This window comes from Ranitomeya variabilis, chromosome 6 (assembly GCF_051348905.1).
Source record: "Ranitomeya variabilis isolate aRanVar5 chromosome 6, aRanVar5.hap1, whole genome shotgun sequence".
In the NCBI taxonomy this organism is placed as follows: domain Eukaryota; kingdom Metazoa; phylum Chordata; class Amphibia; order Anura; family Dendrobatidae; genus Ranitomeya; species Ranitomeya variabilis.
Window position 1 is genome coordinate 51,538,869 of NC_135237.1, and position 288,358 is coordinate 51,827,226.

Sequence of the window (288,358 nt, forward strand, 5' to 3'; positions counted from 1 at the left end):
CTACTAAAGGAAGTCCAAGTTGCCAAATACGAGGACGACCTACAGGGACTTGCATTTCTCGACACAGCCAGAGGTGTTAACCCTATAGTCCAGAAGTTGCCCTACAATCTACAGGAGAGGTGGCTCACACATGGTTCCACGTACAAATACAAACACAGTGTTCCATTTCCTCCCTTCTCCGTTTTTGTAGACTTTATACACCAACAAGCGAGAATTAGAAACGATCCTAGCTTTGACTTTGCAATGCCATATGCCACACCGTCACCACCTGCAAATCCACGCAGAACATCTGTGGCAGTACACAAGACTTATGTTTCTTCTCCAGGTTCTAATTACAGGTCTGCTGGCTGCTCCCAATCAGAGACAAAGGTGCAGGACCCTGACAAGCAGTGCCCACTTCATCAGAAGCCTCATCCTCTCTTGAAATGCAGAGCCTTCAGAGGAAAATCTATGCCAGACCGCAGAAGCTTCCTGAAAGAGAACGGTATCTGCTACAAGTGCTGCTCATCCACAACTCATCTCGCCAAGGATTGCAAGGTCAGTGTAAAATGCACAGAATGTGGCACCACAGACCATAACACTGCTCTACACCCTGGCCCAGCTCCATGGAGTGCACAAAACACGCCAGCTGACAGTGAGCATGGCGGGGAGGAAAGGAACACTGATACAGCTATGCCAGAGATCACTTCACAATGTACCGAGGTCTGCAAAGGGACAATAGACAGTAGGTCCTGTTCAAAAATATGCCTCGTCAGAGTATACCCGAAGGGCCATAGAGACCAAGCTGTGAGACTGTATGCTATCTTGGATGATCAAAGTAATCGATCCTTGGCTAGATCAACTTTCTTTGACCTATTCAACATCAAAGGGCCAAGCACTCCCTACTCATTAAAGACATGTGCAGGTACTGTGACAACAGCGGGCAGGAAAGCTACAGACTACCAAATCGAGTCATTAGACGGACAATTCTGCCTACCACTACCTACGATCATCGAATGTAACCAGATCCCAGACAACAGATCTGAAATCCCTACGCCAGATGTAGCAATCCATCACGCTCACTTAAAGCAAATAGCACACCTTATACCGGAACTCGACCAGCAGGCCCAGATAATTCTGCTGTTGGGGAGAGATATCCTGCAGGTTCATAAAGTGAGACGTCATATCAATGGACTCCACAATGCTCCCTATGCCCAAAGGCTAGACCTAGGATGGGTCATAATTGGCAACGTATGCTTGGGACGCATGCACGCCCCATCCTCTGTAACAAGCATGCTGACAAATACATTGGAGAAAGGACGACCATCTCTGTTTCAACCTTGTAACAATGAGTTCCATGTCAGGGAACTGCCACACAGCATCCAACTGCCCAATCATTTAATAGACTTTACTCACGACAGCAGTATAGTGTCGGGAAGCTATGAGAATCAGTTAGGGTGCACAGTCTTCCAGAGAACTAAACAGGACAACCAAGTGGCAATGTCGGTAGAGGACAAGTTGTTCTTAGAGGTAATGGACAAGGGACTCGTTAAAGATGAGACCAACAGCTGGGTCGCACCTCTTCCCTTCAAAACCCACAGACCACGTCTACCGAACAACAAAAATCAGGCATTACAACGTTTCTCCTCTCTCAAACGTAATCTGCAAAAGAAACCAGAGATGAAAGATCACTTTTTCTCCTTCATGTCAAAGATTTTTGAAAACTGTCACGCAGAACTAGCTCCCACTCTCAAAGACTCTGAAGAATGCTGGTTCCTACCCATGTTCGGAGTATACCACCCTAAGAAACCAGGCCAGATTAGAGTCGTGTTCGATTCCAGTGCCAAATTTAATGATGTCTCCCTAAATGACGTTCTACTAACAGGACCAGACCTCAATAACAAACTGCTGGGAGTACTTATGCGCTTCCGTAAGGATTCCATTGCCTTCATCGCTGACATCCAGCAAATGTTCCATTGTTTCCTTGTGAGAGAGAGAGACAGGAACTTCCTAAGATTCTTCTGGTACAGAGACAATGATCCTACTAAAGAAGTCACAGAGTACCGCATGAGAGTGCACATCTTCGGCAACAGTCCTTCCCCTGCCGTCGCCATTTACGGACTCAAAAGGTCAGCTCAGGAAGGAGAAGCAGAATACGGAGAAGATGTCAGAAGATTCATAGAAAAGGACTTTTATGTCGACGACTGTCTAAAAGCCATGCCTTCAAATGAGACTGCCATCAGTCTTCTCAGGAGAGCCCAGGACATGCTTGCCTGCTCGAACCTTAGGCTTCATAAAATAGCCTCAAACAGCCAAGAACTCATGGAAGCGTTCCCTTCTCAGGACCTATGTAATGGTCTCAGAGACCTGGACCTGGGGTCAGACCCCGCACCAATGCAACGCAGCCTCGGGCTTCTCTGGAATCTACAGTCAGAAACTTTCACCTTTCAGGTCAACCAGGAAGAAAGGCCTTTTACACGTAGAGGCGTCCTGTCTACCATCAACAGTCTGTACGATCCCTTGGGTTTCGCAGCTCCTGTTACTATACAAGGCAAGGCCCTACTAAGAGACTTAACTAGGGAAACATCTGACTGGGATGCACCTCTGCCACCTGATAAGAGGATCCAGTGGGAAGAGTGGAAGAACTCGTTAGCGGCACTCTCCAACCTGAATGTGCCAAGACCATACGCCCCTGTGCCATCTACTAAAATACAAAGCCAAAGACTGTACGTATTTGCAGATGCTTCTGTCAAAGCAATTGCCGCTGTTGCCTACCTGAGAACTGTAGATTCCAAAGGTCAGTGCCACATTGGTTTCATTATGGGAAAGGCCAAACTCGCACCACAACCAGAGCACACTATACCCAGGTTAGAGCTTTGTGCCGCAGTCCTAGCCATTGAGTTAGCAGAGTTCATCACATCCGAAATGGATATCGACCTGACACAGGCCAAGTTCTACTCAGACAGCAAAGTAGTCCTGGGATATATCCACAACGAAACCAGGCCATTCTATGTTTATGTCAATAACAGAGTGCTACGAATCAGGAGATCAGTTCATCCAAAGCAGTGGCATTACATACCCACAGACCAGAATCCTGCAGATCATGCAACTAGAGCAGTTGACGCAAGTCGACTAGGAAGCACAACGTGGCTGTCAGGACCAAAACTATTGTACATTGAGGAATGTTTTCCAGACACCTTTGAACTAGTAGGAGAGGACTCAGATGCTGAAATCCGCCCTCAGGTGTCTACACTTCATACAATGACCTCTGTTATCCAGCTTGGATCTTGCAGGTTCGACAGATTCTCAAGTTGGAAGTCACTTACTCGAGCTATTACCTGCCTGACTCATATAGCTCGCTCATTCAAGACCACCAGAACTTGTGGCACAGAAAAATGTAAAGGTTGGCATCTTTGTAAAAATACCTATGTTATCTCCGACTTAGAGTTCTCTAGAAATCACATCATCCTCACTGTTCAAAGAGAAACCTACTTTGCAGAAATCCAATGTCTTATCAACAAAGCTCCAATACCAGTGAGCAGCGTATTGAGAAAACTCGACCCATTCATCGACAACAGTGGCCTACTGAGAGTAGGAGGCCGACTCAAAGAAGCTGAGATGGGGTTTGTGGAGAAATTCCCTCTTATACTTCCCGGAAAATGTCATGTTGCCTACCTAATTGTACAACATTACCACAATCTGGTCAAGCACCAAGGAAGACTATTTACTGAAGGAGCCATCAGGTCTGCCGGTGTGTGGATCGTCGGTGCAAAGAGACTCATCAGTAGTGTCATCTACAAATGTATTACCTGCCGTAAGCTTCGTGGTTCGACTCAAACTCAAAAGATGGCTGACCTACCAGCAGATAGACTCAGCCCAGACCCTCCCTTTACAAGCGTTGGTCTCGATGTGTTTGGGCCTTGGTCAGTTGTTACACGTCGTACTAGAGGCGGCCAAGCCAATAGTAAACGTTGGGCAGTCATGTTCACTTGCATGTCAATCAGAGCCGTCCACATAGAGGTCATTGAGTCCCTCGACACGTCAAGCTTCATCAATGCCTTAAGACGCTTTATTGCCATCCGTGGTCCTATCAAGCACATACGCTCAGACAGAGGTACCAACTTCGTCGGTGCAGCAAAAGAATTGGGAATACCTTCAAACCTAGACTATAAGACTCTTGAGAGGTTCCTCAGTGACCAAAGTTGCACATGGTCATTCAACCCACCTCATTCTTCACATATGGGAGGATCTTGGGAGCGAATGATTGGTCTAGTACGGAGGATTCTTGACTCCACTCTTCTTCAGGAAGGAACAGCGAGGCTCACCCATGAAAGCCTCATCACCTTCATGGCAGAAGCTGCAGCTATAATTAACGCAAGACCCCTGGTTCCAGTTCCTAACGACCCTGAGGAGCCCTTGCTATTGACTCCAGCTACTCTACTTACCCAGAAAACGGGACTGTCCAGTGCCCCTCCAGGAGGATTCGACGCTAAGGACCTCTACAAGCGCCAATGGAGACAGGTACAAAGTCTTGCAAATACTTTCTGGGACAGGTGGCGCAAACAATATTTGTCTACCCTGCAGCCACGTACGAAGTGGCAATCTACTAAACCTAATCTGAACGTAGGTGACCTTGTTCTTGTGAAGGACTGTCAAATTCACCGGAACCAGTGGCCACTTGGTCTAGTTACCGCAACGTTCCCCAGCAAAGATGGCAATGTCCGCAAAGTTGAACTAAGGATGACCAAAGGGAATGAACCTAAGACATTTTCCAGACCGGTATCTGAACTGGTCCTATTGTTGCCTTCGGAAGAAAGGAGTAGTGACATCCGTTGATGTCAGACGGGGAGTGTTCTGTCTCCGCCATCTAAATTGTTACCTCCATTATCTGTTTGTATAATTTGCAGTTTCTCAGCCAGTATACAGGACTTGATATATTCATACCTTTATCTGTAGTGTTTTGGCTCCCTCTAGCGGTCAGAGATATGTTGACTGTTCTATTTTTCTGCTATGTATTTTTTATGTCTGATCCTCCTTTGCAATGCATTATGGTAGCTCAGCCCACATTTCCCTCCAGTTTTCATTCACTTCCTCTAGTTTGCCTTCCAGGAAAGACGCTTACACTTCATTCCCCTTGCGATTGCATTGCCGGTATGTCTTTATGTTTTTCTCTAGATATTTCTGCTCTATATTAGCCTAGCTTAACCAGTTGCACTCCTAGTTCAGTTACTAGCCTTCTAAATGTAATGCATAACGTTTATCATGTGTAGTATGTATTTGTTCCCTACCATGCACTGATTCTATGTATATCATTGTTCACAGTTTCACCGCATCAATATACCAATACGTTTAATAAAGCACAGACTCAACCACAGTCTCCTTATTGGACCCCGGTATAGCGGTTTAGCTGACTGGATAGCTACTTGGGCCTGTCTCATTTAGTGAGGACAGAACAGTTATCCTTCCTCTGATGATAATGAGCCTGCAGAAAACTCTTCCTGAAATTTTGTTTAGAAAGGTCAGGATATGGAAACAAACTTTAAATGTTTAAAAAATACATCATGTAACACAAAAACCTGATTTAAACAATAGTTAATTTCCTGATAACAAATCCTTTACTAAACTACTTGATGTCACTGTGAGTGTTTTGCTTTCTAAAAATGTCCTTATATAACAGGTCTGCACAACATATGGCCTGCGAGCCGCATGCTGCCCGCCAAAGGATTTGCTGAGGTCCGCTGAGTCCATGGTGCAATTTTTTTCACATGAATACTCAGTCCGTGTAAAAAACCTGTCATTTGCACTGCCTTACTAAGTTATATTGGTATAAGGGCTTCCACAAGATTTCCACAGACATCATACGCTCGTCTGAATGTGCCCTTGTGTCCAGCAGCTCCACTTCCATGACTCCTGGCAGAATTGAACTTTTTGCTTTACATAATGCAGATACAAATATCACATAAAAGGACGCCTACAGAAATAGCTATACGTACAAATATCCTCACTATTGGAAACATATTGTAGTGCAGCAGGGTTGGTGCAGTGTGACAGACAGGCAGTGACCACAGAAAAGTTCAAAGCAAAGTCTCTTTAATGTTCAGCATACTCACAAACGTGAAAACAAATGGTATCCTCCGGATCACAGCCTTGAAACAAGACAGTCCGTTTCCATGACCAATTGTCGTGGGCGACGGCGCCGCCGTGTCACGCTGAGGGGTGCCAGACTTTTTGGCTCTGCTTGGCTACGTGTTACTTCACACAGGCTGAAGCTTTGCAGAGCCAGCTGCTCTGCAGTTTGCAAACCAAGACTGATACACCCAATCCTCTGCTGCAGGGTTTAACATGGAATCTGGGGCCATAGGTTACTTGTAAGACCCGGCCTGGAGGGAGTGACCATCCCCACTACTATCCTGAAGATCGCTCCAAAAATAAAAGCCTATGCTGGGTTTTCTTAAATCTGCCTTGGGCTAATAGCATTCCCAAGACCAAACTTACTTTTATTTTGCATTTCAATCACAGCAATATCTGTGACTGCAATGCACTCCAGCGGCCTCAATACACTTCTATACGCATCCTGGGGGACACATAGAGACCCTCGCATATAACACCTGTCACTGCCTCACAATATGTAAAAAGTACATCTGCTTCATTATATTAATATACAAAAATGGCACAAACTATCATTAACAAACAGTAAAAGTGAGTGGTGGTGGTGGTTTAGAAGCGTAAAAGCTTTTGACAAGTGCCCTTCAAACCCTCTAAACCCAGCTTAAAGGTTCAGTTTTATAGATACTCATGCAGCTATTGTAACCATATTCTAGTTCATTTTTAGAGTGCCTTGAAAAAGTATTCATACCCTGAGAATTTTTTACTATTTTTTCACGTTACGCCCACAAATTCAAATGCATTTTGTTGGGATGTGATATACCATTACAAAGTAGCAAGTATATGTAAAGTGTAACGAAAATTATACACAGTTTTCTAAATATTTTAAAAATATAAATCTGAAAAGTAACTACCGTATATACTCGAGTATAAGCCGAGATTTTCAGCCCAAATTTTTGGGCTGAAAGTGCCCCTCTCGGCTTATACTCGAGTCACGGTCTGTGGCAGGGTCGGCGGGTGAGGGGGAGAGAGCGCTGAGGCATACTTACCTAGTCCCGGCGATCCTGACGCTCCCCCTGCCCGTCACACTGTCTCCGGGTGCCGCAGCTCTTCCCCTGTACAGCGGTCACGTGGGACCGCTCATTAGAGAAATGAATATTCATTTCTCTAATCAGCGGTGCCGGTGACCGCTGATAGAGGAAGAGGCTGTGGCACCCGGAGACCAGCTGTCCGGGGGAAGGAGCGGGACGCCGGGAGCAGGTAAGTATCGCATATTTACCTGTCCTCGTTCCACACGCCGGGCGCCGCTCTGTCTTCCCGGCGTCTCTCTGCTCTGACTGTGCAGGTCAGAGGGCGCGATGACGCATATAGTGTGCGAGCCGCCCTCTGCCTGATCAGTCAGTGCGGAGAGACGCCGGGACCGGACGCTGGGGAGCTGCAAGCAAGAGAGGTGAGTATGTGTTTTGTTTTTTTTATTGCAGCAGCAGCAGCGTTATATATGGCACAGATTTATGTGGAGCATCTATGGGGCCAAACTGAACGCTGCAGAGCATTCCATATGGGGCAGCTTTATAATGAGCATCTATGGGGCCAAACTGAACGGTGCAGAGCATATAGGGCACAGCTTTATAATGAGCATCTATGTGGCCAAACTGAACGGTGCAGAGCATATAGGGCGCAGCTATATAAGGAGCATCTATGGGGCCAAACTGAACGGTGCAGAGCATATAGGGCACAGCTTTATAATGAGCATCTATGGGGCCAAACTGAACGGTGCAGAGCATATATGGCACAGCTTTATAAGGAGCATCTATGGGGCCAAACTGAACGGTGCAGAGCATTATATATGGCACAGCTTTATATGGAGCATCTATGGGGCCATAATGAACGGTGCAGAGCATTCTATATGGCACAGCTATATATGGATAATATATGGGGCAATAATCAATGGTATGGAGCATTATATATGGCACAGCTTTATATGGAGCATCTATGGGGCCATAATGAACGGTATGGAGCATCTATTTTTATTTTTGAAATTCACCGGTAGCTGCTGCATTTTCCACCCTAGGCTTATACTCGAGTCAATAAGTTTTCCCAGTTTTTTGTGGCAAAATTAGGGGGGTCGGCTTATACTCGGGTCGGCTTATACTCGAGTATATACGGTAATTGCCTGTAGAAGTCACATAATTAGTACATTGGGTCTACTTGTGTGTAACTTATTCTCAGTATATCTACAGCTGTTCTGGTAAAACCTCAGAGGTTTGTTTGAGAACATTAAGAATCAAACACCGTCATGAAAACCAAGGTACACACCAGACAGGTCAGGGATAAAGTTGTGGAGAAGCGTAAAGCAGGGTTATGTTACAAAAAAAATAGCCTAAGCTCTAAACATCTCACAGAGCAGTGTTCATTCCATCATCCAAAAATGGAAGTAGTATGGCACAACTGAAACCGACCAAGACATGGCCATCCAACTAAATTGACAACCCAAGCAAGGAGACTGCTAACTAAAAAAGCAGCCAAAAAGCCCATGGTCACTCTGGTGAAGCTGCAGAGATCCGCAGCTCAAGTGTGAGAATAACTTCACAGGACAACTATTAGTCTTGTACTCCACAATTCTTGCCTTATTGGAAGCATGGCAAGAAAAAATACATTTTTTAAAGCAAGTCAAAAGAACTGCAGGTTGCAAAAAAGCTACGTAAGGGACACTGATAGCATGTGGAAGAAGGTGCTCTGGCCAGCTGAGGCCAAAGTAGAACTTTTTGGGCTAAATGCAAAACTCTGTGTGTGGCGGAAAACTAACAGTGCTCATCACCCTGAAAACACCATCCCCACTTTCAAACAAGGTGGTGGCAGCATCATACTGTGGAGAGGCTTTTCTACAGCAGGAACAGTGAAGCTGGTCAGAGTTGATGAGAAGATGGATGAAGCTAAATACAGGGCAATCCTGGGGGAAAACCTTTGAGAGGCTGGGGCTTAGGTTCAGCTTCCAGCAGGACAATGACCCTAATGTACGGCCAGAGCTACAATGGATGGTTTATATGAAATTATATTCATGTGTGTGAATTGCCCAGTCACAGTCCACACCTAAATCCCTTTGAGAATCTGTGGCAAAACTTGAAAATTGCTGTTCACAGACCCCTCCATCTAATTTAACTGAACTAGAGCGAGTTTGCAAAGAAAAATGGGCAAAAATTTCAGCCTCTAGAAGTGCAAAACTGGTAGAGACATTCCCCAAAAGACTTGCCTCAGTAATTGCAGCGAAAGGTGGTCCTACAAAGTATTGACTCAGGGGGGCTGAATGCACATGCACAACACAATTTTCAGATTTATACTATGTGTTGGTACATCACAAAAAATCCAAATAAAAAACATTAATGGTTGTGGGTGTAACGTGAAAAAAAAATGTGGAAAATTTCACGGAGTATGAATACTTTTTCAAGACACTATAGGATTCTTCATCCTGTACATGTAGTTTCTTCATATACCAGTTTTTACTGATATAAGTCTTTCTTCAGAACCATTGATTGGCTGCAAGAAAAGATGTTGAAAAGCACAATTAATTTATTTACAATGTAACATTTGCGAAAACTAATTTTCCAAAGAAGGAAAAAATTCTATGTATACTAACTTCTATAGGTAACTTTTACTGTTAATCAATGACTTCTTCTAAAAGAAGAGGCATTGAATAGATGACGATATAATGGGGTCTCCTTTTTTTCAGATGACAGCTATTTGAATATTTTTCAGAGCAGTCACCCTTCATTTAAATTTCCTTAACTTTTTTGTTGGGATAATTTAGGTTGAAATATGAGAAGGATGTTGTATTAACCCCTTTATCTCATATGACGTACTATCCCATCGCGGTGACCTGGGACTTAATTCCCAGTGACGGGATGGTACGTCATAGGCGATCGCGTTGCTCTGAGGGTCTCCTACCTCCTCCTCCCTGCAGGCCCCGGATCCAAAATTACCGCGGAGCTGCTTCCGGGTCCTGCAGGGAGGTGGCTTTCAAGCGCCTGCTCAGAGCAAGCGCTGGGAAGCCTCCCTGCACTCTGTCAGATCGCTGATCTGACACACTGCTTTGCAAAGTGTCAGATCAGCGATCTGACACTAAAGTATGATGTCCCCACGTGTAAAAAAAGAAAAAAAAAAGAAAAATTCTAAATAAAGAAAAAAAAAAATATTGTTCCAAAAAATACATTTCTTTATCTAAATAAAAAACAAACAAACAATAAGAGTACACATTTAGTATCGCCGCGTGCGTAACGGCCCGACCTATAAAACTGTCCCACTAGTTAACCTTTTCAGTGAACACCGTAAAAAAAAAAAAACGAGGCAAAAAACAATGTTGTATTATCATACCGCCAAACAAAAAGTGGAATAACACGCGAACAAAAAGACAGATATAAATAACCATGGTACCGCTGAAAACGTCATCTTGTCCCGCAAAAAACGAGCCACCATACAGCATCATCAGCAAAAAAATAAAAAAGTTATAGTCCTCAGAATAAAGTGATGCAAAAATAATTATTTTTTACAGTTATATGAAAAACTTTGGGCACCCCTATCAATCTTAAGGTACCTTCACACGAAGCGACGCTGCAGCGATAGCGACAACGATGCCGATCGCTGCAGCGTCGCTGTTTGGACGCTGGAGAGCTGTCACACAGACCGCTCTCCAGCGACCAACGATGCCGAGGTCCCCGGGTAACCAGGGTAAACATCGGGTTGCTAAGCGCAGGGCCGCGCTTAGTAACCCGATGTTTACCCTGGTTACCAGCGTAAAATGTAAAAAAAACAAACAGTACATACTTACATGCGTCCCCCGGCGTCCGCTTCCTGCACTGTGTGAGCGCCGGCAGTAGCAGGGCACAGCGGTGACGCCACCGCTGTGCTGTGCTTTCAATTTCACTTTGCGGCGCTCAGTCAGTGTGGGAAGCGGACGCCGGGGGACGCATGTAAGTATGTACTGTTTGTTTTTTTTACATTTTACGCTGGTAACCAGGGTAAACATCGGGTTACTAAGCGCGGCCCTGCGCTTAGTAACCCGATGTTTACCCTGGTTACCAGTGTAAAATATCGCTGGTATCGTTGCTTTTGCTGTCAAACACAACGATACACGGCGATCGGACGACCAAATAAAGTTCTGAACTTTATTCAGCGACCAGCGACATCACAGCAGGATCCTGATCGCTGCTGCGTGTCAAACTAAACGATATCGCTAGCCAGGACGCTGCAACGTCACGGATCGCTAGCGATATCGTTACAAAGTCGTTTCGTGTGAAGGTACCTTTAAGCTTAATTTTTTATAAAAATTGTTTTTTTTGCAACAGCTATTTCAGTTTCATATATCTAATAACTGTTGGACACAGTAATGTTTCTGCCTTGAAATGAGGTTTATTGTACTAACAGAAAATGTGCAATCTGCATTCAAACAAAATTTGACAGGTGCATAAGTATGGGCACCCTTATCATTTTCTTGTTTTAAATACTCCTACCTACTTTTTACTGACTTACTAAAGCACTTTTTTTGGTTTTGTAACCTCATTGAGCTTTGAACTTCATAGCCAGGTGTATGCAATCATGAGAAAAGCTACTTAAAGTGGCCCCTTGCAAGTTGTTCTCCTGTTTGAATCTCCTCCGAAGAGTGGCATCATGGGCTCCTCAAAACAACTGTCAAATGATCTGAAAACAAAGATTATTCAACATAGTTGTTCAGGGGAAGGATACAAAAAGCTGTCTCAGAGATTTAACCTGTCAATTTCGACTGTGAGGAACATAGTAAGGAAATGGAAGAACACAGGTACAGTTCTTGTTAAGGCCAGAAGTGGCAGGCCAAGAAAAACATCAGAAAGGCAGAGAAGAAGAATGGTGAGATCAGTCAAGGACAATCCTCAGACCATCTCCAGAGAGCTGCAGCATCAACTTGCTGCAGATGGTGTCACTTTTTTTGTATCCTTCCCCTGAACAACTATGTTGAATAATCTTTGTTTTCAGATCATTTGACAGTTGTTTTGAGGAGCCCATGATGCCACTCTTCAGAGGAGATTCAAACAGGAGAACAACTTGCAAGTGGCCACTTTAAGTAGCTTTTCTCATGATTGCATACACCTGGCTATGAAGTTCAAAGCTCAATGAGGTTACAAAACCAAAAAAAGTGCTTTAGTAAGTCAGTAAAAAGTAGGTAGGAGTATTTAAAACAAGAAAATGATAAGGGTGCCCATACTTATGCACCTGTCAAATTTTGTTTGAATGCAGATTGCATATTTTCTGTTAGTACAATAAACCTCATTTCAAGGCAGAAACATTACTGTGTCCAACAGTTATTAGATATATGAAACTGAAATAGCTGTTGCAAAAAAAAATTTTTTTTATAAAACATTAAGCTTAAGATTAATAGGGGTGCCCAAACTTTTTCATATAACTGTATATAAAATCATTTTTATCGTATAAAAGTGCCAAAACATAAAAAAATTATATAAATGAGGTATCGCTGTAATCGTACTGACCCGAAGAATAAAACTGCTTTATCAATTTTACCAAACGTGGAACGGTATAAACACCCCCAAAAAATAAAGTCATGAATAGCTGGTTTTTGGTCATTCTGCCTCACAAAAATCGGAATAAAAAGCAATCAAAAAATGTCACGTGCCTGAAAATGGTACCAATAAAAACGTCAACTCGTCCCTCAAAAACAAGACCTCACATGACTCTGTGGGCCAAAATATGGAAAAATGATAGCTCTCAAAATGTGGAGACGCAAAAAACATTTTTTGCAAAAAGCGTCTTTATTGTGTGACGGCTGCCAATCATAAAAATCTGCTAAAAAACCTGCTATAAAACTAAATCAAACCCCCCTTCATCACCCCCTTAGTTAGGGAAAAATAATAAAATTATTTTTTTTGTATTTATTTCCATTTTCCCATTAGGGTTAGGGTTAGGGTTGGGGCTAAAGTTAGGGTTAGGGTTGGGGCTAAAGTTAGGGTTGGGGCTACAGTTAGGGTTGGGGCTAAAGTTAGGGTTAGGCTAAAGTTAGGGTTAGGGTTGGGCTAAAGTTAGGGTTAGGGTTGGGGCTAAAGTTAGGTTTAGAGTTGGGATAAAATGAGGGTTGGGGCTGCAGTTAGGGCTACAGTTAGGGTTGGGGCTACAGTTAGGGTTGGGGCTACAGTTAGGGTTAGGGTTGGGGCTAAAGTTAGGGTTAGGGTTGGGGCTAAAGTTAGGGTTAGAGTTGGGGCTAAAGTTAGGGTTAGGGTTGGGGCTAAAGTTAGGGTTTGGATTACATTTACGGTTGGAATTAGGGTTGGGATTAGGGTTAGGGGTGTGGTTAGGGTTATGGTTGGGATTAGGGTTGGGGTGTGTTGGAGTTAGGGGTGTGGTTAGGGTTGGGATTAGGGTTAGGGGTTTTCTGAGGTCAGGGGTGTCTTGGGGTTAGGGGTGTGGCTGGGATTAGGGCTAGGGGCATGTTCGGGTTAGGAATGTGGTTAGGGTTATGGTTAGGATTGGGATTAGGTTAGGGGTGTGTTTGGGTTAGGGTTTCAGTTATAATTGAGGGTTTCCACTGTTTAGGCACATCAGGGGCTCTCCAAATGCGACATGGCGTCCGATCTCAATTTCAGCCAATTCTGCGTTGAAAAAGTAAAACAGTGCTCCTTCCCTTCCGAGCTCTCCCGTGCTCCCAAACAGGGGTTTACCCCAACATATGGGGTATCAGCGTACTCAAGACAAATTGGACAACAACTTTTATTGTCCAATTTCTCTTGTTACCCATGGCAAAATACAAAACTGGGGGCTAAAAAATAATTTTGTGGAAAAAAAAGATGTTTTATTTTCACGGCTCTGTGTTATAAATTGTAGTGAAACACTTGGGGGTTCAAAGTTCTCATAACATATCTAGATAAGTTCCTTGGGGGGTCTAGTTTCCAATATGGGGTCAATTGTGGGGGGTTTCTACTGTTTAGGTACATCAGGGGCTCTGCAAATGCAACGTGATGCCTGCAGACCAATCCATCTGTCTGCATTCCAAACAGCGCTCCTTCCCTTCCGAGCTCTGCCATATGCCCAAACGGTGATTTCCCCCCATATATGAGGTATCAGCGTACTCAGGACAAATTGGACAACAACTGTTGGGCTCCAATTTCTCCTGTTACCCTTGGGAAAATACAAAACTGGGGGCTAAAAAAAATTTTTTGTGGAAAAAAAAGATTTTTTATTTTTATGGCTCTACGTTATAAACTTCTGTGAAGGACTTGATGGGTCAAAGTGCTCACCACACATCTAGAAAAGTTTCTTAGGGGGTCTACTTTTCAAAATGGTGTCACTTGTGGGGGATTTCAATGTTTAAGCACATCAGCGGCTCTCCAAACGCGAAATGGCGTCCCATCTCAATTCCCGTCAATTTTGCATTGAAAAGTCAAACAGCGCTCCTTCCCTTCCGAGCTCTGCAATGCGCCCAAACAGTGGTTTACCCCTACATATGGGGTATCAGCATACTCAGCACAAATTGCAAAACAACTTTTGAGGTCCAATGTCTCCTGGTACCCTTGGTAAAATAAAAAAATGGAGCTGAAATAAATTTTTTGTGAAAAAAAGTTAAATGTTCATTTTTTTACAAAATTCCAAAAATTCCTGTGAAATACCTGAAGGGTTAATCCACTTCTTGAATGTGGTTTTGAGCACCTTGAGATGTGCAGTTTTTAGAATGGTGTCACACTTGCGTATTTTCTATCATATAGACCCCTCAAAGTGACTTCAAATGTGATGTGGTCCCTAAAAAAATGGTGTTGTAAAAATGAGAAATCGCTGGTCAACTTTTAACCCTTATAACTCCCTAACGAAAAAAAAATTTGAGTTCCAAAATTGTGCTGAGGTAAAGTAGACATGTGGGAAATGTTACTTATTAAGTATTTTTTGTGATATATCTCTGTGATTTAAGGGCATAAAAATTCAAAGTTGAAAAATTGCGAAATTTTTAAAATTTTCGCCAAATTTACGTTTTTTTCACAAATAAACACAGGTAATATCAAAGAAATTTTACCACTATCATGAATTATAATATACAATGTCAGAATCATCAGGATCTGTTGAAGTGTTCCAGAGTTATAACCTCATAAAGGGACAGTGGTCAGACTTTTTATCTGAATGGTATTTGGGAGTGTCAGCATATACTGCACAACAGCAATTACAATGGATTAGTGGAGGAATATCCAGCACATTAGATGGGAGCTCACCTTGTCACAAAGCTGGTGTCAGCAAATGCTAACAACGCTGGTCTAAATAGCAATAGAGTCCGTGTATACTCACGCTTGGTGTTAGGTCTTGGTTGTGGATTGCTGGTTATGTTTATTTGCCTATAGGATCCTAAATCAAGTAATAATGAATATATTACCAATGTATTGCTACAGATTATAACAGTATTCAGCACTTTATTAGAAAATAAAACATGACATATGCACGCAAGATATCAACTAGTAGATTAGAAAGAAGTAGGATACAGGTAGCTGTCCTTTTTGACTGTTATTAATTATCATAACAACATAGTTTTAAAGTTGAAAGAAAACACAAATCCATTGAGCTCAACTTATACAACTTGACATGATGATCCAGAGGAAGGTGAAAACCCCATGAGGAAGATGCTAATTGCCCCATATTAGTGGAAAAAATTCCTTCCCGACTTTATATACAGTACGGCAATCAGACTGGTTCCCTGGATCAATGTTCCATCACCGGAGTGTAGTGTCCTTAACCTATAATATTGTATTTTTCAAGAAGGTATCCAGGCCCTCCTTGAACTTGTTTATTGAATTGACTGTCACTGCTTATACAGTAAGGAATCACCATCCTTGATGATGACTAAACATTCTCTTCTCTAGAAGTAGAAAATGCCACTTGTCATCATTGCAGGAATAAGTGTAAAAATCTCATTAGAAAGACTTCTGTACTGTTGCCTCATATATTTGTATATTGTAATAGGATCACCCCTAAGCCATCATTTTTCCAAACTGAATAACACCAAGTTTGATAACCGGTCTTGCAGTTCACCCATTCCCTTAATAACCTCGGTCGCTCTTCTCTGCACCCACTCTGGTTCAGCTATTTTCTTTTTATACACTTGAGCCCAAAATTCTACCCAGTATCTAAGCGTGGCTGCTCTAGTGACTTGTATAGAGGCAAAACTATGTTCTTGTTATGGCATTTATGTCTCTTTTAATGCATCCCATGAATTTACTAATGAAGTATTTTTCAATGACTGTTTTACACTTAGTACATAATAAAACATTTTGGTATCTCGGTACAAGTGCTTGGGCTTACAGCTTATATTTATCTACTTTAAACTTAAATTGTCACTTCTCAATCCGAGCGTGCACCTTCCCTAAATTCCTCTGTGATATTAACTTATCCCCTTTTGTATGATTTACCTTTCAAAGCTTAGTATCAGCTGAAAAAAAGGAAATTCTACTCTGTATACCCTCTACGAGGTAAATAATAAATTAAAATGAAGAGGACCCATTACTGACCCCTGTGGAACTTTACTGTTAACTGTAACCAAATTAGAATGTGTTCCATTAAGTATCTATTACTGAACCAGTTGTTAACCCAATTACACACATTTTCCCCTAGTCCTATTACTCTTATTTTATGTATCAACCTTTTATGTCGCCCTGCATGAAATGCCTTTGAAACTTCTATATCGTGCACTGCATACAATATCCATGGCTTTACCCTTGACCAGTCTCGAAGTTGCCTACTCAAAAAATTGATTAGATTAGTTTCAGGTGAACTATCCCCCATAAACCCAAGGTGATGCTTGGCTACTATGATATTTTTATTGAGATACTTCAGGATAGCATTGTTAGCAATAGTGGTCTTTCTATAATGGTGCTTAAAGGGAAACTGTCATATAAAAAAACACTATTAACCTGCAGATATTTATCTCATCTGCAGGTTCATAGCATTCTGAAGCTGCACGATGCCCGCACTTAGTGTTAGCTGTCAATAGGAAATTAACTTCATTACTCCCACCGGCCTCAAGCTTTCAGTCATAGGGGTGCAGATGTCAGTCAGTACCAGGGCGTGGTTACAGCTGCCGGTTACACAATGCCCTGAGCAGTGACTGAAGCCATTCCGGCCGCACTCCTATGACTGAAAGGCCAAGGTTGCAGGGAGGAATAAAAGGTTAATTTCCTCCTGGCAACAGGACTCGTAATCATTGATTATATAATCAATTATTTTTTATACAAAATTAAATGTTGTGTTTTAACGGTTTTCTATTTATTATTTTTTTCTGTAGCCACAAGGGGCGTCCACTACCATTTACTGATCTGTAAGTGTTTGAGCATGAATCTTACACACCTAAAATATGGCAGCCTCTGTACATAGGAGACTGCGTTCAGCGTCTAACCGTATCTCTCCTACATTGTGACTGTCTCCAGCTGTGACCTCGGAATGCCCCTTGGGCTGTCCAGGTCACAGCTGTGAGTGGAGCCAAGCGCCATTTTGTTGTAGCCTGCAGCTGAGCAGTGAGCTACAATTTCCCCCTGTCACTGTTCTCAGTGTCCCATGTGAGCTGTTACAGGAGATGCCAGTGTGAGACGAGTGGACATGTGACAAGTGGTGAGAGCAGTGGTGGAATGCCGGAGACTTCTTCCAGTGGTGAGAACAGTGCAGTAGCCTGACAGTAGTACTATTTCAAGCTGCCGACCACCATCACTGTCATTACAGTGTTCAAAGCACAGCAGAGTAATCATAGATCTGCTGTACTCTGGCACTGACTGAGCTCTGCTATGTTAGTGTAAACCTTATTCTGACATGCCAGAGTTACAGATATCTGAATGAGGTTTACACTGACATAGCTGAGCTGTGTATCTAATCCCATCATGACTACATTATGATATTAGGTATGCGGCACTGCGGGCTGTATCACTCATGATTCATGAGTGATACAGCCCGCAATGCCGCATACCTAATATCATAATGTAGGCTAGAGCCTGCAGTGATGCATATCCAGCCCCAGCGTGTTATACACTACCGTGTCTAATTCCAAGGTATGAATTAATTATTTATAATAATAATACATAAATCATTTTAAAAAATGGAGCTGGGTCCCCCGTAATTTTCCTAACCAGCTGAGGGAAAGCCAACAGCTGGGGACTGGTGTTGATATTCTGGGAAGAGGCCAATAACCATAAAGGTTCCCAGCATATTAATATCAGATAACAGTTGTTTGCTTAGCCTTTACTGTTTTTTTGTATGGGGGATCCCCAAAAAATGACATGGGATCCCTCTATATTTACTAACCAGCAAAGGCTAAACAGACAGCTGTGAGCTGATATTAATATGCTGGTAACCTTTATGGCTATTTTCCCTTTCTCAGAACATTAACACCAGTCCCCAACTATCAACTTTCCCTCAGTTGGTTAGGAAAATCACTGGGGACCCCACACCCTTTTTATTATTAAATTATTTATTTGACGCGTGGTACACAGATGGATGGTGTTGACTACAAGTCTCATCAGCATAGCCTGGTCTCGCTGATCGCAGGGAGATCAGGCGACAATGATGAGAGTTGCATTCAGTACCAGCCACCTTGGAACAGCACTAACTGTACTGCTTTTGCCAGGAGTCGGTACGTGTCACACTGATGTCACATGGATGTATTGCGGACCGTGCTGCAGACTAAAAACAGACAAGCCAAAGTCTTAGGCACATGCACACATGGTCCATGGAAACGCAGTGACTTGTGCAGAACCATACATTTGAATGGGTCTATGTGTGTAAGTGTCTCTGATACGTGTGGAAACTGTTACCACATGTACTGGTGACATTGACTTGTGAAGGGAGCCTTACCTAAAGTGTGAACAATATGGCTCCCACAAAAGTTGATTTCCTTTACAATACACGACAATAGTCATGATATTTGTGAAAGGACATTGCGGCAAAGGAGACAGACATAATTTAAGAGGTAGAAAGAGTAGAAGATAGCGATGCTCTACTTTCTTTTTAGTCATCGGGTATCCATCCAAAATGATTTGTTCTCCTAGAAGAAAACAATTCACTAGGACAGTGTGATAAGAGCCAAACTCTCTGCAAACTAGTGAAAAGCGTATGCATACCAAAAAGGCATCGTGTGTGGCTACTATATGGCCTTTGGAGAAAAATGGCCCAATGCTGACTGGTCTTATCTTTTTTACTATTGAGTAGTAAATAGTTTTGCAAGATTTTCTCGACAAAAGACCCAAATAATTTTTGGAGGTGAGTTGTTACGGTATGCTCCATCTCTAACAGCTGGGGACAGGACTATAAAAGGGGACAAGGTGGCTGATAAACTCGGACCCTGTTCCCCCTTCTGTATAGCAGGACAGTACTGTAAGAAATGCAGTGTAATGGGCAACTGCAGCGCCCCAGAGTCCTGGTCGTTGCAGTACTGTGGATCCGCCACTATGGGGAGCCATGGTGCGTTCGATGGCACTGAAGGAGTTCATCTGATCAGGTATCACAGACACCAATATATTTCACAGCAGGGCCTCCGGGGGGAGCTAAGGGTTCTATTCATTAGGCCACTCCCCACCATAGTGGGTAAACTGGGGGTCAGGCAGGAAGTTAGAGGAGAAGGCTGACTGGATTGAACGAAGCAACACCTTGTGGCAGAGGGTGTTGTGGAGGAAGAGACAGTAGGGTCTCTGTCAGGGGCGGGATCCTGACAGAGGCTTAGCATTAGAAAGAACGTAACAGGACCGTGCCTGCTCAGCATAGCGGCGGTGCCCAAGAAAGGACTAGAAGCGAGATAGATTGTGCTGAGTGAGAAACGAGATCAAGCAAAAAGGAGAATACCAGTAGGGGTCATGCTGTAGGACCGGAGCAACATCCTACTGAGGCGCATTACCGGTAGCCGGAACGCCGAGGGAGTGGAATAGTATACAGCTTCAAGCCATACTCCAAACAGCGGCAGGGCAGTCAGTTTAAGGCGGGCTGTCTACCACATATCACCTATGAAGTCTTGGGGGGCAATTGTGGGAGAGGGGCGTCTCTAGGGTCCCGGAAGAACTCCAGGCCTACCTGACAAACGGGTGCCGTTCCAACCTGAATAACAGGGAGGGATGGAATACGAGAAGAACATCAGTGAATCGATTTGTGAGGGAACTTAAGAAACAGACACAACAGTTGTGGGGTACTTTCCGTGAGCACAGCAGGGAAGGACTACAACACATAGCGCTAAGAAGGAGGGCACTGATTTCCACCTGTGAGGGGAACTCTGGAAGTGCCATTGGACCGGCCGGACTTGCGCAGCCTGGTGAACCGTATTCTGGACTGAGGACTCAGAGATCTCCAGTAAAGAGGTAAAGAGACTGCAACCTGGTGTCCTCGTTATTTACCGCGACCTGCACCCCACAACTGCACCATCATCACTTATTCTACCGGACGTCCCCCACTGACAGACAGGGCCACGGACCGGGTCTAGCCACCGTGACAACCCCAGGACTGAGTCCCAGAGGCCCGGCTCCGGGTACCCCTAGGCCCTGCGGCGGTGTGGGGGCGCTCCAAACTTGGCGTCACGAACAGGATCTACTTAAGCCTGAAGAATCAGGTCATGTGTGCCTTGGAACTGTGATTTATTGTGCTTGGACTGTGCGTTATTACAAGGACTGTGTGTTGCCACTTGCCGCCAGAAGTTCCCGCCAAAACCGCCGCCATTACAGCGCTAAGGAGAGCGCAGGAGAAGAAGAAGGGCGTGGAAGTGGGCGTGAACAAGCTGAAGAGCGCGAAAGACAATGGCCGCCCATTCTAAATATCTCGGCCCCTTGAGGACGTGTCCGTCAGCAGCCGAGATCCGCCTCCTGATCCTCAATGGTGGGCAGAGACAGTGAAAACGACACCGCCCATGAAGGAGAGAGCGGGAAAAGGACAAGGAAGAAGGAGCAAGCAACATAGAGGCCGCCATGGCCAGCCGCCCGGAGCCGGAGCGTGGGGTCGGAGCCGAGGACTCCCCCAGCTACCCGGAGAGGCACCGCAGCCAGACCTCCACAGTTGACGCTGACCTCCTACAGACCGGAGCGGACGGGCTGATCCATCAACCCCGGCGGATGCAGCTGAGCACTGAGGCCGGGTGGAAGAAGACCATCATCGGGAGCCTCGCCAGACGTCTGTCGGCAGCCTCGTCTGGTCCGGAGCAAGAAAGAAGTTCCAGCGCTCCGAAGCCAGAAAGCAAGGCCCTGCCGGAAAGCGAGGTGCTGCAAGCAGAGATGACAGCGTCGCAGCACAAGGCCCCGCAGCCAGCGTTCCAGACCCCAGCGGAGGCGGAGCAGACCGGCACCGGAGGAACCGCATCTGAAGCAGGTAGGAAGAGCCACCCTGCCCTGACGACCGACACCACTCCAGTGACTGCTAGAGCCACAGCTGCTGACTCCGTTCCAGTGACTGATCTTGCAGCAACCGCTACCTCTGCTGCAGTAGATGCCCCTACTCAAGCTGCGCAGACCTCCATCGCTGAGCATGATTTAATCGTACATGAAAGACGGATTAACGGCGTTTGTCCAGCACTGGGTGTAACCCTGGACCTCACTTTGCCCAGGCCAAGAAGGGTTAAGTGCCAGGTGCAGCCCTGGAAGCCGTCCAACTAAGCCTCGGAAACCTGAAACTGTAAATAGTTAACTGTTTATTTCCTTGCTGTTTTGCTGCTAAAACCCGTCCTGGGTTAACTCTTAACCCCTTCATGACCCAGCCTATTTTGGCCTTAATGACCTTGCCGTTTTTTGCAATTCTGACCAGTGTCCCTTTATGAGGTAATAACTCAGGAATGCTTCAACGGATCCTAGCGATTCTGAGATTGTTTTTTCGTGACATATTGGGCTTCATGATAGTGGTAAATTTAGGTCGATAATTTCTGAGTTTATTTGTGAAAAAAACGGAAATTTGGCGAAAATTTTGAAAATTTCGCAACTTTCACATTTTTAATTTTTATTCTGTTAAACCAGAGAGGTATGTGACACAAAACAGTTAATAAATAACATTTCTCACATGTCTACTTTACATCAGCACAATTTTGGAAACAAATTTTTTTTTTGCTAGGAAGTTATAAGGGTTAAAATTTGACCAGTGATTTCTCATTTTTACAACAAAATTTACAAAACCATTTTTTTTAGGGACCACCTCACATTTGAAGTCAGTTTGAGGGTTCTATATGGCTGAAAATACCCCAAAGTGACACCATTCTAAAAACTGCACCCCTCAAGGTGCTCAAAACCACATTCAAGAAGTTTATTAACCCTTCAGGTGTTTCACAGCAGCAGAAGCAACATGGAAGGAAAAAATGAACATTTAACTTTTTAGTCACAAAAATGATATTTTAGCAACAATTTTTTTATTTTCCCAAGGGTAAAAGGAAAAACTGGACCACGAACGATGTTGTCCAATTTGTCCTGAGTACGCTGATACCTCATATGTGGGGGTAAACCACTGTTTGGGCATACGGCAGGGCTTGGAAGGAAAGGAGCGCCATTTGACTTTTTGAATGAAAAATTGGCTCCAATCTTTAGCGGACACCATGTCGCGTTTGGAGAGCCCCCGTGTGCCTAAACATTGGAGCTCCCCCACAAGTGACCCCATTTTGGAAACTAGACCCCCCAAGGAACTTATCTAGAAGCATAGTGAGCACTTTAAACCCCCAGGTGCTTCACAAATTGATCCGTAAAAATGAAACAGTACTTTTTTTTCACAAAAAAATTATTTTAGCCTCAATTTTTTCATTTTCACATGGGCAACAGGATAAAATGGATCCTAAAATTTGTTGGACAATTTCTCCTGAGTACACTGATACCTCACATGTGGGGGTAAACCACTGTTTGGGCACATGGTAAGGCTCGGAAGGGAAGGAGCGCCATTTGACTTTTTGAATGAAAAATGATCTCCATCGCTAGCAGAGACCATGTCACGTTTGGAGAGCCCCCGTGTGCCTAAACATTGGAGCGCTCCCACAAGTGACCCCATTTTGGAAAGTAGACCCCCCAAGGAACTTATCTAGAAGCATAGTGAGCACTTTAAACTCTCAGGTGCTTCACAAATTGATCCGTAAAAATGAAAAAGTACTTTTTTTTCACACAAAATTTCTTTTAGCCTCAATTTTTTCATTTTCACATGGGCAACAGGATAAAATGGATCCTAAAATTTGTTGGGCAATTTCTGCTGAGTATGTTGATACCTCATATGTGGGGGTAAACCACTGTTTGGGTGCACGGCAAGGCTCGGAAGGGGAGGCGTGCCATTTGACTTTTTGAATGGAAAATTAGCTCCAATCGTTAGCGAACACCATGTGGCGTTTGGAGAGCCCCTGTGTGCCTAAACATTGGAGCTCCCCTACACGTGACCCCATTTTGGAAACTAGACCCCCCAAGGAACTTATCTAGATGCATAGTGAGCACTTATAACCCCCAGATGCTTCACAGAAGTTTATAACGCAGAGCCGTGAAAATAAAAAATAATTTTTCTTTCCTCAAAAATGATTTTAGCCCAGGATTTTTTAATTTTCCAAGGGTAATAGGAGAAATTGGACCCCAAATGTTGTTGTCCAGTTTGTCCTGAGTACGATGATACCCCATATGTGGGGGTAAACCACTGTTTGGGCACACGGCAGGGCTCGGAAGGGAAGGCACGCCATTTGGCTTTTTGAATGGAAAATTAGCTCCAATCATTAGCGGACACCATGTCACGTTTGGAGAGCCCCTGTGTGCCTAAACATTGGAGCTCCCTAACAAGTGACCCCATTTTAGAAACTAGACCTCCCAAGGAACTAATCTAGATGTGTGGTGAGCACTTTGAACCCCCAAGTGCTTCGCAGAAGTTTATAACGCAGAGCCGTGAAAATAATAAATGTGTTTCCTTTCCTCAAAAATATTTTTTTAGCCCAGAATTTTTTATTTTTGCAAGGGTAACAGGAGAAATTGGACCCCAAAAGTTGTTGTCCAGTTTCTCCTGAGTACGCTGATACCCCATATGTGGGGGTAAACCACTGTTTGGGCACATGCCGGGGCTCGGAAGGGAAGTAGTGACGTTTTGGAATGCAGACTTTGATGGAATGCTCTGCGGGCGTCACGTTGCATTTGCAGAGCCCCTGATGTGCCTAAACAGTAGGAACTCCCCACAAGTGACTCCATTTTGGAAACTAGACCCCCCCAAGGAACTTATCTAGATGTGTGGTGAGCACTTTGAACCCCCAAGTGCTTCACAGAAGTTTATAACGCAGAGCCGTGAAAATAATAAATGTGTTTCCTTTCCTCAAAAATATTTTTTTAGCCCAGAGTTTTTTATTTTTGCAAGGGTAACAGGAGAAATTGGACCCCAAAAGTTGTTGTCCAGTTTCTCCTGAGTACGCTGATACCCCATATGTGGGGGTAAACCACTGTTTTGGCACACGTCGGGGTTCGGAAGGGAAGTAGTGACGTTTTGGAATGCAGACTTTGATGGAATGGTCTGCTGGCGTCACGTTGCATTTGCAGAGCCCCTGATGTGCCTAAACAGTAGAAACACCCCACAAGTGACCCCATTTTGGAAACTAGACCCCCCAAGGAACTTATCTAGATGTGTGATGAGCACATTCAACCCCCAAGTGCTTCACAGAAGTTTACAACGCAGAGCCGTGAAAATAAAAAATCATTTTTCTTTCCTCAAAAAAGATGTTTTAGCAAGCAATTTTTTATTTTCACAAGGGTAACAGGAGAAATTGGGCCCCAATGTTTGTTGCCCAGTTTGTTGTGAGTACAGTGATACCCCATATGTGGGGGTAAACCACTGTTTGGGCGCACGTCAGGGCTCGGAAGGGAAGTAGTGACATTTGAAATGCAGACTTTGATGGAATGGTCTGCGGGCGTCACGTTGCATTTGCAGAGCCCCTGATGTGCCTAAACAGTAGAAACACCCCACAAGTGACCCCATTTTGGAAACTAGACCCCCCAAGGAACTTATCTAGATGTGTGATGAGCACGTTCAACCCCCAAGTGCTTCACAGAAGTTTACAACGCAGAGCCGTGAAAATAAAAAATCATTCTTCTTTCCTCAAAAATTATGTCTTAGCAAGTAATTTTTTATTTTTGCAAGGGTAACAGGAGAAATTGGACCCCAACAGTTGTTGCCCAGTTTGTCCTGAGTACGCTGGTACCCCAAATGTGGGGGTAAACCACTGTTTGGGCACACGTCGGGGCTTGGAAGGGAGGGAGCACCATTTGACTTTTTGAATGCAAGATTGGCTGGAATCAATGGTGGCGCCATGTTGCGTTTGGAGACCCCTGATGTGCCTAAACAGTGGAAACCCCTCAATTCTAACTTCAACACTAACCCCAACACACCCCTAACCCTAATCCCAACTGTAGCCATAACCCTAATCACAACCCTAACCCCAACACACCCCTAACCACAACCCTAACCCCAACACACCCGTAACCCTAATTCCAACCCTAGCCCTAATTCCAACCCTAACCCTAAGGGTATGTGCCCACGTAGCGGATTCGTGTGAGATTTTTCCGCACGACTTTTGAAAAATCTGCAAGTAAAAGGCACTGCGTTTTACCTGCGGATTTACAGCAGATTTCCAGTGTTTTTTTGTGCGGATTTCACCTGCGGATTCCTATTGAGGAACAGGTGTAAAACGCTGCGGAATCCGCACAAAGAATTGACATGCTGTGGAAAATACAACGCAGCGTTTCTGCACGGAATTTTCCGCATTATGGGCACAGCGGATTTGGTTTTCCATAGGTGTACACGGTACTGTAAACCTGATGGAAAACTGCTACGAATTCGCAGCGGCCAATCCGCTGCGGATCCGCGGCCGATCCGCTGCGGATCCGGGGCCGATCCGCTGCGGATCCGCGGCCGATCCGCTGCGGATCCGCTGCCAAATCCGCACATGCCATAACCCTAACCCTACCCGTAACCCTAACCCTAGTTCTAACCCTAACCCTAGTTCTAACCCTAACCCTAGTGGAAAAAAAATATATATATATTTTCTTTATTTTATTATTGTCCCTATCTATGGGGGTGATAAAGGGGGGGGTTTATTTATTATTTTTTTTATTTTGATCGCTGTGGTAGAACCTACCACAGCGATCAAAATGTACCTGTAAGGAATCTGCCGGCCGGCGGGCGTACTGAGCATGCGCCCGCCATTTTGGAAGATGGCGGCGCCCAACGAGGAGACGGCCGGACACCGGGAGGATCGGTAAGTATGAAATGGTGGTGGGGGGGTGGATCTGAGCACAGGGGGGGTGATCGGAGGACGGGGGGAGCGGACAGCAGGACGGGGGAGCGGGCAGGAGCACGGGGCAGCGGAGCACAGGACGGAGGGGACCGGACCACGCACCGGAGCACTGGGGGGGCGATCGGTGGGGTGGGGGGTGGTCACTTCAGGTTTTCCAGCCATGGCCGATGATATTGCAGCATCGGCCATGGCTGGATTGTAATATTTCACCTGTTTTTTAGGTGAAATATTACAAATCGCTCTGATTGGCAGTTTCACTTTCAACAGCCAATCAGAGCGATCGTAGCCACGGGGGGGTGAAGCCACCCCCCCTGGGCTGAAGCACCACTCCCCCTGTCTCTGCAGATCGGGTGAAAATGGAGTTAACCCTTTCACCCGATCTGCAGGAGCGCGATCATTCCATGACGCATACGCTGCGTCATAGGTCGTTTTGGCACCGACTTTCATGACGCAGCGTATGCGTCAAAGGTCGTTAAGGGGTTAAAGGGATCCCTTTGTTTACCCGGGATCCCTATTGCTTTTTATTTTTGCTTTCACTTTCATTTTTGCTTTTTTTTTGTTCCACAATGTTATAAAAACTGCTGAATCATGAACAGTGCATGATCCAAACTTTCTTGTAAATAGTTTGCACCTTATTAAAGGCGCTTCCTACTGGTTTTATTTAAAGACTCTTTGCGAAGATACCGTTCTGGAACCTTTGCTGAACAAAGACTGGTAGGCTGAGAAGACGAGCTACCTCAGAAAGACTTGATCCTCTTTTAAAGGGAATGTCCAACAGCGTACTTACGAGAGATACTGTTTTAAGAACAGTAATGCCATGATAATGTTGGAATGAGAAAAGTTGTATATGTTTTAACTAGTTAGATGTAAAGAAATACTGATAATGTGCTCTGAGAAGTGAAAGGTGAAAGACAGAAGAAGAATGCAGTGGGCCCGAAGAGATAGATGGGGTGTCCAGCATGCAAGAGAAGAAGAAAGATAATGAGAAGGCTTAATGTTCGATAGAAAATGTTTTGATAATGTTGCTAGAAAGGTGAGGATAGAAGGTAAACCCTGAGTCCCCATAGAAAGTTAATAATGTGTTACTAAGGACAGAAAGTGAACCCGTAGGGGTTAGTGAGTGAGTCCTAATAGGAGCCAAGTAGAGCCGGCTCCATGTTCTCTAATTGAAAGGAATGTTATGTCTATACCATGTATAGTAGAGAAAGGCAGCAGGCCCTGGCTGAACGGGGCGGTCCTGTAAAAGAAAGGAGAGGCAGTAGGTCTGGTGCCATAGGGACAGGCGGTCCTGCAGGTTCAAAGTAGGAGAATGAAAAGTTAACTTGCCCTGTAATGTGATTATGGGAAGGCCTTTAGCGAGCTAGGAGTGTATGTTCCTTGAAGGCAATGTTAAATTATTGTTCATTAAATTGCACTTAGTAGAATACCCGGTTGGGTAATGAGAGTTAATTGTAGCCTGTTGCTATGATATTTAATTATGTTTGTAACGTTCAAGTGTCCTTACCTCCCATAAAGGGAAGCCTGTTCAAGTATACTTATTGTCATTGCACTCAACAAAATTGTATGTCTTTTTGCTAATCTGTATTGTTGTTTTCTTCCCAGTCCCGGAGTACTGTGTTTAACCAGGGGGGAGTGCAGCGCCCCAGAGTCCTGGTCGTTGCAGTACTGTGGATCCGCCACTATGGGGAGCCATGGTGCGTTCGATGGCACTGAAGGAGTTCATCTGATCAGGTATCACAGACACCAATATATTTCACAGCTGGGCCTCCGGGGGGGAGCTAAGGGTTCTATTCATTAGGCCACTCCCCACCATAGTGGGTAAACTGGGGGTCAGGCAGGAAGTTAGAGGAGAAGGCTGACTGGATTGAACGAAGCAACACCTTGTGGCAGAGGGTGTTGTGGAGGAAGAGACAGTAGGGTCTCTGTCAGGGGTGGGATCCTGACAGAGGCTTGGCATTAGAAAGAACGTAACGGGACCGTGCCTGCTCAGCATAGCGGCGGTGCCCAAGAAAGGACTAGAAGCGAGATAGATTGTGCTGAGTGAGAAACGAGATCAAGCAAAAAGGAGAATACCAGTAGGGGTCATGCTGTAGGACTGGAGCAACATCCTACTGAGGCGCATTACCGGTGGCCGGAACGCCGAGGGAGTGGAATAGCATACAGCTTCAAGCCATACTCCAAACAGCGGCAGGGCAGTCAGTTTAAGGCGGGCTGTCTACCACATATCACCTATGAAGTCTTGGGGGGCAATTGCGGGAGAGGGGCGTCTCTAGGGTCCCGGAAGAACTCCAGGCCTACCTGACAAACGGGTGCCGTTCCAACCTGAATAACAGGGAGGGATGGAATACGAGAAGAACATCAGTGAATCGATTTGTGAGGGAACTTAAGAAACAGACACAACAGTTGTGGGGTACTTTCCGTGAGCACAGCAGGGAAGGACTACAACACATAGCGCTAAGAAGGAGGGCACTGATTTCCACCTGTGAGGGGAACTCTGGAAGTGCCATTGGACCGGCCGGACTTGCGCAGCCTGGTGAACCGTATTCTGGACTGAGGACTCAGAGATCTCCAGTAAAGAGGTAAAGAGACTGCAACCTGGTGTCCTCGTTATTTACCGCGACCTGCACCCCACAACTGCACCATCATCACTTATTCTACCGGACGTCCCCCACTGACAGACAGGGCCACGGACCGGGTCTAGCCACCGTGACAACCCCAGGACTGAGTCCCAGAGGCCCGGCTCCGGGTACCCCTAGGCCCTGCGGCGGTGTGGGGGCGCTCCACAACCGTCACAGATTTTGTAACAGAGTCCAGGAGCTCCAAAACATGTCACTGCTGGAATCTGGGAGATGTGCAATGCAAAGAAAATGATTCTCTGCCGCAAGCTTTTTCTTTTGGTCCCTGGGTGGATGCTGGGTATGCTGTTTATGCTGCCAGCATCCTTCCTAATACTAGAGGTCTATCATGTGATTTATCTCATCTCTCATGATAATCTTCCAGCCTGAGATTTACTGAAGCCAAAGAAATGTGCACTCATCATTTGCAGATTTGGAGTAACCCCTCTTTACAAAGAAACTGGTACAAAAATAAAATAAAAAAAGTTCTGCATTGCAATTATTCATTAGGGAGTCCTATTCCGCAATAGACTTCTGTTTCATTTTGTCAGTTGCCTAGCACTGGAAATCCTCTATCTTGGGTGGAAATTGAATGTTTATCACAGCACGCATGATCCTGGGTAGCCCCATCTACTGCTTGTCTTTACTGCCTGTCTGCAAGTAAGCAATATACTCCATAAGAACTCTCTTTGTATAACACGCCCCATACAGAACAAATACAATGATGTTTCTGGCAACACCGATGTTGCAGAGTTGATGAGTTACATAGGACTGCAGAAACAAGTCCTGCATTATTGTAACTCTATGGAGGTGAGTTTTTTAGAAAAAAACGCAAGTAATTGGTGCGGAATTGGTGCAGAAAATGTGCAACAAAAACTCATCAAAAACTCATTGTTGGAACGTAGCCCAAGAGTCGTCACCGTGCAATAACACTGCAACACTAAAGAGTTAAATGACAATTTCAGCTCAGCCATTGTGGCTTTGGGCTCGCACAGTGTTCCACCCTGGGGACCTTTGTATTCTAGCATAGTTCATGCGATCAGTAACAGTTACTTATTCCGCAGAGACGGAACCATAGAGAGACAATGCAAGAGATGCTACAAATGTAAATATTTTCTATAGCAATGATACAATGTATCTGTCTGTGATGCAGGGACTATCCCATTACCTTACAGGTACTCTAACAAAAAAAAACATGGTCTATTCCAGCTGTCATTGTTATGCTTTATGAATGACGTTTTCTGCCTAACAACAGGCCAGGATTGGCGGAGAGAAGAGGACTTCAGGGAGGGAACGTAGGAAGGGACAAGGAGAGATGCAGAAATAAGTGCAGCTCAGAAAATTTGTTTAAATGTTTCCTCGCTTCCAGCTGCTTCTGAGCCCAGTGGCAGCTCTAGACAGGCGGCCATGTATGCACATGTTCAGACTCTGCCCTGCTTCTATGGGAACATCATCTGACACCCTGCCTCATTCCATATAGTAACAGAAATAAAAAAAAAAAAGCACATGCATTTTTATTGGTCCCTGCATCGCAAGTGCATTTTTCATAGGGAGCATGGGATATAGATCTCGCTGACATTTAGGAAGCATCTATTTACATAAATGCATAAAATAATTTGCAAGATTCCTTTATTGGTAGGACTCAGATGATCTTTGCATCTGTACAGGATGCTGCTCCCCACACCCTGTTTTTGGTATTGGTAGATGCCTGCACTGCATATAGTGCTGGAAAATGCAATGTCATATTTGGCAGAGCTACAGCAATTACTGGGTGACACAGAGACGTATATAGCGAGGATGTAGCAGAGCTGGTTGTGTTACTTGTCTCTTTGGGGCTGCATCACTATGATCACTTTGTAAGCGTGTCGGCAGTAAATGACTTATAAAGTGCATTATATTTCTGGGATTTTCTACAAGTTCATTTCATTACTGGGTAAAGTAAGCCGGTCCTATGTTTAATATGACATAATAAGGGCAAATGCTCACAGCCATATATTATCTTACCTGAGAGAATAGGGACGATTATGTAAATGACACTGATTAAATTCTGATCGGAGTGTCAGCATAGTGTGATCTGATTCTCTCGAGAAGATGGAGAAAAAAAGATTCTCCATCTACTCCATTGTGTCAGTGAACGGAAATCAGACTGCACTCAGATGTCATCCGAGTGCAGTCTAATGTTTTCCATTGACTCGCAAGCCAAGTTCGATCCGAATATCATATCAAACTCGGGCATGCAGCGATTTTTGAGTCGGACATGATGGACACCCCCATAGACTAACACTGGTGCGGGTGCTATCTCATGTTTTGTCTCGAAAATACAGTGATGAGCATGAACCCTTATTCTAAACTATTCCTTGCAAATTTAAGACGACAAACTGTTTCCGTATCTCATCTGTTTCCATATCCAGAATGGGAACTGTGATTAATGTGATAAATAAATAAAAAAGTGTCTGCTTACAAAACAAAGTTTGAGACGTTGAGTCATTTCTGCCCATTTGTAAAAAATCATTAGAGCAGCATTTTCCTTCAAATATCCTGTATTGGAATAGTGAGATATTATGAGGATGAGGATGACATAGGAATATATGTGATATATATATATATATATATATATATATATATATATATATATATATATATATTATACATTACTGTAAGGAGCATATCTCACATTAATAACCCTGCCTAAGCCGATGCAGCGGTGCTGAGTCAGATTTCACCGCGCTGACGAGGCGAGTCCAGCTCTGCCCCATTATTATTATTATTATTATGATTATTATTATATATATGCAATTTTTTGCATTTATTAAGGCTGATTCATAAAGTGCTGCGGTATATGTTGGCGCTATAGAAAAAAAATGATTGTTATTAAGTAGTCGATAGTCCATTGGATGAAAGTCAGTATCAAGACACTATGCTTTAAGGATATGTTGCACCCTAAATACATATCATAAGTAGGAGGAAACCCCAAACTTCAGTGTTTTGCACCTTTAAAACTTTCAGACTGGCTGTAAAATCATTAGGCTGTTGAGGGAACCTTATCCTTTTCCTAGTTGCTTTCCAAGTGACTGCATTTACTAGGCATGCTCAGCAGTAGCTTCATGCAGTGCTGGATTACAATTCTGTAGCTGCTGCACACCAAGTAGACAGGATGCAAGCATGGGGGGACTCACAAGGTAAGTCCTTGTCTTTTCCTTTAGTGTCTTTCCTAATGCAACCTCATTTCCTTGCTGCATAGATTGCATGAGAAGAAAACGTTTATGTCTTCAAAGTCATTGCAAGCCTGGGAAATGTAGAGCAGCAGAATCCACAGCAAAAAAAAAAAAAAAAGAAGCCAGTCAGCAGCTGCCTGTGATGAACTGAAGCTAAGTTTCTCCCTGGATTTTAGGCATGTTCCTTCTATTCCTGCAGGATATGTGACATGTCTGGTAAGAAATCCAATGTCACCCAGACTGTGACACTAAAACCTGCTCCCCACATCATGCACAAGGCTTAGGCTCAGTGGTGTGTCCATGTGTGTGCCTCTGGAGATAACCTTCAGTCCTACAGGAGCGAGTGACTATTGCTGAGATTCACACCATGTCCTGTCATTATACTGATTCTAGCAGATTATTGCTTTTTCTGTGGCTTTTGCAGGTACTTTTGTGTTGGGTGTATCATGCACTTTGCCGTTGGCTTTGCTTTGGATACTTAATTATGGCATTTTGTGCAGCTTCTTCACTAGAGGTGGGGTTCTGCCTCAGACATATCAGACATTTTTAGAGGCAAACTACTGTCCAGCTAGGATAGATCCGTAGCTGATCCTCTCTAGGCACGGATAGAGACGAGTTGTTTTGATTTACAGCAGAAGCGTATGATGTTGAAGAATGTCTGTCATGTTAATATTGACCAATTGCTGCATCGTCTACTTTAGTTGCAGGGTGTGCGACGCATCAGCCAGGATCTATCAGTTGTAGTATCTTCTAGTAACAGTCGGGCTGTGGGCGTTACAACGTACCAAGGTTATACAGCAGTTACATCAATGACCCTGTTCTGTGGTCAGGTGTAGAGTAAAAAGCTAGAATCTATATACAAGTCATCTATCAGTCCAATAATATATCAGTCCATCCATCTATCAGTCCATCCATCCATCAATCCATCCATCTATCAGTCCAATCATCTATCAGTCCATCCATCCATCAATCCATCCATCAGTCCATCCATCTATCAGTCCATCCATCTATCTGTCCATCCATCTATCAGTCCATCCATCTATCAGTCCATCCATCAGTCCATCCATCTATCAGTCGAATCATCCATCAGTCCATCCATCAGTCCATCCATCAGTCCTTCCCTCTATCAGTCCAATCATCCATCAGTCCATCCATCAGTCCATCCATCTACCAGTCCAATCATCCATCAGTCCATCCATCCATCAGTCCAATCATCCATCAGTCCATCCATCTATCAGTCCATCCATCTATCAGTCCATCCATCTATCAGTCCATCCATCTATCAGTCCATCCATCAGTCCATCCATCTATCAGTCCATTCATCTGTCCAACCAACCAGCCAACCAACCAACCACTTGACCAAAATCTGTGCTCTTGCTAAACTAAGTGCCTCCTAAAGTAATTTTCAGCTAGTAGTTCTATGTTACAGACATTTTTCAAGCAGATCATTTCATGGTCATTTGCAGAGTCAAGTCCATATAGAGTGATTTGTACACAATCTGTGTCAGTCTGTCCATCCATCCATCTGTCCAACCAAACATGGAATTGACCACCATGCAATAGCCCGTGTCCATGCAGATATAAGGTTCATCTGCAGGTCAATAGTGGTAAAATCCTGCGTTGCTGCATTATTGGAGCAGCAGCTACAGGGAGAAAATGAACTCATATCTTCTCTTCGCTTTCAGTCATAGGGGAGGTGTAGCGAGCCTTTACAGTAGCCACAGCTATGGAACCTGCGGTCACTTCTTCATCACTGCTATTGAACCAGGATGTCACCAGGGAATGGCAGTAACAGAATCTGTGGTAAGGGTCCGCACCATGGTGATCTCTTGTTTCGGGTGGAGGATAGAAGCTGAGCAAAAGTCACTGCAGGACCATTCTCCTTTGTTGTCCCATTTGACACTCTGCTAGGGCTGAAAGATCGATATTTGCAAGGGGCAATTATAGGTATTGGACAGCTTCCTTTAAATATTTCATGCTGTAACTGCAAAATAATAGTGGAATTGTGATAAGTCCATATAGAGTGTTTCACATACAATTTGTAGAAAGTATCCACCCATTTATCTGCCTAACCAATAATCCAAATAACCAAATATGCAACCAAGTAACTGAGAAACCAACTAACCAAACAACCATGGAACCAGATAACCAACCAACTAAACAACTATGCCATTAATGAATCAGGCATCCTATAGCCCCATGGCTGTACCCTCATCAAACTAAGTCATTCTAAAACAGTTGGTATCGGTGTCATAAGCCTATAGCGTTTCCCATAAATATGATTACAATGAATTCTTGCATCCATTTTTGTGTTTTTCTGTCCAACTAATCATCCAATCAATGAAACAATCAACCAGTCATTCTTTTATTCAGTCAACCAACCATACAATAGCCCAAGGACTGGACTGTAAATCCACTCTGACGTGAAATTTCAAAGCGAGTACACCGGCCTCATCAGTTCTAACAGATCTATTTAATGTATTCAGTTTGTATTGTGAAGTTTGGTGACAGATCCCTTTAATACTTGAAAGTTATACTTTAAAGGGAATCTGTCAGCAGGTTTTTGCTATTTAATCTTAGAGCACCATAATGTAGGGGCAAAGAGCCTAATTTTAGGGATGTATAACTTACTCAGCAGCTTGCTGTAATTTCAGTACAATTAGTGTTTTATCAGCAGGAGACTATCATTGCTGGACTAGAGCTTGCATGCCAGGCAGTCAGGCTAATCTTTGTAACCCCGCCCCCGCACCATTGATTGGCAGCTTGCTGATAATGTTCAGTGTACATAGCAAGCTGCCAATCAGTGGTGTGGGCGGGGTTATACAGGGCTCAGCATTTATAGCACTGCTACATCTACAACAGACAAAACAAGGATTTTATCAAAACTGCACCAAGCAGCCTAGTAAGTGATCCATGTCTGGAATCAAGCTCTCTGCCCTTACGTCATGCTGCTCTCAGATTCCATAGCAAAAAAAACTGCTGACAGATTCCTTTTAAAGTGTACTTTAAATATTTTTTTTTGTACCCTTTGCCCAGTTTGTAATGAACGTAGGGTAAATAGTTGTGTAAAAATGTTACCAATCGCTTTATTCCTGATTTTTCCTTCCGTTCCTTCAGTTGTACCCCATAACCCGTGTAGACGTAACCTACGACCTAAAGTCAATCTTGATGTGAGAGTCTTAGGAATACATAAAGAGAGCGACCTCCAGTCCACACTGAGGGTGTTGTGTAAAGGGATCCGTTCAACCAACCCCATGTCGTTACTATCCAACAACTCATTCAACCAACCGATCAACCATCTATCCTAAAGCTGTGTTCTTGTTTAAAGGGGTTGTCCGGGGCTTTAATACTGATGGCCTATCCTTAGGATAGGTCATCAATGTGTGATTTGTGGGAAGGCGACACCTGGTACCTCCGCCGATCAGCTGTTCCCAGTGTCGGCCGGTACTGCTCATTTGTGGAGCTGCACAGCACAGCTCTGTCGTGGGAGTAATGGGCGTTTTCGGGTACAGCACATCCACCCCCTAATGATCTGAATAGGGGGGGATGTGCAGTACACGGCCACGGCCACAATACAGTCGACGGAGCTGTGCTGCTTAGCTCCACAACTGAGCAGTACCGGCCGACACTGGGAACAACTGATCGGCGGAGGTGCCAGGTGTCGCACCCCCATCGATCCTACATTGATGACCTATCTGAAGGATAGGTCATCAATGTTAAAACCCGGGACAACCTCTTTAATTAAGCACTTCTTACAGAATCTCACAATTAACTCTCAATATATAATATCCTAACATTTCTGAGCAGACTGCCTTTTTTAGCATGCTGTAATATATTGAAAACTGATTTATCATTGAGGAGCATCTGCCACTGTTTTTATATAAAAATGAATGTTATAGTCTAATCTCTTCTCTATGCAGTATTGGGTTATAGGATATCTTACATTTTGCCTGTCCCGTTGCATCAGAACATTGGCTATGAATGGTGGAGCTTTTCGCTAAACACGTCTACAGAATGGAGTTAGTAGACTTCAGATTAGGAGCTTTGGCCAAAATGGTCAACATAAGGTCGATCAACGATCAACATGTCCTGGTTGATGGCTGAACAATGATAGTTCTACTAATGAGTAGTAAATGGGTGTTATTTCATATATTGCTTCAATAGAGAAGCTACAGGAAGAAAAATTAGCAAAAATTGTTGCGCTATTCTCAAAGATAATCATTTGGACGGGGCTGCGGGAGTTTTGGCTCGAGCTGATTGAGAAACCTACCCAAAGAACCCAAATAGAGGACACATTTACAGGTTTTTTCCACTTCTCGGATGCTTTTCTCATAGAGTGCATTTTCCAGAATGGATTCAATGGTTGCATTTCTTTTTAGATGCTTCTACCTGAAAAATTATGAAAAATGTTGCTGCAAATCTGCCTGCAGTGTGTAGAGGACACAGTAATGTGGGCACTTTTTATATAGCAGAGGCTCTGACTGGGAGTCTCCTTCCCAAACATTGACAGTATGCTGCACCCATAAAGAAGGGACAGAAGAATCGGTGGTTGTGAATACAAAGCACAGACCCCTCTTTCTCTACTAAAAACACGATCCCGGTAATTATAGCCTTGGGCTTTTAGAATGTTTTGAGTTGTCACATCTGAGTATTGCAGCAAATTGCAGGGGTTTTTATCTAGCTCAGATAATCTCGGAGGGACCTCGTGTCACCTAACTGCACCAATTTCACTTATTAAGCAGCAGGTTGCAAGGAGACCTTCGTATTAGAGTGGATTCAATCAGCTATTGCTGCTTTGAATTGCATTTTAGTTGTATTGCAAATTTCAGAATTTGATTTTTCATTTATAAACTTTTTTTTTAGGGATATTTTCACTGCTGGGGAGATTTTGATATGACTTCATGTGCGTTCATTCAAGACCTAGAGGAGTTTCCATCTATAAAGTGAGAGGCACAACTCTTCAGCCCACCCAGAAGTAGGAACCCTTGAAATACTGTAAAAGAGAGGTTGTTTAAGGAGACTTTAATTTTAGAATTGCCATGATCTCCATATCAAGCCCACTGATACTAAGCAATTAACATAAACCCTGTATTTACTGCATGAAGCCACTTTACTGTGGTTCTAACATGACCTGAATTATACGTACACCATATTCAGCTAGTTCTTCCTTTTCAGGGCTAGATAAAGGTTGATGGGGGTAGCGATGTGGGTGGTGGTGAGTGCAGCGCCCCAGAGTCCTGGTCGTTGCAGTACTGTAGCTCCGCCACTAAGGGGGGCTATGGTACGTCTGATGGCACTGAAGGAGTTCATCTGACCAGGTATCACAGACACCAATACATTTCACAGTCTGGCCTCCAGGGGGAGCCTATTTATTAGGCCACTCCTCACAATCTGGTAAAACTGGGGGTTAGGCAGGAAGTTAGTAGAAAAAAGCTGACTGGGTTGCAACCAGGCAACACCTTGTGGCAGAGGGTGTCGTAGGGGAAGATTCAGAGGGGTCCCTGTCAGGGGTGGGATCCTGACAGAGGCCTAGCAACCAGAGAGAACGTTACGGGACCGCGCCTGCACGATATAGCGGCGGTACCCTAAGAAAGGACAAGAAGCGAGGTTTATTGTGCTGAGTGAGAAACGAGATCAACGCAACAAGGAGAATACCAGTAGGAGTCGTGCTGTAAGACGAGGCAACATCCTACTGAGGCGCATAACCGGTGGCCGGAACGCCGAGGAAGTATAGAGCTCCAGGCCAAACTTCAAACCTACGGCAGGACAGTCAGTTATAGGCGGGCTGTCTCATCCAATTCACCTAGGAAGACACAGGGGGGTAACAACAGGAGTGGGGCGACGCTAGAGTCCCGGAAGAGCTCCGAGCCTCCCCGTCATACGGGTGCGACCTAACCATAAGATCTGGGGGACGTGGAAGAACATCAGAATCGAGTTGTGAGGGAACACGAGAAACAGACACAACAGTTGTGGGGACTATCCCGTGGTGCTCAGCAGGGTAGGACTACAACACACAAGCGCTAGAAGGTAGGCACAGATTTCCACCTGCAAAGGGAACTCTGGATGTGCCATCGGACCGACCAGGCGCAGCCCAGTTAACCGTATTCCGGATTGAGGACCCTGAAGCCTTCAGTAAAGAGGTAAAGAGACTGCAACCTGGTGTCCTCGTTATTTACTGCACCGCACTACCACCACCATCCACACCTTTCATTGGGCGCCCCTCAGCAGGGTCACGGACCGGGTCTAGCCACCGTGACAACCCCAGAGCAGAGACTCAGAGGCCCGGTACTGGGTACCCCTCGGCCCTGCGGCAGTGGGGGCGCTGCATGACCACCTAGATTTTCAAGATGGAAGAGATCTCAGGGCACATGCACCCCTACAAATCAGCCCTGTAGATAGCCAGCATTACAGCTCTCATACCTTTCATTAAAAAGGTGGTCCGAAGTCCAAATTAGTTTTAATCCTAAATCCCTATCTATTTAGTGCCATAATCTAACTATTTTCTAATATATTTGAATTAAAAATTCCCTATCATGGGTTTACTGCGACAGAATGGGGCCATAAGACCACAAAGTCTGATTTCACATACTCCTGCACTGATTAGAAGCACGTCTCCTTCTTATTAAATGGTGGAAGTTTCTGTTAGCAGTGCAGGGGTTAAACTGTTCAGCTTAGAATCTCTGAAGCCTCCCTTCATGAATGATCTCAGCTGTTCAGTATTGGCCACTCCCCTCTGCTATATACACTCACCTCTGGCAATGTGGATTGCCAGTGTTAAGTGTTGTACTGCCCGGTGTGGAGTGGAGGAGTCGGTTGTTGGTAAATACGTTTGGAGTATTGTTCTGTGACTGTTGCTTGGACATTTTGGCTGTTTTCAAATCATCTTCTTCTCCTATTTAGTTTGTTTCCCTCTGTTGTCTATAAGTGCATATTTGAATGATTGGTATTTTTCCTAGCATTAGGGACAAGGAAGGAGCCCCTGGCCCTGGGTAATCTGACAGCAGAGTCATGACACTACCCTATTCTAACTACAATGTCCAACTGCTTTTTATTTTTTTTTCACTTCCTTTTTGATGATGCTTCATTCGAGAACCCCCAGTTAATTCTGGGATTCTCAAACTATAATAGCCATTTCTCAGCCCAAGCCTCCAGTTTAGGCTACTTTCACACTAGCGTCGTGCACTGCACATCGCAATGCGTCATTGTGGAGAAAAAACGCATCCTGCAAAGTTGTCTGCAGGATGCGTTTTTTCCCCATAGACTAACATTACCGACGCATTGCGACGCAGTGCCACACGTTGCAACTGTCGTGCGACGGTTGCGTCGTGTTTTGGGGCACCGCCGCCACAAAAAAAGTTACATGTAATGTTTTTTGTGCGTTGGGACCGCCCCCTCCACCCCGGACCTTACAATGAAGCAGCGGAAGCGTCTTAAGACTGCTTCCGCTGCCAACGTTGGGCATTTTCTTAACAGTATGCGTCGGTACGTCGGGCCGACGCAGCGCAACGGCCCCGTACAGACGCTAGTGTGAAAGCAGCCTAATATATATTTTTTGTATCATTAAATTATCCTCTTCTGTGTTGATTACCATGCAGAGTTTACTATCATCTGCAAATATTGAAATTCTACTCTATAGCTCTGGCAAAAATTAAGAGACCACTGCAAAATGTTCAGTTTGTCTGATTTTTCTCTTTATAGGTATATTTTTGAGTAAAATGTAAATTGTTCTTTTAGTCTATAAACTTCTGACAACATGTCTCCGAATTTCCAAGCAATACATTTTGTATTTTTTTTCTGTAAAGGAGAAATGGTCAAAAAATTTTAAAAACCAGTGCTTTCAGACCTCAAATAATGCAAAGAAAACAGGTTCATAATCATTTAGAAACAACAATACTAAAGTTTTACCTCAGGAAGAGTTCAGAAATCAATATTTTGTGGAATAACCATGATTTTTAATCACAGCTTTCATGCGTCTTGGCATGCTTTCCACCAGTCTTTCACACTGCTTCTGGCGCAAAAATGTAAGCAGTTCTTCTTTGTTTGATGGCTTGTGACTATCCATCATCCTCTTGATTACATTCCAGAGGTTTTCAATGGGGTTCAGGTCTGGAGATTGGGTTGCCCATGACAGGGTTTTGATGTGGTGGTCTCTTAATTTTTGCCAGAGCTGTATATGACCTCTACAAGGTCATTAGTAAATATGTTAGAAAAGAAGAAGGCCCAAAACTGATCTTTGTGGTACTCAACTGTTAACTGTGACAGAATCCATGTTTGTTCTATAAATAACCACCCATTGTTTCTCATCACTGAGCTATTTGTTAGCCCAAATACACATATTTTTCCCTAGTTTTTCCCATTGCTCTTATTTTATGAACCAATTGTTTATATGGTACTGAAAAGTCCAGATAGAGGACATACATGGCCTTACACTGGTTCAGCCAGGAACTTACCTTCTAGAAGCTGATCATATTATTTATTATTATTATTATTTATTTATATTACACCATTAATTCCATGGTGCTGTACATGAGAAAGGGGTTACATACAGGGTTATAGATATCGTTTACAGTAAACAGGTTTAAAGTGACGGACTGGTACAGAGGGGAGAGGACCCTGTCATTGCGGACTTACATTCTATGGGATAGTGGGGAAGAGACAGAAGGTAGGGGTGAGGCGGCGGCTCTAGCAGTGGTGAGGCGGCGGCTCTGGCGGTGGTGAGGCAGATTATTAGTGTGACAGTATAGATCCCTCTTAACCCCTTCATGACCGTAGGTAATTTTGTTTTCGTTTTTTGCTCCCCTTTTCCCAGAGCCATAACTTTATTTTTCCGTCAATATGGCCATGTGAGGGCTTGTTTTTTGCTGGACGAGTTGTACTTTTGGAAAAGTGAAAACTTGAGGGCACTACTAAATATTAAAGGGGATCACTGACCATACACCAATGCATCTGAACAAGAAAAACCAAGAAAAAGTAGTGTGTAGAAAGGTCATGATCAACCCCACAATAGAAACCACAATAATTAATGGAAAAAAATTGAAATTTTTATTAATGCTAACAATACACACAAAAGACAAAAATTAAAAACAATTAAAAAAGCCAAGAATTGGCCATATGAAAACACCACCCAAGGTCCATGTGATGACCTAAAGCTAACCCCCTCCAATGTTCTAGGCAAAAGGGTATATAACCAATAAGAAAATAAATCATCAATCAACACCTCTGGTTTGTAAGCTACACATTTAGTGGCTATAATGATATACACACATGCTATTGTACAGTATTATAGTATCAAATAAGGACAATAATGCAAGCCCATCAGAAATGACCAAATGAAAACTAAAGAAACCAATATGTTAACAACAAAGTGAAAAAAGTAAAAATAAATAAAAAATTCAAACCAAATAGGTGAAACTATGCAAATGACAGAAAAACTGTCACAATAATCATGTAGCAATGCTGAAATGGACAAAGGAATGTCCAAAAGGACAAAGCATGGAGCATAGAAAGTGCTCTAATCCAGATAATAAAATGCCAATGGGCTACAAACCAGTGAAGAAGGTGGATCACATATTCAGAGGATCATAAAGAAAAAAACCTAATGCCAGCATGATGAAGAGGGCCCCCCGCGTATTGCCACGTGACAGCGTGGCTTCCTCAGGGGACAAGTGGAAGTTGTAGTTTTGCACGACATCATTGGTTTTAACATATTGTGTCCTGGAAAACGGAAAAAAAAATCCAAGTGCAGTGAAATTGCAAAAAAAGTGCAATTCCACACTTGTTTTTTGTTTTGCTTTTTACTGTGTTCTCTAAATGCTAAAACTGACCTGCCATTATGATTCTCCAGGTCATTACAAGTTCATAGACACCAAACACGTCTAGGTTCTTTTTTTATCTAAGCAGTGAAAAAAAATTCCAAAGTTTGTTAAAAAAAAAAATGGCGCCATTTTCTGATACCTGTAGAGTCTCCATTTTTTGTGATCTCGGGTTGGGTGAGGGCTTATTTTTTGCTTGCTGAGCTTCCATTTTTAAAGATATCATATTGGTGCAGATACAAGCTTTTGATCGCCCGTTATTGCATTTCAATGCAATGTTGCCTAAGTAAAAAAACGTAATTCTGGTGTTTTTTTGTTTTTTTTTGTTACGCCGTTTAGCGATCAGGTTGATTTTTTTCCATATTGATAGAGCAGGCGATTTTGAACTCGGCAATACCAAATATGTGTATGTTTGATTTTTTTTATTGTTATATTTTGAATGGGGCAAAAGGGGGTCTTGAACTTTTTATACAGCTTTGGCAAAAATGAAGAGACCACCACATCAAAACCCTGTCATGGGCAGCCCAATCTCCAGACCTGAACCCCATTGAAAAGCTCTGGAATGTAATCAAGGGGATGGTTGATAGTCACAAGCCATCAAACAAAGAAGAAATGCTTACATTTTTGCACCAGAAGCCGTGTTATTGACTGGTGGAAAGCATGCCAAGACGTATGAAAGCTGTGATTAAAAATCATGGTTATTCCACAAAATATTGATTTCTGAACTCTTCCTGAGTTAAGCATTAGTATTGTTGTTTCTAAATGATTATGAACAGCTGACATGCGCCGGAAAAGATGTGGGCTCACTGCCGGGGGCCACATCAAAGGGAGCATGTCTGACATCGGCGTATTATTACACCCGATGTCAGAAAGGGGTTAAACCCATGTTGATGTTGGGCCATCATGAGGTTATTTTAATTTAAATACTCCAGGATAATATGTCTTAGAAAATCTTCAAAGATTGTGCCCAGTAGAGGTTAAACTTACTGGCTTATAATTTCCAGGCTAAGTTTCTGTCTCCTTTGTGAATATTGGCTCCACATTGGCGATATAACAGATCTGTGGTACACACCCTGTGTTTATGGAATCCTTGAATATTAGAGATAATGGTCTTTCTATCATGGTACTTAATTCATGCAATACTAAGGAGTGTTTGCCATTCGGGCCTCATGATTATTGTTTTTGAAGTGACGCCATATATCCTGACATCCTGCTGGGTCACGAAGGTGGCATTTAATGGAGAATTTAGAGAATCCCTAATCATAAGAATTTAACAGCAGCATCTAAATGGTTAACAGCAGTATTGAGAGCTTAGCTCTAGTCACTGCTAGTAGAGACAGATGCTGGCTTCATAACGTAGCCAGCATTTACTGTGTGTGGAATGGGCTTCTGGTCCCACCCCACACAATCCAAACCACTCTACAGTGTTACTGAGGTTGACTTTTTAGGCAATAATTTCAGGGCAGCCGAGGTGGAATTCAAATTTTTAAGAATAGGTTCATTGGAAGCCATGCCACTTTTCAGATTACGCCCCTTCTTCAGACCTCTCCCAGTTACTCCCCCCTTCCTTGCCCTTAAAAGAAAATGGTAGCCAAAATTAAATACACATTTTCCTGCAGTCCAATATAACATCACAAATGACACAGTGGTACCTCCGAGTACAGATAATGTATTAGGTGTTGCACAAGTATTTCATTATTACAGAATCTACACAAATTACACAGCAACCTATGGTCAGACTCTCATTTTTCTGCCCTCCATCAAATACAAACTATGAATATTCCTAACATAAATACAGAAGCACTAACCGTTATCTTGTGAGACAGCACAATACTTTATTATCATAGCGATGTATCACATTTTTCTGACAATTTATGGATTGCTACATTTTGTACAGGATCAGAACCGATAACAATATAGGATTACAGAACCACCACCAGTACAGAAATACAGTCTCATAAACATCAGCACAGAAATACATCACCAGAACCATCATCAGTACATGAATACATCACCATAACCATCATCAGTGCAGGAACACAGCACTAGAACCACCAGCAGTAAATTACGGTAATACATCACCAGAACCACCGTCAATACATGAATACATTGCCAAGCTTAGGGCAGCGATCAATTGCAATGTCAAATCAACACCATATACCTTCGTATAGCATGCACTTAGAACTACTTACAATGGCAAGCAGATATTGGAAGTTTTATTAACAGCCATCATCAGACTGCGGGACACTCAGGAGCCAAAGTACTAACTGGATGAAGTTCAATAACAGCATAATTATAATGTCCCTGAATAAAAATATGTGCCCTACGCTATTCCCCTGAATAAATTAATGCCTCACACTGTGCTCCCACATTCTCCCTCTAATGGTACATTGCCTCTACACCGTCCTTTCCTATAAAATACTGGCTGCACACCATCCCCCCTTATGAACTCTTACCACAACACTGTTGGCCCTAATTAGCTATAACCGCCACACCGTCCAACCTATTTTAGCTGTAATTGCCACACTGTCTGCCCTTTTTAGCTATAACCAACACAATGTACTGCCCCTATGAACTATAATTGCCACACTGTCCTCCCTTATGAACTACAGTGTTGCAGGCTGCTTATGATTGGTCAGCATCATACAGGAGGAAGAAGTGCACGCTCTGAGTGAAAAATGTCTGAGAACACCCACTTGGACTAAAAAAAAAAAACTTATTAGGTGCCAAATACTTTGATTGTTTATATCTCCACAACAGAGAGACAAAATAAAAAAAATAAAATGAAATATTTTAATCTGCTTATCAGCTACTATTACATCCTATGCCCAGTTTAAAATGAAAAATTTGGTGAAAGTTCCTCTTTAATACTGTCCCTCAAAGATCCATCTGTTTACTTGGAAGTGGACAGCTACTATGTTGTACCCCCTGACCCTATGATCTTGCATTGCTCTTTACGCTGTATGTTTCTATCCGACTTTGTCCTGCGTTGCTAGACCACAGCACTGAAGGTCACAGAGGAAGATGGTGAGTGACCTGTGAGATCTGAATGTCTCCAGCCCTCACACAGATTTATCTTCAGCATACCTTTCAATGTTTAATTATTTATTTCCAGAAATGTGTTGTGTTTTATGTGCCTGTGAGTAGAGTTTCTAAGTTAAAGGTGTATTCCCATCTCCAAGATCATATCCCAATATGTGGTAGGTGTAATAATAATATTAGCAAACACCTACAATTAGAAATGTAGTATAGTTCTTCTGATTAGCTATGTCGCTTACCAAATTGCAGTAGCTTAGATATCCATGGTTACGACCACTAACAACTAACTAACTATCACTGTATGAGTGGTCGTAACCGTGGATACTTAAGCTACTGCAATGCCCTGCACATGAGGTAAACGACATATCAAATCAGATTCATTGTCAGGTTTTATTTTTTTTTTTTTTTTTAGCACTGGAGTCATACCTCTAATCTTACATCACTGACCATAGCCCAGCCAACATCTTCACCTTTTTATCGGCATAGCTCAGGGCCGGACTGGGACTAAAATTCAGCCCTGGCATTTGAAGTTACGCAGGCCCACTTGTCACATGGTGACTGTATAATATCTTTGTACACTTGTAGGCAGGGCCGGTTTTAGGCAAAGTGGGGCCCTAGGCAAAGTTTAAAATGGGTCCCCAAATGCTAACATATTGCACATCACACAGAAGCCTTTCTGTTGTATTTACGTGCGCTGAGTTCAGGCCGCTAAACGAGTTTGATCGACAATACTGAAGTTGTTCAACGCTTGTTTCCCGGCCTCTTTCCACCAGCTGAGGAATAATGATGAGACAGAACGATCACTAATAGATCACCATACAGTATCATGTTTTCAGCAGCACATCTACAGTTTACACTGGCAATGTGCTGCTGACAACAAGGCTTTTTGTTCCAGCAAAAACAATCCGAATATGCAGCATTTTACTTGTTTAGTAAAATACACCCCATAGTCCTCCATATATTATAATGTGCTCCATAGTCCTCCATATAGTATAATACACTCCCTATAGTCCTCCATATATTAAAATACACTGCTCAGTCCTCCACATAGTATAATACACTCCTCATAGTCCTCCATATAGCATAATACAATCCTCATAGTCCTCCATATAGCATAATACAATCCTCATAGTGCTCCATATAGTATAATGCACCGCCACAGTCATCCATGTAGTACAATTCACTTCCCATAGTATAATGCACCCCATAGTTCTTCATATAGTATAACGTATTCCCCATAGTCCTCGATACAGTATAATGCAGCCCACATATAGTATAATGCAGCCACCCCAGAGTATAATGCAGCCACCCCAGAGTATAATGCAGCCACCCCACAGAGTATAATGCAGCCACCCCAGAGTATGTAACCCCCATAGAATATAATACAGCCCACCTCCCCATAATATATAATGTAGCCCCCCATAGAATATAACGCAGCCTCCCCCATAGAATATAATATACCCCCACAATAGTATATAACACAGCCACATAGTACATAACATGGCCTCCCCCATAGAATATAATATACTCCCCATAGTATATAGCAAAGCCCGCATATTATATAGCACAAACCGCATAGTATACAGCACAGCCTGCATACTATAGCACAGCTCGCGTAGTAGATAACACAGCCCACACAGCAGTATTCAGCACAGACCACACAGTAGTATACAGCACAGACCACACAGTAGTATACAGCACAGCCCACGTAGAAGTATACAGCACAGTCCACACAGTAGTATACAGCACAGCCCACAGAGTAATATATACAGCACAGCCCACAAAGTAATATATACAGCACAGCCCACAAAGTAATATATACAGCACAGCCCACAGAGAACTATATACAGCACAGCTCACAGAGAACTATATACAGCACAGCCCACAGAGAACTATATAAGGCACAGCCCAGAGTACTATATACAGCACAGCCCAGAGTACTATATAAAGCACAGCCCAGAGAGTACTATATACAGCACAGCCCAGAGAGTACTATATACAGCACAGCCCACAGAGTACTATATACAGCACAGCCCACAGAGTACTATATACAGCACAGCCCACAGAGTACTATACACAGCACAGCCCACAGAGTACTATATACAGCACAGCCCACAGAGTACTATATACAGCACAGGCCACAGAGTACTATATACAGCACAGCCCACAGAGTACTATATACAGCACAGCCCACAGAGAACTATATACAGCACACAGTAGTATACAGCACAGAGCACAGCCCACAGAGAGCTATATACAGCCCACAGCAGTATACAGCACAGAGCACAGCCCACAGAGAACTATATACAGCCCACAGTAGTATACAGCACAGAGCACAGCCCACAGAGAGCTATATACAGCCCACAGCAGTATACAGCACAGAGCACAGCCCACAGAGAACTATATACAGCCCACAGTAGTATACAGCACAGAGCACAGCCCACAGAGAACTATATACAGCCCACAGCAGTATACAGCACAGAGCACAGCCCACAGAGAACTATATACAGCCCACAGCAGTATACAGCACAGAGCACAGCCCACAGAGAACTATATACAGCCCACAGCAGTATACAGCACAGAGCACAGCCCACAGAGAACTATATATAGCACAGAGCACACAGTAGTATACAGCACAGAGCACAGCCCACAGAGAGCTATATACAGCCCACAGCAGTATACAGCACAGAGCACAGCCCACAGAGAACTATATACAGCCCACAGCAGTATACAGCACAGAGCACAGCCCACAGAGAGCTATATACAGCCCACAGCAGTATACAGCACAGAGCACAGCCCACAGAGAACTATATACAGCCCACAGTAGTATACAGCACAGAGCACAGCCCACAGAGAGCTATATACAGCCCACAGCAGTATACAGCACAGAGCACAGCCCACAGAGAACTATATACAGCCCACAGTAGTATACAGCACAGAGCACAGCCCACAGAGAGCTTTATACAGCCCACAGCAGTATACAGCACAGAGCACAGCCCACAGAGAACTATATACAGCCCACAGCAGTATACAGCACAGAGCACAGCCCACAGAGAACTATATACAGCTCACAGCAGTATACAGCACAGAGCACAGCCCACAGAGAACTATATACAGCCCACAGTAGTATACAGCACAGAGCACAGCCCACAGAGAACTATATACAGCCCACAGCAGTATACAGCACAGAGCACAGCCCACAGAGAACTATATATAGCACAGAGCACACAGTAGTATACAGCACAGAGCACAGCCCACAGAGAACTATATACAGCCCACAGCAGTATACAGCACAGAGCACAGCCCACAGAGAACTATATACAGCCCACAGCAGTATACAGCACAGAGCACAGCCCACAGAGAACTATATACAGCCCACATCTCTTCTCTTCCTCCCCTCACCTCCTCCGAGAATGGCCCCACAGTCCAGAAAAAAAAAGAACTCTCCTCACCTCTCCTCGTGCCCAGCGTTGCTTCCTGGTTCCTGCTCCTGTCTCAGCAGCTGCAGTCTGCCCGGGACACAGCAGGTGCGCGATGATATGACATCATCGCGCACCCGCAGTGTCAGAGGCAGAGCGGGGAATGATGGGAGAGGAGCGTCTGTAGACGCTCTCTCCTCCATCATTGCATTCAACTGTACCGGCGTCTATACGCCGGTATAGTTGAATGCGACGGTGGGGGCGGCGGATTGAGCGGCCCACCACTGGCACCGGCCCTTCTGGCATTTGCCAGAAGTGCCCTATGGCCAGTCCGGCCCTGGCGTAGCTACAGTCCCGCGGTGACATCTTGTGACCGCATCTTCTGGAAATCAGTCACAAGCTCTCAATGCAGGTTTTTTGGAACCAGAACGAGACTTTCACAGATTTGCATTGAAAAGTGGCCTCCGGCTCGCTCCAGTAAACACTGGAGTCATCCATAAGGTCACAACTTGCTGCAGACCGATGGGAGCGGTGGCGATAAAAGGTGGAGATGGCGGTGGGTGAGTATAATACTAGGGTCAGGGACCTTAAATTAGAAGCACCACTCCAGCTTGGCAATGAAAGAAACCTGCTGGAGTGGTGCTTTAACAGCCACAGCTGAAGGGACCAAAGCTGATAGCAAGTTCAGGTGCAGTGGCATGTAAAAGTTTGGGCACCCCTAGTCAAAATTACTATTATTGTTAAAGGGAATCTGTCACCCCATTTTTCGCCTATAAGCTGCGGCCACCGCCATCAGGGGCTTATCTACAGCATTCTGTAATGCTGTAGATAAGCCCCCCCCCCCCCCCCGATGTAACCTGAAAGAGGAGAAAAACAAGTTAGATTATACTCCCAGGATTTTCTGTGGGCATTTCTTTAGGAAGCTCTGCATTATTACCCTCTGAGCCCCACACCCTTGGTAAAGACCATAAAAGTTAGTGCTAAAAAAGGCCCATATCTCTGGAACCATTTGGCAGATTTAAATAGAACAGACAAACAAAAAAAAAAGGAATACCTAGGGGAAAAGCAGGAATAACATATGAGCAAAAGCTGTATTCTTTTGACCTAGTGACCTTGTCCTCTTTAAATTACCTTTTGTTATTTATAGTGGGGTGTTTATATGACAGAGGAGCCAATGGGCCACCATGGACTACCATAGCTAAGGTACGACTATAGTCCCTCTGCACCCTAAAATGATACCCCTTGTGGATCTCTAAAGTATAAAGAAGAGATTATCTGTCATGTTCCCTGCATGTGGAAGAGTGGTGGACTGTACTGTCACGTTCCTACTCCTGAAGCCACCGATCGCATCGTGTGTATAATGTCATGTGTTTTATACATATGATGTGTTATATGAAATGTGAACTAGGTACTGGGGTTTTAGTGCATATTGTGAATAGACTGTGATATGGTTGTGTACAGTATAGGGTAGAGATATAGAGTAAGATCTAGGACATAAGGGCAATAGCTTTAGTACATACTGATATGAGAGAGTAAGTAGTAGGTGTAATATACAGTATTTACTTCAAAATGTTTGGAGGAGTTCTGCCAGCTACATTCTGTAGGGACAGACATAGTTAAAGGTTGGGACTAGCCCACAGTGGGAGGGACCTGATCCAGTAAAGAAGGATTGCTTCCAGGTAGTGACTCAGATAGGGAAATACAGTAGCCAATGCCAAGTTCAAGTGTAGTGGGATGCTAGTTTAAAAAAGTATCTATTATTCATGGCAGAATGCCTTACCAGAATCCCTTGCGGACATTCCTGCAACGTCCGGAGATCATGGCTCGGTATGGGTACTATAGAGAGTGCCTTATCCTCTGGCATACAGCGGGCCATAGACGTGGACCGCGAGAAGGAAAGTTAAGGAATCCCAGGTGGACTGCGGGACTGGGCGGGAAATCCCAGGGCCTGAGGGAGCCAGTGAATGTGGGGATAGTCCAAGAGGAACACATAGCGATGCTGTGTTAAGGAAACAAGGAACGGGAACTGTGGTGCCCAATACTACAGGTTGCAATCTGATGAACTGTCCAGTAAACTTTTGGTTGTTGAAATGAACCGGGTGACCCTTGATCAGTGTGATCCACACCACACATGATAACACATTGGCATTATAGAGCAGCAGCTCGTCCTTAGCTACTTTACACATGTTATTTTAGTTTTTAAAAGTGGTTTCCCATAATTGTAAGTTATTTACTATCCATGCGATAGCAGATAACTTGCTAATCTCTTTTGGTTGGGACCCCCAGCGATTCCAAGAACAGAGCTTCATTGTGAATAGAAATCCTGGAAGTACTACAGTACGCAGTACTCAGCTTTGACTGACAGTCCCATAGACAATGACTGGAGTCGAGGTCGAGCATGTGCACCACCACTCCATACCATACAGGGCTCTGCATAACCTCAGGGTCATTGGGGATCAGCGCTGGGATGGGGGATAACTTGTGATATTGGAAAACCCCTCTAATAATTTATCCATAGAAGAGACTTATTTTTTATAACTATTTTTTGGGTTGGGATAGGGTTTATTGCACACATTTGGCAGCGGGGTGTGTGTGCAGTGAATGGGAGTTATTGCTCTAAGTGTCTGAAAGGCAGATGATTGTAGATCTCAGGTTTAAAAAAAAGCCAAAATGGAAAGATAACCAATGTCGCAGGATAATTACCCCCAAACTTTCCTGAGATTTATTGTCTTTAAATGTTTTGGGTTCATAAGCATCTAAAACATCTGAATGTGAGTGTATGAGAGTTATTACTGAATTATGTGTTGTCTATTGTCTATGTGCAGGCATTTAATATGAAATATTAATACGCATGAATTCATTAACATAAAAAATATTATGCATGTGAGTTATTGAAGGAGTCACAACATTTTTATGAAGTTTCCTTTAAAATTAGTCAACCATAATTCTTGCTTTGCATTTTTACATACAGTAGCATAAAACCAATACTTGGAGAATTGCCCTAAGCTCTTATCCCATACTACAAAATCTCTCCTACCTATAAAGGGAGCTATTTTAGTAATAGAGCATGGACAGTATATACAATAGAGAATTGGTGTGAAAATAATGCCCAATTATACAAGTAAGTGCCAAACTATTAATTGAGATGCATATATACGGTATATACACAGTGGGGAAAATAAGTACCGTATTTGATAGATGATTTTTTAAATATTACATTTCATTTTATTGCATGAAGTAAGTATTTGATCACCCAGCAATAATTCTGGCTCTCACAGACCTGTTGTCATGCTGCTGCAATGCAGGTAGTTGCAGACTTCACTAGATGGCAGTAGAGAGGAAGCAGGTCTGCACCTAACAGAAGGGACCTGCAGTCCAGCAGTGAGGCTACCACAGGTGGCAGTAGAAGAGTCAAAACAAGCGGGGTCAAATCCTAGACTGTAGCGCAGTACCAAAGGAAAAAACAAACTCAAGGTCAGAGACAAGCCAGGGGGTCAGTAACAGTCAGGAACAGATAAGCCAAAAGACAAATGACAGAAACAGGTCAGGAAACACGCCAAGTCAAACCAGGGAGTCTGCGCACTAAAGGGAAACATTGAGTCAAGACGGGAACAGGGGAAAACAGACACGGGTTCAGACAGCAAATGCAGCAGGACAAATCGGAGCAATCAGAGTCAGCTTACAGCAGCACAGGCAGAAACTATAACTGACATCATCTGCAGGACATACCTTAGACCAGACTGAGGCTGAGAAAAGTTAACCCCTGACATGATCAGACAGGGAAAAGGGAAGACAGGACTCAAAACCCGGTCTGGATCATGACACCTGTTAGTTTTTCTTTAAAAATCCCTCCTACTCTGCACTCATTACCTGTATTAATTGCACCTGTTTGAACTTAACTTGTAAAAAAGACACCTATCCACACACTGAATCAATCACACTCCAACCTCTCCACCATGGCCAAGACCAAAGAGCTATCTAAGGACACCAGGGACAAAATTGTAGACCTACGCAAGGCTGTGATAGGTTACAAGACAATAGGCAAGCAGTTTGGTGAGAAGGCAACAATTGTTGGTGCAATTATTAAAAAATGGAAAAAACACAAGATGGCTATCAATCTTCCTTGGTCTGTGGCTCCATGCCAGATCTCGCCTCATGGGGTAAGGATGATTCTCTCGCCAGCACATGTCCAGGCCCATTTGAAGTTTGCCCAAATTTTTATTATCAACTCCACTTGCCATCTTTGGAGGAAGAACAAGGATGAGTACAACCCCAAAAAACACCGTCCCAACCGTGAAGCTTGGTGGTGGAAACATCATACTTTGGGGGTGCTTTTCTGAAAAGGCGACAGGACGACTGCACCGTATTGAAGGGAGGATAGATGGAGTCATATATCTTAAGATTTTGGCCAACAACCACCTCTTCTCAGTAAGAGCATTGAAGATGGGTCTTGGCTGTGTCTTCCAGCATGACAATGACCCGAAACATATACAGCAGGATTTCAAGGTCCTGGAGTGGCATCGCCAGTCTCCAGACCCGAATACAATAAAGAATCTTTGGTGGGAGCTGAAACTCAATGTTGCCCAGCAACAGCCCCAAAACCTGAAAGATTTGGAGAAGATGTGTATAGAGGAGGGGGCCAAAATCCCTGCTGCAGTGTATGCAAACTTGGTCAAGAACTACAGGAAACGTCTGACCTCTGTAAATGCAGCAAAGGTTTTGGTACCAAATATTAAGTTCTGTTTTTCTATTTTATAAAATATTTATTTCATTAAATAAAATGCAAATTAATTATGTAAAAATCATACAATGTGATTTTGTGGATTTTTTTTATATTCTGTCTCTCACAGTTGAAGTGTATATACGATAAAAATTACAGACCCCTCCATTCTTTGTAGGTGGGAAAACTTGCAAAATTGGCAGTGTATTATATACACATATATATATATATATATATATATATATATATATATATATATATTGACATTTCTTCTCCAGTGCATAGTATAAAGCTGCTGGCCATAAGTAAAAGTAATAAATAAGCTTATTAAGAAATTCTAGTTTTGTCTCTTTGCTCTATAATGATCCAGAAAATAAAGTATGGTAATAATATAGCTTCAAAATCCCATAAAAAATTTTGTCCCGAGGGGTGATGATTAGTACATTATTCACGGTTTTGCTCCCAGCTACCCTGGGAAACAGCTGAATTTGCAAGAGGAAGTTGCAGCCAGACAGGCATTTTCCCCTACAGTGCCCATTGTAGTATCATTGTACATCAGGGGACTGCAACTTTTTTTGTATGATGTAGCGATAAAAAAAAAAAAATCAAATCTGAAGTACTCATTGTGCTGTGCAGTATGAAAACCGTGTAACTCTGTGAAGGTTTATTCACATTGGCCGGATATTCAGTAGAATTTATTAAAAGAAAATCCATCTCATATTACAGTGCCAGGCACTTAACTGTGTTCGCTCATAGACATACCGTACATTAGTCACACAATTTAACATTACACAAACATGTATAAAATAGGCACACTCATTTACACGTTACACATGTATATACAATACAAGCATACGTAAAATATATGCACACATATGTAAAAAATAGCATAAATGGCATAAACATATTTTTCTGTAATTTTTTATTTATATACTAAAGAATAAGAAAAATCCACAATGGGAAAAAAGAAAGTAGCTTGATGCAATGTAATCATTTTTCCAATCTCAATTTTGGTATTGTATTGTTCAAACAGCAATAACAATATTCTTTCTTTTCACCTTGCCACATCCATAGCCATAACTTTTTCATTATCTTGTAAATATGGGTAGGCATTGTTACTTGGGAAGTGCTATAGTTTTTTTTAGACCTCATTTTGCCATAATTTTAAGTAAGCATAACAGTTCTATTAAATTTTATTTCAGATTATCTTAAAAAAATATATAATTGTGCTATTTTTATTCGTGCCATTTACCACTATTCACACCATTGTTTTGATTACCAGTATGCCAAATATACAGTGGCATGTAAACGTTTGGGCACCCCTGGTCAAAAATACTGTTAAAATTAGGTTAAAGATGAAATATTTCCTTTTGAATTTTAGGCAAAGAAATATATATATATATATATATATATATATATATATATATATATATATATATATTTTCATCTTTTACATTTTAAAAACTACAAAAAGAACAATGGGTCGATGCTTAACGTTTGGTGAGATATTCTTTTCCTGAAATCCTGTGCCCTTTTTCCTTCACACATACCTTTGATCATTGATGCCAAAGGGTTCATCGGTTCACAGGACTTGTTTCCAAAAAGCATCAGGATTGTTTAGATGTTCTTTTGCATACTTCTGATGCTGAATTTTATGGTGGGGATGCAGGAGAGGTTTTCTTCTTATGACTCTTCCATGAAGGCCATATTTGTGCAGGTGTCTCTGAAAAGTAGAACAATGTACCACAACTCCAGAGTCTGCTAAATCTTTCAGAAGGTCTTTTGCAGTCAAGTGTGGGTTCTGATTTGCCTGTGTAGCAATCATACAAGCTGCCCTCACTGAAATTTTGCTTGGCCTTCCAGACCTTATCTTGACCTCCAATGTTCCTGTTAACTGCCATTTCTTAATTACAATTTGAACTGAGGAAAGGGCAGCTTAAAAATGCTTTGCTATCTTCTTAGAGCCTTCTGCTTTGTGGGCTGCCACCATTTTTATTTTCAGAGTGCTAGACAGCTGCTTAGAAGAACCCATGGCTGCTGTTTTTGGCACAAGGTTAGAGGAGGCCAAGTTTTTAAGAAATCTGGAGAATTTGCATCACCTGGCCTTTCCTAATGATGATAGTGACCAAGCCATAACCCTAACAGGCTAATTAAGGTCTGAAACCTTGGTCAAAATTATCTGACCTCACAAATTTCCAAGGGTGCCCAAACTTTTGCATTGGCCCATTTTCATTTATGTAATTTTTAAAATGTAGAAAATGACTATATATTTTTCCCCTAAAATACAAACGAAATGTGTAATCTTTCACTTTAGGCCTTTTAGAGATAATTTAATCTTCATCTTGCTTAACTGTTCACAATAACAGTAATTTTGACCAGGGGTGCCCAAAATTTTACATGCCACTGTGTCAATGCTATTTGCTTTTTTGCAACATTATTTGAAAACCTTTATTGCAAAAAAAGTCTTTATTGTAATAGATTTTTTTTACTCAATAATGCACTGCCTCGCAGAGTCATGTGGGTATATATTGTGCCTTTAAAAGTATTCATACCCCATAAATATTTCCATATTTTCTCACATTACACCCACAAACGTAATGTATTTTATTGGGCTCTTATGTGATATACCAACACAATGTAGCAAATATTTGTGGTGTGATGGAAATGATACATGGTTTTCGTATTATTTTAAAAATATAAATCTGAAAACCTTGATGTGCGTTTGTATTCTGCCCTCTGTAGTTTCATACCCTTAAAAAAAATCCTGAGTGACCAATTGCCTCCATTAAGTGGACTCGACCTGTGTGTCATTTATTCTCAGTATAACTACAGCTGTTCTGTGAAGGCCTCAGAAGTTTGTTGGAGAACATTAGGGATCAAACAGCATCATGAAAACCAAGGAACACACCAGACAGTTCTGGGATAAAGTTGTGAAGAAGAATAAAACAGGGATAGGTTATTAGAAAATGTTCCAAGCTCTGAACATCTCACGTTGCACTGTTCAATCTGTTATCTAAAAATGGAAGGAGTATTGCACAAGTGAAAACCTACGAACACATGGTCCTCCACCTAAATTGGCATCCCAAGCAAGGAGAGCACTAAATAGAGAATCAGCCAAAAGACACATGGTCGCTCTGGAGGAGCTGCCGAGATCCACAGATCAGATGGGGGAATCTGTCTATAGGACAACTATTAGTTGTATACTCCACAAATATGGCCTTTATGGAAGATTGGTAAGAAGAAAGCCATTTCTGAAAGCAAGCCATAAAGATGTCCCGCTTGTAAAAAGCCATGTAGGGGAAACATTAAGCATGTGGAAGAAGGTGCCCTGGTCAGATGAGACCAAAGTAGAACCATTTTAGCTAAATGCAAAATGTTATGCTTGGCGGAAAACTAAGACTGCACATCACCCTGAAAACAGGTACAGCATTGCGATCACGGGGGCTGATGCTGAGCGCCACCAGGATTGGGTGCGGGAGTTGGCTCTGTGTGAGAGCTGACACCCTGCAGCAATGCCTATGATCAGTGCTAGCACCAATCATGGGCGTTTAACTCCTCTTAAGCCACTGTCAATAGTGACAGCGACATCAAGGAGTTCGCACAGGGAGTGAGCTCCCTGTGTGCTTTCATCAGGACAATACGATGCGATCTCATAGTGCTGATGGTCTCCATTGTCACCCCCGGCCGCAAGATGGTCATGGGGTCTTTCCTTCAGGGAAGGTGACCTGTGAGTACATGCTGAGAGCAGGAGCTGACATGCCTCTTTCCCTGCCTGTCAGACGCTGCTCTGGTGCTCTGCAGTACAGAAGCATTGCAAAGTATCAGATCAGCGATTTGTCACAATACCATGATGTCCCATCCTGGGACAATGTAAAAAGTTAAAAAATATATTAAAAAGTGTAAAAATGTAAAAAAACAACAAAAAAACAAAAATAAAGAACAAAAAAAACCCCACATATTTGGAATCACCACGTCCAGAACGACCCGCTCTATAAAACTTTCCCACTAGTTAACCCTTTCAGTGAACACTATAAAAAAAAAGAGGCAAAAAATAATGCTTTATCATCATATCGCCGAATAAAAAGTGCAATAACACGCAATGAAAAAGACAAATGTAAATAAAAATGGTACCGCTGAAAATGTCATCTTGTCCCGCAAAAAAAAAAAAAAGCTTCATCAGCGGAAAAATAAAAAAGTTATAGCTCTCAGAATAAAGCGATGCAAAAATAATTATTTTTTCTATAAAATAGTTTTTATTGTGTGAAAGCTCCAAAGCATAAAAAAGATGTAAATGAGGTATCGCTGTAATCATACCGACCCGAAGAATAAAGCTGCCTTATCAATTTTACCACACGCAGAACTGTATTGCTGGTTTTTGTTCATTCTACCTCACAAAAATCGGAATAGAAAGCGATCAAAAAATGTCATGTGCCCTAAAATGGAACCAATAAAAACGCCAACTTATCCCTCAATAAACAAGCCCTCATATGACTATGTCGGCAAAAATATGGTAAAATTACAGCTGTTTAAAATGGCAATGTAAAAACTAGTTTTTGCAATAAAAAGCGTCTTTTAGAATGTGACAGCAGCCAAACATAAAACCCAATATAAATTTGGTATTGTTGTGATTGCACCCACCTGAAGAATAATGTCACCGAATCATTTATACCGCACGAAGAACAGCGTAAAAAATAAATTAAACCAATTCTTCGGAAGAAAAAATTAGATCAGCAAACTGAATTTCAATATAAAATTCTTCTTTATTTCATTCATTAAAAAAACGTGGTCCAGACAAATTGTAAAATCATGTAGCATTCTTACGCATTTCTGGCCATAGCCCTTAGTCGTAGAATAAGATATTCTACGACTAAGGGCTACGGCCAGAAACACGTAAGAATGCTACATGATTTTACAATTTTTCTGGACCACTTTTTTTAATGAATATAATAATGAAGAATTTTTTTATTGAAATTCAGTTTGCTGATCTAATTCTTTCTTCCAATTTATCCGAGGGTCAAACGGAATCTGGATCCTAACTGCATTATCAGAGGCTACCTAACGCATAACACACGGTGAGGCACTATTCCCTTTCTTTTGTTAGTTTTTCTCAATTACACCAATTCTTTACCTGCTGTTGATTTTTTTATGCTGCCTCCCAAAGATCGGCTCAGTGCACATTTATCTTGCACTCTACGCTGTACGCTGATCCATGTAAATCTCTGAAATACATGATTCGGATGGAACCTCTGGCGGAAGATTCCCTATAATGAGACTGATGGAGGCACTATGGAAGCCCTCTGACCTTTGATTCGGTGGTGTCTGTCTTTTTAGGCGAGTATGACAGAGCAGTCGACCACAGTTTTGTGCACTTCTGAAAAGAGGGACAGCGCTGAACAGAGGCCAGATGGAATCTAGAGTAACTCTGCTGCTTCATTACAGTGACATGGTTCCCTCTAGAGTTTCATCTAAATCATGTCACCCAGAGATTTAGATGGAAACCCCAAAGTATGTGCTCAGCGTAGAGTGCTGGATAAATGTGATCCTAAATGTTATGTAAAATGTTCCCAATAAAACTCAATCCACATAAAAAGCAAGTCCCCACTCAGGTCCATCATCTGGTAACAGAAATATAGGGGCTTCCACATTACTGGTAGCACAAAGGCCCTTGAAAAGCAAAATAGCTCCTTGCCCCCCAAAGGAAATTTAGCAAATTCTGTGCTCCCAAATCCAAATGCCCCTTCTGAGCCCAAGTGTTTCTAAACCATATTTACTGCACATCCGCCCCCTATTGATTCAAATAAGGGGTGGAGGTGCAGTAACTGATTGCAGCCACTCAAAGGAGCTGTACAGCTCCGCAACTGATCAATTCTGGCCACCGCCGACCCCGGGAAGAACAGATCCGCAGGGGTGCCGGGTGCCGCATCCTAACCAATCAGGTACATTATAAGGATAGGCCATTAATGTTAAAGTCGCTTTAATCTATTTATATATTTTTTTTTAGATGGCTTTTTAAAATGTACATTCACTTTCAGGGATATTGACATTCAGCTTACAAATATTTAGTCCCTTATGATTACAAAAACAGTGCTGGGGTCTGTTTCCTGTACACATTATGTCCCCTTTAATAATTTCCTGGCGTGCCCTAATTCTTTTCTAGCTTGTGACAAGTCTACTTTCTGTAAATAGCTATTTAAACTGATTGCATTTCAATGACATATTTTGGCATGAGCCCTCCACATTGTGCTGGATTGTTTTTTTTACCACAAAAAAGTTTTCAGTTTTAATGAACTTGGCCGGGGTCCATCCTAATTAATCCTGAGGGACTTAGAAGGCTGGGGCACCACTGCAGGAAATAATTGTTCTCTTGTTATTTTATTATGGAAACTGTTGTCGAAAAATAAGGATTGTATCCCTAATTTTGTTGGGGCGGTCAACAAGCACCAATTTATTTAGATTTCCACCTTAGAAATGGAAAAGATTATCTCATTTGTTGAAAATCCTATTCACTATTGTGCGTTGTTTCTTGACGCCTTGTATTTGTGGGTCAGTGAAGGAAGCCGATTCGCTTGGTCCATCCTCATAGAAAATTACTTTGTGCCATTCTTGTGGTCACTGTTATTCCCAGAGATCATACTATATAGCATGTCATTTGCAAAAGAATCCATATTACCCCTTCATGACCAGACGAATTTCCATTTTTTTTACACTTCCAGTTTTTCCTCCCTTTTTTGCAAGATCCATATCTTTTTTTATTTTTCCATCGCCACCTTCATTATGTTTTTTTTTAAAAACAACAAATTGTATTTTTGAATGACCCCATTCACTTTACAATTTCTTGTGATAAAAATGGGAAAACAAAATCCAAGTGGGGTGACTTAGTGGAAATATATATAATTTTTTCTTTCAGAGCATTGTAAAAAAATACATATTTTTTTTTGTTTGTGTTGCTATTTTCTGAGATCGGTAATATTTCTATTCTTCCTTTGATGAACCTGTTGTGACGCTAGTCACTTCTTATTTCAAAGCCGTGAGTCAGAGTGGTCAGGAAGTACAAGGTGAGAAGTCAGGAGGGTATGTCATAAACAGAAGGAAAAGACAAAAGCCTAGTCAGGTAACGTTCCGAGGTCAGAGTAAAGTCCAAGGTCAGGCAACAGATCAAACATATAGCTGCTCAGTTAAGTAGCATGGCAATTACCTGGGATAATGAACACCTGAGACAGCCGACACCCCCCAGTCACAGATTGGCTAGTCGAGTTGTCAATAAACACCCTGACAGCTCAGCACGCCCCTGAACCAGACTGGACGATCATGCTGTCAATCAAAGTACTGACAGCTTCAGCACGCCCCTGTACCACACTGGACGGCCGAGCAGTCAGTAACTGCATCCCATACACCCTGGGGGGTGGAACTGTAACACCTGTAGTTTATATTCATAACATTGTGGGGCATATACAAAGTCTTGATTGTCGACAGAAAAACAGCAATTCTAGTCTTCGGATTTTTTTTTTTCATTTCAGCTTTTAATTTTTATGATTAATATGTTTATATTAATTAGTTTAGGTAATTTCTCATGCCATAATACCAAATGTGTTATATTATTTTTTAGTTTTTATACTTTGCTCTATAAAGGGCAGGTGATTTTTTTGTGGTTTTTTTTTAGACTTTTTAAAATATATTTTTTTATGTGTCTCACATTTGTAATTAGTTCTCTTAGTAAACTTGATCTTGCAATTGCTTGATCACATATTTAATACAGTCCACTACAGTAGTAGTACAGTGTATTGACAAACTGACAACTTTCTACTCCTATGGATGGGCTTCATAGAAGTTATAACATGGCAGACACATTTGCATACCTCCCAACCGTCCCGGATCCCGCAGGACTGTCCTGATTTTGACAGTCAGCCCCGGGCAGGCAGGGCCGGACTGGCCATTGGGCATTTCTGGCAAATGCCAGAAGGGCCGGTCCCTGTAGTGGGCCACTCGATCTGTTGACCCCCTTCAATCTGTCAGCCGGCGTTCTGTTTTCTGCAGCCAGCACACTAGGCAGCATCAGCTTGCCTTGTGCACACGATCACGCTGCACTTCCAAAATCACCGCTGCCGACAGGATGAAGTGGATGGCCGCGGTCTGATGACCTGATCACCAGCTGCGGTGAGGTAACAGACACAGGGCATGAGGAGGGGGAGAGGCGCGCTCTGCTCTTCTGTGCTGCCCCGACCCTGCCACTTAATGCAACCGCTTGTTGTCAGGAGTCAGGACATCAGACCGCCCACTTCCTCCTGTCCAGCAAGGCGGCAGGGACAGAATGGATTTATGAGCTGCTGCTGATAACCTTGCCCTGCGTGCACAGAGCAAAAGCACAAAAGCCCCGGAGTTGTACCTGGAGCTAGCAAAGAAGTAACAGGCAAGCGTTAATAGAATTAAGAAAAAAAAAAGCTGTGTCCACTCTTCTTCCATGGCGCTATCTCAAAAGAAAACCACCATTCCTGTGAACTATAACTCCCACTCAGCATGCCATAGGAGCTGCTGTACATGCTGGGAGTTATAGTTCTCCTCAAAAGCAGGGATAATAGTCAACTATGGGATCTTAAAGGAAATCTGATGGCTGAGGGTATGTTTCCATGTGGCGTACTTGCTGTGGATTGGATGCAGCGGTCAGATGTTACAGCATAGTGGATGGGATTTTATGAAATCCCGTCTCCACTATGCATGTAGGGATGCCTCTGGCTTCCCTGCGGGGACGAACATGCGGCGTGTCTCTCCAGACCGCACCATGTCTATTTATCTTACGGAGACGCTCAGTCTCCACAAGATAAATCTCACCGTTCTATGTACAGGATGCAGTGATTCCGCACGGTTAATGACCACTTGCAGAATCACCGCGCGTATTAAAGCTGGCACCGCTTTGGACGGGGCGGGTGTCCACTGCATCCAAAGCGCTTGGAATATGCCACGTGGAAACATAGCCTTATGCATCCACAGGCTGCATGTATCAGATATTGGCTGTATGATTCGAGAAAGGTATGGTTGACTCTGAAATGCTGCTGTGTTTCAGGCTAAAAGCTGCCGAGGACCAAGGCATACCGGTCTTAGATTATACAGACGATGCCGAATATGTGCTGCCCATGGGTCACACAGCAAGTATCAGCGGTCAGGTTCACTTTAAAGGGTTTGCTCAGTGCTGCTTTCTTCTGCATTGGGAGGTGAGCAGCGGTGAAGACATAGTGTACAAATACCCAACGGGACAGATGCATGAATGGCAGCTATCATGGCCGTGTCTTGGTGGGTATGGTTTCACCACAGGGTATCACCACCACTCAGTTCCCAATGTAGAAATAAATGATGCCGGAGAAACCCTTTAATCCAACTGTATAACAATGACAACTCCAAACAGAAAAATTACTGTTAGTGGTCAATGATTTTTTTTGAGGAAAAGAAAAATGTAAAAAAAAAAAATTAAATTTGATATCTTTCTAATCATATCAAGAGCCAGAATTAAGTTATCTTGTCATTTATACTTCAGTGAGCTTAAAAAAACTAAATTTAGATATACATATATATATACAATATGTACAATTGAAGACTTACACCTCTTCCTCCTCTGCAGTTTGTTGTAAAAGAATACCCACTGCTGCTGCACCCGGCCTCTGTTATTGTCTGCATCTCTGACATCACGGCAATAGCGCTGCAGAGAATTAGCTTCTGAGCTCCTGATTGGCTGCAGCATTAATGACGTGACATGAGAACTGTAGACACTGGATCTGCAGAGTGTCGATAAAGCGCAGTTTGTTTGGGTGTAGTGCTATGTGATGTATCGGATAGCACTCGGCCCAGTGTTACTCTATGGGGCAGAGCAGTTCAGCGATAATTTTCTCATGCTGAATTGGCATGAGAGAACAATGGCAGCATTCTGTAATTGGCAGCGAGATTTGGCTCACTCGCACCCCCATACAAGTCTATGGGTACGAGTGACACAACGCACTGCACTCGGATATCATACCAGTGCAGTCCAAGATATGCCAAGTGTGTGACCCCAGCCTTAGGCTACTTTCACACTAGCGTCGTACGACGCACGACGAATTGCGTCGTTGCGACCTACCGACGCAAGCAGTGAAAGCGCCGCACAACATGGGCAGCGGATGCTGTTTTTCAACGCACTTGCTGCCCCATTGTGATGTGCGGGGAGGCGGGGGTGGAGTTCCGGCCGCGCATGAGCGGTCGGAAAAGACGGTCTCGACGCACCAAAAAATGTTACATGCAACGTTTTTTGGTGGCGACGGACCGACGCAACACGACGCAACCGTCGCACGATGGTTGCGACGTGTGGCAATGCGTCTCACTCAATCGCTAATGCAAGTCTATGGAGAAAAAACATATCCTGCAAGCACTTTTGCAGGATGCGTTTTTTCTACAAAACGACCCATAGCGATGTGCAGTGCACGACGCTAGTGTGAAAGTAGCCTTAGAGCAATAAATAATTCTGAGCTGTAATACTGGCCCTTCTGTGACTGTATGTTATATAGTCGTGTTACACTCACCACATGTCTTGTAACCTACAGGTGCACAAAGATATTATACAGTCACCATGTTACAAGTGGGCCTGTGTACCTTCAAATGCCAGGGCTGAATTTTAGTCCCAGTCCGGCCCTGGTCTGATGCTGCATGTGTGTGTGTGTCTGATGCTGCATGTGTGTGTGTGTCTGATGCTGCATGTGTGTGTGTGTGATGCTGCATGTGTGTGTGTGTCTGATGCTGCATGTGTGTGTGTGTGATGCTGCATGTGTGTGTCTGATGCTGCATGTGTGTGTGTGTGTGATGCTGCATGTGTGTGTGATGCATGTGTGTGTGTGTGAGATGCTGCATGTGTGTGTGTGTGTCATGTGTGTATGAGGTATCTGGTGTGTATGTGATGGCTGCGTGTGTGTGATGGCTAGGTGTGTGTGTGATGGCTGCGTGTGTGTGATGGCTGGGTGTGTGTGATGGCTGGGTGTGTGTGTGTGATGGCTGGGTGTGTGATGGCTGGGTGTGTGTGTGTGATGGCTGGGTGTGTGTGTGTGTGTGTGATGGCTGCGTGTGTGTGATGGCTGCGTGTGTGTGTGATGGCTGCGTGTGTGTGTGTGTGATGGCTGCGTGTGTGTGTGATGGTTGCGTGTGTGTGTGTGATGGCTGCGTGTGTGTGTGTGATGGCTGCGTGTGTGATGCATTTGTGTCAAAGCTGCATGTTTGTGAGCTGCGTTTGTGATGCTGCGTGTGTATGTTTGATACTGCATGTGTGTGTGTGATGCTGCGTGTGTGTGTGATGCTGCGTGTGTGTGAGCTGTGTGCGTGTGTGTGAGCGTGTGTGTGAGCTGCGTGCCTGTATGTCATTATACAGTATGGAGAACTGTGGCCATTATACAGTATGGAGCATCATGTGCAGTCATTATACAGTATGGAGCATCATGTGCAGCCAGTATACAGTATGGACCATCATGTGCAGCCAGTATACAGTATGGAGCATCATGTGCGGTCATTATACAGTATGCAGCATCATGTGCGGTCATTATACAGTATGGAGCATCATGTGCGGTCATTATACAGTATGGAGCATCATGTGCAGTCATTATACAGTATGGAGCATCATGTGCGGTCATTAGACAGTATTGAGCATCATGTGCAGCCAGTATACAGTATGGAGCATCATGTGCGGTCATTATACAGTATGCAGCATCATGTGCGTTCATTATACAGTATGGAGCATCATGTGCGGTCATTATACAGTATGGAGAATCATGTGTGGTCATTATACAGTATGGAGCTGCAGCGCCCCAGAGTTCTGGTCGTTGCAGTACTGTGGCTCCGCCACTATGGGGAGCTATGGTGCGTCCGATGGCACTGAAGGAGTTCATCTGACCAGGTATCACAGACACCAATACATTTCACAGCTGGGCCTCCGGGGGGAGCTAAGGGTGCTATTCATTAGGCCACTCCCCACCATAGTGGGTAAACTGGGGGTCAGGCAGGAAGTTAGTTCAGAAAGCTGACTGGATTGGACGAAGCAACACCTAGTGGCAGAGGGTGTTGTGGAGGAAGAGACAGTAGGGTCTCTGTCAGGGGTGGGATCCTGACAGAGGCTTGGCATTGGAAAGAACGTAACGGGTCTGCGCCAGCTCCGGGAAGCGGCGGGACCCAAGAAAGGACTAGAAGCGAGATAGATTGTGCTGAGTGAGAAACGGGATCACGCAAAAAGGAGAAATACCAGTAGGAGTCGTGCTGTAAGATCGAAGCAACATCCTACTGAGGCGCACTACCGGTGGCCGGAACGCCGAGGGAGTAGAATAACATTCAGCTTCAAGCAATACTCCAAACAGCGGCAGGGCAGTCAGTCTCAGGCGGGCTGTCTAACTCAAATCACCTATGAAGTCTTGGGAGGCAATTGCGGGAGAGGGGCGTCTCTAGGGTCCCGGAAGAACTCCAGGCCTATCCGACAAACGGGTGCCGTTCCTACCCGAACCTCAGGGAGGGACGGAGGATTAGCAGAACATCATCTAATCGAGTTGTGAGGGAACATCAGAAACAGACACAACAGTTGTGGGGTACTTTCCGTAAGCACAGCAGGGAAGGATTACAACACATAGCGCTAGGGGGAAGGCACAGATTTCCTCCTGTGAAGAGAACTCTGGAAGTGCCATTGGACCGGCCGGACTTGCGCAGCCTGGTGAACCGTATTCTGGACTGAGGACTCAGAGATCTTCAGTAAAGAGGTAAAGAGACTGCAACCTGGTGTCCTCGTTATTTACCGCGACCTGCACCCCACAACTGCACCGTTACAACACCACTTATTTCACCGGACGTCCCCCACTGACAGTCAGGGCCACGGACCGGGTCTAGCCACCGTGACAACCCCAGGACTGAGACCTAGAGGCCCGGCTCCGGGTACCCCTCGGCCCTGCGGCGGTGTGGGGGTGCTCCAAAATCTTGGCGTCACGAACAGGATCTACTTAAGCCTGAAGAATCAGGTCATGTGTGCCTAAGAACTGTGATTTATTGTGCTTGGACTGTACTTTATTGCAAAGACTGTGGATTGCCATTTGCCGCCAAAAGTTCGCGCCAAAAGCCGTCGCCATTGCTACGCCGGAGAAGAAGGAAGGCGTGCCATGGGAGGAGACTACCAGGGTGGCGCGAGAAATGGTTACCGCCCCCTGCGCTTCTGGCTGCAAAGTGAGGACCTGCCTTCAAGCAGAGGACGACCCCCTGATTCGCAACGGCGGGAAGCAGGAGATGGAGAAGCTCGGCCCTGGAGAAATGGCGGAGTCCGATGCATGCACTGCCACCGGTCAGCAGATCATGATGAAGAACAGCGAGTGCTGGAACGGGGAAGGAGCAGTCCCGGTTTGCCCTCGTTCACCGGAGGCGGACCCGTGTCTCCTGCAGCCGGAGGATCCGAAGCCCCTGGAACAGATAGCGGAGCTGCGTCCACCAATCCCGACCTCGGAGCCAGCGGAGGAGGAACCACAGCGAGCGGAGCCGTGTCCGGGGACCGTATTGGAGGAGCCGCAGTCCGAGCAGCAGCCGACTCCAGCGTTCTTGTCAGCGGACCGGATCGACACCGGTGGAACCACATCAGGCGCAGGTACGACAGATACCCCTGCCCCAACGCTCGATCCCGCTCCCGCGACCGATCCTCCCCGCAGCAATGATCGTTTCTTCTCGGTGGAGCGGGTGATCCTCACCTCTAACACGGTGGGGAAGCTAGTGCCTCCGCTACCAACCCAGATGGGAGAACCCATAGATGTGGGCCCAGACGGGGTGGTCCTCCGGTGGGACACCCCCTGGACCGGGCCGGATGGAGCCCGGGAGGATGGCCTCACCCTTGCCGTGCTCACTTGGGAGCAATATAAGCAATGTCTGATCCACCACTGGAAGAATCGAGACGAGGTTGAACAGCCCCATACGCAACGCAGAAAGTCTGTGCAGGGCAGGAAAGGCGTGGTAAAGCGGGGGACTGTGTTGGCCTTCCACCCGAAGAGGGGATGGGGTTCCATACAGGAGCCGGGGGCTACCCACTGACGTTTTTGTTACAAGTTATAACGTGAAAACTCCCTGCTGCGACCGGAATGGCGATCCACTACGAAGGGGGGACCAGGTGACGTACACCCGTCATAGGAGCGCACAAGGATGGTGTGCTCGGGATGTCCGGCGATGTGAGCCTGAGGGGGCGTCACCTGCTGCCCCGATCATGACAGATCCGGATTTGTCAGATCTTGTGACCATCACCACCGTACGTGTAGTAGCGGCTACTGAACTCGCAAGCAAGGTCAGCCTTCAGATCCGGACACCGGGTGGTCTGACGGCCCCTGCGGGACCCGCTACCGGCGTCAATGCCGCAGCGGTCGGAGGTCAGGGACCAAGGCCACCTGAGCAAGAATAAGCCTCGGAAACCTGAAACTGTAAATAGTTAACTGTTTATTTCCTTGCTATTTTGCTGCTAAAACCCGTCCTGGGTTAACTCTTAAAGGGATCCCTTTGTTTACCCGGGATCCCTATTGCTTTTTATTTTTGCTTTCACTTTCGTTTTTGCTTTTTGTTCCACAATGTTATAAGAACTGCCGTAATCATGAACAGTGCATGATACAAACTTCCTGTATATAGTTTGCACCTTCTTAAAGGCGCTTCCTACTGGTCTTACTTGGAAAGAGACTCTTTGTGAAGATACCACACTGGAACCTGTGCTGAGTAAGGACTGGTAGTCTGAGAAGACATGCTACCTCAGAAAGACTTGATCCCCTCTTAAAGGGGATGCCAAAAGTGTACTTATGAGTGATACTGTTCTAGAACAGTAATGTGAAAGTAAAAATGATAATGTTTACATGTAAAAGTTATGTGTATTGAAATGGTTAACTGTAAAAAGAAGTGTTGATAATGTTCCTTAGAAGAAAGATTGAGAGACAGAAGGAAGGTGCAGTGGGCCCCTAGGGGTAGACAGAATGTCCTGCATAGTCGGAAGTAAGAAAGTATTAATGAAGGTTGATGATCTAAGAAGATAGTTGATAATGTTGATAAGAAAATGGGGATAGAAGATAAACCCTGAGTCCTCCATAGTAAGTCAGTTATTGTAAAGAAAGAGTTAATAATGTGTTACAGAGGACAGAAAGTGAACCCGTAGGGGTTAGGTAGTGAGTCCTCCTAGGAGCTATACGTAGATGGCTCAGTGCTCTAAAACTGAAAGTGATGTTATGATCTATACTGCGTATAGAAGTTGAAAAGGCAGTAGGCCCTGGCTGAACGGGGCGGTCCTGTAACAGAAAGGAGAGGCAGTAGGTCTGGTGCCGATAGGACAGGCGGTCCTGCAGACTCAAAGAAGGAGAATGAAAAAAAGAAAAAAAAAGTTAACTTACCTTATAATGTGATTATAGGAAGGCCTTTGGTGGATGCAGAGTGTATGTCCTTAAAGGCAATGTTAAAGTACTGTTCAGCAATTTTTGCACTTAGTAGAATACCCGGTTGGGTAACAGGAGTTATTTATAGCCTGTAATTTATAATGTTTAACCATGTTTTGTAACGTTCAAGTGTCCTCACCTCCCATAAAGGGAAGCTCGTTCAAGTATACATATTGTTATTTGCACTCAACAAAATTGTATGTCTTTTTGCTAAACTTGTATTGTTGTTTTCTTCCCAGTCCCGGAGTACTGTGTTTAACCAGGGGGGAGTGCAGCGCCCCAGAGTTCTGGTCGTTGCAGTACTGTGGCTCCGCCACTATGGGGAGCTATGGTGCGTCCGATGGCACTGAAGGAGTTCATCTGACCAGGTATCACAGACACCAATACATTTCACAGCCGGGCCTCCGGGGGGAGCTAAGGGTGCTATTCATTAGGCCACTCCCCACCATAGTGGGTAAACTGGGGGTCAGGCAGGAAGTTAGTTCAGAAAGCTGACTGGATTGGACGAAGCAACACCTAGTGGCAGAGGGTGTTGTGGAGGAAGAGACAGTAGGGTCTCTGTTAGGGGTGGGATCCTGACAGAGGCTTGGCATTGGAAAGAACGTAACGGGTCTGCGCCAGCTCCGGGAAGCGGCGGGACCCAAGAAAGGACTAGAAGCGAGATAGATTGTGCTGAGTGAGAAACGGGATCACGCAAAAAGGAGAAATACCAGTAGGAGTCGTGCTGTAAGATCGAAGCAACATCCTACTGAGGCGCACTACCGGTGGCCGGAACGCCGAGGGAGTAGAATAACATTCAGCTTCAAGCAATACTCCAAACAGCGGCAGGGCAGTCAGTCTCAGGCGGGCTGTCTAACTCAAATCACCTATGAAGTCTTGGGAGGCAATTGCGGGAGAGGGGCGTCTCTAGGGTCCCGGAAGAACTCCAGGCCTATCCGACAAACGGGTGCCGTTCCTACCCGAACCTCAGGGAGGGACGGAGGATTAGCAGAACATCATCTAATCGAGTTGTGAGGGAACATCAGAAACAGACACAACAGTTGTGGGGTACTTTCCGTAAGCACAGCAGGGAAGGACTACAACACATAGCGCTAGGGGGAAGGCACAGATTTCCTCCTGTGAAGAGAACTCTGGAAGTCCCATTGGACCGGCCGGACTTGCGCAGCCTGGTGAACCGTATTCTGGACTGAGGACTCAGAGATCTTCAGTAAAGAGGTAAAGAGACTGCAACCTGGTGTCCTCGTTATTTACCGCGACCTGCACCCCACAACTGCACCGTTACAACACCACTTATTTCACCGGACGTCCCCCACTGACAGTCAGGGCCACGGACCGGGTCTAGCCACCGTGACAACCCCAGGACTGAGACCTAGAGGCCCGGCTCCGGGTACCCCTCGGCCCTGCGGCGGTGTGGGGGCGCTCCAGAGCACTATGTGTGGCCATTATACAGTATGGAGCACTGTGTGGCTATTATACAGTATGGAGCACTGTGTGTCCATATTTTTTTGTTTATAATTATTGTATATGAAATAGTGTGATCGGCAGTGCTAAATGGGTGTGGTTGGGACGTGGATATGGGTGTGACTAATTATGAATGGGTGTGGTCAGAGGCGTGGCCTAAAACTTGGCACGGCGCGCTTAGCGCGCCGCAAACTTTGTCCCTCTTTCCCGTCTTCAAAAGTTGGGAGGTATGCATTTGCGTTGCACAAGCAATTCAATAGGGCTGTTCAGATTAGCTTTTTCACATGGACTGAGTGCAAACAAAATCACTCCATGAACTATTCTCCCTTGTTTATTGGATGAAGTTTGCTCATTCAAGTCTATGGAAGTGCAAAAGAAAAAATTGAATACTATACAGACATCCATATTACATTCGTTTTGTAAGGATATATTGCCATTTTTAATATTTGAAAATGTTGATGTAAAACTTCAGAAACCACACACATGTAAAATACAGACACACAAATGACACACCGATGTCACATGAAGGTAAAATACGGACACATGGATGACAATACTGATAAAATTGTCCAAGTATCCTGGATGAAAATCAAACAATTTTCATTTGCTCGCCTTACCCCGGCCATAAAATGCTGCGATCGTAGCTATCTCTGATTGCATCAATTACTCTCAGGTGTTGGCCATGTAACACAGCCATCCCCCAAAATGTATGAAGGGGGCCCCGAACCCGCAACATACAAGTGTGCACCTGCGCCTTACATGTAAAGTGGATATCGCTACGGGGTTAAACTTTGTTTAACTCCAAAATTCTGGACATAATCTATGACAAGACGTGAGAAAAAATAATTCTGATTAATTCTGAGCACAATCTCCATTTACTATTACTGTGACATCAATTAATGGTTCACCAAACTGGCAACCCCTTAAAAAAAATTAAAAACAGTTACAGAAATGTTTGGAAGTTACCCATAAATTATATATTGTTAAAGGGGTTGTCCGCACCTTTAACATGAATGGTCTATCCTTAGAATAGGTTGTCAATGTCCCATAGGTGGGGTCCTGGTGTCGGCAGCGGGCAGAACTGCTCAGTTACAGAGCTGCACAGCACAGAATGTCAACTATATAGATGGTGGATGTGCAGTACCCAGCTGTGGCCACTAATCCGTCGATGGCGCTGTGCAGCTCCGTAACTGACCAGTTCCAGCTCCCAACAACATTGGGAACAGCTGATCGGCGGGGGTGCTGGGTTCGCACCCCTACCCATCAGACATTGCTGACCTATCCTGCAGCACCTGTAGTACCAGTCACATGTACAGTGCTGTAGCTGGTAAACAAAGAAGGAACAAGCACTATGCCATGTTATTCAGCTCAAATACAATCAGTTGTTAAAGATATATCTGGAATTACCCCTTAAAGGGAATGTAGAATGCCCACCAGGACCGTGGGGTACTCGGTATTGGGTCTGAAACTTAAAGGGGATGTGTCACGGTGGCAACCCGGTCCGTGGCCCTGGGCACCAAGTAAAAGGGAATATCCTTAAAGGGGTTTTGTATAAAGTTTGTGTTTGTGACGCCACCTGTGGTTCTCAGTCAGGGGTGACCGACGCTGCTAAAAGGGGTCCACTGGGGTAATGTTATGGCAGCTAAGATGGTATGGCTTCCCACAGGTGAAGTAGGTTCCCCAGGGCTCCCAGTGTATAGATAAAGATGGTGGGTGGTGTATCAAGAAACGGAGGACACAGGTTTGCAATCTCTTTACTTGGTTTACTGATTAATTCAGGCAGTCACAGTCCAGGGCACCAGATCATAGGTACAGGTAGGGTCCGGCCGGCTTGGAAACAAGTTGGGAGTCCACTTTACCAGGTGGAGTTAGAAGCCTTCCCTCTAACGCTGTGGTATAGTTCCTTGCTGCCCTAGGCCTCTCACAAGGTCCTCACGTGTTCTCTCTGTCCTTGTAGGTAGGACACTAACCCGTATGACAGGTGGCTCGAGACTTTTTACAGGGTCTCTATCACGACCCGGGCTCTATGCGCCACTGTGTCTCCAGGTGTCAGGGCGGACAGGTGACTTGTAATCCAGCTGTCCTGCCGGTTTCTGCTGTGAGCCATGAAGTCCCTCACAACCTCGGTATTCCGGCTACCGGTGTCTGTGCTCTGTAGGTAGGTAGCCCAGTCGCAGCTATTCTCCCCAGTTCTCACTCTCCTGCGCTTCACTTCTCCTACACACTCTCTACAGTCCGTTTGGCTTTTTCTTTCTTTCTTTCTAGGAGCTGCAGCACTTCTCGTGGCTCCACGGCCCCTCTGCTCCCTTCTCCTCTGTCTCTCTGACAGGAACTAGCTAACTTTCCCTCCAGACCAGAATATATATAGGGGAGCCACCCACAAGCTGGATCAGAGCTCCCCCCCTGGAGTGTGAACATGTTGCATGCCTTTGTATACCTGATAAAAAAAAATCCTTCCTCCAAGCGTGACATCACTCTCCCCATGAGGAAAGCAATGCCACTGTGACAACCAGGAACCTGGGGTGTCACAAATGTCTCAGCAGAAAATGGCCTATTGTATAAATCAGGTTTTGTGTTAAATATTTTTTTGGAGGGGTAGTTTTTAGGTTTAAGAAATCTACAAGTTTATTGGCCGCAATAGACTGACTCAGACTCTATCTTTTGTGTTGAAGCATCTAATGAATGCGTGCAAAGGTCATTTTGAAAGGAAGGGGAGCAGAGTCATCTGTGACATCGCCTATAGTGATTGGTGGATTCTGTGTTATCAGCTGTCCATAGAGGTGTTACCTGTCATTGCAATCCTGCCTCTGCTGATAAGGAGCCTGCTGAAAATATTTCCTGAAATGGTAGAACGGAACGCATGAGTCTAATAAAAACCTTAGTGGCTGGTGTGAAAATTGTAAGGTTGCTAATTTAGTTCTTTTACTAAAGTTTGTGATATGAACAAAAAAAAAAAACATTGTCAAAGTTTTTTAAAAGTACACAAAAATATAAAAACCTGACTTAAGCAAGAGGTTATTTACTGATGACAAATTCAGTATAAACCATTTGAAGTGAACGAAATAGACATCTTATTAAAATGTCTTTAGGCTTTTACTTCTAACTTGGTATTATACATGTGGCAGCAGTAGCTACCGGGGGTGACAGAGGGGCGCACCTGGAGCTACGCTACTGTTAACTGTGTGGGCGTGTGCAGCGCTCCCATACAGTTAAACTCTGCGGCAGAGCAGGGAGACTCGATCTCCCTACATTACCAACCTGCCGTTATGGGGCCCATGAGCTGGGGGGGCCCGGTGCCAGCGGCGTGCCCTCTGCCCGTCATCGGCTGGATGCTGATACATTTGAAAGCAATGATGAGAGAGGAAGCGTCACGCTCCCGTCATTCCCCCTCTGTGTCTGATGTCCCTGACGCAGACACTCACAGGGTTGTGATGACCTCTTTACTTGCCGCCCTCTGTCCTGAGACGTGCGGACACTCGGAGCAGCGGGGGAACAAGGTGGAAAGGTGGTTCAAATCTGCAAAGAAAAAATAAGCAGCACGTGCATGAGACTTCAGAAACCTTATTCACATTTTACTTGGCAAAAATATGTGGAATACAACGTTTTTAACAAGCCCTAAGTGGTTAAGAAATCATCCCCTCATACTAAGAAAATGTAATCTATTCACAAAAGAAATAATTGGTCTTCTGCTCACGTCAATAAATGACATGGGTTTATTGCCTTACCTAACACATGACATTGCCTAATTCCTAATAAGCCATAAACATCTACTTTAAAGGGAACCTGTCACCCCCCCAGGCGTTTTTAACTAAAAGAGCCACCTTGTGCAGCAGTAATGCTGCATTCTGACAAGGTGGCTATTTTAGTTATTGGTGCTGTAACTGCCGAAATAATCAGTTTTGTAATTTGTCCTAAATACCTTTCTTCAGTCCTGGAGGCCGGCCTTTCCCCCTGCAGCAGACGCCACACAGCCATCACTCACATCTTCTTGGCGCCGGGCGCCGCCTCCTCATCGCTGTTTTAAAATGAGCCGGCGCCTGCACTCTTTTCTCCTGCCTTGGGCAGGCACAGTGAGCGCTGCCCGTCTGTCCTCATATGCAGCCCAGCTGACTGCGCCTGTGCGGCCGCCCTGCCTGTGATTCCCAGCCCCGCAGTGAGAATAAATCAGAAGACACTGCGGGGCTGGGATTCACAGGCAGGGCGGCTGCACAGGCGCAGTCAGCTAGACTGCATATGAGGACAGACGGGCAGCGCTCAATGCGCCTGCCCAAGACAGGAGAAAAGAGCGCAGGTGCCGGCTCATTTAAAAACAGCGTTGAGGAGGCGGCGCCCGGCGCCAAGAAGATTTGAGTGACGGCTGTGTGGCGTCTGAGGCAGGGGGGAAAGGCCTGCCTCCAGGACTGAAGAAAGGTATTTAGGACAAATTACAAAACGGATTATTTCGGCAGTTACAGCACCAATAACTAAAAGAGCCACCTTGTCAGAATGCAGCATTACTGCTGCACAAGGTGGCTCTTTTAGTTAAAAACGCCTGGGGGTGACAGGTTCCCTTTAAAATCAAGTTCCTTTCATATATCTTTGGTATCAAGTTATGATTCTGATACACCAAGCTGTCAAGAAATGTTACGGTTCTTGTAGATAGGAAAGTCCTCCTTGGCCCACTTAACATTTCTTGGAAGTGCTCAAACCTTTGGTATCAGGGAGGAATAGCTCACATACCACCATGTGATTTATGTCAAGGAGAAGTCAGTTTTGTGTTTTGGCACAGATAGTTTCCAAGGTTGTGTAATTAAGATAAGAGCGGAATCTTGTTTCCAAATGCAGATCGCCCTTAATTGTGGATGGGAGGTCAGTATTGTATGAGTATTGTATTGTAGACTTTCATATATTTAGCCCAAAGTTCAGAAGAAGTATTGTTTTGGTTTTGTTGTTGTTTTCTTTATTTTTGTTTAGCTCTTTTAAAGAGGTTATCCAGGACTATTTTTTTTAATTATGGGCCTAAGAACTAACAGGCAGAAAGTTGCTAACTACCTGCCTGTTGTGCCGATGCCAATCTCTGCCGGCGCAGAGCAGTCAGAGACTTATCTTCTTTCCGCTGACGTCAAGTCAACAGAGCAGCGGCTTCTCTTTCAGGCTGCTCTGTTGACAGGGCGTGACTGCTGATGTCATGCTGATTGACAAACTGGTTCCAACGCATTTCTACCATTCAGGCTCTTCAGGAGAGAGCATTGAACGTAACTGTCACTCCAAAGGGCTATGGTATCCACTCCCCGTGCTGGACTAAATTTTAGTCGAACTGGTACCGGCGCTAGTTTCACTAACGTTAAGTTCACCACAGGGAGTGGGTACCATAGCCGTTTGGAGTGACAGATACATGCATTACTCTTCTCTGAGGAACCTAAATAATAAAAACGCGTCGGGAGCACATACGGTGGATGTAGTGCAATGTCTAGATAGAGACAGCTGTGGACTGCCCATGTCAGGGCTGGAGTTTTTGGGGTGAACAGGGCTTGTTAGATCTGTAAGGGTCTCATAGGGTGAGCCTATTACTCCTGTCCCTGGAGTGAATGGATCTATGTGGCACAGACTGATGTGCAAGGTCCACATGGCTCCTACAGATGGGTTCGATAATTCCTTTTTATGTATAATTCACTTGTTTCTTTCCTATGTCAGTCACCATTGCTTAGGTATCTTGTATTTTTGAGGACAAGTAGACTGGCGTTAAGCTGTTTGGCACAATATACTATTTGACTCTTTATTGTAAATTGACTACTGTCAGTTTTTCGTCATCAAGCTCCCACTATTGTAAGGGACTATATATATTCGCATCCATCACCGTGGATTTGGCACTTTGTAATTTTGATGTGTGTTTTCTGTGGTCTGTGTTTTTATGGCCTGTCTTTGATCTTGCGTTTTTATGAATAGATATCATATATGGGTGCGAGTAATTTTTATTGTTATTATTAAAGGGTACTTTTTTAACAATACTCATTCTCTGCTGAAATACTGCTGTAAACGTTGAGATAGGGTTGTCTCCGTGGATTACATTGTGAGAGAGAGACAGGGCTGTAGTCATAGCTGAGGATTTCGGTATATCGGTGCCCTGGCCTCCCATCACATGTATACAGTGTCCATTACTCATCATACCTGTAACTCCAGGTTCAGCACCGTCAGGGTCTCTTCTCTGTTGCAAGAGATGCTTTGTAATTGGTTTTGCATGAATTGAGACACAGTCCATTGCAACGATCAACTGAACAACTTTATTGACTTCAGAACACAGCACATCCAGTTCTGTTTCAGCATTGACATCACGTTTCTAGCGGTACACGTCTTTCTCTTTCCCTGTACACTTCCCTTTGTCACTAAGCACGTTCCCGGGTCGGGCTGTATCGTATGGCTCCTCAGCGTCCTCCCTTTTTAGCTCTACCTCAGTTGGGAGTTCCCTCGTCCATTTTGCCCCAGACATGAGGGCATCAGGCCACGAAGCAATAGTCCACATGCTGAGCGACCTGCCCATCTTTACTGCTGTGACCACAACAAAACTCCGCCTTCTTCACTGACTGTCACTGCTATTCCTGCTGTCACTACTGTAGTCTTCCTCACTGGCCCTGGATGGCTGGGCTTACTCTTAAACATTGCGGGTTCACTACGCCGTCCCAGGGCTATAGCCCTGCTGGACCGTACGGGCTTCCTGGCCCCAACCGCCGACAACCAGGAAGTCCCCCTAACTTACCCACAGTAACTCATCCTAAGTATTAACCATTAACTGTCTACAGTGCTATTTCCTACACTATGATGTACCCCATCTTGTGGCTATAAGTGAGTACTACGCTTTCCTTATTTAAAAGTAAAATACATAACGGCAACAGTAAATACATACAACAAAGGAAATTTTACAGTAGCACAGACCAACAGTTAAACATGACATACGGTACCGGGACAAGTAAGAAATGCAAGGACATAATGCACCCCCTTACAACATATACAGTTTTTTTTGCTATTTTTCTAACTTTTTGCCAAGCGATCACCTATTCATGAAAATGGGAATCCCATGTGCTTTGTTTTCATGGAGTGTGATTGCACGTGCAATGCTGCTCTATTCAAAGTCTTTGGGACTGGCAGAGGTCAGTGACTTCCCTCTGCATTCATGTGCTGGACCTCATCAATCTGCAGAATGTAAGGAAGGCTGGATCTCCTTCAGAGTTTTCCTACACATGAGTGCTCCTGTACACCTGCTGCTCATCAAACTATGACACCACCCATCGTTTATACAGGCTGATTAGATAAGTGTTACAAGTATCGTATGGCTTCATGGGTGCGTTTTACAGAGCAAGAGGAACAAAGCTGTTAAATTTCATATATTCAGTCCGGAAAGGTTAGCAGTGTTTATAAAAACCATACCATGATGATATAAAATGGGAACAAAACAATACGGTATATACAATCACATGTGATAAAAACGATAGCAAAAGAAAAGTAGAAAACGTGTCAAGAAAATGTCTCAGAGGATAGCGAAGGGAGGCATTCCTGAAAACGAACCGAACCCACTGGAAGCTATATCTTCCAGGACTGATAAATAACCAAAATCCAAACTCTGCTTTTATTAGATCAAGGTTATGCCCACATACCTCCTCTTGGTGAGCTCATATTGGGGGCTGTTTGTGGGCTGTGCTAGGTTTTTTAGAAGTTTATGAGATCCTCAACTTTCAGGATATAGATTCCAGGCGATAAATATTGTCATTATGTGTTCTATCATGATTTTACCTTTCTATAGAGATGAAACATGGCATGGATTCTTATATTTACTATGGATAGCATCATGCATCAGCCCAATATTAAGTTGGAGGGTTAGAATGGTCTTACGGTGATGAGTGAATGCGTAATGTTTTAAATAAAAGGGGGAGAACTAACACAGAACAGGAGAAATTAAATTTTTGCAGCTCTCTGAGCTCTGCTGTATTGCAACAATATTACTACCCTGTCTACCTGTGAGATGGAAGCTGAAGTTAAGAGGAACCTGCATATGTGTCAGGTATAATCACACAGAGCTCTGCAGTGAGATCAGGAGAGGAGGGAACGGCCGTCACTGGTAACTCCTCCTTCATGTTAAATAAGCTCTGGAGGCAGAGTTATCTTCCAGTCACCATCCGCCCCAGAGCCTGGAAGAGGTAATTTATATAAAGTGATAAAAGATGATTTATCAATAACAAGGCGTCTGATATGAGACATACAGGTAGGACTTTTTAGCAGTCTATAACCTGTATACCCATATATCTGGAGCGCCCCGTCAGGGCAAGGGGTTACTTGGTATCGGGTCCTGCAGTTCACAGGGGGATGTCACAGTGGCTGACCTGGTCCGTGGCCCTGGGACGTCCGTGTAAAAGGGAAAGGTCTTTAAAGGGATAGAGTTTATGTTCGTGACGCCACCTGTTGTGTTCGGTCAGGGTGACCGACGCTGCTTTAAGGGGTCCGCTGGGGTGATGTTATGGCAGCTAGATGGTATACCTTCCCACAGGTGAAGTATGTCCCCAGGGCTTCCCGGTGTGTAGATGGTGGTATGGTGAGAGGCGCGGAGAAGAACGAGGACACAAGTTTGCAGTCTCTTTACCTTTACTGAAGACTTCAGCATCCACAGTCCAGAGCACCAGATTAAAGGGCAGGCAAATTCTGGACGGTTTGGAGGCAAGTCCAGAGTTCCCTTGTCCAGGTGGAAATCAGTAGCCTTCCCTTGCGCTGCGGTGGTGTAGTCCCTTACTGCCTATGGCTTCACATAAGGGTCTCACAGATGTGGTGTTTCGCTCTATGTCCCCCATATAGGATAGGACAAAACCCGTATGACTGGTGACTTGAGCCTGTTTATAGGGTCTTTTAGATAACCCGGCTCTGTAGGTGTGACGGTGCCTCCTGGGTGTAGGTGCAGACAGGTAACCTGCAGTTAGCTGTCCTGCCTGTCTCTGAAATAAGGCGTAGAGGTCCTTACTCCCTTGGTGTTCCGGCTACCGGGATGTTGCGCCTCAGAAGGAGACAGCTTGAGCAGGGCTGGTCCCCTTCTGGTATCCTCTCCTTTGCTTCGATTTCCTTCATGCTCACTGCAACACAATTCTGCCTTTCAATCTCTCTTTCCGGGAGCTGCAGCTCTGAGGGCATGCACAACTCCGTGGACCCTCTGTCCTCCTCAGACTCTGGTCTGGAACTAACAGAACTCCTGTCTGGAGCTCTGCCAGGAACTATACTTCTGTCTGGAACTGACTAACTTTCCCTATAGACGACCAGTTATATATATATGGGGAGTGACCTAATAAATAGGAGAAGCTCCCCCTGGTGGTCTGGAGTGTGAAATGTGTTGCATGTTTGTGATACCTGGATGCAGTTATCCTTCTTTGCCTCCAAACGTAGCATCACTCTCCCCGAGAGGAAAGCAATACCACTGCGATGACCAAGACCCTGGGGCGCCGCATATCTGTGATATGATGCCTTATTCAAGAGACATGCACATTTTCTTATATGTAAATTAGCTTTCAAGATCTATGGGCCAGACATAGATCTCCCTAGGAATCAGCCTCCAGAGCTTATTGTAAATGAGAGGGGGCGCTACCAGTGTGAAACATGTAGATCTTGAAAGCAGACTGTGAGTCATTACATGTCTCACGCTGGTAACTCTCCCTTTTATTTAAAATGAGCTCTGGAGGTAGATTGTCAGGGAGATCTATGCCTGGCCCATACATCTTAACGGCTCATTTACAGACTAAGAAAAACATGGATTACACTGGAATAAGACATCAGATTGCAAATATCAAGGTATAATTTTATTCCACTTTCTATGACCTGCATGCCCACATAGACGGCTTTGGAATATGGACCCTAGTGACTCCATTTAAATGGTTGTCTGGTCATTGGATAGGTCATGAATATGAGATCAATAGGGATCTGACACCAACAATCCCCAGAAATCAACTGTCATTAGCTCGAGTAGCAGGCAGATGTAAACATTGAATGGAGTTTTAGTGCACAGCTTTGATCAACACGTAGCAGCTGCTGCCGAGTACTGCAGATCAGCACCTATTCTTTTAAATAGGAGCTGATGTGCAGTGGATGCTACACATTGAAGTATCTGTGCAGTGCAGCTCTGTTAAGTGATTACATCCAGCTACTGCTGGAGTTAGAAATAGATGATTGGTGGGAAACCGGGTGTCAGATCACCATTCACCATTGATCTCATATCTTAAGAATAGGTCATAAATATTTGATGCCTGGGAAATCCCTTTGAATATATCCAAACCAACATGTGTGGCACATATTACATTTTTTTGTGGTTTTTTTTTGCTTTTACAGTGATAATTAAATTCTGAATCATGTGTATACCCTATGCAGTGTGAATTACTAGAAGCTTCTGGGTTTCTGGGTGTTCTAATTAATGGTCCACATTACCCTTGTCCGTGCCAAGAGTATAGAATAAATGGAGTTTGGCTACATTACTGGCGTGCCTAACTGGTCATTTATTCCAGAAATCACAACAGTTAAATTGTCTTGTGGTTGAGGAATGTTTTAAAATTTTCTGCCAGTTAAAATAGAACGTTCCATTGTTGTTAGGAGATTATTATACATGACAAATTTAAAGTTAACGTGGTTGTTCCCTTTCAATTACATTTTTCAGCTGGTTGCAGTTTGCTATAAAAAGAAACAAACTGTGCTTTACTCACCTTTCCCTGGTCCGCCGGTGAATCTTCTCCACTCTTCTCACCTTGAGTGCGCGGCAGCCCCTTTAATTGAAACTAAACAACCCTTTTAACGTCCCCCCTAAAATATATATATATATTTTTTTTAATCAAAATAGGTTCAGTAATCGGTGCTGTTTAATTTCTTGAAGTTCTAAATCTCCAGCACCATCATAGATTTGTAATAGAAATGTCACCAGATTTCGCAATACGAACTGCACACATTATTACCAAGATCTTTCAGACCTGCTGAGGCTGATGTACTTACTTTAAAAATCTATGTCTGAATGACTGTATAATCCTGAAATTAAAATGAGCATTTTATGAGTTCATCTATACAATGAGAAAGCTCATGAGTCCAGGTGTATACTCCAATATCCCAGACTAACTGACAACTGCAACTTGTACTGAGCAGTGTGAGATCTCAGCAGTAACAGGGAGGAGGGACACTGAGGAGCTTTCAATCAAGATAAATCGAAGGAGACTGAGTGTAAACTTTCAAATAGAATTGTAGAGCTTGGATTTTCACAGTAAGTACACCAGACTCATAGGTTCTAAGAGATCTACTGAATAATATATGCCATTCATTTATGTTGTCATATCTGGTGGTGACAGATCTGCTTTAAAATACAATATTTTTAGCTTGCTGCCACCAATAGGAGGACTGCATGCTGTTAGGCACTGGACTCAATAATAAGACATTATACAGCAAGCATTGCTCACTCTCGATGTGAATTCACACACGGCGGATTTAGTTGCAAAAATTTCTATGATTTTTCGATAGTATTCATCTGAAACAACCTTATGCATATGAATGAAAATGAGTTTATGCAAAATACTCTGCAGAGAGCAAATAACACCCTAGACATGTCTGAGGCAATCGTCATGTTAGCGTCTAAATCTGTGTCTGGGATTTGGAGCTTTGTATTGGAAAAACAGGAGCCCTGTCTGATCACAGATTTCTGAACCTAAAGTCAACTTCATGGTAAAAGGTGGAGATTTACTGTAAAATGTATTTACGGGTGCATTCACGTTTTCATTTGTATTGCACTGCGATGTAGAAGCAACAGATAGCGAAGTATGGAGGCTCAATGAGTGTCACAGCCGAACCCGCAGTCAGACAGGATTGCATCGGACTGGAGGTTGGCTCACCTGCCCTGAGCGTGACAGCATGTATTTCTATGGAGCTGTCAAGCTCAGGCCAGAAGAGCCGACGGTCAGTCCAAGGATTGCGATGCGATCCTCACTCGAGTGAGCAGCAGTGTTTTTTCCGCAGCATGTCAATTCTTTGTGCGGACTCCGCAGCGTTTCTGCACCCATTGACTTGCATTGAGTCGGGCACATCCGCAGCAAAACCACAGATGTAAAAAAGATCTGCGGTTTAGCTGCAGATGAAACGCTGCAGATCGGGAGGAGGGAAGTGTGTGGGCGGAGTGAGGGCAGAGTTATGTGCGAGTATGTGTGTGCGGGCGGGGTCTGCGGGCTGTCCGTGAGTCTACAGGGGTCTGCCGGGCCATCTGCGGGGGTCTGTGCGGGGCTGTCGGGTCTGCCGGGGCTGTCGTGGGGATGCCGGGGGTCTGTGCTGGGCTGTTGGGGGTCTGCAGGGGTCTGCCGGGGCTGTCGGGGGTCTGTGCAGGGCTGCTGGTGGTCTGCCGGGGCTGTCGGGGGTCTGTGCTGATCTGTCGGGGGTCTGCTGGGCTGTCGGGGGTCTGTGCGGGGCTGTCCGGGGGTCTGTGGGGCTGTGTGGGGGGTCTTTGGAGGTGTGTGGGGTGTGTGTGTGTGTGCGTGCAGGTATCGTCCAATCGGACTACAAGTCCCATCTGGCTATGGCTGCTACAGTGACAGTGATTGACACATTAGCCAATGATGGGACAGTAGTAGTCCCATCATCCGGCTAATGTGTTGAATGTAAAAAAAATACACATACACACATACAGTACATACATACAGTACATACAGCATACAGTACATACAGCATACAACACATACAGTAAATACAACATACAGTGCATAGAACATACAGTACTGACAGTACATTTACACAACACATACAGTACATACAACATAGAGTACATACTCACCAATAACCTTCATCCCGAAGCCATTGATCACCTGTAAAAAATATTAAAATAATAAATAAACAATATACTCCCTGATCCGCAGAAATCCAATTAATACTAGTGTCCCACGATGATCTCCCGTGGAGAGCAGCCACATCAGCTGATGCGACCGCACTCAGGGGCTCTGACGATACAATGACGGAAGGTATCCTTCCGCACTGTATCCCTCCACCGCTGTAAGTATAGTTCATACTCTCACTTGTGGCATTGCTGTGTGGAAAAATTCCCACGCAGCTTTGCCATAAAGCGAGAGAGTGAACTACTGTAACCTCTTCAGTGATGCACTGCAGGAGCCATTGTCTCCTGTCAGTGTGTCACTGGAGGCCCTATAGAGCGGTGACATCACCTGATGTCACTGTTCTATAGGGGAGATTGTCGTGGGACACTCATTATTAAATACGCATCTTTAGTGTGGCTGACTCCGCCCCCTGTCCTGACGCGTCGGACGGGGGAGTGGACAAGCCTCACATGACGCTGACCGGCAGTGACGTCCCACCCGGTCTGTCAAAGCGAGCGCCATTACAAACCGCTGCCACCACTGATTACACATGCTATAAAAAGTGACCACATGCCCACTGGTTCACGTTACTACCCCCCAGGATGAAACATCATGCGAAACGCGCGTCGGGGACTCACACTGTGCTGCACCTATAGGTAATACACCCGTGCCTTTGTTTATGCCTGTTATTATGCACTAGAGACACTTTTCTGCTACATGTTGCACATATATGGTTCTTTCTTTTAGAATCATGTGCCGTAGGTACACCTTAAGTATTTTACCGTAAGGAACTTTAGATGTCACACTACGTATACTTGATTCATATATACTTAGTTGTTCCTGGATATTTACACTTATGTGATATATAGGTATACTTTATACCTTGGTTGTCCACTGGGGCACATATAAATATACATATTTTTTTTAGATAGTGCTTTTATTTTTTTACTATCTAACTATTACCACATGTTCATCTAGGAGTTTATAATATTTCTCTGTCCACTTGGCTTGCTCCTTTTTTATTATCATGTGAATAATTTTGTATAAGGTGACTATATATATTAGTTGATGGTCTCTATAAAACGCTTTTATAGGCATTTCTTGATCACTTGATTATTTATAGATATATGGTGGTGTATTTCTGGTGCAGACAGCATATTCTGCATAAGTATTCCCGTTGATTGACAGTTTGTAAGGTATTTTATTGAATTTCTTTGATTACTAAAATATATTTGGTTTTATTGGCATAAAGCTTCCTTGTTTTTGTATGATGTATTGTGTATTTATGGAAGTGCTTTAGAATAGGCCTAGTATAAGTGTTATATACGCTGTAAGTATAGTTCATACTCTCACTTGTGGCATTGCTGTGTGGGAAAATTCCCACGCAGCTTTGCCATAAAGCGAGAGAGTGAACAACTGTAACCTCTTCAGTGATGCACTGCAGGAGCCATTGTCTCCTGTCAGTGTGTCACTGGAGGCCCTATAGAGCGGTGACACCACCTGATGTCACTGTTCTATAGGGGAGATCGTCATGGGACACTCGTTATTAATTGGACTGCGTCAGACAGGGAGTATACGGTTGGTTTATTATTTTTAATTTTTTGCAGGCGATCGAGGGTGAATATCAGCCCGCAGCTGTCTGCTTAGCTTTTCTGGCTATAAATTATAGGGGGACCCCACATTGTTTGGGGGGGTCCCCCTATTTTAATAGCCAGTAAAGGCTATGCAGACAGCTGTGGGGTGATATTCATAGCCATGGGTATTACCCCCTTCCCAGGCTACAAATATAAGGCCCCCGGCCGTCGGCTTTCCCCCTCTGGCGCAGAAAATTGTGCGGGAGCCCACGCCATTTTTTCCCCCATTTTTTGAGAAAATTACACATATTGTTCATTAATAAACATCGGCCTTGCTATTATATATCTATGGATAGATATATGGATAGATATAGCTATGTATATATAGATATATCTACCTATAGATATATTTATAGATTGACTAGCTGTACTACCCGGCTTCGCCCGGGTTAATAACTGCTGTTAGCAAAATAGAATGTGTTAACAAAAATTTATTCTGCACACAAAAAACACAAAACAAATAGATAGAAATGTAATTATTAAAAGGCAAAAACTAAGCTAATAGAAGCATTTCACAACATATATTTGAACACCAGAAATATTCCACACAGATTTAACTAAATTGGCCAAGTAATGTGAAGTAATCTTCTACTACTTATTCGAGAGCCTTTTGATACACAACATTCTTAGTTTTTCCTTCAGGTGCAAAGACGAACAAATTTTTGGCTGTTCCAACTCTTGAACAGGCCACATAAAGTTGACCATGAGAAAAGCATGGAGATTGTAAGTCAATTCCAACTACTTTTAAGGACTGTCCCTGAGCCTTGTTGATGGACATAGCAAATGGCAGTCGAACAGGAAACTGGAGGCGTTTAAAATCAAAAGGCAAATCATATGGAATGAGAGGAATTGTTGGAATGAAAACATCTTCTCCTGTGCCACATCCTGTCAAAATGGTTGCCTCAATTACATTTGGAAACAGGTTCTTAACCCCTTCGTGCCATGCGCCGTACTAGTACGGCGCTGCCGGCACTGCATTAGTGCCAGCCGCAGTACTAGTACGGCGCCCCGATCACCGCGGTCTCACGCTGAGCGCCGCGGTGATCGGGTGCGGGTGTCAGCTGTATATGACAGCTGACACCCCGCAGCAATGCCCACGATCGGCGCTGTCGCCGATCGCGGGCATTTAACCCCTCTGATGCCGCTGTCAATAGTGACAGCGGCATAGAGGGGGATCGCGCAGGGACGGGGGCTCCCTGCGCTCTCCCACCGGAGCAGCGCGATGAGATCGCGCTGCTCCGGTGACCTGGAAGGAGTCCCCGGATCCAAGATGGGCGCGGGACTCCTTCCGGGTCATGAGATGACCCTGCTTGCCGGCGTCTGCTGAGAATCCTCATAGCAGGCGCCGGCAAGCCTGTGGAACGTGCCTGTCACATCGGTGATCAGACAGAGTGCTGTGCACACTGTCTGATCACTGATCTGTGATGTCCCCTCCTGGGACAAAGTAAAAAAGTAAAAAAAAATTTTTCCACATGTGTAAAAAAAAAAAAAAAATCCTAAATAAAGAAAAAAAAAAAAATATATTCCCATAAATACATTTCTTTATCTAAATAAAAAAAACACCACACAATAAAAGTACACATATTTAGTATCGCCGCGTCCGTAACGACCCCACCTATAAAACTATATCACTAGTTAACCCCTTCAGTGAACACCGTAAAAAAAAAAAAAAAAAACGAGGCAAAAAACAACGCTTTATTCTCATACCGCCAAACAAAAAGTGGAATAACACGCGATCAAAAAGTCGGATATAAATAACCATGGTACCGCTGAAAACGTCATCTTGTCCCGCAAAAAAAAAGCTGCCATACAGCATCATCAGCAGAAAAATAAAAAAGTTATAGCTCTCAGAATAAAGCGATGCAAAAACAATTATTTTTTTATATAAAATAGTTTTTATTGTGTAAAAGCGCCAAAACATAAAAAAATTACATAAATGAGGTATCGATGTAATCGTACTGACCCGAAGAATAAAACTGCTTAATCCTTTTTACCAAACGCGGAACGGTATAAACGCACCCCCTAAACGAATTTCAGGAATTGCTGGTTTTTGTTCATTCCGCCTCCCAAAAATCGGAATAAAAGGCGATCAAAAAATGTCATGTACCCGAAAATGGTACCAGCAAAAACGTCAACTCGTCCTGCAAAAAACAAGATCTCACATGACTCTGTGGACCAAAATATGGAAAAATTATAGCTCTCAAAATGTGGTGATGCAAAAACTATTTTTTGCAATAAAAAGCGTCTTTTAGTGTGTGACGGCTGCCAACCATAAAAATCCACCCCAAAAACGCTATATAAGTAAATCAAATCCCCCTTCATCACCCCCTTAGTTAGGAAAAATAATAAAATTTTAAAAAATATATTTATTTCCATTTTCCCGTTAGGCTACTTTCACACTAGCGTCGGTACGGGGCCGTCGCGCTGCGTCGGCCCGACATACCGACGCATACTGTGCAAGCGCCGCACAACGGGGGCAGCGGATGCTGTTTTTCCACGCATCCGCTGCCCCATTGTGAGGTGCGGGGAGGTGGGGGCGGAGTTCCAGCCGTGCATGCGCGGTCGGAAATGGTGGACCGTCAGCACAAAAAAAGTTACATGTAACGTTTTTTGCTGCCGGCGGTCCGCCACAACACGACGCAACCGTCGCACGACGCTTGCGACGTGTGTCAATACGTCGCTAATGTTAGTCTATGGGGAAAAAACGCATCCTGCAGATGACTTTGCAGGATGCGTTTTTTCGCCAAAACGACGCATTGCGACGTATGCAAAAAAACGCTAGTGTGAAAGTAGCGCTAGGGTTAGGACTAGGGTTAGGGCTAGGGTTGGGATTGGGGTTAGGGTTTCAGTTAGAATTGGGGAGTTTTCACTGTTTAGGCACATCAGGGGCTCTCCAAACGCGACATGGCGTCCGATCTCAACGCGTTTGTTTGCGTTAAAAACACATGCGTTTTTATAGAAAAAAAACAGAACACACACTGAAAAGTCACCCACCACCATCAAGGTGATAAAGGGATCCAAACCCTAACCCTACCCCTAAACTCATCCCTAACTGTTTAATGAACATTTTCTGACAGTCATAGTGCCACGTATTTCAGTGCCACGTATTTCAGTGCCACGTATTTCAGTGCCACGTCTTTCAGTGCCACGTCTTTCAGTGCCACGTATTTCAGTGCCACGTATTTCAGTGCCACGTCTTTCAGTGCCACGATATTTCAGTGCCACGATATTTCAGTGCCACGATATTTCAGTGCCACGTATTTAAGTGCCACGATATTTCAGTGAAATACGTGGCACTGAAATATCGTGGCATTTACGTGAAATACGTGGCACTTAAATACGTGGCACTTAAATACGTGGCACTTAAATACGTGGCACTTAAATACGTGGCACTTATATATGTGGCACTTATATACGTGACACTTAAATATCGTGGCATGTACATGAAACACGTGGCACTTATATACGTGGCACTTATATACGTGGCCACTGAAATATCGTGGCACTTATATACGTATATACGTATATAAACGTATTTCAGTGCCACGTATTTCAGTGCCACGTATTTCAGGTTAGGGGTAGGGGTAGGGTTAGGGTTTTTTGTTTTTTTCTTGTTTTCTTGTGTTTTTCTATAAAAACGCATGCGTCTAAAAAACGCATGCGTTTTACCGCGATTACATGCGTTTTTTTACACATGCGTTTTTTAAAAAAACGCATGCAGATAAAAACGCAAGTGTGAAACCAGCCTTACCCTTGGGAAAATAAACCATGGGGGCTAAAATATAATTTTCGTGGAAAGAAATATATTTTTTATTTTCGCGGCTCTGCGTTATAAACTGTAGTGAAGCACTTGGGGGTTCAAAGTTCTCACAACACATCTAGATAAGTTCCGTGGGGGGTCTAGTTTCCAATATGGTGTCACTTGTGGGGGGTTTCTACTGTTTAGGTACATCAGGGGCTCTGCAAATGCAACATGACACCTGCAGACCAATCCATCTAAGTCTGCATTTCAAATGGTGCTCCTTCCCTTCCGAGCTCTGCCGTGCGCCCAAACAGTGGTTTATCCCCATATATGAAGTATCAGCGTACTCAGGACAAATTGGACAACAACTTTTGTTGTCCAATTTCTCCTGTTACCCTTGGGAAAATAAAAATGTGGGGGCTAAAATATAATTTTCGTGGAAAAAAAAAAATTTTTTATTTTCATGGCTCTGCGTGATAAACTGTAGTGAAACACTTGTTGGTTCAAAGTTCTCACAACACATCTAGATAAGTTCCGTGGGGGGTCTAGTTTCCAATATGGTGTCACTTGTGGGGGGTTTCTACTGTTTAGGTACATCAGGGGCTCTGCAAATGCAACATGACACCTGCAGACCAATCCATCTAAGTCTGCATTTCAAATGGTGCTCCTTCCCTTCCGAGCTCTGCCGTGCGCCCAAACAGTAGTTTATCCCCATATATGAAGTATCAGCGTACTCAGGACAAATTGGACAACAACTTTTGTTGTCCAATTTCTCCTGTTACCCTTGGGAAAATAAAAATGTGGGGGCTAAAATATAATATTCGTGGAAAAAAAAATATTTTTTATTTTCATGGCTCTGCGTGATAAACTGTAGTGAAACACTTGTTGGTTCAAAGTTCTCACAACACATCTAGATAAGTTCCGTGGGGGGTCTAGTTTCCAATATGGTGTCACTTGTGGGGGGTTTCTACTGTTTAGGTACATCAGGGGCTCTGCAAATGCAACATGACACCTGCAGACCAATCCATCTAAGTCTGCATTTCAAACGGCGCTCCTTCCCTTCCGAGCTCTGCCGTGCGCCCAAACAGTGGTTCCCCCCAATGTCTGGGGTATCAGCGTACTCAGGACAAATTGGACAATAACTTTTGTGGTCCAATTTCTCCTGTTACCCTTGGGGGAAAAAAAATTGCGGGCTAAAACATCATTTTGTGGAAAGAAAAAATTATTTTTTGATTTTCACAGCGCTACATTCTAAACTTTAGTGAAACAACTGGGGGTTAAAAGTGCTCACCACACATCTAAATAAGTTCCTTAGGGGGTTTACTTTCTAATATGGTGTCACTTGTGGGGGTTTCCACTGTTTAGGCACGTCAGGGGCTCTCCAAACACGACATGGGTTCCGATCTCAATTCCAGCCAATTTTGCATTGAAAAGTCAAATGGCGCTCCTTCCCTTCCGAGCTCTGCCATTCGCCCAAACAGTGGTTTATCCCCATATATGAAGTATCAGCGTACTCAGGACAAATTGCACAACAACTTTTGGAGTCCAATTTATCCTGCTACCCTTGGGAAAATAAAAAATTTGGGGCAAAAAGATCATTTTTTGTGAAAATTAATATTAATTTTTTTTACGGCTCTACATTATAAACTTCTGTGAAGCACTTGGAGGTTCAAAGTGCTCACCACACATCTAGATTAGTTCCTTAGAGGGTCTACTTTCCAAAATGGTGTCACTTCTGGGGGTTTCCACTGTTTAGGCATGTCAGGGGCTCTCCAAACACGACATGGGTTCCGATCTCAATTCCAGCCAATTTTGCATTGAAAAGTCAAATGGCGCTCCTTCCCTTCCGAGCTCTGCCATGCACCCAAACAGTGGTTTATCCCCATATATGAAGTATCAGCGTACTCAGGACAAATTGCACAACAACTTTTGGGGTCCAATTTATCCTGCTACCCTTGGGAAAATAAAAAATTTGGGGCAAAAAGATCATTTTTTGTGAAAATTAATATTAATTTTTTTTACGGCTCTACATTATAAACTTCTGTGAAGCACTTGGAGGTTCAAAGTGCTCACCACACATCTAGATTAGTTCCTTAGAGGGTCTACTTTCCAAAATGGTGTCACTTGTGGGCGTTTCCACTGTTTAGGCACGTCAGGGGCTCTCCAAACACGACATGGGTTCCGATCTCAATTCCAGCCAATTTTGCATTGAAAAGTCAAATGGCGCTCCTTCCCTTCCGAGCTCTGCCATGTGCCCAATCAATGGTTTACCCCAACATGTGGGGTATCGGCGTACTCAGGACAAATTGTACAACAACTTTTTTGGTCCAATTTCTCCTGTTACCCTTGGTAAAATAAAACAAATTGGATCTGAATTAAAAATTTTGTGAAAAAAAAGTTAAATGTTCAATTTTTTTTAAACATTCCAAAAATTCCTGTGAAGCACCTGAAGGGTTAATAAACTTTTTGAATGTGGTTTAGAGTACCTTGAGGGGTACAGTTTTTAGAATGGTGTCACTTTTGGACATTTTCTGTCATATAGACCCCTCAAAGTCACTTTAAGTGTGAGGTGGTCCGTAAAAAAAATGGTTTTGCAAATTTTGTTGCAAAAATGAGAAATCGCTGGTCAACTTTTAACCCTTATAACTCCCTAACAAAAAAAAATTATGTTTCCAAAATTGTGCTGATGTAAAGCAGACATGTGGGAAATGTTGTTTATTAACTATATTATGTGATATAACTCTCTAATTTAAGGGCATAAAAACGAAAAATTTGAAAATTGCTAAATTTTCATAATTTTCGACAAATTTCTGTTTTTTTCACAAATAAATGCAAGTCATATCGAAGAAGTTTTACCACTATCATAAAGTACAATATGTCACGAGAAAACAATCTCAGAATCACCAGGATCCGTTGAAGCGTTTCAGAGTTATGACCTCATAAAGTGACAGTGGTCAGAATTGTAAAAATTGGCCGTGTCACTTAGGTGAAAACAGGCTTTGGGGTGAAGGGGTTAATCAAGAGTCTTGTTCCATTACACAGCTTTGGTGGATCCAAATTTCTCAATAGCAGAATAGGTGCTCCGGGTTTTAGAAAGAGGTTGTGAGGAGGAAGTCCTTGTGGCTCCAAGGAATTGAGGAACTCAGTTGGATAAGATAATGCTTGAGCAGGGTGTATTACTGTATCCACTGACTTGTAGGTTGTGCACACACCTGGAAGGAGATTTAGAATTTGAAGGTTGATCTTGTTGACGCTGTCATTTTTGGGAGCTAGAATAGCCCTTTTACACAACCAGCCAGAATTTTTTAAGTGGAGTTGAATGTTTGGAAAAACCTTTGCTTTCAACTCCTCAATGGAAGTCACAATGCAACAAAAGTTGCTTGGAAGGTGATCTGTCCAGTGGTTGAGTTTAATGGTGTTTTGCCATCTCCAATAGTCAACAGCTGGCTCGAAAACAGTCCAGCAGAAAGATCGCCTGTTATGTAGACCCTCATGTTGGTGTTCAGTGACATTTTCTTTACTTTTCTCCAAAGGTACGATGCTTCGAGACAGGCTTTGAGTTCGTCTGCAGGGGTTGATCTTGGAATAACAGGTAGTGTTTGGTGGAAGTCACCTGCCAAAACAACTACTCCTCCCATGATATATTTGTTGCTACGTAGGTCTTGCAGTAGTCTGTCCACTGCTTCTAGAGCCCTTTTGTGTGACATGGTGCATTCATCCCAAATGATGGCACTGCATTTTTGATGCAATTTGGCCAGTCCTGATCCCTTGGCAATATTACACACAGGGCTGTCACTATGAGACAGGTTAAGTGGTAGTTTGAATGTCGAATGTGCTGTCCCGCCACCTTTTAAAAGCGTAGCTGCAATTCCAGAAGATGCCACTGCAAGTGCAATCTTTTTTTGTTGTCGAAATTTTGCCAGGAGCAAGTTAATTACAAATGTCTTTCCTGCTCCACCTGGAGCATCAAGGAAGACAACCCCACCTTTGTTGGTTTCACTGAAACTTAAAATGTAGTTATAGGCGTCCCTTTAATCTGGTACCATTATTGGCTCGTTCAGAGACACAAATGCTGTCAGTTTATCAATATTGTAGTTTGTTTCTATGAAAATCTCCCAACACATTTGGATGCCTTCAGGATATCTTATTGGAGCAGGCAAACCAAGCAACTGTAAGGCTTTTCCTGACACTGCTATGCACTGATCTTCAAGGAGCATTAAAGTTTCATTGAACATTTCCTCAGTGAAGTTGATGAGTTGCTGAGGATTTTCCCTTCTAATCTGCATGAGGATGTCCTCACTGAGATCAGTTTTGTACTTTGTCCTAATCTCAAGAGGATTTGAAATGCTACAGGTTGTTAGAATAATAGCAAAGAGGTGTCTTAGTCGCTTTGGGTTTTGTGTGGCTGCTGCTTCACTGAGGGTCATGTCCCAGTGTCCATCATTTCCAGAAGTCCTTTTTTTTGGCAAGCTTCCCTGAATGTTTCACACACATGGCCTTCGACGGTCTTCAGGTCAGAAAATGATGTAGGTCCTTTGACAACATGAAGTACCATGCGCAGGTAGAAGCACTCTGCATTTGATAGATGAAGAGTGTAGACGCGACCAAGAGTATCAGTTGCTTTCACACCTGGATAGCCTTCAATATCAAGCCCCCGTTTCCTCCGTTCCAGTGTTTTTCTGGAGGCATTCCAAGTGTAGTACTTGGTAAATCACAGTAGAGAATTATTCTTGCAAAATGGTCTTGTTGACACAGCTCAAAAAATGCCAAGAGGGTGGTCTTAGGTGGTGTTAGGAGCTGCTGCTGCAAGTTTTCTGGGTTAAAGTAAATTCTCTGTCCATTTTCCAAGTGCACGCTCAGATGCACAACTCGTGGGTAGCGCTCATGAATGGAGAATCCTAGTATTCTCCAAACAGCTTCATTGCTGCTTATATACCTGCCCATCTGGAATGCCTCCACTTCATCAATAATAGGTCCATTTTTCTGGTGTTCAAAAACTGCTTGATCACTTCCTTTGTGGACATATTTGCAGATATACTTGATTGATTTCACAGAGTGGCAAGATTCGACATTTATGTGGGCCTGGAAGATTTTTGAGAGGAAAGGGTTGTAAGGCACTACCCACCTGTTGTCAATTTCTATCTCTTGGAGTGATGATCCAACATGCATTTTGAGCTTTGCTGTGAAACCAGCATCCCCTGGCTTTCTTCTTCGGTAGACTGGATATCCATCTTGTCCTGTTTGGGTTTCTTGGACCAGGGATCGTGGGTAATGCTTTGAACACCTGCCATCAATCATACAGGGAGAATTTTTGTTGACACTCCCACACGGACCATGGATCATGTTTTTTTCTGATGGTGTCAAACAGCAATGGGTCAATCTGAAGGTCTGGCAATTCGGCACTGATGATAGTGTCAATTTTGGTAGGCTGTATTTTTTGCTTCAGCCAGATCAAGATGTGGGCGTGAGGAAGGCCTCCTTTTTGCCATTCAACTGAATACATCCAGCACTGCGTCTCACCATAAATATGTGATTTTGTGATGAGATTAGTCATTTTTGAAAGTTTCGGTTTGAAAACCCGAGCAATAAGGTCATGGCTAGGGTTGAGCGACTTTTATTTTTATAGGATCAGGTCGGGTTTCACGAAACCCGACTTTCTCAAAAGTCGGGTCGAGTGAAATCGGCCGATCCTATAAAAAAGTCGGGGTCGGGGTCGGCCGAAACGCGAAACCCAATGCAGTGCAATGGGATACTATGGTTCCCAGGGTCTGAAGGAGAGGAAACTCTCCTTCAGGCCCTGAGATCCATATTTAAGTGTAAAATAAAGAATTAAAATAAAAAATATTGATATGCTCACCTCTCCGACGCAGCCTGGACATCGCCGCTGGTAACCGGCATCTTCCGTTCCTAAGAATGGCGCTTGAAAGACCTTTCGATGACGTCACGGCTTGTGATTGGTCGCGGCGGCCCACGTGACCGCTGAGCGACCAATCACAACAAGCCGTGACGTAATTCTCAGGTCCTAAATTCCTCATTCTAGGAATTTAGGCCATGAGAATTACGTCACGGCTTGTGATTGGTCGCTGAGCGGTCACGTGGGCCGCCGCGACCAATCACAAGCCGTGACGTCATCGAAAGGTCCTTCACGCGCTCATTCTTAAGAAGGAAGGCTGCCGGAAAAAGCCGAGGGTGAGTATATTCCTATTAGGTATATACTCACCCTCGGACGCACCCTGCTTCTTTCCGGCAGCCTTCCTTCTTAAGAATCAGCGCGTGAAGGACCTTTCGATGACGTCACGGCTTGTGATTGGTCGCGGCGGCCCACGTGACCGCTCAGCGACCAATCACAAGCCGTGACTTAATTCTCATGGCCTAAATTCCTAGAATGAGGAATTTAGGACCTGAGAATTACGTTACGGCTTGTTGTGATTGGTCGCTCAGCGGTCACGTGGGCCGCCGCGACCAATCACAAGCCGTGACGTCATCGAAAGGTCTTTCAAGCGCCATTCTTAGGAACGGAAGATGCCGGTTACCAGCGGCGATGTCCAGGCTGCGTCGGAGAGGTGAGCATATCAATATTTTTTATTTTAATTCTTTATTTTACACTTAAATGTGGATTCCGATACCGAGTTCCGATATCGCAAACATATCGGAACTCGGTATCGGAATTCCGATACCAGATTCAGAAGATCGCCGACCTCATGGCCGACCCCACACAGGGGTCGGGTTTCATGAAACCCGACTTTGCCCAAAGTCGGCGACTTCTGAAAATGGCCGACCCGTTTCGCTCAACCCTAGTCATGGCGATTCACTGTTTTTTGGCCCGGCAACAGGTGCCCTCCAATTTCCTCCCAGACAGCATTGCAAGTAAAGGTGATGAAAAATGAAAAAATCTGGACGGCCATACTTTCTCACATGTGTCGTGGGCTTCCAGTGACAGTTGATGGAAGAATAACCATTTTCCCCAACTCTTTTGGATCAGCATCATTTGCAACAGCATCTCTAAGGTGAATATATTCCTCTGCCCTGAGCTTCTTTTGATTTAGTCGGATATGTAAAAGACGTTCACTCTCAATCTTTGCATACATGTCAACAATAAATTGGTGGAAGAGGTGTTTGCATTTCAATATGTGATTTTCCTCTGCAAATCTTGTCATGAGCCTATATGCATAGAAGTCCATGGCAGACACTTTTTTTCCTGAAGGGTTGTCTGTTGTAGGATCTGTCTGAGGTATTCCAAAGTGATAGCCTTCCTGTACCTGACAAAAGATGATTGGATATTGCAGACCATCATAAGACCTGTGAGTTTCTGCTACTCGTTGCAAACTATTGTTCCCTTTCTGAAGCACAATGTCACAGCTTTGAAAATCATTACCTACAATCAAGATGGCTACCTCATCAAATGTGGGAGCATTGAAACGTCGCTGATGCTCACCTTGTGGTGTTTTGTCAGCTCAAATGACAACCTTGTAATCGGCATTTGGCATGCATTCAAGTGCAGTCTTGAAAAGTTGAACATATGGATTGTTGGAGTGAATAATAATAATAATAATAATAATAATAATAATTTTATTTATATAGCGCCAACATATTCCGCAGCGCTTTACAACTTATAGAGGGGACTTATACAGACAACAGACATTACAGCATAACAGAAATCACAGTTCAAAACAGATACCAGGAGGAATGAGGGCCCTGCTGCTCGCAAGCTTACAATCTATGAGTGAAGAAACTGCTGCAAAATAGTGACAATATCAAGGCGAGTGTTAGGAATTAAAGAGCATCTCTGCTGAGCCTCTGCTTCTGCTTTTCCCATGAAGAAGAGTTGAAGAAATTGAGGTTCTTCTCCTTGTAATGGAAGCAGTGAGCCAATTGAATGGTAAACCTGTTCTTGAACTTTAAATGTCGGCATAAATCCTGTTGTAAACATTTCTTTTGTTGCACCAAATGATGTCATTTGGAAGCAGGAGTTGTACTTCCTGATGTTGTCCAAGAAATGCTTTGATATTGTACTGGTACCTGTCATCAGAGACTTTAGGGGATCTGGTGGTGACAGGAGAGGTGGAAGTTTTATCTTGCCATTTGCACTGCATAAACCTGGCGGTTCATCTTTCCATTTCAGGGCACTGCAGTACATGCAGACCACATCCATTTTTCCTATCTGAACTTTAGGATTATCCTGATAGTTTATGTCTGACTGGTAACAAAAGGCAGCATGTTTCAAATCTCCAACTATTTCCTGTGCCCTGGTGGAAGAAATAGCAATTCTCTTAGTGGCAAGTCGGCCTTCTCTCTGCTGAGATGACTCATTGGCCCTTGAGGAAGCAGCTCTTCTTCTCTTATCTGCAAGCCTCGCTTCCCTCTCCTCAGAAAGTTCATTGGCTCTTGAGGAAGCAGCTCTTGTTTTCATGTCTGCAAGTCTCGCTTCCCTCTCCTCAGAAAGTTAATTGGCTCTTGAGGAAGCAGCTCTTGTTCTCTTGTCTGCAAGCCTTGCTTCCCTCTGCTCAGAAAGTTCATTGGCTCTTGAGGAAGCAGCTGCTGTTCTCATGTGTGTCAGCCTTGTTTCTCGTTCTTCACATTTTTCATTGGCACGTAATGCTGCTTTTCTTTTCGCATCAGCTGACATTCGTGCCATGGAATTCCTTTTCTTATGAGGCATTTATTGTGGTAAAAATAGTCTGTAACTGTCAGTTTCTATATCCTCTCACATAGAGGTAATGTGACTGACATCAGCCTTTCCACCAACACACCCTAACTGACATGCTATTACGTCACACAAGCTTTGTTATACTGAGAATGTCCTTTGTTGCCTATATTAACCAATCAGAGCTCAGATTAATTAACTGTAGCAAAATAGAAGCTGAGCTGTGATTGGTAGCTATTGGCAGCCTGATAAATCCCCAGCCAACAGGAAGCCCTCCCCCCTGGCAGTATATATTAGCTCACACATACACATAATAGACAGGTCATGTGACTGACAGCTGCCGTATTTCCTATATGGTACATTTGTTGCACTTGCAGTTTGCTTATTAATCAGATTTTTATTTTTGAAGGATAATACCAGACTTGTGTGTGTTTTAGGGCGAGTTTCATGTGTCAAGTTGTGTGTGTTGAGTTGCGAGTGGCGACATGCATGTAGCGACTTTTGTGAGATGAGTTTTGGGTGGCGACATGCGTGTAGCAACTTTTCGTGTTGAGTTGAATGTGACAGGTTAGTGTAGCAAGTTGCGTGCAGCAAGTTTTGCGCATGGCGAGTTTTATGTGTGGTGCGTTTTGAGTATGTGCAAGTTTTGTGTGAGGCAACTTTTGCATGTGTTGCAACTTTTGTGCATGAGGCAATTTTTCCGCGTGTGCAAGTTTTGCGTGTGGCGAGTTTTCCATGAGGTGAGTTTTGCACGTGTGGCGAGTTTTGCGTGAGCCTAGTTTTGCATGTGGCGAGTTTTGCATGTAGCCAATTTTGTGCGTGGCGAGTTTTGAGTGGAGACTTTTGTGTTTTGACTTTTATGTGGCGAGGTTGGTGTATGTGTAGTGAAATGTGCGCTGAGGGTGATATGTGTTCAAGCACGTGGTAGTGTGTGGCGCATTTTGTGTGTGTGTTCATATCCCTGTGTGTGGTGAGTATCCCATATCGGGGCCCCACCTTAGCAACTGTACGGCATATACTCTTTGGCGCCATCGCTCTCACTCTTTAATTCCCCCTTGTTCACATCTGGCAGCCGTCAATTTGCCTCCAACACTTTTCCTTTCACTTTTTTCCCATTATGTAGATAGGGGCAAAATTGTTTGGTGTATTGGAAAGCGCGGGGTTAAAATTTCGCCTCACAACATAGCCTATGATGATCTCGGGGTCCAGACGTGTGACTGTGCAAAATTTTGTGGCTGTAGCTGCGACGGTGCAGATGCCAATCCCGGACATACACACACACACACACATTCAGCTTTATATACCCTGTTTCCCCGAAAATAAGACACCGTCTTATATTAATTTTTGCTCCGGAAGTTGCACCATGTCTTATTTTCGGGGGGTGTCTTATTTTCTCAAGAAAAAGAATTGACAAATTTTTTTGGAACAAAAAAATTAACATTTATTAACATACCAGCGTATGCTGAACAGTAGTCATCACAAAACAGTAGAATCAAATAAACTGTGAATCGTATCAAGAATTTCTTGTTACTACCATATAATTACAGTATTTCCATGTACAACATGTAAAACAACGAACAATGGTTCATTTACTGATCTCAATATTTAATAACACAAAACACAAATTCAATGACAACCATGTCGTCATCATCATCATAACAATCCAAACTCTGAAGTTCCTGTGGAATTTCTTGTGACTCCATTTCTTTCAGAATCATTGGCCCATATCTCTCATGTCTAGCAATAGCACTGTCCTTAAATGAGCCCTGGACCAATCAGAGCGCAGGAGCCCTGGGCCAATCAGAGCGCAGGAGCCCTGGGCCAATCACAGCCCAGGGAATCAGAGGCTATGGATGACGTCAGCTGGCCCATGGTTCCTGTGCTGTGATTGGCGCAGGGCTCATGGGCAGAGATCGGCACACAGCTCCGAGGCTGTGATTAACTCCTGCGAACAGCGCGGCTGCAGTGGCGGGCACCGGCGGGCACCGGACAGCGGGAGCGAGACACAACTGCATGTCCCATGCACAGAACAAGGTATGCCTCATTTTCGGGGGGGGGTGCCTTATATCAGCAGGCACAGTGCTCCCCCTAGCATGCCTTACTTTCGGGGGCGCCCTATTTTCGGGGAAGCAGGGTATTAGATCTATCTATCTATCTATCTATCTATCTATCTATCTATCTATCTATCTATCTATCTATCTATCTATCTATCCCATATCTATCTATCTACAATATAAGAAAGGGAACAGCACAACATTTTACTTATCTTCGGGTGCAAGGCCCCCAGGTAATCCGTCCAGTGATTACACCAGTTCACAAGTATTCAAAAAAAGAGGCAGCACTCCATTCCTTCAGTGAGAACATGGAAGATTTAATCAACCCACATGTCTGGGCGACGTTTCGGCTCCATATGAGCCTTTCTCAAGCCTATCTATCTATCTATCTATCTATCTATCTATCTATCTATCTATCTATCTATCTATCTACAACAAGAAAAAGGGAACAGCACAAAAATACTTATCTTCGGGTGCAAGGCCCCCAGACAACCAGTCCACCGATCATCCAAGTTTACAAAATCAGGCACTCCATTATTCCAATTCAAAAACGTGCAGGGTTTAATTTACCCACATATTCAGGCAACGTTTCAGCTCCTAATGAGCTTTTCTCAAGCAGTGAGTGTATCCATATACTCTATATTTATACATATCTTAATAATCTATCTATCTATCTATCTATCTATCTATCTATCTATCTATCTATCTATCTATCTATCGATCTATAGAAGGAATGAGATAGATAGATATAGATAGATAGTTATAAAAAACGGAAGGCAGCACTCCAAAATGTAGTTTCAAAATAAGATGAACTTTATTAGGACCTAATAAAGTCTACCTTATTTTGAAACTAAGTTTTGGAGTGCTGCCTTCCATTTTTTACTACTATATGTTGACAAGTATGGATTGATTGCTGGGAGACTTTGCACCCATTTAACTTTTAGTGCTGTTCCATTTTTTTCTAACTAGATAGATAGATAGATAGAAGGAATGAGATTGATAGATATATAGATAAAAGGAAATCGATAGATAGATAGATAGATAGAAGGAATGAGATAGATAGATCTATAGATAGATAATATCTATCGATCTATGTATAGATCTATCTATCATCTATCTATCTCATTCCTTCTATTATCTATCTGTCTATCTATCTATCTGTGTGTAATGGAGTGTGGGTTGGACAAATGTAAAAGAGGAGGTTGGACCAGTAATGACATCACAAAACTTTTTTTTTGTTGTTCAATAATAGATCTTTATTAAGCTTTCAAAAACGCATACAAAACCACGCAAAAAACGCACCTGCGTTTTCTGCCAAGAGGTGCGGATTCAGTGCGGAAAAATCCGTGGGCAAATCCGCAACGTGCGCGCACAGCCTTGGTCTGCCACTTTTTTCTCAGAATCATTGTTTGCTCATTAACCCCTTAACGACCGCCGATACGCCTTTTAACGGCGGCCGCTAAGGGTACTTAAACCACAGCGCCGTTAATTATCGGCGCTGTGGAAAAAGTGAATAGCGCCCCCCAGAGTCGGATTTTCTCTGGGGTCTCGGTTGCCGAGGGTAGCCGAGACCCCAGAGAACATGATTCGGGGGGGTTTTACCGACCCCCGAGTTGCGATCGCCGGTAATTAACCGTTTACCGGCGGTCGCAAAAAAAAAACAAAAAACCGCGATTTGCCATTTAATTTCTCTGTCCTCCGATGTGATCGCACATTGGAGGACAGAGAAATAGGGTCCCCGATGGCCCCCGATAGCCCCCCAATACTCACCTATCTCCCCCGGTGCTCCTCGTGGCTCCCGATGGGCGCCGCCATCTTTTTTCCGGGGAAAAAATGGCGGGCGCACGCGCAGTGTGCCCGCCGCCTGGCACCCGGAAGATCTTTGGGGTCTCGGCTGCCGGGGGTAGCCGAGACCCCAAAGAACATGATCGGGGTCGGTTTGCACCGACCCCTGTTTTGCGATCGCCGGTAATTAACAGTTTACCGGCGACCGCAAAAAAAAAAAAAAAAGCGATCTGTAATTCTCTGTCCTCTGATGTGATCGCACATCAGAGGACAGAGAAATAGGGGGATTCAGGGACCCTATCATACGCACCCGGTGTCCCTGGGTCCTCTTCTGTCTCCTCCTGCCGGCCGGCTTTTTCCTCATGGCGGGCGCATGCGCAGTGCGCCCGCCATCTGCTGCCATCTGCCGGCCGGCAGGAGAGACGAGTTGGGGCTAAAATTAGGGTTAGGGTTAGGGCTAGGGTTAGAGTTAGGGTTAGGGCTAGGGTTAGGGTTAGGGTTGGGGCTAAATTTAGGGTTAGGGCTAGGGTTAGGGTTAGGCTACTTTCACACTAGCGTTTTTTGGCTTCCATCGCAATGCGTCGTTGGAGAAAAAACGCATCCTGCAAAAGTGCTTGCAGGATGCGTTTTTTTCTCCATTGGCTTGCATTTGCGACGGATTGTGCGACGGATGCGTCGTGCTTTGGCGGACCGTCGGCACAAAAAAAGCTACATGTAACTTTTTTGTGCGACGTGTCCGCCATTTCCGACCGCGCATGCGCGGCCGGAACTCCGCCCCCGCCTCCCCGCACCTCACAATGGGGCAGCGGATGTGTTGAAAAAGCAGCATCCGCTGCACCCATTGTGCGGCGCTTACAACGCTAGCGTCGGTACGTCGGCCCAACACACTGCGATGGGCCGAGTACGACGCTAGTGTGAAAGTAGCCTTAGGCTTCTTTCACACTTGCGTCGGTACGGGGCGGTCGCAATGCGTCGGCCCGACGTACCGACGCACGTTGTGAAAATTGTGCACAACGTGGGCAGCGGATGCAGTTATTCAACGCATCCGCTGCCCAGTCTATGTCCTGGGGAGGAGGGGGCAGAGTTACGGCCACGCATGCGCGGAAATGGCGGACGCGACGTACAAAAAAAAGGTTACATTGAACTTTTTTTGTGACGACGGGGCTAAAGTTATGGTTAGGGTTGGGGCTAAAGTTAGGGTTAGGGTTGGGGCTAAAGTTAGGGTTAGAGTTGGGATTAGGGTTAGGGTTTGGATTAGGGTTGGGATTAGGTTACGTTTGGGATTAGGGTTGGGATTAGGGTTACGTTTGGGATTAGGGTTGGGATTAGGGTTAGGGTTGGGATTAGGGTTGGGATTAGGGTTAGGGGTGTGTTGGATTTAGGGTTTTGATTAGGGTTATGGTTAGGGTTGAGATTAGGGCTGTTTTGGGGTTAGGGTTGTGATTATCGTTAGGGTTGTGATTAGGATTATGGATCGGGTTGAGATTAGGGTTAGGGGTGTGTTGGAGTTAGGGTTGGAGTTATAATTTGGGGGTTTCCACTGTTTAGGTACATCAGGGGGTCTCCAAACACGACAGCCAATTTTGCGCTAAAAAAGTCAAATGGTGCTCCCTCCCTTCTGAGCTCTGCCGTGCGCCCAAACAGTGGTTTACCCCCACATATGGGGCATCAGCGTACTCGGGATAAATTGGACAACAACTTTTGGGGTCCAATTTCTCCTGTTACCCTTGTGAAAATAAAAACTTGGGGGCTAAAAGTCTTTTTTGTGGGAAAAAAAAATATTTTTTTATTTTCGCTACTCTGCATTATAGACTTCTGTGAAGCACTTGAGCATCCAAAGTTCTCACCACATATCTAGATAAGTTCCTTAGGGGGTCTAGTTTCCAAAATTTGGTCACTTGTGGGGGGTTTCTACTGTTTAGGTACATCAGGGGCTCTGCAAACACAACATAACACCCACAGACAATTCTATCAAAGTCTGAATTCCAAAATGGCGCTCCTTCTCTTCCTAGCTCTGCCGTGTGCCAAAACAGTGGTTTACCCCCACATGTGGGGTACCAGCATACTCAGGACAAATTGGAGAACAAATATTGGCATCCAATTTCTCTTGTTACCCTTGTGAAAATAAAAACTTGGGGGCTAAAAAATCTTTTTTGTGGAAAAAAAAATATATTTTCTATTTTCACTACTCTGCATTATAAACTTCTGTGAAGCACTTGGGCATTCAAAGTTCTCACCACATATCTAGATAAGTTCCTTGGGGGTCTAGTTTTCAAAATGGGGTCACTTGTGGGGGGTTTCTACTGTTTAGGTACATCAGTGGCTCTGCAAACGCAACATAACGCCCGCAGACCATTCTATCAAAGCCTGCATTTCAAAATGGCGCTCCTTCCCTTCCGAGCTCTGCTGTGCGCCCAAACAGTGGTTTACCCCCACATATTGGGTACCAGCATACTCAGGACAAATTGGACAACAACTTTTGGGGTCCAATTTCTCTTGTTACCCTTGTGAAAATAAAAATTTGGGGGCTAAAAAAATCTTTTTTGTGGGAAAAAAAAATATTTTTTATTTTCACTACTCTGCATTATAAACTTCTGTGAAGCACTTGGGCATTCAAAGTTCTCACCACATATCTAGATAAGTTCCTTGGGGGGGTCTATTTTTCAAAATGGGGTCACTTGTTGGGGGTTTCTACTGTTTAGGTACATTAGGGGTCTGCAAACGCAACATAACGCCCGCAGACAATTCTATCAAAGTCTGCATTCCAAAATGGCGCTCCTTCCCTTCCGAGCTCTGCCATGCGCCGAAACAGTGGTTTACCCCCACATATGGGGTACCAGCATACTCAGGACAAATTGGACAACAACTTTTGGGGTCCAATTTCTCTTGTTACCCTTGTGAAAATAAAAACTTGGGGGTTAAAAAATCTTTATTGTTAAAAAAATATATTTTTTATTTTCACGACTCTGCATTATAAACTTCTGTGATGCACTTGGGCATTCAAAGTTCTCACTACACATCTAGATAAATTCCATGGGGGGTCTAGTTTCCAAAATGGGGTCACTTTTGGGGGGTTTCTACTGTTTAGGCACATCAGGGGCTCTCCAAACGCGACATGGCGTCCGATCTCAATTCCAGTCAATTTTGCATTGAAAAGTCAAATGGCGCTCCTTTGCTTCCGAGCTCAGCCATGCGCCCAAACAGTGGTTTACCCCCACATATGGGGTGTCGGCGTACTCAAGACAAATTGTACAACAACTTCTGGGGTCCATTTTCACCTGTTACCCTTGGTAAATTAAAAATTTGGAGGCAAAAAGATCATTTTTGTAGAAAAAATGCGATTTTTTTATTTTCACGGCTCTACATTATAAACTTCTGTGAAGCACCTGAGGGTTTAAAGTGCTCACCACACATCTAGATAAGTTCCTGAAGGGGTCTAGTTTCCAAAATAGTGTAATTTGTGCGGGGTTTCCACTGTTTAGGCACATCAGGGGCTCTCCAAACGTGACATGGCGTCCGATCTCAATTCCAGCCAATTCTACATTGAAAAAGTAAAACGACACTCCTTCTCTTCCAAGCTCTGCGGTGCGCCCAAACAGTGGTTTACCCCCACATATGGGGTATCGACGTACTCAGGAGAAATTGCACAACAACTTTTGTGGTCTAATTTCTCCTGTTACCTTTGTGAAAATAAACATTTGGGGGCAAAAATATTTTTGTAGAAAAAATGCGATTTTTTATTCTCACGGGTCTACGATATAAACTTCTGTGAAGCACTTGGGGGTTCAAAGTGCTCACCACACATCTAGATAAGTTCCTTAAGGGGTCTAGTTTCCAAAATGGTATCACTTGTGGGGGGTTTCCACTGTTTAGGCACATCAGGGGCTCTCCAAACGCGACATTGCATCCGATCTCAATTCCAGCCAATTCTGCATTGAAAAAGTCAAACGGTGCTCCTTCACTTCCAAGCTCTGCGGTGCGCCCAAACAGTGGTTTACCCCCACATATGGGGTATTGACGTACTCAGGAGAAATTGCACAACAACTTTTGTGGTCTAATTTCTCCTGTTACCCTTGTGAAAATAAGAATTTGTGGGCGAAAAAAATCATTTTTGTGAAAACAAATGCGATTTTTTATTTTCACGGCTCTACGTTATAAACTTCTGTGAAGCACTTGGGGGTTCAAAGTGCTCACCACACATCTAGATAAGTTCCTTAAGGGGTCTAGTTTCCAAAATGGTGTCACTTGTGGGGGGTTTCCACTGTTTAGGCACATTAGGGGCTCTCCAAACGCGACATGGCGTCCGATCTCAATTCCAGCCAATTCTGCATTGAAACAGTCAAACGGTGCTCCTTCACTTCCAAGCTCTGCGGTGCGCCCAAACAGTGGTTTACCTCCACATATGGGGTATCGGCGTACTCAGGAAAAACTGCACAACAAAATTTGTGGTTAAATTTCTGTTTTTACACTTGTGAAAATTAAAAAAAATGGTTCTGAAATAAAATGTTTGCAAAAAAAAGTTAAATGTTCATTTTTTTCTTCCACATTGTTTCAGTTCCTGTGAAGTACGTAAAGGGTTAATAAACTTCTTGAATGTGGTTTTGAGCAGCTTGAGGGGTGCAGTTTTTAGAATGGTGTCACACTTGGTTATTTTCTATCATATAGACCCCTCAAAATGACTTCAAAGGTGATGTGGTCCCTAAAAAAAACATGGTGTTGTAAAAATGAGAAATTGCTGGTCAACTTTTAACCCTTATATCTCCCTAACAAAAAAAAAATTGTTTCCATAATTGTGCTGATGTAAAGTAGACATGTGGGAAATGTTATTTATGAACTATTTTTTGTGACATATCTCTCTGATTTAAGGGCATAAAAATACAAAGTTTGAAAACTGCAACATTTAAAAAATTTTCGCCATATTTCCATTTTTTTCATAAATAATCGCAAGTAATATCGAAGAAATGTTACCACTAACTTGAAGTACAATATGTCACGAAAAAACAGTCTCAGAATCAGCGGGATCCAATAAAGCATTCCAGAGTTATAACCTCTTAAAGTGACACTGGTCAGAATTGTAAAAATTGGCTCGGTCATTAAGTACCAAATTGGCTCTGTCACTAAGGGGTTAAATAAGCAATGAGTGCTGCTTCTCTACATGCTAAACAATCACTTACACCAACATTGTCCTGATGATGTCAGGAGCTCCCAGCAGCCTCACCAAAATCACCAACATTGTCCTGATGATGTCAGGAGCTCCCAGCAGCCTCACCAAAATCACCAACATTGTCCTGATGATGTCAGGAGCTTCCAGCAGCCTCAACAAAATCACCTACATTGTCCTGATGATGTCAGGAGCTACCAGCAGCCTCAACAAAATCACCTACATTGTCCTGATGATGTCAGGAGCTAACAGCAGCCTCAACAAAATCACTGACATTGTCCTGATGATGTCAGGAGTTCCCAGCAGCCTCAACAAAATCACCAACTTTGTCCTGATGATGTCAGGAGCTACCAGCAGCCTCAACAAAATCACTGACATTATTCTGATGTCGTCAGGAGCTCCCAGCAGCCTCAACAAAATCACCTACATTGTCCTGATGATGTCAGGAACTCCCAGCAGCCTCAACAAAATCACTGACATTGTCCTGATGATGTCAGGAGCTACCAGCAGCCTCAACAAAATCACCAACATTGTCCTGATAATGTCAGGAGCTTCCAGCAGCCTCAGCCAAATCACCAACATTGTCCTGATGATGTCAGGAGCTCCCAGCAGTCTCAACAAAATCACCTACATTGTCCTGATGATGTCAGGAGCTACCAGCAGCCTCAACAAAATCACCGACATTGTCCTGATAATGTCAGGAGCTTCCAGCAGCCTCAGCCAAATCACCAACATTGTCATGATGATGTCAGGAGCTCCCAGCAGCCTCAACAAAATCACCGACATTGTCCTGATAATGTCAGGAGCTTCCAGCAGCCTCAGCCAAATCACCAACATTGTCATGATGATGTCAGGAGCTCCCAGCAGCCTCAACAAAATCACCAACATTGTCCTGATGATGTCTGGAGCTTCCAGCAGCACATTGGTCAGCTGACTAGCGATGGATGCTGCGTCCCTGCCAGACATGCCAGCACGCTGTCCTTCTTGGGCCTCCACTACACACCGGTTACACAGGTTTAGGCATTATACCTTTGTACAGATATTTCTGCTAATGTGCCGATGCTATATAACTACGTTCACCTACGCTTTCATCTTCCTCTGATACTAATCGTTACTGAAGAAGGCCTTTCATTGTGGCTGAAACGTTTTATTTGATAACTACATTAAATCACACAAAGCTCTGCATAAGTTGAGTGCCTATGTTTATTTTCTTCAGCCAAATCACCAACATGTCCTGATGATGTCAGGAGCTCCCAGCAGCCTCAGCAAATGAAATGGTGCTAATCTAATTAGTCAGTTCTTTGGATACAATATTTATGTAATAAAGTTACACAGTTAAATAACATTGTATAAGATAACAAAACTGTTCTTTTTCACAGGCTACACAGTCTGATTTGAAAAGACTTGATGACTGATACCAGCCAGGAATAATATCCCCCAGTGAGTATCGCAACTTATTCTACTACATGTATCATTGTAGCATTTCATTCTAGGGACTCATACTTGGAAATAATGGATTTCATGTGTTGTTTTTTTTAAATGGTTCTCCTTTTTCTTTTTAATGTATTTTAGGCTCCAAATATATTTTAATATCTACAGCAGCAAGTGTTCAATTTCCCTGCAGAGCCATCATAGGGGACATTGAGCATTACATTGGGACTATTGAAATCAACAGGCTATCTGTATAATGCCTGGGCATGCCGGGTGCGCCGGCCAAAAACAAGGTTAAGGGGGTTATGGGTAAAACTCTTCCAGGAGCTGTACCCTTTTTTAAATGACATTTATGCTTCTAGTTATAATTGGAGGTGATAATAAGAAATAATAATATGGAAAAATATTCATACAGTGATATCACTCACATCGGCACTATTTCTCCCATGGATCACATGACTTGCTCCTTAGGGTATGTTCATGTAGTGTTTTTTTTTTTTAATTTTGAAGCGGATCTCCTCCAAAATGCGCATCAATAACTGCTTCAAACACTCTTTCCATAAATTTCCAAAATATTTTAATGTTTAATCCATGTTACTGTTCATACAGAGAATTGTTATTTGACTAAGTTTTGAAAAAAAAAAAAAGAATTGACAAGTCACTTTTTTATGGAAATTCATAATGGAATTCATGACCAAATTTAAAGGGGTTGGTGACTATGTTACAAGTCCCTCTCATGTAGACTAACTGCAATAGATACGCTTCTATAAGCTGAGCTGCTCTCCTGGTCACATGACCTCCGGCTGAGAATCCTCTGACTTCCTGTGAGGTCACGTCAGAGTCTGGCTCCGTTCCGAGCTCAGGAAACTGATGGGTGGGCGGGGTTTGATGTGTGGGTGGGCGGGGCTCCATTCAGCAGTTCTCACTCTGGACCTGTGCAGTTTGTATATGTATGTGTACAGCAAGGTGGATTATTATATATAGAAGGGAATAGAAGTAAACATAGGCTAAAAGGCAGTGTGTATACATACAGCGTGTGTGTGTATATATATATATATATATATATATATATATATATATATATATATATATGAGAAAAAAAGGAAAAGAGCACACAAAAAATAAAAATGTGGGCTTTTAATGCCTGTACGGCATGGCAACGTTTCGGATATACAATCCTTTTAAAAGGATTTTTTTCTCTTATGATTGGAACCATTGGATCATTGGTTTGGAAAGCTTTGCACTACAATTGTGGTAATATGATGCTGTTCTGATTTTGCTCTCTCTCTCTCTCTCTCTCTCTCTCTCTCTCTCTCTCTCTCTCTCTATATATATATATATATATATATATCTTAATATATATAACGCTGAATGCGTGTGTGTATGTATGTGTGTGTGTATGTGTGTGTATGTCCGGGATTGGCATCTGAACCGTCGCAGCTACAGCCACAAAATTTTGCACAGTCACACGTCTGGACCCCGAGAGCGTCATAGGCTATGTTGTGAGGTGAAATTTTAACCCCACGCTTTCCAATTCACCAAACAATTTTGCCCCTATCTACATAATGGGGAAAAAGTGAAAGGAAAAGTGTTGGAGGCAAATTAACAGCTGCCAGATGTGAACAAGGGGGACTTAAAGAGTGAAAGCGATGGCGCCAAAGAGTATATACTGTACAGTTGCTAAGGTGGGGCCCCGACATGGGATAATCACCACACCACCACGGGGATATGAACACACACACAAAATGCGCCACACACTACCACGTGCTCGAACACATATACGACCCTCAGCACACATTTCACCACACATACACCAACCTCGCCACATAAAAGTCAAAACACAAAAGTCGCCGCTCAAAACTCGCCACGCGCAAAACTCTCCACATGCAAAACTCGCCACACGTGCAAAACTCACCTCATGGAAAACTCGCCACACGCAAAACTTGCACACGCAGAAAAATTGCCACATGCACAAAAGTTGCAACACATGCAAAAGTTGCCTCACACAAAACTTGCACATACTCAAAAGGCACCACACATAAAACTCACCATGCGCAAAACTCGCCATGCGCAAAACTTGCTGCACACAACTTCCTACACTAACCTGTCACATGCAACTCGACACACAAAAAGTTGCTACACGCATGTCGCCACACAAAACTCATCTCACAAAAGTCGCTACATGCATGTCGCCACACGCAACCCAACACACACAACTTGACACACGAAACTCGCCCTAAAACACACACAAGTCTGGTATTATCCTTCAAAAATAAAAATCTGATTAATAAGCTGAAAAACTACAAGAGCAACAAATGTACCATATAGGAATCCGGCAGCTGTCAGTCACATGACCAGTCTATTATGTGTATGTGTGAGCTAATATATACTGCCAGGGGGGAGGGCTTACTGTTGGCTGGGGATTTATCAGGCTGCCAATTTAGCTTACAAATACTGAGGTAAAAATACTGACCAAATAACGTGTGAACGAGGTCTAATACAGGAGGAGATGACATACAGATATATACTATATACAGGAGGAGATGACACACAGGTATAAACTATTTACAGGGGAGATGACACACAGGTATATACTATATACAGGAGGAGATGACACACAGATATATACTATATACAGGAGAGATGACACACAGGTATATACTATATAGAGGAGGAGATGACATACAGGTACATACTACATACAGGAGGAGATGACATACAGGTATATATTATATACAGGAGGAGATGACACACAGGTATATACTATATACAGGAGCAGATTACCTACAGGTATATAGTATATACAGGAGGAGATGACATACAGGTATATACTATATACAGGAGGAGATGACACACAGATATATACTATATATAGGTGAGATGACACACAGGTATATACTATATACAGGAGATTACATACAGGTATATCTAATATATAAAGCTGAATGTGTGTATGTATGTATGTATGTGTGTATGTCCGGGATTGGCATCTGCACCGTCACAGCTACAGCCACAAAATTTTGCACAGTCACACGTCTGGACCCCGAGAGCATCATAGGCTATGTTGTGAGGTGAAATTTTAACCCCGCGCGTTCCAATTCACCAAACAATTTTGCCCCTATCTACATAATGGGGAAAAAGTGAAGGGGAAAGTGTTGGAGAAAAATTGACAGCTGCCAGATGTGAACAATGGGGACTTAAAGAATGAGAGCGATGGCGCCAAAGAGTATATACCGTACAGTTGCTAAGGTGGGGCCCCGACATGGGGTACTCACCACACACGGGGATATGAACACAAACACAAAATGCGCCACACACTACCACGTGCTTGAACACATATACGACCCTCAGCGCACATTTCACCACACATACACCAACCTCGCCACATAAAAGTCGAAACACAAAAGTCACCACTCAAAACTCGCCACGCGCAAAACTCGCTACATGCAAAACTCGCCATATGCAAAACTAGGCTCACGCAAAACTCACCTCATGGAAAACTCACCTCATGCAAAACTTGCACACACAGAAAAATTGCCACATGTACAAAAGTTGCACCACATGCAAAAGTTGCCTCACACAAAACTTGCACATACTCAAAACGCACCACGCATAAAACTCGCCACGCGCAATACTCGCCATGCTCAAAACTTGCTGCACACAACTTGCTACACTAACCTGTCACATGCAACTCGACACACAAAATGTTGCTACACGAATGTCGCCACACAAAACTCATCTCACAAAAGTCACTACATGCATGTCGCCACACGCAACTCAACACACACAACTTGATACATGAAACTCGCCCTGAAACACACACAAGTCTGGTATTGTCCTTCAAAAATAAAAATCTGATTAATAATCAGACAAACTACAAGAGCAACAAATGTACCATATAGGAATCCGGCAGCTGTCAGTCACATGACCAGTCTATTATGTGTATGTGTGAGCTAATATATACTGCCAGGGGGGAGGGCTTCCTGTTGGCTGGGGATTTATCAGGCTGCCAATAGCAACCAATCACAGCTCAGCTTCTATTTTGCTACAGTTAATTAATCTGAGCTCTGATTGGTTAATATAGGCAACAAAGACAATCTCAGTATAACAAAGCTAATATATGTTGTGGAATTCTATTAGCTTAGTTTTTGCCTTTTAATAATTACATTTCTATCTATTTGTTTTGTGGTTTTTGTGTGCAGAATAAATTTTTGTTAACACATTCTATTTTGCTAACAGCAGTCATTAACCCAGGTGAAGCTGGGTAGTACAGCTAGTATATATATATATATATATATATATATATACAGTACAGACCAAAAGTTTGGACACACCTCCTCATTTCAAGATTTTTCTGTATTTTCATGACTATGAAAATTGTACAGTCACACAGAAGGCATCAAAACTATGAATTAACACATGTGGAATTATATACTTAACAAAAAAGTGTGAAACAACTGAAATTATGTCTTATATTCTAGGTCCTTCAAAGTAGCCTTCTTTTGTTTTGATGACTGCTTTGCACACTCTTGGCATTCTCTTGATGAGCTTCAAGAGGTAGTCACCGGGAATGGTCTTCACGTCACGGGTGTGCCCTGTCAGGTTTAATAAGTGGGATTTCATGCCTTATAAATGGGGTTGGGACCATCAGTTGTGTTGTGCAGAAGTCTGGTGGATACACAGCTGATACTCCTACTGAATAGACTGCTAGAATTTGCATTATGGCAGGAATAAAGCAGCTAAGTAAAGAAAAACAAGTGGCCATCATTACTTTTAGAAATGAAGGTCAGTCAGTCCGAAAAATTGGGAAAACTTTGACAGTGTCCCCAAGTGCAGTGGCAAAAACCATCAAGCGCTACAAAGAAACTGGCTCACATGAAGACCGCCCCAGGAAAGGAAGACCAAGAGTCACCTCTGCTTCTGAGGATAAGTTTATCCGAGTCACCAGCCTCAGAAATCGCAGGTTAACAGCAGCTGAGATTAGAGACCAGGTCAATGCCACACAGAGTTCTAGCAGCAGACACATCTCTACAACAACTGTTAAGAGGAGACTTTGTGCAGCAGGCCTTCATGGTAAAATAGCTGCTAGGAAACCACTGCTAAGGACAGGCAACAAGCAGAAGAGACTTGATTGGGCTAAAGAACACAAGGAATGGACATTAGACCAGTGAAAATCTGTGCTTTGGTCTGATGAGTCCAATTTGAGATCTTTGGTTCCAATCACCGTGTCAGATAACCTGGCCTCCACAGTCACCAGACCTGAACCCAATCGAGATGGTTTGGGGTGAGCTGGACCGCAGAGTGAAGGCAAAAGGGCCAACAAGTGCTAAGCATCTCTGGGAACTCCTTCAAGATTGTTGGAAGACCATTCCCGGTGACTACCTCTTGAAGCTCATCAAAAGAATGCCAAGAGTGGGCAAAGCAGTCATTAAAGCAAAAGGTGGATACTTTGAAGAACTTAGAATATAAGACATAATTTCAGTTGTTTCACACTTTTTTGTTAAGTATATAATTCCACATGTGTTAATTCATAGTTTTGATGCCTTCAGTGTGAATGTACAATTTTCATAGTCATGAGAATACAGAGAAATCTTTAAATGAGAAGGTGTGTCCAAACTTTTGGTCTGTACTGTATATATATATATATATATATATATATATATATATATATATATATGTACACACGCTGTATGTATACACACTGCTTTTTAGCCTATGTTTACTTCTATTCCCCGTAGCAATGCACTACACAAGATATGTTGATAAGGGCGGACCGGGAGGGGTTTAGGCGGAGTTACAGGGGGTCCGCTCACTGCTGGCTTGCAGTTGAGCACAAGAGCTGATGGTAAATGTGGTCAGAGGTATCAGATGGGAGCATAGGATTTTATTTGTTAACGAATCAATGGTACTAGTGAAGATAAGAAACATTGTAATTCATCTTATTAGAAAAAAAGTGCATATTTTCCTACTTATCGGTCACTTCTTTTCTCCTCCCATTTTATGAACTCTAAAAAGCTGCTTAACTCTGACTGGATCTATCTTTACTAAGGAATCAAATTTTCCCTAGCTCTGATCGAAGTCTATGAAGAGGGGAAGGAGCTACAGACAAACTGCTGAGGCTTCCTGTGACTATAGTATGTAGAGGGAAGAACTGCTAAAGATCCAGGATGTTTTCTCTCCCCCACATAATTTTTATAACACTTGGGCCCATTTTTCAAAATGATTTTTTTTTGCTCCCCAGTATCGAAATTAATAAAACCAACTAGCTCTCTCCAGATGTTCCATAGCTGCTGCATATGACATGTATTTCCTTGATTAACGTTATATGTTTGACTTGGATTTTTTTTTTTTAATTTGCACTTCTGTACTTTAAATTAATAACTTATGAAGTGCAGTCTTCCTCATCCAATGGGTGGGTCAATCAGATGAGATTTTAAAGGGGATGCATGGTTTATAAAACTCATTTACCTAAATACCCAATTAAGGAATTTTGTTCTAGTAGAGACTATCCCCCTATTCAGTACCTGCATCTATTAGCTAAATTGCTGAGTGTCTACCAAGAGTATCTCTCAGACTGGAAGACACAATACAACTATTCTTTACAACCCATTGATTTCAGTGTGAACCATGTAGTTCTTCATTTCCCCTAAGGTGGCGCTGTTCCCATACAGATTGCAAGTAGTGATGAGTGAGCGTGTTCGGATAAGGTGTTATCTCAGCATGCTCAGGTGCTAACTGAGTGTCTTTGGCGTGCTCGAATAATATGTTCAAGTCCCCACAGCTGCATGTCTCGCTGCTGTCATCCACAACACATGCAGGGATTGCTTAACAAACAGCTGCGAGACATGCAGCTACAGCAACTCGAACATAGTATTAGAGCGCATCAAAGACACTCTGTTAGCACACGAGCATGCTCAGATAACACCTTATCTAAGCACGCTCACTCATCACTATTTGCAAGGAATTGTTGAGGGTTCCCGCATCAGTATAACCCGTGATCAGCTTATGGTTAGGAGACCTTTCCAACAAAAAGGAATTGTCCAAAGTTTTATTCTCATTGCTTCTTCACACTCTTTAATATTTTTAAAATAAATGTGCCTTAAGAAAATCACCTAAAATTAGGGTTTTATGCATTTTATGATTTTCCATATCACTTTTCTAAGTGAAAAAAAAAACCTAAGAAATCTTGTGATTTTTACACTTTTTTAGACTGTCCTGAACAGCAGTCTCACTATCATCACAGACAGGATTGTGATGAAAGGTAACATCTCTATATTCAGTAGATAATATTGGATCTACCAGTCACAGTATGTGATGGCCGCACCGCACCGTCTCCATTTCCTTTCCTTTCACAGTCACCATTTACCAGAGCAGAACATGCCCATAAAATATTTCTATAAGTCACTTGAGTCAGAGCCACTCTATTGCAGCGTATGCCCATGTGTTTTCTGAAAAGAACGGGATGTATGGGTCCAGTATTAGGCCTTGTGGCTAGTGTTACAATTACTATATACAATGTATATACAGTGGGTGAAATAAGTATTTAACACGTCACTAATATTCTAAGTACATGAATGTATTTCTAAAGGTGCTATTGACATGAAATTAACAGCAGATGTTGGTAACAAACCACTCAATCCACACAAGTAAAGCAATCAGACTGTAGATGTCCATAAATTAATTATGTGTAAAAATACGAAATGACACAGGGAAAAAGTGTTGAACACACTTACTGAAATGTAGTCATTACTTTGAACAAAAGCCTTTATTGGTGATGAAAGCTTCAAGACGCCTTCTGTATGGAGAAACTAGTCGCAGGCATTGCTCAGGTGTGATTTTGGCCCATTCTTCCACATAAACGCTCTTTACATCATGAAGGTCCCGTGGGCTCCTTCTATGAACTCTGAGCTTTAATACCTTCCATGCATCTTCTATTGGATTTAGGTCAGGTGTTTGGCTGGACCATTGTAGAAGCTTTATTTTCTTTCTGTCAAACCAATTAAGAGTTTCCTTTGGTGTGTGTTTTAGATCATTGAGTTGTTGAAATGTCCACCCTCATTTCATCTTGGTAGATGGCAGCACATTTTTATCAAGAATGTCTCGGTACATTTGTCCTTTCATCCTTCCTTTAATAATATTAAAGGGAACCTATCACCCCGTTTTTTTCGGTATGAGATAAAAATACTGTTAAATATGGCCTGAGCTGTCTATTACAATAGTGTAGTTTGTGGACCCCGATTCCCCACCTATGCTGCCGAAATACGTTACCAAAGTAGTCATTTTCGCCTGTCAATCAGGCTGGTCAGGTCGGATGGGCGTGGCTTCTTCCCCCAGATATTGCGTAGTTTTCCGTTGGTGGCGTAGTGGTGTGCGCATGTCCAACGTCCCCAATCCTGCACGGGGGGGGTGAAAATAGCAGCGATGTCCGTTATTCCATTGGTGGTCGGTGGGCGCGGCCATCTTCCTTTGGCCGCGCATGCGCAGAAGCGGCGCTCTGCTGGCCGCGGCTTTAGGAAAATGGCCGCCGCGATCTCCATCTGCGCACGCGCGGCATCCCGCGGCCATTTTCCTGAAGCCGCGGCCAGCAGAGCGCCGCTTCTGCGCACGCGCGGCCAAAGGAAGATGGCCGCGCCCACCGATCACCAATGGAATAACGGACATCGCTGCTATTTTCACCCCCCCCGTGCAGGATTGGGGACCTTGGACATGCGCACACCACTACGCCACCAACGGAAAACTACGCAATATCTGGGGGAAGAAGCCACGCCCATCCGACCTGACCAGCCTGATTGACAGGCGAAAATGACTACTTTGGTAACGTATTTCGGCAGCATAGGTGGGGAATCGGGGTCCACAAACTACACTATTGTAATGCACAGCTCAGGCCCTATTTAACAGTATTTTTATCTCATACCGAAAAAAACGGGGTGATAGGTTCCCTTTAAGTTTGCCAGTGCATTATGCTGAAAAACAACCCCACACCATGATGTTCCCACCTCCAAACTTCACTGTTGGTATGGTGCTTTTGGGTGATATGCTGTACCTTTTGGCCTTTAAGCATGGTGTGTATTATGTTATCCTAAGAGTTCAATTTTGGTCTCATCTGACTTTATACTCCCAGTATCTCACGCGCTTGTCTAAATGTTGTTGAGAAAACTTTAAATGCACTTGAACATGCTTTTTGTTAAGCAATGGAGTCTTGCGTAGTGAGCGTGCATACAGGTCATGGAGGTTTAGTGCATTACTTATTGTTTTCTTTGAAATAATTGTACCTGCTGATTCCAGGTTTTTCAGTAGCTCTTCAAAATGTGTTTCTTGGCTCTTGGACAACTTGACTGATAATTATTTTCATTCTTCTGTCTGAAATCTTTTGGGTAGCACCTGGTTGAGGCCAGTTTATAGTGAAATTGTTATTTCCACTTATGGATTATGGCCCGAACAGTGCTCACTTGAACCTTCAGTAATTTAGAAATTCTTCTATATGGAATGCCATCGGCATATTTTGCAACAATAAGGTTGCAAAGGTCTTGAGACGGCTCACTGGTTTTACCCTTCGTGAGATGTTTCTTGTGTGGCTCCTGGGCAGCAAGACACTTTTTTTTATAGGTCATTAGTTGAACCAGCTGATATTATTTTTCACTAAGTGGCAGGATTGCTTTCACATTAGTAATATATTTTAGCTGGAGTGAGGACTTTCCATGTTTTTTTGCACCTCTGCCTCTTCATGTGTTTAATACTTTTCCCTGTGTAATTTCTCATTATTACACATAACTTAGTTTATATACATCTATGGTTTGATTTCTTTGCCTGTGTGGATTGGATGGGTTGTTTCCGACACCTGGTAAGAATTTCATGTCAATGGCACCTTTAGAAATATATATTTTTTATTTTTATTAATATAGCCCAAAAACATGATTTGTATAGCTCATTTGTTTATGCATTTGAGTCTATTTAAAAATGACAAACGCTCTATAATATAGTAATGGCTGAAGCAGGGAATTATTTGGTTATAGAATAAGACACTTAAGTTCAACGTGGTTGCCTTGTTGATTGTGGGTGATCCACTGATTATATTAACAGACTGGAAATGAATGAACTAGTCTGCATCCTCAGGAAGAAACATGTATTAGGTGGGTGATGTCACCACATTGTAACAAAGGCTCCTCTGGGATAACCAAGCCCCTAAAACTTTCCTAAAATGAATGGGGTAATAAGTATGGTATTTCAAATGTTAGTTAGCTCTAAGAGTTTATTAACTTTCCAAGCAAATGCTGTGTTCCTTCGTTTGTCGCTGTTAGGGACCATACTCTGTGACACCTTAGATTGGAGGTATCTGGTGGCTACTTTGGGCAATAAATATACAGTGGGGGAAATAAGTATTTGATCCCTTGCTGATTTTGTATGTTTATCCACTGACAAAGACATGAACAGTCTATAATTTTAAGGGTAGGTTAATTTTAACATTGAGAGATAGAATATCAAAAATAAAATCCAGAAAATCACATTGTGTAAATTATATAAATTGATTTGCATTTTGCAGTGAGAAATAAGTATTTGATCCCTCTGGCAAACAAGACTTAATACTTGGTGGTAAAACCCTTGTTGGCAAGCACAGCAGTCAGATGTTTTTTTGTAGTTGATGATGAGGTTTGCGCACATCTCAGGAGGAATTTTTGTCCACTCCTCTTTGCAGATCATCTCTAAATCGTTAAGATTTTGAGGCTGTCACTTGGCAACTTGGAGCTTCAACTCCCTCCATAAGTTTTCTATGGAATTAAGGTCTGGAGACTGGCTAGGCCACTCCATGACCTTAATGTGCTTCTTTTTGAGCCACTCCCTTGTTGCCTTGGCTGTATGTTTTGGGCCATTGTCTTGCTCGAAGCCCCAGACACGACCCATTTTTAATGTCCCAGCGGAGGGAAGGAGGTTGTCACTCAGGATTTTACGGTACATGGCTCCATCCATTCTCCTATTGATGTGGTGAAGTAGTTCTGTGCCCTTAGCAGAGAAACACCCCCAAAACATAATGTTTCCACCTCCATGCTTGACAGTGGGGATGGTGTTCTTTGGGTCATAGGCAACATTTCTCTTCCTCCAAATACGGTGAGTTGAGTTAATACGAAAGACCTCAATTTTTGTCTCATCTGACCAGCACCTTCTCCCAATCACTCACAGAATTATCCAGGTGTTCATTGGCAAACTTCAGATGGGCCTGCACAAGTGCCTTTCTGAGCATGGGGACCTTTGGGGCACTGCAGGATTTTAAACCTTTACGGCGTAATGTGTTACCAATGGTTTTCTTGGAGACTGTGGTCCCAGCTGCCTTGAGATCATTAACAAGTTCCCCCATGTAGTTTTAGGGTGATCTCTTCCTCGTGATCAAGGATACCCCACAAGGTGAGATTTTGCATGGTGCTCCATATTGATGTCCATTGACAGTCATTTTGTATTTCTTCTATTTTCTTACTATTGCACCAACAGTTGTCTCCTTCTCACCCAGCGTCTTACTTATGGTTTTGTAGCCCATTCCAGCTTTGCGCAGGTCTATGATCTTGTCCCTGACATCCTTATAAAGCTTTTTGGTCTTGCCCATGTTGTAGAGGTTAGAGTCTGACTGATTAAATGAGTCTGTTGACAGGAGTTTTTTTTTAAAGGTGACTTTAATGCAGGTAACGAGTTGATTAGGAATGTCTAACTAGTCGGTAGGAGCCAGAACTCTTAATGGTTGGTAGGGGATCAAATACTTATTTCTCACTGCAAAATTAAAATAAATTTATATAATTTATATAATGTGATTTTCTGCATTTTATTTTTGATATTCTATCTCTCAATGTTAAAATTATCCTACTCTTAAAATTGTAGACTCTTCATGTCTTTGTCGGTGGGCAAACTTACAACATCAGCAAGGGATCAAATACTTATTTCCCCTACTGTAAATATATTTTTGAGTAATTTAAATGAATCTATCATCCTAGATTTGCTTATGTAACTAATGGCAGGCTAGTATCATAGAATAATTGTAAAATGTTTTATTTCTACAGAGATTTAAGGCGTTTGTCCACATAGAAAATTATCACCTACCCACTACTGAGTCTCAGATTGATCATGATTATTGGGGTCCCATGTCCCCATTTGAATTAACCTGTAGTGAAGCATGCACACTACCACTGCATTCATTGTCTATGGGCATTTTCTTAATAGTTTTAGTTCAATTATTAAAGTTTAATTAAACCCTTAATTAAAAACTTCAGAAATAGCAGTTTTTTCACTGGCAACTAAATATTAAATCATGTTAAATCAGATCTAAATCATGTTGTACTTGCAGTCCGATCTGTGTTTAGCATGGTTTAAAGAAGGGGAAGCGGAGCAGAATGATACATCGGTTTGTTGGAAAAGATAATAGAATAGAACTTGTATTGTGAATTCCGTTCTCGGGCTCCCTCCTGTGGTCGTGAATGGTACTTTGGTGAGTTCTGTCCTTGGACACCCTCTGGTGGCTTTGAGTGGAACTGCTGATCTTTGAGGTTGGCTTTCTCAGCTGCCTTCGTTTATTGCTGCTGCTGGCTTCCCTATTTAACTCTGCCCAGGTCGTTAGTTTATGCCAGCTGTCAATGTCTCAGTACTGGTTCAGATCTCTCTTGGATTTCTCAGATGACCTGTCTACTCCAGCAGAAGCTAAGTCTTTGCTAGTTCATTTGCTGTTCATTGGTTTTTTAATATATTTCTCAGTACATGCTATGTTTCTAGTCCAGCTTGCTATTATGATATTTCCTTGCTAGCTGGAAGCTCTGGGGGTGCAGAGCTGCACCTCCACACCGTGAGTCGGTGTGGAGGTCCTTTTGCACACTCTGCGTGGCTTTTGTAGTTTTTAATACTGACCGCATAGTTCCCTTTCCTATCTTCTGTCTATCTAGAGAAGATTCGGCCTCCTTTGCTAAAATCTGTTTCATTCCTGTGTTTGTTACTTCCCTCTTAACTCACAGTCAATATTTGTTGGGGGCTACCTTTACTTTGGGGAATTTCTCTGAGGCAAGGTAGGCTGCTATTTCTATCTTTAGGGGTAGTTAGCTCTTAGGCTGTGAAGAGGCGTCTAGTGAGAGTTAGGTACGCTCCACGGCTATTTCTAGTGTTTGTGATAGGATTAGGAATTGCGGTCAGTAGAGTTACCACTTCCTCAGAGCTTGTCCCAGGTTTTCCATTTTAACCATCAGGTCATTTCGGGTGCTCCTAACCACCAGGTCCATAACAGTACAGCTGGCCCACAAAGTGTTAATGCATCTCAAAAGAGGGAAAAGAGAAGTTCTGAGGCAATTTTTTTTTCTTTGCAGCTTGTTTTGTCTTTCTTTTCCCCTTAACCTCTGGGTGGTTCAGGACTCAGGTGTAGATATGGATATTCAAAGTTTGTCTTCTTGTGTGGATCAACTCGCTGCTAGGGTACAGAGTATTCAAGATTATGTAGTTCAGAATCCGATGTTAGAGCCTAGAATTCTAATTCCCGATTTGTTTTCTGGGGATAGATCTAAATTTTTGAATTTCAAAAATAATTGCAGACTGTTTCTTGCTCTGAAACCCCGCTCTTCTGGTGACCCCATTCAGCAAGTGAAGATTGTTATTTCTTTGTTGCGTGGTGACCCGCAAGACTGGGCATTCTCCCTTGAGCCAGGAAATCCTGCATTGCTTAATGTAGATGCATTTTTTCTAGCGCTTGGATTGCTTTATGACGAACCTAATTCTGTGGATCAGGCAGAAAAGATCTTGCTGACTCTATGTCAGGGTCAGGATGAAGCAGAAGTATATTGCCAGAAGTTTAGAAAGTGGTCTGTGCTTACACAATGGAATGAGTGTGCCCTGGCAGCAATTTTCAGAAAGGGTCTTTCTGAAGCCCTTAAAGATGTTATGGTGGGGTTCCCCACACCTGCTGGTCTGAATGAATCAATGTCTTTGGCCATTCAGATTGATCGGCGTTTGCGCGAGCGCAAAGTTGTGCACCATTTGGCGGTGTCCTCTGAGCAGAGGCCTGAGCCTATGCAATGTGATAGGACTTTGACCAGAGCTCAACGGCAAGAACACAGACGTCAGAATGGGCTGTGTTTTTACTGTGGTGACTCCTCTCATGCTATCCCTGATTGTCCTAAGCGCACTAAGAGGTTCGCTAGGTCTGTCACCATTGGTACTGTGCAGCCTAAATTTCTCGTCTGTTACTCTGATTTGCTCATTGTCGTCCTACTCTGTTATGGCATTTGTGGATTCGGGCGCTGCTCTGAACTTGATGGACTTGGAGTTTGCCAGGCGCTGTGGTTTTTCCATGGAGCCTTTGCAGAGTCCTATTCCCTTAAGGGGGATTGATGCTACGCCATTGGCCAAGAATAAACCTCAGTACTGGACTCAGCTGAGCATGGCTCCCGCATGGCTCCCGCACATCAGGAAGATATTCGCTTTTTGGTGTTGCATAATTTGCATGATGTTGTCGTGTTGGGTTTGCCATGGTTACAGGTTCATAATCCAGTACTGGATTGGAAATCAATGTCTGTGTCTAGTTGGGGTTGTCAAGGGATACATAGTGATGTTCCTTTGATGTCAATTTCTTTTTTCACTCCTTCTGAAGTTCCTGAGTTTTTGTCGGATTACCAGGATGTATTTGATGAGCCCAAGTCCAGTGCCCTACCTCCTCATAGGGACTGTGATTGCGCTATTAATTTGATTCCTGGTAGTAAGTTCCCTAAGGGCCGACTGTTTAATTTATCTGTGCCAGAACATGCCGCTATGCGGAGTTATGTAAAGGAGTCCTTGGAGAAAGGGCATATTCGCCCGTCTTCGTCACCGTTGGGAGCAGGGTTCTTTTTTGTGGCCAAGAAGGATGGCTCTCTGAGACCCTGTATAGATTACCGCCTTCTCAATAAAATCACGGTCAAATTTCAGTACCCTTTGCCTCTGTTGTCTGATTTGTTTGCTCGGATTAAGGGGGCTAGTTGGTTTACCAAGATTGACCTTCGAGGGGCGTATAATCTTGTGGGTATTAAACAGGGCGATGAATGGAAAACAGCATTTAATACGCCCGAGGGCCATTTTGAGTACTTGGTGATGCCATTCGGGCTTTCTAATGCCCCATCTGTGTTTCAGTCCTTTATGCACGACATCTTCCGGAAGTATCTGGATAGGTTCATGATCGTATATTTGGATGATATTTTGGTCTTTTCGGATGATTGGGAGTCCCATGTGAGGCAGGTCAGGATGGTGTTCCAGGTCCTTCGTGCTAATGCGTTGTTTGTGAAGGTATCTAAATGCCTCTTTGCAGTTCAGAAGGTTTCCTTTTTGGGCTTCATTTTTTCCCCTTCTACTATTGAGATGGACCCTGTTAAAGTTCAGGCCATTTATGATTGGACTCAACCTACATCTGTGAAGAGTCTTCAGAAGTTCCTGGGCTTTGCTAATTTTTACCGTCGCTTCATCGCTAATTTGTCTAGTGTGGTTAAGCCTTTGACTGATTTGACGAAGAAAGGCGCTGATGTGGTGAATTGGTCCCCTGCGGCCGTTGAGGCTTTTCAGGAGCTTAAACGTCGTTTTACTTCGGCCCCTGTGTTGTGTCAGCCAGATGTTTTGCTCCCTTTTCAGGTCGAGGTTGATGCTTCTGAGATTGGGGCAGGGGCTGTTTTGTCTCAGAGAAGTTCTGACGGCTCTTTGATGAAGCCGTGTGCTTTCTTTTCTAGAAAGTTTTTGCCTGCTGAGCGTAATTATGATGTCGGCAATCGGGAGTTGTTGGCTATGAAGTGGGCATTCGAGGAGTGGCGACATTGGCTTGAGGGAGCCAAACATGGCGTGGTGGTCCTGACTGATCACAAGAATCTGACTTACCTCGAGTCCGCCAAGCGGTTGAATCCTAGACAGGCTTGATGGTCACTGTTTTTCTCCCGTTTCCATTTTGTGGTCTCATACCTTCCGGGATCTAAGAATGTGAAGGCTGATGCCCTTTCTAGGAGTTTTTTGCCTGATTCTCCGGGAGTCCCTGAGCCGGCTGGTATTCTCAAAGAGGGGGTGATTTTGTCTGCCATCTCCCCTGATTTGCGGCGGGTGCTGCAGAAGTTTCAGGCTGATAGACCTGACCGCTGTCCAGTGGAGAAACTGTTTGTCCCTGATAAATGGACTAGTAGGGTTATTTCTGAGGTTCATTGTTCAGTATTGGCTGGTCATCCTGGGATTTTTGGTACCAGAGATTTGGTTGCTAGGTTCTTTTGGTGGCCTTCCTTGTCACGGGATGTGCGTTCTTTTGTGCAGTCCTGTGGGACTTGTGCTCGGGCCAAACCTTGCTGTTCTCGTGCCAGTGGGTTGCTTTTGCCTTTGCCTGTCCCGAAGAGGCCCTGGACGCATATTTCCATGGATTTTATTTCTGATCTTCCTGTCTCTCAAAGGATGTCTGTCATCTGGGTGGTTTGTGATCGGTTTTCTAAGATGGTCCATTTGGTACCCTTGCCTAAATTGCCTTCCTCCTCTGATTTGGTTCCATTATTTTTTCAGCATGTGGTTCGTTTGCATGGCATTCCGGAGAACATTGTGTCGGACAGAGGTTCCCAGTTTGTTTCTAGGTTTTGGCGTTCCTTTTGTGCTAAGATGGGCATTGATTTGTCTTTTTCTTCAGCGTTCCATCCTCAGACAAATGGCCAAACCGAACGAACCAATCAGACCTTGGAGACCTATCTGAGATGCTTTGTTTCTGCTGATCAGGATGATTGGGTGACCTTCTTGCCATTGGCCGAGTTCGCCCTTAATAATCGGGCTAGTTCTGCTACTTTGGTTTCGCCTTTTTTTTGTAATTCTGGTTTTCATCCTCGTTTTTCTTCAGGGCAGGTTGAGCCTTCTGACTGTCCTGGTGTGGATTCTGTGGTGGACAGGTTGCAGCAAATTTGGACTCACGTGGTGGACAATTTGACGTTGTCTCAGGAGAAGGCGCAACGTTTTGCTAACCGCCGTCGTTGTGTTGGTCCCCGACTTCGTGTTGGGGATTTGGTTTGGTTGTCTTCTCGTTATGTTCCTATGAAGGTTTCTTCTCCTAAGTTCAAGCCTCGTTTCATTGGTCCTTATAAGATTTCTGAAATTATCAATCCTGTGTCGTTTCGTTTGGCCCTTCCAGCTTCTTTTGCCATCCATAATGTGTTCCATAGGTCGTTGTTGCGGAGATATGTGGCGCCTATGGTTCCTTCCGTTGATCCTCCTGCTCCGGTGTTGGTTGAGGGGGAGTTGGAGTATGTGGTGGAGAAGATTTTGGATTCTCGTATTTCGAGACGGAAGCTTCAGTACCTGGTTAAATGGAAGGGCTATGGTCAGGAGGATAATTCCTGGGTTGTTGCCTCCGATGTCCATGCTGCCGATTTGGTTCGTGCCTTTCATTTGGCTCGTCCTGACTGGCCTGGGGGCTCTGGTGAGGGTTCGGTGACCCCTCCTCAAGGGGGGGGTACTGTTGTGAATTCCATTCTCGGGCTCCCTCCTGTGGTCGTGAATGGTACTTTGGTGAGTTCTGTCCTTGGACACCCTCTGGTGGCTTTGAGTGGAACTGCTGATCTTTGAGGTTGGCTTTCTCAGCTGCCTTCGTTTATTGCTGCTGCTGGCTTCCCTATTTAACTCTGCCCAGGTCATTAGTTTATGCCAGCTGTCAATGTCTCAGTACTGGTTCAGATCTCTCTTGGATTTCTCAGATGACCTGTCTACTCCAGCAGAAGCTAAGTCTTTGCTAGTTCATTTGCTGTTCATTGGTTTTTTAATATATTTCTCAGTACATGCTATGTTTCTAGTCCAGCTTGCTATTATGATATTTCCTTGCTAGCTGGAAGCTCTGGGGGTGCAGAGCTGCACCTCCACACTGTGAGTCGGTGTGGAGGTCCTTTTGCACACTCTGCGTGGCTTTTGTAGTTTTTAATACTGACCGCATAGTTCCCTTTCCTATCCTCTGTCTATCTAGAGAAGATTCGGCCTCCTTTGCTAAAATCTGTTTCATTCCTGTGTTTGTTACTTCCCTCTTAACTCACAGTCAATATTTGTTGGGGGCTACCTTTACTTTGGGGAATTTCTCTGAGGCAAGGTAGGCTGCTATTTCTATCTTTAGGGGTAGTTAGCTCTTAGGCTGTGAAGAGGCGTCTAGGGAGAGTTAGGTACGCTCCACGGCTATTTCTAGTGTTTGTGATAGGATTAGGAATTGCGGTCAGTAGAGTTACCACTTCCTCAGAGCTTGTCCCAGGTTTTCCATTTTAACCATCAGGTCATTTCGGGTGCTCCTAACCACCAGGTCTATAACAAACTTGTGTTTGATTCATTGAAATCCATGATGTTTGTATGCATAGGAGTCCTGTGGGCGGTCCTACTAGTGATTGACTGCTGTGTCTGCATGCTCAGTCATACAGTGAAGAATGTCGATCACAGAGTAGGCCCGCCCACTGGACTCCTACACATACAAACATCAGGGATTTCAGTAAATAAAATGCTGACACTTTTTTCATAAAAATGTCTATCAATCTGATCAGCTCCTCCTGCTCTGTAACGTAGTGCCTGCAGATGAGATATCATTTTCAACATGACAGGTTCCCTTTACGCATTGTATAATAGCCATTTAAACAATATTATGTCTCAAGGCTGACAGTATTTATGTATCAGAACAGAATATATTATTGTAAAAGGTAGAAGAATAAACATATAAATATAATGCCGAGATGTGATACCCAGTATTCTTCACAGCGCAGACGTTCTTCACTTGCCTTTTTATTTTCACCTTGTCTCCAGGCAGGAACGGCCTTGACGTTCTTTCTCTAGCAGAATTCTGACTAGGCAGTTTGCTACTGACAAGTTTCTAAGCAGAGATGCTGTAGTAATGTGACTTCCCCTTAGTGCATCGATTCACCATTTAATAAAATAAGGGAATCATTACCTAAATTTGTCAAAAGCAAATATCAAACCTGGCAAATCCTTTAGCCTAATTCATGACTTGGGACAGTACGTTGGCTCAGTGGTTAGCACTGCAGCCTTGCAGCGCTGGGGTTCTGGGTTTAAATCCCACCAAGGACAACATCTGCAAGGAGTTTGTATGTTCTCTCCGTGTTTGCGTGGGTTTCCTCCAGGTTCTCCGGTTTCTTCCCACATTCCAGAGACATACTGATAGGGAACTTAGATTATGAGCCCCAATGGGGACAAAGATGGTGATATCTGTAAAGTGCTGAAGAATATGATGGAGCTATCTAAGCAAAGAATAATAACTTGTCATATACTTCATGTATTGATTGGAGTAACAGTTTTATGCTTAGAAATACTGCCGGGGACACAATATTATTATATGGTGACAATGTCTCCATATAGACATATAAGCTATAGGCTGTTATTACATTAGGAGTAGTCCTACAATGATAATGTGATCAGCTATAAGATAACACAAGTCACTAGTTAATTGAGGGGAGTGCCTCCTTAAGGATCCTCATCTGTCAGTCAGATCAGAAAGTCACTGCAAAATGTGGGAGAACGAGCAAGTGGCTACATTATACGACCAGTCTCATAGATCTGAGTGAGTGTCATGTAACACTTCCGTTCTCCAGTGGTGGTGCTGCGGTAACATTGAATGCTTTCTGGGGTCAACTTATTTTTAGGAGAACCTTCTGATTAAAATGGATTCCAAAAACACACATTTCCCAATGCTTTAAAGCATTGTTTTACTATCCCATCTGAGAGCAGCATAATGTAAGAATAGAGACCCTGATTCCAAGGATATATCACTTAGTGTACTCGGTGCAGAACTTGTGACACAATCAAAGTTCTTAGATGTAGCAATGCAGCAAAGCTGAGAAAGCTAACCCCGCCCACATCAGGCTCTCTATGCACATTGTCTATTGACAGAGAGCTGCTTATCACGGGAGGGGGTGTGGTCCGGCTAGCAGGCACATGAGACCTAGTCCTGACAGTGATAATCTCATGGTGAAAAAAAAAACCCATTGTAAGTAAGCAACAGAACACAACCTGATAAGTGACACATCTCTAAATTCTGTGTTTTAGGCATACAGCATGCTGTGATCAGATTATATAGCAAAAACCTGCTGACCGATTCCCTTTAAGTCATCAATAGTAGATTAGTGGGTGTCCGACACCAAGTACCCCACCGATCAACTGTAATCAGCTTTGTTGGTGGCCAGATATCAAAGTAATTGGCAACCCATTCAATATATATAGAATATGTAATCTATCAAAATTAATGTTATATTATGGCAAATACAAATCTAAAATCTATTTTTTTTATGCTACAGCCGTATTAGAAAAAGTGCTATAAATAAATACATGATTTATTTATTACTATTATTATTATACATGATATATTAGATTCATTATTTTTATTACTTTTCCAATTTTTAAGCCTGTTGAAAAAAGGTTGTAAAACAAACAGTACTAGTCATAAGAAAAATTAATTAAATTACTTATTAATGGTATAAAAATAAATAAATAAAATTAGTTGTTAACCCCTTCACTACCTTCGACGTACATGTACGTCGAAGGTAGTGTCCCTGCTAACCCCACATTTTTTCCTGCACTTGATGGCAGATTTTAAGTGCTTCTAACATCCACTCACGGCTGTTGACCAGTTAAATCCCACTGTCAATCACTGACAGCGGGATTTAACAGACACCAGCCGAAAGCGCGTCATTAATCAGCGCCCCTGTCACAGGATCGAGGGGTGCCAATGGGTGCCGGGAATCTGTTGATGATGCCGTGCCTGTCATTACAATACCCCTGTGAATTGGCTGGCGTTCATAGAAGATTGTGATTTCTGCAATGCATAGCAGTGCTGAAGCTTTGCTGTGTTTAACTCAGGCGATCTGACGATTGCAGCTTTAAGTCTCCTAAGGAGACTACTGAAGATAGTAAAAAGTAAAAAAAAAAAGTTTAAGAATATGAAAAAAATTAAAACAACACAAAAGTTGAAATCGCCCCCATTTTGCCCCACTAAAAATAAAACTATTAAAAATAAATATATTTGGTATCGCTGCGTTCAGAAATGTCTGCTCTACACAAAATAAATTATTTTGATCGGTAAACGGCGTAGCGAGAAAAAAATCAAAATGCCAGAATTACTTTTTTTGGTCACCGCAACATTGCAATAAAATGCAATAAGAGGCAATCAAAACATTGTATCTACCCCAAAATGGTGTCATCCTGCATCCATCCGTGTGTGATGATTGAAGTATCGGGACTGAAATGTCACAGTTTTGTTTCGATTGCCTGACAATAAAACCTCAGCTATCATTTTCACTTTGGAGTGCCAAGTAACTTTTTATTTTTTACTATTTGTGGAACTCTTCCTGGGCACCCTCTTCTAATAGGAGTGCCATATTTATTTATTTATTTTACTCACTTATATAGTGCAATTAATTCCACAGTGCCTTACAGATATTATCCTCTATACTCTATATATAAACCCTGATGGACATGCTGATGAAAATCTGGTGAAACTCTGATAAAAAACACTCTACAAGAAAATCACTGATGTGTGCATGAACCCTTAGACACATTAGTAGTGATTCACTGAAAATAAATATTGCAGCTAGTGATGAGTGAACGTGCTCGGATAGGGTGTTATCCAAGAATGCCTGGGTGTTATCCGAGTATCTTGGGCGTGCTCGAATAATTTGTTCGAGTCCCCACGGCTGCATGTTTCGCGGCTGTTTGACAGGCACAACACATGCAGGGCTTGGCTAACAAACAGGCAATCCCCGCATTTGTTACGGCTGTCCAACAGCCGTAAACATGCAGCCGCAGGGACTCAAACGTATTATTCGAGCACGCCCAAGATACTCGGATAACACCCGGGCATGCTTGAATAACACGTTTTCCAATCATGGTTGCTCATCAGTAATTGCAGCCATCACTCAAAATAAAGCGGTTTCCACTTTTGGACAATTCCTACTTATTATTAGCTGATCACAAAGTGTCTCTCTCCTAGAACCCTCAGATGTAATCTGTGTGAAGAACTAGCACTAGGTGTTCAGGTTCCCTGCAGCGCCATCATTAGGTGAAATCAAGCATTACACAGCCCATTCACTTCAAAGAGCAATCTATAAAATGTAAGACAGTAAAGCTCCTCCATAGCAAGAGACAATTTTTGCAGTCAGTCTTCCCTCTTGCCAAAAAATAAAGATTCTCAAAAGGTTAACTCAGAATTTCCTAATAGGGTTCTGAATTGGGTTTTCAAGTTAATGAGCTTTAGGGTGAATTCACACGAAACAGTTTTTGTTGCAGAAATATTTATGACTGAAGATTAGTTCTTTTCATCTGAATGGGATATTTTTGGCAACAAGCACTTGGATTTCTGCAAGCCCCATTCAGATAAATGAGACAGTAGAATGAATTTTCTGTAATGTAAGAAATCTGCTGCTTGTGAATCCACCCTTACCTATGTAGACTATGCAACAGCATTCCAAAACATAAGACTATCTAATTACTCTACTTTCTAACAACACAGAAAATATCAGAGCTGTCAGTAGATTTACCCAAAATGGCATCTTATTTTACTACAGAGAGGAGCTGTCAGCTCTCCTGATGTCTCTGTCACAGTAAATAATTCAGATTCCCCATGAAGAACAATGCTGAGGGATCTCTAAAGGCAATGAAAATAGTAATACCCAGTTAATGTGGTTATCAGGGGCTTAGATATTGATGACTACAATTAAGCGAATATTCTGGAATTCAATATGGTCAATTCAGGGGAAGGTTGGAAATTTGATTTGTATTGAAAAAAGTTTTTGCAAATCAATTCTGCCAGTAAGAGGTTAAAAACAAAACTCTAATAAACACTCATCTCCCCTGGGCCTCCATATATTTGTCCTGCCACTGTCTTCACCTGGTCCTTCATCTGTTCCTCTTCGGTCTTCTCATTTGTGTGTTTTGGTTGGTTCTGTTGCTGACTACGCTCCACGCATTACTTTATGATATGGGATGGATTCTCATTATTCATTAGCACATGACCCAAGCTACATGACTGAATAGAATAACAACACGTTATTTTGGTATCAAAAGGCCACAGTTTTATTTAAAATCACACGAATATAGTAAGAGTCAGGTGAAATGTGAGGTATGTATATTCTGAGTTTCACACACACCGTGAACAATCTCACAGCTGCCTGCCATACAGCAATCGGCAGGCAGCAATCCAGGGGTGGTGCGCTCTGAATTGCCGCAGTAGCAAACCCAGTTTACTTCAAGGGCTCCAATGACCCTACCAAAGATCCTCATTCCGGTGCTTAACAGCTAAATGCCGCCAAGTTACGTTACCAGTATCACATCCTTAAGTCTGGCCACCAAAGCGCAGTCTATTTATCACCATAGTGTAATAACTTCTATTAATTAAAATTAGTCCACCATAACATGTCGTCCACTTCCTCCTGACTCCCCCATTGCAATATCACAAATTTGACAATAAAAGACCAAGCTAATGTGATTTATATTGACTTCCATTCTGACATTTTTATTTACTTATTTTTATAAATTAAGGCCAAAATCTATAAAAAAGATACTAAACGCCCAACTCACGCAGAGTCATCCTTCCAAACTTAGACATAAAACATACTGTGGAGGAAACCTCTAGGGAACCATGACTGAAGGATTTACCCACCCTTGGGCTTAGAAGGTTAATCCCAAAAATGCCAATCAACATTTTTTTTAAATTACATGACGACATATGTGCACAGTACAAAAAAAAACAAAAGGGGTGGGTGGGCGTTAAATGTTTCTGCCATTTCTTCTGGAAAGAGGAAGAGACCATCAGACAGGAAGTTATATTTTTCCATAAACTCCTCCCTCACAATAATAACAAAAAAACAGGCGTACAAGCGGGCTCCTGATTTTGAAAGGACAAACACTCAGCCTAATACAATCAATATAAATACTGTATAACTAATATTAGCTCCAGGAGTTGATGCCTCCCCCCATTTTTACAGTCATGTGTCCCCTTCGCTTAGTACTCCGAGGAGTTCAATTATGTGGAGTGTGACACACGTCATTGATGTTAATTACAAGGATCACATTCTTCGCAGTCATCTGGTATGTAATGTATGTCAGACGTAAGGACTAGTCAGCGACGGCACTAACTGGAAAACTTGGTGGAAGAAAAAGACTGATCATGATAAAGTGGGGAGCCGAAATGGGACAGTTATGGGGAGGATGATGAGGCATGAGAATAAAAGTCTATTTTTTTGTAACCACTTTACAACCATTTTGCTGAATTCGAATCCCCAAAAATTCCCCTTCGTTAAAATTTGATTTTCTTGGGGAAATTTGGAGTGAATTAGCTCTTCTATATATATGACCTTTCCTTAGCATAGGTCATCAATATCATATCAGTGTGTGCCTGACACTGCACTAATCAGATATTGATGGCCTATTCTAAGGATAAGTCATCAATATTTAAGCCCTGGACAACCCTTTTAATTTATTCATACATTTCCTACTCTGACATTGGCAGCGCTAATTGGACAGATTGTATAGGAAAATGCCCCATTGATTACGGCGATGCTAACACCTGACAATTTAATTGGAAATTTCCAGGCGAATAAAAGAGGAACATAAGAAAGTAGAGTTCCAAGAATAGAGGTGCTCCAGAATTGTGACTCGCTGCTTAGCACTATTGCCCTGCAGCATCACTGGAGTGTGAATGTGACCTAAAGCAACATCTAATTGGGTTCGTATTTTCTCCATGTCTACGTGGATTTCCTCTCACACTCCAAAATCATACTGATCACTTTCTATGAAGCTGTCACTAGCACGTGTTTGAGATAGGGGCACTAGAGCCCAATTGAGGAGACAGATGAGAACTGTTGTACAGCCCTGCAGAATATTTTAGCACTATATAAGCAAGAGAAAATAAATATAATTTACAGAAACTGACATTCTGCAACCATTTTACATTAAATATTTTCTACTAAATTGTAGAAAAGCCCTTCAGCATCGACCAGGTGAGAGAACTTTCCAGCCCAGCACGTCCGTAGTGCCTTGTCTTTCAAGTAGTAGTTCACTTGTTAGGCTCTGTTTCATTCTAGTGCACAGAGCAGTCATGCCTCGTGTGCTATAGATGTCTTCTGGATCCGAGGGGTAACCTTTCTCCTTCCGGAGAGTGACATGTCAAGCCGGACATGCCAAGGTGAGGAGACTTTTAAGCCTCAATGTTCCTCTGGGAAATATGCAAATTGTCTCATCAGAGAGGAATAGGACTAGAACTCTAGTGCCACCTATAGGAAGTAGCGGTCCTAAAAGTCAATGTCAAGCCTTGTCACATGACTTAGGATAAAAGCCAAAACCAGAATCTCAATTTCCAGACACTGTGTTACGGGGTACTGAACCTCGTCAGTGCAAAGTGTGAGATTTGGTTTGGTCTCGTTGAGAGGCGTCTGACCAGGATACGTTTTTCCTTGTGGAGAGTGACATGTCAAGCATGCCAAGATGAGTAGACTTTTAAGCTGCAATGCTCCTCTAGGAAATAATGAGTTTTAGGATAGCTCCTTCCAATAGGTGCCACTAGAGGTCTAGTCCTCTTCCTCTCTGAAGACACAATTTGCATGTCTCCTGGATGTCACACACTAGCCAGTAGCCATTCACCCCAGCACTTTTCTAAGATTCTCCAAGTTAGATTTTAGCAAAATGCATTGGCATCAGTAGGGTTAAGAGTTCAGGGTAGTAAACTCCTTTCCTTCCATGTTGCTTGTCATCACTAGATGATTAATGCTGATGTAAAATCATTACACTTGTACATGATCCTCTCACTTTGCTGTTGATATTATGTGTCCTCTGGGAATGCCTTGCATGATACAAAGAAGATCTTTCTGCGCTCCGCGCATGTGGGTGCAGCCGTTGAAGCCTCTTGTTTGTGTATCTTTATGTGTGGTTTTACAAAAGACAGGATTCTTAGCAAAGAACATCCAAGTGGCTGTCTGTTTTAACTTTGGACAGGGGCCAGTGGTAATCCAGCTGTGAGTCGGAGGATTAACTTCAAACATGAAAAATCGCTTCCATAGCCATTTATGGAGAGTTTCTGGCTCTTCGTATGGGTGAGGGTAAGGAGCATGGAGATGAATGGTTCTGATGTACAGCGAAGGCATAAAACTTCATGGGAGGCCATTTCATTATGTGGTTATGGATTTTGCCCGGTCAAACAAATGTAGAACTTCTCATCAGGCATTGTGTGGATTATGATACGCAAGTGGCAACGAGATTGGGGAAATGCACTGATGTTATGTAGAAGATGTTGATGTTCCTGTCGATGATACATACAGTAACACAAGTACTGATAGGGTAATCGATTGTCTTGTCCATTATTTACATTTTATATTATTTATTTCCTGCACTCTTAAGGATAAATTAAATTTTAAACCTATAGAAAAAAAGAAGAAGAAACAGCTGATCTTAGGGAGACTCTAAGTGTAGAGGTCTGAACCCAAATGGTGATCCCAATCAAGTGACCACTGTGGTTGGATCTGCTCAGGGCACAACACCTCCGTATACCTGTATGTACGAATGTCTGTGTCAGCCAATGCTTCCTGGAGCTGTAGGACCAGCTGATGAACAGAAGAGTCTTAGGCTACTTTCACACTAGCGTCGTGCACTGCACGTCGCTATGCGTCGTTTTGAAAAAAAACGCATCCTGCAAAAGTGCTTGCAGGATGCGTTTTTTCTCCATTGACTTGCATTAGCGACGCAGTGCGACGCATTGCCACACGTCGCAACCGTCGTGCGACGGTTGCGTCATGTTGCGTCGTACCGTCGCCACCAAAAAACGTTGCATGTAACGTTTTTTGGTGCGTCGTGTCCAGCATTTCCGACCGCGCATGCGCGGCCGGAACTCCGCCCCCTCCTCCCCGCACCTCACAATGGGGCAGCGGATGTGTTGAAAAACAGCATCCGCTGCCCCCGTTGTGCGGCGCATTCACTGCTAGCGTCGGTACGTCGCAACGACGCAATTCGCCGTGCGTCGTACGACACTAGTGTGAAAGTAGCCTTAGATGTACATAGAAATTACAAAGCCACACTGCAAAAGTTTAAATTGGGGACTCCTGTCCCCCTCCAAAAAAAAAATTATTTGGTGGGTTTAAGGTGCCCTCCATTCCACAAATAATTGCCCATAACGGTGCTTGCAATGCCTCTTGGTGATCTGACCCACTACAATACCCCTTACATGGAATCATACAATGTCCCCACACTGACCTTCCACACAGTATGATGTCCCTAAATAGTCCCCTCACACAGAATGATGTCCCCAGAGTGAATTCCCACAGAAATTTGCAACTAAAGTGCCCAGTATAATGACACAGCAGTGTCCCCACACAGTGCTCCCAATACAATATAATGCCACCACAGTGCCCCAATACAGTTCAATGCCCATACACAGTGCTCCCAATACAATATAATGCCCCCACAGTGCCACAAATACATTATGCTGCCCCTACACAGTGCTCCCAATACAATATAATGCCCCCACAGTGCCCCAATACATTACAATGCCCCAATACAGTACAATGCCCCATACACAGTGCTCCCAATATAATATAATACCCCACAGTGCCCCCAATACAGTATGCTGCTCCTACACAGTGCTCCCAATACAATATAATGCCCCCACAGTGCCCCCAATACAGTATGCTGCCACTACACAGTGCTCCCAACACAATATAATACCCCACAGTGCCACAATATAGTATGCTGCCACTACACAGTGCTCCCAATACAATATAATGCGCCCACAGTTCCCCAAATACAGTATTCTGCCCCTACACAGTGCTCCAAATACAATATAATGCCCCCCACAGTGCCCCAATACAGTATGCTGCCCCTACACAGTGCTCCCAATACAATATAATGCCCCCCACAGTGCCCCAATACAGTATGCTGCCCCTACACAGTGCTCCCAATACAATATAATGCGCCCACAGTTCCCCAAATACAGTATTCTGCCCCTACACAGTGCTCCCAACACAATATAATGCCCCCACAGTGCCCCAATACAGTATGCTGCCCCTACACAGAGCTCCCAACACAATATAATGCCCCCACAGTACTCCCAATACAGTATGCTGCTACCAGAGTGTTCTTAACAAAGTATGATGTCCCTAGTGTCCTCCCAATACAGTATTATCAGTGGTGGGATTCAGCCGGTACGACCCGGTACGGGGCAGCCGTTTACTAAAATTTCTATCTGCCAGCGTTCCGGTAATTGAAAATGGTTACCACGCCCCCGGACCGCCTCCGGACCGCCCCCGGACGGGTTGCTGTGCTGCTGGCAGGGCCGCCATCAGGGCATTACAGCCGTGACTGGCGTATGGGGCCCGGTGGGCAGAGAGGGCCCGCAGCGGGCCCCGTCTCATCTGCCCACCGGGCCCCTACCGGCAGCCGCAGGCTGAACCGGGCCCTTAGCTGCGGCCGGCGCTGCAGCGCTACTGACGTGCGGGCCTGTGCCCGCACTTCAATAGTTAACAGCCGCCGCCCGCCAGCCAATCTGAGGCTGGCAGCTGACGTCAGCCGCAGCGTGCATGTCGCCGGCGTCTGACGTCATTGTCAGTCGCCGGCGAGTGCACGCTGCAGCTGCTTGGAGAAAGCAGGAGCGCGGGAGGTAAGTAGAGCTTGTTTTTTTTTTTTTTACTGAGAGCGGCGATCCGGGGGGGGGGGGGGGGGCCAGGGCAGAGCGCTGGACACAGGAGGGCAGAACGCTGGACACAGGAGGGCAGAACGCTGGACACAGGGGGGCAGAACGCTGGACACAGGAGGGCAGAGCGCTGGACACAGGGGGCAGAGCGCTGGACACAGGAGGGGGCAGAACGCTGGACACAGGAGGGCAGAGCGCTGGACACGGGGGGCAGAACGCTGGACACAGGGGGGGCAGAACGCTGGACACAGGGGGCAGAGCGCTGGACACAGGGGGGCAGAACGCTGGACACAGGGGGGGCAGAACGCTGGACACAGGGGGCAGAGCGCTGGACACAGGAGGGGGCAGAACGCTGGACACAGGAGGGGGCAGAGCGCTGGACACAGGGGGCAGAGCGCTGGACACGGGAGGGCAGAACGCTGGACACAGGAGGGCAGAACGCTGGACACAGGGGGGCAGAACGCTGGACACAGGAGGGCAGAGCGCTGGACACAGGGGGCAGAGCGCTGGACACAGGAGGGGGCAGAACGCTGGACACAGGAGGGCAGAGCGCTGGACACGGGGGGCAGAACGCTGGACACAGGGGGGGCAGAACGCTGGACACAGGGGGCAGAACGCTGGACACAGGGGGGGCAGAACGCTGGACACAGGGGGCAGAGCGCTGGACACAGGAGGGGGCAGAACGCTGGACACAGGAGGGGGCAGAGCGCTGGACACAGGGGGCAGAGCGCTGGACACGGGGCAGAATGCTGGACAAAGGGGCAGTATGCTGGACAAAGGGGCAGTATGCTGGGCACAGGGGGCAGTATGCTGGACACGGGGCAGAATGCTGGACAAAGGGGCAGTATGCTGGACAAAGGGGCAGTATGCTGGGCACAGGGGGCAGTATGCTGGACACACGGGGCAGAATGCTGGACACACGGGGCAGAATGCTGGACACACGGGGCAGAATGCTGGACATACGGGGCAGTATGCTGGACAAAGGGGCAGTATGCTGGACACGGGGCAGAACGCTGGACACAGGGGGCAGAACGCTGGACACAGGGGGGGCAGAACGCTGGACACAGGGGGGGCAGAACGCTGGACACAGGGGGGGAAGAACGCTGGACACAGGGGGGGCAGAGCGCTGGACACAGGGGGGGGGGATGCAGAACAGTGGCAGAGGTTGCAGAAGATGATGGGTTAGGATGGGGGAAGGTGGAGGATCCTGGAAAGTGGAGCTGTGTATACGGGGAAATGTGTATGTATATAGGAGGGAGAGGCTGATGTGTATATGACACGATCGTGTTCATATAGACATCACAGTGCCCCTAACACTTTCTCTCTTATTTTTAGCTACCAGCTGAAGCTGCTGGCTAGAAACACAGTGGATGCCACGTTGACATCATGGAAGACTCCTCAAGGTTTGTTTGGTCCTTGAATAATGTATAGAGAAATGCAGAGCTGTAGTACACAACCCGTATAACACCCCTCTCCCATATACAGTATCAGCGCCCTTTTCTTTGGTGCTAGCATTCTTAGAATTATAAAATTGTAGAGTTGGAAGGGACCTCAAGGGCCATCGGGTCCAACCCCCTGCGAATGCAGGTTTACCTAAGGGCAGGCGCACACGGACGATTTTGCTGCGATTATACGGTGCGTATAATCGCAGCAAAGCGGCTGTCAAACCTGCCCTGCGAGCGGGTCTGAGAGTGCTGGAGCGCATACCTGCGCTCCTGTTCAAAGCCTGGAGTTGACCGCAAGTGTCCTGAACGGGACTCAAAGAGGCAGCATCGCGCTGCCTCTCTGAGTCCCGTTTAGGACACCTGCGGTCGGGGCGGGCTCTGTAACAGGAGCGCAGGTATGCGCTCCAGCACTCTCAGACCCGCTCGCAGGGCAGGTTTGACAGCTGCTTACTTTTATAAAAGAAAATTAAACTTTTTTATATTATATTACAGTATTAAACTTTTCTTTGGTTAGAATCCTTGAATACTGTTTTTGCTTTCAAGTGAGTACTACATAGTTTACTGTTTCATACTTCTACTTTAGTAATTTAACTAAGGATGTTGTGGACTGATCAGCTAAAGCACCTTGTACACGGACAATTGTCCTGTGCAGTACATTTGCTTTAGTCGTTTGTTTCTTTGAATGACTTTAATACCGTATGTCACAACGTATTCTTGTCATTAAGGGAGACAAACTGCTTCCAAAAATATGAATCGTGCCACTGGGCGTGGCTTATTAGTATGGGCGTGGTTATTGAAAATGGGCGTGGCCAAAATTCAGGCCGCCGCGACTTAGAGGACCTGTTGTTAAAAATTTGAATCCCACCCCTGAGTATTATGATACACAATGCTACCCAAAACAGTATGGAGCTACCACAGTTATCTCCAATACAATATAAAGCCCCCCCAAACCCACAATGCAATATGATGCCTCCTCAATGCCTCATATGGCACTGATAAGGCCGCAAGAATGCCCCAATACAGTTTTATGCCCCCACACTGCATATTCCAGTATGATGACCCCACAATGCCCTCAATCCAGTATGAAGCCCCTCAATATACATGTATGCTCTTCCTTCCCTTGCAGAAAAATGCATCAACATAGTGAAAAAAAAAAGACCTAACCGTGTTTTATGATGCTCCATTCTGTGTGTAGATGGAGGCTCCTCACAGCAAGTGAGATGTAGGTAGAGACATCATCGCTTTTGGTTCTCTGTAACACAGACGCACTGGCTGAATGGAGGAGGAAGGAGCCGACGGCCCCCTGCTCCACCATTGTATTCAACTAAACTTGGGTCCTGTGGATACAGATATAGTTGAAATTGGGTTGGCGGGAGGGGGACAGGACCATTTGGCGCTGTGCCCCACAGTTCACAGCACCCATAGTGGCCTCTGGTCTGCTGCCCCATTGGCGGTGCATGTCTGGATCTTTATTACTTCCCTACATATGTTATACTGACAGACTCCCTGAAAAGCTCAACTATTCTCTGGCATCTTCTCATTTGCTGATTACAAGCAGCCAGCATGCGATGGCTATAGCCAAATAGTGGCTTCAGCAGTCATTCCTCGTATTGTTGGCCACCACTCAATGATGGAAACAACGATGCCATTAGTTCGGCATCTGACTGCTGAGGCCAGTAATCAACTGCAGTAGGCATACGGTTGGCTGCCCACTGGATCTCCACGGGCAAGAAGATGTGATTGTAGGTTCTTTTCTTGTTTGACAACATTTTCTGCTGTCTCGCTTTCTTTTTTTCCAAGCAGATCTAATGATACCGATGACTTGATGATGCTGGTGTACTTACTTTGATGAGATGATCTGATATCAAAATGGCTGTTTAATCCTGATTTTAAAGTGAGCATATCAATCCAGCTGGAATTGATTTTAATATTCAAAATGCTCATAGAAATACCAGGAAAAGTTTTGAAAGGACTATAAAAGCTATTTTGACATGGAGTTTTAATGTAAGGACACCAGCCTCATCTGTTCTGATAGTTTTTTTCATAATGTATGGCGTTTGTAATGTGAAATGTGGTGACGAATCCTCTGTAAAAAAAAAAAAAAAAGGTAGAAGTTGGATAACACTTTTAGGCCGGTACATACTCGTAGCTTCCCCCTGTCTAAAAGGATCTCACACTCTCACAAGAGCAATCCAGGACAGAGAACTGCAAATTCTGAGAACATGGAGGTAATTTAGAAGTGGTCACAATTAAACGTTAAAGGGGCAGTCCTACCCTATCCACAGGATAGATAACGTGCTGATGGCATGGTCTGAGTTATAGGGCATGAGAGCGGGACTCTTATATGCCAATTTGGGCCAACTACTTTAGTTTTTACTGCCAAGGACTTAAAGTTTAACACCGTAAAGCATTGTCTTAAGAGTTAAAGGGGTTGTCTTATCAAAGCCGATAAGCCTGCAGTCACAGAGAGTGAATATTCCTAGAGGGCATGCACTGTGCGCTGCAGGGATTCGCCGGTTTAAGACCCGGGAACGGGAACGGAGAGAATGAGTTATATACATACCCCCAGGCAGTGAGTGCAGCCTCGCGCCATACACTTGTGCACTGGGGGGATTCAGAAGTCTGCAGTCACACAGAGTGACTGCAGACTTATCGGTCTTGACTGGACAACCCCTTTAAGGACCCAGACTATAGGGTTATTTGCTCCATGTACTCATGAAGTTAAATATTCAGAAGAATGTTTATATGTCTTTGGCCTTAAAATATGAAATCAGTCACAGTGAAAACTTGGCAAATTAATGTGAAAACAATGTATTGTGTATTCATTACCGTAGAGAGGCCAGATTGCTGTGTTTTTCCCCTTGTACATTATGTTCACACAGTTTAATACTGGCAACACGTTCCCAGGCTCTGACGGCTAGGAAAGCTTGGTTAAAGTGTGGGCTCAATTTTACAATTATATCAACATGAAAACTATGCTATAATTCTTCACAAAAGTGTAGTAAGTGTCAAGACATAAAAAGGTACCTTCTCGGCCACAAAACATGAAGACAGTGAGGGAGGAGGGGGATGAAGCTGCAGTGTTTTCTGCATCAGCTTGTGGGAATGTGAGAAGGAGATCATGTTAGACTCTCTAAGGGCAGGTGCAGACAACTGTGTGTTATTCTATGGGGCCGCGCACATGTTCAATTTTGTCCTTGGACTGAATCTATCCAGGGAAAAAAATGGCAGCATATGCGCAATTTGCATCCTATGTTTGGATCGCTCTCAGCCATACAAGTCAAAGAGTCTGTGGAAAAATGAGACTGCACTTGGATGACATCAGAGTGCAGTTCAATTTACATAGACTGACGGAATTTAGAGGATGGATAAATTTTCTTTCTTCATCTTCTCTTCATCCAAACAAATCAGATCACACCATGATCACACTCTGAGTCACAGCTCTGTTGTCGGGTGTCTCAGGACCAGGGGGTCCTTCCCTGTCCCTAATGCTAGGGGCACACTAGCCCGCCCTGTTCCCCGGATTAATTCTGATGGTGATGATGCTGAGGCCACGTACCTTGCCTTAGCTCCTGAATCTGTCCTCAGTCTGTACCCTTCCCCCACCCAGGAAAGAGGGGAGTAATAGTATACCGTAATACACCAACCAGACTAACAAGGTAAATACAAACAGGGATAAAGGAAAATACCAATCATATAAATATACTCACACAAACAACAGAGGTAAACACTGGGGAGTGGAGGATGGGTAAAACTAAAGTAGCAGAGGGAGGGGAAATTAGCAAGCACCCAAAACCTTGCAACAGTCACAGATAAATCCACCAAAAGCCTTCTCCAATAGTAACCAACCACCTCCCACCATGCAGCAAAAGCTACCTCTGGCAATGAGTGCTTGCCAGGGCCCAGATTATATAGGAGATGGGAGTGGCTAACAATGAACAGCTGAGAGCATTAATGCAGGAAAGCTTCCAGGAGATCGCAACTGAGCAGATTAACCCCTGCACTACAAAAGAAACTTACACCGTTTAATAGAAATGTGAAGTGCTTCTAATCAGTGCAGGAGTTGGAGACATCAGACGCTGCGGTCTTCTGGCTCTTCTCTGTCATGGTAAACCCGTGACGCTCTGATCAAAGTCTCACAGTTTGCGAGTGTCAAAAGTGCTGAGTGAGCAGGGGTTGTTCGAGTAGAGGACTACCCTTTGAGGTTAAACCTTAAATACTAGTCAACATCCAACGTAAACTTTCAGATTTGCTTTTAATGCAGTTCTAATATGCAACGAATGACAACATTTCATATAAGTTTCCCGGGCAAATTTCCACTCCTTTTTGCTCGGTACAACGTGGCTCATCATCAGGGCACAGATCCGCTAACTCGCATTCTCTTCTATCTATGTCAGGCCTTTATTGAGTTTACCGTTTCCTAAAGCGTTTCCTGATTCCGAGTTACCTTATAAAATAAGCAGAGTCAGCAGCTAAATCTCATCCCCGATTTCTGGCTGCAACCTACAAGTTCCTTATCTTGGCAGGATCCTTCCATTACTCATCAGAGCATCTGCATATAATTTAACATTAGGTAACTAAACAAAGTATGTAATGAAAAACCCAGGATTCCTGAACCAGCGTGGAACACGTGCTGCTGAGTGATATTTATTTTACTCTTCTTCCTTCCAGTGATGAAAGACCCTTTGAAAGTAAAGTTTGCCCCGGCATAGCTGTTCCTCCAGGAAGCACAGCATGTTCAGCGTAGAGGACCTCCTAGTTTCTCATGGGTACAGAGTGTCGAAGAGCACGCTTTCCACATATCAGCACAGGACTGATGGCTACCAACACGAAGCTGCAGACACCAAGTCTGGCAATGGGATGTTAAATGGATATCCGCCAGAACTACCAGACACTAATGCTGTGAACCCCGCTCCATCCAAGGGCCTCTTCAATGACCATGAAAAGGGTTGTATGAACAAGAGAAGGCAGATTACGTCTGCAGGTCATCCCAGGAGCACCCAGACTTCAGAAGCATGTCAGACCACGGACACGGGGTACGTACCTCACCCTACAATCTGATCCTGCTTGTGTTTGCTCAGTCGTATGTCACCGTGCGGTTTTCCACTTCTGTATTTTTGTCATTTTTCATGCTGTTTCTTACGACCCTATTTTTAGCAAGCGGGTGTCGTGATAGTGCATAATAAACTAACGATGGCTTTATTGTTCTGGAAGCTGATTTTCTCATTTGTATAGCAGAATAATATAGGAGGAATAATTTATTCTTTACAATAAAATAAGTATAGAAGGATGAAGAAGTGGAAATCTGTTCAGTGATATATACAATTCGTTTCAATAAGTCACAATTCTGAACACAATTTGTGGGATTAACCCAAAGTGTTATCAGGTGTGTAGGACATGTATTCTCCGGGTATGGAGGAAGCCACCTGCTGCAGGACGAGCAAAGTCATCAATCACGGGCAACAGGTTACCGTACGTGAAATAACAGCACTGTATGTAATGTGATGTGTCATATGTGACTAAAGAAACATCTTTACACGAAAAAATTATTGGAGTTAGTAGACAAAGACATGAGATTTAGGATGGATAGGTATTGATAGATAGATAGATAGATAGATAGATAGATAGATAGATAGATAGATAGATAGATGATAGATAGATAGATAGATAGATAGATAGATAGATAAATAGATAATAGATAGATAGATAGATAATAGATAATAGATAGATAGATAGATAGATAGATAGATAGATAGATAGATAGATAGATAGATAGATAGATAGATAGATGATAGATAGATAGATAGATAGATAGATAGATAGATAATAGATGATAGATAATAGATAGATAAATAAGATAGATAGATAACAGATAGATAGATAATAGATGATATATAGATAATAGATAGATAGATAGATAATAGATGATAGATAGATAGATAGATAGATAGATAGATAGATAGATAGATAGATAGATAGATAGTTGTAATGGGGCCCATTTTCATCTCCAAAGCAGGTGAAATTGTCCATTATGATGAACTATTGGGCTGTTAAGGGCCCGTATACTGCTCGTGCACAGGGGCCCTTTTCTGTCTGTGTCCACCAGTGAGATAGACAGACATATTTCACTATCTCAATAAAGTTGTGAAAAATGTTGACCTGCAGCCATGGATGATGTTACTGCTCATTGCTGATATTAATATGTCATTTCTCTTACCCACTATTCAATAGTTGTCGACATTAATACAATAAATTGATACGTAGATGGATGGATCTAAGTGCTTTTGTCCTTGCTCACCTCTAAGCTTTCCCCAGCGAGCAGTTTCAGCATTTTAGCCATTTACTGTAATGCACACCATGCAATAAGATTGATGCCGTACACGTGCAGCTATGGTGCCGGACTTGCATTACTATTGGACATGGTATTACATAATAGGGTAGTTGAAATAGATTTTGTAAACCCGACAACCCATTCCTAGTTCTAGAGATGGGCTTGTACCTTGTGTTGCTTTTTAGGATCCATGTGGTACAATAATGTAAGAACGAGTGTCCATAAAGCAGCAGGTTAAGGCTGGGGCTACACGGCAACTGGGACTGCACGGTGACTGGGGGGCTACCCGGCAACCAGGGCTACATGGCAACTGGGGCTGCACAGCAACTGGGGCTGCACAGCAACTGGGGCTGTACGGCAACTGAGGCTACATGGCAACTGGGGCTGCACAGCGACTGGGGGTGCACGGCACCCAGGACTACATGGCAACCGGTGTGACACAGCAACTGCGGCTGCACAGCGACTGGGGCTGCATGGCAACCAGTGCTACACAGCAACCAGGGCTACATGGCAACTGGGGCTGCACAGCGACTGGGGCTGTACGGCGACCGGGACTACTTGGCAACCGGGGCAACACGACAACTGGGGTTGCACAGCAACTGGGGCTGCACGTCGACCGGTGCTACAAGGCAACTGGGGCTGCACAGCGACTGGGGCTACGCGGCAACTAGGGATACACAGCAACTGGGGCTACATGGCAACTGGGGCTACACAGCAACCAGGGCTACACGGCAACTGGAGCTGCACAGCGAGTGGGGCTAGATGGCAAGCGGGGTTAAATGGCAACTGGGGCTACGCGGCAACTGGGGCTACACAGCAACTGGGGCTACATGGAACTGAGGCTACACGGCAACCGGCGTTACACGGCAACCAGGGTTACACAGCAACCGGGACTACATGAGAACCAGGGTAACACAGCAACCAGGGTTACAAGGCAACCGGGGTTACAAGGAAACTGGAGCTACAGAGCAACCGGGGTTACACGGAAATCGGGGCTACGGGGCAACTTTGGCAGCAACACCGCTCGCTTATACAAAGATCATTCTGCTCCTGCTATTGCAGCATAATGGAAGGGAATGTGATCACATTGTGACTTGCAAAAAGTCTTAACCAGTTGGACTTTTTGTGACTTGCTTCTTTTCTTATGTTCACCAAATATAACATTGTTTCCATGCAAAATGTGTCAAAGACTTTACTAATGGACAATTGTATGACCTGAAAATGTTGTTTTTGTCTATGATAGCATCTAAAATGAAATTCTGGTGACGTTAAAATGCACCTTTTCAAAAAACAAACACAGGAAACAGGCAGGATATAAACAGCCTCGGAAAAAAATGGACGTCCTGTCAGTCTATCCAGGTGGCTGATTCTATTTTTTTTTTGTATTGGTGCAATCTATGTGGTGTGTGTTTTTGTAATTATGTTACATGGGATGTGCGTTCAGTTATTGGTATTAAAGGAGTCATACCTGAACTTTTGATGCCTTAACCTTAGGGTACCGTCACACAGTGCAATTTTGATCGCTACAACGGCACGATTCGTGACGTTCCAGCGATGCATTTACGATATCGCTGTGTCTGACACGCTCCTGCGATCCGGATCCCCGCTGAGAATCGTACGTCGTAGCAGATCGTTTGAAACTTTCTTTCGTCGTCTAGTGTCCCGCTGTGGCGGCATGATTGCATTGTGTGACACAGGTTGTATACGATGTGCGCACAGTAACCAACGGCTTCTACATCGCAAATACGTCATGAAATTATCGCTCCAGCGCCGTGTATTGCAACGTGTGACCGCAGTATACGACGCTGGAGCGATACTTATACGACGCTGCAACGTCACGAATCGTGCCGTCGTAGCGATGAAAATGGCACTGTGTGACGGTACCCTTAGGCTAGGGTCAAAAGACTCTATTTTCTCCCACACAAGAAAATCTGTCCTATTATGGTAAGCACACTCTAATCAGAGTTTGATCAAAGTGTGATCATTGTGTGATCTGATTTTCTTGTGTGAGAAAAAGATGGAAAAAGAGAACTTTTGTATCTTCTCCATTCTGTTAGTCTGTGAAAATCGACATGCCAGAGAGAGCGGTCCGATTTTTTTCCAAGGACTCATTGACTTTCATTGCCATGTGCAATCCAAATATTGGATGCAAATCGTGTATGCTGTAGTTTTTTCCTTCGACAGTCTCTGTCCGAGGAAAAAATCAGAACACGTGAATGGACCTATAGAGTAACTTTGGTTCATGTGCAATACAATTTTTTGTCGGCTCGCACTTAGACCGAAAATATGTCTGTCTGCACAAGCCCATAGGATAAAAAAGTTTTAATTATCAAACTACTATCTAATATATAATTGCCTAGAATACTACTTCCTGCAATTTGTGCCAACTTCCGTGGCTTTGTCCGGAGCTAATGTCCTGAGATAATGTCCGGAGCTAATGTCCGGAGCTAATGTCCGGAGCTAATGTCCGCAGATAAGTGACGTCACCAGTGTCCTACACCCAGGCAGAGCACAGGGGCCCCAGGCAGCATATGGGGCCCCAGGCAGAGCACAGTGGCCCCAGGCAGAGCACAGGGGCCCCAGGCAGCATATAGGGCCCCAGGCAGAGCACAGTGGTCCCAGGCAGAGCACAGGGGCCCCAGGCAGCCTATGGGGCCCCAGGCAGAGCACAGTGGCCCCAGGCAGAGCACAGGGGCCCCAGGCAGCATATGGGGCCCCAGGCAGAGCACAGGGGCCCCAGGCAGCATATGGGGCCCCAGACAGAGCACAGTGGCCCCAGGCAGAGCACAGGGGCCCCAGGCAGAACATGGGGCCCCAGGCAGAGCACAGGGGCCCCAGGCAGAGCACAGGGGCCCCAGGCAGAGCACAGGGGCCCCAGGCAGCATATGGGGCCCCAAGCAGAGCACAGGGGCCCCAGGCAGCATATGGGGCCCCAGGCAGAGCACAGTGGCCCCAGGCAGAGCACAGGGGCCCCAGGCAGAACATGGGGCCCCAGGCAGAGCACAGGGGCCCCAGGCAGAGCACAGGGGCCCCAGGCAGCATATGGGGCCCCAGGCAGAGCACAGGGGCCCCAGGCAGCATATGGGGCCCCAGGCAGAGCACAGTGGCCCCAGGCAGCATATGGGGCCCCAGGCAGAGCACAGTGGCCCCAGGCAGAGCACAGGGGCCCCAGGCAGCATATGGGGCCTCAGGCAGAGCACAGTGGTCCCAGGCAGAGCACAGGGGCCCCAGGCAGCTTATGGGGCCCCAGGCAGAGGACAGTGGCCCCAGGCAGAACATGGGGCCCCAGGCAGAGCACAGTGGCCCCAGTCAGAGCACAGGGGCCCCAGGCAGAACATGGGGCCCCAGGCAGAGCACAGGGGCCCCAGGCAGCATATGGGGCCCCAGGCAGAGCACAGGGGCCCCAGGCAGCATATGGGGCCCCAGGCAGAGCACAGTGGCCCCAGGCAGAGCACACACCAAATCGGAGGCCGAGGGGCCCCGCCAACCAAATCGGAGGCCGAGGGGCCCCGCCAACCAAATCGGAGGCCAAGGGGCCCCGCCAACCAAATCGGAGGCCGAGGGGCCCCGCCAACCAAATCGGAGGACGAGGGGCCCCGCCCACCAAATCGGAGGCCGAGGGTCCACACCATCCAAATCGGAGGCCGAGGGGCCCCGCCCAACAAATCGGAGGCCGAGGGGCCCCGCCCACCAAAGCGGAGGCCGAGGGTCCCCGCCCACCAAATCGGAGGCCGAGGGTCCCCGCCCACCAAATCAGACACCGAGGGTCCCCGCCCACCAAATTGGAGGCCGAGGGGCCCCACCAACCAAATCGGAGGCCGAGGAGCCCCGCCCACCAAATCGAAGGTCGAGGGGCCCCGCCCACGAAAGCGGAGGCCGAGGGTCCCCGCACACCAAATCGGAGGCATAGGGACCCCGCCCACCAAATCGGAGGCCGAGGGGCCCCGCCCACCAAAGCGGAGGCCGAGGGTCCCCGACCACCAAATCGGAGGCCGAGGGTCCCTGCCCACCAAATCGGAGGCCGAGGGTCCCCGCCCACCAAATCGGAGGCCGAGGGTCCCCGCCCACCAAATCGGAGGCCGAGAGTCCCCGCCCACCAAATCGGAGGCCGAGGGGCCCCGCCAACCAAATCGGAGGCCGAGGGGCTTCGCCAACCAAATCGGAGGCCGAGGAGCCCCGCCCACCAAATCGAAGGCCGAGCGGCCCCGCCCACCAAAGCATAGGCCGAGGGGCCTGGCCCCGCCCACCAAAGCGGAGGCCGAGGGGCCCCGCCCACCACATCGGAGGCCGAGGGTCCCCGCCCACCAAATCGGAGGCCGAGGGTCCCCGCCCACCAAATCGGAGGCCGAGGGTCCCCGCCCACCAAATCGGAGGCCGAGGGTCCCCGCCCACCAAATCGGAGGCCGAGGGTCCCCGCCCACCAAATCGGAGGCCGAGGGTCCCCGCCCACCAAATCGGAGGCCGAGGGTCCCCGCCCACCAAAAAGGAGGCCGAGGGGCCCCACCAACCAAATCGGAGGCCAAGGGGCCCCGCCCACCAAATCGGAGGCCGAGGGGCCCCGCCCACCACATCGGAAGCCGATGGGCCCCGCCCACCAAATCGGAGGCCGAGGGTCCCTGCCCACCAAATCGGAGGCCGAGGGTCCTCGCCCACCAAATCGGAGGCCGAGGGTCCCCGCCCACCAAATCGGAGGCCGAGGGTCCCCGCCCACCAAATCGGAGGCCGAGGGTCCACACCAACCAAATCGGAGGCCGAGGGGCCCCGCCCACCAAATCGAAGGCCGAGGGGCCCCGCCCACCAAAGCGGAGGCCGAGGGTCCCTGCACACCAAATCGGAGGCAGAGGGACCCCGCCCACCAAATCGGAGGCCGAGGGGCCCCGCCCACCAAAGCGGAGGCCGAGGGTCCCCGACCACCAAATCGGAGGCCGAGGGTCCCTGCCCACCAAATCGGAGGCCGAGGGTCCCCGCCCACCAAATCGGAGACCGAGGGTCCCCGCCCACCAAATCAGAGGCCGAGAGTCCCCGCCCACCAAATCGGAGGCCGAGGGGCCCCGCCAACCAAATCGGAGGCCGAGGGGCTTCGCCAACCAAATCGGAGGCCGAGGGTCCCCGACCACCAAATCAGAGGCCGAGGGTCCCTGCCCACCAAATCGGAGGCCGAGGGTCCCCGCCCACCAAATCGGAGGCCGAGGGTCCCCGCCCACCAAATCGGAGGCCCAGAGTCCCCGCCCACCAAATCGGAGGCCGAGGGGCCCCGCCCACCAAATCGGAGGCCGAGGGTCCACACCATCCAAATCGGAGGCCGAGGGGCCCCGCCCAACAAATCGGAGGCCGAAGGGCCCCGCCCACCAAAGCGGAGGCCGAGGGTCCCCGCCCACCAAATCGGAGGCCGAGGGTCCCCGCCCACCAAATCGCAGGCCGAGGGTCCCCGCCCACCAAATCGGACGCCGAGGGTCCCCGCCCACCAAATTGGAGGCCGAGGGGCCCCACCAACCTAATCGGAGGCCGAGGAGCCCCGCTCACCAAATCGAAGGTCGAGGGCCCCGCCCACGAAAGCGGAGGCCGAGGGTCCCCGCACACCAAATCGGAGGCAGAGGGACCCCGCCCACCAAATCGGAGGCGGAGGGGCCCCGCCCACCAAAGCGGAGGCCGAGGGTCCCCGACCACCAAATCGGAGGCCGAGGGTCCCTGTCCACCAAATCGGAGGCCGAGGATCCCCGCCCACCAAATCGGAGGCCGAGGGTCCCCGCCCACCAAATCAGAGGCTGAGAGTCCCCGCCCACCAAATCGGAGGCCGAGGGGCCCCGCCAACCAAATCGGAGGCCGAGGGGCTTCGCCAACCAAAGCGGAGGCCGAGGGTCCCTGCACACCAAATCGGAGGCAGAGGGACCCCGCCCACCAAATCGGAGGCCGAGGGGCCCCGCCCACCAAATCGAAGGCCGAGGGGCCCCGCCCACCAAAGCGGAGGCCGAGGGTCCCTGCACACCAAATCGGAGGCAGAGGGACCCCGCCCACCAAATCGGAGGCCGAGGGGCCCCGCCCACCAAAGCGGAGGCCGAGGGTCCCCAACCACCAAATCGGAGGCCGAGGGTCCCCGCCCACCAAATCGGAGGCCGAGGGTCCCCGCCCACCAAATCGGAGACCGAGGGTCCCCGCCCACCAAATCAGAGGCCGAGAGTCCCCGCCCACCAAATCGGAGGCCGAGGGGCCCCGCCAACCAAATCGGAGGCCGAGGGGCTTCGCCAACCAAATCGGAGGCCGAGGGTCCCCGACCACCAAATCAGAGGCCGAGGGGCCCCGCCAACCAAATCGGAGGCCGAGGGGCCCCGCCAACCAAATCGGAGGCCGAGGGGCCCCGCCCACCAAATCGGAGGCCGAGGGTCCACACCATCCAAATCGGAGGCCGAGGGGCCCCGCCCAACAAATCAGTGGCCAAAGGGCCGCGCCCACCAAAGCGGAGGCCGAGGGTCCCCGCCCACCAAATCGGAGGCCGAGGGTCCCCGCCCACCAAATCGCAGGCCGAGGGTCCCCGCCCACCAAATCGGACGCCGAGGGTCCCCGCCCACCAAATTGGAGGCCGAGGGGCCCCACCAACCAAATCGGAGGCCGAGTAGCCCCGCCCACCAAATCGAAGGTCGAGGGCCCCGCCCACGAAAGCGGAGGCCGAGGGTCCCCGCACACCAAATCGGAGGCAGAGGGACCCCGCCCACCAAATCGGAGGCGGAGGGGCCCCGCCCACCAAAGCGGAGGCCGAGGGTCCCCGACCACCAAATCGGAGGCCGAGGGTCCCTGCCCACCAAATCGGAGGCCGAGGGTCCCCGCCCACCAAATCGGAGGCCGAGGGTCCCCGCCCACCAAATCGGAGGCCGAGAGTCCCCGCCCACCAAATCGGAGGCCGAGGGGCCCCGCCAACCAAATCGGAGGCCGAGGGGCTTCGCCAACCAAATCGGAGGCCGAGGAGCCCCGCCCACCAAATCGAAGGCCGAGCGGCCCCGCCCACCAAAGCATAGGCCGAGGGGCCTGGCCCCGCCCACCAAAGCGGAAGCCAAGGGGCCCCGCCCACCACATCGGAGGCCGAGGGTCCCCGCCCACCAAATCGGAGGCCGAGGGTCCCCGCCCACCAAATCGGAGGCCGAGGGTCCCCGCCCACCAAATCGGAGGCCGAGGGTCCCCGCCCACCAAATCGGAGGCCGAGGGTCCCCACCCACCAAATCGGAGGCCGAGGGGCCCCACCAACCAAATCGGGGGCCAAGGGGCCCCGCCCACCAAATCGGAGGCCGAGGGTCCCCGCCCACCAAATCGGAGGCTGAGGGGCCCCGCCAACCAAATCGGAGGCCGAGGGGCCCTGCCCACCAAATCGGAGGCCGAGAGTCCCCGCCCACCAAAGCGGAGGCAGAGGGACCCCGCCCACCAAATCAGAGGCCGTGGGGCCCCGCCAACCAAAGCGGAGGCCGATGGTCCCCGCCCACCAAATCGGAGGCAGAGGGACCCCGCCCACCAAATCGGAGGCCGAGGGTCCCCGCCCACCAAATCGGAGGCCGAGGGTCCCCGCCCACCAAATCGGAGGTCGAGGGTCCCCGCCCACCAAATCGGAGGCCGAGGGTCCCCGCCCACCAAATCGGAGGCCGGTCCCCGCCCACCAAATCGGAGGCCGAGGGTCCCCACCCACCAAATCGGAGGACGAGGGGCCCCACCAACCAAATCGGAGGCCGAGGAGCCCCGCCCACCAAATCGGAGGCCGAGGGTCCCCGCCCACCAAATCGGAGGCCGAGGGGCCCCACCAACCAAATCGGAGGCCGAGGGGCCCCGCCCACCAAATCGGAGGCCGAAGGTCCCCACCCACCAAATCGGAGGATAAGGGGCCCCGCCCACCAAATCGGAGGCCGAGGGGCCCCACCAACCAAATCGGAGGCCGAGGAGCCCCGCCCACCAAATCGAAGGCCGAGCGGCCCCGCCCACCAAATCGGAGGCCGAGGGTCCCCACCCACCAAATCGGAGGCCGAGGGGCCCCGCCAACCAAATCGGAGGCCGAGGGGCCCCGCCAACCAAATCGGAGGCCGAGGAGCCCCGCCCAACAAATCGAAGGCCGAGCGGCCCCGCCCACCAAAGCGGAGGCCGAGGGGCCTGGCCCCGCCCACCAAAGCGGAGGCCGAGGGGCCCCGACCACCACATCGGAGGCCGAGGGGCCCCGCCCACCAAATCGGAGGCCGAGGGTCCCCGCCCACCAAATCGGAGGCCGAGGGTCCCCGCCCACCAAATCGGAGGCCGAGGGTCCCCGCCCACCAAATTGGAGGCCGAGGGTCCCCGCCCACCAAATCGGAGGCCGAGGGACCCCGCCTACCAAATCGGAGGCCGAGGGTCCCCGCCCACCAAATCGGAGGCCGAGGGGCCCCGCCCACCAAAGCGGAGGCCGAGGGGCCCCGCCCACCAAATCGGAGGCCGGGGGCCCCCGCCCACCAAATCGGAGGCCGAGGGGTCCCGCCCACCAAATCGGAGGCCGAGGGGCCCCGCCCACCACATCGGAGGCCGAGGGTCCCCGCCCACCAAATCGGAGGCCGAGGGTCCCCGCCCACCAAATCGGAGGCCGAGGGTCCCCGCCCACCAAATCGGAGGCCGAGGGGCCCCGCCCACCAAATCGAAGGCCGAGGGGCCCCGCCCACCAAAGCGGAAGCCGAGGGTCCCTGCACACCAAATCGGAAGCAGAGGGACCCCGCCCACCAAATCGGAGGCCGAGGGGCCCCGCCCACCAAAGCGGAGGCCGAGGGTCCCCGACCACCAAATCGGAGGCCGAGGGTCCCCGACCACCAAATCGGAGGCTGAGGGTCCCCGCCCACCAAATCGGAGGCCGAGGGTCCCCGCCCACCAAATCGGAGGTTGAGAGTCCCCGCCCACCAAATCGGAGGCCGAGGGGCCCCGCCAACCAAATCGGAGGTCGAGGGGCCCCGCCAACCAAATCGGAGGCCGAGGAGCCCCGCCCACCAAATCGAAGGCCGAGCGGCCCCGCCCACCAAATCGGAGGCCGAGGGGCCCTGCCCACCACATCGGAGGCCGAGGGGCCCCGCCCACCAAATCGGAGGCCGAGGGTCCCCGCCCACCAAATCGGAGGCCGAGGGTCCCCGCCCACCAAATCAGAGGCCGAGGGTCCCCGCCCACCAAATCGGAGGCCGAGGGTCCCCGCCCACCAAATCGGAGGCCGAGGGTCCCCACCCACCAAATCGGAGGCCGAGGGTCCCCGCCCACCAAATCGGAGGCCGAGGGTCCCCGCCCACCAAATCGGAGGTTGAGAGTCCCCGCCCACCAAATCGGAGGCCGAGGGGCCCCGCCAACCAAATCGGAGGTCGAGGGGCCCCGCCAACCAAATCGGAGGCCGAGGAGCCCCGCCCACCAAATCGAAGGCCGAGCGGCCCCGCCCACCAAATCGGAGGCCGAGGGGCCCTGCCCACCACATCGGAGGCCGAGGGGCCCCGCCCACCAAATCGGAGGCCGAGGGTCCCCGCCCACCAAATCGGAGGCCGAGGGTCCCCGCCCACCAAATCAGAGGCCGAGGGTCCCCGCCCACCAAATCGGAGGCCGAGGGTCCCCGCCCACCAAATCGGAGGCCGAGGGTCCCCACCCACCAAATCGGAGGCCGAGGGTCCCCGCCCACCAAATCGGAGGCCGAGGGTCCCCGCCCACCAAATTGGAGGCCGAGGGTCCCCGCCCACCAAATCGGAGGCCGAGGGTCCCCGCCCACCAAATCGGAGGCCGAGGGGCCCCACCAACCAAATCGGAGGCCGAGGGGCCCCGCCCACCAAATCGGAGGCCGAGGGTCCCCGCCCACCAAATCGGAGGATAAGGGGCCCCGCCCACCAAATCGGAGGCCGAGGGGCCCCACCAACCAAATCGGAGGCCGAGGAGCCCCGCCCACCAAATCGAAGGCCGAGCGGCCCCGCCCACCAAAGCGGAGGCAGAGGGACCCCGCCCACCAAATCAGAGGCCGTGGGGCCCCGCCAACCAAAGCGGAGGCCGATGGTCCCCGCCCACCAAATCGGAGGCAGAGGGACCCCGCCCACCAAATCGGAGGCCGAGGGGCCCCGCCCACCAAATCGGAGGCCGAGGGTCCCCGCCCACCAAATCGGAGGCCGAGGGTCCCCGCCCACCAAATCGGAGGCCGGTCCCCGCCCACCAAATCGGAGGCCGAGGGTCCCCACCCACCAAATCGGAGGACGAGGGGCCCCACCAACCAAATCGGAGGCCGAGGAGCCCCGCCCACCAAAAGTAAGTGCGGCCCCAAAAGTAAGTGCGCCCCCGGGTGCAAAAGTAAGTGCGCCCCCGGGTGCAAAAGTAAGTGCGCCCCCGGGTGCAAAAGTAAGTGCGCCCCCGGGTGCAAAAGTAAGTGCGCCCCCGGGTGCAAAAGTAAGTGCGCCCCCGGGTGCAAAAGTAAGTGCGCCCCCGGGTGCAAAAGTAAGTGCGCCCCCGGGTGCAAAAGTAAGTGCGCCTCCGGGTGCAAAAGTAAGTGCGCCCCCGGGTGCAAAAGTAAGCGTGCCCCCGGCCCCGGGTGCAAAAGTAAGCGCGCCCCCCAGTCCCGTGTGTGAAAAGTGCTGCTGTAAAGCTGGTAGCGCTGTTCAAGCACCATGTATTTCCTTCAGGAAATGCCCATCTAATATATAATTGCCTAGAATACTACTTCCTGCAATTTGTGCCAAGAAAGAACATACCAATATACATAGTTATTGATACATATTATTTATTATTTACATTATTGTTCTTAAGCAAAGAACCGTTGTTGTGGCATTTGCCACAACACGTAAAGTTGTTGTCTGATGTCTTTCATCACTCCCCTCATAAGCATGTTCATGGATCCTGTGTAACTGTACCTTAAATAACAAGAATTGTCAAGAGCTGGTGAGTGCAGCCATTTTTTGTTCTTTCTTACTATTATTTATTAATTGTATTATTCTTACATTTGAATAAATAAAGTATATATGGATTCTAGACTCCCGATTCTTTAGAATCGGGCTGCCATCTAGTCATACTATAAGCAAACAGTTCACAGCACTGGGTCGCACAAAAAGATGCCTCCCAACATTTGCAGGATACTCTGAAGCCCCATTACGGTACCTGTGAACTGTGCTCAAGATTTTAAGGAACAGCCCACTTTGATGCATATTTCTATAAGCCTCGTCAAATTGTGATCTTTTTTATTAAAATGGGATGGTTGTGCAGTATACAAAAAGTTGTGGCAGAGTCCAACTTTTGTTCAGTGTTGCATTCCTATATTGTAATTTTTTTTAAGGAAAGATGATGTTTGCAAATTAATTAAAGGGGTTGTCCACTACTAGTGGAGCGCCCCCACACCGCCGCAGGGCCGAGGGGTACCCGGAGCCGGGCCTCTAGTTCTCAGTCTCGGGGTTGTCACGGTGGCTAGACCCGGTCCGTGGCCCTGTCCGTCAGTGGGGGACGTCCGGTGTAATAGGTGGTAGTAATGGTGCGGTGCGGTTGTGGGGTGTAAGTCGCGGTAAATAACGAGGACACCAGGTTGCAGTCTCTTTACCTCTTTACTGGAGATCTCTGAGTCCTCAGTCCGGAACACGGTTCACCAGGCTACGCAAGTCCGGCCGGTCCAATGGCACCTCCAGAGTTCTCCTCTCAGGTGGAAATCTGTGCCTTCCTTCTAGCGCTATGTGTTGTAGTCCTTCCCTGCTGTGCTTACGGAAAGTAACCCCACAACGGTTGTGTCTGTTTCTTAAGTTCCCTCACAACTCGATTTGATGTTCCTCTGTAATCCACCCCTTCCCTGTATTCAGGTTGGAATGGCACCCGTTTGTCAGGTAGGCCTGGAGTTCTTCCGGGACCCTAGAGTCGCCCCTCTCCCGCAATTGCCCCCCAAGACTTCATAGGTGATATGTGGTAGACAGCCCGCCTGAGACCGACTGTCCTGCCGCTGTTTGGAGTATGGCTTGAAGCTGTATTCTAATCCACTCCCTCGGCGTTCCGGCCACCGGTATTGCGCCTCAGCAGGGTGCTGCCTCTTTCAACAAAACCCCTGCTGGTATTCTCCTTCTGCTTGATCTCGTTTCTCACTGAGCACAATCTATCTCGCTTCTAGTCCTTTCTTGAGTCCCGCCGCTTCCAGGAGCCTGCGCGGACCCGTTACGTTCTTTCAATGCCAAGCCTCTGCCAGGATCCCACCCCTGGCAGAGACCCTACAGTCTCTCCCTTCACAACACCCCCTGCCACAGGGTGTTGCTCCGTTCAATCCCGTCAGCGTTCTCTACTAACTTCCTGCCTGACCCCCAGTTTACCCACTATGGTGGGGAGTGGCCTAATGAATAGCACCCTTAGCTCCCCCCGGAGGCCCAGCTGTGAAACATATTGGTGTCTGTGATACCTGATTGGAGGAACTCCTTCGGTGCCATCGAACGTACCATGGCTCCCCTTAGCGGCGAAGCCACAGCACTGCAACGACCAGGACTCTGGGGCGCTGCACTCCCCCCTGGTTAAACACAGTACTCCGGGACTGGGAAGAAAAACAACAATACAGATTAGCAAAAAGACATACAATTTTGTTGAGTGCAAAACGATAAGTATACTTGAACAGGCTTCCCTTTATGGGAGGTGAGGACACTTTTAACGTTACAAACATGGTCAACATTATAAATTACAGGCTATGCATAACTCCTGTTACCCAACCGGGTATTCTACTTAGTGCAAATTCTGGAACAATAAATTAACATTGCCTTTAAGAAACATACACTCTTAGTTTACCAAAGGCCTTCCTATAATCACATTACAGGGTAAGGTAACTTCACATTCTCCTACTTTGAACCTGCAGGACCGCCTGTCCCTATGGCACCAGACCTACTGCCTCTCCTTTCTTTTACAGGACCGCCCCGTTCAGCCAGGGCCTACTGTCTTTCGCTACTATACATAGTATAGACATAACATTCCTTTCATTTAAAGAACTCTGAGCCAGCTCTACTCGGCTCCTTTAAGGACTCACTCTCTAACCCCTACGGGTTCACTCTCTGTCCTTAGTAACAAAGTAACTTTCAATGGGGACGCGGGGTTTACCTTCTATCCTCACCTTCATTATTACTTCGTTTACTTTCAGCTATGCAGATCTCTATCTCTACCCCCTACGGGCTCTCTGCATCTTTTCTTTCTGCAAAACATTATTTAGATTTCACATTTCAACAAATTCAACACATATAACTTAGCATGTAAAACAGTTACATTTCTTTTCAAAGCATCATTATGGCATTACTGTTCTGCAACAGTATCTCTCTCAAGTTCAGTTTCTCACATCCCCTTTAAGAGGGGACCAAGTCTTTCTAAGGTAGCTCGTCTTCTCAGCCTACCAGCCCATGCAAAGGTTCCGTTATGGTATCTTCGCAAAGTGTCTTTAACTAGAACCGGTAGGAAAGGTATCTTCACAAAGTGTCTTTGGCTCAAACCAATAGGGCAAATATCTTCGCAAAGTGTCTTTGGCTAAAACCAGTAGGGAGCACCTTTAAGAAGGTGCAAACTATTTACAAAGGAAGTTCGAATCATGCACAGTCCATGATTTCTGCAGTTCTTTAAACTTGTGCAAAATTTTAGGAAAACTCAGAACAAACACAGGGATCCCGGGTCAACAAAGGGATCCATTAACCCTGGACGGGTTTAGCAACAAACAATCAGGAACAGTTAAAGGAAAACTATTTACATTTTTATAAAGCAATCTTACTCTTCTTTCAGAAGTTTCCATGAGGCGCCACCTGGCGGGCGGACCCCTGCAATTCAGGTTTCAGGTCCACTCCCGCTGCCAGATACACCCCATGGGTTCGGGTCTGTTGCACGACCAGGTCGTGCGCGGCGATCAAGGTCTGTGTCCCCACTTCTCTCTGTGCTGGTACATCCGGAACATCGGTCACTCGAAGGGGCACCTCCTTAGGCACGACGTTGGTGGCGGCGATCGGGTGGCAGATCGCAAGTTCCGTGGTCAGGCAGGTGGGGCCGACCAGGGTGGTTACAGATCGGTCACACGGCGGCACTTTGGCCACAGGGGCTGGTTTCTCTTTCTTGTAGACGTTCAGAGCGAACCACCCCTTTTCCCCAAGATGCCGGGTGTAGGTAACACTGTCTCCCGGATAGAGGTCTCGATCGGGGTGACCCTCTCTAAGGTGTGACTCGACATCCCGTCGGTTGACAAAGACCTCCGCATATAGCCCCGGTTCTTTAATGAAGCCCCAGCCTCCTTGGAGTTTAAAGATGGTGACGATGCCCTGCCTGCGCGGGGCCTGGTGAGTGGTGGGGTCCTTACGGGCCCGGTCCTTGACCGCCAAATCTTTTTGATGGTAGGCCTCCCGTTTAGCCTGATGTGTTTCCTCTTCCTCTCGCCACCGCTGTTCTAGCTGGATCTGGTATTCTTCCCAGCTTAGGGCCTGTACCATTTCTCCCTTCTGGGTCTCCACCCCGGGGAACCCCATGAGATTGGATCCAGGGTTCACCCAGCGGCACACCGTGCGCTCCGCGCTGACCTCACACGGCAAGGGAGTAGGGGTGATTGGGGCTCGCATACGGTGTTCCATGCCCGTGGCTTCCTCCCATGGTAACAGGCGCTGAAGTCTATGGGTCCCCGGGAGAGGTGGTGCTGCTACGGGACCCACTAACACACCCTCTGCTGGTGGGGCAGGATCGGCGGACTCACCCACTGGTACGATTCCACTTTCCGCAACAGATCCCGCTGGTTCTTCCGATGTCCGGGAATCCACTGCCGGTCCCACCTGATGCGGGGCCTGGACTCTTACATGCAGTTGGAGGAGCTGGTTATATAAATCCTCCATCTCGGCTCTCAGGAATTTGGTGTTATCCACGGAGGACAGGCTGCTAGGCTCAGCCGGGTAGTCAGGGGAGACTTCCACTTCAACCCCGCTGTCGGGTTCGGAGCTGCTGGCCATAGCGTCCTCCACGTGGGTCGCTTCCTGGTCTTTTTCCCGCTCTCTCCTGCGTGAGCAGTTTAGTTTTCTCTGCCTCCGCCCCCCATTAAGGATTAGGAGGCGGATCTCTGCTGCTGACGGACACGTCCTCACTGCACAGAAATATTTAGACTGGGCGGCCATTATTCTTCGCGCTCTCCAGCTCGTCTACGCCCACTCCACGCCCCTCTTCTCTTCCTGCGCTTTCCTCAGCGCTGCAATGGCGGCGGATTTTGGCGGCAACTGGCGCAGCACAGTCTTTGTAATAAAGTACAGTCCAAGCACAACAAATCACAGTCTCTAGGCACACATGACCTGATTCTTCAGGCTTAAGTAGATCCTGTTCGTGACGCCAAGTTTGGAGCGCCCCCACACCGCCGCAGGGCCGAGGGGTACCCGGAGCCGGGCCTCTAGTTCTCAGTCTCGGGGTTGTCACGGTGGCTAGACCCGGTCCGTGGCCCTGTCCGTCAGTGGGGGACGTCCGGTGTAATAGGTGGTAGTAATGGTGCGGTGCGGTTGTGGGGTGTAAGTCGCGGTAAATAACGAGGACACCAGGTTGCAGTCTCTTTACCTCTTTACTGGAGATCTCTGAGTCCTCAGTCCGGAACACGGTTCACCAGGCTACGCAAGTCCGGCCGGTCCAATGGCACCTCCAGAGTTCTCCTCTCAGGTGGAAATCTGTGCCTTCCTTCTAGCGCTATGTGTTGTAGTCCTTCCCTGCTGTGCTTACGGAAAGTAACCCCACAACGGTTGTGTCTGTTTCTTAAGTTCCCTCACAACTCGATTTGATGTTCCTCTGTAATCCACCCCTTCCCTGTATTCAGGTTGGAATGGCACCCGTTTGTCAGGTAGGCCTGGAGTTCTTCCGGGACCCTAGAGTCGCCCCTCTCCCGCAATTGCCCCCCAAGACTTCATAGGTGATATGTGGTAGACAGCCCGCCTGAGACCGACTGTCCTGCCGCTGTTTGGAGTATGGCTTGAAGCTGTATTCTAATCCACTCCCTCGGCGTTCCGGCCACCGGTATTGCGCCTCAGCAGGGTGCTGCCTCTTTCAACAAAACCCCTGCTGGTATTCTCCTTCTGCTTGATCTCGTTTCTCACTCAGCACAATCTATCTCGCTTCTAGTCCTTTCTTGAGTCCCGCCGCTTCCAGGAGCCTGCGCGGACCCGTTACGTTCTTTCAATGCCAAGCCTCTGCCAGGATCCCACCCCTGGCAGAGACCCTACAGTCTCTCCCTTCACAACACCCCCTGCCACAGGGTGTTGCTCCGTTCAATCCCGTCAGCGTTCTCTACTAACTTCCTGCCTGACCCCCAGTTTACCCACTATGGTGGGGAGTGGCCTAATGAATAGCACCCTTAGCTCCCCCCGGAGGCCCAGCTGTGAAACATATTGGTGTCTGTGATACCTGATTGGAGGAACTCCTTCGGTGCCATCGAACGTACCATGGCTCCCCTTAGCGGCGAAGCCACAGCACTGCAACGACCAGGACTCTGGGGCGCTGCACTAGGACTACCCCTTCTTGATCTAAATGTTTGTCCCCAATAAAATAAAAAAGCTTTTACTCATCTCCCACGCAGTGTCAACACTCGCAGTTGGAGCACCCTTTAGGGCCTAGGGGATACTCGGTACCGGGTCCGGTGGTCGTTAAAGGGGTAGTCACGGTGACAGTGACCCGGTCCGTGGCCCTGGGTGTCCAAGTTAAAGGGAAGGTCTTTAAAGAGGATGTTTTGAATAATGCAATTAAAGAATGTTCGTGATGCCACCTGTGGTATTCGGTCAAGGATGACTGACGCTGCTTAAAGGGGTCCTCTGGGGATGATGTTATAGCAGCAGGGATGTATGGCTTCCCACAGGTGAAGCTTAGTCCCCAGGGCTCCCAGTGTAGTGGCAAAGATGATAGATGGTGTAGTGCTGGAAAGAATGAGAGGACACAAGGTTGCAGTCTCTTTACCTTTTACTGGTGGTATTCAGCGAAAGTCCAGGTACGATCATAGATAATGGTGAGGTCCGGCCAGCCTGGAAGCGATTCGGAATCCCCCTAGCCAGGTGGGGTTGGAAGCCTTCCTCACTGTGCTGTAGTGTACGTCCCTTGCTGCCTGATGCTTCACACAAGGTCCTCTCTCTGTCCTATATGTAGGACAATACCCACATGGCAGGCAATTCGATACTTTTTACAGGTGTCTCTATGATGACTCCGGGCTCTATGTGCTGCTGTGCTTTCGAGTGTAATGGTGGCCAGGAGACTTGAAATCTCCTGCCTGCCGGTTTCTGCTGTGGGGCATACAGTTACCAACACAACCTCAGTCTTCCGGCCACCGGTTTCTTGCGCTGATTCTGGAGTGAACTCTCTCTCGCAGCTCCACTCCCAGTATCTTTCCTCTCCTTCGCCTTTTCTCCCCTCACAGTCTCTCACAGTCTGCTCTGTCTCTCTTTATGCTCTTTCCAGGAGCTGCAGAACCTCATGTCTGCACGGCCCCGGCTTTCCTCAAGACTAATCTGTCAGGAGCTGCAGAACCTCGTGTATGCACGGCTCCAGCTCTTCTCTAGACTGACTACCTAACTCCTCCTCCAGCCAGAATACATAGGCAAGCCACCCAAAAACTGGATCAGAGCTTCCCCTTCTGACCTCGAGTCAGAACAGTGTTGTGTGTATGTGTCACCTGTTAAAGGGATCTTCCTCGCTACCAGGCATGACATCACCCTCCCCGTGAGGAAGGCAATACCACTGTAACAACCGGCTTTCTGTAGTGTTGCACTCTCCCTGGGGTTCCCGTGTTGTTGTGACACGTGAACCCTGCGCGCAATCAGCGCTGGCATCACTGTCCTCACCTACGTACAAATTGAACATGAAGAAGAAGCCGGGGCTGCAGCTGATCTCTCACTTTTTTTTCATGCTCAATTCGACATAAGGCGGAGACAGTGACACCAGCACTGATTGGGTGCCGGGGTCACGTGTCACAGCAACGCATGGGGAAAGTGTGTGCCAACACCGTTCAGACGGCATCGGCATGGGATGTGAGTATAAGCACAAGTAATGGACAACTTCTTTAAAGTACTTTGAGTCTAGTGGATAAGAGATAAATGTTGAAAGCTGGAAAGGAAGATCATTTAGGTGAATAGAGCAGAACTATAATATCAAACACATCATATAACCAAGAGTGCCACTGTTTCTTTAAAAAAGGAGAGCTTTTTTTCTCTACTCAGACAACAACTTTACCTTTTCTCATAATTCATGATAAGAGTTTTTCCCCTTTGACTCATCATCTTCACATCCTATATGCTAAAGTTGAAATAAAAGGGCAGAAGCCAGCGCTGCTTGTGGTCAGAACGCAATACAAAAGTGCGCATGCACATATTAATTTCTAACTGTATATCAAAATGAGACATTTAGCAAACAATTGATTAATTCTTTGAGCCACCCTGCCACGCCAAGGCATTCTCATAATGGGGCAGTCCTACCCTATGATTTTTATATTTGCTGTGCCATTATGGCCTTCTAAATGTGTTGGAAGCAAGACCACATTAATTCCACTTTACGTTTTTTATATTGCCATTACGGCCTCCTAAATGTATTAAAAGAGGGACCATATTGAATGCAAACTGTACCTGTAGCATTTCAGAATCACTCCCATGGCGCCAGAAAGGGCAATCGCAGATAAAGGTCGACCAGGTCCAAACACAGACATTTCAGATCTGACCTCCACACTGCCTGACCAGCACCACAGATAAAGGCCGGCGTCACACTCGGCGTAAGACAATACGGTCCGTATTTTACGGCCGTAATACGGCCGTAATACTGAGAAATGTTCCCAAAATAGTGATCCGTAGTCAGGGTGTGTCAGCGTATTTTGCGCATGGCATCCTCCGTATGTAATCCGTATGGCATCCGTACTGCGAGTTTTTCTCGCAGGCTTGCAAAACCGACATCTAATGGATTTATGTGCTCAAATGTTCGGTAAATCATAGATACAGTATATATATATATATATATATGTCATTGAGACACATATATATATAGTCTGTATTTATATTTACTTCAGCGCGATATCTGTGAAAAGCCGGTAATTCAATTGCCGGCTTTTCATTTCTCCTGCACAAACCCGACATGATATGAGACATGGTTTACATACAGAAAAACAAAGAAAACCCAGACAAAAAAGTCAAAAAAGTGTGAAATAGCAATATTTATTTATAAATAAACAGTGGATCGGTGGGAAAAATACCAAAAAAGCACAAAACGAGGGACATATAAATAGTACACAATGACTGAAACAACGTATGATGATGAATATACGAGTTAATACTACATTTAGAGGGGACCATATAGCAGTATAAAAAACAGATGAAAGTATTAATATATCATAAAGTGCATGTGCAAAGGTATGTGTGAACAATGGGCTGGCTAAAATAACCAACACCATTGATTCGTTCTATACCAGTTGGTCAATTTTTACGCCTCAGACGGTTATGTTCTACTAATGAAGATTTTGAACTAAGGGCCGATGAGTTGAAAAATAGGTTTAGGGATCGTGGCTATAGCCGTCGTTGCATAAAGAAGGCATATAATCGAGCAAAGCATTCCTCTAGGAATGAATTACTATACTCATCCCCAAAACCTTCTAGTTCAAGACAAGTACGCTTCATCACTAAATACCATACTCAAAACTTGAAAATGCGTAACATTTTACATCAAGCATGGCCAATACTACTAGCGGACAGTACACTGTCTAAATATCTTCCAAAAGAACCAAGCATTACATACCGTCGCCCGAGAAACATTCGTGATACATTGGTGAAAAGCCACTACCAAAACGAACCTCAAACTTTTCTTTCTCAGATTACTCAAAGGAAAGGTTCATTTCAGTGTGGTCATTGTGTGGCATGTCCCAATATTGAAAGAACAAGTATATTTACTGACTCTTCTGGACTAAAATGCTTTAACATCAATCATTTTATTAATTGTGAAACCAAGGCAGTAATCTATTATGCCACTTGTCCATGCCAAAAAATTTATATAGGCCTCACCTCCCGCCAATTTAAAATACGGGTACGCGAACATGTCAATGGAATTAAGGCTGCATTGAATGTGGATGATGTCTCTACTCTAAGGACTATCCCGAGACATTTTAAGCTATTCCATAACTGTGACCCAACCCTATTGAGGATCAGAGGTATCGATAGAGTAATATCATCCCTACGTGGAGGTAACATCAGTCAGAAATTAGCACAAACTGAAACTAGATGGATATGGACACTTAACACTATGCATCCTCTAGGTTTGAATGAATATATTAGCTTTGTCCCTTTTTTATAGATAACTACCTGTCCACCTGACAATCCAAGGTTTTAGTATTATTTTAATTGCATTTTAATTGTTTCCAATCTATGTGTATTAAATTGTGTCTATTTTCTGGTTTTAGTGTGAGCTATAGTATTTCGCCCATCCCCCTCTTTTTTTTTTCTGGTCCTTTTTTCTGGTTCTTTTGATTGATTTTTTATTTATTATTTTTTATTTTTTATTCATTCATTTATTTATTTATTTTTTCATTTGTTTATATTTATTTATTTATTTATTTATATTTTATGTATACACTGGTTATCCATTTGACTGTTATTTTATTTGTTGTGTCATTTCATTTTTCTTATTTAAATTATTTTATTTTATTATAGTTACCTTTGTTCTTCACTGATCACTCTGGTGTTTGTTTTGGCTGCGAATCTTCTTTCCAGTTGTTCTTGAGTTTTCTTCGAGCCGTGTTGTTCTTCGTGTCTACGCAGGTCAAGATTGAAAAAGGCCTGGCTGTGAAGTGGAGAAAATAATTAATGTTAATAATTAATATTATTATTTTAAATTTCTTTTTCCTTTATTTACATGTTTGTTTCCCCATTCTTTCATATCCCCCTCACTTCATTTATATTATTATTATTATCTACTTCAGTTTATATTATTATTATTATATTTGCCTTTATATATCTTTCTATATATATATATATTCATTATTATTTTCATTATTATTATTATATATTACTATATATAGCCATATATTTATGCACTTCTCACGTTACACTTTTATATTCATAATTTTCTCATTATCACTATTCACATCCTTTTTCTTTAGTCCTCCGCGGCCGCTATTTTCTTAAATCAGGACCTGCAGCCACAAATTCTTCATTTATTTATTTTGTTATTTATTTCTATAGTATTGGTATTTTCTTTCTAGGACCTGTTGTATCACATGTACCTTCTTACCCAATGACGGTGGGTCGGGTGGAACGCACGCCGGCACTGCGTCCCGGGTGGCTCCGCCCCCTTTCCCATGCTTCCCTGCGTCGCGTCAGCTGACCGCGGCGCCGGGATTGTGTGGGCTTGTGGGTCGGCGCCTCCGGATGACCTCCTGTGTCGGCGTGCGTCGCTACACACACCCGTTCCCCATCCCATTGGTTGCTCCCTCTTATAAATACCCAGCTTTCCTTGGATGTAGCCACCCCCTGACGAAGGCAGACGCCGAAACGCGCGTCGGGGTTCGGCACATCCCTGGGACATATTTACCATATAGCAGGTAACACTCATGGCTGTTTTTGCTTTATCACAGTAGCACTTCAGTCTGTCTTGGCACTTGCCACTATGCTGCTCCTTATCTATCTGGCTTCTTGATACTTTTGGCCCCTATTTTGTTTGCTAATTAGCACTGGCCACTATTGGCTCTACACTTATCTGGCCTTTTTGGTTATTTTAGCCAGCCCATTGTTCACACATACCTTTGCACATGCACTTTATGATATATTAATACTTTCATCTGTTTTTTATACTGCTATATGGTCCCCTCTAAATGTAGTATTAACTCGTATATTCATCATCATACGTTGTTTCAGTCATTGTGTACTATTTATATGTCCCTCGTTTTGTGCTTTTTTGGTATTTTTCCCACCGATCCACTGTTTATTTATAAATAAATATTGCTATTTCACACTTTTTGGACTTTTTTGTCTGGGTTTTCTTTGTTTTTCTATATAAATTCCGGATCTGTCCATTACTTTCCTCCATTGGTGCACATTGGTTTATATATATATATATATATATATATATATATATATATATATATATATATATATATATATATATATATATATATATATATATATATACATATATATGTGTCCTCCTTTGCATTTTGTGCATTGTGCCTTGAGGTTTGTTTATTTAATGGTTTACATACAGTAAACCATCTCATATTCCCATTTTTTTTGCATATTCCACACTACTAATGTTAGTAGTGTGTATGTGCAAAATTTCAGCGCTGTAGCTGCTAAAATAAAGGGTTAAATGGCGGAAAAAATTGGCGTGGGCTCCCGCGCAATTTTCTCCGCCAGAGTGGTAAAGCCAGTGACTGAGGGCAGATATTAATAGCCAGGAGAGGGTCCATGGTTATTGGCCCCCCTGTGGCTAAAAACATCTGCCCCCAGCCACCCCAGAAAAGGTACATCTGGAAGATGCGCCTATTCTGGCACTTGGCCACTCTCTTCCCACTCCCTGTAGCGGTGGGATATGGGGTAATGAAGGGTTAATGCCACCTTGCTATTGTAAGGTGACATTAAGCCAGATTAATAATGGAGAGGCGTCAATTATGACACCTATCCATTATTAATCCAATTGTTTGAAAGGGTTAAAAAACACACACACACATGATTACAAAGTATTTTAATGAAATAAACACAGCGGTTGTTTTAATATTTTATTGCTCTCTCAATCCATTAGGAAACCCTCGCTTGGCAAAACAATAAACACACAATATACATACCCTCTGATGAACCGTCTCGTCCCACGAGGTAATCCATCTGAAGGGGTTAAAATAATTTACAAGCAGGAGCCCTGCTAATGCAGCGGTGTGCTCGTGCTTGTAATTCCCCGGAGAATGAAGGAAATGTAGGTCATTGACCTACATTTCCTTCAGTCGCGGTGATGCGCCCCTGCTGGATGTTCTCATGAACTGCAGCCTGGGAACTTTTTTCCACGCTCCAGGTCATATGAGGACATCCACCAGGGGGCGCATCACCGCGACTGAGGGAAATGTAGGTCATTGACCTACATTTCCTTCATTCTCCGGGGAATTACAAGCACGAGCACACCGCTGCATTAGCAGGGCTCCTGCTTGTAAATTATTTTAACCCCTTCAGATGGATTACCTCGTGGGACGAGACGGTTCATCAGAAGGTATGTATATTGTGTGTTTATTGTTTTGCCAAGCGAGGGTTTCCTAATGGATTGAGAGAGCAATAAAATATTAAAACAACCGCTGTGTTTATTTCATTAAAATACTTTGTAATCATGTGTGTGTGTGTTTTTAACCCTTTCAAACAATTGGATTAATAATGGATATGTGTCATAATTGACACCTCTCCATTATTAATCTGGCTTAATGTCACCTTACAATAGCAAGGTGGCATTAACCCTTCATTACCCCATATCCCACCGCTACAGGGAGTGGGAAGAGAGTGGCCAAGTGCCAGAATAGGCGCATCTTCCAGATGTGCCTTTTCTGGGGTGGCTGGGGGCAGATGTTTTTAGCCACGGGGGGACCAATAACCATGGACCCTCTCCTGGCTATTAATATCTGCCGTCAGTCACTGGCTTTACCACTCTGGCGGAGAAAATTGCGCGGGAGCCCACGCCAATTTTTTCCGCCATTTAACCCTTTATTTTAGCAGCTACAGCGCTGAAATTTTGCACATACACACTACTAACATTAGTAGTGTGGAATATGCAAAACAAATGGGGATATGAGATGGTTTACTGTATGTAAACCATGTCTCATATCCTGTCGGGTTTAGGCAGGAGAAATGAAAAGCCGGCAATTGAATTACCGACTTTTCACTAACACCGCTGCGTATTTCTCGCAAGTCACACTGCTGGTCCGTGTGGAATCCGTATTTTTCTCGCCCCCATAGACTTTCATTGGCGACATTGGTGACAAATGCAGCATGCTGCGATTTTGTACGGCCGTAGAAAGCCGTATAATACTGAACCGTAATATACGGCTGATAGGAGCAGCCCCATTGAGAATAATTGTGCCGTTTATTTTGCGAGTTTTACGGACGTATTTTCTGTGCTCTTACATCCGTAAAACTCGCCAGTGTGACGCCGGCCAAAGAGTGAGACAGGCAGGTGCACAAATCAAATATATTTAATTGATCAATTGTTTTCTAAATATCTCATTTTGATATACAGTTAGAAATTAATATGTGCATATGCATTTTTGTATTGTGTTCTGACCACAAGCAGCGCTGGCTTCTCCCCTTTTATTATGCTAAAGTTGACCATTACGAGTGTACATGATATTACGGAGTATTCCTGTAAGGCCATGTTCACACGTTCAGTATTTGGTCAGTATTTTCCATCAGTATTTGTAAGCCAAAATTGGGAGTGGCAATCAGAGGAAAAGTATATTAGAAAAATTTCACCCACTCCTGATTTTGACTTACAAACACTGATGTAAAATACTGACCAAATACTCAACATGTGAACGTGGCCTAAATATCAGTAAAGTTCATGGGTTTATGTTAGATGGTTATAGCACTGTGCTGAAATAAGCTGAATGTGTTCTTTGTAACCATATGAAAGCGGTTGTAAACCTTATGATATACAGACACATAAATCCATTTACGGTAATGCAGTTGCAGTATATACAGTATTGAGCGGCAGGTTTTTAATTGATCATTTAACATAGAACAGTGTGTTGTGAGTTATTCTTAGCTATAATAGTGGTGTGCCAGTGTTTGTAAAGGGCGAAACATACAGAGATGCTCTTTGCAATCATAAGAAATTACATTCAAGTAATAAAACTTATATTTGAGTTATATAGACCCTAAATGCACTGCCCTCTATAAGGTGTTAGAGAATGGGCTGTATGCAATCACCAGACAAACTTTTAAGTGGAACTCTTGCATTATCCCTCCACTGCTCCAATGTGATGAAAACACAAACAATTATTTTAGTTATCCCACTGCTCTGCAATATAACACGAACTGCAGGGATTTATGTATATCCCGCTTTACAGTTCCGCTTGAAAACTTGCAGCTCTCTGGCACCCCCCTTACCATCAGGTCAGATTAGGTACTGCACCTAGGGTAATTAGTCGCCAGAAAGGCTGCCTACTATGTACTGGCTATTGGGAACACTGCAGCGAGGGCGATATAACTACTCCCACTCAGGCAGGAACAATAATTATCAACACCACCGTCGCTACAACGACTCCCAAAAGCGCAGGACAAGGTATGCCGCCACCAGGTTCAATTAACGGGTACAAAGCTAACCCAAAACAGTAGCGTAATGCCCTTCAGAAGACTTTGGGTACTTTTAGAGCAGGAGAACGAAGCTAGTATTTTAAATATTTTACTCCATAAAGATCAGGCAGTGTTTATAAAAAGGTATGTAAAGATGTTACAATATGAGACAAAGTATGTATGTACAAAGCAATTATAAAATACCATGGATTAAAGAAGAAAGATAAAACTCACATGTGCTCAGATCATTGCAGGCAAAACCATGCTGGTAGATGGAGCCAAATATCCCAGTGCATCAGAAAGTCTGGATAGGAACAGCTCCTCAGGCAAGACTGAATGCTGGGTGAAGTGCAGAAACTTATAACTGCAGCCTTGTGACATCACTAAAGGGGTTGAGTTACCATCGCCCTCCCCTCTCCTCAGCTGTACAGTATTTTCCAACAATTCTTATAACTCTCATATCTTCGCTCGAGAATCTGGCAGAGTCATAACACACACCTCATCTATCTTGTATTAAAATTAGCTTTCTAATGGTGCCAAATTCGTCGTAGTTGTTCCACACGGTTCTGGAGAAATCCGCACCTTGTACTTGTTGTGTTTAGCTACTCGCGCTTACAGTGTTGGACAGATCTACCGATGGAAGTTAGCAATATATACTTATTATTTTTGTAGCCCAAATCGGTGGCCCAATAGCTTACTATAATAGAACAAAGAACCTCATGTCTTGAGAGGGATATCAGACCAGTTGTCTTCTGGAGGGAGATTTGTGCAGCTACAAGCATAATAAAAATTCCTGGCTTGGAGGAAGGGCAGAGCATAGAGGAATAGCTTCACACACAACATAAGCATAGAGAGAAGGAGGGTTGGAGCCCACAGTGGTGTGCTAACAGGGAATGTGAAAAATCTTGCTCCATTTTATACATTATCGTGACACCTCCCCCTTTTGGTCTGCGTTATGGAGGCAGAACCCCTCGGCATGCCTCCATGCGCACCTCAGTAGGTTCACCCTGACGGGACAGTCAATCTGCATTGCCATGCTCCCTGCTTGTTTTGTGTTCATTGGTGAAGTCAAACTGCTGAAGGGCAAGGCTCCAGCGTAGCAACCTTCCGTTGGTTCCACACATGGCCTTTAGCCAGCACAGAGGGTTGTGGTAGGTCAACACAGTGAAGGCGCGGCCATACAAGTAGGGCTGCAGACATTGCAGGGCCCAGACTATGGTCAGGCACTCCTTTTCGACGGTGGAGTAGGCCACTTCCCTCGGCAGAACTTTCTGGCTCAGGTATAACATGGGGTGCTCTTGGTCCTCCGAGTCAACCTGGCTGAGCACAGCACCAAGGCCAAACTCGCTGGCGTCGGTCTGAACCAAGAACGTTCGACTGCTTTCAACACAGGGACGTTGCACAGTGCTGTTTTCAATGCCTGGAAGGCCCCCTCACAGCTGTCTGTCCAGTTGACGATGTGGGGTAGCTTCTTCCTGGTTTTTCTAGCCCAAATCGGTGGCCCAATATTTTACTATAATAGAACAAAGAACCTCATGTCTTGAGAGGGATATCAGACCAGTTTCAGCTGCAGGGAGATTTGTGCAACTACAAGCACAATAAAAATTCCTGGCTTGGAGGAAGGGCAGAGCATAGAGGAATAGCTTCACACACAGCAGAGGCATAGAGAGAAGGGGGGGTCGGAGCCCACAGTGGTGTGCTAACAGGGAATGTGAAAAATCCTGCTCCATTTTATACATTATCGTGACAGACAGTCTTAAAGGGAATTTGTCAGCTAGATATTAATTGGATCATCTGGGTTAGTACATTCAAGAAAACTGGTGCAGCAAAAGAGACATCTTGGAAATGGAAGTGGGATGTTCAGATTCTCAAAAAAGGCATCATCAGGAAGCTGGAGCTGCTCTCACATCCCCGCAGTGTCAATCACCTTGTTTCTTTCATTGCCTTCTGAAGATGTCCTGAATCCATGGACTGATAGAAACTGTGGGAGTAGACACTTAGGCGCCAGCACTCTGATTCTGTTTCTGCCAGCTGCAGCTTCTTACTCTGAATGGAGATGTCATAAGGTGTCGGTGATAGAAGTAGGGTTAGTTACAAAAGCGCCACTTCACAGCTTCTATCATCACTCTCAAACAAACTATCAAAGGGCAATGCTGATGTCACTCACCCTGCTTCTATCACCACACCCTGATGACCTTTCCTTTCACAGTAAGTAGCTGAAGCTGACAATGACAGAATTGTCAGCTCCTCTGTCTTCTTTCAATGCCATAGATTCAGGACATCTTTAGAAGGTGGCAATGAAAGGAGCCATGGTAAGTAGTAATGGGTCGTTTGTGAATGATCTGAGACAAAGGGTCGGCTCCCTACTCTGAAAGATGGGAGTTGGCACCCCCAGTGAAAGCCACTAAATTCTGTTAATGGCTTTCACTGGGCGTAAAATTCTGGTGTTCAGCGGACGTAACCCTGCCCACATTAACCAAACCCTGCCCACTCATCAGTTTAATTGGCTGGCTGCAAGTAGGCGAGGTTTCAGGTGAACACATATTTCATAGGGATCCATTTAGGATCCAAAATAACCTACTCTTTAGTGAGCGAAGCCAAGTGAGCCGAATCACCAAAAAAAGACAGACTGCCCATTACTAGTGATAGTTGACCCCCTGATGATAATGTTCTGTTCCAGGTAGGGTGGGCTGCAGGGAAGTGAGTGCTGCCCCAACCTCCTGTGATTAGTGTTGAGCATTCCGATACTGCAAGTATCGGGTATCGGCCGATACTTGCTGTATCGGAATTTCCGATACCGAGATCCGATATTTTTGTGATATCGGGTATCGGGTATCGCAACAACATTAATGTAATAATGTGTAAAAAAGAGAATTAAAATAAAAAATATCGCTATACTCACCTGTCCGACGCAGCCGGGATCTCAGCGAGGGAACCGGCAGCGTTGTTTGTTTAAATTTCGCGCTTTTACTTGGTTACGTGAAGTCCCGGCTTGTGATTGGTCAGGGCGGCCATGTTGCCGGGACGCGGACCAATCACAGCAAGCCGTGACGAAATTACGTCACGGCTTGCTGTGATTGGTCCGCGTCCCGGCAACATGGCCGCCATTAACCAATCACAAGCCGTGACGTCACGGGAGGCTGGACATGCGCGTATTTTGAAAAGCGCGCGTGTCCAGCCTCCAGTGACGTCCCGGCAACTTGGTCGCCATTAACCAATCACAAGCCGGGACGTCACGGGAGGCTGGACATGCGCGTATTTTGAAAAGCGCGCGTGTCCAGCCTCCAGTGACGTCCCGGCAACATGGCCGCCATTAACCAATCACAAGCCGTGACGTCACGGGAGGCTGGACATGCGCGTATTTTGAAAAGCGCGCGTGTCCAGCCTCCAGTGACGTCCCGGCAACATGGCCGCCATTAACCAATCACAAGCCGGGACGTCACGGGAGGCTGGACATGCGCGTATTTTGAAAAGCGCGCGTGTCCAGCCTCTCGTGACGTCACGGCTTGTGATTGGTTAATGGCGGCCATGTTGCCGGGACTCGGACCAATCACAGCAAGCCGTGACGTAATTTCGTCACGGCTTGCTGTGATTGGTCCGCGTCCCGGCAACATGGCCGCCCTGACCAATCACAAGCCGGGACCTCACGTAACCAAGTAAAAGCGCGAATTTTAAACAAACAACTCTGCCGGTTCCCTCGCTGAGGTCCCGGCTGCGTCGGAGAGGTGAGTATAGCGATATTTTTTATTTTAATTCTTTCTTTTACACATTAATATGGTTCCCAGGGCCTGAAGGAGAGTTTCCTCTCCTTCAGACCCTGGGAACCATCAGGAATACCGTCCGATACTTGAGTCCCATTGACTTGTATTGGTATCGGGTATCGGTATCGGATTGGATCCGATACTTTGCCGGTATCGGCCGATACTTTCCGATACCGATACTTTCAAGTATCGGACGGTATCGCTCAACACTACCTGTGATGCCTCGTTTGAGAATCATCTCAAATGACACGTTGCAGACTGTAAAATAAAAAAAAAATTTAGCTATATAGTGTAGGGTATTTTATGACAGCGTATTGTGAAAAGTTGACAAAAACGACAGGTACACTTTAAATAGAACAACTACTCATTTTGCCATCAGCTTGTGAGATTATTATGTCATTTATCATGCTTAGTTACAACCTTCACTGATGCTAAATTATAAGACCAAAAGAATAAAAACACTGCTAAAGACTACACATGTTATTTATATCAGTTGTTGCGACCGGGTTATCCAAGGTGGATATGTTTGCCTTAGGCTACATCCTCCTTCATTCCTGGCTAACATCCAATGTATATTTTATAAACAGCATTAGTTCTCATTATTACAAAAATTTTGCTTCAAAATGTGCATTATAACACAGGTCCTAACACTCACTTAGTGATATAGTAAATAGGTCAAAGATACACTATCTGTGTATTTATTGGAATTTTTCTTTAATAGGTGTGCAAGTTCCATAGGTTTTTGATCAGATAGCATCCACAAGGGAAACATGTTTAAACCACATTTTCATATAGCATGAAGACATACTCCATCTGTTTTCCAGTACTTATGAAAATCCTGTCTGCCTGTTGCAGATAATAAGCAGAAAATATTCCTATACTCCTTGTATACTTCTAACAAACTATTCTATTGTTAAATGGTTACTATCGTTTCAACAAATGTTACATAATTCAATGTTACAAGCATCTTTAAGAAACGTTGTAGTATACGATATCTGATGAGCGATATCTGCTTCTTTTTCCACTTATGAGCCATTTCTTCTCCTCCTCTCTGCCCCCTAAACTCATTATTCACTCTGAAAAATGGTGAAAATCAGACGTAGTTAAAGGGAATCTGTCAGTAAATTTCAACCCCAATAAGGGGAAATAAGTGTTTGATCCCTCTGGCAAGCAAGACTTAATACATGGTGGCAAAACCCTTGTTGGCCAGCACAGCAGTCATACGGTTTTTGTAGTTGATGATGAGGTTAGCGCACATGTCAGGAGGAATTTTGGTCCACTCCTCTTTGCAGATCATCTCTAAATCATTAAGATTTTGAGGCTGTCTCTTGGCAACTCAGAACTTCATCTTCCTCCATAAGTTTTCTATGGGATTACGGTCTGGAGACTGGCTAGGCCACTCCATGGCCTTAATGTGCTTCTTTTTGAGCCACTCCTTTGTTGCCTTGGCTGTAGATTTTGGGTCATTGTCTTGCTGGAGACCCAGCCACGACCCATTTTTAATGTCCTGGCAGAGGGAAGGAGGTTGTCACTCAGGATTTTACGGTACATGGCTCCATCCTTTCTTTTCTTCCATTGATGTGGTGAAGTAGTCCTGTGCCCTTAGCAGAGAAACACCCCCAGAACACCTCCATGCTTGACAGTGGGGATAATGTTCTTTGAGTCATAGGAAGCATTTCTCTTCCTCCAAACATGGCAAGTTGAGGTAATGCCAAGTTAGTTTTTGTCTCATCTGACCACAGCACCTTCTCCTAATCATTCACAGAATTAGCCAGGTGTTCATTGGCAAACTTAAGACCGGCCTGCGCAATTTGATAACAGTAGGTTCTCATATTGAATACTCCGTGACTAGTGTTGAGCGTAAGTGCTCTCTACTCCAGTTTACATCGGGCGCTCGGGTATGCACCAAATATTGTGGATGCTCGAGTGACATTCTCTAGCCTCTCCCCGCATGTTTCACGGCTATTAGACACACAAAAAAAATATGCGGTGATCCACGATACTCCATGCATACCCGAGCACCCGTTGCAAATTCGAGTATTAAGCACTTGCGCTCAACACTAACAGACATATCATCATCATTTTTTTTACTTTTGAAAAAAAACCAAGTCTAACTCCAAACCCTAACATAACCCTAACCCCAACCCTAACACAATGCTAACCACAACCCTAACCCTAACTGCAAAGAGTGGAAAAAATTATTATTTTTTTTATTTTATAATTTGTATCTAACTAAGGGGGTGATAAAGAGGGATTACATTTTCTATGTTTTTTATTTTAATCACTGTGATAGGGTCTATCACAGTGATGAACAGGAACCAATAGAAAAAAATTCCCTATTGTTGCGAGGTACCAGAAGCAGATCTCGGCGGGTGCACTGTGCATGCACCTGCCATTTTTTTCCAGGAAGATGATGCAGAGGGCTGGGGGATAAAGCAGAAGGGCCCAGGTGATGGTGAATGTATTGGGGCGGCTTGGGGGACCCCATTTCTCTTTTCTCTGATGTTAGATCATATCAGAGGAGAGAGAAATTAATTTTAAATCAGACTTTGTGATCTCCATTAGTTGGTGAATAACAAAAATCACGTGACAGGGAATCGTAAAAACCGTCCCTTACCATGTTCTCCAGGGTCTCAGCTACCCCCAGTAGCTAAGATCCCCTGGAGATTTTCCGATGCTGGGAGGGCACTACACACTTATTTCTCAACGCTGTTAAAAAGTGACACTGTGGAGTATGTACCCTTAACTGCTGCTGTTAAAAGGCTTATCAGCGGTCGTTATGGGGTTAAATAAATTAGTCTGTAAAAAGAAAAACAAAAGATATAGTGCAAGTCAACTGTTCTTCCATAATTAGAAACGAGCAAATCAATTTGTAATTAATCAAATTCAATGCAAATTTCACCCAAATTTTGGATTTCACCAAAATCCGAAATTTGTGAGATTCAATTTGCAAAAAAAATCAAAACTCCAAAATTGCTGTTTTTTGTCACCGCATCTCACACATACACTTTGTGCACAATTTTTAGGCAATTTGTATTTTTTTGATTATTAATTCTATAGAATAACTACAGCTTTATCTGTCAATCAAAAAAGGTTAACCCCTTCATGACCGTGGGATTTTCCGTTTTTCCGTATTCGTTTTTCACTCCCCTCCTTCCCAGAGCCATAACTTTTTTATTTTTCCGTAAATTTGGCCATGTGAGGGCTTATTTTTTGCGGGAAGAGTTGTACTTTTGAACGACATCATTGGTTTTACCATGTCATGTACTAGAAAACGGGAAAAAAATTCCAAGTGCGGTGAAATTGCAAAAAAAGTGCAATCCCACACTTGTTTTTTGCTTGGCTGTTTTGCTAGGTTCACTAAATGCTAAAACTGACCTGCCATTATGATTCTCCAGGTCATTACGAGTTCATAGACACCTAACATGACCAGGTTATTTTTTACCTAAGTGGTGAAAAAAAATTCCAAACTTTGCTAAAAAAAAATAAAAAAAATTGCGCCATATTCCAATACTCGTAGCGTCTCCATTTTTCATGATCTGGGGTCGGTTGAGGGCTTATTTTTTGCGTGCCGAGCTGGCGTTTTTAATGATAGCATTTTGGTGCAGATACATTCTTTTAATCGCCCGTTATTGCATTTTAATGCAATGTCACGGCGACCAAAAAAACGTAATTCTGGCGTTTCAGATTTTTTTCTCATTACGCCGTTTAGCGATCAGGTTAATGCTTTTTTTTATTGATAGATCGGGCGATTCTGAATGCGGCGATACCAAATATGTGTAGGTTTGATTTTTTTTTTATTGATTTATTTTGATTGGGGCGAAAGGGGGGTGATTTAAACTTTTATGTTTTTTTTATTTTTTTTCACATTTTTTTAACTTTTTTTTTAACTTTTGCCATGCTTCAATAGCCGCCATGGGAGGCTAGAAGCTGGCACAGCACGATTGCCTCTGCTACATAACAGCGATCATCAGATTGCTGCTATGCAGCAGAAAATCAGGTGTGCTGTGAGCGCCGACCACAGGGTGGCGCTCACAGCTACCGGCGATCAGTAACCATAGAGGTCTCAAGGACCTCTATGGTTACAATACTGAAGCATCACCGACCCCCGATCATGTGACGGGGTTGGCGATGACGTCATTTCTGGCCGCCCGGCCGGATGCGGTAGTTAAATGCCGCTGTCTGCGTTTGACAGCGGCATTTAACTAGTTAATAGCGGCTGGCGAATCGCGATTTCACCCTCCGCTATTGCGGGCACATGTCAGCTGTTCAAAACAGCTGACATGTCCCGGCTTTGATGCGGGCTCACCGCGGAGCCCTGCATCAAAGCAGGGGACCTGACGTCGGACGTACTATCCCGTCCGACGTCAGGAAACTTGAATCCTGAATATTTAAGAAAATAAAAGTGATGTTTTGTCTTTCTTAGGAGAATAATATCTTCTGTGTGCCGAATTACCATACAGCTAAATGAAAAACATAAATTTTCCCATCTCAGTTGTTGATTTTTATCTGTAAAAGTGAGAATAATAACAAAACAACTAAAAATGTGTAAAAATACATTTATGACATTTAGAAGAAAAAAATATCAGTGCCCAATATAGTCGCCCTTCTTTTCAATAAGTCATAAGCTCCATCCATGGAGTTTGTCAGTTTCTTAATCTGTTGACTATCAACTTTTTGGGCAGCACCAGCTCCAGCCTCCCAGACACTGATCAGAAAGGTGACTGTTTTCCTTCATGATAAATCTCCCATTTAAGAAAGGCCCACAAGTTCTCAGTAGGGTTTAGGTCAGGTGAGGAGAGGGCAGTGTCATTATTCTTTCATCTCTTAAGGGGTTTCCCCACAAACAAAGTTCATTTTAATCAATAGATCTTTGAATAATAATAATTTCCACAATTGGATGCGCTTTAAAATAATGTTCCTGTGCTGAGATAATCTTATAAATGTTTCCCTGCTGTGTACTGTGTAATGGCTGTGTCTGACCGTGCTGGGACATGGTCTGATAATACCACAGCTCCTGGCCAAAAAAAAGAGAGGATGCGGTTTACAGTTCGAGATCACTTTTTGTTACCTCCCCTGACCAGGAGGTGTGTTATGATCAGACCATGTTCCTGCATGTTCAGACACGGCCATTACACAGTACACAGGACACATTTATAAGATTATCTCAGCACAGGAACATTTTATTTAAACACATCCAATTGTGGAAATTATTATTATTCCAAGTTCTATTGATTACAATGTAATTTGTTCTTGGGACAAGCCTTTTAAAGCCTTTACTGGCTAGACAAGCAATGGATACTTCAATGCTGCAATGGAGCATTGTCCTGCATAAAAATCATAGTTTTCTTGAGAGATGCAGACTTTTTTCTGTACCACTGCTTGAAGAAAGTGTCTTCTAAAAAATCAACTCGAAACAGTCCAACTACCTCATTTTTAATAATATTGCCTTTAGCAGTACCCACCTCCACCTTGCTGGCGCCTGAGTCAAAATGGAGGTCTGTGCTCACTACTGATCCAGCCACGGGCCCATCCATCTGGTGCATCAAGTCACTCTCATTTTATCAGTCCATGAAACCTTAAAAAATATGTATTCAAATATTTCTTGGCCCAGTCTTGAGGTTTTCCCTTCTGTGCCTTGTTCAGTGGTGGTCAGGTTCAGTTTCCTTCACCTCGGCACCTTGCACTTCTGGAGCTCCAGGGATGTTGTAGTTGTGGAATATGACACCTAATAATTGTGCATACAGTGTAAAATGCAATAAAAAAAACCAATATGGTATGTGCCGCAGACTAGCGTCAATAAACACATCAGCTTGTCACCCGGAAAACAAGCCCTCACACATATTTATTGATAGAAACATACAAAAGTTATGGGTCTTGGAAAATGGTGATAGCAACCAATTTTGTTTTTACGAAGTTCAGAATTTCTTAATACATTAAAATAATAAAAAACATATACAAGTTTGGTCTTGCTGTAATCATAATGACCTGCCGAATTGTGTTCCCATGTCATTTTTTTCTGCACAATTAACACTGTAAAAATAAACTTTAAACATGACAGAACTGTATTTTTTTAAACATTTCACAACAGTTTGATTTTTTCCCCAAGAAACCGTGCATTATATGGCAAAATGAATGATGATTTTCGAAATTACAAATTCATCCCGCAAAAACCAAGCCCTCATACTTTTATGTTGATGGAAAATACAAACCTTATGGCTCTTTGAAAATGGACTGGAAAAAATGAAAATGCAAAAATGAAAATTGGCTGTGTCTTTAAGGAGTTAAATCATACAGTACATTGCATTGTGGTAAAACAAATAAAATGTTTTATGAATGGTATATTGAAAATTAACTGCATGCACTTTTAACCTGAGAAGAGTATTTTCTCTTGGATTTCGCTCACATCCTTGTCCTATTTGTGTCAAATTGAATTCTTCTCTTTTGTCATTTCGCTGGTGGCAGAAATGTAAAGAGAGAGGATGACAACTCATATCCGGACACTAAAAGTAAAATTATTTTGATATCTTATAAAGCTGCTTTTTCAAGTTTAGATACTTTTTTTTGCTTTTTTGTCTTTTATTAACGGAAACTTTTGTATTAAATCACAGGCACAAAAACATGGGATGTAGATCTGGAATGAATTGGTTTCATTCGTAATGTAGAAGTACCGCTGATATAATGAAGAATGGCGTTGTGATGCTAGTCACTATTCACAGAGGCAGGGTAGTAAAACTTTCCGGGGTCATATCCCAAAAGAGCGCGTCATAAACTAAGGGGAAAGACAAAGGCGTAGTCAAGTCACTGTCTGAGGTCAGAATACCGGGAAGATAGAGGATTAACGCAACGGGGCTAGTCAAGAAAATACATTTTGGCCTCAACTTTGCTGATGGTACTGTGATAAGGTCCCCCCATCCTAGGTTCCTTCCAGGAATAATGTTCCCTATCCTGGGCCACTTCCAGTAGTAGTGTCCACATCTTTTCTCCTTCCAGTAATAATACCCCCAATCCTGACCTTTCCAGTAATAATTCTCCCTGTCCTAGGCTCTTCCAAAAGTAATACCCCCATCCTAGGCCCCATGCTAAAACAATATCCCCCATGCAGGGCCCCTTCCTGGTATAATGTCCCCCATCCTGGGTCCCTTCCCCCTCCTGTTATAATGTTCCCCATGTACCCCATCAAAAAATAATGTCCCTTGTCCAGGGCTGTTTATTTAATAATGTCCAACATTCTGGGCCCCTTCCTATAATAACATCCTTCATCCTGGGCAACTTCCTGTAATAAAGTCCCATCAAGGCCATTTTAAGTAATAATATGTATGGTCCTGGGTGCCCCCCATCCTATAACAATGTCCCTCAGGCTCCTTCCTGGTATAATGCCCTCCATCCTGGGCTCCTTCCTTACTTCTCCAGCCCATTTTAAAAATAAACAAATGATTATCTTGTCCCGCTCCCACGACATGTGGTGCCCTCCTCTGTAGCCGGCGTAGAAGCCGACATCTGTTGATAACTTCTGATTGGCCAGCAGCATGTATTTCAGTGAAGGGAGCCGGCTGGTCTCTGCAACACAATACATTTGAATGTGCGTCTGAGGGTTCGCATCCAGGTGAAATTGGTGCTGGTGTCATCGGGCCCTCCTCCCGTATGGGCCCAGTCTCAGTCATACCCTCTACGACCGCAATCATTACGCACCTGTTCACATATATCAGCTGTGCCAAGCCAGTTCTTTTCTGCCCATGCTGGACAAAAATAATGAGATTTTTGTGTATTTTGTACATCAGTCCATAATTTGACAAAAAAGTAAACACAACATTTTTCTATCTGTCCTTAAAATGGATTAGTCTCTAGATTTCTTAATTCAAATTGCATACATTTATCAATCGTTCTATTATAACTGATGAAGCTGGTGAACTTACTTTGAGGATCCACATCAGAACGGCTTTAAAATCTTTTTTGAAAGTTGTAGCTGTCAGTCAGTCTTGGAAGACAGAAACTCAAGAGTCAAGGGCGCTTTCACGGTTTAGCTGGACGTAATTTAATATCAGGATTATACCGTCAATCTGATATGAATTGTCAAAGTAAGCACAATAGCCTCTTGAGATTTAAGTATGTTATTTGTATTGTTAAATCTTGTGACTGGGGTTGAACAAATCAACTTGTAATGAATCTTAACTACCGTATTTTCCGGCGTATAAGACGACTTTTTAACCCCCGAAAATCTTCTTAAAAGTCGGGGGTCGTCTTATACGCCGGGAATCGACTTGTACGCCGGTGTATATGGTGGGTGGGGAGGGGGAGTGATCCTGATGACGAGGGGGCGTCTCACAGGAAAGTGAGTAATCCCCATTACCTTATCCTAGCGGTGCAGCGTGGGGGTGTCAGTGCTGGGAGCGGCGGCGGCTGCTGTGTTCTGGTGCGGCGGCTGCTGTGTTCTGGTGCGGCGGCTCCTCTTCTGTGTGGGGCCTCTGTGCTGTGAGGTGGCGGCGGCAGCGGCGTATCTTTATCCAGTTGGGGCTCCTCCGGCATCTCCTTAGCCCTGGAGGCCCCGCCGCAACTCCATCGGTGCAATGTGGTGGCCTCCGGGAAAATGGCCGCTGCTCAGATTCAGATCTCGTGTCCCGAGATTTCGGGACGAGATCTGAATCTGAGCAGCGGCCATTTTCCCGGAGGCCACCGCATCGCACCTATTGAGCTGCCTCCGGGAAAATGGCCGCTGCATTGCACCGATGGAGTTGCGGCGGGGCCTCCAGGGCTAAGGAGATGCCGGAGGAGCCCCAACTGGATAAAGATATGCCGCCGCCACCGCCACCGCACAGCACAGAGGCCCCACACAGAAGAGGAGCCGCCGCACCAGAGCACAGCAACCGCCGCACCAGAGCACAGCAGCCGCCGCCGCCGCCACTCCCAGCACTGAGACCCCCACGCTGCACCGCTACGATAAGGTAATGGGGGATACTCACTTTCCTGTGAGACGCCCCCTCGGCATCAGGATCACTCCCCCCCCCCCCCAAAAGGCACATATTCACCGGCCCTATAAGACGACATAGGGTGTATAAGAAGACCCCCGACTTTTAAGAAGATTTTATATTTTAACTGGTAAAGTTGGGGGGTCGTCTTATACGCCCAGTCGTCTTATACGCCGGAAAATACGGTAGTTAGCCAAAAATGTAGGATTCACCAGATTCTGAAGTTTCTGGGGTTCAAAACTTCAGTCCAGGAAGGAGTTAAAAAGTTATAACTTGCTCACTTCAGATCATACTATATGTTAAGATTGGTCTTTGGTCTGGATCTTCCAGTGCTGACTAGGCCTCATATGGTCACATGATGAAAAATACAGGTCATTTATGTCAATGACGTGCATCATGGCCCATGTGATTGTGTGAAGCTTAGTGAGTAACAGAAATCTGGGACGACTGATCAGAACACTGATCTGAAGTTAGCTGAGAGTTGCGGTGGCAAGACAGATAAGACCTTCTGTTTATTATGCTTTGGAATCTGGAGAAACTTTTAGGACAATAAAGACCTTTTTGGAGCAGATGCACTTTGTACCAAAATTTCATTGGATGGAATAGAATCTGCAGGCCAATTTAAACAAATCTGCCCAAAACAAATTTCAAAAGTTTTCTTAACTTGTGACAAATTCAACGTAATTTAAGATATTTTTACTACGCTTTAAGGAATCTGGATTTAGCCCTGTAAGAGGTTCTGGGTTTGTTGTTAACAAACTGTTAACGTACATCTCTTGCTTCTTTTTTTTCTCATTGAATATTATTTTTTTTCTGTTTTAGGGTCCCTGAAAGACTTCAAATTGATAAACCATGCTGGGCAAGGACAGATAAAGATATCCAGTACTGGAGAAGGAGAGGCCAGGATTTCAGTGTTTTATTAAACCATGGGGGCAGTAGACCAACTGGTGAAAATCTTGCATTGTCCACAGATATTAATGAAAAAAGAAGATGCAATTTTATAGATAAAAGCATCAAGGAATTGCATAATACCGTAACGGAAAATGTGGAAAGGGTCAAGCAGAAAGTAAGAGTGAGTCCAAAATCATCTGAGAGCCAGATGTCAGATGACAGTTGTGAAAAGTTAGAATTCATTCCATCCACTCTTGAAGAAAGTTCATTTTTGGGTCCAAATAAACAGAGATTTCAACTTATGCCAAAAGTTTCACCGGAAGGTTCATGTCATATGGCTATATCTTCAACTACGGGTGACAGTTCCTTTGTAAAGGAAAATAAAATACACTCACAAGAGAAATATGTTCTACAGCAGGACTTTAAAAGCCCATTCTTAAAACCGAAATACAGTCGACCCTCAAAGCCACCTTCATACGAAGTTCACCAGCAAACATGGGGAACTGTAGATATTCCTGAAAACGAGGATAGCCAACAAAAAGAAGAACACTCATCTCCTAAAGTGTTAGAGGCCCCCCAGGAATCCTGCTTTCATGACTCAGGCATGGAGCCCCCTCATTACATACCTCCCCCATCATATAAGTCCCCACCTCTCCTACATGCAGCAAACCAACCTTTTAAAAAAGTGCCTCGATCAAATGATTGCAAACGCCAAAATATTTCGGTGGAGAAAACCAGCACAAGTGACAAAAAGCCAACCTGTTGTCTTGGAAATAATGGTCCATTCACTAAACCTGCCATCCACAGGCATTCTGAACATTGTAAACACTCTGTGCAATATATCTCGTTTGATGATCCACGTATAAAACATATAGGAGGTGCCCAGGAGGCAGAAAAACACAATCACAGTAAAAAACACAATGATCACTCGAGACTTGAGCAGCCCAGTCAAGAAAGTCATTTTCGGAAGAGAGAACAAGACAGTGCCTTTATAAATCCTAGAATTTCAGGCCATCATTTTGTAAAAAGAGAGGGTATCAAACACAAGCAATGGTTGCACATCTCCATCCCCGATCAAATGTGCTATCCGTTGCCGGAAAATAGAGATGGCGCGACAGCTTGCAGTTTACCAGAGGACAGTGAGCCCACTCATAAACTCTCTCTTAAAAAGACTCATTCAGATAGTGCTTGTGAAACTGTAACAAAAGTGAAAAAATTTGAGCCCGAATCCTTTGTTTTCAGTAAAAAAAGTTCAAAGAGAAAACTAAATGAAACAATATTTTGCTTAGTCTCCATCCCTATTAAACCTGACTCTGCCACATCAGATATGTCTAAGAGCAACAGTCGTATAGCAGACAATGTGGACAGGATGAACATGTTAAAACACAGCAATGGGGGTCTACATGAGGAAAGGCTTTTAAGTGCATCTTCCAGTGACTTGGAGTTGCAAACACTTACAGGAAGCATGAACAATAATACCGAGCTACTAAAACAAGCTCAGTCTATAACAGAGGAAAATAAACAAGCAAATGACCTCAGATCTGGTGAGCAGAGCAAACACAAAGAACTGACATATGCTGGCTCTTGGCCAGGCGATCAGTATAAAGATCAACAAACTCAAACTATTTGTACCGATGTACCAACTTCCCCACTCCAAAATGGTGCAAAAGAAAGTGAAATGGAAAATAAATCTCAGTTTGTTCCAGCAGGTGCATTGAGAGATCCGAGAAGGCATCTAGAAAACGCTAGACAAAATTTATTTGGTCTCAAAGGTCATGTTAGCTTTACACCATCTACTAATAGTGCATTCAGTAGGACATCATTATTATTGACACAGATACCAAGAACAGAGCCAAGCCAAAGGTTTGACCTTCCCAATACAAGTACAGATGGAAAAGAAAAAATTGTCAAGTGCGAAAAGAATGAATTTGAAGAAGAAAATTCATGCAATAAAAAGGAAATTTTTGGACAATTCCTTTTAAAACCTGTAAATCGGCGTCCATGGGACGCAATAAGTGAACTGGAAAGCATGAATAAAGAATTTCAGGATCAAGATAGTTGTACTGCTAATGATGGAGAAAAGAATGTAGTAAAGGAGCAAAGTAGGATGACCCAGGTGGATTTTTCCCCCACGAGGACAGCATTAAGGAGAGAAATGTTGAACAACAATAGACATATTTTAGAGGTTGAAGAAATTCCAATGTTTGAGGTTCTTCAGGATAAAAGTACGTTAAATAGCTGGTGCACAGATAAGTTGCGGTATGATATTAGTGAAATCAGTGCTGACTTATTCAAAACTTCAAAAATTGCTGAGGTGAAGAATAAAGCTGTGAAGTTGTTAGATGGATGTCTGTCGGGAGAAACACAAGTTCAAACCAAGAAAGCTGGAGACAAAGTGACTACAAACAGTGGAGCAATGACTAAATCAGAGCAGGAACAACCAATGCAAACACATGCAAGTAAAATCTCCAACAATAAAAAGCAGCTTTCTACAGATGTTGGCGTTCATCATTTTAAAGAAGATAAAACATGTTTTGATCATACATTTTTTGACATTGTAAAGGTCAGCTGTGCAAAATTTGGCCAACTAGGGGACAATGTAATTCGCAAGCTGTCGCTGGCTGACAGAAATCATGGACGCTCTGTGCCAGACCTGAGCAAACAGTTCATCAGCACAAATCGCAATGGAGACTTTTATGAGGAGCACAATTATTTGGATATTCCCGAGAATGAGTCTCTACATGAGAGGGCTGCAAGAATTCTTGGAATTGATGTACCAGATGATTGCCTGGTGTCAAATGGGAGCTCTGAAGCTCAAAGTCCTGAAAATGTCTTCCCTAGTAGTGGTTTAGAACCAGACAAGGGTAAAATGGAGAAAAAACTGAGTGAAATTTTTTTTCCTACAAAAGAGACCACAGGGGTATTCAAGAGTGTCCTACATATGCCTTTTGACAGTGAGAAAGCTGCTGAGAAATTAAAAGATATTGAACGTCAGGATCCCCCTTTTTATTGTCAGTCTGTTTCAGAACACACCGAGACAAACTTTACTCGCAGTGCTGAGAAAAGAGTAAGGAACCCTTCCAAGATGATTGAGACATTACAGGGAAAGCTGGCCTCTACACCTGTTCGGACTGCTATTGATCGCCTTGCTCGAATGAAAGAGGTTGATTCTGTTTCACGAATGAGGCGGTTAAGTATTAAAAGCACAGATTCAGGTGATGAATTAGATGAAGAAAAACAATTCCATGGCATGCAAGATGGAAGAACGCGGAAATTTTCCACCGGCTCTATTTATAAACGAATGATCTCCTTGGATGAGAATATACTCTTAACACCAAAAGGGAAAGAAAAGTTGGATCTATCATGCATAGGTTAGTAACTTATTATATTTTTTGTGTCAACTTTTTCCTCTTAATTGTAAAAATATTTGGTATAAAAAATACATGTATATAGATTGAGTATTTATGGTAGTTGTTACTAGTGGTCAGCTACCTCTAGAAAATATGCACTGCTAGAGGAACGTCAGTAAAATCCAAATCTAGACAAATGTAGTCTTGTTTTCCCATCCTTCTTCCGCTCTAAAAAATATTTGTTACCTTTGGACTGTACTAATCCTTTCTATCGTACTCATCCATTTTTATGACAACCCAGAGTCTGCACAGAATAGTGTCATGTTTTGTCTTATCCTCCAATATATAAACATCATTTTTAAGACGCTTCTCTGTTGTCATAGTTCAAAAGAAGCCTACAAGACGGATGTTTGGCATCTTCATATTGTTGAACTTCAGTGTTGTTATCAACCTTTTAGCTGAGGACAACTAGGCGCCAATAAGACACTATATATTACCGTAGGTTATTCACTGAAAAACACTAAACTATGTTTAATGTCCATGCAGATAATGTGTTTTTAGTGACTCTTTGGGCACACACTTCTAAGTTTTCAGGAGGCATTATTTATATTCATGTGTGTCTTACCCTAGAGGACAAAGAGTTGCCAGTGAATGTCAGTCCTTTGTTGTCAGTAGTGTTGTACCTACCTGTTGCACAAAAACACAAGTTGGACCCCCACTTTTAGGGCAACAGGCCATAGCCTTTCTTTTTCTAATTCCTAGACATAAATTATATTAGAGTGTTTTGTCCTTTTTATCTTCCCACAGAAGCATTTCTTAAAATCTTGACTATTAACTTGATTTTGTATCTTGGTATAACTTAAAGTATGTTAAAAATATCAGAACTGTATTTTAGCTTCTTTTAGGCATGTGGATGGGCAAATAGCAAGACCCAATTTATATAAAAGTCTTCCTAGATATTTTTAAAGGAATTGTGTCATCAGAAAAATGTCCCATTGATTAAATCAGGCTTTTGTGTTAAATGTATTTTCTTTAAAATGTGGCAATGTATTTTTTTTCCATACCACGATGTATATTAAAAAGAAAATGAGAAATTTTGAAATTTTCGTCCTGGTCACTGGGACTATTCTACTATCAAATTTCTTATTGTTTCAGAAAATTCACATGTTCATTAGCAGCAATAGACTGACTCAGAACCTATTTTTTGTATTGAAGCATCTAATGTGCTTGTTTCATTGTGAAGGGAGAAGGAGCAGGGGAGCTGTGAGATCATCTATTGTGATTGGAGGATGCTAATACAGAAAATAAAACATTGTCAAGTATTTAAAAAAGAATAATTTTAAAACAAAAACCTGATTTAAAAATAGAAGAAAGTGGAAAGCGCCAGGTTCTCTCTCACCAGACCATGCTCAAAAGTGATTCTGCGCTTCTTAACGATGATGATAAAGCTTGGTTACATTGGAGAATTTGAAACTACTGATGATCACCCGGCTGGAAAAATCATCGTCAGTCTCACAGGCAGACTAATAAGTGTGGCGTGATCAGCCAAAGGATCTGAAAGAACAACTTCCTGCCTTCACGTCAGTTTGGGTACATTGTGCTTACCACTTGAGCAGGCATCATAGACCTTGAGGAAGCAACGTGATTTCAAAATAGGTCATTTACTGATGATACATTCACTATAAAGGGCTTTCACCTGACTCATGACTTCCTCGAAGGTGGTTCCTCAGTCTTTGAGTTGCTGGTAATAGAAATGTTTCTCTTGGTTTAAGTAAAAGTTGACCTCTCACTTTAGCTTTTCAATATTTTGGAATGGGGTAGCAAAATTGGAATTTGTAGAATAAGTTTACAATTTGTGTTTATCTTTTTAATTATTTCTGTTTTTTTACAGAGGCATATGACCCAGCGAGAGTGGAAAGAGTTTAACCTAATCCTTTGAGAATTATTTCGTACAGTGTCAATGAATGTGCACTGAACCAGATGGTAAATTTTTACCTTGTCTTCTCAACCGAAATATTTCAGTTATTTATGGCATACCCACACTGCCCTTACTACTGCCAAATGAATGGAATTTGTCATCTGCACTGTACATAAGTAAATAGTTTATCTAAAAGAAGGATACATGGAATTTAGAGTTTTTTTGTAAGAAGCACACCGAAAAGATTTCTGCCCAACGCTCCCCAATGAGGTCTGTAAACATAACTCATGTTTGACGAGCACATTGTGTGTCACAGTCCCAATGAATGTAGTATTGAACTCTGCTTAGGTATGACGCAGGAGGCTAGTAACAACCTGAATGTATCCACACCAACACATTGCATGGACTTGAAGAGCCTGATCCTAATTTTTTTTATACCTGTGTTACTACTCAACTCTTCTATGGACTCTTGTACTTTGCTGCATTTTTGACGGATGGCTAAACACGTAATGAACCCAACTCATCACACATCATTAAACCTCTTCACTGATGACAGTTCTGTGAAGAAAGAAAGAACTTTGTTTTGAAGAATTGATGTGTGTTTTATGAATGCAAAAAACCCTTCCAAACAACAGCTCGGGAAGAGAATGAACATGTCTAATTGGATCTGTTGGAGAACTGTAAAATGTTTTGACTGTGGGGGAGGTTTTAAAGACATATAGGAAAAAGAACTGGCTGCAATGTAGAGTGTGGGGGTTTCTCCATCATAGAGAAATCAGTAAACATCACGTTGATGGCTGATTTTTCCAAGGGTAGCGTGACTTGCTGCTTGAAGTGATATGTAAGGTGAGGATTCCAAATGGGAAGAGTTTTGCCGGGAGGATGAAAAGAATTACACAAGTAATTGAAGTTACATGTAGGGTTCAATGAAAGCATTGAATATGGTCCAACATTTACTAAACTATACCACAATAATAATAATATTGAGTTGGATGTTGGGTCACAGTAATTAGAGTTGTTGTCCAAGACTAAGATATTGATGAGTAGATCCATGTAGAAGCCAGAACTTGTAGTGTTCCATAAAAAATAAGTTTATTGTTCAGAGTAAAAACATGAGCAGCAACAGAAATAATTAAAAATATATGTAACAATGGTAGAGAATGGATCACGTCTAATCTGGCATCAGGGCAACTAGTTTCTGGCCAGTGCGGTCTTTTAGTCTGGCTCATGCATTATTAATTATTTTTGTTGCTGCTCGTTGTCACTCATGTTATTAATCTGAACGATAAACTTAATTTTTTATGGAATATTACAAGTGCTGGATCTTCCCATATTGCTACAGAGGGCTATTACCATGCACCAGATAGATGATCTGATTGCCCCTTTTTTGTCACTAAGATATTGATGACATATCATTAGGATACTTCATCAATATTAGATTAATCCAACACCTAGCATTCTCTCCCACTCATCTTACCTTGACTTAGGGCTGATGTTCACAATGTATTGATTGGGCCCTGAGCAAGCGGGGGGCGGGGGTATGGGCACTGGAAGGCTCTGGCACTGGGCCTCCATTGAGTGACAGTGTTCCTGACAGCGAGAGGGCCCCCCCCACCTGCTCATGGCCCGGGCACTTGGCCGAGTGCTGACACCAGCCCTGTTGATCCAAGACAGCACAACTCAGTGACCATTCTTGGGTACGGCTGCTCATATCATATTCAATATGATCTGACATGCAGTACCCAAGAATGACTATCAGACAGTTTACGGAGCTTCACTCCGACACTGATGACCTATCTTAAGGACAGTCCCTTCAATGCTCCACCATCTTTATATCTCTTCTGATTAATGTTATGTAATAACCTTGGTGGCATTTAATGGAAAGTACATGTACATTTCCTTCAAGATATAACACCTCACCTCTCGGAATATAAAATAGAAGGGGACAGCACTTATAATCTATATTATACTCTTAGGCTTGTATTGCTTGATAGTAATAGTCAATTGATGGCTATTTCGACATGCAATACCATGAAGTAGTGGATCTACAGATAGATTCATTATTTCTAATTATTCTAAAGGGGGCTAACCCTGTGACTACTAGCATTTCATGCATACTCACAAGAGTAAGTCTCAGGTGGCTTCCAACAGGCAGTCTTTTCCAAGATACTTTCAGAAATTCAACTTCACCCTTAAAGGATAGAAACATTATATTGTGCCTGATATATGCCTGTTTGTACTTTTATATGTAAAGAAGAAGAGGTGAGCACTGTTGGGTCTTATACAGTATTTCCGGGGCCATTGCTTTCTGTAAGGTGTAAATATGAATCCATTGTCTAATTTGTCTATCATTTCAAGGGGCAATCACCATATTTAAGCAATACTGTTACATTGGAATGGGAACATTAGTTTACATGCATTCATATTGTTGCCGTCATGACTTCCGCAAATGGATCTGATGCTCCATGTGATACCTCCATTCATGCTACTATCAGTGCCTGTTTTTTCATTCCTAATTTCTGCCTTATTCTGCCATTGCAAAAGCACATGAAGCTGTAGAATATATATTGAATGAGATATATTCTGCAAACATTTCCATCACTTGGAACAAGGTCTAGCGATCCTCTGGCTTTGTGGTTCCTGCAGAACGTTATCAGTCTACAGACCCTACTGTTCTGCAATAGGCACAGAGACAATGGTTGTGTTCCTCTGCACTAGAATATATGTGGTTATGTTTTGTCTAGTCTTTTGACAATTAGAAAATGCTGTTAGTTTAAGTGCCTATGTTTGCTACCACCTGGTCACATATGCAATCAAGAAATAGATCCTACATCCAAAGACATCTCCTTTGTCATTCCAAAGCCGTGCCATTGTATTTCATACTATCTAGCACTTTAATATCTTAACTTGTCATTTTTGGGGGGGAGGTGATACATGCCCTTTCCAAAATAAGACACATCAGCGCTCACCGTTCTTGTGAATTTGTAAAGATAATCATAAACGCTGGTTGGAGTAGTCATATTTGGAAGATAATCATAAACGCTGGTTGGAGTAGTCATATTTGGAAGATAATCATAAACGCTGGTTGAAGTAGTCATATTTCGAAGTTGCTGATCACATTTATAGTGATCAGTTTATATTGGCATTAATGCTGAAGATCAATGGCAGCCTGTGTATAAAAAAACATCTTCTAAATCAGTTCATGGGCAGAGATCTATACACTGTTACACACAGTAAATACTGTGTAAAATCTTCATTTCTAGAATACATACTGAACACTTCCATTTTCTAGTATGTATGGAAAAATGGGCCTAGTTGTAACATGCAGTTGGCCTCCTCCATCAGTTTATCTAAAGTAAAGGAGGCTCCCGTCAGTGTAAAGTGATGCTGTAAGCAAGATAGCTGTGAACTTTTAAAGGGAACCTGTCCGCACATTTTTAAATATGGAATTAGCGGTTTGCCTGTATAGTAGATTGTCCCCCAATAAAAATGATTCCTTTTTTGTGGAGATCCGATGTGCCAGTCATGAGAAATTTAATGTAGAAGTCGTATGCAAATCAAGCTGGAAGTGCATTGATACGCCCACAGAGCACTTCCAGCCTGATTTCCATACGGCTTCTTCACCAGATTGCTCATGACTGGCACATTGGATTCCTACAAAAAAGGTATCATTTTTATTGGGTGACAAAAGCCTATACTACTGTACTACTACCTCCAGATGTAAAAATAGGACAAGTTTCCTTTTATATCCACTTGGTTTCAGTTTACAGTAGATGGATGTGTGTTTTATGAACCAGATCACATTGAATTTGATTTTTATTATAGATGGATCTCAAAATCGCCGGGAAAAGTCTTTCCTAAACTAGTCCTCATAAAACTCAAAATACCATGTCTTAACGATTTCCTTGACATCGCACATGTGATGTAATTAGCTTTACAATGTATATAGTTAGCATATATGTTTATTCTATGGGAAATCCCAAAGACTTGATCCATTTTGGTTACTTGAGGACCAGATTGAAAAACACTTCACTTGACTGGGTGACTAAGCTTAATGCTACATTTATGTGTAAAGATGTACCATAAACTACATTTAGCGCCTATCCATTGAATAGATGATTGCTAGGGGTCTAGCTGCTGAGACCCCACCTTTCTCAAGAAAGTAGGGGTGAATAAAGATGTAGTGACCATGTGCAACATTCAATTCAATAGACAGTGAATGGAGCAGTGGTCACACAGTCTCCAGTTCTCATAATCAGTGGGGTTCCCGACTGCTAGGTCCACATATGGAAAGACGATACCATGTGGTTTATCACATTTTTGAAACAGATAATAATGGAGTAACATCTGAACAAATAATGACAGCCTTAGAAATCATGTCTCCTGGCCAAATAAGACAAGCTTTATTTTACTACTTACGTCTTGCATTAAGCTGTTGATGTAAGATCTTAAGCTGGTCAAGGAACTGCGTTGGCATTCTGCTTAGCTAGAACCACCATTTCCTACATTTACTGCTTTATGGAGGAAGCGGAATTAAATGTTTTTAAAACCACCAAAAATGGCCACCAATTAATTCTCAATGAGGCCTAACACTGTGTGATCGGCATCCCTACCCGGTGCAGAGCCTGTAGCTTTGGAGTGCACTTACGTCATTTCCATTAGGCCGGGGTCACACTTGTGTGTGCAATGCAAGAAACTCACATGAGTCTCTCGCATCAGTACCCAGCACTGCGCCGGCACTCGGGACCGGAGCGTTTAGCTGCATGTATTTCTATGCAGCCACACGTTCCGGTCCCAAGTGCCGGTGGTACTGCCGGGTACTGATGCGAGAGACTCACGCGAGTTTCTCGCATTGCATAAGCAAGTGTGACCCCAGCCATATAGATGCACTTCTGGACATTTTTATACGTTGCTCTGTTTGTAATGAGTAAAAAGTTAAGCAGTTTTTTTCCAAAATATTGAATTATTCCTGATACATCAGCTCCATTCTCTGTTCTTTGGTTTGACCACATGACCCTTGGGTGGGTTCATATGTAATATTTTTTACTGTTTTCAGATTTTCAAAAAATACTTAATAGGCTGTAATGCTAGCAAAGTGGATGAGATCATTCTATTCTCATACACATTGTTTTTTATCTTCAAGACAGAAGTTTACCTGTTTTGCTGATTTTTCAATCCACAGTATGTAAATTTCATGTACATAATGCAGTTTTATTTTCCACATAGACAAGAAGGGGTGGCTAAAATACAGAATTAATATGCAACAGACAGACAAAATTCATGAGTGACAACCTTAAAAAAAAAAAAAGAAGAAGAAAAAAAAGAATCAGCTCACCTCTGCCGGTGATTTTTTGGTCCTTTGAAGATTCTCCATTCGATGTGATGGCTATAGGCAGTCCCAAGAGATTGAAGGCTGCCGCTGGAGGCTGGGACCAGATAATCACCTGCAGAGGTGCCCATCTTGTTTTTTTCTTCTCTAAATACATTTTTAGTCTACAGGGTAATCATTAGCAAAAACCACAATCTGTGGAATAACCCAATCCTTAGCGTATGTGCACATGGAGTCTTTTTTAAGCGGATTCCACCAGGATACTGCCAGAAAAAGCGCTAAAAGAACGTAAAAAATAATTAACATATGCACTGCTATGTCAAAATATGACTTGCTAGCGTAGGTAGTGGAGAAACAGATGCGTTAATTCTGTGCTTCTGTGTAGAAAGGATAAAGGCTGCCAATCGGAGTATGTGGTTTAGTCGTCAACGCGTTTCGAAGCATACTACTTCTTCTTCAGGACAACCACAAACAATGAATTGATTTGCTGTGCATATGTTCAGTCTTATGTAACTTCTTCTATAGTGAATTTGATAGGATTCAGTTGAAGAGCTATGGTAGATCTGAAAACTCTGCCACTCCAGCTCTATTCCCCACCCAGTGACTCCTCCTCCTTGACTGATGTAAACTTTATCTGAAGTCACTCACACATCAAAGATCACATATATAGGTAAATCTCCAGCAAAAGCGACAAAAAAAAGACAACCGCTGCCACTGTTTTCCTGAAAGCGTCTTCTGCTTCAAAAACTAAATTACCACAAAAACAAGCAGTGTACTAGTCCACAAATAATGCAAATATAAATTTTATTTAGAATACAAATACACCAGGTCAAAAGTGACAGTAAAAGGCTAAAATCAGCAAAACACCTGTGACTACATGCTAGGGGGACAGAGCGGCATATACACTCCAACAGTCTAAAACAGACATAATTTAATGCCCAATCTGAAATGCCAAAAACTAATATATATGGTATCCAAGCAATAGGGACAGAATGATAACAAAGAGTCATTCAGAAAACATATCTAATAACATACCGCGTGGTAATGAGTAATGGGTGATGCACCACGCCATCCCCCACCCTCCTGACGCGCGTTTCGGATGAACCTTCCTCAAGGGAGGCATGTGGGTAATGCAGGCGTTGATAAGATGCTGTGTGCACATAACCTTATTCTTACTACCCAAGTCATTCGGAATTGTCAGGGTGCGATTCACATGGAGTCACTGAAGAAATGGAGCTGATAAATCGGGAATAAAGAGACCAGAACAATGTCTATTACAACTTGATGTCCTTTACAAATGGAGCAAAATATAAAAACATTCCTGTCATTCATTTACAACATGGGCTATTCTTTTACCAGTTGTAGTAGCCAAAAAGGAGTTGTATGGTTGTGAAACCCATTATAAAATTAAATATTAGAGAATTTCGATCTTGTGTATTTGGGGTCTTTATCTATCAGCCATGGCACCGAGTTGCTCCAAATGCATCTCTCTCTGAAAGTGCATTGACATTTGACAATATGGTCAAACGTTCATTCCCCCCTTTGGTGGCGCGATAGTGAAATTGAGCATCGGGCAGTGGGATGGTCAGCTTATCTTTGAAAGACTCTTCTAACAATATCTAGATTTTCCAAAACGTACTTAAAATGTGATTGATATAGGAATGATAAATCTACGTGGTTTACACTTTGCTCCATTGTTCTGGGGTCATTAGATAATTGTTTGCCATACATACAAACATGAACATGACACTTTTTTCTCTATATTAACGATGTTAAACTTAAAAAAGTTAAGGACATAAAATACTGTATGTATAGCACTAATGCAATCTAAGCGGCATTATCGCTGAATATAAATATATATGGACGCTACAGTAAATTTTTAGGGATGTAAGCTACAAATAGGTAACATTATCTCATGTCAAATATGTCTTTACAGAGGGTAGTCCCTTGGGATTTTTTTAAGATCATTACATTCATAGGAATACCAGGGTAAAATTTTGTAAATGAGATTTTGTTCAAGAAGATATAACTTTAAATAGGACTGTGCCCAAAAATCATATGGTGGTCCGTAGTTTTTCCACTTCGTATGCAACTATGGGCAATCTTTCTTTCGTAGACTAGACTGTTCATGCTCAAAATGTTTCTTGTCTTCAGTATCTAAGACAAGAAGTAGCTCCCTACCGTTGTCTGCCAAGTTAGCACTTATTTTTGTAGAAGTTGCTCTCTCCATCTCTCACGTCTTCCTGGTGAGAAATCACAAACATCCCTCTTGAATTCACAAACATCCCTCTTGAATCTACAGTACGTAGCGTGAAACATAATCTGTTATCAGTGACCATTTGTCCATGAGGAATGAGAGGCAGTCAAGAGCCTTCACCCCAATGTCTAGTCCATATTGTTCAAATTTTTTTGTATAAAGCCAAAGTTTCATTGTGTATCCGAGTGGTGGTAGTGTGCATCAGGGTTTTAATTTGCCACATTTTCACATCCAGTCCTGGTGATCCACCAACAAAGATAGGTGACACACATTATTTTTATGTATTGCTTCAAAACTGTGAGACATCCTGCAGAATTTTATCGTGCCCTCTTTGGTCACAAAACACACTACCATCACGCGAAAGCCACGTAAAGTCCCATTCTAATAAGCTGAAAAACAAGAAATGCTGGAACTCTGTATGATATGGGAGAACGCAGAAGTAGCAAGCTTCTCCTCCTTGAGTTTTGATACAGATTAGTATATTTGGCAGTTAGGGAAAGCGAAAAATAGGATTTTTAACACTTACTATTATTCTATCCAGAAATAATATGACTGCATATTATGAAGAACAACACACATTAAGTGCTAATATGCAAGAAACTCTGACTGGCTTGGAGGATCTAGTAAGCACCTCATGCTTAGATGGCATGTAGAAGTGATTTTTATATTTTCCAATAAAGATTTAAATGGTCCTTCCTTACCTTTTCTCTTGGCTCATTGTATCCTGAGATGAGTGGGTGGTTCGAGATAACTAACTTTGAAAAAAAACAAGATTTGGTCATATTATGTCTGGAGATGTTTATGTTGTACATGTCTATCCATCCAGTAATTGTGAGGAGCATTGCAGCCTGTCAAAGCTTTTGCTAGAATGTTTAATTAACATTTTTAATTTGTCCATAAATGGGTTCTCCAGCCTCAGATAAAAAGTCTGCTGTCCTTCCACATGACTGCAGACTGATAAATCGTGACAGTGTGCATTGTGCCACGATTCCTCTGTAATCTGGCTGTAGGTGGGCATGTAACCACATGTATACAGTTTGCATATTTTCAGTCATGTGCCACCTATCACAATTAAGCAGTCTGTAACCACACAGAGTGAAAGTAGACTTTTTCTTCTGAGAGGGAGCAACTCCTTTAATGAAAATTGCTAAATGGTAAGGATGGGCACAACTGTGCTCATAGTGAGAATGTGGGAATACACTGGTCAATGTTTATTAAAATGCAAAATATTAATATGTCAGTTAGGTAATCATAGGAAATATGAGGAGAACGTCAATAGAAGGTTACTGGGAAGGCATCATAAAGTCCTACGTGACTTGAGGTATGACCTACGGTACTTGATGGCCAGAGTTTAAACACCCTCAAATATATTGGATAAAAGCCAGGGGAACTCATCAATTTGAGAGGGACTGGCCAACCATCTAATGTGTATTGAGGCGTCCTGACTCTGCCCCAACAGATGATAAAAGAGAAGGATCTCTCAGTTGGCATTTCAGGGCCCAATCCTTTTTTTTTTAGGAGAGATAATACGATGCAAGAGGTAGCTGTCCACCAGACTAACAGATCTCTCATGTGAATGGCCAAGTTAAGCTACCAGAAATCTGTGCACGAGTCCTCCAAACTGCTTTATGGAAGCTTCACGCTTCAAGACCAATATTCATGTAAAGAATATAAAAAAAACAATTAAAATTGACTCCTGGGTTATTTTGACATGAGATACTGTTATTATTCAGGGACATACTTATTCGTATGACCAGAGTGACTCCAATCCACCTTCTTCCTATATTGTACACATTGTGAGGTTGACAGTAGAGTATAATCGTCTGTAAGCCAAGGGCGTCTCCAATCCCTGCAGGAATTCTCAGGCTTACAGGATTTTACGGGAGGGGACACCAGCATACTGGCCTGTCGGAGTTGCCTGTCCATGGGGTGACCGCCATGGGCGGTCTATAGAAACGGCAGGTTAAAGTATCTGTCCTGAGAAGCAAATCAGTGAAAGTCAACGTAACATCGGCAGTTCTCTTGCTGCAATGGTCTAATTTCATGGTTTCTACCTTGTCGGTAGATCTAGTAATGATTAACGTGACAATATTTGTCTTCTATAGTGTACACTACACTGAAACAAATGTTTTGTGTTCGTTTGTGTAAAGAGTTGGAGGGGATCCGTCTCGGGCACCACCCCTGGTTTAAAAATTGTTGTAATTCATGCAGAATGGTGGTGAAACTATACAGGAATATGTCGTTGAGCATCTGCAAAACCATTCCTAGGATGTATTTTAAGATTTAGCTGTTTCACTAACACCTGTTTTTGTTACGAGTATTTTTTTACATAGAATATCTTATAAAGAATAATCTGACTTGTAATCATTAATAGACACTTTTACATTTAAATATGAGAAAGAAAACTGTGTATAAATGAGAACTTAAAGTTCACTGGTCACTTGCATATGGCGGAGATAGTAATTTCGACCCTGCAGTTATCGACATGACTCCCTTAAAGTAATGGAGTCCCGAGTTCAAATCTGACCTGGGCTGACATCTGTAAAGAGTTTCTATTCTCCACTGCAAAATCCTCCCCCCACAATTTTTTTTTTAAATGTTTCCAATGATATTACACCTGGAATGTATAATATATGTGACATTTATAGATTGAAATACATATAATATATACATACCCATCAGTGGGGTATAACATGCAAGACATGGCGAAACAAATGTTGCTAGTAAAGATTGAAGTTCTATATTTTATCAGATATGTTGGGGACATGATTTTATTGCACATACTCGTATATAAGTACTAAAGGTTCTCCTCTTGCACTTATAAGTGTCACCTTTACAGACTGCATGGCCCTCCTGACGGAGGAGCATGTGACCAGATTTGTCCATCAGTCTTGTCCAATTGAAAACAGGAGGAGGCTGGTCAAATGACCCTCCTTCAACTTTTTGGGAACAAAAAAGCTGATAATGCAGCAGCACCAACAAGTGCAGGAGAAGAAGCTGCGGTACTTTTAGTTAGTGCCATAAAATCACATCCCCAACTCATCTATTAAAATAAGGATAAAGTTGCTCCACATCTGAGAAATCAGCCCCATTAGGCTAATCACACGCTGATGAGATATTGATCAGAGTGTGATCCGATTTTCTCCGAGTTGGAGAGAACAAAATAAAAGGTTTTCCACTTTTCCTACATTGTCAGTTCATGAAAATCGGACCACATTTGGATGTCGGTCTGATGTTCTCCACGGACCCATAGAGTTGAATGGGCGAGTGCCATCCGATTCTTGGAGGCAAATCATGTATGCTACATTTTTTTCTCAGTTCACAAAAAAAAAAAAGAGACATGTTCATTGCCCCATAAAATAACACGGGGACGATTGTTATCCATCAAAACAACAGATAGCAATCGTCCAAGTTACACGGTCGTCTCCATGAGCCCTAATGAGTGTTCAGTCGGCCTCACTCATGAACTTAAGTTCCAGCCATGAAAATTACTATCTCTATTGTGCATGGGTGATTGGTGCACTTTAACCATTTCAGCTAAACTGAAAAAAAAAACACTGATGTTTTGCACTTGACGTGACCTATTTTGTTTTCTATATTGTAGAAAGAAAAATCATTTGTATGGCAAATATGTCAGTGGAAAAAAAAAAAGAAAAAAAAAAGCTCATTTAAAGTATCTATTGCTTTTTACAAAATATGGTCTATTTTTTTAATGTGTACACATGCCACAAGTTGCCAAATAATAAAAAACGAATATTATATGTAATAAAGCCAGTATGTTTCTTTTCAGTGTTTTTCACATGACTTCTTGCTCCATAACAGTGATCTATTTCCAGGGTCATCAGTTCCAGCAGGGATATAGGCTCCTCCTGAGGGAGGACAGAATCCTGGTGGTTATGTTATCTCACTTCATTTATGCGGACACCACCATTGCACATTAATTCGTTTAAGAACTTGTCAAGGAGCAACATTCCAGAAGCATTTAGTGACCTTCAACACTGCACTCTCTTGGCTGGATCCTTATCCTTCCATTTTACAGGTTCCATTACACTTTATAGGTGAAGTGTCTGGTTCTACTCAAGCTCATGTTGCAAAACCTGCTGACAGGTAAATGAGGTCTGATAAATGAGAGAGAGGGTAAAAAAGGACACTTATGAAGCTGATATGTGGATACTACTTTATCAGGCAAGAATTTTCCATGCTAGTCGGTCAAAGGTCCAAACGGAGCAGTTATGAGTGTGTAGATGCTTAAGAATGACACACTGAAGATGGGGACCTGTACTGTGTCAGTGATAAAGCTATATCAATTCAATTCAGTAACTTCATTACATGCTATTAATATCAACTTTTTTACTATGCAACGTGTGAGAGTTTTGGGTATGGATCCATGCAGTTTTCTTGCATTGTCATACAAACTTAGGTGTCACTGCCGTATATACAAAGATATTTTACACCAAATCATGGAATGCGATAGGTCACCATAACAAAAGGTGTTTTAAGGGCAAGAAGTGTTTAAGATTGTAGATACTGTGGCATCTTTCTTCCACTTTGTAAGAGAGCCAATCTATCTTGTAAATGCTTCCTTGGAGACGTATCTACCCTACAAGTATGTGTCCCTGGTCATGTCGCTAGACTTCTTAGAGGGTGAAACATTGACTTACAGAGTAACTACTTCTTGTCTGTCACACTTGACAATTTGGTTTTCTTGCAGAACGAAAGGAAACTATTTCTCAAGTGCCACATGACAAAAGTAGTTACCCTTCAAGTCAATGTTCCACCCATTAAGAAGCTGTTATGCACATTCCCCGATCCGTTAGAATTTCTTGTGCTCCTCGTCAGGCTTTACAAGTAGCATGGTATGCTCTCAGTTGTTCTATTTCCTAGGACTATATAAGGCCTCCCAAGACACTCACCTAGGGCTTGGTATTGATCTAAGACTTGCTAGTAACCCTTTTAAGTAAGTCTGTGCACAGTTCCAGTCCACAGTCATCAGGAAGTCTCCTGGCTGCTGGAGGTTTCCCATCCACGAGTTACTTTAACTTGCTACCTGCCAGTGGAGGATCTCACGTACTTCTCCACTAGGGTAGAAACTTCTCCAAGGGAACACTTGCAAGAGAGCCAATCTACCACAGTATCTACAATTTTAAGAGTGCCCTAAAACCACTTCTTGTCATAGAAACCTATCAGATTACATGATTTGGTGTAAAATAGCGTAAAAAGTCGGATATTTTTATCTCATGAATTATTGCAAATAAGTCTCCAAAATCAACTAGTCTATAAAAGATGAACCAGTTCTTCCCCAAAGATTCAAATATAACAAAGAAAAATATGGCATTTCCGGTAAAATCTTGATTTCTACCAGAACATTGTCTTCTTTCTGACCTGATTTTAATGGAAATGGAAATGTAATAAAGCTACCAAGATTTTACCGGAGACTCCAGTTTTTTCTTTGTTATATTGGACTCATTGGTCCAGGCCGAGGAGCTTGTTGGAACTTCGAAATGTATGCGATGGTGGATGCCTTCAACGGTGAGCTCATCTACTATTTTACTTCCCCAAAGTTACCTTGGTAACACATTTCAAGAAGCTTAGATTAAGGAGAATGATTATCTTTAAATGGTACAATGTGTGAGGCAGTGACCGGTGTCACATATGAGGGTCGCTGTGTGTCCCCCCCAGGATGTGCACATGCACAGAAGCGTATTAAGGCCATGGGAGTGCATTGCAGTCACAGGCATAGCTGTGATTGCAATGCAAAATAAAAGTGAGGGTTGGTCTATGGAAAGCTATTTGTCCAAGCAGATTTAAGAAAACCTGCTCTGGGCTTTTAATTTTGAAACAGGCTACAGGATGGTAGTGGAGCAGTCTGTTTCCTCCCCGGTTGGGTTTCCATATGGCCTACTGCCACAGGTTCCTTGTAAAAACTCCTGAAGCAGAGGGTTCGGTGTGTCAGTTTGGTCTTTGCAAGTGTGCAGAGCAGAAGGCTTTGCAGAGCTCCACCTGTGTGAGGCAACACAGGCAAGCGGAGCAAAAAGGCCAAGGGAGTTGAAAGGCCTGGCACCCACAGCATACATGGCTTTGCAGTCACCCACGGCAACAAGTTTTGGAGATGGACTGGCATGTTTACCGGCTGCAATCCGGAGGATTTGTTTCCCGGCTGCGATATGGAGGATATCGTGTGCTGTGTATTTCTGTGAGTTGGACATTAAAACACATTTACCTTTGAACTTTGCTGGGTCAGTGCCTCATCACTGCACTGTGGATACCACTGCACCACATATGGTGCACAATGTGGTCATTGTGAACTGAGGCATACCACAAAGCGTGCTGCATGTCAGTGATTAGACCTGCGACACTGAAGCCCAAGCCTGCTGACAAAATGGAGGAGCTTTTGAAGCAGTTGGTCCTCACTCAGCAATGGTAGCAGCAGCAACAGGAGCACCAGATAAATCACCTGTTGATGCAGCAGATCACGGCTCTGCGAGAGACCTCCACACCAGCGATGATGTTCTGTTCGGAGGCCCAGTACAAGGTCTGGTTGGCACTGAGGAAGATGAGTCCTGAGGACAACATGGAGGCCTTCCTCACCATCTTCGAATGCACTGCATAGAGCTTGCCGGTGACCCAGTGGGCTGAAGTGGTGGACCCCTTCCTGATGGGAGATGCCCAGAAGGCCTACCTGGACCTCAGTCAGGATGATGCACTGGACTACGAGGAGCTGAGAGGTGAGATCCTTGCCAGACTGGGGGTTAATACATATGTGCGGGCTCAGCGGGTGTACCAGTGGTCCTTTGTGGAGTCTCGTCCTGCCAGGTCTCAGGCATGTGACTTACTGCTACTGGTAAAAAAATGGCTCCAACCTGAGACCTTAACCCACTCCAAATGGTAGAGAGGGTGGTGGTCGTCCGGTTGGTGAGAGCTCTGCCAGCAGCCATACAGCGTTGGGTGGGACTAGGGGACCTGGGCACTCTGGATCAGCTGATAGGACTGGTTGAGCGTTATACAGCCACTCAGGACATTGTGCGGGACACTGCTCCACTTCGGCTATCATGTTGGGCCTCGCCAGCCCAGGAGCAGGGGAAAGGCCCACAAAACTCTCTTGGGGCTAACCAGGACCATGCCCAGGATGAGGGGGTAACCCGAACCCGAAGTGAAGGTGACAAAAGTCTCATTTCCCCTAAAGCGACCCCAAGGTATAGTCGTGCCACAGCGATCAAGTGTTGGCAGTGCTAAGGGCCTGGACATGTGGCTGCCATCTGCCTCCTGATGTCTGAACCCATGGATTGTGGTTATACTTGCCGTATGTCTATGTATGCCTATCAAGTCTGTACCACCACTACAGGCCCTGCCGACAGCGAACCAAACAGGCTCTCCTGGACTCGGGGAGCGTAGTGACTTTGGTCCATGGGTCCCTTGTTGCTGGGGACAACCCTATATAGTTATGGTTGATTTACACACATACACATTTGGATCGCCCCCACGCAAGGGCAATGGGGTACTTGGTACCGGGTCCTCTGGTTCGGGGATGTCACGGTGGCTGACCCGGTCTGTGGCCCTCAGGGGGTGTCCAGTAAAATAGTTTATATATATGGTTTTGGGAAAGGTCTTTAAAGGGGAAGTTCGTGACGCCACCTGTGGTATTCGGTCAGGGTGGCTGACGCTGCTGTGAGGGGTCCGCTAAGGTGATGTTATGGCAGCTAGTTGGTATACCTTCCCACAGGTGAAGTGTATCCCCAGGGCTTCCCAGAAGTGTAGACGGTGATGGTAGGTGATGTAAGGCGCAGTGAATAACGAGGACACAAGGTTGCAGTCTCTTTACCTTTACTGAAGACTTCAGCATCCACAGTCCAGGGTACAGACGACAGGGTAGGCAGAGTCCCGCCGGTCTGAAGGCAAATCCAGAGTCCCCTATCCAGGTGGAAATCAGTAGCCTTCCTTCTAGCGCCTGTGTGTTGTAGTACCTCCCTGTTGAGCTTCTTGGTAAGGTCCTCACAACTGTTGTAGGGGTTCTAGATGTTATTTCTTCCTCTCTGTCCCCCAGATGGTGTGGATAGGACAAACCCGTATGACTGATGGCCTGAGGCTTGTTTATAGGGACCCTAGAGACGCCCCGACTGTTGTGAATTTACCTTTTGGCTCCCTCTAGTGGCTACTAGTGATTTTACTCTGGGTATGTCATTCATCCCTTGTATGCTCACCTGGGTCGTTAGGTCAGGGGTGTTGCTATATAAGCTCCCTGGACCTTCAGTTCAATGCCTGGCGACGTTGATATCAGAGCTAATCTGTAGTGCTCTGGTCTTCTTATCCTGGTTCCTGCTTGATGAAGCTAAGTCTGCTTTCTTGCTTTTTGCTATTTGTTTTTGTTTGCATTTTTGTCCAGCTTGTATATAATCTGTTTCCTGACCTTGCTGGAAGCTCTAGGGTGGCTGGTGTTCTCCCCCCGGGCCGTTAGACGGTTCGGGGGTTCTTGAATCTCCAGCGTGGATTTTGATAGGGTTTTTGTTGACCATATAAGTTATCTTACTACATTCTGCTATTAGTAAAGTGGGCCTCTCTTTGCTAAAATCTAGTTCATCTCTGTGTTTGTCATTTCCTCTTACCTCACCGTTATTATTTGTGGGGGGCTACTATCCTACTTTTGGGGTCTATTCTCTGGAGGCAAGAGAGGTCTTTGTTTTCCTCTCCTAGGGGTAGTTAGTCCTCCGGCTGGCGCGAGACATCTAGCGACCAACGTAGGCATGTTCCCCGGCTACTGCTAGTGTTGGCGTTAGGAGTAGATATATGGTCAACCCAGTTACCACTGCCCTATGAGCTGGATTTTTGTACGTCGCAGACTTACTTGTTTCTCTGAGACCCTCGCCATTGGGGTCATAACAGTTTGCCAGGCCAGAATTAAATGTTAAATGCATTGCAGAAGCGGGATTATAAGAAAGTTCTGAGTTTTTAGAGAGTTTTTCTCTCTCTCATTTTTTTTTCTTTTCCCCTTTACCTCTGAGTGGCTTGTGTTTGCTGCAGACATGAATGTCCAGACCTTGATTACAAGTGTGGACCAGCTTGCTGCTCGTGTGCAGGGCATACAAGATTATGTTATCAGAAGTCCTATGTCAGAACCTAAGATACCGATTCCTGAACCGTTTTCCGGAGACCGATTTAAATTTAGAAATTTCAGGAATAATTGTAAATTGTTTTTGTCCCTGAAACCCTGTTCATCTGGAGACTCCGCTCAGCAAGTAAAAATTGTTATTTCTTTTTTACGGGGCGACCCTCAGGATTGGGCCTTCTCGCTGGCGCCAGGAGATCCGGCATTGGCTGACATTGATGCGTTTTTTCTGGCGCTCGGTTTGCTTTATGAGGAACCCAATCTTGAGATTCAGGCAGAAAAGGCCTTGCTGGCTATGTCTCAGGGCCAGGACGAGGCTGAAGTGTATTGCCAAAAATTTCGGAAATGGTCCGTGCTGACCCAGTGGAACGAGTGTGCATTGGCTGCTAATTTTAGAAATGGCCTTTCTGAAGCCATTAAGAATGTGATGGTGGGTTTTCCCATTCCCACAGGTCTGAATGATTCTATGGCCCTGGCTATTCAAATCGACCGGCGGTTGCGGGAGCGCAAAACCGCTAATTCCCTCATGGTGTTGTCTGAACAGACACCTGATTTAATGCAATGTGATAGAATCCTGACTAGAAATGAGCGGAAAATTCATAGACGCCAGAATGGCTTGTGTTACTACTGTGGTGATTCTGCACATGTTATCTCAGCATGCTCTAAACGTCTTACTAAGGTTGTTAGTCCGGTCGCCATTGGTAATTTGCAACCTAAATTTATTCTATCTGTAACTTTGATTTGCTCACTGTCATCGTATCCTGTCATGGCGTTTGTGGACTCGGGTGCTGCTCTGAGCCTTATGGATCTGTCATTTGCCAAGCGCTGCGGATTTGTTCTTGAGCCATTGGAAAATCCTATCCCTCTTAGGGGTATTGATTCTACGCCATTGGCAAAAGATAAACCGCAGTTTTGGACACAGGTTACCATGTGCATGACTCCCGAACATCGGGAGGTAATACGTTTTCTTGTTCTGCATAAAATGCATGATTTGGTTGTTTTGGGTTTGCCATGGTTACAGACCCATAATCCAGTCTTGGACTGGAAGGCTATGTCAGTGTCAAGTTGGGGCTGCCATGGAATTCATGGAGATTCCCTGCCCTTGTCTATTGCTTCTTCTACGCCTTCGGAAGTTCCGGCGTATTTGTCTGATTATCAGGATGTCTTCAGCGAGTCTAAGTCCAGTGCACTGCCTCCTCATAGGGAATGTGACTGTGCAATAGATTTGATTCCTGGCAGTAAGTTTCCTAAGGGGAGACTGTTTAATCTGTCGGTACCTGAACATACCGCGATGCGTTCATATATCAAGGAGTCTCTTGAGAAGGGGCATATCCGTCCTTCTTCTTCCCCTCTTGGTGCGGGATTCTTTTTTGTGGCCAAAAAGGACGGATCTTTGAGGCCTTGTATTGACTATCGGCTTTTAAATAAGATCACTGTTAAATTCCAGTATCCTTTGCCGCTGTTGTCAGATTTGTTTGCCCGGATTAAAGGTGCCAAGTGGTTCACCAAGATAGACCTTCGTGGTGCGTACAACCTTGTGCGCATTAGGCAGGGCGATGAATGGAAAACCGCATTCAATACGCCCGAAGGTCATTTTGAGTACTTGGTGATGCCATTCGGTCTCTCTAATGCACCTTCAGTTTTTCAGTCCTTCATGCATGACATTTTCCGGAAGTATCTGGATAAATTTTTGATTGTTTATCTGGATGATATTCTGTTTTTTTCTGATGATTGGGACTCGCATGTGGAGCAGGTCAGGATGGTTTTTGAGATTCTGCGTGAAAATTCTTTGTTTGTAAAGGGCTCAAAGTGTCTCTTTGGTGTACAGAAGGTCCCCTTTTTGGGGTTCATTTTTTCCCCTTCTGCTGTGGAGATGGATCCAGTCAAGGTCCGAGCTATTCATGATTGGACTCAACCCTCGTCAGTTAAGAGTCTTCAGAAGTTCTTGGGTTTTGCTAACTTCTACCGTCGTTTTATCGCAAATTTCTCTAGCGTTGTTAAACCGCTGACGGATATGACCAAGAAAGGCTCTGATGTGGCTAACTGGGTTCCTGCTGCCGTGAAGGCTTTCCAGGAGTTAAAACGCCGGTTTACTTCGGCGCCTGTTTTGTGCCAGCCTGACATCTCACTTCCTTTTCAGGTTGAGGTGGATGCTTCGGAGATTGGGGCAGGGGCCGTTTTGTCACAGAGAGGCCCTGGTTGCTCTACTATGAGACCTTGTGCCTTTTTCTCTAGGAAGTTTTCGCCGGCAGAGCGAAATTATGATGTGGGCAATCGGGAGTTGTTGGCCATGAAGTGGGCATTTGAGGAGTGGCGTCATTGGCTCGAGGGTGCTAAGCATCGTGTGGTGGTCTTGACTGATCACAAAAATCTGATGTATCTCGAGTCTGCTAAACGCCTGAATCCTAGACAGGCCCGCTGGTCATTGTTTTTCTCCCGTTTTGACTTTGTGGTCTCGTATTTACCAGGGTCTAAGAATGTGAAGGCCGACGCTCTGTCTAGGAGCTTTGTGCCTGATGCTCCTGGAGTCGCTGAACCTGTGGGTATTCTTAAGGAAGGAGTTATCGTGTCTGCTATTTCTCCAGATCTGCGACGTGTGTTGCAGAGATTTCAGGCTGGTAGGCCTGACTCTTGTCCACCTGACAGATTGTTTGTGCCTGCTAGATGGACCAGCAGAGTCATTTCCGAGGTTCATTCCTCGGTGTTGGCAGGGCACCCGGGAATTTTTGGCACCAGAGATCTGGTGGCCAGGTCCTTTTGGTGGCCTTCCTTGTCAAGGGATGTGCGGTCATTTGTACAGTCCTGTGGTACTTGTGCTCGAGCTAAGCCTCGCTTCATTGGTCCTTACAAGATATTGGAAATCATTAATCCTGTATCCTTTCGCCTGGATCTTCCGGTGTCGTTTGCCATCCACAACGTATTTCATAGGTCCTTGTTGCGGCGGTACGTTGTGCCTGTGGTTCCTTCTGCTGAGCCTCCTGCTCCGGTGTTGGTTGAGGGCGAGTTGGAGTACGTGGTGGAGAAGATCTTAGATTCTCGTCTCTCCAGGCGGAGGCTTCAGTACCTGGTCAAGTGGAAGGGCTATGGTCAGGAGGATAATTCCTGGGTGGTCGCCTCTGATGTGCATGCGGCCGATTTAGTTCATGCCTTTCACGCCGCTCATCCTGATCGCCCTGGTGGTCTTGGTGAGGGTTCGGTGACCCCTCACTAAGGGGGGGGGTACTGTTGTGAATTTACCTTTTGGCTCCCTCTAGTGGCTACTAGTGATTTTACTCTGGGTATGTCATTCATCCCTTGTATGCTCACCTGGGTCGTTAGGTCAGGGGTGTTGCTATATAAGCTCCCTGGACCTTCAGTTCAATGCCTGGCAACGTTGATATCAGAGCTAATCTGTAGTGCTCTGGTCTTCTTATCCTGGTTCCTGCTTGATGAAGCTAAGTCTGCTTTCTTGCTTTTTGCTATTTGTTTTTGTTTGCATTTTTGTCCAGCTTGTATATAATCTGTTTCCTGACCTTGCTGGAAGCTCTAGGGTGGCTGGTGTTCTCCCCCCGGGCCGTTAGACGGTTCGGGGGTTCTTGAATCTCCAGCGTGGATTTTGATAGGGTTTTTGTTGACCATATAAGTTATCTTACTACATTCTGCTATTAGTAAAGTGGGCCTCTCTTTGCTAAAATCTAGTTCATCTCTGTGTTTGTCATTTCCTCTTACCTCACCGTTATTATTTGTGGGGGGCTACTATCCTACTTTTGGGGTCTATTCTCTGGAGGCAAGAGAGGTCTTTGTTTTCCTCTCCTAGGGGTAGTTAGTCCTCCGGCTGGCGCGAGACATCTAGCGACCAACGTAGGCATGTTCCCCGGCTACTGCTAGTGTTGGCGTTAGGAGTAGATATATGGTCAACCCAGTTACCACTGCCCTATGAGCTGGATTTTTGTACGTCGCAGACTTACTTGTTTCTCTGAGACCCTCGCCATTGGGGTCATAACACCCGACCCCCACAAGTTGCCACCGTGTCTTCTTAGGTATTAAGGTCGGGCAGCCAACTTGGAATTGACTGTCCTGCCAGTCTCTGGAGCAAGGCTTGGAGACGATTGCTCCCTCGGTGTTCTGGCCACCGGCTACGTGCCTCAGAAGGAGGCAGCCTTTACAGGGCAGAACTCATGGTGTTATCTCCTTGTGCTATGACTTCGTTTCTCACCCTCTACAACACAATTCTCTTCATGTCCTTTCTTAGGATGCTGCCACACGTGGGGCAGGCGCAGCTCCGTAGCTTTCTAGCTAGCTAGGCCTCTGACAGGAACCCACCCCTGTCAGGGACCCTCTGTCTGCAGCTCCGATGTTCCTCCTTTCCCCCGTCTGCCTGACAGGTGTTGCCTGGGCAAAGCCCAGTCAGCTTCTCTCTCACTTTCTATCCAGCCCACCAGTTTTACCCTTCTGTGAGGAGTGGCCTAGTGGATAGAACCTTTGCTCCCCCTGCTGGACTGGAGTGTGAAGTGTGTTGTGTGTGGTTGTGATACCTGGACAGAAGATCTCCTTTATTGCCTTCAGACGTAATATTGCTCCCCCCCTGGTGGAAGAACAACATTACTGCAACGACCAGGACTCTGGGGCGCTGCACTAACCCCCCCCCCACCTGTTAAATCCAGCACTCCCGGGCTGCGAAGAGAAAACATCAATGCATTAGCAAAAAGACATACAAAATTTTTTTGAAATGCTTTAAAACAAATTAATACAACAGTGCTTCCCTTTATGGGAGGTGAGAACACTTGAACGTTACAAACAAAAACATATTTACATTGTGCGCGCGACTTTAGTTTAAGGAAATAACAATTATTAATTAACTAACTATGAAACACAATTACCCGTACAGGTATACTATCTACTAAGCGCAAGTACAAAACAGTATTTTCCTTTATTCACGTGCAAATACCCTCTAAGGGTGTACTATAAAACTTCAAAGTGCAAACCAATATGCTATTCTCACTTCTTCTACATATGCAGGACTATCTATCAACCCCTATGGGCTCACTGCATTTTCCTTCAGTTTATTCCTATAAAACCTAACATTTACTTTAACCTCAATTTTATTCAAAGTACATCATTACCTATCATTTTCTATTCCTAGCTACATACCATCACTATGTAAAACATTATTGCTATCTAACTACTTAAGGCGACATTATTACTCTTGGAGAAAGTGCAACAACTAACATTCCCTTTTAGAGAAAATCTCCAGTCTCTTCTGAGGTAGTGCAAACAATCAACATACAAGTCAGTTATCAACGATGAAGCAGCAAGAACTTTCACGCTGTCATCAGGAACAGTCTCTTCACAAAGCTCTTCTTGTAAAACCAGTAGAGAACACCTTTAAGAAGGTGCAAACTATTTACAGGAACAGATTATGATCATGCACAGTCCATGATTCTGCAGTTCTTTGGTATGAAACAATTTGTGCAAAACAGGTTTAAACTTGGAATCCCCCTGGAACTGAGGACCCCTTTAAGGCATAACCCTGGAAGGGCTTAGTCTTGAAAAAGCAGCAAAACAAACAGGAAGAGTTTTTAAAGAACTATTTACATTCCTTCTTCAGGGTTTCGAGGTTTATTGGTCAAACTGCATCCTTGGCCTTATACGATATCTGGTAACCTTTGGCCTTGGACGACTCGTGTATATGTCCTCGTCTACGTCGACCCCATGGGTCCATTGCTCATGCATTGTCAGGTCGTGGGCTGCATTTGCAGTCTGAGTGGCTTGCGTGCGCATATCAGTTTGTGCCACATCCTTGTTAGCTGCAGGGGCGACAAGATCAATCTGCCCGACGCTAGGCGACATCATTAGAGGGGTAGCCTTCTTTACTTCCCGGATATGCCAACCAGCATCTGTCCAGTTGCGGGTGTAAGTAACTATGTCCCCCCTACATGGCTTGTGGTCAGCACAGTCTGTGTCAGTGGGAGATGGTACTTCCTTTTCGGTGGCAGGGGCCCCTATTGGTGGCTCTATCTCCTGGATGTAGCCCTTCCTATTCTGGAGGGGAGAGACCACCACTACCCTCCATCACACCGGAAGTGCGGGTGTCGAGTCAGAGCCTGGGTGCTGTACGGCCACTGGAATCGGTTTGGTCGCCGGGGTGATGGCCCTCTCCATACCTGTGCCGGACATGGTCTCCCCGATGCCGCTCCGTTTCGCCATCCCAAATGCTGGGGTTGGTAGCTGCACGGCCGGTAGTTCCACCTGGGCGTCCTCCTGGCGTATGATCGGCCTCGCTTTCCTCGGTGCCGTAAAGCCGTTGTGCCACCACAGTCGACGCAGCTGCTCCACCCATAACTGCACGAAGTCGATTTCCTCTAATGGCAGCATGCCTGGGCACTCCTCCGATGGCTCGGGACTGCTGTGGGTCGATTCGTCCCCTTTCAGGTATCCTCCGGTCGCCATCTCTGCTTCGGGGTCTGCGGCCGCAGATGCACGCTGCTCCTCCATTTTCTGGGGGTGGAGCTCCTTCCCCCGGTTCCCGCCATTGCAAATCGGGGCCAACCTCCTTTGCTCCTGGGCACGTCGTCATCCAGTAGCAGTAGTCGGAGGGGGCGGTCTTCACTCTTGGCGCCGCTTTGGTAGTCTCCTCCCATGGCACGTCCTTCTTCTCCTGCGTTCCTCATGGCGCTGTAATGGCGGCAGTTTTGGCGGGAATTTTGGCGGTAATGGCAATACACAGTCCTTAAGCAAATCACAGCTCCAACACAGTTCTTAGGCGCACATGACCCGATTCTCAGGCTTAAGTAGATCCTGTTCGTGATGCCAAAAAGATGGATCGCCCCCACGCAAGGGCAATGGGGTACTCGGTACCGGGACCTCTGGTTCGGGGATGTCACGGTGGCTGACCCGGTCCGTGGCCCTCAGGGGGTGTCCAGTAAAAGAGTTTATATATATGGTTTTGGGAAAGGTCTTTAAATGGGAAGTTCGTGACGCCACCTGTGGTAATCGGTCAGGGTGACCGACGCTGCTGTGAGGGGTCCACTAGGGTTATGTTATGGCAGCTAGTTGGTGTACCTTCCCACAGGTGAAGTGTATCCCCAGGGTTTCCCAGAAGTGTAGACGGTGATGGTAGGTGATGAAAGGCGCAGTGAATAACGAGGACACAAGGTTGCAGTCTCTTTACCTTTACTGAAGACTTCAGCATCCACAGTCCAGGGTACAGACGACAGGGTAGGCAGAGTCCCGCTGGTCTGAAAGCAAATCCAGAGTCCCCTATCCAGGTGGAAATCAGTAGCCTTCCTTTTAGCGCCTGTGTGTTGTAGTACCTCCCTGCTGAGCTTCTCGGTAAGGTCCTCACAACTGTTGTAGAGGTTCTAGATGTTATTTCTTCCTCTCTGTCCCCCAGATGGTGTGGATAGGACAAACCCGTATGACTGATGGCCTGAGGCTTGTTTATAGGGACCCTAGAGACGCCCCGACCCCCACAAGTTGCCACCGTGTCTTCTTAGGTATTAAGGTTGGGCAGCCAACTTGGAAATGACTGTCCTGCCGGTCTCTGGAGCAAGGCTTGGAGACGATTACTCCCTCGGTGTTCCGGCCACGCGCCTCAGAAGGAGGCAGCCTTTACAGGGCAGAACTCCTTCTGGTGTTATCTCCTTGTGCTATGACTTCGTTTCTCACCCTGTACAACACAATTCTCTTCGTGTCCTTTCTTAGGATGCTGCCGCATGTGGGGCAGGCGCAGCTCTGTAGCCATCTAGCTAGCTAGGCCTCTGACAGGATCCCACCCCTGTCAGGGACCCTCTGTCTGCAGCTCCGATGTTCCTCCTTTCCCCCTGTCTGCCTGACAGGTGTTGCCTGGGCAAAGCCCAGTCAGCTTCTCTCTCACTTTCTATCCAGCCCACCAGTTTTACCCTTCTGTGAGGAGTGGCCTAGTGGATAGAACCTTTGCTCCCCCTGCTGGACTGGAGTGTGAAGTGTGTTGTGTGTGGTTGTGATACCTGGACAGAAGATCTCCTTTATTGCCTTCAGACGTAATATTGCTCCCCCTGGTGGAAGAACAACATTACTGCAATGACCAGGACTCTGGGGCGCTGCACATTTATTTAATATATCTGTATATTAACCCCTTCATTAAATTTGACCTATCTATATGTCATGGTCCCATAAGGGTTCCCGGCCTGTGACGTTTAGGTACTTCATGTTGATCGAGTGGTCACCGGAGCTGTGTCCGCATGATCGCCGCTGGGAGCTCAGCTTACGTGATAGCTGAACCCCAGCTGTCACACCCAGTATCGTGTCCTCACCGTCCCTGGCTGTTTAAGATCCTGAATACCACAATCGATACTGATTGCAACATTTAGGAGGCTGACAGAGGGAAGTGGCTCCCTCTCCATTCCGATCTGCACCCTGCGACGTATCCAAGTGACCCGATTGTTGTCATGGCAAACCAAGGTCGTCATGATGACCTCTCGGTCTGCCAGCTATAGGAGCCTGCTTACACCATGCCAAGAGCTTGCTAAGAGGCTTCTGTCAGTGCACCACTGACAGGTATAATGCATTGCTATGCTGGTGCATTGCAATGCATTATACCAGTGATGAGAGTGCTAAACGTTAATGTCCCATAGAGGGACTAAGTAAAAAAGTTATAAAAAATTGTAAAAATATTTTAAAAAATATTGCATCTGAATATTTGCTTTTTGCTCTCATTGATGATGGAGAAAGACTAGCATCACTGTTCTTTAAAATAAAATAGCGTACTTAAGGAGGGGACTTGTGGTCAAGACTAATTGAAGTAGAAACCTCAGCATCACCAAAGGTCAAGGTGCAGTGTTACTTATTTTGATCCAGCAAGGAGACAAGGACCTCTGTGTGTAGCAAGAGTCGGGAACCAGTAAATGTGGCAGGGTATAAACCTCTCATTGTTTCCTCAGTTTTGAATGTATACAGTCTCCCATATTTTAGCTTAATTAATTTGGCAGCTTATGTGTTAATTTTTTGTTGAGTCTTAGTGGGTGTTATCAGATAGTTTTCACTGGGGGCGTGTACTTCTCCCCCTGAAAGATATTGCTCAATCATAAGCAGGCAGCAACATTGGAAAGTGCTAGGAACAGCGTACAAATGACTAGAGCTGGCCATGCATATCAGATGGCTGTCCGGTGAATGATGCTTCGGCCGATCGTTCAGCTGACAGCCATCTCAGTCGACATTCGTTTGGCTGAACACTCCTGTGATCTCTATGAGAAGCTACTGACAGTCACATCAGCCCATGTCTTATCTCCGAGAGAATAATGTGATCGGCAGTCCAAAGTCAGACATGTCCGATCAACATCTGTCACGACCATTAGTCACCCCCATACACATTAGACCATTGGCTGAACTCATTGGTTCAGCCAACTATATTCTAATGTGTATGAGGGCACTAATACATTTCAGATAACATCCCAGCAGTCCATATGGGTGGAGGAGCAGCACAGTTGAGTTTAGCTGGGTCACATTACCCTTCTATCAGCTTTCCTACTCTCATAGTAGTGTCACCTCTTCTGAACTGCCCCTCCCCCCATACTGCCTGTCCAGTGCAGATTGCTCAAAGGTGGTAGTAATCACACTTATGTCTGCCATGCATCTTACACTGACAAATCTTTCAAAAACAGAAACATTTATTTAGTGAACCAAAATTTTTAACTCATAATTGTGATAAAAATATAATTCAATAAAAAAACGAAAATAGATATATGATAAACGCATGACTCTTTTTCGGTCAGCAAGTGAGATTTGTTCAGTATAACTTATAGCAGAATTGTTCATACTTTCAGAATTCTTTACATTTTCTTCACCATAGTGGGCTTTCCAAAGGAACAACTATTCCGCCAATGGAAGTTCGGATGCCATTTTTTTGGTTGAGATTTCTTAGGTCATGTCATTCAGACACAGCTGAGTTGACAAAGGTTGCCAATCCCTCGGCCTCACTATTTGCACTGTGTCCATCCACAGGGTTTAGGTCTAGAGGATGTGGAAACCCACAGATGCCTTTGATGTCTAGAAATTTCCTGAGTAGCAGGGTCCTAGTTGTAGACATACGTTGCAGAGGAAGCTCGCTCAGTGTTTGTGTGGGAGAATAGAATAACAGAGGTCGCTGGGATAAAAGATCTACATAACAGATTGAGGAATATGAATGGCATCTGTGGGGAGAGGTGCTACATGGTTACGGCAGAGATAACATTTCATTAAGATGATTCTTGGAATGCCTGAATTGTTTATAAACCATCTAGTAACACATTGCAACATCCAGCGCTTGCACAAATCTGAAATATTTATTTTACACCATTATAAAATATTTTTACATCATAAATCACAAATTAAGAAATGTGCATTGTGATAATTTAATAGTTACATGATGATTGAATGGAAAAATATATTTACATATACACATATACTCTACATCTATTATTAGTATTACTAATTAACTAAGACTGTACTGGAAAGACTAAGATACATGATACCCCTTTCCCCACCCTTTTACATACTCTCTGGAAACGCTGTATATAAGCCATGAAAGGTGATGGCCGTAGCTTATATCAGCCAAAACTGGTCACAGGTTCCCTTTAAAAGAAGACACTTTCGGATCTTACGGTTAGTCTAGAAAAAAAAGCAAAAATCTTTTTACTCTCTTCACGAACTTAGACTTATCCATATGTTCAGGTTGGTAAGGACATCCCGACCTTGGACGTATAGATACGTCCTGGTGATTTTGCACGCACAGGAGCTGTGCGAGCACGATCACAGCTGTGTGTCAGCCGACATGACAGCTGACACACGGCACTCACTGCCAGGCACAGTGCCTGCACCATTCCCATCAGTTTAATCCAAAGAAAAACAAGACAAAAAACTATGTTTTTTTATCATGCTGCCAAACAAAAGGTGGAATAAAAGGCAATCAAAAAGACGAATGTAAATAAAATGGTATAGTTGAAAACGTCATACTGACCTGAAAAATAAACATGCCTTATTAATTTTACCGCACGCAAAACGGCATAAAAAAAAAGACCCCAAAAACAATTCCTGAATGGTTTTTGTTCATTCTTCCTGCCAAAAATTGGAATAGAAAGCAATCAAAAAATGTTATGTAAGCGAAAATAGTATCAATAAAAACGTCAACTCCTCCTGCAAAAAACAAGCCTTTGCATGTCGCAGAAATATGGAAAAATTATAGCTCTCAAAATATGGGGATGCAAAAGTTTTTGCACAAAAAGCGTCTTTTAGTGTATGTGACAGCAACCAAGCTTAAAAAAAGATTTAAAGCTGGGATCGCTGTAATCGCAACTACCCAAAGTCGTCTAATCATTTATACAACACTAGGAACGGTGTAAAAATAAGTTAAACCAATTCTTCACCTGCTGTTGATTTTTTCATTTTCCTTCACAAAAGGCTCACATTTATCCTGCGCTCTACGCTGAGCGCTTACTCCAGGGTTTCTATGTAAATCTCTAAAATAGGTGATTCAGACGGATGAAGATTCCAGTTTAACATTAGAATATTAGAAATTTCTGGGAAGCACATGGGGCCTAATGTGTTCAAAACATATCTAGATGAATTCCTTTAAGGGTCTAGTTTCCAATATAGGGTCACTTGTGGGGAATTACACTGTTTAGGCACATCAGGGGCTCTCCAAATGCAACATACTGTCCACTCTCTATTCCAGCCAATTTTGCGTTCAAAAAGTCAAATGTTGCTCCTTCCCTTCCGAGCCCTACCGTGCGCTTGAAGAGTGATCTTCCTCCACACATGGGGTATCGGTGTATTCAGGAGAAATTGAACATTGTGGTTCATTTTCTCCTCATACCCTTGAGTAAATAAAAAAATTGTGTCCGAAGTAAAATTTTTGTGAAAAAAGGTAAATGTTAATTTTTTTCCTTCCACATTTCTTCTGTTCTTGTGAAGCACCTGAAGGGTTAATAAACTTCTTGAATGTGGTTTTGAGTACCTTCAGGGATTTAGTTTTTAGAATTGTGCCACTTTTGGGTATTTTCTGTCATATAGGCCCCCAAAGTAACTTCAAATGTGAGGTGTTTCCTTCCTAAAAAAAATGGTTTTGTAAATTTTGTTGGAAAAATGACAAATCGCTGGTCAGCTTTTAACCCTTATAACTTCCTAGCCAAAAAAATTATGTTTCAAAAATTGTGATGATGTAAAGTAGACATGTGGGAAATGTTATTTATTAACTATTTTGTGTGACATAACTCTCTGACTTAGGGGCATAAAAGTTAAAAGTTTGAAAATTGTGAAATTTTCAATTTTGTTTTCCAAATTTACATTTTTTTCACAAATAAACACAAGAAATTTTGAAGAAATTTTACCACTATCATAAAGTACAATATGTCACAAAAAAACAACCAATCTCAGAATCAGTGGGATCCGTTGAAGCGTTCCAGAGTTCTAATCACATAAAGTGATAGTGGTGAGACTTCAAAATTAAGGCTTGGTCATTAACCTACAAAGTGGCTTGGGCATAAAAAAAATAAAAGTTTGAAAATTTTAAAAAAATTCTACATTTTCTCTAAATTTCTAATATTTTCACAAATAAGTGAAAGTCATGTCAAACAAATTTTTACCACTATCATGAACTACAACATGTCATGAGAAAACAATCACAGAAACGCGTATCATACAAATTTTACCATGACATACAATATGTCACAAAAACAATATCAGAATCAGTGGGGTCCATTGAAGCATTCAAGAGTTATTATTACCACATAAAGTGACACTGGCCAGAATTGCAAAATTGGGCCTGGTCATAAAGGCGAAAACAGGCTTGGGGTGTGAAAGGGTTTAGGGAAAAATTTCTGCCCAAGTACAAAAATGGAAACAAAATAAATCACTTGATCAGTGATCCAGCCACAGAAGCCTAGCACCTCGAACATACTATGTTACAGTTGCATGTAAAAATTTGGGCACCCCTGGTCAAAATTACACTTTTTGTGAACCATGTTGTAAGTTGAAGATGAAATGATCTCTAAAAGGCCTGAAGTTAAAGATGACACATTTACTTTGTAAAATTTAGGCAAAAATATATATACTGTATATTTATTTCTATCTTTTACATTTTTACAATTACAAAAAGGAAAATGGGATGATGAAAAAGTTTGGCCACTTTGCATGGTCAGTACCTAGTACCACTCCCTTTTGCAAGTATCACAGATTAACTTGCAAACAGGAGGAACGCAGCAGCATTTTGTAGAGACCAATATACTGTATATGCAGACAAAAAATCTATTATAATTGCTGAGTAATCTGTAATAAAAAGTAAAAAAAATAATTTAACAATTACTTACAAAAGTGAAGGTTAGCACATAAATTGGCCAATTCATATTAGCCCATCAACTGAGAGACTTTTTCTTCTCTTCTTCTGGTCCGTGTGACTCTTCAGGATCTCAGCTTAGGGGACTACGGCCTGGCTGGAAGAACACAGGACTGCTTCATTGACCATCACTGAAACCCCAGAGATATCTTAAAGAATCCAGGTTGGGACAATCGGGTCACCTGGCCACTTACCTTACTGGTCTCGGTTAGCTTCTTAAGCTTGTCATTACGTCCTCGCTGTGGAGGCCTGCCAAAATCGGGGAGCCACTGGTGGGGGTATGCGGCACTGGAAGCAGCTCTAATCCCTGCGAGTCAGGGGAAGGGTGAGACTTTGCAATTTGCACCATCTTGGGTATTTGCTGGGACTGTTTGGTATGCTATTGTGGGTTGATGGTTCAATAAATTATTGCCACACTGTTTTATCCTTACTCTGTGTTGTCTGAGTAATGTTCTGCCCACGGGGAGAGCGCAGGCGTTCAGTAGCATGAGCCTTGGTCCATGCAGTCTATCTAAAGACAACTGGGCCAGCGGACGAGAGCACACACTGACCTCCATATAGAGGTTTACTAATCCTCTAGTGATGATCTCCTGCTGACAAAATAGTGATTTTATCAAAACTATGACAAGCAGCTCAGTTAGTGACACATCTCTGGAATCTGCGTCTTTATGTCTCTGTCTTTACTTTACCCTGCTCTCAGATTAGGTGATTAGGTGTCAATAACTTAGTGACAGATTCCCTTTAAACCTTAGACAATACAATTTTCTCATTCTCACCAACATTCCTATTTTTGAATAGTAAGACCATTATTAAACTTAATAAGAATATGATCTTATCGTGTGAATGTTCAGAAGAAAGAAGAAATGTATTTTTTTTGCTTTTAACTTTTTAACTCATTGGATAAACCATTGGGATACCTTATGCATTACATACTTCCTCCATTCGAAGGAAAAAAAATGGGTAGACGTGGATTCACTCTGCGCTGCTGAATAAGTGAAAGTCCAGACGTATGTCATATAGGATGTGACTTTATTCAAAGCGTTTCGAAGTTCTCAGACTCCTTCATCAGGAAAATACCACATCTGTGGACTTCTGGGGAAGTCATTAGAGATGGACATCTTCTATTTGGCTGAATGCTATCTTGTGCATGGCAGCTTAACAGTCTCACAGAAGGCAACGAGCGTGATGGTTTCATCAGTCTTACATGAGGCAACAGGCGATCTTGAATAGAAGAAGATTGTTGGTACAAACAACAGTGGGCTTGTACATCATCTTACTGATGCTTGTAACACTTTACTTGTACATGAGATTCTGTGCCCAGGGCCTGATGATTACTTCTCAGTGACTCGTTCTATACTCTGTAACAGTCTACATCGCAGCAGTCTGCTGTGCACTCTCTTTAGCAGCACTTCCATAATCGGCAATAGTCTCTGTGTTTCCCACAATGTTCCCTTCTCTTTGTCATCTTTCTTGGCAGTAATTCATTAGGACTTGTCTGGCAATTTGGGCACTCTTGTGTCCTACTCAGTCTGTTATAGCGTATTAGTCCCTAAAGGTCTCCTCCAGTGTTCTTTGGTGCGGCATTTCTCTTCACAATCAAAGATCAGCACTCAGACTCCTCTGGTATTACAATCCTCACAGTCAGTCAGTCAATCCTCTGCTCTAGTAAATCCTCACCATTAGAGCACGCAATCTTCACCCTGTTGGTGGGAATAAGACATATACTCTTCTCCCTTTCGAGCTGCAGTATTCTCATGCACATAGATTGGTCTCCTTGTTACTTATCTGTCCTGGCTCCATCCTCTTCCTCTATTTGCTCCTGTTCACTGGTAACTAAATACACATCTCTAATATAATGGTCATCCACTCCGCTATTACATTTCTGGACTTTTGCAAGCCATGCCCTCCGACTTTCCCAGCTCTTCTATTCTGTCATAGTGAGTTTCCAATCATATCCAGCTCTGCTATTCTGCAGCATAGCCACATGTAGACTTCAGACAAACCCAGGTCTGCTACAGCCACTTGATTCTGCGATTACAATGGTTTCTGTCTGCATACTCAACAATGCTATTTCAAAATACCTGTCTGCATAGTTGGATGTGCACTTCCAATGTGCCTGTCTGCATACCCAGCTCAGCTGTTCCAAGGTGCTTGTCTGACTACTCAGTTCTGCTTTTGCAATAAGCCTGTCTTCATTTTTTGGCACTGCTGTTTCAAGGTGCAATACTCAGCGCTGTCATTCCTCAGCTAAGGAGCCATCCTCTATACTCAGCGCTCCTATTCCAAGGTGTCTGTCTGCATACTCCACAATGTTATTTCAAAATGCCGATCCGCATACTTTTATCTGTTGCTCCAATGTGCCTGTCCGCATACCCAGTTCTGCTGTTGCAAGGTGCAGATTAGCAAATCCATGAGCGCTGTTCTATGATGTTTCACGTGCTCTTCAACAAATCCAGTTCTGCTATTTCACATTGATCCACTTCCCATCCAGCATACACAGCCCTGTTGATCAGCGTTGCTCTATGTGAAGTCCATCGTATCCAACTCTGCAAAAAATACATCTGACCATGCTGCACATCCACACTTATGGCTCAGAGAATCCACCTCATCATGTGAGCCATAACTCTTCTCCACCTTGGACAGATTACATTGACAGTAGTACAATTATGTATAATTATTAGTGATGAGAGAGTGTACTCGTTGCTCGGGTGGTCTCCGAGTATTTGTGACTGCTCGGAGATTTAGTTTTCCTTGCCACAGCTGAATGATTTGCGGCTACTAGACAGCTTGATTACATGTGGGGATTCCCTAGCAACCAGGCAACCCCCACATGTACTCAGGCTGGCTAGTAGCTGTAAATCATTCAGTTGCCGTGATGAAAACTAAATCTCCGAGCAGTTACAAATACTTGGAGATCACCTGAGCATGCTCGGGAAAACCCAAGCAACGAGTACACTCGCTCATCACTAATGATTATGGTCATCTATCGAATTACTTTCACACTGGTAAAATTTCAACAGCAACGTAAAAAGTGTCTGTAAATATTTGACATTTAATGCGATAATTTTGTAAAACACCTTTAAATTAAAATGAAAAATCTACACTTCAATTACATCTTGATGTCTTTGTTTTAAATCCAATTCCATTCGGCAGGCGAGTTTTATATGAAAAGGGGATAAAAGGTGCGACATTTCTAAGGTGCACGATATCTATACACATGCTATAACACCCTTGTACATAGCTACCCTGTAATTGGACTATTGCCATAGCTGGTCTGTAGAGTAATTCAGCATGTTATCCTCTAGTAATTAATTTCATCCATCTGTCTCTAGGGTGTAGCTTGTTCCTTCAACAGTTATGTCCTGAGGTTACAGTGGAAGAAATAACAAATATGGAGATTACATATAACTTTCTTTTATTTTCCTACCTGCTACTCTACCAAGTAAAACAACATATTTCTCCGGTGACAGCCTTGTACTCCGAATTGTTTTCTTTCAATTAGTCTCAAGAACATGTAAGCCTTGTGAAAAATATTTTCTAATTGTAGAATTGGAAAAGCAAATTATTCATTAATATGTTCAGCACAACAAGAAGAGTTTTGTAGATTAGATTAAGCAGCAACTAAAAATTGGGGGAAAAAGTTCACTTTTAGGTTGGTTATAGGGTCATCACTGAGCAGTTTGTATAGCACCTTTTCATAGACGAACTGCTCCGTGTCATGGCTGATATCACCAGCAACTTCAAGGGGGCACCTATCTTTCCTTCTCAGTCGCCAGCACCTTTTTCCAGCAAGCAACCTTTAGGAAGGTCACATGAAGGATGCAAGAGGGTGATCTTCACTTATTAGTCATTTCTTCCTCTCTCACTGTGCTGTCATGTCACACAGCCCCTTAGAGCAGATGAGCAGGGAGAGTAGACAGTAAGAGGCAGACAACCATCATGGTGAGCTATCTAACAAGTCATTTACCTCACACCAATGTTGATTTACATCGCAGCTCTGCTCAGCTGTATAATGTTATCCATGCTGCTGCTTGTCTCTCAGTGCTAAAAATGAATGAAGAGCAGGAATCCCCCTGTGTGTCTGCAGTATATAGGATAAATCACTACATCTAGTCTCCTCCCTCCAGTTCACACTGGATTGCAAATCAAAGATAGAACGGGCAAAAATGGTTTAGTGGGCAGAAATATTGTTATTCTGAAAAGTTGCTTGAAAAAACAGTTACCTTTTGTCACATTAAACTAATTTATTTAGAATATTTTAGTTGGTGGTAGGAAAAGTAAAAGTTAAATATAGGCCCCAGCCACAGTTAGAGTTCAGAGTTGTAGATAATTTGCTCAGAAGAGGACTTGTAGCTGTTGAGAAGAAGTGTACTTTGAATAAAGAAAGATGGCAGGGAAAGCAGTTTAGTCTAAAAAAATGAGGTTCACAAGTCACCTGTATACCTGTCTAAGAGGAAAACTTTCTAAAGAGGGAGCTGCCCTAGAGGAAAGTGGATGGGGCAAGAAGAGAAGCAAATAAGGGGAGTACTACTCCACTGCTCTAGTAAAGATTTGTCAGATTGCTTGAGAATGGATGCCAACTGGGGTGGAGATGCATTATATAGCTTGGAAGACTGAAGCATGTGCACTCAAGTCCAAAGGAGATAGCTGCAGAGCCTAAGGCCTGCCCTTGAGGAACACAGTACAGTCGACCCCCAATCCACTATACCTGTTGCCAATATCTGATGTTTAAAGTATGTTTCTCTGTATCACAAATGTTGAAATCACTAGATCTTTGAAGCACCATCCTGAGTTTTTTGTTTATTCGCAAAGGAAGCTTCATTTAATGTGTAGCAGCCAAAGTCCGATACTGTACAACAATTCTTTTGAGTAGGACCTGTTCTGCAATACCTTGCTGTGGCCGCTACCATTAAACGGAGCTGCTTTTTGCTGTGACAAAGTGTTTACATCTGGCCACTGCCGGAGCTTGAAACAGTTTATGAGTAGAGGTGACTGGTGTCAGATATTGGTGACCTATCCTATGGATAAGTTATCAATGTCTTATGACTGTACAACCCCTTTGATGCCTGCTGGTAATTTGATCACTATTAACAGTGATCTGCTTAGAGAAGATTTATAGGAGGACACATATCGGAGGTAGCAGTGACCCAACTGTATGACTGCAGGGTTTTAGTTCTCCTCCAAACATATTTAATTTTAAACTTCAAAAAAGCACATACGTATTCCATGGTTTTGGTTGAAAAGTCTGCAGCAAATTTATGAAATCTCAATCATATCACCAATTATATAACACTAGATGGTGGCCCGATTCTAACGCATCGAGTATTCTAGAATATGTATGTAGTTTATTTATGAAGTTTTCAGAATAATGCAATTTATGCACAAGATTCGGCCGGCCGGGCACGACCAATTAGCGAAGATTGGTTCAAATTCCGTGCCAATTCACGGCCGGACTGCGCCTGTCGCTGATTGTTGGCAGCCGGCCGGGTGTGACCAATCAGTAAAGCCAGGGCCTGCTCCAGGTTTTTGAGGGCACCGGGCGAAAGAGTCTCGCCCACGTAGCTTATAGCACAGCCACGTAGCATATAACACAGCCCACGTAGCATATAACACAGCCACGTAGTATATAGCACAGCCACATAGTATATAGCACAGCCACGTAGTATATAGCACAGCCCACGTAGTATATAGCACAGCCCACGTAGTATATAGCACAGCCCACGCAGTATATAGCATAGCCCACGCAGTGTATAACACAGCCCACGCAATATATAACACAGCCCACGCAGTGTATAACACAGCCCACGTAGTAGATAGCACAGCCCATGCAGTGTATAACACAGCCCACGTAGTATATAGCACAGCCCACATAGTATATAACAGCCCACGTAGTATATAACACAGCCCACGTAGTATATAGCACAGCCACGTAGTATATTGCCCAGCCTCGAGAGACCGCAATGCATGGCCCCGAGCGTCGCAAGGAGCGGGAAAGGCGCCGAAAGGTGAGTATATAATGATTTTTTATTTTTTTATTATTTTTAACATTAGACCTTTTTACTATTGATGCTGCATAGGCAGCATCAATAGTAAAAAGTTGGTCACACAGGGTTAATAGCAGCGTTAATGGACTGCGTTACACTGCGGCATAACGCAGTGTAATGCAGCCATTAGCCCTGTGTGAGCGCTGACTGGAGGGAAGTATGGAGAGGGCACTGACGGAGAGTAGGAAGGGGTGAATTTGCGGCCGAACTGTGCCCGTCGCTGATTGGGCGACCAATCAGCGACGCGGGATTTCCGTTACAGATAGACAAACAGACGGAAGTGACCCTTACACGATTATATAGATAGATTAACAAAACATATTTTATATATCCATACACATTAGATATCAGCAGTTAATGGATGCATTAATCATTTTCATGATTTGGCAATATGTCTAGAGTGATCAACACCATTTGCCCTTACCAGCCTTCACCTGACCCAAGGGAACCCATTGATCCATACTGCCCTTCTCTTCACTCCGGAGATCTAAAACCACCCACAAGAGTCCTAACTTCAGTTGTACCATAAACATTTTGTATTTTCCTCTTCTGCACTTCACAATAACTATGTTAGCTGTCTTCAAACATCGTGCCATCAGAGACAGTTGCCTCCAATAATTAATATTGAAGAAATTGCATATCTAACAAAACCTAAACAAGAGTATACACTACTTAGCTATGGAGGATTCAGAGGTAGCATTTCTATAAGGGCCTCGGTGTCTGATTCAGCCCAAATATGCCTCCATCCAAAGTCAAGTTGCAGATCTGCAGCTGTACTAGTGTAGGGGGTTGGATATATTACGTTTATACCCTTGCTTCTTCCCCTTGTCCCACTGCCCACAGATTATCAGTATTGGATTATTGGTTAACTCCTGTTGGTATTGCTACGCGAGTAAGTGTATTACCAAGTCTATATGATGGTACTGCTATGCTGTAAAGTGTATTATCATCTTGCTTAATGTATATTTTGGAGAAAACAGATTAGTATCCTTAAAAAATGGGACGCAAGATGGTATAAGATAGTTTCATGAGATGAAAATAAGAAAGAAACCGCATCCAAAGTATAGGACTGTACTGTATATAGATATTTCTACGTAAAAAGATAGAAGCATATAAACAAAAAACATAAGATGAACGAAGTAGAAAACTTTATTAATAACAAGAACAACAAGTACTGATATAATGATACTGATATAATGTGTCAGTTCTGGTCCATCCTGTGCTATGTGGGTCAGGGGTCTTCTCTGTCCTCAGAATTAATATGGTGACTCTGAGCCAGCTGCTTGGAGATACTAAGCTGATAGAGGGTTGGGTGTCCTTGGTCCAAAAAAAAAAGACATACGCATGAATTTCAGAGCACTAAAGAAAAGTAAAGTACTGATATAATGATTAAAAAGTGGCCAATGGTGCTTGAAAAGGAGTCAAAAAGATTTAGGTGGCACACAGAAACTGCCAAAAAGGTTTAAGAAAACCCCTAAAGGTACATGTAGAAACAACTTACCTAAGCCCAGGTGATGGTGCCACTTCCGCTACGTGCATTTCGGCGGTGTGCCTTAGTCGGGGGGAGTCCTTTTTGGCAGTTTTGGTGTTTTTTTCATTACTATCTGCTGTATCTATATAGGCATGCTACATGATTCTATTTGCTTGACTTAAAGGGGTTGTCCACTACTTTCAATTAACCCCCCAATGTATCCCCCCGGGGCCCCTGATGAATTGTGTAAATACCTTGCGTTGCCGTTTTCGCCTGTGAGCGGCGCTATGCTGGTAGCTGAGTCCGGATCACATGACCCCCAGGCTGCAGCCGCTTATTTCGGCCGACGTCACGTCAATTTCCAGACTCTAGAAATTGACGTCACGTCATGAGGAGGCGTGACCCAGCCGCCACAGACAGCGGTCACTCAAGAGTGACTGGGCTGTGGGTGGGGCTGTGGGCGGGCCTGGGGGTGGGCGGGGCTGTGCTGGGGGCGGGCGGGGCTAGACAGGGATATGCGGGCGCCGGGGGTCTGTGTGCCGGCACCGGGTGTCTGCGTGCCGGTGCCAGGATGTGCGGGTGCCGGGTGTCTGCGTGCCGGCGCCGGGATGTGCGGGCGCCGGTGATCTATGTGCCGGCGCTGGGTGTCTGCGTGCCGGTGCCGGGATGTGTGTGTATGTGTGGGGTGGGTGGTCATTGGTGTGTGTGTCTCTGACTACAAGTCCCATCGGGCTCTGCCTGCTACAGTGACAGTGAGTGACACATTAGCCAATGATGGGACAGTAGTAGTCCCATCATCCGGCTAATGTGTTGAATGTAAAAAAAAAAACACATACACACATATACAGACATACAACATGCGACATGTGACAACATGTGACATGCACCATGCGACATGCAACATACGACATGCAACATGCGATGACATGCGACGACATGCAGCATGCGACGACATGCAACATGTGATCACATGCAACATGCGACAACATGCACCATGCGACTGCATGCGACATGCACCATGTGGCAACATGCAATGACATGTGACGACATGCGATATGCAGCATGTGACGACATGCGACAACATGCGACGACATGCAACATGCGATAACATGCGACATGCAACATGCAACATACGACAACATGCAACATGTGAATGCAGCGACATGCAACATGCAAAATGCGACAACATGCATTGACATGCGATGACATGCGACATGCATTGACATGCGACTTGTGGCTTGTGACATGCGATGACATGCGACATGCACCATGCAACAACATGCACCATGCAGCATACTACATGCAACATGCGATGACATACAGCATGCGACATGCGACGTCATGCGACATACACCATGCAACATGCGACAACATGCGACATGCGATGACATGCAGCATGCGACATGTGATGACATGCAGCATGCGACATGCGATGACATGCGACATGCAGCATGCAACATGTGACATGCAACATGTGACGACATGCACCATGCAACATGCAACATGCGACGACATGCAACATGCGATGACATGCAACATGTTACGACATGCGACGACATGCAACATGCGACGACATGCAACATGCGATGACATACAACATGCACCATGTGACATGCAACATGTGATGACATGCGACATGCACCATGCGACATGCAACATACGACTGCATGCGACATGCGGCGACATGCAGCGACAACATGTGACATGCGGCGACATGCGATGACATGCGACTTGCGGCATGTGACATGCGATGACATGCACCATGCAACATGCGACGACATGCAACAGGCGACATATAACATGTCACATACAGTACATACATGCAGTGCATACATACAACATACATATAGACATACAGTACATATAGCATAGAGTACATACTCACCATGACTTGTCACTTTGTTCCCCGAAGCCAGTGTCATCTGTAAAAAATATTAAAATAATAAACAAACACTATACTCCCTGATCTGCAGAAATCCAATTAAAACGAGCGTCCCACAACGATCTCCCGTGGAGAGCAGGAGCATCAGCTGATGCGACCGCTCTCCAGGGGCTCCAGGAATACAATGATGGAAGGTATCCTTCCACATTGTATTCCTCACAATGTATTCCTACGCCCCTGTGAGAAAATAGTCCCTAGTCTCACTTTTGGCATTGCTGTGTGAGAAATTTTCCCACACAGCAATTGCCATAAAGTGAGACTTTGAACTCTAGTAACCTCTCAGTGCTGCACTGCAGGAGCCATTGTCTCCTGTCAGTGTGCAACTGAAGGTCCTATAGAGCGGTGACATCACCCGATGTCACTGTTCTATAGGGGAGATCGTCGTGGGACACTCGTTATTAATTGGACTACGGTGGAAAGTGAGTATACGGTTTATTATTTTACTTGTTTTGCAGGCGCTGAAGTATGGTAAGTATGGTTAAATGAAGAATATTAAAATACTTTTTTCTGGCTGTGTCTTTTTTTTTTTTTTTTAACTCTTTCACTACTATAGGATTAATAATGGATAGGTGTCTTTTTGATGCCTGATATTCATAGCCTCGGAGGGGCCATGGGTATTATCCTCTTCCCAGGCTACAAATATTGGCCCCCGGCCATCGGCTTTCCCCCTCTGGCGCAGAAAATTGCGCGGGAGCCCACACCATTTTTTTTTTAGTTATTTTTACCTGAAACATTGTTCATTAACACCTTTCTGCCAGCTGACGGAATAGTACGTCAGCTGGCAGTATCCCCCCTTTGAGGTGGGCTTCGGCGGTGAGCCCACTTCAAAGCCGCAACATGTCAGCTGTTTTCAATACAACAAAAAAATTTTACATGATCGCTAAACGGTGTAGCGAGAAAAAAAATCAAAAGCCAAAATTATGTTTTTTTGGTCGCCACGACGTTGCATTAAAATGCAATAACGGGCGATCAAAAGAACGTATCTGCACAAAAGTGGTATCAATAAAAACGTCTGCTCGACGATATCTCAAAATATAGACGCTACGTGTATCGGAAAATGGCGCAATTATTTTATTTCTTTTTAGCAAACTTTGGAATTTTTTTTCACCACTTAGATAAAAAATAACCTAGATGTATTTGGTGTCTATGAACTCGTAATGACCTGGAGAATCATAATGGCAGGTCAGTTTTATGCTGTGTGCACACGTTGCAGATTTGGGTGCAAAATTTTCTGCTCAAAATCTGCATCTCCTTGCAGAAAACGCAGCTGCGTTTTTTATGCATTTTTTTCACTTTTTTTCATGGTTTTGATGCCTTTTTTGTGTGGTTTTGATGCAGTTCTTGGTGCGGTTTTCAGTGTGTTTTTTTAGTGGTTTTGATTCAGGTTTTTTATGCTTTTTTATTCAGTTTTTGGTGAAGTTTTGATGCAGTTTTGATGCAGTTTTTGGTGTGGTTTTGATGCAGTTTTTGATGCAGTTCTTGGTGCGGATTTGATGCAGTTTTTGGTGCGGTTTTCATGCGTTTTGGATGCAGTTTTTTCTGCGGTTTAGCTGCAGTTTTTGGTGCAGTTTTGATGCATTTTTGGTGCAGTTTTGATGCAGTTTTTAGTGCGGGTTTCATGCAGTGATGATGCAGTTTTTGGTGCAGTTTTGATGCAGTTTTTGGTGCGGTTTTGATGCAGTTTTTCGTGCAGTTTTGATGCGGTTTTGATGTGTTTTTGATGCATTTTTGGTGCAGTTTTGATGCAGTTTTTAGTGCGGTTTTCATGCAGTTTTGATGTAGTTTTTGGTGCAGTTTTGATGCTTTTTGGTGCGGTTTTGATGCAGTTTTGTTGCAGTTTTGATGCAGTTTTCGGTTCAGTTTTGATGTGTTTTTGATGCAGTTTTGATGCGTTTTTGGTGCATTTTTTTGTGTATTTTTTTTTTTAATTTTGTGTGTTTTTTGCGTGGTTTTTGTATATGTTTTTGAAAGCTAAATAAAGATATATAATTGAACAAAAAAAAACAAAGATTTGTGATGTCATTATTGTCCAACATCCTCTTTTACACTTGTTCAACTGTTGTGAATTCCGTTCTCGGGCTCCCTCCTGTGGTCATGAGTGGTACTTTGTGAGTTCTGTTCATGGGCTCCCTCTGGTGGCTTTTAGTGTTACGGCTGGTCTGTAGCTGGACTCCAGCTGCCTCGTTTCCTGCTAGGCCTGCTGCCTATTTAACTCCATCTGGACCTTTACTTGTTGCCTGCTCTCGTTGTATTCAGTACTGGTTCCGATCTCTCTGGGACTTCCCTTGTGACCTGTCTCCTCGTGGAGAAGCTAAGTTCATGCTAGTCCATTTTTGCTCATTTCTATTTGAAAATGTTTCTCAGTATGTTATGAGTTCAGTCCAGCTTGCTTATATGCTATTTGATTGCTAGCTGGAAGCTCTGGGGTGCGGAGTTGCGCCCCTCACATCGTGAGTCGGTGTGGGGGTCTTTTTGTATTCTCTGCGTGGATACTTTAGTAGTATTTTATACTGACCGCACAGATTCCTTGCTATCTTCTGACTATTTAGTTATTTGCGGGCCTCATTTGCTAAAACCTATTTTCATTTCTATGTTTGTGTTTTCCCCTTAAACTCACCGTTATTATTTGTGGGGGGCTGCTTACACTTTGGGGAAAATTTCTCTGAGGCAAGTGAGGCTTTGTTTCTCTCTAGGGGTAGCTAGTTTCTCAGGCTGTGAACGAGGCGTCTAGGCCGAGTTAGGAACGCTCCACGGCTGCCTATAGTGTGGTTTGATAGGATCAGAATTGCGGTCAGTAAAGTTCCCACATTCCGAGCTTGTCCTTATTTTTGGGTTTACTTATCAGGTCAGTTCATGTGTTCCTTACCACCAGGATCATAACATCCAACCCACACTCAATTACACACAGATAGACAGATAGATGATAGATGAAATGGATAGACAGATCTACATATGAATAGATCTATAGATGCATACATTTATCTATTCATATATCTATCTATAGATATATCTGGATAGATATATCTCATGATAGATGTATGGATAGTGTAGAGTGCGTGTCCACTGTCCGGATTAGGCTACTTTCACACTTCCGTCTTTTGCCCTCCGTCGCAATCCGTCGTTATGGGCAAAAACGGATCCTGCAAATGTGCTTGCAGGATGCGTTTTTTGCCCATAGACTTGTATTAGTGATGGATCGCGACGAATGGGCACACGTCGCATCCGTCGTGCGACGGATCCATCGTGTTTTGGCGGACGCGATGCACAAAAAAACGTTCAATGTAACTTTTTTTGTGCGACGTGTCTGCCATTTCCGACCGCGCATGCGTGGCCGGAACTCCGCCCCCTCCTCCCCGCTCATTACAATGGGCAGCGGATGCGTTGTAAAACAGCATCCGCTGCCCACGTTGTGCTAAATTTAGCACAACGTACGTCGGTACGTCGGGCCCACGGTTTGCGACGGCCCCGTACCAACGGAAGTGTGAAAGTAGCCTTACATCTGAATTAGCTGCAGATTGGATGCTGCGTATTTGTAGTCCCATCGGATGATGCCTGCACACACACCCCAAAAGACCCCCGCACAGCCCCGCACGCACCCGAACAGTCACGCACACACCCGAACAGTCCCACACACACCCAAACAGCCCGCAGACCCCGCCCGCACACACATACATGCACACAGTCACCGCCCACACACTTCCCTCCTCCCGAACTGCAGCGTTTCTCGGACCCACATCTGCAGCAAAACTGCAGATCTTTTTTACATCTGCGGTTTTGCGGCGGATGTGCCTGACTCAATGAAAGTCTAAGGCAGGAGTCACACTACAGCGATATACGGCCGAGTCTTGCAGGTTAAATACAAGCTCTGGCACCGGCACTCCGGAGCGGAGCGTGCAGCTCCATGTATTGCTATGAGGCCGCATGCTCGGCTCTGGAGTGCCGGTGCCAGAGCTTGATTTTAATCTGCTAGACTCGGCCGTATCTCGCTGTGTGTGATCCCGGCCTAAGGGTGCAGAAACGCTGCAATTCGGCACAAAAGAAGTGACATGCTGCGGAAAAAAAAAAGTTGTGTTTCGGTGCGGCTTTTTCCGCAGCATGTGCACAACAAGTCTGCGGCTCCCATAGACTTACATTGGTTGTGCACTACACTGCGGATTTGATGCAATTCTGTGCAGCAAAAAACCCTGCGGATCTGCAATCAAATCCGCAACGTGTGCACACAGCCTTAGCATTTAGTGAACCTAGCAAAAAAGCGAAGCAAAAAAACAAGTGTGGGATTGCACTTTTTTTTGCAATTTCATCGCACTTTGAATTTTTTTCACATTTTCTGTTACACGACATGGTAAAACCAATGGTGTCGTTCAAAAGTAGAACTTGTCCCGCAAAAGATAAGCACCCACATGGCCATATTAACGGAAAAATTATGGCTCTGGAAAGAAGGGGAGCGATAAACGAAAAAAGCTCCAGGAGTGAAGGGGTTTAGAAACATAGATATGGACACATCTATGGAAATAGACATAGATATATAGATATATCTCTGTATCTATCTATCTATCCATCCTCTATCTATCTATCTATCTATCTATCTATCTATCTATCTATATATCTGTGTGTAATGGAGTGTGGGTTGGACAAATGTAAAAGAGGAGGTTGGACAGAAATGACATCACAAATCCTTTTGAAGATAGAGGAGGGAGAGGAGGGAGGGGTTGGGGTGTGTTTTGGAGTGGGTGTGCCAGGTGCAGAGTTACAGGCGAGTGCAATGCATCATGGAACTTGTAGTATTAGAGCACAATAACTGAGGAGAAAGGAAGTTGTCGATTAACCCCATGAGAGCTGAATCCAGCACTGAAGATGTGCTGCTACAGCATGATAAAAGGTAATATTGCTAAAATAAACACAGTGGATGTTTTCAGTGGCACATAATAGCAAGATTTATGAAAAAAAAAAAAATTATTGTAGTGGACAACTTCTTTAACCCCTTTCTGACCTTGGACGGGATAGTACGTCCGAGGTCAGATCCCCCTCTTTGATGCAGGGCTCCGGCGGTGAGTCCGCATCAAAGCCGGGACATGTCAGCTGTTTTGAACAGCTGACATGTGCCCGTAATAGGCGCGGGCAGAATCGCGATCTTAATTAACGGCGCTGTGGAAAAAGTGAATAGTGCCCCCCAGAGTCGGATTTTCTCTGGGGTCTCGGTTACCGGGGGTAGCCGAGACCCCAGAGAACATGATTCGGGGTTTTTTTACCGACCCCCGAGTTGCGATCGCCGGTAATTAACCGTTTACCGGCGGTCGCAAAAAAACCCGCGATTTCCCATTTAATTTCTCTGTCCTCCGATGTGATCGCACATCAGAGGACAGAGAAATGGGGTCCCCGATCGCCCCCCCCCGATACTCACCTGTCTCCCCCGGTGCTCCTCGTGGCTCCCGATGGGCGCCGCCATCTTCTCCCTGCAAAAAAATAGCGGGCGCATGCGCAGTGCGCCCGCCGGCGGCACCCGGGAGATCTTTGGGGTCTTGGCTGCTGGGGGTAGCCGAGACCCCAAAGAACATGATCGGGGTCGGTTTTTACCGACCCCTGTTTTGCGATCGCCGGTAATTAACTGTTTACCGGCGACCACAAAAAAAAGCGATGTGTATTTCTCTGTCCTCTGATGTGATCGCACATCAGAGGACAGAGAAATTGGGGGATTCGGGGACCCTATGATACTTACCGGTGTCCCTGGGTCCTCCTGCGTCCCCTCCTGCACGCCGGCTTCTTCCTATGGAAAGAAAATGGCGGGCGCATGCGCAGTGCGCCCTGTTATGACCCCAATGGCGAGGATCTCAGAGGTACGTGGAAGTCTGCAGAATACAAAAATCCAGCTCATAGGGCAGTGGTAACTGGGTTGACCATATATCTACTCCTAACGCCAACACTAGAAGTAGCCGGGGATCATTCCTACGTTGATTCTAGATGACACGCTCCAGCCGGAGAATCTAGCTACCCCTAGTAGAGGAAAACAAAAGACCTTTCTTGCCTCCAGAGAAGGGGACCCCAAAGCTGGATAGAAGCCCCCCACAAATAATAACGGTGAGGTAAGAGGAAATGACAAACACAGAAATGAACCAGGTTTAGCACAGAGAGGCCCGCTTACTGATAGCAGAATAAAGAAAGGTAACTTATATGGTCAACAAAAACCCTATCAAAATCCACACTGGAAATTCAAGAACCCCCGAACCGTCTAACGGTCCGGGGGGAGAACACCAGCCCCCTAGAGCTTCCAGCAAAGGTCAGGATATAGATTTGGAACAAGCTGGACAAAAATACAAAACCAAAACAAATAGCAAAAAGCAAAAGGCAGACTTAGCTGATATAACTGGAACCAGGATCAGTAGACAAGAGCACAGCAGACTAGCTCTGATAACTACGTTGCCAGGCATTGAACTGAAGGTCTAGGGAGCTTATATAGCAACACCCCTAACTAACGACCCAGGTGCGGATAAAAGGAATGACAGAAAAACCAGAGTCAAAAAACTAGTAACCACTAGAGGGAGCAAAAAGCAAATTCACAACAGTACCCCCCCCCTTAGTGAGGGGTCACCGAACCCTCACCACGACCACCAGGGCGATCAGGATGAGCGGCATGAAAGGCACGAACTAAATCGGCCGCATGAACATCAGAGGCGACCACCCAGGAATTATCCTCCTGACCATAGCCCTTCCACTTGACCAGGTACTGAAGCCTCCGCCTGGAGAGGCGAGAATCCAAGATCTTCTCCACCACGTACTCCAACTCGCCCTCAACCAACACCGGAGCAGGAGGCTCAGCAGAAGGAACTACAGGCACAATGTACCGCCGCAACAAGGACCTATGAAATACATTGTGAATAGCAAACGACACAGGAAGATCCAGACGAAAAGATACAGGATTAAGGATTTCCAATATCTTGTAAGGCCCAATAAAACGAGGTTTAAATTTGGGAGAGGAGACCTTCATAGGAACAAAGCGGGAAGAAAGCCATACCAAATCCCCAACGCGTAGTCGGGGACCCACACCGCGGCGGCGGTTGGCAAAGCACTGAGCCCTCTCCTGTGACAACTTCAAGTTGTCCACCACATGATTCCAGATCCGCTGCAACCTATCTACCACAGAATCCACCCCAGGACAGTCAGAAGGCTCCACATGACCCGAAGAAAAGCGAGGATGGAAACCAGAGTTGCAGAAAAAAGGCGAAACCAAGGTGGCGGAACTAGCCCGATTATTAAGGGCAAACTCAGCCAACGGCAAGAATGTCACCCAATCGTCCTGATCAGCAGAGACTAAACACCTCAAATAAGCCTCCAAAGTCTGATTGGTTCGCTCCGTCTGTCCATTAGTCTGAGGATGGAAAGCAGACGAAAACGACAAATCAATGCCCATCCTACTACAAAAGGATCGCCAGAACCTAGAAACGAACTGGGATCCTCTGTCTGACACAATATTCTCAGGGATGCCGTGCAAACGAACCACGTTCTGGAAAAACACAGGAACCAGATCGGAAGAGGAAGGCAGCTTAGGCAAAGGAACCAAATGGACCATCTTGGAGAAGCGATCACATATCACCCAGATAACGGACATGCCCTGAGATAGCGGAAGATCAGAAATGAAATCCATGGAGATATGTGTCCAAGGTCTCTTCGGGACAGGCAAGGGCAAGAGCAAACCGCTGGCACGAGAACAGCAAGGCTTAGCTCGAGCACAAGTCCCACAGGACTGCACAAATGACCGCACATCCCTTGACAAGGAAGGCCACCAAAAGGACCTGGCCACCAGATCTCTGGTGCCAAAAATTCCCGGGTGACCTGCCAACACCGAGGAATGAACCTCGGAAATGACTCTGCTGGTCCATTTATCCGGGACAAACAGTCTGTCAGGTGGACAAGACTCAGGCCTATCAGCCTGAAATCTCTGCAACACACGTCGCAGATCCGGAGAAATAGCTGACAAGATAACTCCATCTTTAAGAATACCAACAGGATCAGCGACTCCAGGAGCATCAGGCACAAAGCTCCTAGAAAGAGCATCGGCCTTCACATTCTTTGAACCTGGTAAATACGAGACAACAAAATCAAAGCGGGAGAAAAACAATGACCAGCGGGCCTGTCTCGGATTAAGGCGTTTAGCAGACTCGAGATACATCAGATTTTTGTGATCAGTCAAGACCACCACACGATGCTTAGCACCCTCGAGCCAATGACGCCACTCCTCAAATGCCCATTTCATGGCCAACAACTCCCGATTGCCCACATCATAATTTCGCTCGGCAGGCGAAAACTTCCTGGAGAAAAAGGCACAAGGTTTCATAACAGAGCAACCAGGGCCTCTCTGCGACAAAACGGCCCCTGCTCCAATCTCTGAAGCATCCACCTCAACCTGAAAGGGAAGTGAGACATCGGGCTGGCACAAAACAGGCGCCGAAGTAAACCGGCGCTTCAACTCCTGGAAAGCCTCCACGGCAGCAGGAGCCCAGTTAGCTACATCGGAGCCCTTCTTGGTCATATCCGTCAACGGTTTCACAATGCTAGAAAAATTAGCGATAAAACGACGGTAGAAGTTAGCGAAACCCAAGAACTTCTGAAGACTCTTAACCGACGAGGGCTGAGTCCAATCAAGAATAGCTCGGACCTTGACTGGGTCCATCTCCACAGCAGAAGGGGAAAAAATGAACCCCAAAAAGGGAACCTTCTGTACACCAAAGAGACACTTTGAGCCCTTGACAAACAAAGAATTTTCACGCAAAATTTTAAAGACCAACCTGACCTGCTCCACATGCGAATCCCAATCATCAGAAAAAACCAAAATATCATCCAGATAAACAATCAAAAATTTATCCAGATACTTCCGGAAAATGTCATGCATAAAGGACTGAAAAACTGAAGGCGCATTGGAGAGCCCAAAAGGCATCACCAAGTACTCAAAATGACCTTCGGGCGTATTGAATGCGGTTTTCCATTCATCACCTTGCTTAATGCGCACAAGGTTGTACGCACCACGAAGGTCTATCTTGGTGAACCACTTGGCACCTTTAATCCGGGCAAACAAGTCAGACAACAGCGGTAAAGGATACTGAAATTTGACAGTGATCTTATTTAAAAGCCGATAATCAATACAAGGTCTCAAAGATCCGTCCTTTTTTGCCACAAAAAAGAAACCCGCACCAAGGGGGGAAGAAGACGGACGAATATGTCCTTTCTCCAGAGACTCCCTGATATATGAACGCATAGCGGTATGTTCAGGTACCGACAGATTAAACAGTCTTCCCTTAGGAAACTTACTGCCTGGGATCAAATCTATAGCACAGTCACAGTCCCTATGAGGAGGCAGTGCACTGGACTCAGACTCACTGAAGACATCCTGATAATCAGACAAATACTCCGGAACTTCCGAAGGCGTAGAAGAAGCAATAGACACAGGCAGGGAATCCCCATGAATACCACGACAGCCCCAACTTGAGACTGACATAGCCTTCCAGTCCAGGACTGGATTATGGGTCTGTAACCATGGCAGCCCTAAAACAACCAAATCATGCATTTTATGTAAAACCAGGAAACGTATCACCTCGCGGTGTTCAGGAGTCATGCACATGATAACCTGTGTCCAATACTGCGGTTTATTTTCTGCTAATGGCGTAGCATCAATACCCCTAAGAGGAATAGGATTTTCTAATGGTTCAAGAGTAAAACCACAGTGCTTAGCAAATGAGAGATCCATAAGACTCAGGGCAGCACCTGAATCTACAAACGCCATGACAGGATAAGATGACAGTGAGCAAATCAAAGTTACAGACAGAATAAATTTAGGTTGCAAATTACCAACGGTGACAGGACTAACAACCTTAGCTATACGTTTAGAGCATGCTGAGATAACATGTGTAGAATCACCACAGTAGTAGCACAAGCCATTCCGGCGTCTATGAATTTTCCGCTCATTTCTAGTCAGGATTCTATCACATTGCATTAAATCAGGTGTCTGTTCAGACAACACCATGAGGGAATTTGCGGTTTTTCTATCACATTGCACCGAATTAGGTGTCTGTTCAGACAACACCATGAGGGAATTTGCGGTTTTGCGCTCCCGCAACCGCCGGTCAATTTGAATAGCCAGTGCCATAGTATCATTGAGACCTGTGGGAATGGGAAAACCCACCATAACATTCTTAATGGCTTCAGATAGGCCATTTCTAAAATTAGCGGCCAGTGCACACTCGTTCCAATGTGTCAGCACGGACCATTTCCGAAATTTTTGGCAATACACTTCAGCCTCGTCCTGCCCCTGAGACATAGCCAGCAAGGCCTTTTCTGCCTGAATCTCAAGATTGGGTTCCTCATAAAGTAAACCGAGCGCCAGAAAAAACGCATCAATATCAGCCAATGCCGGATCTCCTGGCGCCAGCGAAAAAGCCCAATCCTGAGGGTCGCCCCGTAAGAACGAAATAACTATTTTTACTTGCTGAGCAGAGTCTCCAGATGAACAGGGTCTCAGGGACAAAAACAATTTACAATTATTCACAAAATTCCTAAACTTAAACCTGTCTCCGGAAAACAGTTCAGGAATCGGTATTTTAGGTTCTGACCTAGGATTTCTGATAACATAGTCTTGTATGCCCTGCACACGAGTAGCCAGCTGGTCCACACTTGTAATCAAGGTCTGGACATTCATGTCTGCAGCAAGCATAGCCACTCTGAGGTAAAGGGGAAGAAGAAAGAAAAAAAAAAAAAACTCAGAATCTTCTTTCTTATAATCCCTCTTCTGCAACGCATTAAACATTTAATACTGGCCTGGCAAACTGTTATGACCCCAATGGCGAGGATCTCAGAGGTACGTGGAAGTCTGCAGAATACAAAAATCCAGCTCATAGGGCAGTGGTAACTGGGTTGACCATATATCTACTCCTAACGCCAACACTCGAAGTAGCCGGGGATCATTCCTACGTTGATTCTAGATGACACGCTCCAGCCGGAGAATCTAGCTACCCCTAGTAGAGGAAAACAAAAGACCTTTCTTGCCTCCAGAGAAGGGGACCCCAAAGCTGGATAGAAGCCCCCCACAAATAATAACGGTGAGGTAAGAGGAAATGACAAACACAGAAATGAACCAGGTTTAGCACAGAGAGGCCCGCTTACTGATAGCAGAATAAAGAAAGGTAACTTATATGGTCAACAAAAACCCTATCAAAATCCACACTGGAAATTCAAGAACCCCCGAACCGTCTAACGGTCCGGGGGGAGAACACCAGCCCCCTAGAGCTTCCAGCAAAGGTCAGGATATAGATTTGGAACAAGCTGGACAAAAATACAAAACCAAAACAAATAGCAAAAAGCAAAAGGCAGACTTAGCTGATATAACTGGAACCAGGATCAGTAGACAAGAGCACAGCAGACTAGCTCTGATAACTACGTTGCCAGGCATTGAACTGAAGGTCTAGGGAGCTTATATAGCAACACCCCTAACTAACGACCCAGGTGCGGATAAAAGGAATGACAGAAAAACCAGAGTCAAAAAACTAGTAACCACTAGAGGGAGCAAAAAGCAAATTCACAACAGCGCCCGCTCTCTGCTGCCATCTGCTGGCCGGCAGGAGAGAGGAGTTGGGGCTAAAATTAGGGTTAGGGTTAGGGTTAGAGCTAGGGTTAGGGCTAGGGTTAGGGTTAGGGGTTAGGACTAGGGTTAGGGCTAGGGTTAGGGTTAGGGTTAGGTCTAGGGTTAGGGTTGGGGCTAAATTTAGGGTTAGGGTTGGGGCTAAATTTAGGGTTAGGGTTGTGGCTGGGGCTAAATTTAGGGTTAGGGCTAGGGTTAGGGTTGGGGCTAAAGTTGTGGCTAGAGTTAGAGTTGGGGCTAAAGTTAGGGTTAGGGTTGGGGCTAAAGTTAGGACTAGGGTTGCGGCTAAAGTTAGGGTTAGAGTTGGGATTAGGGTTTGGATTAGGGTTGGCATTAGGGGTACGTTTGGGATTAGGGTTAGGTTTGGGATTAGGGTTAAGGTTAGGGTTGGGATTAGGGGTGTATTGGGATTAGGGTTAGGTTTGAGGTTAGGGTTGAGATTAGGATTAGGGGTGTGTTGGATTTAGGGTTCTGATTAGGGATATGGTTGTTTTGGGGTTAGGGTTGCGATTATCCTTAGGGTTGTGATTAGGATTATGGATCGGGTTGGCATTAGGGTTAGGCCTCTTTCACACTTCAGTCTTTTGGCGTCAGTGTGAAACCGCCATTTTCGTCAAATAGCGGATCCGCCATTTTTTTTGGCGGATCCGCTATTTTCCCATAGACATGCATTAGCGACGGATTGTGGTGGATGGTCGTCCGTTCCATCCGCCATGCGACGGATCCGTCGAGATTTGGCGGACGTCATCTAGACATTGACGGCCATTGTAACGTTTTTTGTCTGCGCCAAAATGGCGGTTCGCGACGGATCCGTCTCGTTCGTCATTCCATAGAATGGCCGCCTATGGGCGACGGATCCGTCGTTACCATCATTTCGGCGGATCCGTCGCCCCAATCCGCTTTTTCAATTGCGCATGCTCCAAAAAGTAGATACTTTTCCCAGACAACCCCCAAGTAATGGATCTGTCAAAAAACCGGATCCGTTAGAACCGTTTTCTCAACAATTGTGACGGATCTGTCGATCCATCACTATGTCGGAGCTGACTGACGCCAAACAACTGAAGTGTGAAAGAAGCCTTAGGGGTGTGTTGGGGTTAGGCTTGAAGTTAGATTTGGGGGGTTTCCACTGTTTAGGTACATCAGGGGGCCTCTAAACGCCACAGCCAATTTTGCGCTCAAAAAGTCAAATGGTGCTCCCTCCCTTCCGAGCTCTGCCGTGCACCCAAACAGTGGTTTACCCCCACATATGGGGCATCAGCGTACTCGGGATAAATTGGACAACAACTTTTGGGGTACAATTTCTCCTGTTACCCTTGACAAAATAAAAACTTGGGGGCTAAAAAATCTTTTTTGTGGAAAAAAAAAATATTTTTTATTTTCACGGCTCTACTTTATAAATTTCTGTGAAGCACTTGGAGGTTTAAAGTGCTCACCACACATCTAGATAAGTTCCTTAAGTGGTCTAGTTTCCAAAATGGGGTCACTTGGGGGGGTTTCTACTGTTTAGGCACATCAGGGGCTCTCCAAACGCGACATGGTGTCTGATCTCAATTCCAGCCAATTCTACATTGAAAAAGTAAAACGGCACTCCTTCTCTTCCAAACTCTGCGGTGCGCCCAAACAGTGGTTTACCCCCACATATGGGGTATCGACGTACTCAGGAGAAATTGCACAACAACTTTTGTGGTCTAATTTCTCCTATTACCCTTGTCAAAATAAAAATTTGGGGGCGAAAAGATAATTTATGTAGAAAAAATGCGACTTTTTATTTTCACGGCTCTACGCTATAAACTTCCGTGAAGCATCTGGGGGTTTAAAGTGCTCACCACACATCTAGATAAGTTCCTTAAGTGGTCTAGTTTCCAAAATGGTGTCACTTGTGGGGGGATTCCACTGTTTAGGCACATCAGGGGCTCTCCAAACGCGACATGGCGTTCGATCTCAATTCAAGCCAATTCTACATCGAAAAAGTAAAACGGCACTCCTTCTCTTCCAAGCTCTGCGGTGCGCCCAAACAGTGGTTTACCCCCACATATGGGATATCAACATACTCAGGAGAAATTGCACAACTTTTGTGGTCTAATTTCTCCTGTTACACTTGTGAAAATAAGAATTTGTGGGCGAAAAGATCATTTTTGTGTAAACAAATGCGATTTTTTATTTTCACGGCTCTACTTTATAAACTTCTGTGAAGCACTTGGGGGCTCAAAGTGCTCACCACATGTCTAGATAAGTTCCTTAAGGGGTCTAGTTTCCAAAATGGTGTTACTTGTGGGAATTTTCCACTGTTTAGGCACATCAGGGGCTCTCTAAACGTGACATGGCATCCGATCTCAATTCCAGCCAATTCTGCATTGAAAGAGTCAAACGGCGCTCCTTCTCTTCCAAGCTCTGCGGTGCACCCAAACAGTGGTTTACCCCCACATATGGGGTATCGGCGTATTCAGGAGAAATTGCACAACAACATTTATGGTTAAATTTCTGTTTTTACACTTGTGAAAATTAAAAAAAATGGTTCCGAAGTAAAATGTTCATTTTTGCCTTCCACATTGTTTCAGTTCCTGTGAAGCACGTAAAGGGTTAATAAACTTCTTGAATGTGGTTTTGAGCACCTTGAGGGGTGCAGTTTTTAGAATGGTGTCACACTTGGTTATTTTCTATCATATAGACCCCTCAAAATGACTTCAAAGGTGATGTGGTCCCTAAAAAAAAATGGTGTTGTAAAAATGAGAAATTGCTGGTCAACTTTTAACCCTTATAACTTCCTAACAAAAAAAAATGTTGTTTCCAAAATTGTGCTGATGTAAAGTAGACATGAGGGAAATGTTATTTATTAACTATTTTTTGTGACATATCTCTCTGATTTAAGGGTATAAAAATACAAAGTTTGAAAATTGCAAAATTTTAATTTTTTTTGCCACATTTCCATTTTTTTCATAATTAATCGCAAGTAATATGAAAGAAATGTTACCACTAACATGAAGTACAATATGTCACGAAAAAACATTCTCAGAATCAGCAGTATCCGTTGAAGCGTTCCAGAGTTATAACCTCATAAAGTGACAGTGGTCAGAATTGTAAAAATTGGCCTGGTCATTAAGTACCAAATTGGCTCTGTCACTAAGGGGTTAACTAGTTAAATGCCGCTGTCAAACGCAGACAGCGGCATTTAACTACTGCTTCCGGCGGGCAGCAGGAAATGAGCGCATCGCCGACCCCCGTCACATGATCGGAGGTCGGTGATGCTTCAGAATAAATGGTTAACTGTAGGAGGGGCTGCTGTGGTGTAAACAAGTGTTTCATGTTAGGAAGTTCAGAAGAGCCTAGGCGCCCAAAGCGTTCACACAGGTTCTAAGCCCAGGACACCGCAGCAGCCACGTAACGTTTCAAGTGGAGAATACAGTCATTCGGAGTCCTATAGGGACAGAAGGACAGTCCTCAGCAGCAGAGCTACTGCAGTTTGAAGTTGAAGAAAGGAAGCGGTCCGGGAAAGTACAGGGCGCAGATGGTTCAAGATGTGGCAGATCACTGCATGGGCAGATACTCTCAAATCCGGGGTGAAACGGATGAGGAAAAAAACAGAAATAGTGAGTATGGACAAGGAGAAGGCTGCGGTACAGCCTAAGGAGTTAATACCCTGTAATGTACTGAAGGAAGTGGGACTGAGTACAAGGAATATACAGGATGTGTACTGTATGGAGCCTGATGTGTATGCTGATTCTGACAGGAATGTGCTGCAAAGTGTATTGAGTAAAGTTCTTCGTTATGCATTTGATATGGATGTGTCTCAATTCTTGTGAAGTCGATTACAGAAAGTCCCCGTTCCTGACGGTGAGGAGAGAGAAGACACAGGTATGCTGACAGAAGAATGTTATTTTTCTGTGAGGGGAGGCCAGGACACAGAGACCCCAGTGTCCTCGACCATGACTATGGTCCTGGCCGAACCTTACATTAGCAGTAAACTTTTCTTTGCAGGAAGTAGTAAAAAAAATGTACAATATGTTCGACTGTATGGTAAGAACAAGATGTGCACATAATCTGCTTATAAACAGCGGCATTGTCCTTATTCAACATCTTGTCTGTGCAGAATTCAGGAAATCCTCTGGAGCGTTACATTTCATAGTCTTAAGTTTTCTCAGAGTGCAGAACTCAGTGATGGCACAGGGGTGCGAGGGGGTGGATGACTTGTACAATGAGATGGTCAAAGATAGACACAAGAGCTAACAGGAAAAAGATAGACAAACAACGCCCAGTGCCTTGGAGAGGTAATATATACATCCCAGTCCTGTATATAAACATAACCATCCATCCTTAGGTCATGTTCACATGTGTCTATTAAGACGACTATTTATAAATACTTTTTATAAAGGACTAAATAATAAACTCATCTATCCTCATATGCAGATCTTTTTTCTGGATCATGACGAGTATTACATTAATTTTGTAGGGAGGCTGTCTGAAAGGGAATCGGACTCATTAAGTATGATGTTCAATGTGCAGTCAGTGTGACCAAGTCACTTGTACGCAACAAAGCAAACAATGAGTATGAAGTAGTAGTCAACCAACACTATTTGTCTAACACAGAAACAAAATCTAGCTTTTAGTTATACAGTGGGGAAAAAAAGTATTTAGTCAGCCACCAATTGTGCAATTTCTCCCACTTAAAAAGATGAGTGAGGCCTGTAAATTGACATCATAGGTAGACCACAACTATGAAAGTCAAAATGAGAAAACAAATGCAGAAAATCACCTTGTCTGATTTGGCAAGATTTATTTTGCAAATTATGATGCAAAACAAGTATTTGGTCACCTAAATACATGCAAGATTTCTGGCTCTTACAGACCTGTAATTTCTTCTTTAAGAGGCTCCTCTGTCCTCCACTCATTACATGTAGTAATGGCACCTGTTTGAACTTGTTATCAGTATAAAAGACACCTGTCCACAACCTAAAACAGTCACACTGCAAACTCCACTATGTTGAAGACCAAAGAGCTGTTGAAGGATACCAGAAACAAAATTGTAGCCATGCACCAGACTCGGAAGACTGAATCTGCAATAGGCACACAGCTTGGTGTGATAAAATCATCAGTGGGAGCAATAATAAGGAAATGGAAGATGTACAAGACCACTGATAATCTCCCTCGATCTGGGGCTCCACACAAGAGCTCACCTCATGCGGTCAAAATGATCACAAGAATGGTGAGCAAAAATCCCAGAATCACAGGGGGGACCTAGTGAATGACCTGCCTAGAGCTGGGACACCTGTTGTGAATTCTGCTCTTGGGTTCCCTTCCGTGGTTGTTGGTAGTAATGCAGTTGTCCCTGGGTTGCAATCCTGGGCAGGTGTCCCTGCTGATTGCAGCTCTGACTGGGATATTTAGGTGTGCAGGATTCATTAGCCCTTGCCAGTTGTCCATTGTTCTTGGAGGTTTTGCATCTCTGTCTGGTTCCTCCAGCCCTGCTGCCAAACCAGCAAAGATAAGTGTCTGGTTTTGTTTCTACAGCACACATGCTGTGTGCTTTACAATTCAGTACTATTCAATGTTTTTTCTTGTCCAGCTTAGACTGTGTTTGGATATTTCAGTCAAGTTGGATTCTCAGGAGATGCAGATATACATTCCATGTCTTTAGTTAGATGGTGGAATTTTTGTATTATCTTCTGTGGATATTTTTAGGGTTTTAACCCCTTAGTGACAGAGCCAATTTGGTACTTAATGACCAAGCCAATTTTTACAATTCTGACCACTGTCACTTTAAGAGGTTATAACTCTGGAACGCTTTATCGGATCCCGCTGATTCTGAGATTGTTTTTTCGTGACATATTGTACTTCAAGTTAGTGGTAACATTTCTTCGATATTACTTGCGATTATTTATGAAAAAAACGGAAATATAGCGAAAATTTTTAAAATTTTGCAATTTTCAAACTTTATATTTTTATGCCCTTAAATCAGAGAGATATGTCACGAAAAATAGTTAATAAATAACATTTCCCACATGTCTACTTTACATCAGCACAATTTTGGAAACAAAATTTTTTTTTGTTAGGGAGTTATAAGGGTTAAAAGTTGACCAGCAATTTCTCATTTTTACAACACCATGTTTTTTTTAGGGACCACATCACCTTTGAAGTCATTTTGAGGGGTCTATATGATAGAAAATAACCAAGTGTGACACCATTCTAAAAACTGCACCCCTCAAGCTGCTCAAAACCACATTCAAGAAGTTTATTAACCCTTTACGTACTTCACAGGAACTGAAAGAATATGGAAGAAAAAAATGAACATTTAACTTTTTTTTGCAAACATTTTACTTCGGAACCATTTTTTTAAATTTTCACAAGTGTAAAAACAGAAATTTAACCATAAATTTTGTTTTGCAATTTCTCCTGAGTACGCCGATACCCCATATGTGGAGGCAAACCACTGTTTGGGCGCACCGCAGAGCTTGGAAGAGAAGGAGTGCCGTTTGACTGTTTCAATGCAGAATTGGCTGGAATTGAGATCGGACGCCATGTCGCGTTTGGAGAGCCCCTAATGTGCCGAAACAGTGGAAAACCCCCACAAGTGACACTATTTTGGAAACTAGACCCCTTAAGGAACTTATCTAGATGTGTGGTGAGCACTTTGAACCCCCATGTGCTTCACAGAAGTTTATAATGTAGAGCCGTGAAAATAAAAAATCTCATTTGTTTTCACAAAAATGATTTTTTCGCCCACAAATTCTTATTTTCACAAGGGTAACAGGAGAAATTAGACCACAAAAGTTGTTGTGCAATTTCTCCTGAGTACGTCGATACCCCATATGTGGAGGTAAACCACTGTTTGGACGCACCGCAGAGCTTGGAAGTGAAGCAGCACCGTTTGACTTTTTTTAATGCAGAATTGGCTGGAATTGAGATCGGATGCCATGTCGCGTTTGGAGAGCCCCTGATGTGCCTAAACAGTGGAAACCCCCCACAAGTGATACCATTTTGGAAACTAGACCTCTTAAGGAACTTATCTAGATGTGTGGTGAGCACTTTGAACCCCCAAGTGCTTCACAGAAGTTTATAACGTAGAGCCGTGAAAATAAAAAAAAATCGCATTTTTTCTACAAAAATGATCTTTTTGCCCCAAAATTTTTATTTTCACAAGGGTAACAGGAGAAATTAGACCACAAAAGTTGTTGTGCAATTTCTCCTGAGTACGTCGATACCCCATATGTGGGGGTAAACAACTGTTTGGGCGCACCGCAGAGCTTGGAAGAGAAGGAGTGTCGTTTTACTTTTTCAATATAGAATTGGCTGGAATTGAGATCGGACGCCATGTCACGTTTGGAGAGCCCCTGTTGTGCCTAAACAGTGGAAACCCCCCACAAATGACACCATTTTGGAAACTTAACCCCTTAAGGAACTTCTCTAGATGTGTGGTGAGCACTTTGAACCCCCAGGTGCTTCACAGAAGTTTATAACGTAGAGCCGTGAAAATAAAAAAATCGCATTTTTTCTACAAAAATGATCTTTTTGCCTCCAAATTTTTATTTTACCAAGGGTAACAGGAGAAAATGGACCCCAGAGGTTGTTGTACAATTTGTCCTGAGTACGCCGACACCCCATATGTGGGGGTAAACCACTGTTTGGGCGCATGGCTGAGCTCGGAAGCAAAGGAGCGCCATTTGACTTTTCAATGCAAAATTGACTGGAATTGAGATCGGACGCCATGTCGCGTTTGGAGAGCCAATGATGTGCCTAAACAGTAGAAACCCCCCAAAAGTGACCCCATTTTGGAAACTAGACCCCCCATGGAACTTATCTAGATGTGTAGTGAGAACTTTGAATGCCCAAGTGCATCACAGAAGTTTATAATGCAGAATCATGAAAATAAAAAATATTTTTTTTTTTAACAAAAAAGATTTTTTAGCCCCCAAGTTTTTATTTTCACAAGGGTAACAAGAGAAATTGGACCCTAAAAGTTGTTGTCCAATTTGTCCTGAGTATGCTGGTAACCCCATATGTGGGGGTAAACCACTGTTTGGGCGCATGGCTGAGCTCGAAAGGGAAGGAGCGCCGTTTTGGAATGCAGACTTTGATAGAATTGTCTGCGGGCGTTATGTTGCGTTTGCAGACCCCTAATGTACCTAAACAGTAGAAACCCCCAACAAGTGACCCCATTTTGGAAAATAGACCCCCCAAGGAACTTATCTAGATATGTGGTGAGAACTTTGAATGCCCAAGTGCTTCACAGAAGTTTATAATGCAGAGTAGTGAAAATAAAAAATATATTTTTTTCCCACAAAAAAGATTTTTTAGCCCCCAAATTTTTATTTTCACAAGGGTAACAAGAGAAATTGGACCACAAAAGTTGTTGTACAATTTGTCCTGAGTATGCTGGTACCCAATATGTGGGGGTAAACCACTGTTTGGGCGCACGGCAGAGCTCGGAATGGAAGGAGCGCCATTTTGGAATGCAGGCTTTTGATAGAATGGTCTGCGGGCATTATGTTGCGTTTGCAGAGCCACTGATGTACCTAAACAGTAGAAACCCCCCACAAGTGACCACATTTTGGAAACTAGACCCCCCAAGGAACTTATCTAGATATGTGGTGAGAACTTTGAATGCCCAAGTGCTTCACAGAAGTTTATAATGCAGAGTAGTGAAAATAGAAAATATTTTTTTTTTCCACAAAAAAGATTTTTTAGCCCCCAAGTTTTTATTTTCACAAGGGTAACAAGAGAAATTGGATGCCAATATTTGTTCTCCAATTTGTCCTGAGTATGCTGGTACCCCATATGTGGGGGTAAACCACTGTTTGGGCACACGGCAGAGCTCGGAAGAGAAGGAGCGCCATTTTGGAATTCAGACTTTGATAGAATTGTCTGTGGGTGTTATGTTGCGTTTGCAGAGCCCCTGATGTACCTAAACAGTAGAAACCCCCCACAAGTGACCAAATTTTGGAAACTAGACCCCCTAAGGAACTTATCTAGATATGTGGTGAGAACTTTGAATGCTCAAGTGCTTCACAGAAATTTATAATGCAGAGTAGTGAAAATAAAAAAATATTTTTTTCCCCACAAAAAAGATTTTTAGCCCCCAAGTTATAATTTTCACAAGGGTAACAGGAGAAATTGGACCCCAAAAGTTGTTGTCCAATTTATCCCGAGTATGCTGATGCCCCATATGTGGGGGTAAACCACTGTTTGGGCGCACGGCAGAGTTCAGAAGGGAGAGAGCACCATTTGACTTTTTTAGCGCAAAATTGGCTGTCGTGTTTGGAGACCCCCTGATGTACCTAAACAGTGGAAACCCCCCAATTCTAACTCCAACCCTAACTCCAACACACCCCTAACCCTAATCTCAACCCGATCCATAATCCTAATCACAACCCTAACGATAATCACAACCCTAACCCCAAAACAGCCCTAATCTCAACCCTAACCATAACCCTAATCAAAACCCTAAATCCAACACACCCCTAACCCTAATCTCAACCCTAACCTCAAACCTAACCCTAATCCCAATACACCCCTAACCCTAATCCCAACCCTAACCTTAACCCTAATCCCAACCCTAACCCAAATCCCAACCCTAATCCCAAACGTAACCCTAATCCCAAACGTAACCCTAATACCAACCCTAATCCAAACCCTAACCCTAATCCCAACTCTAACCCTAACTTTAGCCCCAACCCTAACCCTAACTTTAGCCCCAACCCTAACCATAACTTTAGCCCCAACCCTAACCCTAATTTTAGCCCCAACCCTAACCCTAATTTTAGCCCCAACCCTAGCCCTAACCCTAACTTTAGCCCCAACCCTAACCCTAAATTTAACCCTAACCCTAGCCCTAACCCTAAATTTAGCCCCAACCCTAACCCTAAATTTAGCCCCAACCCTAATCCTAGCCCTAACCCTAACCCTAACCCTAATTTTAGCCCCAACTCGTCTCTCCTGCCGGCCGGCAGATGGCAGCAGATGGCGGGCGCACTGCGCATGCGCCCGCCATTTTCTTTACGGAGGAAGAAGCCGGCCGGCAAGAGGAGACGCAGGAGGACCCAGGGACACCGGGTGAGTATGATAGGGGCCCCGAATCCCCCTATTTCTCTATCCTCTGATGTGCGATCACATCAGAGGACAGAGAATTACAGATCGCTTTTTTTTTTTTTGTGGTCGCCGGTAAACAGTTAATTACCGGCGATCGCAAAACAGGGGTCGGTAAAAACCGACCCCGATCATGTTCTTTGGGGTCTCGGCTACCCCCAGCAGCCGAGACCCCAAAGATCTTCCGGGTGCCAGGCGGCGGGCGCACTGCGCATGCGCCCGCCATTTTTTCCCGGGAAAAAGATGGCGGCGCCCATCGGGAGCCACGAGGAGCACCGGGGGAGATAGGTGAGTATTGGGGGGCCATCGGGGACACTATTTCTCTGTCCTCCGATGTGCGAGCACATCGGAGGACAGAGAAATTAAATGGCAAATCGCGTTTTTTTTTTTTTTGGCGACCGCCGGTAAACGGTTAATTACCGGCGATCGCAACTCGGGGGTCGGTAAAACCCCCCCGAATCATGTTCTCTGGGGTCTCGGCTACCCTCGGCAACCGAGACCCCAGAGAAAATCCGACTCTGGGGGGCGCTATTCACTTTTTCCACAGTGCCGTTAATTAACGGCGCTGTGGTTTAAGTACCCTTAGCGGCCGCCATTAAAAGGCGTATCGGCGGTTGTAAAGGGGTTAATACTGACCGCTTAGTATTCTGTCCTATCCTTTCCTATTTAGCTAGCGTGGCCTCTTTTGCTAAATCCTGATTTCTGCCTACGTGTGTCTTTCCTCTAATACTCACAGTCAATATTTGTGGGGGGCTGCCTATCCTTTGGGGTTCTGCTCTAAGGCAAGATAGAATTCCCATTTCCATCTATAGGGGTATTTAATCCTCCGGCTGTGTCGAGGTGTCTAGGATGTGTTAGGTACACCCCACGGCTACTTCTAGTTGCGGTGACAGTTTAGGGTTTGCGGTCAGTACAGGTTCCACCTTCTCCTGAGAAAGTCTCATGCGGCTCCAAGGTCACCGGATCATAACAGTACAACTGGCCTACAATGAGTTAAATGCATCTCAGAAGAAGGGAGGAAAGAGCCATTTTTTTTTCTGTAGCCTGCTTTGTCTTTTCTTCCCTCTTTTTCTCTGGGTGGCTGAGGAGTCTTGTGCCAGCATGGAGGTTCAGGGATTAGCTTCTCGTGTAGACCAGCTTGCTGCTAGGGTACAGGGTATTTCTGATTATATTGTTCAGACTCCAGTTTTAGAGCCTAAGATTCCTACTCCTTATTTGTTTTTTTGGGGACAGGTCCAAATTTTTGAGTTTTAAAAACAACTGTAAACTGTTTTTTGCTCTGAGACCTCGATCCTCTGGTGATTCCATTCAGCAGGTTAAAATTGTCATCTCCCTGCTGCGTGGTGATCCTCAGGATTGGGCATTTTCCCTGGAATCTGGGAATCCGGCCTTGCTTAATGTAGACGCCTTTTTTCAGGCTTTAGGATTATTATATGATGAACCAAATTCTGTGGATCAAGCGGAGAAGACCTTGTTGGTCCTGTCTCAGGGTCAAGAAGCGGCAGAATTGTATTGTCAGAAATTTAGAAAATGGTCTGTGTTGACTAAATGGAATGATGATGCTTTGCCGGCAATTTTCAGAAAGGGTCTTTCTGAATCCGTTAAAGATGTTATGGTGGGGTTTCCCACGCCTTTCGGTCTGAGTGATTCTATGTCTCTGGCCATTCAGATTGATCGGCGTTTGCGGGAGCGCAGAACTGTGCGCGCTGTGGCGTTGTCCTCAGAGCAGATGCCTGAGTCAATGCAGTGTGATAGGATTCTGTCTAGAATGGAACAACAGGGATTCAGACGTCAGAATAGGTTGTGTTTTTATTGTGGCGATGCTTCTCATGTCATTTCAGTCTGCCCTAGGCGTACAAAGAGGATCGCTAGTTCATTTACCATCAGTACTGTACAACCTAAATTTTTATTATCTGTGTCCTTGATCTGCTCATTATCATCATTTTCTGTCATGGCGTTTGTGGATTCAGGCGCCGCCTTGAACTTAATGGACTTTGAGTTTGACAGGCGTTGTGGTTTTCCCTTGCAGTCTTTGCAGAACCCTATTCCTTTAAGGGGCATTGATGCTACACCTTTGGCTAAAAATAAGCCCCAGTTCTGGACACAGGTGACCATGTGCATGGCGCCAGCCCATCAGGAAGATTGTCGATTTCTGGTGTTGCATAATTTACATGATGCTATCGTGCTGGGTTTTACGTGGTTGCAGGCACATAATCCTGTGTTGGATTGGAAGTCTATGTCTGTGACTAGTTGGGGATGTCAGGGGGTTCATAATGATGTTCCTTTGATGTCAATCTCCTCTTCTTCCACTTCTGAAATTCCAGAGTTTTTGTCTGATTTTCAGGATGTATTCGATGAGCCCAAGCCCAGTTCCCTTCCACCGCATAGGGACTGTGATTGTGCGATTGACTTGATTCCAGGCTGTAAGTTTCCTAAGGGCCGACTTTTCAACCTGTCTGTGCCTGAACATACCGCCATGCGGAGTTATGTTAAGGAGTCTTTGGAGAAAGGACATATTCGGCCATCTTCTTCACCGTTGGGAGCAGGATTTTTTTTTGTTGCTAAGAAGGATGGCTCCTTGAGACCCTGTATTGATTATCGCCTCTTGAATAAGATCACGGTCAAGTTTCAATACCCTTTACCTCTGCTTTTCGATTTGTTTGCTAGGATTAAGGGGGCTAGTTGGTTTACTAAGATTGACCTTCGGGGGGCATATAATCTTGTTCGTATTAAGAAGGGTGATGAATGGAAAACTGCGCTTAATACGCCCGAAGGCCATTTTGAATACCTTGTGATGCCATTCGGGCTCTCTAATGCTCCATCTGTTTTTCAGTCCTTCATGCACGATATCTTCCGGACTTATCTTGATAAATTCATGATTGTATATTTGGATGACATTTTAATTTTTTCCGATGATTGGGAGTCTCATGTGAAACAGGTCAGGATGGTATTTCAGATCCTTCGTGATAATGCTTTGTTTGTGAAGGGGTCTAAGTGTCTCTTTGGAGTGCAGAAGGTTTCGTTTTTGGGCTTTATTTTTTCTCCCTCATCTATAGAGATGGATCCGGTTAAGGTTCAGGCCATTCCTGATTGGATTCAACCCACATCTGTGAAGAGCCTTCAGAAATTTTTGGGCTTTGCTAATTTTTATCGCCGTTTCATTGCTAACTTCTCCAGTGTGGTTAAACCCTTGACCGATTTGACAAAGAAAGGCGCTGATGTGACGAATTGGTCCTCTGCGGCTGTCTCTGCCTTTCAGTAGCTTAAACGCCGATTTACTTCTGCCCCGGTGTTGCGTCAACCAGATGTTTCTCTTCCGTTTCAGGTTGAGGTTGACGCTTCTGAGATTGGGGCAGGGGCCGTTTTGTCTCAGAGGGATCCTGTTGGTTCCTTGATGAAACCGTGTGCTTTCTTTTCCGTAAGTTTTCGCCCACTGAACGCAATTATGATGTCGGCAATTGGGAGTTGTTGGCTATGAAGTGGGCGTTTGAGGAGTGGCGACATTGGCTCGAGGGAGCTAAGCACCGTATTGTGGTCTTGACCGATCATAAAAATCTGATTTACCTCGAGTCTGCTTGGCGGCTGAATCCTAGACAGGCTCGATGGTCCTTGTTTTTTTCCCGTTTTGATTTCGTGGTCTTGTATCTTCCGGGTTCTAAGAATATTAAGGCTGATGCCCTCTCTAGGAGTTTTTTGCCTGATTCTCCTGAGGTCCTTGAACCGGTCGGCATTCTGAAAGAAGGGGTGGTCCTTTCTGCCATTTCCCCTGATTTACGAGGGGTTCTTCAGGAATTTCAGGCTGACAAACCTGACCGCTGTCCAGTGGGGAAACTGTTTGTTCCTGACAGATGGACTAGTAGAGTGATTTCTGAGGTTCATTGTTCTGTGTTGGCTGGCCATCCTGGTATTTTTGGTACCAGAGATTTGGTTGGTAGGTCCTTTTGGTGGCCTTCTTTGTCACGTGATGTGCGTTCTTTTGTGCAGTCCTGTGGGACTTGTGCACGGGCCAAGCCTTGTTGTTCCAGTGCTAGTGGGTTGCTTTTGCCTTTGCCGGTCCCTGAGAGGCCCTGGACGCATATTTCTATGGATTTTATTTCTGATCTTCCGGTTTCCCAGAAGATGTCTGTCATCTGGGTTGTTTGTGACCGGTTCTCTAAGATGGTCCATTTGGTGCCTTTGCCTAAATTGCCTTCCTCTTCTGATTTGGTTCCGTTGTTTTTTCAGCATGTGGTTCGTTTGCATGGTATTCCGGAGAATATTGTGTCCGACAGAGGGTCCCAGTTTGTTTCTCGGTTTTGGCGGGCCTTTTGTGCTAAGCTGGGCATTGATTTGTCTTTTTCTTCCGCATTTGATCCTCAGACAAATGGCCAGACCGAGCGAACTAATCAGACTTTAGAAGCTTATCTGAGATGCTTTGTGTCTGCTGATCAGGATGATTGGGTGGCTTTCTTGCCATTGGCCGAGTTTGCCCTTAATAATCGGGCTAGTTCGGCTACCTTGGTTTCGCCCTTCTTTTGTAATTTTGGTTTTCATCCTCTTTTTTCTTCGGGGCAGGTTGAGCCTTCTGACTGTCCTGGTGTGGATTCTGTGGTTGACAGGTTGCAGCAGATTTGGGCTCATGTGGTGGACAATTTGGTATTGTCTCAGGAGGAGGCTCAACGTTTTGCTAACCGTCGTCGGTGTGTTGGTTCCCGGCTTCGGGTCGGGGATCTGGTCTGGTTGTCTTCCCGTCATGTTCCTATGAAGGTTTCTTCCCCTAAGTTTAAGCCTCGCTTTATTGGTCCTTATAGGATTTCTGAGATTATTAATCCGGTGTCTTTTCGATTGGCCCTTCCGGCTTCTTTTGCTATCCATAATGTCTTCCATAGATCTTTATTGCGGAAATATGTGGTGCCTGTTGTTCCCTCTGTTGATCCTCCGGCCCCTGTGTTGGTTGATGGGGAGTTGGAGTATGTGGTTGAGAAGATTTTGGATTCTCGCTTTTCGAGGCGGAGGCTTCAGTACCTTGTTAAAAGGAAGGGTTATGGCCAGGAGGATAATTCTTGGGTTTTTGCCTCTGATGTCCATGCTGCTGATTTGGTCCGTGCCTTTCATCTGGCTCATCCTGATCGGCCTGGGGGCTCTGGTGAGGGTTCGGTGACCCCTCTTCAAGGGGGGGGTACTGTTGTGAATTCTGCTCTTGGGTTCCCTCCAGTGGTTGTTGGTAGTAATGCAGTTGTCCCTGGGTTGCAATCCTGGGCAGGTGTCCCTGCTGATTGCAGCTCTGACTGGGATATTTAGGTGTGCAGGATTCATTAGCCCTTGCCACTTGTCCATTGTTCTTGGAGGTTTTGCATCTCTGTCTGGTTCCTCCAGCCCTGCTGCCAAATCAGCAAAGATAAGTGTCTGGTTTTGTTTCTACAGCACACATGCTGTGTGCTTTACAATTCAGTACTATTCAATGTTTTTTCTTGTCCAGCTTAGACTGTGTTTGGATATTTCAGTCAAGTTGGATTCTCAGGAGATGCAGATATACATTCCATGTCTTTAGTTAGATGGTGGAATTTTTGTATTATCTGCTGTGGATATTTTTAGGGTTTTAATACTGACCGCTTAGTATTCTGACCTATCCTTTCCTATTTAGCTAGCGTGGCCTCTTTTGCTAAATCCTGATTTCTGCCTGCGTGTGTCTTTCCTCTAATACTCACAGTCAATATTTGTGGGGGGCTGCCTATCCTTTGGGGTTCTGCTCTGAGGCAAGATAGAATTCCCATTTCCATCTATAGGGGTATTTAGTCCTCCGGCTGTGTCGAGGTGTCTAGGATGTGTTAGGTACACCCCACGGCTACTTCTAGTTGCGGTGACAGTTTAGGGTTTGCGGTCAGTACAGGTTCCACCTTCTCCTGAGAAAGTCTCATGCGGCTCCAAGGTCACCGGATCATAACAGACACCGTAACAAAGGCTACCATCAATAGAATACTATGCAGCCAGTGACTCAGATCCTCTAGTGCCAGACATGTCCCCCTGCTTAAGCCTGTACATGTCCGGGCCCATCTGAAGTTTGCTAGAGAGCATTTGGATTATCTAGAAGAGTATTAGGAGAATGTCATATGGTCTGATGAAACCAAAGTAGAACTGTTTGGTAGAAACAAAACTTGTCATGTTTGTAGGAGACAGAATGCTGAGTTGCGTCCAAAGAACACCATACCTACTGTGAAGCATAAGGGTGGCAACATCATGATGTCATCAGATCTTGAGTGCAAACCTCCTTCCATCAGCAAGGGCGTTAAAGAAGAAACGTGGATGGGCCTTTCAGCATGATAATGATCCCAAGCACACCACCAGGGCAACGAAGGAGTGGCTTCGTAAGAAGTATATGAAGGTCCTGGAGTGGCCTAGCCATTCTCCAGATCTCAACACCATAGAAAACCTTTGTAGGTATATGAATGTCCATGTTGCCCGTGTTGGGCGACAGGCCCAAAACATCACTGCTCTAGAGGAGATCTGCATGGAGGAATGGGCCAACATAACACCAACAGTGTGTGCCAACCTTGTGAAGACTTACAGAAAACGTTTGACCTCTGTGATTGCCAACAAAGGATATATAACAAAATATTGAGATGAACTTTTGTTAATGACCAAATACTTATTTTCCACCATAATTTGCTAAATAAATCTTGCCAAATCAGACAAGGTGATTTTCTGGATTTGGTTTCTCATTTTGACTCTCATAGTTGTGGTCTACCTATGATGTCAATTACAGGCCTCTCTCATCTTTTTAAGTGGGAGAACATGCACAATTGGTGACTGACTAAATACTTTTTTCCCCAATGTATCTGCACAGCCCCTTACCTTATTTCCCCATCTGCACAGGTCCTGTTTATTCCCCCATCTGCACAGCCCCTCAGCTTATTCCACCAGTCTGCACAGCCCGTCACTTTATTCCCCAAATCTGCAGAGCCTGCAAGTTTAATTCCCCCATCTGCACAGCCCATCGGTTTATTCCCCCATCTACAAAGCCCCTCATTTTACTCCCCTCTGCACAGCCTCTCAGCTTATTCCTCCATCTACACAGCCCTTCAGCTTATTCCCCTATCTGCACAGCCCTTCAGTTTATAATCCCCATTCACACAGTCGCTCTGTTTATTCACCCGCATCTGCGCAGCCCCTCATTTTATCACCCTTTGCCTAGCACCTAAGCTTTTTCCCCATCTGCAAAGCCCCTCATTATATTCCCTCCCTTTGCACAGCCCCTCAGTTTACTCCCCCATCTGCACAGCCTGCCACTTTATTTCCCCATTTGCACAGCCCATCAGTTTATTTCCCCATCTGCACAACCAGTCAGTTTATTACCCCATCTAGAGTACACAGCCCTTCAGTTTATACCCCCCTCTGCGCAGTCCCTCAGTTCATTCCGCCAACTGCACAGCCCCTCATCTTTTATTCTCCCATCAGCACAGCCCCACACCTAGTTTTATTACCCCATCAGCACAGCCTCACCTCATTTTATTCCTTCCCATCAGCACAGCCCCTCCCTTCATTTTATCCCCCCATCAGCACAGCCCCTCCACTCATTTTATTCCCCCATCAGCACAGCTCATCCACTGTTTGCTGTCTGAGAGGTATCGCAGTCCTCAACTGGGTTCTCTCCATTCGAACTATTATACGGTAGACATCCTAGGGGCCTGCTTCACATAGCCAAAGAGACCTAGGAACAGGAGTTTACTCCCCATAAAAGCATGATAGAGCACGTGGCGAGTAAGCAGGACCGAATCGCGGCAGTGATGCGGATTGTAAAGAAACACCTCGTGTATGTCTAGGCATTATATAGCCGAGCATACAATAAAAAGGCCCCAGACAGTTCCTTTAAAAAAAGGGGTAGGGCTTTTGTTTTAGTACCCTCTGCAGAAAGAAACCTCATGGCCAAGTGGTAAGAGTCATATGAAATCCAGGAAAAGGTTGGGGAGGTGAATTACAGGGTATGTCAGCCTGTGAAGAGGAAAGCTGAATAATTATATCATGTCAATCTGTTAAAGGCGTAGAAATTCAGAAAATGTATGGTTACAGACCCGACTCCAGTCATATTGACTGTGGACCCTCCGACACCGACCCAAGAGGAGGCCGGGAATGAGGTAAAGATAAGCGATGCTCTCTCTTAACAGCAGCGACTGGATGCTCAGAAATTAGTACAGCAGAATACAGACATATTCTCAGAACTGCCCGGCCATACATCTGTGATACACAATGACATTGGCACTGAGCCTCATATAATTGTGTAAATTAAACTGTACTGTGTACCGGATGTAAGCCATCGCGGCTGATTTGAAAACAAATGCTGCAGCTAGGAGTTATTGAGGATTCCAGGAGAGAGTGGTCTGGGTCCATTGTACTCATTTCACAGCAGGACGGATCATTTTGAGTTTGTAACAATTTCTGGGAATTGAATGAGGTGTCAAAATTTTAAACTCTATCCAATGCCCAGGGTGGATGAGCTGATTGAGAGACTGGGGCAGGCCCAGTACTTTACGATGCTTGCAAGTGCCTCTGACAGAGTCGGCAAAAGAAAAGACAGTCTTCTTTACATCGGAGGGCCTTTATCACTATGTCGTCTTGCCTTTTGGGTTATATGGGTCCCCAGCCACCTCCCAGAGGCTGATGTACATAGTGTTATCTTCATCAGAAGTATGAGTAGACGTATTTGGATGGTATTATCATCTTTAGTATCAAGTGGCATACCCATTTGTCCCAAGTGCAAGTGGATTCGTTCCGAGCTGCAGGCTTGACAGTGAACCCAAAAAATGTGTAATAGGTCTCAAGGAAGTACATGATTTGGCTTGGGGTTATGAAACCCAAAATAAACAAAATAAAAGCCATTCAAAACTGAACCTGGCCTCTTACTACAAAACAGGTAAGAGTGTTCCTCCGTATCATTGCGTAATACCGAAGATTTATACCTAATTTTGCCAAAAGATTTTCACCCTTGACCGATCTCTTAAAAGGAAGGAGATTGGTCATGGTTCGGTGGAACCCTCAGGCGGAGGAAGCATTCCAGTCCATGAAGTTGGCATTGTGTGGACATCCCGTCCTCACCAGCCCCAACTTCAAGAAAGGCTTTATTGTGCAAACAGATGCCTCTGTGGTAGGCATAGAAGCAGTTCTGTCACAGGAAGTGAACAGAGAAGAACATCCAGTCACGTACTTGATTGGGAAACTTACCTCGGCAGAAAAAAATTATAGCGTAGTTGAGAAGGAGTGCTTGGCCATTAAGTGGGCCTTGGAGTGCTTGTGTTATTTGTGATGACACAGCGCTGCATCTTAATTAACCAGATGTCTATTTTCAGCAAGCCAGAATTAATAGACTGTTATCTATATGTTTACTTTTGAATTTATGTATTTCTTTCTGATTGGTCACCAAAGCAGACTTTTGCTTCTACAAACCTGTAATATTGTTTTGTAAGTTGACATTTGATGTAACATACTATGCTGTTATCCTGAATGACTAGTGATGCTTGCTGATATGTTAATTATACATTGTACAAGCCAGCCAGTTTGTTAGCATTCAAATTAGAGGAGGAAAATCTATGTAAATAGATTACATAATCAAACAATGCGTGTTGATCTTCTCAGCATTACCTATAAATATTGAGTGAAGGATATATGTTAACTACAAAAAGAGGTTATATGCCTCTGTATAGAGAGACAGAATGAGACAGAAATTAAGCCAAGACATCAAGACATCCAGAGAGTCTCTACAGGACAGCAGCCAAGATATCATGGCTCCATCACGATGGACACAGATTTATCATTCTACAGGATGCCAGCTTAGGGGACATCAGAAGAATACAGATCTGCTCCATTGACCATTGTGAATCCATGGATACCTTTGGAGAAAGCCAGGATTGGGACTCGCTAGTCGCCTTGCTCCATGGAGATGTACAGAGAAGCCAGGTTGTGACCCTCTGGTCAACTGGCCTTGTACTTGAAGGGAATGTCATCTTCCTAAGCTTGTCATTACCTCCTCTCTGTGCTTGCCGCAGGTGGGGCAGTCGGCCCTAAAAGATAAAGCTAGGTTGTCTAAAGTATTGTCACACTGTTTTACCCTCACCCTGTGTTGTCTGAGTAGCATTATGCCCATGGTGAAAGGAAAACAGGCATGTGGCCGGACGACCCCCAGGTCCATGTGGTTTCGGTTAGTGGCTGGGGCGCCCGCCAACACCACTGTATCTCCACATTATGGTGGCAGTGGTGGGATACTACTCAGTCCAGCAGATCCGAGGGAGCTGCAGGGGACTGGTGTTCACAGACACCGTCCAGAGCTCCACAACCAGAGAGGTATACAGACAGACCCAGCAGACCATTGATGAGGCATGCACAGCAGGTTTCGGACATCACTATGTCCAACCACACCCACTTGGCCTTGGGAAGAAGACCAGACTAGATTGATGACCTCAACGGGAAATGGAAACTGCAAGAGCTGTGCCAGTTTCAACAGATTGAATGGGATTTCATCCAGGAACTACGGTATGTGGAGTCATTTCTCCTCAATAATGTGTGGCGTTTCTTTTCGCAAGAAAGTCACGGAATATACTTTGAGCAACCTGGATGATACAAAATTTTGTTGTCATAAAGGTGAGACCACTTACATTCGTGACTGTGCTTAAAGACATGCTCATGGACTGTCCCCGATAAGTGGAGAAGGATGATCGGAATCTTATCACGTCTGGTTAATTAAGATGGGAGAGCAATGTGATGACACAGCATTGTACTAACCAGATGTCTATTTTCAGCAAGCCAGAGAAAATAGACTGTTATCTATATGTTGACTTTTGAATTTATGTATTTCTTTCTGGTTGGTCACAAAAACAGAATTTTGCTTGTGTAAGCCTGTAATATAGTTTTGTAAGTTGACATTTGATGTAACATACTATGCTGCTATCCTGGATGACTAGTGATGTTTGCTGATATGCTAATTATACATTTTCCATGCCAGCCAGATTGTTAGCATTCAAACCAGAGGAGAAAAACCTATGCAAATAGATTATATGATCAAACAATGCGAGTTGATCTTACCAGAATTACCTGTAAATATTGAATGAAGGACACTTGTTAATTATAAAAAGAGGATATATATGGCTCCGTATAGAGAGACAGAGAGAGACAGAAATTCAGCCAAGACATCCAAACAATCAAACTCTAGAGAACAGCAGCCAAGACATCATGGCACCATCACGAGGGACACAAATTTATCATTCTACAGGATGCCAGCTTAGGGGACCTCGGCCCCAGGTGGAACAATACAAATCTGCTCCATTGACTATCGCTGAACTATGGATATGTTTGGAGAAAGCCAGGATTGGGACCCGTCAGTCACCTGGCACCAAGGATATGTTTGTAGAAACCAGATTGGGACCATCCAGTCATCTGGCATCATGGATACACTTGTGAAAACCAAGTTGGGACCTGCCGGTCACCTGGAACCAATGGATACATTGGGAGAAAGCTAGGTCGCCTGGCTTCACGGAGATGTTCAGAGAAGCCAGGTTGTGACCATCCAGTCAACTGGCCTTGCACCTCAATGGACTGTCATCTTCCTAAGCTTTTCGTTACCTTCTCTCTGTGTGTGCCACAGGTGGGGTAGTCAGCCATGGAAGATGAAGTCAGGTGCCTTGTACCTGAATGGACTGTCATCTTCCTATTCTTGTCATTACCTCCTCTCTGTGTGCATGCCACTGTTGGGGTATTTGGCCCTGGAAGATTTGAAGTAACAACTGCTCTTATCCCAGCGAATCAGCGGAAGGGTGAGACTCTGTAATGTGCACCATATTGAAGTATTTTCCTGGCACTGCTCTACGTGTTATCTGCCTGTTTTGTGGTTCAATAAAGCATTGCCACACTGTTTTACCACCACCCTGTGTTGTCTGAGTAACATTATGCCCACGTTAAAAGGAGAGCGGGTGTTTGATGGGACAATCCCTGGTCCATGCGGTTTCGGCTATCGGCTAGCGGATCGGGGTGCCCGCTGACCCCCACGTCTCCATATTATTATTTACTTGATCAACATTTTCGCTTGGCAATGGGCCAGACCCTTGGTCTGTATGAGAAATGCCAAAGATAAGAATGCCCGGGTTACCAGATGGTTTCTTTCACTGCAAGCTGGAAAGGAGCAAGGAAATGCAGATGCTCTGTCATGGCCACATTGAATGGTATCAGGTGTTCAACCCTCCAAGGTGGAACAGAGGGGGGTATGTGAGGCAGTGAAGGGAAACATATACGAGGGTCATTACGGTCCCCCAGGATGTGCATAGAAACATTATAAACCTGCTGGAGAGCATTGTAATTACAGCCACAACTGTGGTTACAATGCAAAATAGTGTGGACTTAGTCAAGCTATTTGACCAAATCAGATTTAAGAAAAAACCTGACATCGGCTTTTATTTTTGGAGAGATCTGTAGGATGGTAGTGGGACGTATCTCTCCCTCCACTCCAGGTCTTGGGAGTGGCCCATGTCCCGTGGCCCATGTCCTCAGTTCCTATTTAAACTTTCAGTTAAGGTCCAGGTGTGTTAATTTTAGTTTTGCAAGTATCAGAGCAGAAGACTCTGTGCAGCACAGGTCTGTGTAAGACTGAACACAGGCCAGAGCCAGTGAAAGCAAAGCCATTGATACACCCACAAGTGATACGGTGGTGTCGACAAATTTGATATGGACTGTTATTTGACTATATTGCTGTGAACTGGAGGATAAAGTTTGAGGTATTTTTGTAAATTACCAAAATAAAGATGTTTAAATTCGACTAACCTAGGTCACTGCCTCATTACCACACTGTTGTGAAAGCCACTGCATTACAATGTTCATTTGTTTCTTACTTTATACAGTCATTCTTGATTGGATCGTTTTGGTCATGTGGTCTAATCAGGACATGACATATAAGGCCAACCTAGAAATGACAGAAAAACGACTGGCACATCCAAACTAGTGTGAATAGGTGCATACCAGGAGCAGCTAACTCCATATACAATATATGTTTTTCTGTCATTTCTATGTTAGCTTACTGACTGAGCACTCCTCCCTTCACCATGTGGTTTTTAATTACTGTATATACTCGAGTATAAGCCGACCCTAGTATAAGCTGACCCCCCTAATTTTTCCACAAAAAACTGGGAAAACTTAATGACTCGAGTATAAGCCTAGGGTGGGAAATGCAGCAGCTACCGGTAAATGTCAAAAGTAAAAATAGATACCAATAAAAGTAAAATTAATTGAGACATCAGTAGGTTAAGTGTTTTTGAATATCCAAATTGAATCAGGAGCCCCATATAATGCTCCATAAAGTTTATGATGGCCCCATAAGATGCTCCATATTAAAATATGCCCCATATAATCCTGCATAAAGGTTAATAATGGCCCCATAAGATGCTCCATAGACACATTGGCCTCATATAATGCTGCACAAATGTTGATTATGGCCCCATAAGATGCTCCATAAAGATATTTGCCCCATATAGTGCTACACAAACCTTCATTATGGCCCCATAAGATGCTCCATACAGACACTTGCCCCATATAGTGCTGCACAAACGTTGATTATGGCCCCATACAGACACTTGCCCCATATAGTGCTGCACAAACGTTATGGCCCCATAAGATGCTCCATATAGACACTTGCCCCATTTGCTGCTGCTGCGATAAAAAAAGAAAAATCACATTCTCACCTGTCCGTCGCTCAGGCCCCCAGCACTTTCAATATTCACCAGACTTCGTTCTGGCGCCGCTCCATCTTCAGCGTCTTCTGCACTGACGTTCAGGCAGAGGGCGCGCACTAACCACGTCACCGCGCCCTCTGACCTGAGCATCACTGCAGAAGATGCTGAAGACGGAGCGGCGCCTGGAACGAGGAGCAGGTGAATATCGCGCAGCGCTCCCCCTCCCCATTATACTCACCTGCTCCTGGCGCTGTGCAGTCCCTGCTTCCCCGGTGCTGCAGCTTCTTCCTGTACTGAGCGGTCACATGTTACCGCTCATTACAGTAAAGAATATGCGGCTCCACCTCTACAAGAGGTGGAGCCGCATATTCATTACTGTAATGGGCGGTACCATGTGAGCGCTCAGTACAGGAAGAAGCTGGGGCGCCAGGGAGCCAGGGACTGTGCCAGGAGCAGGCGTATACTTGAGTATATACGGTACATCTAATCACATTTGGTTCCGGCCAACCCATATATGTAGGCTTTACTGAGAGAGGTGTCCACATTCACCCATGCATTCAGACATTAGCCTTTGGTAAGTGTCCACGTTTGGACAGGGAGGTCAGGGGTCCATCAGATTAATGAGGCCACCTTGACGATGGTTGATGGGCTCACACTATTTGGCTAAATTTTGTGCAAAGCGTCTCATAAATATTTTTCCTAATGTTCAAAAGCCATTTTGCTATTCATATTTCATGTATTTCATATTAGACATGCTTTGGCACAATATAAAGCCAACCAACCTGTCTTTTAAATATGCAATGATTAAAGAGGCTCAGTCTGAAATGCATTTGCTATGATAAAATATTCCTATGGGGTTGTGACTTGCTTGTCATATATTTTTATACTTACCTAATAAACTTGATGATTTTAGGAAGATCCTGGTGCTGGAACATCCTTTTTTCAATATCCTGTTACCGTGCCATAAATTTCTGAGATGGTAATATACCGTCATAAACCGTAATGCCTGTGAACCTTGTAGGATAAACTGAGATCCTACAGAATGATTGTAAAGGAGTTAATCATTGGCGCACCCCATAACTTAAGGGTCTGAAAATGTTAAGGCTTCTACAAATGGAATTGGAAATGTTTATCGTTATGTAGATATGGTGAATAGCGCATTTTAAGGTGAGAAATGGATCACTAAATTATTAATAGGAATCCCCCTTTGAACATGGGAGCAATGTAGCTGCTACATGTTAGAGTAACACAAGATGGAGCCAAAGTACCATATGATGGACTGAGCAGAACACCATAGGAACTAAACATAAAAAAAATGGATCAGACTTTGTCTCTGTTTATAATTTTACAGAAGAACACATGGGTGACTGATATCAGTATATTGAGAAACTTTTTTGGCGGGTGTAGAATAGCACTAATTTACCTTGTAAAATTAATATATACTACTCAAACCACAGGTAAAATGAATTAGACACTGGCTTCATAATTGCAGCCGGGTATGTTTTACCCTAAAATACTATGGCAATTTGAGGGTTAAATTAGTCTAGACATAGTCACTGGTAAAAATCAAGGTCAGGTAATATAGCAAAGATAAACAGGGTTAACAAACTAGGATCAGTATACACCTATAAATGGCAGCTCCCAACAGACTACTAGGAGTTTAAATAGGGAGTGGTACTGCCCCCTACCTTGACTAGCTAATCTGCAGAAATACACACTTCCTGGCTGACCAGCACCACAAGTCCCAATTACATTTGGCTGGACAGTGTCTGCATCACCCAGCGATGCTGGTGTTGCCACTCCCTCCATTGTCAGTGCCGCCTGCAGAGTAAGTGTGGCGCCACTTGGTGACGAAGATTAAAGTGGCTGGAGCAGGAGCAGGTAAGGCTGTAACGGCTATCAGTCTAGTAGATCAGGTTTGGTATAGAACATAGTTGTCCATCAGGCTCCAAAAAAAGGGAGAGGAAGACTTCTCAGACTCCTTAAACAGTCAGCAAAGCTCCCAGGCCCTTCGGAATCTGTATAAAACAACTTAGGGAACTATCTTAATGCAAGGAGGTGGGGGACTAGGCATTGAGAAATAGGGAAGGGAAAGTGGAAAGGCGTGACTTCAATAAAGTGTGTGGTTATAGACGAAAGCCTCAATTCGTCAAAGACATGATGCCAGAATTCTGTTGTAAATCTCAAGATGTTTGCGCATTGCAAAAATGTTGGACTTTTGTCATTTTCACTCAAGTTTCGTCCTTTTCTGCCAAAATGGGGGAGCTTGGGTGTGATGGGGGTGCAATGCCACAACTTGGCTAATTCATGCACCCCTTAATGAATCAGGCACCCCCTCATCAAAACTGGTGTGAACATCGCCGACGTTGAGGAATTGGAGCCACAGTTTGCGCTTCACAAATGTATACCCCTCCCAAATGCTTTCCTTGTAAACCTGGCAAGCATGATTTAGAACGTCCTAGTAGATTTTTTTTCTATAGTCAAATATATATTTTTGACAAATTATTTGCCCATTGAAGAAAATGCTCCAGCTGCAAACTGCTATTTCACTGATGATACAATTGCATTAAATTTGGGATGTGGTGATGTAAGCTGAATTCTATGTTTGTGATTTCATCTTTCATCCAACTTTACGTTTTAAGAGAACTTCTAGGCTTTTCAGCTCTTATGAGGTATGAGTTTTGGCACAAGATCTCGAACGTTACTCTTGGAGATGGATGACTTATGTTCTCTTAGGTAACTAAATGTCTTCACCATCTCCTGCAGAGGGTCCAATAAATTGGATTTCTCTGTAGTTTTAAGGATTATTTTTCAACTGTACATTCCTTGGCTTGATTTCCTTTCAAGAACCTTCCAAAGAAGATGGCATATTTTATATGGCTTGTGACAGTAGTTAAGAACCTTTTTGAGCCTCGAATGTATTTCATTACAATCGACTTTTCCACTTAGACTTCCATGCTAAAACTAAATAGTGACTGAGGAAGTGAAGTTCAAGCATACATTTTGTACCTGTGTATAGACAAGAGAATCAATAAAACCCGTGAGGTCACTGACAAGTAATCTTGGGCGCCTCATGTTTTAACAAGGAACAATTACTAGTTTTCTGGAGACAACTAGACACTTTAATGCAATTTTATTTTTTGGAAAATTAAGCCGTATATGGCAGGTCCGGTAGAGGTGGAGAAGCTCTTATTGAATGTCTCACCGTTCTGACCATCAGGTCCTGAGCGGAGGACTTCTCTGCAGTTACAGGGGTTTGAAAAAGTATTTGCCCCCTTCCTGATTTACTATTCTTTTGTTTGTCACACTTAAATGTTTCAGCACCGAACAAATTTAAATATTAGACAAAGATAACGCAAGTAACCACAAAATGCAGTTTTTAAATGTAGGTCTTTATTATTAAGGGAAAAAGGAATCCAAACATACAGGGCCCTGTGTGAAAAAATGATTGCCCCCTAACCCTAATAATTGGTTGGGCGAGTCTTAGCAGCAACAACTGCAATCAAGCATTTGCAATAACTCGCAATGATCTTTTAAAACGCTCTGCAGAAATTTTGGCCCACTCATCTGTGCAAAATTGTTTTAATTCAGCCACATTGGAGGGTGTTAAGAACTGACCTGGATTGGAGCAGTGGTATTGCAACCATTAGAGGCAGCACCGGCAAGTAGAGCAGTCAAGAATCAGCCAGAGGTCGGGACACGGGAGCAGCAGTATAGTTTGTAGGATAAGCAGGTAGCACAGTCAGGAATCAGCCAGAGGTCGGGACATGGGAGCAGCAGTATAGTTTGAAGGATAACAGTTGCGCAGTCAGGAATCAGCCAAAGGTCGATACATGGGGGCAGCAGTACAGTTTGAAGGATAAGCATGTGAAATGAAAGCTTGACAAATGGCTGAGAGCTCAATAATCATGCAAGGAAGGAAGTGCAATGCCAGGTTTAAGTAGGGAGTTCAATCAAGAGATTCCAAGGTGGAGCCAATCAGGGTGGAGGCAATCAGGAACTCAGAGTGAAGGTAATCAGGAACAACACAGGTATTAATATCAAGGTTAGCAAGGTACATTCCAGCGAGCTGAATATCTCAAAGATAAGAGCTGCCACCTGGTGCACAAGAGCTGCTGGGTTCCGATTTATGAGTATGAACTGCATTTTTAAGGCCAAATCACACATTATAATCTGATTAAGGTCAGGACTTTTACTAGGCCACGCCAAAGTCTTCATTTTGTTTTTCTTAAGCCATTCAGAGGTGGACTTACTAGTGTGTTTTGGATCATTATCCTGCTGCATAACCCAAGTGTGCTTCAGCTTCAAGTCACGAACAGTTGGCTGGACATTCTCCATCAGGATTTTTTGGTAGACAGCAGAACTCATGGTTCTGTTTCCTACAGCAAGTCTTCCAGGTCCTAAAACGGCAAAATAGCCCCAACCGTCACACTCCCACCACCATATTTTACTTTTAGAATGAAGTTCCTTTTCCGAAAAGCTGTGTTCCTTTTACGCTAGATGTAATAGGTCATATACTGTACCTTCCAAATTAGTTCAACTTTTGTCTCGTCAGTCCACAGAGTATTCTCCGAAAAATCTTGGTGATCATCAATATTTTTCTGGCAAAACTGAGGAAAACCTTTATGTTTTTATTGCTGAGGAGTGGTCTTCGTCTTGGAACTCTGCCATTCAGGCCACTTTTGTCCAGTCTTTTTCTAATGGTGGAGTCATGAACACTGACCTTAAGTGAGGCCTGCAGTTCTTTGGATGTTGTTGTGTTTTTTTGTGACCTCTTGGATGAGTTGTCGCTGTGCTCCTGGGTTAATTTTGGTCAGCCATCCACTCCTGGGAAGGTTCACCACTGTTCCATGTTTTTGCCATTTGTGGATAATGGCTCTCACTGTGGTTCGTTGGAGTCCCAAAGCTTTAGAAATGGCTTTAGAACCTTTTCCAGACTGATAGATCTCAATTACTTAGTTTCTCATTTGTTCCAGAATTTCTTTAGATAATGGCATAATGTCTACATTTTGAGGTTCTTTTGGTCTACTTCACTTTGTCAGGCATGTTCTATTTAAGTGATTTCTTGATTGAGAACAGGTGTGGCAATAATTACTCCTGGGCGTGGCTAGGGCATTTCAACTCAACTTCCCAAAGATGTGGTAAACCACAAATCATTAATGGGGGCAGCATAGGTTTGGATTTCTTTTTCCATTAATAATAAATACCTTAATTTATAAAATGCATTTTGTGATTACTTGTGTTACCTTTGTTTAATATTTAAATTTGTTTGGTGATCTGAAATATTTAAGTGTGACAAACATGGAAAAGAACAGGAAATCAGGAAGGGGGCAAACACTTTTTCACACCACTGTATATACAAGATTTGTCATTCTGAGAAAACCCCTTTCTACTTAGATTTTGGGCAAAAACTAATACACAGTCTTAGAACTCATGCACATCTCTGTATTACCTAATGGTCACTGCATTGTACATTATAGGGGCATACCACCACCCAACTACAACTGCCCCACTTACAGCTAACTTTGTTAATGTCATTGCTACAGTAATTGTCTGAGGTGCTCTTTCTGTAGGAAATCCTTAAAGAAAATCTGTCAGCAGGTTTTTACTATGTAATCTGACAGCACCATCATGTAGGAGCAGAGACCTTGATTCCAGCGATGTGTTTGCGATTGTTCCAATAAAATCAGTGTTTTTCAGCAGAAAATGATCACTACACAAAAAAGTGGTCTTGTATTATGCTGCACTCGAATTACATTACAAACACCTGCTTACATATTCATTTTAATGCATGACATGTTTGGGCTTTTTGAAGACTGTGGTTAAGAAACACTAGTTTAGTTTACTTCTAATAATTAAATTTTTTTACATTTTGTAGACCTTGGACAATATTCACATGGTGATAGTCCTAACCTGATGCTCAAACTTCTACCCTCCTTAACTCAGATTAGGCCATGGTGTAATATCGTGAACATTTCTCTGACTGATCTGCGTTGCTCGCCCCCAGCTGCAGCCATCCGGAGTCTGATAACATGCGCTTCCCTCTTATTTATACAATATTTATGTCTTTCCCAGGAAAACGGCCAAAACTTTTATTCTGTTGAGTCATAAAACCGTTAAGAAATGATTCTATCTGGTTTGCAGATGTTGTAAGAAGTTGTGCTGAGAGTCACATGAATTCCTATCAAGTTTCTTTAAAAAAAAAGTTCCTTTATTAGCAGAGGTATTTGAACATATACAGTATTTCAGCAAACTCATATATCAACCAATTACGACTAGCATTGAGGTGCAACAATATGGTAAATAGGAAATTACATGTTGTATAAGAAATGCTAACATAAGATACTTGTTTCATTTAAAAAAAAGCTAATAGTGGTGCTGCTCATAGCGGGCATTCAGATAATACTACTGCCCCTATTATTTGCTATGGGAAAGTCAGAGAATGAAACTATAGCTTTTCTTTTGTACTTATTTTGTTTCAGCATTTAACACTGGACTATGATAGGGAATGATTGTTTCCGATCATTGCACAGTGTAAAAGGGTCTAAAGAGTTAATGTTAATTGTGGGGGCAGTTGTGGTCTTTGCAAACTGTGTATTCTTACAGTGCGTACTGACAGTTCGCTCTCCTGCCTGCTAGTTACTTATGATCTGATCCAGGAAGAGAGTGCACTGTCACTGTGTAGTTTGCACAAGACAAGATTCTGCTGAGCATATGTTGGAATTGACAACTGATGCATGCAAAGTAGAGCAGGGACTAGCCAAGCCTTTTACACAGAGGATACTTCATTTCATGGAGGGGACAGAGACTGCGGCAGTGACCACAACCTCTGCCACCGATGATGCTTCGTTTGAGTATCCCAGCAAGCAAGTTGATTTTTAAACAAAGCGTTATAAAAGAGGAGGTAGTGTAAAATAAGTACATCAGTTGGATAGTAAAGTTAGGGAATGGTAGGGACTTTTTAATTAAAGTATATTAAAAAAAATACAATATATCTCCAAACACTGGTAATCTGGACACAAAAAGGGACCATAGTCCCAAAATGAATATATCCTACAAAAACAAGGAGTGGATGATCCCAGGGTAAAATAATTCATCTAGTTCCTTAAGGTATCAACCACTGAGGACTCTAAATTCTAAATATTAATTCATCTAGTAAGCAAAAATGTATTGATCAATAAAATATAGTATAGAGGTAGGTCAATGGTGAGGACTCAAATATAGGGACAGGGAAACACATGGGGAAAGAGGCAGATGTGTTGTTATGGTGTGACCACTAAATGGCAAATACCATATGGCACAAGACTCACAGGAAATATTGCACCATCCAAAATCATGGAACAAGGAGAAGATGTCATAAAGGATCAAGTTACAATGAAGACCTATAAATAGACATACAGTATATAAAGTGACAAGTGCTCAAAGCATGTTGTGGTGTGTGCCAAATCTCCAGGTCATTTAATACCAGGAAACAAAAAAATGAGGCTGCTATCCCTGTGGTTCTGGTATGGCACACAATAACATTCTACAAGCAACCTTATTTGTGTCGGCTGACAACAGCAGACAATTCCAAATCACCAGCTATATTTATTGCAGAACTTGTTTTGTGGTTTATTATGCACATGTACGTGCAAACTAATATATGTCGGTCTTACATCACGCAGCCGCACCAGAAAACACATCACAGATATAATGGCAGCACATGAAATTGATGACGTTTCAACACTCTAGACCAGTGGTCCCCAACCTTTCTGACCTTGAGAACCACATTCAGCTCTGCAAGAGGGTCGCGACTCGCGAGCCACATACAGCTCTTGCTCCCCTCACAGTAGTGGCAACCAAAGCCCCCATTACGGGTATAATAATAACCAAAGATTTTCCACACAAATCACCCTGAAGTAGTATACCATGATCCAGGGGTTCCCACCAAACCCCCATTCAGCATTCTTCCATCAAGCACCTCCTCTGACCAGTAGTATCATCCTGTCTCCAGGGTACCATACTTAAATTATCTCTAATCCCCCAAGACCGGTATATGTGCATCCAGGTCTGCTCTTCAGTGCAGGGCTACTCACAAAATTCACCATTTTGAGATGTGCTCTTCATACCAGTTTACTTAATCTGGAGCTACTGCACCAAGCTGGCAGACGGCCACGAGCCACAATTCATGGGACCATGAGCCACATGTGGCTCCCGACCTACAGGTTGGGGATCCCTGCTCTTGACCATCCCTAGACACTTCACCCTGTGCCATTGCAATCCCAATGATTTGAAAAGACGTGGTATTGACAAGGTACCCTGTGATGCCAGGGTAGGAGATCTCAAACTCATTGTGGCACAACTTGGATGCCATTGGATTGTCACTTTGGGCACAATGAAACCCTCTGGCTTAAATGAGAAGCTGAGTTTCACCCATTTCTTGTTATTGTCTCTGTTTCTGGATTTAATTGTGTGTTTTTTATTCTTTATAGTTTTAGTAGTTGTTTATTGGTTTTGGACCGATTGAACATACACTATACTCCTTCCTTTTGGATCACCAGGACTCAAATCCGCATTTTGGCCTTTTTGACAGACTTTTGGGACGTCATGTGTTTGACACGAGTGTTATTTGTTTTCTCTTTTTATTTTTTCATGTATATGTTCACTCATGTTTTTGTTACTTACGCTTCCATATTTCCGATCTTTATCTTTTTCAGGTTATCCAGATCCTTAATCTTGTATTAGGTATATTACACTTTACTTCATTATGATTAGTCTATTATTTTCATCATTTTTATTATTATGTCAGAATCCACTAATAATGAAGCATTGACTGAAGTGGCCCTGGCCACACCTCTTTGACTGAAAGCCCGAGGTTGCCGGTAGGAAAAAAATACAGTACAGTAGCAGTCGGGCTCTCAGTGCGGGCGCCGGGCAGCTTAAAAATGTTATTAACCTGCGGATTAACCCCATATCTAATATCATAATAGAGGAGAAAAAATGACCATCACCCAAACGTGATAGAGACCAATGCAGACCCAAATGTAAAAGGACAAGGGTAAACAAGCCACACAGTCGCTGACTGCTTTATCATTAATCCACTATGGGACTCGGAGGGTTGCAATCCCCCACTGAGAAGCAGCAGAGAGCAGTTTGGTGGTAAGTTGCTAATAAGGTATAACCTGCATGTGTTTGCATAATGCACACTCTGCAGACAATGACAATGACAGCCGTCAAAAAGAACCGCTGGAGGGGGGCACTAATTCAAGATACATGAATGCAATATCACAATAATATCAAATTAACATTTATCCATTGTAGTAGCAGCACAGGAGCACCGGTCAACCCCGACGTACGTTTCACAATCACACAGGTTTGCTTCCTCGGGGGGGGTGTTTCCGTGACATGAAGTTTAATACTTCTCTTTCGGTATTCCTTTTTATTGTATGTAATTGTATATAAAGTATTGTTTTGTTCCCATTTTGCATCATCTTTGTATATTTTTTTATAAACACTGCCTACTTTTCTGGATTAAATATTTAAAATTTAATAGTTCTGTTCCTCTTGCTCTGTAAACTACACCCTTGAAGCTGTACACTACCTGTAACCGGTTTACAATCGACCTGTATAAACAATTGGAGGTGGCAGCTAATAGTTCCTATAGTCATTGTAGAGTTGACAGTGACCGTATGGGGGTATACATATATATATAAATATATAAATATATAAATATATAAATATATAAATATATATAGTGACAAAGTCACTGGTAAAGTGCTAAAGGGGAGATATGTTTCACTACATCTAATGGCGTCAGTGATATAAAACCAAGAGTTTTTACTCCAGCACACTAAGTATTTTGAGGGGTTAAGTTAATTTACATAATAGTGAGTGGGGGGATGTCTACCTTATCTCCATCCCAGGGTGTGGTCTGGGGCTTAAGTAACTGGTCTCCAAGGGCAGCAGTGTTCAATTATCTGGAGAGGAACACTCCAGAGAAGTTGTTGTGCTGGAACCAACCTGATCATTGTGTGTTTTCCTAGCGGTAAGCGGGAGGAACCCTGCTCTCAGAAGGACTGTGCTTTCTGCTACCATTTTGTTTTGTTTACCTGTTTTTGGCCAGAGAGCAATATTTGTTTTACTACACCTAGGTTTATTCTGTCCATAATAAACCAAAGGAAGTTCTTAAAGCCGCAGTGTTCCCGTGTCTACCTCAGTGTACAGCCGAGTGAGCCGATCTACCACAATATACTGTATATTCCATGGGTTTGAATCGGAGATGTATGTGACACCCCAGGAAGCCGGATTCACAGTGGTATTGCCTTCCTCTCAGGGAGGGCGATGCCATGCCTGGAAGCAACAAGGATCCCTAACAGGTAACACGTACATACAACACTGTTCTGACTCCAGGCCAGAAGGGGGAGCTCTAGACCCAGTTTGAGGGTAGCTTCCCTATATATTCTGACTGGAGGAGTTAGCAGTCAGTCTGTAGGAGACAGTGAGGGGAGAAGGAGCAAAGGAGGAGAGAGAAACTGGAGTGGAGCTGCAAGTGGGCTCCCTCCAGGTTCAAGCGCAAGAAACTGGAGGCCAGAAGTCTGAGGTTGTGGGGAACTGTATGCCCCACAGCAGAAACCGGAGGGCAGGAGATTCCAAGTCTCCTGGCCACAATTACACCCGAAGGCGCAGCAGCAGATTAGAGCCCGGAGTCACCACGAGAAGGGACACCTGTGAAAAGGTTTGAGTTGTCTGCCATGCGGCTAGTGTCCACCTAAAGGGACAGACTGAGAGAGGACCTTGTGTGCAGCCTCAGGCAGCAATGGACTGAGAACACAGCACAGTAAGGAAGGCTTCCAACCCCACCTGGCTAGGGGGATTCCGAATCACTTCCAGGCTGCCCAGATTCCAAAGACCATCTGTCTGGCTGAGTACCACAGGTGGCATCACAAACACTCCTAAATTAGGTGGCATCACAAACACTCCTAAATTAGACTTTATTTCCACATCCACTCATCCCTTTTATTGGACGCCCAGGGCCATGGACCGGGTCACTACTGCCACCCTGACTTCCTCTTTAAGAACCGGTCCGGTTCTGAGTACCCCACGGTCCTAGCGGGAGCTCCATGTATATCACATACGCTCACTGTGAGATCCCCAATAACTGACCTACTAGTGGAAGCAACTGTGGCTTCCTTCATCACTCGCCAGTCAATTGCCATTCACAATTCCCTAAAGAATCTTTTAAAGATTTTTTTTTAAGCTCCACAACCCTTATGAGGATGTATCTTGTGCAAACTTGGTGATATTTTCCAAGATCTAATGGTTTTCCAAAAACTGTGAATAGGTATCTGCCTCTGGGCTTTATTCCAGTATCTTATATAGGATCAGTGCAAGGTAAGTAAAGTATTTACAAAGCGTAATTTATTAAATAAAATGGTGAAGATCTCCTGTGTCACGTGCAATGAACCCCTCTGCCAATGGAACAGACATAGAAGAAAATTGTTTTAACAAAAAGTGGAGGAGAAAATAATATGGAAAATTCATTTTTTCATGTCTGTATATCTTCAAATCAATTTTTTCAAACCCAAAGAACAAGAATTGCCTGCGCTACAAGAGACACAAAGTTGTTTGACAACTTTATAATCTTAACATCCGAAAGAATTAGAATGGAAATCATTAACAGGCCTTAAATTTTACAATCATCCCATAAATAGAGTATGTCCTTGGACCCAAAGCAGCTTGTGGTTAGGAGAAATGAGATCTGCCTACCACATCGGCCAAGGGGAAAATATGATTTACTGGTCATAAACTGTATTTACAGTATGTAAAAATAATCCGGGGTCACAGCTGGAACCCAAGACGCTAGTACTGCCCAATATTACTCTACCTAACCACCAGCACAATGTCTCACACGACAGTAACATGAGTCACTGACTTCTGCAGTTTTTATCCAGAACATATCAGCACATTTTAGTCCCTTCAGTTCACATACTTTCCAGGGTTTATTTCACAAAGATAACCCTCTTTGACATACACGCCAGCAGATCGCCACCGATCTGGCTTCCCTTACCTCTGTGATCAGCTGTCACTGCTGGGGTAATCCCCATCTGTCTTTATAGTTTCTTGGGGGAAATTTAGAGCTAAAAAGAAAGATGTGGGTCAGAAACTGATAATGGTGGATTAAAGGAGGGAGGAAGGTGCCAGCGGGCTATACTGAGGAACAATTTTCTTATCGTTCACAAAGTGACATAACATAGGGACTCAGGTGCAAGACATAGGAACTTAAGGGGAATCTGCCACCAAGTTTTTGGCATCTAATCTGAGAGCAGCATGTTGTAGTGGCAGAGACCCTGATTCCAGCGATGTGCCAGTTACTGGGCTGCTTAGTGTAGTTTTTATAAAATCATTGTTTTATCAGCAGGAGATTATCACTAATCCAACCACGCCCCCACCACTGATTGGACGCTTTCTGATTATGCACAGTGTGCACAGAAAGCTGCCACTGACTGGTTTGGGCGGGGTTATACAGAGCTCAGGATTCAGAGAATAGATAAAGCAGTGATATTATCAAAACTGCAGCAAGAAGCCCAGTAAGTGACACATCTCTGGAATTAGAGTCTCTGCCCCTGCATCATGCTACTCTTAGACGGTGACTGAAACCTGGTGACACTGATATACCGTATGGACCTTTAGACAAGAGATCCTGGTGCTTCAGCAGGTATTCACTGTATCTCAGTTTCCCTCCCCTGTTTGAGCAGTATTAGGACCATATTAGCACTTACTCCTAAGGTCTGTATGCAGCACCCAAGTGTGGCACCCAGCTGTCCAGATTCTACACCCATATCTCATATTACAGCCACTAATCTCTTCTCCTACTGTAAGGCCATGTTCACACCGCAGTGCACCGCAGCGGATTTGATAAATCTGCAGGGCAAAACCGCTGCGGTTATCCCTGCAGATTTATCGCGGTTTGTTCCGCGGTTTCCGCTGCGGGTTTCCACCTATACTATTGATGCTGCATATGCAGCAATATGCAGCATCAATAGTAATGTTAAAATAAAAAAAAAAAGTTTATATACTCACCCTCTGACGTCCCGATCTCCTCGGCGCTGCACCCGGCGGTCCGGTTCCAAAGATGATGTGCGAGAAGGACCCTTCGTGGCGTCACGGTCATGTGACCGCGACGTCACGGTCATATGACCGCGACGTCACCGCAGGTCCTGTTCGCACAGCAACTCTGACCGGCCGGCCGCGTGCAGCGCTGAGAGGTGAGTATAACATGATTTTTTATTTTAATTCTTTTTTGACACACAAATATGGTTCCCAGGGCCTGGAGGAGAGTCTCCTCTCCTCCACCCCAGGTACCACCCGCACATTATCCGCTTACTTCCCGCAACGTGGGCACAGCCCCATGCGGGAAGTAAGCGGTTCAATGCATTCCTATGGGTGCAGAATCTCAGCGATTCTGCACAAAGAAGTGACATGCTGCGGGTTGTAAACCGCAGCGCTTCTGCGCGTTTTTTCCCGCAGCATGTGCACAGCGGTTTGCGGTTTCCATAGGGTTTACATGTAAATGTAAACACAATGGAAACTGCTGCGGACCCGCAGCATCAAAATCGCCGCGGATCCGCGGTAAAAACCGCAAAGTGTGAACATGGCCTTAACCTACTGTGGATTACTCTGGACCTGCTCAGTGGTAGCACATCACCTGGCTAGGCAAGGATCCTCTTGGGGCGCTATGCTCTTGCCGACCACATGATGCCATTGACTTCAGCTGGCCAGGACCAGATGTCGAAAAGTTCAATGAGGGAGACCACCAGCCAACAGAAAACTGTCTTTTACTGAACAGTAATGTAGGGAGGAATATGTATAGTGGATAGCGGGTACAAAATGTGAACGTTTCTCTTAGAACCGACAGAATTTTCATCCACTTTCCGTCCCCTCCTGAGCTCGCTCCGCTCTCTTTCCATTATCCTCTCTCTCTGGCTTCACCATCACCCAGCACGACACTTCAGGAACTTTCCTAGTCTCCAACAACAGCACCACTAACTGGTATGTATTTCTCAGCCCACAAGTTCCGCATCCGTTTCTCTTCAGGGAAGCTACCGTACTTATGCCACTATGGCCGTTATTTAGCTTCTCTGCTTGCTGACGCCTTGGAACTACTGCCCGAGGCACTCTCTCTTCCTCCCACTTTCTTTCTTAGGGCTCCTACTCACTTGCGCGAGACTCGGATGAGACTCCCAGGGCAATACCCGGCACTGCACCTGGCACAGAGGAGCTGAGCATGTGGCTGCATGTATTCCTATGCAGCCGCACACTCCGATCTGAGTGCCGGCAGGTATTAACATGCGAGACTTATCCGAGTAGGAGCCCTTAGTGCCGCTCCATCACTTAACTGTCAGATAACTCTCTACAGTCCTGCTAAGCTTCTTGCTGCAGACCTCATTTCCGGAGAATTAATCACTTCTTCTAATACTATTCCTTGTCTCCCCTCTGGATCACTCTCTCCTCCATCTCGGTCTCCGCTCACTTTTGGGACACTCAACCCATGCGGCCCTGCAGAGTACTCAGACCAAAGGTCTGCTCTAGCTGCTGGATAGGAAAGACAAATGGTTAGCACTCGACTTTTTGTACAACGGTGCTAGTGAAAGTAACCAAATGTCCCATAGGCATAAGTTCAGAAAAAAAATCACTGCACACATACAAGAAAAATAATGCTTCAGGTGAGTATTTATTTGATGCTGATAGGTGAAGCGACAATTTAAGACGTTTCGGCCAATTAATGGCCTTTATCATACAGTCGCCTTTTCAAATAAGCATCATGGGAAAACCAGGTAAGTCGTGTTACCGCAATGAAATATGTCATAGAGCATATTAAGCCCCAGTAGAGTCAATGCCCAGTGTAAGCAATGGGTTCAGGAGGAGCCGGTCTCCAGGGAATACGGGCTTGAGTTATTGGTGGCGCAGTGGAGGATGCAGACACTCCTGTGTCTTTGCAGTGAATGAGCAGCATGCGAGGTCTTGTTTTTTGCGGGATGAGTTGTACTTTTGATTGACTCAATCATGTAATGTACTGTAAAGTGGGAAAAAAAATGACAAATGTGGTGAAATAGCAAGCAAAGCAAAATTTCACAATTTTTTTTTAAATTTATTTACATTGTTCATTTATCATAAAAATGAACTAGCAGTATAATTTTTCATTTCGGTACGTAGATGCCAAAAATGCATAGGTTTTGTTTTACTTAAGTAGAGCAAAAAATTTGTAAAACAAAAAAAAAATTGCTTGTGAGACCACTTTCCGAGAGCTGTAACAGTTTTAATTTTTAAGATACGGAGCTGTGTGTGGGCTTATTTTTTGCGCCAAGAGACAATGTTTTTATTGATATTATTTTGGAGTAGATAAGATGTTTGGATCACCTCTTATTACATTTTTTGTTGTTGTTGCGGTGGCTAAAAAAAAAGCACAAATTTGGAGTTTTGATGTTTTTTCTTGTTACACCGTTTACTGAACAGATTAATTTTATTTTATATTTTGATACAACAGACTTTTACGAATGTAACAATATCAAATATGTGCTATTTAAAAAAATAATTAATTTCTTCACTTTTAATGGGGGAAAGTTGGGTTGATTTGAACTTTTAGTTTTTTTTTTTATCTTTTATTCATGTTTTTTTAAACTTTATTTTCCACTTTTTACTGTATTTGCTAGTGCCATAAGGGTATGTGTCCACGTTCAGGATTGTTTCAGGCTTTAGTCAGGATTTTATGCAGGTAAAATCCTGACCAAAACTGCACCTGAGGTCACTGGCAGGTCACCTGTGGTGTTCCTGCGTGTTTTGCTCATTGTAGCAACATGCTGCGTTTTAAAAAAACGCACCGCATGTGCGTTTTCGCGGCAAAAACGCATGCGTTTTTTAACGCATAGTGGAGTCGGGATTTCATTAAATCCCCTCCACTATGCTGTAACATCTGGACGCTGCGTTTTTGACGCTGCGGCTCAGCGCAGCGTCAAAAACGCAGCGTTTCCTGAACGTGGACACATACCCTTAGAGACCCGCGATTGATTTCTTTTGCTATACACAGCAATACCATAGTCTTCGGCAGACTCCAGTGACCATGAAGGGTGCACAGAACAGCACCTGCCGCGATGCTGCAAACTTTGTATGACTGATGATGTGATTAAATGAAAGAATGTTTAGGAGAAACTTTTTTCAACTGTTGGGTAGAGACAGAGTCACCCTAAAAAAATAAAAAGTAGCAGGAGGGGTGTAGAAGAAAACTAGTATGTATATAGAAAATAGTTCTGCAGAGCACAAGCCTTACTTGTGGCTAATACAAGATGGTTCTGAGCATGGGACAGAGCGGTATCTGAAGCCGCACCGACCGCACCACTATGTCTCAAAGGGCTCATACCCATTTGTGCGAGAAACAGACCAATGTTATTCAATGAGTTACATCTCATCTGTGATTTTTTTTTTCTCAGCTGAAATCGGACCGAGAAAAAAATCGCAGCATGCTGCGTAATGCTGCGATTCTCGGACGAGACTCGCCAATGTAAGTCAATGGGTGCGAGAAAAAAAATCGCACAGCACTCGCACCATGCGATTGCTGTCTGATTTTTACGCACCGGTGTCCTTTGAAAAGCTGGTAATTCATGTTCGGGTGCAGTAAAATCACACTGACAGGTTAAGAATAGAAAAGATAGAGTAGATGTATACACATAGAATACATACACTGCTCAGAAAAATAAAGGGAACACTAAAATACCACATCCTGGATATCTCTGAATGAAATACTCCAGTTGCAAATTTTTATTCATTGCATAGTGGAATGTGTTCAGAACAATAAAACATAACAATTATCAATGTAAATCTGGTCTGGATTTGGAATGTGATACTCGGCAGCGTGGGAAAAAGTTCAGAAACTTTCCCACGCTACAGAGTTCATGTCCGGTCAGGCGGGGAGGCTGCGCAGGCAGCTTTTCATTCACTAAACAGTGGTTTACAGTTGGGGCAGTAGCATTAGCACCGCTCCTGGTTGTAAACTATTTGACCCCTTGAGATGGATTGCAGCATGGGACTTGACTGTACGGCAGACAGGTAAGGGATATTGTTGCTTTTTTATTTTGTATTTTTTACAGGAGAACGTGTGCTTCACTTGGATTGAGAGTGCAATAAAGATGGAAAACCTGTGTGTTTAATTATTTCATTAAAAGACTCTATTCTTAATGTGTGTGTATTTTTTTAACCCTTTCATACTATTGGATTAATTATTAACAGGGCTTAATGTCACCTTACAATAGCAAGGTGACATTATCCCCTTATTACCCCATATTCCACCGCTACAGGGCAATGGGAAGAGCGAGGCTAAGTGCTGGAATAGGTGCATCTTACAGATGCGCCTTTTATGGGGTGGCTGGGTGCTGGTATTTTAAGTTGGGGGGACAAATATCCATGGCCCCTTCCTAGGCTATGAATATCAGCCCGCAGCTGTCTGCGTGGCCTTTCTGGCTATTAATTATAGGGTGACCCCATGTCATTTTTGGGGGGGTACCCCTATTAGAATAGCCAGTAAAGGCTAAATATACAGCTGCGGGATGATATTCATAGACTGGGAAGATCCATGGGTATTAACCCCTTCCCAGGCTTAAAAACATCGGCCCCGGCCGTTGGCTTTCCCTCTGGTGAAGAAAATTGCACGGGAGCCAACGCCATTTTTTCTGTGAAAACATTCTTTTATTAAGTACATACAGATCCCAAATTTAACACACACATACTACTAACAGTATCAGTCACTGACATCTATAAATCTAACTGTTCTGCAATGGTTTACTGTATGTAAACCACGTCTCCTATCCTGTCGGGTTCTGCAATACAGTGTGTATATATATATATATATATATATATACACACACATATATACACACACACCTATAATATGTGTATATTTCTATTCTATTCTAACCTATTCTATTCTATACTGTACACGGCATCTGCCGGCTTTTAAGATATATATATATATATATATATATATATATATATATATATATATATACACACACACACATATATATGTTTTGAAGATTATTTGGTTTTGAAACGAATGTGTACAGTTGTATTTTACAATGCGATTTTAACATGAGCTTTTACATACAGAGAACTGCTGTATGTAAAACCTCATGTTAAAATCGCATTGCATACGGATGTTCCGAGGACAAATCACACGGAAATCGCATTACACTCACATGACACTCGCATGGCACTTGTCCGTTTTTTCAGTCCGGAAATCGGACCTTTTTTTTCTCGCGAATGGGTATGAGCCCAAAGAGCGAGGCTGCCGGGGTGAATAAAGTTAATTACAGGTTCTGTTTAATATCTGATAATGAACATCTATTGAAAATGATATTATTGTTCTAGCTGTCAATTTCCAATGAAATTATCTCTTAAAAGGAATCTATCACCAGTTTTTTTGCTACCACAACTAAGAGCAACATGATGTAGAGGCAGAGACCCTGATTCCAATGATGTGTCACTTAATGGGCTGCTTGCTGCAGTTTTGAATAAAATCACCGTTTTATCTACTGCAGATCTAGATATTGTCTGAAAGCCGAGCTGTGTATAGCCCCGCCCACAACACTGATTGGCAGATTTCTGTGTGCACTGTGCATAGACAGAAAGCTGCCGAACAGAGGTGGGGGAGTGGTCGCACTACCTGACAGCAGGTCTACTTTTCAACTAATGACAATCTCCTGCTGATGAAACAGTGATTGTATCCAAACTACAGCCCAGTAAGTGATACATCACTGGAATCAGGGTCTCTGTCTCTAAATTATATGCTTCTCTCAGATTAGGTGAAAAAAATCGGTTGACAGATTCCCTTTAAATACTATTGGATCCAGGCTGTGTCCCAGGCAGGGAACTTGTCTGTTAATTTGTAATTACATAGTATTCTATCCATGAGAATATTCTGCTTAAATGTATACTTACCCTACATAAGAAGGAGTTATATGAGGTGAGCTGCCTGCACTGATCCATCCATTAGATTCTACCCTTTATAACACATCATTTTCTGTCTAAGAAGCCAGAAACGTGATGTTTTATTTCATAAATAAAATGAGCCATCTGTGTAAGTCAGTTGTGTGAAAATATGTATCATGAGGAATAATAAGACCCATATGGTAGATGAAAGTACATTAGCAGCAGCCATCAAACAGCTGCAATGTTATATTAATTGCCTATTTATAAGCATATAGATTTCTACTTCAGGAAATATTCATTTTTCAACAGTTAAGCTCAAAAGTCATATTTTTTACTAAGATTTATACCTAAAAGTTTCTGCTTTCTTAGTGTTTTGTGACTGAATGAGAAACTACTGCATAATAACAGCGAAACAAGGAGGCAGCACAATTTGTATCTATAGCACAGAGACAAGGAGGCAGTACTATCTGTGCCTATATATGGCTTTGTGTGCCCTGTGTCAGTTTGTACCCAAAATACTGCCACCATATGGTTGGATGACGACATGACACGATAAGGTATTTAGAAATGTTGGCTAATAGAGTGCGACTTGACACCTAATTGTTTACACTGTAGAGGACACTGTGGCCGGTACTCACCAGCCAGGGAGATGGGGTTGGGGAGAACGATTAATGTAATTTTTTTTTCCAAACAATAAGATATACTGTACAGTATGTAAACTAGGGGGCAGGTCACTGAGGGATCAGTGACCAGTCATAAGCCACATAGATGAATACATAAACAGAGCACCACATAAAGCCCCACCCACAGCCTCAACCCTGCCCACAGCCCCGCCTACAGGACGTCCACAGCCCCGCCTACAGGCCGCCCCGGAGCACGAGAATCTCATTAATTGAAAACTACAAATAAAGATTAAACAACAACCACAAGACGGATTTCATCAACTAAGGTATCATTTTAATCAGTATAACGGCACCGACCTGACACTGTCTGCAGGTTACTGTGCACAATCCTGCTGACAGGTTCCCTTTAAACCTCAAACGTTCCTTTGGAATAAAAAAAATGCACACAGGTAAGTATAAAACACAACTTTTTAATGGACGGAGGTTGGTCACAGCGGGAGATAGTGAAGCAAATCTCAGAGGTAAGGCACTATTGGCCTGGAAAACAACTGGTATGAGGCTTATGCAAACAGCCCAACTCCCGACGCAAGTCAGTCTACAAAACCAAACCAACACTGTTGTAAATAGACAGATGCCGTGACATTCTCCACAATGATAGGAATCCCTACAAACTGTAAGGTATAAGGAAGGGCGCAGGAGTCCTTTTGAATGAGGTCCCGTACAGCTCGCAGACGATAAGAGAGTGGAGAAGTAAGACTAGATGGAGTGATTTACCGTATTTTTGAGATTATAAGACGCACTTTTTTGGGGGAAAATGGGGGTGCGTCTTATAATGCGGATATACCTCATCGGTGTGCCGCTGCGGGTGTCCATGGTGGTGGTACGGTGCTGCGATGTATCCCCGGTGCTGCGGGGGCTCTGCTGACATTTTGTGAAAGGCCAGAGCCCCCTGCAAGTTCTAACATGGTTTCCTGTGCGGCGGTGGACTCCGAGAAAATGGCCACCGGGAGGCGGCGCATGCGCAGATCGAGATCGCGGCGCCGAGATCTCGGGAGATGAGATCTCAGCGCTGAGATCTCATCTCCCGAGACCTCGGAGCCGATATCTCAATCTACGCATGCGCCGCCTCCCGGCGGCCATTTTCCCAGAGTCCACTGCCGCACAGGAGTCAGGAAACCATGAACTTGCGTGGGGCTCTGGCCTTTCACAAAATGTCGGCAGAGCCCCCCCGCAGCACCGGGGACACAGCGCAGCACAGCATCACCACCGTGGACAGTGGACACACCGCAGCACCGCCACTGGGGACACAGAGCAGCACCGTCACCAGGACACAGCACAGCACCGCCACCAGGACACCTGCAGTGGTGTGCCGCACTTTGGAACACCCACTCATCCCAGCCTGTGGCAATGCTGCACTCTTGCTTCCTCCACTAGCGACCCTGGGACCCCCGCTTCACCGCAGCCACCACCCCCGGTAAGCAATAAGACGTATGGATTATAAGAAGCACCACCATTTTATTAAAAAAAAAGTTTTTTTCCTCCTCAAAATTTTGGGTGCGTCTTATAATCTGGAGCATCTTATAAAGCGAAAAATACGGTATCTGCTTAACAAAGTTGGCTCCAAAGAGGGATTTAGGACTCTCTCATCTGCTGCTCTGTGAGGAAACTAGGCAGGGTTACCCAGACAGACAAGAAGATTTGTGGTAGTTGTGGCTAAAACTGTTAGAGCTGATCAGGGGCAGACATATCATTGGTGCAACCTGTGTGGCCGCACAATGGCCCAAGAGGTAAGGGGGCCCATCTGCACCTCCCAAGCAGGTGGAATTGTGCATTATGATGAGCTATTTGGCTGCTAAGGACTCATATATTTCTCTTGTACAGGGACCCTCTCATGACTGTGTTTCCAGTGGAGTGGCTTTGTCCTGTGTATTTTGTGTATTCGAAATAGCTGATGACTTTCCATTACAACAATTAGGCTATGTTCACACGTTGCGTTTTTGCTACGTTTTCAGGATGCCAAAGTTCAACTTTACTTTCACCACAGAAGCATGAACAATGCAAAATGTTCAAGGTCATCAATGCAAGACACATGTGAAATCATAAAACCATTTTAGGAAAAAATGGCAATTTGATCAAATTAATTAGTGTAAAATGATTTTTATGTCTGAGAAAATAAAAGACTATTCAGGTCAAAAAGTTCACACAAGATCATGAAAAATACACAATTACAAATGTAACAACGGGGGAGTTGTTGGGAATTATTGGGTTATTGACATAGACAAGAAGGCAGTGCAAACAGTGCTCACATCATTAAGAGAGAAAAAGAAATACAGTCATAGCCGAAAGTGTTCTCACCCTTGAAATTGTTCCAGAAAATGAAATATTTCTCCAGGAAAATTATTGCAATTACACGTTTTATTATACACGTTTATTTCCTTTGTGTGTATTAGAACAGCAAAAAAAAGCAGAGAATAAAAAGGAAAATTGGACATAATTTCACCCCAAACACCAAAATTTGTTTGCACCCACAACTTAACATTTAGTTCTGCACGCTTTGGAATAAGTAACTGCAATCAATAGCTTCCTATAACCATCAACAAGCTTCTTACACCTCTCAACTGGAATTTTAAACCTCACTTCTTTTACAAACTGATCCAGGTCTCTCATATTTGAAGGCTCCTTCTCCCAATTACAATTTTAAGATCTCTCCACAGGTGTTCACTGGGATTTAGATCTGGACTCATTGTTGGTCATTTTAGAACTCTCCATTGCTTTGTTTCCATCCATTACTTGGGGCTTCTTGTAGTATGTTTGGGGTAATTATCCTGCTCAAAGACCCATGACACACACTTGGCGCTACATTGAGACCCAAAATCCTTTGGTAATCTTAAAATTTCATAATACCTTTCACATAATCAAGGCACTCAGAGCAAGAGGCAGCAAAACTACCCTAAAACATCTTTGAACCTCCATTATGTTTGACTGTAGGTGTAAGGGGATGAAGGATTATGTTCCCATTGTGCTTTTCGCAATTTTCCAACTTTTAATTTTCATGCCCTTAAATCACACAGAAATGTCACACAAAATTCTTAATAAGTAACATTTCCCACATGTCTACTTTACATCAGCACAATTTTGGAACCAAAATTTTTTTTTGTTAGGGAGTTATAAAGGTTAAAAGTTGACCAGCGATTTCTCATTTTTACAACACCATTTTTTTTTTAGGGACCACATCACATTTGAAGTCACTTTGAGTGGTCTATATAATAGTAAAATCCCCAAAAGTGACACCATTCTAAAAGCTGCACCCCTCAAGGTGCTCAAAACCACGTTCAAGAAGTTTATTAACCCTTCAGGTGCTTCACAAGAGTTTTTGGAATGTTTTAAAAAAATGAACATTTAACTTTTTTTCACAAAAAAATTACTTAAGATACAAATTTTTTTATTTTCTTAAGGGTAACAGGAGAAATTGGACCCCAAAAGTTATTGTGCAATTTGTCCTGAGTATGCAGATAGCCTATATGTTGTTGGGAACCACTGTTTGGGCGCACGGCAGAGCTCGGAAGGGAAGGAGTGTTGTTTGACTTTTCAATGCAAAATTGGCTGAAATTGAGATCGGACGCCATGTCACGTTTGGAGAGCCCCTAATATGCCTAAACAGTGGAAACCCCCCACACGTGACACCAATTTGGAAAGTAGACCCTCTAAGGAATTTATCTAGATGTGTGGTGATCATTTTGAACCCCCAAGTGCTTCACAGAAGTTTATAATATAGAGCCGTAAAAATAAAAAATCATATTTTTTTCACAAAAAGATTTTTCGCCCCCTATTTTTTATTTTCCCAAGGGTAGCAAGATTAACTCAGAATGTGGTAACTCATGGTCTGGGCAGAAACCCTTAGAACCGGGGCGAAGCGGTTAAGGGTCCCCATGAAAGCAGTGAGTACGAACAGTAAAGATGTCGTACAAGGGCAGAAGGCAGAGCAGAAGGGCAGTACTCTCTTTCAGTAGCATAATACTCCGGTGATTAATGATCTCGTGTCTGGGGCAAAACAGACTGAGGGAAGCATTCCCGTAGCAGAGCTGCATCTCTTACTGAGGGACCGTCAGAGACAGTCCGACCCAGGCCCACGCTTTATTATCACGAGAGAAGTGCAGGGAAAGAAAAGGAATGTTGTATTGTGAAACCCGTTGTCAAGAATGTGAAGTCTTTGGATGTGCTGTGTAACGGAATCAGAAAAGATGTTATTGTTGAAGTTTACTTGGACTGTGTCTCAGTTTCTCCTGACTCATCTGGAGAGGATCTCCCACAGAAGGAAAGAGAGAGTCTGAAGGAGCTGGACCTGAAGGTACAGGTATGCTGACAAATGGAGAATGTGTTGCGGTGAGAAAAGGCCAGGGCACTGATGTACCAGAGTGTTTGGCCATGACTACAGCCCTGGCCCAGTATCCTATATAGGTACTGTGTTCTTTCCTTTGTAGGCCTCACTCCGTTTTCAGTAAACAGTTGAATGATGTGCTTTACCAAAAAGCTCTATCTTAGTTTAATCTGTCCACAAGACACTTTCCCAGAAAGATTCTAGCTTTCTCATGTACATTTTGACACACTGCAGTCTGGCTTTTTTATGTCTGTGTCAGAAGTGGGGTCTTCCTGGATCTCCTGCCAAAGCTTTTAATTTTATTCAAATGTGTAACAAAACATGTGTAATTGCAATAATTTTCTGAGAGAAATACTTTTTCTGGAACAATTTCAAAAGGTGCCAACACGTTCGGCCATGACTGTAAGTGACAGAGACTTGGAGGTTGGACTATCAGTACCTGTATCAGTAACAGCGATAAGGATGCAGAATAACTTGTGCCTACAAATTTGAAGGAGACAAGATGGCATTATTTTCAGTGCCTACTTCATTTACAGAGATCTGGGGTTTGGTTATGTTGATATGATTTTTTGCTTTTCTAATTTTCTGATGCACATTACTTTTTTTGTAAGGGGTCATTATTAGTGTATGTGGGGGGAATCATGCAGCAATCTAACTTTTGGTGGGACACTTACTGCATTAATATTTGGAAATGGGGAGTTTAGGAAGAATTATTATATATGGTGGGAACTAAGGGGGTATTATTACTCTAGCTGACTTTGTTATATCCATCAAAGGAGTAAATAGGTGGCATTATTACATTCTAGGGGAAATATGGGAGCACTATTTCTTTCCATTGTGCTTAAATGGGGATTGAATATTTCCTAGGGGACAGCTTTACTGTCTAGAGAGTACTAGGGGGCATTATTACTATGTAGGGTACTAAGAGGAGAGCTGTTACCCTGCTGCACAGAAGGTGCAGTAATAGGGACAAATAGAGCAGCAACAATCTCTGCATTTGGGAATCAACAGAATGTGCAGGTTGGGAATAGATGGGCACGGTGCCGAAAATGTAAGAAATTATTGTAAAATTTGCAGATGACTCATGGCTGGAAGAAGTCATCATGGCGGTCTGGAACACATGGAAAAGATGGGCAAAGTGAATGACTCCAAATGTAAGTCACCATACTGTACCGTACTGTAATCTCATATATTCTACAGAACTGGTAGCAATGTTTGGTTAGGGGCCCACTCAGATGTGTTTTGCCCCAAGTCCACCCTATGCTCACTGAGCCGCTACCTACACCTCTAATTTAGGCCTACTACACCCGTGCATACATTACATGTGGTATCTGTTTTTTCACAGATACCACATGTATCAATTATAACGTATGGTGCTGCTCAAATTTCCATTTTCTACCGGCAGCACAGTTGACAAGGGCCAATACAAGTCTATGGGTCCGTGAAAAACACGTACAGCACAGGGATGGAATCCGCGTGCCGTCCATATTTAACTTTGCAAAGAATAGGAGAAGGTTTGTCATTTATTTATTTATCCATACCGGAATAACACTGATGACCACACTGATGGTAAAAACGGACACACTGATGGTAAACACTGATAGCACCGCTACCGTTTTGTCACATACGGGTTTTATACAGATGTGTGAAGGACACCTATGCTTCATGTTTTCCTATGGGAAACAGTCATGGATATCTACCA

General features: G+C 44.4%; 1 protein-coding gene across 1 annotated transcript; it reads left to right on the forward strand.

Annotated features, from left to right (window-relative positions):
• Positions 1–31,999: 31,999 nt before the first annotated feature.
• Positions 32,000–192,530, forward strand: JCAD (junctional cadherin 5 associated). Its single transcript, XM_077268473.1, has 5 exons — positions 32,000–32,123; positions 107,265–107,325; positions 142,078–142,442; positions 182,510–185,949; positions 187,820–192,530. Exons 3-5 carry the CDS (start codon positions 142,141–142,143, stop codon positions 187,852–187,854), a joined length of 3,777 nt encoding a protein of 1,258 aa, XP_077124588.1. The 5' UTR covers positions 32,000–32,123; positions 107,265–107,325; positions 142,078–142,140; the 3' UTR covers positions 187,855–192,530.
• Positions 192,531–288,358: the final 95,828 nt, after the last annotated feature.

What these genes read in the sequence shown, in the direction of transcription:
- JCAD (XM_077268473.1), top strand. Translation starts at nt 142,141, where the DNA reads ATGTTCAGCGTAGAGGACCTCCTAGTTTCTCATGGGTACAGAGTGTCG. An exon ending in TGTCAGACCACGGACACGGG is followed by an intron (nt 142,443 to 182,509) that starts GTACGTACCTCA and finishes TTTCTGTTTTAG; the next exon opens with GGTCCCTGAAAGACTTCAAA. An exon ending in GTTGGATCTATCATGCATAG is followed by an intron (nt 185,950 to 187,819) that starts GTTAGTAACTTA and finishes GTTTTTTTACAG; the next exon opens with AGGCATATGACCCAGCGAGA.